This window comes from Notolepis coatsorum, assembly GCF_963971535.1.
Source record: "Notolepis coatsorum genome assembly, chromosome: 6".
Taxonomy (NCBI): Eukaryota; Metazoa; Chordata; class Actinopteri; order Aulopiformes; family Paralepididae; genus Notolepis; species Notolepis coatsorum.
Genome location: NC_140170.1, coordinates 160258555 through 160542491, shown reverse-complemented (window position 1 = coordinate 160542491; position 283937 = coordinate 160258555). Strand labels below are relative to the sequence as shown.

At 44.9% G+C, this 283937-nt stretch overlaps 3 protein-coding genes across 4 annotated transcripts; 1 reads left to right on the top strand and 2 right to left on the bottom strand.

Moving 5' to 3' along the window:
• Nucleotides 1–85934: 85934 nt before the first annotated feature.
• LOC311229712 (potassium channel subfamily K member 15-like) lies at nucleotides 85935–108529 on the bottom strand (the record flags this gene model as incomplete). The annotated part of the gene is made up of 2 exons (XM_084315787.1): nucleotides 85935–86944; nucleotides 108247–108529. 2 exons carry the CDS (start codon nucleotides 108527–108529, stop codon nucleotides 85935–85937), a joined length of 1293 nt encoding a protein of 430 aa, XP_084171913.1.
• Nucleotides 108530–160387: 51858 nt separating this feature from the next.
• Nucleotides 160388–177984, top strand: LOC311231142 (uncharacterized protein). Of its 2 annotated transcripts, none has more exons than XM_084317646.1 (8): nucleotides 160388–161091; nucleotides 161361–161420; nucleotides 162339–162377; nucleotides 162498–162546; nucleotides 163264–163342; nucleotides 163604–163670; nucleotides 164739–164887; nucleotides 174039–177984. In XM_084317646.1, the coding sequence occupies exons 1-8, from the start codon at nucleotides 160450–160452 to the stop codon at nucleotides 175057–175059; spliced, it is 2106 nt and encodes a 701-aa protein (XP_084173772.1). In that variant the 5' UTR covers nucleotides 160388–160449; the 3' UTR covers nucleotides 175060–177984. The 2 variants fall into 2 exon arrangements, with proteins under 2 accessions (XP_084173772.1, XP_084173771.1); XM_084317645.1 differs by having other exon boundaries at nucleotides 162495–162546.
• A 27247-nt stretch (nucleotides 177985–205231) lies between these two features.
• Nucleotides 205232–279238, bottom strand: LOC311230618 (uncharacterized protein). Its single transcript, XM_084316953.1, is given in 18 exon segments — nucleotides 205232–208082; nucleotides 208084–210367; nucleotides 212919–213114; nucleotides 213662–213751; nucleotides 214044–214191; nucleotides 214736–215372; nucleotides 215781–215946; nucleotides 217596–217715; nucleotides 221396–221512; nucleotides 222719–222878; nucleotides 226154–226724; nucleotides 231948–232188; nucleotides 238575–238979; nucleotides 239824–240223; nucleotides 254763–255840; nucleotides 256153–256272; nucleotides 257016–257116; nucleotides 279151–279238. Coding segments are annotated over 16 exon segments (8751 nt in total). The 5' UTR covers nucleotides 256235–256272; nucleotides 257016–257116; nucleotides 279151–279238; the 3' UTR covers nucleotides 205232–206026.
• Between the last annotated feature and the right edge of the window lie 4699 nt (nucleotides 279239–283937).

Sequence of the window (283937 nt, the reverse complement as noted above, 5' to 3'; positions counted from 1 at the left end):
ATTGTGGTCATCTACAAGCAGAAAGGGGACAGAGCAGTCTACGGAAACAGCCGTGGAATCTCTCTCCTCTCCATCGCAGGGAAAATGCTAGCGAAGATCATGCTGAACAGGCTGGTGGAAAACATCTCTGAAGCTGCGCTTCCGGAAACTCAATGTGGCTTTCGGAAGACCAGATCCACCACCGACATGGTCTTTGTCCTGAGGCAACTGCTAGAGAAGAGAGCATCGCAAGGATCTTTACATAGCCTTCATAGACCTAAGCAAAGCCTTCGACACCATCAGCCGTGAGCTGCTCTGGAAACACCTCAACAAACTTGGGGTACCACCCAAGTTTCTCTCCATCCTTCAGCAGCTGCATGACGGGATGCAAGCCAGAGTCCAGACGGGTGAACTCCAGTCAGAATCCTTTAAGGTTAATGTTGGGGTGAAGCAGGGCTGTGTCTTGGCTCCGGTGCTCTTTAATCTCCTCCTCTCTGCCGTCACCTGCCTCTTCCGCCGAGCCCTGGGACATGAAGACGGTGTCCATGTGGAATACCGCCTTGATGGTAGTCTCTTCAACATCCGCTGGCTCCAGGCACACACAAAGACAAAATCCTGCCAAGTATGTGAGCTACAGTACGCTGATGACTGTGCCATCTTAGCTCACAGTCCAGAGTCTATGCAGCATGCTCTTGACACCATATCCAGCCTGTACCAATCCTTCGGTCTCCAGGTCAACAAAAAAAAGTTATGTCCCAACTCACTTCCCGAACCTCTACACCTCCCAGTTTTCACATAAACGGTGTTCCACTCAAAACAGTGGATCATTTCACCTACCTCGGCTCCACTCTGCTGCTCCCTTGATGCGGAGATACACACACGTATCAATAAAGCGGCATCATCCTTTGGACGCCTACGCAGCAGGGTTTTTGAAAACCGAAACCTGAAGATCAGCACCAAGGTTGCCGTTTACAACGCAGTATGTCTCTCCACTCTGCTCTATGGAGCAGAATCCTGCACCCCATACCGCCGGCACATCACCAACCTGGACGCTTTCCACATCCGTTGCCTCCAAAGGATCCTCGGCCTGACCTGGGAAGATCGAGTCCCCCACACAGACATCCTCAACAACACCAACTCAATCTGTATGGCCGCAGCTGTGGCCAAAAAACATCTTCGTTGGATAGGGCACACCATACGTATGCCTGACCACCGCCTGCCCCGCCAAGTCCTCTATGGCCAACTGAGAGGAGCAAAGCGGGCTGCTGGAGGCCAAAAGAGACGCTTTAAGGACTACACCAGGGACCTCCTAAAGTGTGCAAACATCACGCAGCTTGAAACTCTGGCACTCGACAGATCAGCCTGGCAAGTCACTTGTGCCACTACAGTTTCCGAAATACACCAAACGAACCAAGACCGAAGATCTGAGAGGTGCACGCAACGACACCAGCAGGCGGCTGGCATCCCCCAGGTATCTGGCTTCCCTTGCACCATCTATGGACGGGTGTGCGGCTCAAGGATCGGACTCAACGCCCACGAGAAGTGGCACCAGCGGCAGCGTCGCTAACCCCCCCCCCCCCTCACCCCATCCCTGGAGCAAGCGTCATCATCGAACACGATGGACAGCTAAGAGAGAGAGTATGTGTGTGTGTGTGTGTGTGTGTGTGTGTGTGTGTGTGTGTGTGTGTGTGTGTGTGTGTGTGTGTGTGTGTGTGTGTGTGTGTGTGTGTGTGTGTGTGTGAAAGAGGGGGGTGGGGAGGCATCCAGATGTAGAGAGAGCCTCAGCCCCAACAAATCAAAAGGGATGTAGCAAACGGGGGGCGCAGGGGGGGGGCTGTTCATGCACTGGTCATCAGGTCACACAAGAGGCATGGGGGGGGGCTGAGCGAGGGATGAAAGAGAGAGAGATGGACGATAAAACATTCACACCCCGACAAGGGTGGCGTCACTGGACTCTACAGCCTGCACATTCCAGAGTGGGTGAGATAATACCAGAGGAGCTTAGATATAAGATACTAGATATTAATGAAGGATCTACAATCCAGTACTGATGGTCACAAGTGTTACCCCTGCCTTATGTCTGTAGGCTACTAATCACAGGCAGGCTCCATCTTAACAGTCAATTAAATGTTCACATAGCCTACAGTGGCGGCTGGTCCCCCCCCCCCCCCCCCCTGGTGGAAAGAAGAAGAAATAAATGGTTTTGGATTTTTCTATAATAGTCCATTTCGACCGCTAAAAATATAATAATTTTTTTTTAAATAAATAATAATTAGGACTTCCGGTTTAGCACCAGCATGTAACGGTCGCATTGGTTACAGCTCCTCATCCGTTTTTTATTATTTTTGCTTCAAATACCACTTTTTACAACACCAATGTGTTTAAACCTCGACTTATATATAAACTGAGATCTTCAACTAACTATATCGACTGAAAGAATCAAGATGGGACCAAAGAAAGAGATGGGACCAAAGAAGGATACACGCGCAGCAACCAAACTAGCTACAGAGGATCCTCCTGTGGATACGGGCTCCGTTCGGGAATTGGCCGAAGAGATCAAAAGAAAAACAGCTGAAATTGCTACTTCTTCCATCGTCCCCGCCACCTCATCCGATAGAGTTTCTTGTTAAACTAATAAAGATCTTAACCGATAAGGTTGATAAGGCTGATACTAAGGCTGACGCTATCAAAGAATCTATCGAATCCAAAATCGAGGATTTAAAAGCAGCGGCTGCAGTACAAACCGAACGCATTAATGTAGCTGAAGCCACCTTGGTTGAACATACACTGAGATTCATTAGGGGCGAAGGGGCTTTAAATGACGGCATCGTGGAACTAACGGTGAAGATGGATGAGGCCAACGGGAAACTAACGGATACGATAGTTGACAACAACAAGAAGCTAACAGCTAAGATATTCGAAATGGAACGTCATTCCCGTAGATTTAATATCCGTATAGTGGGACTGGATGAATCAGTTGACTGCACAAACGACTCGTTCGCGACAGTGTTAGCTCAAATCCTAGGATCAGATATCCTCTCTACAACACCAATAGTGGATCAGCGCTACAGAATTGGCATCCGAGACGTCAACAACAATAAAGCGCGAGTGATTATTGCTAGTCTACGTCAAACTGGAATAAGAGATACGATTATCCGGGCATCACGAAAGAGGAGGGGAAATCTGCAATACAACGAGAAACCAGTGTATTTCTACAAAGATTTTTGCCGCAAGGTTGTAGCCCTACGAGCCAGTTACAAGTCAGTGATGACTCGTCTTTTTGAGAAGAGGTTCCCACCTACACTACTGTAAGATCAAACTGGCCAGTATCACGTCTTCGTCTGTTTGGCTCTCCATCCAATTCCTCTGCGTTGTGTCATTTTAATGGTCCTGACGTCTCCGATACTGGCAGATAAGATCCTTATCTCCCCCGTTAGTGCAATCCATAAACCATACTAATTCTCCACCTCCGTAAGAATTCGACACTTCGACACCGTGAAATACCTTATGAGGAGAAGCGGTTTTATTGCTATAAACAGAACCTCATAATCAGATGTTATCAGATGTTATCAAATTGTATCGTCCTTGAAGAGTCTATTCTAATGATCTTTCGGTGTGTTCGTCTATCGTCCTTTTGTGATTCAGTCCAATAGTGTTCAGGCCTGTTCGTTAGCCTAACCCTCCTCGCGTTAGCCGAAGCTACTGTAATGATGAGGTGGCATTCTCCCTTCCCCCCCCCCTCCGTGGTGGAGGAGGAAGAGAGTCTCTCCTGGTTTCTTCCCTCTTAGTCTCAGCCAGATTTTTAGTCTGCCCTACCCGGAACCACTGTCAGCTTTATAGGATCTTCGTCATAGAAATGATAGCCCCGCCCCTCTTCCGGTTGTCAGGCGACGCGCTGTCATGACAACCGCGTTTAACCTTTACACACACTTCAAAACGTTTCTCTACTGTGAACCGCTCTCCCTCGCTCTGGGAGACACTCCGTCTTATCTCAGATGTTCTTCCAAGGAATGTCAACAAACACCCTCGCTGGCAGTGTATTCAATCCACTGGTCACCGTTCTGAACCAACCTCTGCTAAGCCAAACACATTTCTGCCCTCTCTGACCTGGCACCGTTAGATGCTACCATCTTTCCCCAATCTATACATCACATACATTGAAAAAGCACCCCAAATCCCTCATTCCCCCCTTTGATTCTTAATCAACCTTCAGAATCATAAATCATTATTTGGGTTTTTTAATTAATTATGCCAAAATAGCCTGTGGTTGAAGCAAACCAACCCCATCTCTCGTGCACAAGAAACGAAGACGGCCCACGGTCAACCCAGTGATCTTGCTGCCTGATGTCTGTTTGCGCCCCCCTTCGTGCACAAAGGGAACCGAAACCGACCACCAAAACCAACAACATCCAACGACTCATCACAATTGGAGCTCCTCTGTCTGCTCCCAATAATTCTATCCTGTTGTTTTACTGTTTTCCCTCTTATCAACCTTCTATATATATATATCCTTCTGTACATATATCTTCTATATGAATCCTCCATTTATATCTCATACTCCTAATCAATGAACACCGGACTTCTCGCTGTTGTCTCGTCTCTCGATCTCCTGATTGACTCTGAAAGGAAGTCCCTGTTTGTCCATGATTCACCGCCCGTGCTCTGTTGTTTCAAAACGCTCTCTAAACAGCATCTCCGCGGGGAAACCCCCTCCGATGTCCGCCTCGTTCTCCCCTGGGCAAACACCGCCTGCGACCGCTGGACTCCGCCTCGTCGGCCGTCTCCGCCCTGTTGGCCGTCTCCGCCCCGTCAGTCATCTCCGCCCTGTCGGTCATCTTGGTTGAGGCTCATCTCCACCGCCGTCGGCCCTCTCCAGACTCTGAAAGCAGAAACACCACGCCGGCAGTTTTTCTGTACACTCGACCCTGTGTTTTCTATTAGTCTACCATGGCTTTGGGCCTGCAGCTCGTGCTCTATATATTTTTTTCCTCTGCAAGCCCCTGCCATGGCCACGCCCTTTCAGACTGTTGGACGGTGTGAGTGTCCTACAGCCCATGGCGCTATTTGTTCTCTATTAGTCCCCCACCTTCTCAACACCCATATCTAATCCTACAGGGCTGTTCCCTGTTTTGTTGTCTTCCGGCGTGACACCAGCAGCTAAACGATACCCACTCGGCGCTCTACGTTTGTCCCACGGGTGACCCCCAGCGCGCGCCAGTTCTTTCTGGTGACGTGTCCCCTCAAGACTCTGCCTATTTATTAGGTGTGAGAAGGCCCCACTGGAGATCGAACCCCCTCTTATTTCATAATTAAACTTATTTAATTAAACCGCATCTCATCTCTCTGTGCAATTCTTATTTAACCCATTCAATAATTAAACTATTTAATTAACCTGTATATCGATCTTATTATTATGATAATAACATACAACCGAGCATCGCTCTAACATACAACAGAGCAGGTTGGTTCCCTGCTCCTAACTCACATACGTACTCGTACTATCATCTAACATACAACAGAGCTGTCCGTCGCTCTATACCCTACGGGGCTGTCTACCGTCGCCCTGGAGCTGTCACGTCGCTCTATACCCTACGGGGCTGTCTACCGTCGCCCTGGAGCTGTCCCGTCGCTCTATACCCTACGGGGCTGTCTACCGTCGCCCTGGAGCTGTCACGTCGCTCTATATACCCTACGGGGCTGTCTACCGTCGCCCTGGAGCTGTCCAGTCGCTCTATACCCTACGGGGCTGTCTACCGTCGCCCTGGAGCTGTCACGTCGCTCTATATACCCTACAGGGCTGTCTACCGTCGCCCTGGAGCTGTCACGTCGCTCTATACCACACTTTGAGTTCCTTTACAAAGTTCTCACATACACCACCGTGTATACACACAAGCAGTTGGTAATCTTGAAAAAATTAAACTCCTTAATTAACTTAAAATCTAAATATTCCCCTATGGGTAATGGAAACTCCCCAGCACTACCCCCCCCCCTCCGCAATTAAACTCCTTAATTGAATTAAACTCTAAATATTCCCCTATGGGTAATGGAAACTCCCCAGCACTACCCCCCCCCCCCTCCGCCACTAGGTGGCGACCTACTCCTCCTCCATTTGCCTGTATTATCCCACTGCCCCCCTAGATGGTGGCCAAAACTCAGTCTAGAGGATTGTAGGTGACGTGTCACTTCCTGATTCTAAACCCCTCGTGGCTGCGGCCATTTTTGTCTGCTCAATTGTTTCTTCTTTTTTTTTTCACCGTTCCTTTAATGTCTCAAACATTCTCTCCCTACCGAGCACACCCGTAACGTTTGTTCACTGCTCCCTTCACGTCACAGTCCCGCTTCCCGCTTTCTGCGTTTTGAACAGTAATCAAACTAAATACGATGTTGCCCCTTTAACTGAATGAACATCTCCCCTTTGCCGCCCTTCCCATCTCCTATACAGTGGCTTCTGTGCTCTGTAGATAAGACTCTCGATTTTCAAAACAAAAACCGGTGCCGCTCTGCTGTTATTCAAACACACTATTACAGCTGGCATTCTCTGTGTCAAACTAATTACGTTTACGGATACACTATTGTTCGTTTTCTTATTGGCTTGTGAAGTTGTTGAGACTCACTTTATCTTTTCACCGTCAGTTGTTCTGGTCCATGGCTGGGTCCATGGCGCTGTTTATCTCTCCGGCCTTGCTCGGCTCGCTCGCTGGGTTGGCTCGCGTCCATGGCTACCCCTTCACGCCTCGGCACTGCACACAGTCTCTTCCTTTCAAGCAACTTCAAAGCAAGCAATAATCCGGGTCCCAACGGCATCAACCTGGCCAGTATCACGTCTTCGTCTGTTTGGCTCTCCATCCAATTCCTCTGCGTTGTGTCATTTTAATGGTCCTGACGTCTCCGATACTGGCAGATAAGATCCTTATCTCCCCCGTTAGTGCAATCCATAAACCATACTAATTCTCCACCTCCGTAAGAATTCGACACTTCGACACCGTGAAATACCTTATGAGGAGAAGCGGTTTTATTGCTATAAACAGAACCTCATAATCAGATGTTATCAGATGTTATCAAATTGTATCGTCCTTGAAGAGTCTATTCTAATGATCTTTCGGTGTGTTCGTCTATCGTCCTTTTGTGATTCAGTCCAATAGTGTTCAGGCCTGTTCGTTAGCCTAACCCTCCTCGCGTTAACCGAAGCTACTGTAATGATGAGGTGGCATTCTCCCTTCCCCCCCCCCTCCGTGGTGGAGGAGGAAGAGAGTCTCTCCTGGTTTCTTCCCTCTTAGTCTCAGCCAGATTTTTAGTCTGCCCTACCCGGAACCACTGTCAGCTTTATAGGATCTTCGTCATAGAAACGATAGCCCCGCCCCTCTTCCGGTTGTCAGGCGACGCGCTGTCATGACAACCGCGTTTAACCTTTACACACACTTCAAAACGTTTCTCTACTGTGAACCGCTCTCCCTCGCTCTGGGAGACACTCCGTCTTATCTCAGATGTTCTTCCAAGGAATGTCAACAAACACCCTCGCTGGCAGTGTATTCAATCCACTGGTCACCGTTCTGAACCAACCTCTGCTAAGCCAAACACATTTCTGCCCTCTCTGACCTGGCACCGTTAGATGCTACCATCTTTCCCCAATCTATACATCACATACATTGAAAAAGCACCCCAAATCCCTCACTACGCTACCCTGCGAATCTTTCCATCATGGATAGAAATGGAATAAGGGTAAAGCTTTCCTCGCCTGAAGAAGCCGAGGATTACATGAGTGACCCACTACTCGGAGGAGGCTAAGTCTTATTCTCTTTTTTATTTTTTTATTACTTCGTTATAACTTGGACACCAAAAGTGGCATCAAACAAGCTTTGATGACATTGATGTAGAGATAGGTTAATATGTGACGCCAGATACTATATTATTGTAAAGGTTCGCTGTTTGGGCCCGCTAGATTAATGGGTTTTATGCAAGTCATGCTATGTAGTTGACATTTTGGAATACTCTGGACTATTTCAACGCTCTGTGTCATATCGGAATATTCTGGAATAATATCACCCTATGGCATGCAGAAAGCCCTGGAACATAAACAACAATTTGTGACTATACACAAGAATCATATTTGGAAGAACAACAACCTTTACAACGGAATACTGCCCACCCCTGTTTGGGGGACAAACTGCATACACGTATTTATAACCTTCCTTTTCATCTAGGTGTTTAAGTTTGGCAAAGTTAGATTAAGATTTAAACAAATGTTCTCTATTTTTTGAGGTGTCTATAATTTGGTTCTATACACCTTTCTTACTCTTCGGTGTGTTTTAACTTATACATGTTAGTATAAGGTTTAAGTGAATATACTATGATATTTGAGGCATATTTTTTATTTTTATTTTATTATTTTAACGAGAGAGTGGCTAAGCCACGGGTGACATTCTATTAAGGTAGAATTAAGAGTTTAAGATCCTATGGCAATTTGCTTAGGAAAGTTAAGGATAAATGGCTCATTCTGGGCTAACTGGTCGTGTAAGGGAGGGAGGGGTGGGGGGATAGGGGATTATATGTATATATTAGAGGTGGGCATAGATTATTTTTTTTAATCTAGATTAATCTATCTGCAATCCTGGATTTAATCTAGATTAATCTAGATTAAAATGACTCAAAAAAAAAAAAAAAAAACCTGCCGAAGGCATTCAAAATATGTGTGTTCTACCCAAATAATGACCAGAAGTAAGTCCTTACTTTTTCTTTCCTCCTTATGTTTCTCAGGCCAGGTGGCCCATTACACCATGAGCCCATCTCCCGTTTCCAAAATGCATTACAGACTGTTTGAAAAAGCTGTTTTGCTATGATAATTGGTAATGAAATATCAAAATAATGTTCAATAAGATGTACTTGTTAAGATAAGTTGTTTTATTCAGAAGTTAACACAAATAAATAATATTACCAGTACAGTACAGTATCTAGCACTCTCAGGAGCAAAACAGAAAGAATCATTTCAAACTTGAACTATGTGACATGGCTTGAATCAACTGCTCCAGTGGAGTTGCTCAGTGGCCAATGGTGTCAACTGTGGTTGTACTGGGCAGCTCCCAGGTGTGAATGGAACTGTGTGAATGTGAAGCAGGGCGTTCCTGAAAAAGAGCATCTGTGCTCAGCGAACCTACCCTGGGTAAATAAAGGTAACATTTTTTTTTTTTTTTTTTTTTTTGATTAATGTGTTAATTATATTATTGCGCGATACTAGTATAGCGTTAACGCAGCACGTTAACGCCGTTAACGGCCCAGCTCTAGTATATATGTATGTTTTTATGCTCAGCTCTCAACAGGACCTCAATAATTGGATATATATCTATTGTGAACTGGTACTCCATACGAATTATACACAAGAATACAACAACATGTTTAGATTATGGCTAGTTTGAATATAATGATTTGGAATACTGGGGGACTAAACAAACAACATAAACGCAAAAGCGTGCTTACACTGATGAAAAACAAACAGGTTGATGTGGCTTTTTTAAGCAAAACGCACTTATTAGTGGAAGACAATGTAATGCTAACGGACAAAATATATCATAACATTAGCTATTCATCTTTTGGAACGAGATCCCGTGGGGTTGCTATAGTCGTGAAACGGAAGTTGAATATTGAATTGCTGGATGTATGGTCTGATGTGGATGGTCGAGTAACCATAGCTAAAATAAAATACAGCAACAGGAAAATCGCGTTGGTAGCGGCATATGCCCCAAATCTTTACGAGACCAACTTTTTTACGCTATACTCACTAGAGCAATGTTGAACCTTCCTGAGTATTCATTTATAATTGGCGCGGATTTTAATGCTATTTGGGATCTCGTGTTGGATAAATCTAGTCCCACCATTTCCAATGATCAGAAACATGCATCTAATGCACTAAAGGATTGGGCCAAGAATACAGGTGTAAATGAGCTATGGCGATTACTCAACTCAACGGCCCGATAGTACTCTTTTTGCTCTGCAAGACACAAGACATTTTCCAGAATAGATTATGTTTTTGCATCCCCAAGACTATTTGATAATTATGACGTGGAAATCAGATCACAGCTACTTACTCCTGAAAGGTTCATTTGGTATACTATCATCCCGAGCCCCAAAATGGCGATTTAACTCGACACTGCTGAAAAACAATGAATACATTATACAATTCAAAGTTGAACTTATTAAATTCCTGCGGAGTAATGCGGATTCGGTACAGGACCCCAGAATATTATGGATATCGGTAAAGAGTTTTATCAAGAATTACACAACAGGCTTTTCCTCCAACCTACGCAAGAATCGTTGTTCAAAATTGGCAGAGCTGGAAACGCTTTACTCGTCGTTATTCTCCTCTTTACAATACAACTACTCGGTTCAATTGGAGACTCAAATTAATGTGTTAAAAAAAGAGATGAACTCCATTTTAAGACAACAATCTGAATTTCAAATACGTAGCACAAGACAACATTATTACTTTCATGGTTCTAAACCAAGTCACCTACTAGCTATGAAGATACGATCCAACGCAAAATTTGCAGATATCCCTACTATTAAGGACCAACAAGGACTTGTTACAGACCCCAAAAAAATTAACGAAACTTTCAAAAAGTTTTACTCCAACTTGTACAAATCAGAAATGGTTTTCGATCAAAATAAACTGGATACATTCCTTAATCAAATTAACCTACCTAAACTCTCAATGGAAGACGCTAAACAGTTAGATACACCTATTACATTAAAGGAACTTAGGGAGGCTATATCTGAAATGCAAATTGGTAAGGCTCCTGGTTGGGATGGTATACCACCAGAACTGTACCTCTCATGTTGGGATGTAATTGGACCCCTATTACTTGATATGATTTTATACTCAATCAAAGAGGGGAACTTCCCCAGGGACGTCAATATGGCACTCATAACTGTCCTCCTTAAAAAGGACAAAGAACCCACCGAATGTGGTAGTTATAGACCCTTAAGTCTCCTCGGAACCGATCTCAAGCTGTATGCTAAGGTACTAGCCATCAGACTTCAAAAGCATATGACATCTTTAGTTCATCCTGATCAGACTGGCTTTATAAAAGGCTGCCTGATCACGGATAATATAAGACGGTTACTGTATTAGACGCCAGTAAGGATGCTGTAGTAAATTCCTACAGAATCCTACAATAATCTAAGGTTATTGTAGTACAGTACAATGAGATTGCTTATCTGGAAGGAGGAGAAAGGGATCATATTGATAGAATTGTTGGTCTCTTCATCTGACTTAAAGCAGATGAAGAATTAAACGTGTAGCCAGACAAACCATGAACTATAGTCCAATTCAACATTTATTTGAGCCAGAGGCCAAGGTGAATAAGACAAAAGATTATCAGAAAACATTAACAGGGCTGTCGTGTACAGAAATCACCATAAGGTTTGCATTCTCAAACCCCAATATGTACAGAAACAGTTACTCGTTAACATAATTTGAACATACATTGACAATACTGTACACATTATACATGAGTAAATCTGGTTTACAGATCCGGGATCTGTACATTACTCTAATCTATAAACAACCATTGGTGTTTCCCATGATTTACTCACGTAAAATGCAATCAGCTCACAGTAGTCTCTGGGTGGGGCGCGGGGAGCACGCAGATCTCGGGTTGGGATCTGGGCTCCAGTCTAACATTTTGTCGCCCCTTATATCTTATAATTTCTAGCCAATAATAGCACATTTTACTAATATGGTCCTCCAATCCGGCTGGTGCTTCTGGAAGGGCGGTCCGCCCTTCCCCCTGGTTTCCTCTGGGGGGGGGGCTGGTTGCCCCCCCCTCCTCGATTCCCTGTGTGGGTCTTGTCCCACGGGTGGGGGCTGGTGTGATGTCATCTGGTGGGGTGGTGTGAATAGCCCCCTCCTTTGGGCCATATTACCATACAGTACTAACCAGAATTCTATAACAAGAGTGTAATCACCCTTCAAACCTTTTACCAACTGTATCTCCAGTATATATGAATTTACCCATTTCTAATATTATGGTTTACTCTTTTGATACTAAACAGTTGATTAATAGATAACTTTGTTTGTGACTTAGTGTCCATGACTAATCATTTCTTCAGCATGTCTAAACTGGCCTGCCCTGTGGGCAGCGCAGCTGTCTTTGATCAGCATTTACATACAGTCAGTTTGAAAAGGTGTAGTGGGGGGTTGAGAATGGCTCTCCACTGGCAGTTGAGCCTGATTTAGCCACTGAGTCTCTCTCTGCTATAGAAAGATACATCTGGCTTTTGATGTGGTCTTCTAATTTATTCACACATATTAATTATGAAATTCAACGTCAATACTACCACATTTCCCCACTTTGACGATTCTTATCGTCACATACGATATATTGACTTGATTTTCTATACATACTAACCATACATTTTAATAATAAAAATCATTTTTTCAAAATTAAAAACCATTTTTTCCAAATTTCTCCATTTTTTCTTTTTCCATTTTTCTTTGGTACATATCATCAATTAGCTTTTGCTCCTCAAGGCTCATAGCCAAAGGCCTACTTTTTAAACAACAACTTTTGGGCTTGTTGAAAACAATAAAACAATTTAATCTAATCATTATACCTTTAAATAAAACACAATTTTTAAAAACCCATTTTTCTTAAGTTACAGCACTTTTGATTCCACATTCTTTCATAAGATCTGGGGAAGACCCAAAAATTAGTATTCATTTTTACATACATTTAGCTTTTTTCGCCTGTTAATTCCTTTTCTAAGACAGCACAATCACATTTGCATAATCCTTCAGTTGGTCTTCTCACCTATCCTCCCCCCTTTATGAACATATCATGGACATAATACCTACCACCTCGTCGCCGCATCAGTCGGGCAGGGAAGGCGGAGCATCACTCAAGGAAAAAGATTTTTCACCACCTCATTTTGGCCATAATCTACGCCTAATATTCTACCTATGTGAATGCGTCTAGTACCCCTGCGTTGTGTCATAACCTATATCAGTTGCTACCGTTCAGTTACCTCCCGTTCAACATACCAATCAAACACCACATTCCACAGAGGCCCTCGCTCAACTTCTTGCACAGTCTCTGACCGTTTTCGCCTCCCCCTTCACCCCGTTTGTAGGCCTGTGATCTCGTCACATTCTGACCCCTGACTGTATGTCCTTGGATCTACAGACGACTCTGCCAGTCTGGCGGTTTTTCCCAAACCTTTGGCCGCTGCTCTCGGGGCTATGTTGAAGGAGGGGCCAGCGTCCACAAGCGACCTCTTTCCACAATCCACCAATCTCCCACAGGAAATGACTGAACGGGTTCACACCATTGTGTCGTAATTTAATGAAATGTATTCCTACACCCCCTCCATGATTCCTCTACCTGTGATGGTCCGTCTTCCCCCCTCCACTGAAATCTGCGAGGGAATACACAAAACAAACTTCTTTTCACATAACATGTCAAATATTTTCAAGAGAAACCAAATGAGTAATCATATGCAAACGCGACGGGGCCACTTAGCTCTTGTCGACACTCTGTTGACGTTTTGACGCCACTTCCTTCAGCCTCCAGCTTTCTCCACTCACCCAGACCATAACAGATGAGAAATAAGAAACAAAAGGCAAATAATAAAAAAAAACATTCCAACAGACCTCACATGTGAAATTAAATTACCATTCATACCCAAAAATAGCAAATCAATGAAATCAACAAGCTCCAAACTTAGACCACCTCAATGGTTATTTAGAAAGAAAAGAAAAGACTCCCAAAAATCTTACATCCAAACCTCATCACACCTGTCACTGTGATTTTGACACCTCTCAAGCCAGCACAGTCACCCCGACAGGTTCCATTCAAACCCCTTCAGGCCACACACTGGTTCCATTCAAACCCCTTCAGGCCACACACTGGTTCCATTCAAACCCCTTCAGGCCACACACTGGTTCCATTCAAACCCCTTCAGGCCACACACTCAAAAATTTTAATAAACACACGTATTGAGTGACTACCCATTCTAAAAGAAACAATACCAAATGAAAGCAATAAAACAAAATAAAATCACTTTAACTCTTAACTCTTATCGCTCTGCAAATGACTATGTGTCTCTAATTCTAACCTGTCTTCCTATGTGTCCCTCGCTCACATCACAGTTTCAATCACCCCCTGAAATTAACACATCCTGACACACACTCACACGCCACTCAATTCATTCACAGTTACACTTATCATTTGAACCTAAACAAATACTTTCAAACTCTCTCTCATACAACTCGTTAATCAACCACAGACCGACAAACAATGTTAGTTTTTCTGCTCTCAACTTTTCTGCTCTCAACTTCAGGCTACTACAGTCTATCCTCACATCTGCTCCTCTTCTCTCACTTCAAAGACGGACTGGAATCCATCTTTAATTCAGACCTATCCATGCCTTCCAGTGCACAGACAGACCCAAATATTCCCTTACCAAAACAGTTAACATTCATAAGTCATAACCCCAAATGAATGCCTACTTTGATTTCCCACACTCACACTCCAACTGTTTCCTGACAAACCTTCCCCTGTCTCATCTTCCTGTCACTTCCTGGCCCCCTGGCCCATTACCACCACTTCCTGTCCTCTGCTCTAAAAATAACTCCATCTGTTATCTCACTTTGACTGTTCTCTCCTATCTCCACCTGTGACCTCTCCCCCGTTGCATCTTGCCTCGTCATCCTGTCATAAAAAAACAAACAGCCATTGTAAACAACAGCTGTCCCCCTTGCCCCCGCCTGGGCATACAACGTTATCACTTCCTACTGTGAAGATATTCTTGGTCTTTCCCGTGAGCGTAACAGTGATCATAAACCACAGGTTTACCATCCCCCCTGGTCTAAAACCTATTCTCCTCTCTGCTTCCCTGCAACGTCATAAACCGCATCTGTTAACCATCCCCCCTTGTGACCTATCATACAGCTTTCAACTGAGGCCTTGTTGGCCCTCGGGCATACAAAACCCCATTATTTCCTGTAATCAACAAAGGGTTCATCATTGCACACAAATCATCTATAAAACACACATTTTATCTCAACTACTGTAAACACAATCATATCATTAAAGAAACTAGTCCCCCGCCACTAAGTTATCCTATTGTGACCCCCGGACTCGCAATAGATCTTAATATAAACATCAGCCTATTTAAATCAATGGCCTCAAAGCTATAACAAGTATCAATATCTGACATTTTAACATCAATGCATTCTATACAAGTATCTTAATTCAAGCTACATAAAACACAACATCATTATTCCAAGCTTACAATTGTACATGTTACACAAATTTTAAAAACTGGAAATCTCCATCAACTCTAATTATTATACATGTAAGCATGTTTCATTTCAACATAACATTATAGTGGTTAGTCCTAAATGTGCACCAAGCCTCAATTGTTGTAAACCGGTTTAGGAATGTTCCTATATACAAACGTGACAAATGATTATTTAGCTGTACTATTTTTAATCAATCAACTACTCCTCCCCCCTTGGATAAAAATATTCCTGTGTCAAACGTGCGTATGTAAACCAACCACTAACAATGTTACATTTCAGAAATCAAACATTATCATTAGTTAAGTTCCATTCATGCCAAGTCTCATAACTGTAAACAGAATATTCTGGGAACGCCTAGCCCTGTATACAGGTGACATGTGAAAGAAATGTAGATGTATTAATCAAAATATGACGCAAGCGATATGCCTTCCCCCTTGGACAAGACTCCCCCTGAGTAACATATTTATTGCCCATTTATTACAAGTACAATGTGTAAGTTAAGGGCATGTATCATAAATCATCTAATCCTACTTTAACCGCCTGTCTCATCACATGCTACCCCTACACAATTTGCAGTAATACCACCAAACCCACTCCCAGAACATCGTCTACAACCCACAGAATGCACAATGCACAATACACAAACACAACCACTTTACAAAATGCAGAATATTCACTAGAATGCACAATATACAAACACAACCATTTTACATAATGCAGAGTATACCCTTACCCGTTATTCCTGTCCCCTGAGCGAATTACCACGAATGCATTAGACCCAATCCACGTTGTACCGCGCATGCGCAGTAGCCAACGGTGCACACCGGACGATGTATTACGGCAAAGCACAATTAATATCATAAACGCCTTGTTCCAACACAACACACTGCCACGACATCCACCGCGTTCTCTAACTCTTCCCAAACATCATTCTCAAAACTCGAAACGTAACATATGCCGCTCGCCAACTCCACAAAACAAACGCACGCAAGCTAACTAGCCTAGCCAGCCCCAGCGCGAGGTTCCATGCGTCCCCGGAAGCCCCAAGTTATGCCACGTCCGAGATCCGTACATTCATATACTCCGCTCAGTACCAATCCAACCATAAACAATTCACACATGCTCAAAATAACAAACTACTTTAAAAGAAAATAATTTTTAAAACATCCACACCTTCCAACACCGCACACACAGTCCAACACGAATCATCTCTCCTACCCTTCTCTCCGCCTGGCTCCGTAGTACCGTGAACGTTACACACTCTCCATTCAACACCATGACGTCATCAAGCAGCGACTTCTTAATATCATACACAATCGTTACCGCATCAATAATAACCCTCAAAACGGCCACAATCTCTCCAACCTACGCCTCGATTCGCTTCCTACCTGCAATCGCCGCCACAGTGTTTAATCAATTCTCTCATAACGCCATCGTAACGTCCCCAGTTTCACCGCGGACTTTTCCACAGAGCTAAGCTAGCTAGCCCCGATCACCAATATGACTCGCCCCAGACCCATGTTCGTTGGTCATTAAAATATCATAACAATACAACAATAAGCTCCTACGTTTCCTCAATCATTCCTAACCATAGCCATAGTACCCACATTCAATCATTACTGAATGTTTAAGCTTACCATAGCTTTGTAATCGAATTCCCACTAAGTACTTTATCAGTCATCTTAACCAAATGTTTTTAAGCACATCGTCCTCCTTGTATCACAGCGCACGCAATTCAATCAACACGCCGGTTTGCTCAAGATTAAAAAGGACCTCCGGGTCTGCTTGATATTATGCCTAAAGACGAACATATATCTTCATTTAATTCGGCCGATAGTTTCCCGCAGACACATGTTCCGACTATCCATGCTCAGTCAGCAAACCATTCTATTGAGCCTCTTGAACACGCCGGCCCCGTATATATCAATTATTACGTGATATTCCTGTAATCGCACAAACCACGTTCCCCGATTACGCAGGTCCTAAATCATCTTATACCAAGCCGATTTACATGTTCTAAATAGCAACAGAGCCCATCTTATACACGGCTCTCTCCCCATTCAGGACAAGCAAATTACCAATTATTACAGCGCCCTCTTCCTGAGAATAATTTTAGGGATCTCATCCACCTACAGCTGTATTATCCTTGGATGCGATGAAAGCTTTTGATAGGTTGGAATGGTCTTATTTATGGGCAGTACTCGGAAAGATGGGGTTAGGAAACGGATTCATTAATATGATAAAAGTATTATACCCATCGGCCATGATTATAACAGGTAAAATCACCTCCTCACTCTTTCCTGTGTCGCGCTCATCCAGACAGGGTTGCCCTCTTAGTCCCGGACTATTTGCTCTATCCTTAAAGCCTTTAGCACAGTATATAAGACAATCCCAATCCATAGAGCCAATCTCAATTAAGGGCACACAGCATCATATTAGTTTATATGCGGACGACGTAATATTGTTCATGGAAAACCCTACCACCTCACTGCCTCATCTTCTCAAGCTGATTGATGATTTTGGCAATATATCGGGATTTAGGATAAACTGGCCAAAATCGGCCTTCCTCCCACTTAATGTCTCTGCGAAGACTACAATCCTTCCAGGAAGTATACCAATGGTAGAACACTTTAGATGTCTTGGAGTTGAAATATTCCCTACTGTTGTGAAGGGCCAGATTAAACTGAATATATATATGTATCGTTTGATATACCTTGTATATTATTTATATATATACACGGAATATCCCTTTACCTGCGTACAGACCAGAGTAATATTCGCTCTCCTATTGGACAGCGGCCCCAGGCGCCAACGACCAAGCCCCCAACGGCAAGTTCAAAGGCAACTCCGGGCATGTCAGAACATGCCCAGAGTCTGCGTAGTAATACGAGACAAGAACTGAGGTTGGGACTAGATATTCACTTAAGTATAAATACGGCGCAGGTGTAAACAGCAGTAGTTCATTCAGTACCTTACCTAAACCTTACTTACCCTTCACCACGAGTCAACGTGCAGTGAAGTGAGCAACCTTGCATCTAAATAGAGCATTGAGAACCGCGTGCGAATAGAATGTTAAAGTGTCAAGAGTTTAATGCAGTAACGTTGAGTTCGACTTAATCTAATGTGAAGTAATAGTCGATAATTTATTGTATATCGTGCGGCCACAGTTCTTCCGTATGTAGCATTACCCATCGGTTCGTCGTGTCTTTAGCTAGTGCACTTATCCAGGCTGTGTGGCCTAAATACGTGCCCACACCCGAGGAGTCCTAGGCGAGAACCATTGGACATGTACACAGGAGAATCGGCACCGGCGATTGCAGAACCATTTCTGGTTGGATTATATTGCTTTGGGACCGTGACCACCGGAGAAGAGCACCGTTGATTTCCACTGTCGTTTGGGATTTAACCTCATGAGGATTACCACTTGGGCCTGCCTCTTGGAAGGGGCTGGCTAGCTGTCGTCAATGCTGTCGAGCATCTTGGATTACAACTATTGCTTTTGTCTGCTGATCAAGGGAGTACAAGCACCGACTCCTGTACCTGGAGCCTCTTTATTCCTTGTTGACCCAGACGGAGTACCCGAACTTTCCTCTACCCATTGTCTCCAGTTGGTACCGGTGTTGCCCTATATAATTGCTACTGTACCACAGGTGGCGTCAGCTTAGACCCATCATAGTATTCCTACTATTCTGACTTATGCTCTTGACTGACTTTACGTATATTCTTCGCCATACAAGCGCGACCCTAATTCTAGTACTAATTCACGACCACACGTACAGGGAGACTCGCCCAGGAGGCCTCTTCCCCTACGCTCACCAATGTGCCAGCCATCCATGGCATCGTACCTTGGCACACGACATTCCCAGACTTTACGCGCGAGGACAGAGCACAGTACACGGAATTACGCATGTGTTTGGAGACTATGATGTCCGACGTCCCCGACGAGTTGTACAAATATGCCATCCTCCTCAAGCATCTCAAGGTGCCCAGAGCGCATAACATAGCGCTGGCATATTCCAACTCAAGCACCCCATACTCCGCGGCTCTAGTGGCCCTCGACCAGCGTTATGGACGCATATGGGATTATGTGATCCAAGAAATACGGGATATCGACCGCCTCCCCCCAGCCAAAGACAATAGAGCACTGGATGACCTCTCTATCAAGGTACAATCCCTCGTGGGGATGCTGGGGTCCCAAAAGGAGAAGGGGAGACATGAACTGTATGCAAATTCTAATGTGGAGCGAATACTGGAGAAGCTCCCTCCAGCCCGCCAAGAGCGTTTTCGGAGGCAGAGAGACCACCGCGACCCCAACGGCCCAGAAGCATCCCTCCTAGACCTAGCTGATTTCCTCGCCAGGGAGGTCAGCAGTCTACGACTGGACACATTTGTGTGGAGTGACTCTAGCCCTAGAGATGGACCGCGGAGGTTCAATGACAACCGCCGGTCCGTGACAGTTATGCACCAAGCCGAGGTTGAGCCACGGCAGACGAGCCACAACACCCACGTCAAGGAGAAGTGGAAGGCTGTCTGTCAGTACTGTGAAAAGGAACATTGGCTGTCTCAATGTGACACTTTCAATGAGCTGACCGCTGACGAGGTGAGTCAGTGGATCAAAGCCAACCGCCGCTGCTTCCGCTGCGCGCGCAGCCATATGGCAGCTGAGTGCCGTTTAAAGAAGAAATACAGCAAGTGCGACGGCGCCCACTTGGAGGTCCTGCACGACAGCAACAAGCGTCCGCCAGGAAACCAAAGTGGGCCCGTCACGGTGATGTATCAGGCCGAGGCGGTGTCACCACTACAGAAGATCCATAGGCCCGCCCCCTGGTGTACTTACTGCCGCAGCGGACACTCCATGTCACGGTGTGAAGCCTACCAGAAACTGACCCCCGCCGAAATGGATCAGTGGAGTAGGACGAACACACAGGACCACGCTCGCAGCAATACACTGCGCGAGGCCCACAAGAAAGGACTAGCCCGACAAGGCAACCCACCAACAGGAGTGCTCCACATAGACCAGCATAGCGGGAGCCCCCGAGTGCTCATCAAAGTGGTCAGAGTGCTCCTGAGTTACGAGGACAAGGTCCTGGACACTTACGCCGTCCTAGACGATGGGTCTGAAAAGACTCTCCTCCTCGCATCCGCCGCACCCCAGTTGGGCCTGCGGGGTGCCAAAGAAACAATGACAATCCGTACCATTAGAAGAGACCGGAAGACCATAAAGGGTGAAAATGTCTCCTTCACGATAGCAGCGGTCGAGCAGCCCGAGAAGCAGTATAGCATCACTACCGCCTTCACCAGCCACGACATAGGCCTGACAAGCTACAACTACCCCATCCCACAGCTGATGGCGAAGTACGTGCACCTACGTCAACTACCTATACCGCTCATCGACGGCGCCACACCGACCCTGCTCATAGGCTCCGACCACGCGGACCTCATTCTCCCAATTGAGGCGGCCCACATCGGACCCAAAGGATGCCCTGTCGCGGTTCAGACCCGACTGGGGTGGACGCTCCAGGGCCCCCTCTACGGACTTGACAGTCAACCCACGTCTACACGCTGCCTGCACACAAAGGTGAGCGACACCGGCCACTCTCTCGTACAGCCCGTTGAGAGGCTATTGACATTAGACGAGAGGCCTGTGAGAGAACCGTGGGCCCAAGAAGAGGGAGTTCCGAACTCCACCCCCCTCAGCTGCGCTCCAAGTGACGTAGCTGACCTCGAACCCAGCACCCCAAGCGACTTCTTGATGGGGCGGCCGGAACCGGCCCCTCCTCAGATGGGGTACAGACCGAACAAGAGGAACAGACGGAGGATGTGGAGACACAGCCAAGCACAGATCAACCAGTCTCAGGCCCGCTTCCTCCTAAGCTCCCTACCATCCCTTCCAGCCCGTCAGAAGCGGGTCAAGGACAGGGACAACTTAAAAGTGGACACAGTCGTTATGATCATAGACCAGTCACTACCCCGAGCTGCGTGGCCGGCCGGCCGCGTAAGCAAAGTGATCACTGGTGCCGACGGAAAGGTCAGAGCGGCAGAAGTTATTGTCCAGGGGCGGACCTACACCCGACCCGTGGCGAGGCTGATAGAGTTGCCGAGGCTCCCTGACTCCCCTGATGACGACCATGACCCACTGACTTTGTAGATTGACCTACTCCTCACAACAGACATTGAGCAGTTGACTAGACTATTAATCTGTCTCCCTTAACTAATTAGGTGCGGACTAATTAGGAGGCGGCTGTTGTGAAGGGCCAGATTAAACTGAATATATATATGTATCGTTTGATATACCTTGTATATTATTTATATATATACACGGAATATCCCTTTACCTGCGTACAGACCAGAGTAATATTCGCTCTCCTATTGGACAGCGGCCCCAGGCGCCAACGACCAAGCCCCCAACGGCAAGTTCAAAGGCAACTCCGGGCATGTCAGAACATGCCCAGAGTCTGCGTAGTAATACGAGACAAGAACTGAGGTTGGGACTAGATATTCACTTAAGTATAAATACGGCGCAGGTGTAAACAGCAGTAGTTCATTCAGTACCTTACCTAAACCTTACTTACCCTTCACCACGAGTCAACGTGCAGTGAAGTGAGCAACCTTGCATCTAAATAGAGCATTGAGAACCGCGTGCGAATAGAATGTTAAAGTGTCAAGAGTTTAATGCAGTAACGTTGAGTTCGACTTAATCTAATGTGAAGTAATAGTCGATAATTTATTGTATATCGTGCGGCCACAGTTCTTCCGTATGTAGCATTACCCATCGGTTCGTCGTGTCTTTAGCTAGTGCACTTATCCAGGCTGTGTGGCCTAAATACGTGCCCACACCCGAGGAGTCCTAGGCGAGAACCGTTGGACATGTACACAGGAGAATCGGCACTGGCGATTGCAGAACCATTTCTGGTTGGATTATATTGCTTTGGGACCGTGACCACCGGAGAAGAGCACCGTTGATTTCCACTGTCGTTTGGGATTTAACCTCGTGAGGATTACCACTTGGGCCTGCCTCTTGGAAGGGGCTGGCTAGCTGTCGTCAATGCTGTCGAGCATCTTGGATTACAACTATTGCTTTTGTCTGCTGATCAAGGGAGTACAAGCACCGACTCCTGTACCTGGAGCCTCTTTATTCCTCGTTGACCCAGACGGAGTACCCGAACTTTCCTCTACCCATTGTCTCCAGTTGGTACCGGTGTTGCCCTATATAATTGCTACTGTACCACAGGTGGCGTCAGCTTAGACCCATCATAGTATTCCTACTATTCTGACTTATGCTCTTGACTGACTTTACGTATATTCTTCGCCATACAAGCGCGACCCTAATTCTCAATCTGTAACCTAACGTTGCCTAATAATAATAAATAACCCTCCAATAGAATTTCTGTGTCAATGCCGTGTTCTTGTGAGTGTTCACCATCAATATTTGATGTACTGTTTGGCCAGTAATTAAAGTACATAACTAGCAGTGGTTTAATATATCACAATCTTTAATACAGTCAGGGTTTTGTAACCCCTCAGTTACACCTACTATAGGCCAAACGGTGAAGTATAATTATACAAGACTCCAAGATAGGATCACAAATGACTTTGACAGATGGTCAAAACTTAAAAACTCAGTACAGGCCCGAGTATCAATAGTTAAGATGGATGTTTGAATCAACTTCTTTAGTTCAATGTTACCGTTACCTCCCCCTGATGGTTACTGGAAAAAATTACACTCCACCACATATACATTTATTTGGAACAACAAACCTCCACGAATAAAAAGATCCACCGCACAGAGAAACAAAGCCGACGGAGGTTTAGCATTTCCAGACTTCTACCACTATTTTAAAGCATTTGATTCTCAAGCATCTGTATCCTGGAGAACATTAGAAGAAAACAGTGGCACCACATAGACTGCAGGATATAGTATACACCAAATTATCAATTAAGCAATGCGACTTGAAATTTGGTCCTCTTATTACACATGTAATTCGGATATGGCGTGACACACAGAAAAAATGCACTAACTCACATAAATGGCATAGCCATACTCCCCTATTCAATAACAATGCACTCCTTATTGCACATCGACCTATCAGATATCCCAAATGGGAAAAGCAAGGCATACATACTGTAGCTGAGGGGTACAATTCCCTGACTGTATTGTTAGATATGATATTTAATACCACTACCTCATGTACTTTAACTTCTGGCCACCCAGTACAAGATATAAGTATGATGAACACTTTCCCACCTGATGAAACGAACCAACACAAATGTACCAAATCGAATATTTAATACAGCAAAAGGTGTATACAACATTCACTTAATTACATTTATGATTTGAAATATTGAATATGCACTTTTATGGCAAATGAGTATTCGTAGGTAAATCAACATTGAATGTCCAATCTCTGGTTGCGCAGGGAGTAAGTATACAACCTGGAATATTTAGGAAACGATAGCGATGGTACTTAAATGATTATAGCTGGATACACTAAGGGGGGGGGGGGTCCCGCTGGTTGTAAGACAGTAGGAGGGGGGGGTTAGAGAAGCCGCTGGCGGTATCCCATCTGGCCGACGGTGTCTTGGGAGAATCCAAAGTCTTGGACACAGTGCCCACAGAACCTCGGGCCGCAGACGAATACAGCTGGACCCTCTGTGGAACGGTATCTGCCGGTCCACAACGGAGAGACGTGGTGCGACCTCACGTGTAGAGCGCCGCCTCACCTGGAGTCCTCTCCGGGGGGTAATTCCAACACTCGACAGTGTTGGCCTTTATCCATGGAATAATCAAAGCACACAAAGCATAATCCAAGAGCCGTGGAAGGCTCGCCGTCGTCGGGTAGAGTAATCCAATATACAGGTCCAGTCGCTCTTGACCCGGAGCTCCTCGGATGCAATCACCACTAGGGGTCTGACCAGCCTGGATAAGCGTCCAGATAACGTCAGGAACGATGGGGGTACTGATAACTGTAGGACTCGAACCGAACGATGCACCATACATAAATAGACTATTATTAGCTTAATAGAATACGTCCAACTCGACGGTATGGTGCCAAACTATGACCATTCAACTATTAATCTACACGATATCTCAATGCCTATTCTGGGCCAAGTAGGCCCTACTACACCGCACGTGCGTCGTGGGGAGGCTTTTGCGTCTGTCACTCTGTTGGAGGGTAAAGAACTGGACTAAAAGAAAGTTCTACTTTACGAGCGCCATATATATATGCGCTATGAACAAATAGTACCATTCGTATTTCGCCCGGCATATTACTGCGCGGAACCGGGGGTTGCCTCGACATGTTAGGCGGCACGATTGAACTTGGACCTAGGGGTATGGCAACCTGGCGCCAGGTTCTCGTCCAATGGTAGAATGAAACTATTATGGGCTGTTTAGTAGAAACGGGGATATTCAATGCATATTGTACAAGGAATATACAGGGGATATCAAACGATATACAAATACAATTAAATATATATATATATATATAAATAAATATACATATTCGGTTTAATCTGATCCTTCACAACACATACATTGGGAGATATCTTCAACGAACAGGGTTTCTGTAGCTATCATGAAATTTATAACAAATTTAACCTCACCAACTCCACTTATTATTTCTATATACAGTTATTAGCAACTTTGAAGGCTCATGGAGTCCGATTAAAGATACCACTTGAGCACCACAGATATCACAAATTCTTCTATGAAAGGGAGACATCGAGAGGCTTCGTATCAGACTTTTATCATCACTTACTTACTTCTTCGTATGGAGTCCTCCCCCTAGACTCAGTCTGGAGGAGGGATATACCAGACTTGGAAGTGGATTTTGATTGGCAAGAAGTCTGGGCAAACGTTCGACTAGCGTCACGCAACCCGGATCATCAACAGATTAATCTTAATTATATTCATAGGACTTACCTGACTCCTATAAGATTGAACCGAATGGGGCTTAAACAAGATTCTCTATGCTCCTTGTGTTCAAGGGGCGATATCGGTACTGTTCTGAAGGGCCAGATTAACACTGAGAATCTACGTTTTATTGTTTTATATAACTTGTATATTATTTATATATATAAGCTATATCCCTTTAAGCCTCCGTTTGAATCATAGCATTATTCGCTTTCATCATTGGATAACGCCCTTGACACTGGCGGCGCCAAGAATCGCGCCCCTCAGACAAGTTCAAAGACGAGTCTGGACAAGTTGAGACATGCCCTTGGCCAGCGCATTGATTCCGGACAAGAGATTCGGTTGCGCCCTAGAAAGCACTCTAAGTATATATTGTGGAAGGCGCAAACAGCAGCAGTTCGACCTAACCTAACGTGAAGTGAAGAGTTCGTCATTTAGTGTGCATCTAACGTTAACGCAGTTCGTTCGGTGTGCAGCAGTAACAAGCAGTTCATTCGTTTAGTAACTAGTGTGAACCTTAGCAAGTGTGTGTGGACTTAACGTAATTAGTATCAGAACACAAGGTGAACCTAGCAGCAGAACTATTGGACATGTGAGCATTGGAACCTACCGCGGCGTATCGTTACGGATAACTAGTAGCTCCTTAGATACTACCTTGATATTGTGGAACCATTGTTGGTGGATTATAGTGACTTGTGGAAACGTAGTACCGTGGAGAAGAGCATCGTTAATACCATTGTCGTTTGGATTTAACTACCCTGAAGATCTGCATCGGGCTAGCTTCGAGGACGAAGCTGGCTGGCTATCATCACTGCCATCGGGCTTTGGATTAAAGCTATTACCCTGCTACCGAGCACTTGGATTACAAGGACCGGATCCGTATGAGACCCCCTTTCTTCAAGTGACCAGCCTGAGTATCCGTCTATTCTTCCATCCTCTGGAGCTTACTACTCTGTGGGAGGAAATCACCAGTCTCCAGCTATACCCTCGTTTGCCCCCCTATATCGCCATCTCACGCCATGCAGCGTCCCGGTCTAGTATCCTTAGCCTAGGAATTATTCATTCCCACTGACTTTGATACTCTGACATTCTAATATCATTCGCCATAAAATAGCGACCAAGTAATTCTCAGTTGTATATCTGCTATTAATAATAAAATACTGTAAACGATATCTCTTTGTCACCGTGCCGTCTATTGAGTGTCTGCCATAATTAACTGTACTGTCTGGCAAGTAATAATAATATGTAGTAGTGGTTTAATCTATCACAATCTTTAATACAGTCAGGGTTTTGTAACCCCTCAGTTACAATTGGTCCTTCGAGCCGGAGGGTATCAGTAATACTAATCATATTAATAGTAATATGGCCAGTGGCGGACACTCTCCAAACGGCTCTCCCAAACTAGAGCGCCCTAGGCGCCAGCGTCAGCCCCCTCTACACTTGGACTACGCTGTAGTTCTACCTCCTAGCTTATCTAAAAAGACGTTAAGCACGGATAAAACTAATAGCTTAAGTATGCCCAACCTTATCGACTTGTCGGCCCCACTAGTAGAGACCCAAGCTGGTTTAAACAAAACTGACTTAGCTCACGGGGGGGGACAAGCGGGACATGACTTGACTATGCCCAACGACCACTGCGCCACCGAGATGGACCTCGGCGCGCACCAAAGAAAAGAGTGCCGCGTCTCCGAGATGGACCTCGGAGTGCGGGAGAAGATAAGAAACAGCGCCCTCGAGATGGACCTCGGAGCGCGTAAAGAGAACAGGTCAACGCCAAGCCCTGTCAACTCCAGATCACCATCATCAGCGTCATCCCCAAGCGAGGCCGACCAGAGGCTAGCGCAAGTATTGATCGCCACGCTGACAGCTTCAACCGAAAGAGACCGCATCCAGGGTGAGCGTGACCGTCTCCAAGCGCAACAACAGAGTGAGCACGAACATTCTGCAACGGAAAGAGAACGTCTCCAAGCACAACGACAGAGTGAGCGCGAACATTCTTCAACGGAAAAATAATGTCTCCAAGCGCAACGAGAGAGCGAGCACGCACAGATCCCACTGGCAGAGAGGCGCCTCCAGGCTGAAGAAACGATGGAGCGAGACCGCGCCAATGCACAGCGCGAGGCGGAACGAGACCGTCTGCAGGCGCAGATGATGGAGCAAGTGCTCCAGAGGGCGACTCCCCACTCCTCCACCCGGAGCTCCCGGAGATCATCACGACAAGGGTCGAGGGCACCTTCCCCTCTCCGACCAATCTATACGGGACCCAGCCAACGGGAAGAACCTGCCTACGTCGCCGAGAAACTAACCAAGCGACTACAAAGCCTAGCGGAGGACGAGGGAGGACATAAAGCCCACACGCACGAACCCATCTCGGACCAGGAGGAACAGTACAGCCCCGACCTCAGCCCCGAGACGCTGCGTTACGAACCCCCAACCCGTCCCAGGGGTGAGTTTAATCAACAGTCAGCACCGAGGAGCAGTACCTGGGGGCCCGGCCTCTGGTTCCCACCCAGCACGAACCCACGACCCCACGTACGGGGAGACTCGCCAAGGAGGCCTCTCCCCCTACGCGCATCAGTGTCACAGCCATCCATGGCATCTTACATTGGGACACCCACATTCCACGTAGACTTTACGCGTGAAGACAGAACGCAGTATACCGAACTGCGCATGTGTTTAGAGACCATTATGTCCGGAGTACAGGACGAGTCCTACAAATATGCCATCCTCCTCAAGCACCTTAAAGTACCCAGAGCGCACAACATAGCGCTGGCATATTCTAACTCAAGGACCCCCTACTCTGATGCCCTGGTGGCACTCGATGCGCGTTATGGACGTACATGGGACTATGTAATTCAAGAGATATGGGAGATTGAACGCCTCACCCCAGCTAAAGACAATAGAGCCCTGGATGACCTATCCATTAAAGTACAATCCCTGGTAGGGATGCTCGGGTCACAAAAGGAGAAGGGGATGTACGAGTTATACGCCAACTCCAACGTGGAGCGGATATTAGAGAAGCTCCCCCCAGCCCGCCAAGAACGTTTTCGGCGGCAAAGAGATCACCGTGACCCCCACGGCCCAGAACAATCCCTCCTAGACCTTGCTGACTTCTTAGCCAGAGAAGTCAGCAGCCTACGAATAGACACCTTCGCGTGGGGTGGCTCTAACACTAAAGATGGACCGAGAAGGTTTAAAGACAACAGCAGGCCCGTCACCGTGATGCACCAGGCCGAGTCGGTGCCGCGACAAAAGAGCCATAACACCCCCCCTGCTAAGGGAAAATGGAAGATCGCATGCCAATCAATGTGACGCATTTAAGAAATTGACCGCCGAAGAAGTGAGTCAGTGGATTAAAGCGAACCGCCGCTGCTTCCGCTGCGCGCGCAGCCACATGGCAGCTGAGTGCCGCCTCAAGAAAAGGTGCGGCAAGTGTGACGGCACCCACCTAGAAGTCCTACACGAGAGCAACAAACGGAGACCCGCCCCACAAAGCAGCTCGAGAGCAGAAGTACTATACATAGACCCTGCGAAGAGCGGGAGCTCCCGAGTGCTCCTCAAGGTGGTCCGAGTGCTCCTGAGCTACGGGGACAAGGTACTCGACACCTACGCCGTCCTCGACGACGGGTCAGAGAAGACTCTCCTCCTCGCTTCCGCCGCGACCCAGTTGGGCCTGCGGGGTCCAGAGGAAACAATGACAATCCGTACTGTAACTGAGGGGTACAATTCCCTGACTGTATTGATAAGTATGGTATCATTAAACCACTACCGCTTTATGTACTTTAATTACTGGCCATACAGTACACGATATATGAATATGATGAACACTTCCCACAATGAAATCGGTTCCAGTCAAAGGTATTAATCAAGTATTTAATGGAGCAAAAGGTACATAGGATACTTTACATTATTCTTTGAATGCACTTGTAAGGCAAAGGAGTATGCGTAGGCAAATCAATAACGAATGTCCATTCTCTGGTTACGCAGGAGGTAATTATACAACCTGAATCTTAGGGAATTATATCTATGGTGCACTAGTGATAGCGGGAGATACTGGAAGGGGTTCCCACTGGTTGTAAGCCAGCAAGGGGGTAGAAGATCTGTCGGTAGTAGGACGTCTGGTCAACGATGACTAGGGAGACTTCAGGTACAGAAGCCGGTGCAGTAGTCTCTTGATCCACAGACGAATACAGCTTGGTTCTCTTGTAGACTGTAGCTCTACAGTGAAGAAAGCTAGGCGGCCTCAGGCTCTCTGAGCGCCGACTCGACTTGACTCCTCTCGGGGTAAATCCAACACATGCAGGCGTCGGCGATTATCCGCTCCATAAATCATAGGACCAAAGCAAATATATTCCAGCCGCAAAGGCTATGTAGTCGTCGGGTAGATTAATCCAGTGTACATGTCCATACGGTTCTCGCCTAGGTCTCCTCGGGTGAAAGAGCCATGCGGTCGGCCCAGCCTGGATAAGAACTCTAGCTAATACGAGAAAGCGTTGGAGATGCTGGTCACTATAGAATTCTAACCGCACGATACACTATACACAAATAGACTATTAAAGACTCAATAGAAATATGTTGCACTCGACGGTATAGCGCCAAACTCTGACAATTCAGTTACTAATTCGCACGCGGTCTCGATGCTCTATTCTGAGGCCAAACAGGCCATACTTCACCGCACGTTGTATCGTGGGTGAGGCTTCAACTTATCGGTAACGTACTAAAAGGACGAAGGGTACAGAGGTAAGGGGCTAAGGGGCTTCTACATTCACCTGCGCCGTATTTATACGCACGGTGCACAAATAGTGCCACTCTCATTTCTGTTGCCGTATCCCTGGGCAGGGCCGGGGCAAGTACAGACATGTCGTGTCGGTGACTTTGAACTTGGCTCCGGGGGCCGGTCCCTGGCGCCGGTGGACCACTGTCCAATAGGAGAATGAAATATTATGGGCTGGACTAAAGGGATATTCCGTGTATATGTACAAGGAATATACAAGGGATATCAAACGATATACAAATACTATGCAATATATATCAATAAATAAATATATATATTCGGTTTAATCTGATCCTTTGTAACAGCCGCCCCCTAATTAGTCCCACCTAATTAGCTAAGCAGAGACAGATTAACCGCACTGTCCACTACTCAATGTCTGCTGTGAGGGTCAGTCAGTTCACAAAGTCATGGGGTCATGGTCGTCATCGATAGTATCGGGGAGCCTTGGCAGTTCTATTAGCCTCGCCACGGGTCGGGTGTAGGTCCGCCCTTGGACGAGCACTTCAGCTGCTCGGACCTTTCCGTCGGCACCGGTGATCACTTTGCTTACGCGGCCAGCCGGCCACATAGCTCGGGGTAGTGACTGGTCGATAATCATGACGACTGTTCCTTCTGTCAAATTGTCTCTCTCTTTCACCCATTTCTGGCGGGTCTGTAGAGACGGTAGGTAGTGGAGTAGGAAGCTGTTCCAAAACTTGTCAGCCAATACTTGACTGTACCTCCACATTCTTCGGCCGTTCGCTTCTTCAGGCCTGTACATTGTCTGGGGTAGCGCGGGGTCCAGCCGCCCCATCAAGAGTGTGTTGGGGGTGACTGGGTCGACATCTGCTACATCACTTGAGACGTAACCGAGGGGCTTTGAGTTCAATACTCCCTCGATCTCCGTGAGGACTGTCATTAGTACTTCTTCCGCCACGGTCTGGGCTCCAAGCACGGCGTACAGGGCTGTCTTTATTGAACGTACTTCTCGTTCCCAAGTTCCACCGAAGTGAGGTGCGTTCGGGGGATTAAACTGGAAGTCAATCTGGGATGGAGCGAGGTGGGTCTTAAGTTCTGGGCCCATAGCTTGGAAGCTCTCTCTCAGCTCTCTTTCTCCGCCTTTGAAGTTTGTCCCGTGATCAGACAACAATATAGACGGTTTGCCTTTCCGCGATGTGAATCTTCGGAAGGCCATAAGGAATGAGTCTGTGCTCATGGTTGGAAGGAGTTCTATATGTATCGCTCGGGTGGTCATGCATTTGAATACAATACCCCACCGCTTCTCGGTTCCTCTTCCTTTCTTTATATACAGCGGGCCGAAACAGTCCATACCGGTGGAGTGAAAAGGCTTGTCGCCGAGTCGGAGGCGACAGGGAGGTAGGTCAGCCATCCGGGGTATACTGGGCTGCGCTCGCCACTTACGACAGTCTAGACAGGTTCGCTGGAAGCGCCGCACTGCTTCTCTCCCTTGCAGTATCCAATAACGACGTCTGATCTCCGCGAAGACTCTCTGCCCCTGCGTGGTGCACATCCTCGTCGTATTTCTTTATGATCAGCTCTGTGACCTTGTGTTGGCTGTTCAAGACTATCGGGTACTTGACGTCATCCGGTAAGTCTGGGGCTCTCCGCAGACGACCACCCACTCTGATGAGGCTATGGGCGTCGCTCTCGGGTGCTAGGTGGAGCAGTCTGCTGTCTGATGGGACGGGCTTTGCTCCCTGTAGACAGTCTAGCTCATCGGGGAACGAGTCTCTCTGGGCTCGTTGTAGTAGAAGAAGTTCTGCTTCTTCGTAGTCAGCTGCTGAAATGTCAGTAGTGGGCTGAACCTCTGGGTGGTGCCACAGAAATGTCTTTAGCTGCGCACTCTCTAGGGTGAGGCAGTCGTCTATGTCGGGGTCTGTGGAGACGAGTGTGTTCAATCCACAGAACACAGATTTCTTGTTTTCGGCCTCCTCTTTACTCGCCTCCCGTGGGGTGGGTGTAGGCCACTCTTCTTCCGGGAGCTTGAGAAACTCTGGTCCGTCACTGTATGGGTTGTGACGGGTGAGGTCATCCAGGGACATTCCCCGGGTGATGACGTCAGCTGGGTTGTGTTTTGTGTCCACATACCTCCAGCTTGCTACTTCTGTTAAATCTTGAATCTCTGTGACTCTGACTCCCACGAAGACCTTGTATCTGCACGAATCAGACCGGATCCATGTGAGTACTGTCGTGGAGTCTGACCACAAGATTGTTCTTTGCACCGGAATGGTGAGTTCACGTTGGATTAACGTGGCGAGTTGCGCTCCTGCTAGGGCTGCGCAGAGCTCTAGACGCAGGATAGATTGTTGCTTTCGTGGGGCTATTCTTGAGCGGGCCAGGATGAAGGCAGTATGTATTTCTCCTCCCTCCTCTTGGGCACGCAAGTAGGCCACCGAACCGTAGGCTACTTCGGAGGCGTCGCTGAAGACGTGCAGGTCCATCTGGCACGTCTCCGGCCTCACTGTGGGTGGGAAGTAGCTGCGGCGTATGTTAACACCTGGGAGTGAGCTGAGTTCCGTCTCCCACTCTCTCCATGTGGATGCAAGGTGTTCGGGTATGGGGTCGTCCCAGCCCTGGTCCTTGTCCCATAACGCTCTTACAATCATCTTTGCCCTGGTGGTGTAAGGTAGAATACATCCCAACGGGTCATATTGTCTGGCGAGTGTTCTGTATACACTCCGTCTGGTGGTCGGTAGTGCAGTCGACCTTCCCTGCTCCTTGGTCAGGGGTGTGTGTTTATAATGGAGCGAGTCTGTTTTGAAGCGCCAGACTAGTCCTAATGTCATTTCTTGGGCTTCTCCTGGGATGGTCGCCATCCAGGTCTCGCTGCTTGCTGCCTTGTCCTCTGGGGAGAGGCTGCGCAATACTTGCGGGTCGCTGCTGGCCCACTGCCTGAGATCAAAGCCGCCTTTGATCAGGGAGGCGCGGAGCTTGAGTAGAAGGGCCTCGGCTTCTTCTGGCGTCGAGACGCTTTGCAGACAGTTGTCCACGTAGAAACTATTTTCTACACTTTTTCGGACCTCTTCATCAGCTGCTGGGTCCTCTGCGACGTGTTTTTGCAGTGCAAACGTAGCACAGCATGGGCTGCATGTGGTTCCGAAAGGGAGGACTTCCCATTGATAGATGGCTGGTTGCTCATCCCCGATCCTCTCTCTCCATAGGAACCGCAGCAGGGGCTTGTCCTCCTCCACTAGTCTCACCTGCAGGAACATCCCTTTGATGTCGCCGCTGATGGCCACCTTGTCCTGGCGGAAACGTAGTAACACGCCTAGTAGGGAGGGGCCGAGTGTTGGGCCGGGCAAGAGCTCTTTATTCAGATTTTGTGATCCGATCTGGTAGCTGCAGTTGAACACAATACGATCCTTGCCGTTGTGGTGGACTTTGTGATGCGGCACGTACCATGATTCGGTCGTCTGATCGGCCTCTTTAATGTCAATTTTCTTTATGTGTCCCGCTGTGATTAGCTTGTTAATCTCAGCGCGGTACACAGTCTCTTGAGCGGGGTCTCTGGCTAGGCGCCGCTCTGTGTTCAATAGATACCGCTCCGTCGCTTCTTTTGGGGCGTGGAAGGTGGGCATACCCTCTCGCCTCAAGAGTGGAGTTGCATATCTCATCACTCCGTTGACTTTGACTCTCTTTGTCCCTTGCTCGAGGAGTGCTATGGCGTAAATGTCTTCCTTGGAACGAATGTCTTTCTTTTCGTTCTTAAAGGGCATTGTCTCTAGTGTCCATAGCCTCTCGACATGCTGTAGGAGGGTGGTGTCTTCTTCTGTCACTCTGGAGTGGAGGCAGCTAGTGGCTGCTGTTCGGTTAAGAGACTTAGCGAGGGGGCCTTGTAATGTCCATCCTAGGCGGGTCTCGACTGCTGCAGGACAGCCTCTGGGCCCTGTGTGGACCCGGTCTATCGGGACTATGAGGTCTGCATGGTCGGAGCCTATCAGCAGGGTCGGGGTGGCACCGTCTATGAGCGGGATAGGTAGTTGACGCAGGTGCACATATTTATCCATCAGCTTGGCGATGGGGTAGGTGTACTGCGACAGGCCTATTTCTTGGCTGGTGAAAGCATTAGTAATCCTATACCGTCTCTCTGGCTGCCCGCTTGCTGCGATAGTGAAGGAGACATTCTCGCCCTTTATCGTCTTTAGATCTCTTCTTTTCGCTCCCCCCGCAGCCCCAGCTGGGCCGCAGCGGATGCGAGGAGAAGGGTCTTCTCTGACCCGTCGTCAAGGACGGCGTAAGTGTCCATGACCTTGTCTTGGTAACTCAGTGTTACGCGGACCACCTTTAAGAGCACTCGGGCGCCCCCGCTGCTGGCGGGGTCAATGTACATAACACTTGCCTTTGTGCTGCTTGAGGGTGCAGGCTTTCTTCTGTTACTGTCGTGTAGGACATCTAGGTGGGCTCCGTCACACCGACTACACCTCTTCTTTAAGCGGCACTCGGCTGCCATGTGACTGCGCGCACATCGGTAACAGCGTCGGTTGGACTTTATCCATTGACCCACTTCGTCGGCGGTCATCTTCTTGAATGTGTCACATTGTGACAACCAGTGTTCTTTCTCGCAGTACGGGCACACCATCTTCCACTTCTCTTTCATCGAGGGGGTACTGTGGTTCTTGCTGCTCGGTACTGGTTCTGATTGGTGCATGACAGTCACCAATCTTCGGCCATCGTTTGCTCTCCTAGGTCCCTCTCTGGAGCTTGGTGTGCTCCGCACGAACGTATCCAATCGCAGGCTGCTGACTTCTCTCGCCAGGAAGTCGGCTAGGTCTAGGAGGGATGGCTCGGGACCGTTAGGATCACGGTGGTCTCTTTGCCGCCTGAAGCGCTCTTGTCGGGCGGGCGGAAGCTTCTCTAAAATCCTCTCGACATTAGAGTTTGCGTATAGTTCGTGCATACCCTTTTCTCGTTGCGCCCCCAGCATCCCTACCAGGGATTGTACCTTGATAGACAGGTCGTCTAGTGAGCGATTGTCTGTTGCTGGGGGTAGGCGGTCAATATGCCTTATCTCTTGTATTACGTAGTCCCATATGCGTCCATATCTTTGGTCGAGTGCTGCTAGAGCCGCTGTGTATGGGGTAGTAGAGGTGGCATAGGCCAGCGCTATATTGTGCGTGCGGGGCACCTTGAGGTGCTTCAATAGGATAGCATACTTGTGGCGTTCATCAGCTACATCAGCCATCATTGTCTCTAAGCACATCCGTAGCTCCGTGTACTGTGCTCTGTTCTCATGGGTGAAGTCTGGAAACGTCGGTGTGCCAATGTATGATGCCGTAGATGGCTGGCACATCGGTGAGCGTTGGAAGAGAGGCCTCCTAGGCGAGTCTCCTCTTACGCCTCTCGGTGGGCTGGTACCGGCAGGGTACCATGGCCCGCGTATCCAGGTGCTATTCCTCGGGACTGGTCGTGCGTCAATCTCACCCGTGAATTGAGTCAGGGGTCTGTAGCGCAGAGCCGCGGGGGTAGAGCCTGGGCTGTACTGGACCTCCTGGTCCTGTGGAGTACTGTGCTGCTGTCGGGCTTGACTCTCCTCCTCTCCCTCTTCTTCTTCCTCTGTCAGGTCCTCTAGATCCTGTAGTCGTCTATTTAGCCTCTCCGCGGTGTATACCGTTCCTTCCTTGTAGCTGGGTCTCACTGGGACCGGTCGGGGAAGGAGTTCGGAGGGGGGTATAGGCTCTCTCTGGTGGTCGGGCTCAGGGTCGCTTGATCGGTTAGGGGAGGGTGCCCTTGACCCGTGTCTTGACGAGGCCCTGGAACCCCGTGCGGAGGGAGGGGGTGTTGCCCTGGCGATCAGCTGCTCCATTAGCTGCGCTTGTAATCGGTCGCGCTCGGCTTCGCGCTTGGTGAGAGCGATGTCGCGCTCTGCTTCTCTTTGGGCACCGGCAGCGGCGCGCTGGGCTTCGGCGGCGGCGCGCTGGGCTTCGGCGTGGTCTCTTACCATATTCTCTTCCGTCTGAAGGCGTCTAATCTCTAGACGTATACGATCTTCGTCGCTCCGTTGCTGCGCTTGGAGGCGTTCTCTTTCCATGGAAGAATGTTCGCGCTCACTAAGCGTCTGTGCTTGGAGTCGATCGCGCTCTGTTGAGGCTGCTAGGCTGGCGAGGAACGCCTGTGCCAGCATCTTGTCCGCCTCGCTGGGGGAAGACGCTGGTTGAGGTGATCCGCTCCTGGCAGTACTCGTTGGAGATGCGTTCTCCTGCGGGGAGTCCTGGAGCTCTATCTCCTGGGCGCTCTCCTCTTCTTGTACCGGGCAGAGTTCCATCTCTGGAGGGTTGTCTTTCTCCTGGAGCTCTCCGGGGACTACTTCTTCGGTCTTGGCGGGGGGTAAAGTCGTGTCAGTTCCCTCCTGGTCCCTACCGTGAGCTTGGTCAGTTACATTAGAACCCACTAGGGCCTCTGTTGGCGGGGTAGCCTGGTTGATAGGGTCGGACATAATTTTACTTTCTACTTTTTCCGCGTTTACCGTCTGTAGAAGGCTAGGTAGTATACTGGCAACGTAATCCTCTAAGTACTGAGGTGTCTGCCGTCTACGCTGCGGGCGATCTACTTTAGGAGGACCGTTTTGTGGAGTGTTCATCATAGGCCATTTCAATATTAATACCACTATATTAATATTACACTAGTTATTCTCCGGCTCGAAGGACCAATTGTAACTGAGGGGTACAATTCCCTGACTGTATTGATAAGTATGGTATCATTAAACCACTACCGCTTTATGTACTTTAATTACTGGCCATACAGTACACGATATATGAATATGATGAACACTTCCCACAATGAAATCGGTTCCAGTCAAAGGTATTAATCAAGTATTTAATGGAGCAAAAGGTACATAGGATACTTTACATTATTCTTTGAATGCACTTGTAAGGCAAAGGAGTATGCGTAGGCAAATCAATAACGAATGTCCATTCTCTGGTTACGCAGGAGGTAATTATACAACCTGAATCTTAGGGAATTATATCTATGGTGCACTAGTGATAGCGGGAGATACTGGAAGGGGTTCCCACTGGTTGTAAGCCAGCAAGGGGGTAGAAGATCTGTCGGTAGTAGGACGTCTGGTCAACGATGACTAGGGAGACTTCAGGTACAGAAGCCGGTGCAGTAGTCTCTTGATCCACAGACGAATACAGCTTGGTTCTCTTGTAGACTGTAGCTCTACAGTGAAGAAAGCTAGGCGGCCTCAGGCTCTCTGAGCGCCGACTCGACTTGACTCCTCTCGGGGTAAATCCAACACGTGCAGGCGTCTGCGATTATCCGCTCCATAAATCATAGGACCAAAGCAAATATATTCCAGCCGCAAAGGCTATGTAGTCGTCGGGTAGATTAATCCAGTGTACATGTCCATACGGTTCTCGCCTAGGTCTCCTCGGGTGAAAGAGCCATGCGGTCGGCCCAGCCTGGATAAGAACTCTAGCTAATACGAGAAAGCGTTGGAGATGCTGGTCACTATAGAATTCTAACCGCACGATACACTATACACAAATAGACTATTAAAGACTCAATAGAAATATGTCGCACTCGACGGTATAGCGCCAAACTCTGACAATTCAGTTACTAATTCGCACGCGGTCTCGATGCTCTATTCTGAGGCCAAACAGGCCATACTTCACCGCACGTTGTATCGTGGGTGAGGCTTCAACTTATCGGTAACGTACTAAAAGGACGAAGGGTACGGAGGTAAGGGGCTAAGGGGCTTCTACATTCACCTGCGCCGTATTTATACGCACGGTGCACAAATAGTGCCACTCTCATTTCTGTCGCCGTATCCCTGGGCAGGGCCGGGGCAAGTACAGACATGTCGTGTCGGTGACTTTGAACTTGGCTCCGGGGGCCGGTCCCTGGCGCCGGTGGACCACTGTCCAATAGGAGAATGAAATATTATGGGCTGGACTAAAGGGATATTCCGTGTATATGTACAAGGAATATACAAGGGATATCAAACGATATACAAATACTATGCAATATATATCAATAAATAAATATATATATTCGGTTTAATCTGATCCTTTGTAACACGTACCATTCGTCGAGACTTAAAGACAATAAAGGGTGAAAACGTCTCGTTCACCATAGCAGCGATCGAGCAGCCCGAGAAGCGGTACAGCATCACCAAGGCGTTCACAAGCCACGACATAGGTCTGTCACGCTATGACTACCCCATCCCACAGCTGATGGAGAAGTACGCGCACCTACGCCGACTGCCCATACCGCTCATCGACGGCGCCACACCAACCCTGCTCATAGGCTCCGACCACGCAGACCTCATCGTCCCAACGGACGCGGTCCACATCGGACCCAGAGGCTGCCCAGCCGCGGTCAAGACCCGACTGGGCTGGACGCTCCAAGGCCCTCTCTCCGGGCCTTCCAACCGACCAACGTCCACACGCTGCCTTTACACGAAGGTGAGCGACCAAGACACTACCCTCTTGCAGCACGTCGAGAGACTATGGACATTAGACTCGCTGCCATTCAAGAACGAACGTAAACTAGTTCGCTCCAAGGAGGACAAGTACGCCATAGATCTTCTCGAGCAGAAGACTAAGAGGGTCGAGGTCGACGGAGTGCTAAGATACGCGACTCCACTCTTGAGGCGGGAGGGGATGCCCACCCTACACGCATCAAAGGAAGTGACACAACGCTATCTACAGAACACCGAGCGGCGTCTCGCCAAAGACCCCCCTCAAGCAACGATATATCGCGCCGAGATCGACAAGCTGATCACGGCTGGCCATATAAAGAAAATCGACGACCACGAGGCAGACCAGACGACTGAGTCCTCGTACGTGCCCCACCACAAGGTCCACCACAACGGCAAGAACCGCATCGTATTTAACTGCAGTTATCAGATTGGACTACAGAACCTGAATAACTTGCTCCTGCCTGGCCCGACACTCGGCCCCTCCCTCCTCGGCGTACTGCTACGTTTCCGCCAGGACAAAGTGGCCATCAGCGGCGACATCAAAGGAATGTTCCTACAAGTGCGACTGATGGAGGAAGACAAGCCCCTGCTGCGGTTCCGGTGGAGAGAGAGGATCGACGATGAACAACCCTCGATCTACCAATGGGAGGTCCTCCCATTCGGCACCACCTGCAGCCCGTGCTGCGCCACGTTCGCGCTACAGAAGCACGTGGCCGAAGACCCCGGAGCCGACGAGGAGGTCAGACACAGCGTGGAAAAGAGTTTCTACGTGGACAACTGCCTACAGAGCATATCTACGCCAGAAGAAGCCGAGAGCATCTTACTGAAGCTACGAGCCTCCCTTGTCAAAGGTGGATTCGACCTCAGGCAATGGGCCAGCAGTGACCCTCAAGTCCTCCGCAGCCTCCCCCCAGAGACAAAGGCAGCAAGCAGCGAGACCTGGATGGCGACCACCCCAGGTGAAGCGCAGGAAATGACATTGGGCCTCGTCTGGCGTTTCAAAACAGACTCGCTCCATTACAAGCACACACCCCTGACCACGGACGTCGGATCAGGGAAGGTCCAAGACCACTCTACCGACCACTCGGCGGAGTGTGTACCGAACACTCGCCAGCCAATATGACCCAATGGGGTGTATCCTACCTGTAAAGTGTCACAGCCAACTAGTGACACTGGTTATTATGACATCCTGTTCTTATATATGATTATGAGGAATGTCTGTAGATTCTTCCTCCCACTTGTGTAAAACTGTGAGAACTATGGACTGTGGACTCTGGAACAGTAACTTGTGTACACTACAATATCTTGCGTGATCCTGGAGAATGGAATCAATGGAATCAATACAATAGGTTTATTGTATATATTTGTTTTAAATCTAGGCATATGTTACTATAGGTGTCTAGATGTGATATGTATTCTGGCTGGTAATGCCCAGTCAGAAAGGAATTGAGAAGAAACATGTTATGTGTAAACACATGTTAAGTGCCACAAGTCAACGAGTGACACTTTGTATAATATTCTTATGTTTATTATATATGATTGGAGCTATGTATATGACCTGTATATTCTTTATACACTTATAAAACTACACTACAGTTAATGGAATATGCAGTCAGACGGCAAACAGAAACCTTTTGATAATGCATGGGGCTGCACAGAGTCCATTTCTCTGTCCATTTCTATTCATGCAGTAAGGAGTTACCCTTAAGAATGCGACCTTGAGAGACAGCTCCTGCCGGCTGCTCTGCACAATGAAAAACAGCAGGTTGGCACATGGATGATCGGACGAGTTACAACCGGAAATGGATCTCTGGTGATCTCCGTGCATCTGGGAAATGCATCCGGCACTCACATATTGTTGCGGGACTCTAGACACACATCCGTGTATATGGATCGCTGCCATAACTCAATAATCGATATGATTTGGGCATTTATTATTATTATACAAACTGGAAATGGATCTAGTAGATCACCGTCAAATAAGTGGGATCTTTTTCCTCCAGTCTCATTGGCGAACGGTAAGAGGACAGTAACGTTTCAGCGGGATTGTTTATTATTATTAATGCAAACTGCTCTGATCAATATATCACCCATACTACATAAAGCATTTACTGACGATCACGGAATTATAAACGACCCCCCCCCCCCCGTTCATCCGCGCATGATGAGTCATAACATTTAGGATCATGTACAGTTGAAATTTTTAATATAGCGTGTATCGGCAACAAACGGCAGTTGATAATCTATATATGCGGTTATGCCTATAACTCACGTTCTAGGAATTACTGCAGAAAACGATAAAAACATATTTATATTCTAGACGGTATTTTCGTATGAATCTATGAATGAAAAAGTATAACGTTCCTACATCCTGAACGATAGATAATCGATGTTGAATGGGCCATAGTAATGTCAATTTAGCAATACAATTTAAAAAGTTATAGCCCTGCAAAGAAGGTGAACATCTCCATAGGCTTAGAGTGGTGGCAGAGAGTGGTATGAGAGGGGCACAATGCCTGGCGGTCAATGTGTTAAGGAGAAGGAGGAAAATAAACAACAAAAACAACCTTTACAGGTGGAAGCCTCAAAGTGAGTATTTAATTAAGAAAATAAGTCAAGTCCAAAAAACAGGACGACACTCAATAAAGAGGTATTGTAGAAAAAGAAATAAGCCACAAAGGCAACTCCTAAAAACAGAGTTTATATTGAAAATATAAAACAATAAACCTCCACCAAGGAAGTGTATGTGCCGTAGTGGGCAAAAGACAGTTCCAAAAGAAACACAAGAAAACTGTCATGAAAATAAACACTACCATAAAAGGCTCAGCCTCTATAAAACAAAGTGGAAAATAAAGCCAGTAGCCCAAAACAAGAATGGCTACAAAGAAAGGCTAAATGCTGAATATGGCAGAGATCAGCACTACACTTCAATATAACAAGCCTGGCCAGAAGAATAGCCAACACAAAGGAAATGAAAAAGCAGCCAACACTGCAAGACTCAAACCTAAATAGACTCAACTTTACCATAGGCACAGCTGCACTGCATCAGGTGCAATCAAGCCCACACACCTGCCAACCCATGAGGCAATTAACCACAGAGGCCAGTGATCGACAGCTATCACTCACAGAAAGGCGAAATAGACAGTTGTCCCTCACAGAAAAAAGGCCAAAACCATGACAGATGCAGCTTAATAATATATTACATCCTCAATTTTATAATCTATATTACTGCACATGGCTACTTTTTCATCAATTAATACAAGCAGTCAGATAAACCAGGTATGGACTTCAGGGTCATGTTGAGGGATCTTCATTTTTTTTTTATACATATTATGAAAGTACAGATTCATACCTTCAAAATAAGCCATCACTTGAACATTTTGGTGGGATACTTTGCAAGCTACTTCCTATGATTCATGGTGATTATCACAAAACGTATTCAGAGATAATAGCCTTCAAGAGACGAGCAGGCTATTCTGTGACAATAGTGAAACAACTACAACACTACCCAGAAGTCATTGTAATCCATGGCCCCCCTCTCTCTAGGGCAATTAACACCTGGCAGCTTTCCAGTCTGAGGCTCTTTGTTATTACAATGAGTCTGGTGACTGGTAGTGGTAGTGAAAGGGACCCTGATAATAAACAAGAGATTAATCAAGTTTCAAGATTTTATTAGCATTTAAAATAACACGAGATAAAAATAGACATGCTAAAGTCAATGTTCAATGTTCTGATGGCCTCTCCAGAAGCATTTAGATGTAAATACATGTAGTGTGGTAGTGAAAGACACAACAACTAGGTTAACCGTCTGTAGTGTGGTAGTGAAAGGGTTAACCTTCTGTAGTGTGGTAGTGAAAGGTTAACCTTCTGTAGTGTGGTAGTGAAAGGTTAACCTTCTGTAGTGTGGTAGTGAAAGGTTAACCTTCTGTAGTGTGGTAGTGAAAGGTTAACCTTCTGTGGTGTTGTAGTGAAAGGTTAACCTTCTGTAGTGTGGTAGTGAAAGGGTTAACCTTCTGTAGTGTGGTAGTGAAAGGTTAACCTAGGTTAACCTTCTGTAGTGTGGTAGTGAAAGGTTAACCTTCTGTAGTGTGGTAGTGAAAGGGTTAACCTTCTGTAGTGTGGTAGTGAAAGGTTAACCTTCTGTAGTGTGGTAGTGAAAGGGTTAACCTTCTGTAGTGTGGTAGTGAAAGGTTAACCTTCTGTAGTGTGGTAGTGAAAGGTTAACCTTATGTGGTGTTGTAGTGAAAGGTTAACCTTCTGTAGTGTGGTAGTGAAAGGTTAACCTTCTGTAGTGTGGTAGTGAAAGGTTAACCTTCTGTGGTGTTGTAGTGAAAGGTTAACCTTCTGTTGTGTGGTAGTGAAAGGGTTAACCTTCTGTAGTGTGGTAGTGAAAGGTTAACCTTCTGTGGTGTTGTAGTGAAAGCTTAACCTTCTGTTGTGTGGTAGTGAAAGGGTTAACCTTCTGTAGTGTGGTAGTGAAAGGTTAACCTTCTGTAGTGTGGTAGTGAAAGGGTTAACCTTCTGTAGTGTGGTAGTGAAAGGTTAACCTTCTGTAGTGTGGTAGTGAAAGGTTAACCTTCTGTGGTGTTGTAGTGAAAGGTTAACCTTCTGTAGTGTGGTAGTGAAAGGTTAACCTTCTGTAGTGTGGTAGTGAAAGGTTAACCTTCTGTGGTGTTGTAGTGAAAGGTTAACCTTCTGTTGTGTGGTAGTGAAAGGGTTAACCTTCTGTAGTGTGGTAGTGAAAGGTTAACCTTCTGTAGTGTGGTAGTGAAAGGGTTAACCTTCTGTAGTGTGGTAGTGAAAGGTTAACCTTCTGTAGTGTGGTAGTGACGGATAAAAAAACTGATAAATAGTTTTTTTTACCATATTTCTACACATTTCGCTGCCACATTACAAATTATGAAATCTCGACGAAATACCTCTGAATAAGAATTAAAAAAAAATTAAAGATTCAATGACTAATTCGGCCAGAAACGGCTTTGAGGCGAAGCGTTACTAAGCGCTTCTGTAGTGTGGCAGTGAAAGGGTTACAACATCTCTCTTGCGCGCTGCAACAGCAGCAGCTCTTCAGCGTTCAGATTTTTATTCTGCACAAAGAAATCCGCGGTACTAAGCGCTTCTGTAGTGTGGCAGTGAAAGGGTTACAACATCTCTCTTGCGCGCTGCAACAGCAGCAGCTCTTCAGCGTTCAGATTTTTATTCTGCACAAAGAAATCCGCGGTACTAAGCGCTTCTGTAGTGTGGCAGTGAAAGGGTTACAACATCTCTCTTGCGCGCTGCAACAGCAGCAGCTCTTCAGCGTTCAGATTTTTATTCTGCACAAAGAAATCCGCGGTACTAAGCGCTTCTGTAGTGTGGCAGTGAAAGGGTTACAACATCTCTCCAGCAGTCCAGCCTCGCGCTGCAGCTGCTGAGCAGTGCACCAAGCCGCGCGATTGTACCATTTGTAACGTCGACACAGCCAAGCTTTCAACAGTGTTATTTAGATGTATTTACCCATTAGGTTGGAAAAAATGCACCCTAACGAAATTCGTTCGCTCATAAAATTCTAACTGTGTTTTAATGGTTTTTAATTAAGTTAAAACATGCGTTTTATAACGGGTCAAGGCCTCTTTTTTTTTTAATCTTTTTTTTAGACACTGCGTTACGTTGCTTATAACTTATAACATTAAGATAGTGTATTAATAGTGTGTTATTCTCTCTCTGAGAAAGGAGAGCTAAATAATGACGTCTGTGTGTTAACACCTATTAAGTACAGTACTTGGCCCCTGTGGACAGGCCCAAGCCCGCTCGTGTAGTTTTTTATCCTCAATTGAAAGAAAATTTGTGGAACTATTATAGCAATAATTACCTCATTTACAAGTTGTATTTAAGTTTGAAACTAAGGGCAAATAATGGAACAGATTAATGACAATTCAAATATGTAAAAGAAATCAAGATTTCGATTTTTGGGATTTTCTGGACAGCAAGACATTAAGTTCATTTCAGAGCACCTCCCCCTTTGCGGATCAAATCGGGTTTGGTCACGGCGAGTCACAAATGTACTTTTATTTAGAAAGTTCTTAAATCAGAATGTCAAAATAAATGTCTTTACTAGTGTTGCATGATACACAGATACTAGAAAGGTATCTGTTGTAATGGGGAGTTTAGGAGAGGTGTAGGATTTAAGCGCAGGACAGTGGAGGGTGAGAGAGACGAGGCACGAGTCGACGTTGCAATTGACAAGTTTTACTGGAGTAGCAGTAAACAAGGAACATTACATGGGGAAACAAAACCGAACTTCAAAACACGGGAAACCAAAACCTCAGCCAAGCTGGAAAACGTGGACTAGAAATACAGGAACGGACTCACGAGGAAATACAGGATAACAAGGCTTTCACAAAGGATGATCAGAGTAGCACGACAGGATAACACAGGGAGCTTCACGGGGGGAACACAAGGTAGGCAGCAAACGGGGTGACACAGAACAGCACGGCAGGATACAGGGGTAGACAGAACAATGGCGCAACACTGTTAGCAGGGGGGCGGCATGTATGTATACAGACACTAATTCTGATGAGAAACAGCTGGGGGTGACAGGCTAGGACACAGGAATATCAATACAACACTGGGAATACAGGACTAGACTGGAACATGTGAAAATGAATACACACAGGGCTAGACTAGGACATATGAACATACTGGGGAGCACACAGGACCGATAACAGATACATAGGGAGTACATTAGAAATTACAGTCAACAGGCTCAACAGAATAGGTAGGCACAGGATGGTCGCTTGTAGCACCGCCGACAGGCCGCCGGAGGGCACCAGAGGATTGTCTATGTTCAGAGAGTTCCTGAGTCCAAAGGGCAGATTGTGACAGTATCTCGATACCCAGCTGTTAAAAACAATCCAATACTTAGTATCAATACTTTTAGAATAGCCTGATGCTGTATTTTCTATGAGTTGAGTGGATGCATGACCGGAGCAGTAGCTTTGTATAGTGGGCGTGTCAACAGTGTCAGCTGAACACAGACCAAGGCATAGGAATATTCACATATATCGCAGAATTTCTTATTTCATAATACAACGTTTCTGAAGGGACGTTTGCATTAAACAAAGTTGTATGCCGTGATGAACAGTCTTTCCCAGCGGAACACAAGTTAATTAATGTTACACAGGTCGCGCTATGCATGCTTAGCTTGCTAACGTTAAGAGAGCAGGAGCTGTCTGCCAACAAAGATGTTGTTTCAACAAATGGATTCACAAAATGGATTAGCATCCAAACGTTATTGAAAACTCCTGTGACCAGTAAGTAGGTACTATTTACGTCTAACTTTTACTAACCATTTTTCACTGCAACAATTTTGCGCAAATTGTTCTACGTTATATGCGTAAATGTGCGCTATGTGCTTAAAGTCACACAGCAACGTTAGTAGGCTATAATAATCGATTATGTTCTGTCACTGCATCGATGCAGAATTGTCCACGTCCATATTGCGATGCATCTTAGAATGGAGAAATGTCCACACCCCTATCAACTACCCGACTGAAATCAATCGTGGTTGTTAGACAATATCCAGCCTGAAACCTTGCTGCTCGGGGTACAACTTGGATTATAGTGTCTCAACGTAAATTTGATCTGATAGATATGATTATTTCATCACGACAACACAAACGAGTTGCAAACAACATCTGGTTTAGCTCACGTGTGCAATTCAAGTAGGCTAAATCAAACGTATAACAGCTGAAACACATTGGAGACGCAATGATGCATCGTTATTGGATGATCTGATTAGAAATTTATGAATTTATGTCGGAGACTAAGGCATTCATCACAGTCCCTCCCGTAGGTAATCCTTGGAGAGGAGACGATGCAGATGGTGGTAGAGTAACACAGGGAGCTAGGTGGTGTAGTGGTTAACACTGTCGCCTCACAGCAAGAAGGTCCTGGGTTCGATTCCCGCTTGGGGACCAATTTGCCAGGTTGCCAGGTACCCAGGTGGGGTATCTCCCGGGCCTTTCTGCTGGAGTTTGCATGTTCTCCCCTCGTGCTCGCAAGGGTTTTCCCCCCAAAAGAGATAAACCCAAAGGAAAAACATGCAGAACAGATCGCTAACACTGTCGCGTCCCTGACAAAGATGGACAGAAGCACTTGGATTGGTCCCTGGGGCGCGGCCCATGTCTGCTCCCGGCTGCCCTTGGGGGGGAAGGACAAGCGCAGAGAGGCATTTCATCGGCGACCCAATGCAATGCATGTGTGTGTGTTCCTGTGTGTCGCACATCTTACATGTGTGTGTTGCTGCATGACAAATAAAGACTTCTTCTTCTAGAGGAATGGCATCAGGAAAAAGTGAATTCCTCCAACGTTGCCAGAGGAACTTCCAGGCTTTTCTGGTCACCTGGAGTGCTATCTGCAGTGTTGTAGTACTTGGGAGCGGTCTTGGTCTTGAGACCACATTTATAATTATAGTTATATAATTATATATTATAGGTCTCTGTGTCATCTAGGAAATTACTGCATTTATACTCTTGTCTTAACTCAGTCTCGGATAAAGAGGACTCGGGATGCCAAGACCGCTCGACTGCAGTGACACATCATTATCTGCCTGCCTGCCTGCCTTGTTTCTTTTTTAGCTGTGATTGAATGTAAAACAAACTAGAATCACACAAGCACACTTATTACACGCACACACTGCTGCTAACATATACCTTATATTGTATAGGTTGTATATACGTTGTGTATTATGTTTAGTTTATAGTTTAGTTTATAGTTTTGGTTTATAGTTTATAGTTTATTTAATAGCTTATTTAGTTTATAGTTATAGTTTACATTTATAGTTTATAGTTATAGTTTGTATAGATAGAATATACGTTGTGTATTGTGTTTACAAAACTAGGTTGAGGAGCCGGGAAAAACAAGCATCTCACGTTTTTCTGAATGTATACTGTATACTGTACATATAGAAAAGCTGTGACAATATCTAAATCTGAATCCCTCCTAGTTTACAGCTTGTTCAAATTGAGTGAGAGAGTACAGTATACACAGAGAGAAAGAGAGAGTGGGACTACATTACCTCCTATTCCAACAGCTTGTTCAAGTCACACTGAAAGACAACCTACATTATAGATTGATAGAGTGAAAGAGAGACATACGTTAACCATTCTGTTTGTGGTGGATTTAAACAGATACTGCAATTATCATCTCTTGCCTAAGCTTATAAACCTTTGGGAGAATGTCCCTATCTTACTGGTTCTTCTCATCCCCTTGTCTATCTCCATTTTCTGTCATAATGCCGTGTTGTGAGTTAAACTGTGCATGGAGAGAGGACCCCCTCTTTCCCTATTTATTGACATAATTACAGCAAACATTCCCCTAGTTTCCTGCTTGTATCCATCCTGCTGAAGTTTTAAGTGCTGCAAGAGTAGAAGAGAAACACATCAAGGACACCGATGAGGGCTGAGTGTCTTCTCTCTTCACCTGGTAGAAACACATCAAGGACACAGATGAGGGCCAAGTGTCCTCTCTCTTCACCTGGTAGAAACACATCAAGGACACAGATGAGGGCCAAGTGTCTCCTCTCTCTTCATCTGGTAGAAACACATCAAGGACACAGATGAGGGCCAAGTGTCCTCTCTCTTCACCTGGTAGAAACACATCAAGGACACAGATGAGGGCCAATTGTCTCCTCTCTCTTCACCTGGTAGAAACACATCAAGGACACAGATGAGGGCTGAGTGTCCTCTCTCTTCACCTGGTTGAAACACATCAAGGACACAGATGAGGGCTGAGTGTCCTCTCTCTTCACCTGGTAGAAACACATCAAGGACACAGATGAGGGCTGATTGTCCTCTCTCTTCACCTGGTAGAAACACATCAAGGACACAGATGAGGGCCAAGTGTCCTCTCTCTTCACCTGGTAGAAACACATCAAGGACACAGATGAGGGCCAAGTGTCCTCTCTCTTCACCTGGTTGAAACACATCAAGGACACAGATGAGAGCATCCTGACTGGTAACATCATCTCCTGGTTTGGGAATATCACTGCACACGACCGCAGCAGGCTGCAGAGAGACAATTGGAGGTGGGCTTCCCACTCTCCAGGACATTTACACCAGGCGTTGCAGGACCATAGCTAAGAGAATAGTCAAAGACTATAGCCACCCAAAACACTGCCTCTTTCCACTGCTGCGGTCAGGAAAGCACTACCGAAGTATCATGGCCAGCACAGAGAGACTCAAAAGGAGCTTCTATCCGCAGGCCATCAGGATGCTCAATGACTGACTCTATGCAACACTAACCAACCCATTCTATATTCATTGCACACACATCCACATGCACACACTCCCTCATTCACTTTTAACATTCACTTTAGACACTTATATCTAAATATTTTAGCACTCATTTTAGCATTTGTTGCATTTTGGACTTTAGTTTTGTATATTGTATATTTTCTTGTATAGTGTTTGGTCTTTATTCTTCTTTTTTTTAAACTTAAATTGTTATTATCATTTACAGACATACAACACTTAGACAATACCTACAATAACATCCATAGCAAAACAATATACAGACATGGGCCCCTTGAATTGCTATAATACGGCTGCTTTCAGCCGCCCAGACCCCCATAAGAGGGACTCCCGCCATCCACCCCTAGAAATAGGGCTCCCCCATGAAGGAAACGGGTGTTTTGGGGTGTTTTTCAATGTATGTGATGTATAGATTGGGGGGAGATGAGAGCATCTAAAGGGTCAGAAATGTGCTTGCCTTAGCAGACGGTGATAGAACGGTGGTTCAGAGCGAGCAGGAGTCACTGAATAGCAGCACACTGAGCAGGGGATGTTGACATTCCAATCTGGAACACAGTGATAACAGCGAGTGTGGACGCAGGCGATGGAGGTTTTGACAGTAATGAAACGTTTTGAAATGTGTGAAAGGTTATTAGCAGTTGTCATGACAGCGCGTCGCATGACAACCAGAAGAGGGGCGGGGCCGTTGTTGCTATGACGAAGATCTATAAATCGAACAGTGGTTCGGGGTAGGGGCAGACTAAAATCTGACTGAGACTAAGAGGGAAGAAACCAGAAGAGACTCTCTCCTCTCATCACGGAGAGGGGGGGGGGGGGAATGACACATCATCATTAGCTTCGGCTAACACGAGGATGGTTCAGGCCTGACCACCATTGGACTGAATAACAGCAGAGACGATAGCAATGAAAATACAATCTGATAACATCTGGGCTGAGGTTCCTGTTTATATAAATAAACAACGCTTCTCCTTGTAAGGTATTACGCTGTGTCAAAGTGTCGAATTCTTACGGAGGTGGAGAATTATTATGGTTTGCGGGTCGCACTAACGGGGAGAGATAAGGATTGTATCAGCCAGTGTATGAGACGTCGGAGAGATAAAACACAACGCAGATGGGGAGATGATTACACAAGCCAAACAGATGAAGACGTGATACTGGCCGATTGATCAGAATCTAACACCCACATCCCAGGTCTGTCCCACGCGGGGCCGAGCAGCACTCAGCGACACAGGTCCCTTGAATTATTTGGGCCAGGCCCAGTAGAGGAGCGAGGGGTGGTACTCCCCCCCACCAAGCTAAGCCCACTACCTCCCATGTCACCAAGCACCCCACCCCACACACAACGACCCCACAACATACCAGAGCATGTGAGCGGAGCGCGAGCGGAGCGAGGAGTGGAGCGGGTGGATTTTGAAGTGAGCGCAGAGTGGGTTTTAAAATGGGTCGAGTGACTTCCGGAGCGAGGGCTGTCCTCCGCTCCAAGCCGTTCAGTGCACACGGCACTGCGCGCAAAATCATAGCATACTCGGTCCCTCCCAGACCAGTAGGCACCGGTCCACAATGCACCTGTAAACAGAATTGTGCTTAAAAGAAATCCCACAACGTGAAAGCATGGCTGCGTTTGCTGAGTATTATAAAAAAGTAACACAGAAAAAGTTCCAATGTATTGTGAAAACAACTAACGATGATGGTGCAGAGACGGAATGTGCAGAGTATGTTACCGTCGGAAAAGATTCTTCTTGGAATCTAAAGAGACACATTGGGAGGAAGCATGACCACATATTTCGCGAACATAATGAGAAGAAATCCAAAGGTTTGTTGTCATTATTAGCCATTTTGAAATTGGTAGCCTAATTACAGCTTAATGACTTGTAGACCTAATATAAAGCATGCATTTATTTGTTTTAGATGCCCAGGCGCAGCAGCAACAAAAAGAGAAACAGAGTGAGCAACTGCACAATTTCCTCACTGCAAAAAAGGGACCAAACGTGACACGTGAAAGAAAAAGGGAGCTGGATGAAGCGTTTTTTTAAATGATATCCATGGACAAACGCCTAAGTAAAGGAGAACGTGAAGGAATGCTACATTTTGCCGGCATGGCCCCACCAGGTTACACCCCGGCCCTGCTACAGTACTGTCCGGGACACACTTATGCCAAATGCCATACAAGAGATGGAAGCCAAACTACGAGATCTCCTGGGAATGGGTGAAGGGTTCATTCTTACATCTGATATTTGGACAACTTTTGAGAAGAAGCGATTGCCTGCCAGGTTCGCCGCAAAGTCCTGGACATGTGGGAGCGGGTAGCGGTCAGGCTTGGACTCATCGTTGAGGCGGCGGTAGTCCCCACATGGGCGCCACCCACCGTCTGACTTAGGGACGATGTGCAGGGGAGACGCCCAGGCTAGCGCCGAACGATGCCCACCTGCTCCATGTGTGCAAACTCCGCCCTGGCGACGGCCAGCTTCTCCGGGTTGAGGCGTCTGGCCCTGGCATAGAGGGGAGGCCCGCTGGTCTCAATGTGGTGCTCCACCCCGTGTTTCACCGTGGGCGCGGAAAAAGTGGGCTTGCCCAGGTCGGGGAACTCAGCGAGCAGCCAAAGGTACTGGTCAGTTTCGGCGAGTGTATTGAACCACCCGCCATAGACGGCCTCCCCCTGCGTACATGCAAAGGAAGCGAAAGTCTGTGAGTTGAAGTCTTGTTCCCCACGTCCACTAGCAGGTTGTGGGCGCACAGAAAATCCGCGCCAAGGAGGGGGAATGTGACAGCCGCAACGACAAAATCCCACGAAAAACATTGTCCTCCAAAGCATACGTCCACCGCCCCCCTTGTGCCGTAAGAGCGGATGGGCGTGCCGTCCACACCCGCCAACTGCGGACCGCGCTCTTCCTTCGCCACATCAGACCTCTCTGCCGGAATGATGCTCCACTGGGCACCCGTGTCGCAAAGGAAACTGCGACCAGAGGCGGTGTCTCGGATGAAGAGCAGCCTGTTGGTTATGCCAGCGCTCAGGGCCACTACTGAGCGCTGGCCCCGCCGTTTCCCGTAGGTCCGAAGGTGCAGGGTGAGCGGCACCGTCTGGCCTTGGCGCCAAACGTGGCATGGAAGAAGCAATGGCCCGCTGCGTTACCGTGTTGGCCAGAAGGCCTGGCGTCATCCCTCGCTCTCCTGCGGCGGTCCGGTGGCGGGGCGGTCGCGGGAGCGAGCAGATCGGTGGACCGCTGAGGCATGGCCAAAACGAAACGGTCGGCCTCCCTGGCCAGGGCGTGGGGGCCCACGATGTCGGTGTTGGCCAGTGCCATCCTCACTTGTGCCGGCAGCGTGCGCATGAACAGCTCCTTAATGAGGATCATGGGGTCTTCGGTCCCCAGCAGATTCAGCATCCTCTCCATGCGCGCAGAAGGTCTCTCGTCTCCCAATTCCGACATAGCCAATAGGTGGCGCACCCTCTCTGCAGCGGACAGTTCAAATGTATCTAGCAGTAGGGTCTACAAAAAACCTACCACTCGAGCTGCGGTGGAGCTGCCCAACACTGCCACCGTGTGGTTGTACCGGTCGTTGTCGTCATCCACGTTGCTCTTGTTGAAGTTCGCCTCCACAATAGCAAACCATGCAGCCGGAGTCGACTCCCAGAACTCAGGTAGCTTGAGCGTGGGCGTGCGTGCACCACGCGCTTCCCTGACGGGGGATGGTGATGGCTGCCGATGGCCAGAACGTCTTCCTCGTCCGGACATTTTGTAAGAATGTTCGTTCGCTGATTATTGTACACAATTCGCCGTAACAAAAATCCACGTCGGGGTCACCAGTGTAGTGCCGGAGGAAAGAGGAATAAACGGAGGTAACGTAATGCTTGTTTAATGTACAAAGCCACGTCAGTCAACACAGAACAACAGCACATGTAATCGCTAGCACAGTAATGAATGACAACAGCGAGTGCCACCGCAATAGATGTCCCCTCTGGCTGCGGTGCCAGATTAGTAGTTCCCTCCCACTACACAATACAGTCAGAGGAGAACACAAACCAATAATGTAGTCACTACAAGGCCACAGTTTCCTTGCTATTGTGGCAAGTTTTATCGACGGGACGTTCAAGGGCCACACGGTTCTGTTAAGCTGTGAGCACATAAGAGGATCTCACACTGCAGATCGCATTTATCAAAAGTACGAAAGTGTGCTGCGTGATTCGTGTGGTGACCGACAGTGCCATCAACATGGTCAAGGCATTTAACATCCTCCCTGACGCTGAAGGAGAAGAGGAGAAAGATGATGATGATGATGATGATGATGAAGTGGTGGTGGAGGAAGGGGAGGAAATTGCGCTCTCGCAAAACCAAGTGGACGTGGTTACTAATAGAGGCTATGGTAAACCAGTGCTTCACCGTATCAAGTTTACACCTGCGATGCCCAATTCATCTGCTTCAGTTAGCTATCAAAGACGCAGTTAACGAGCATGATGATATCAATCGCCTGCTAGTTAAAGTGGGAAAGCTAGTGAAAAGTGTGCGTAAGAGTTGTCTGAACACGGAGGAAACTGACTCTCTGGGTGTACGACCCACCACTGCTTGCCCGACGCGATGGAGCAGCCAGTTGCGCATGGTAGCGTCTGTCCTAAAGTTGTTCAAAAAAGATGCATTGTGGCAGAGCAAACTTAAAACTACTGCAGCAAATCTCACACTAAATGACGTGCGTCGGCTCACTCACCTTGTCAAAGTATTGTCACCGCTGGCTGACCTCACAGACAACATGCAACGGGAGCTTGGGAATTTGGGCATGCTTCTCCCTGCTCCCCACCAGGCGGTCACTAGTGACACCACCCCCCACATCGCCAGCGTATCGGACAGGGCCCATCCAAGAGCAGGACCTTCCCCCCTACAGCACGCCGCCCTGAAGCACTCAAGAGGCTACACCCCCACAGCGGGACCAGGCAGCGCACCGGGAAGACAACCCCCAAAGAGGCTAATCCCTCAATCCAGGCAACAGGTAAAAAGGACTCGACCTGAGCCTGGAGCACTGCGGACTAGACAGGCGCCTAAGGGGTCTGCTGAAAACAGCACCCCGGCGGAAGGGGCGTACGGTATGCTGTGCACCATGTCGCAGCCTCCACAAAAAAAAACGCCCTCTAGAGGGGCCGAGGCAGAGAAGGCTGACACGATCGGCAGACGTCATGAAAGGTGCGGGGGCACACTCGCAGGCAGACGGGGTCAAGCCCGGCCTAACCCGAGAGTCGACTCCGCTACCAACGCACCTGGAAAACAATCACCACCTAACAGGAGGCGGTTGTTCCTATAACCCCCCCAAGAAAAAACTCCAAAACACAACTGCGGGTATACACCGGCTATACAGCAGTACAAGTGTTTCAGTTCTCAAGAAGGGGTTAACCCAGGCCAACAGGTAGACGAGAATGAGTCCGGACCTGGGCCCGGCGGACCGGGACGTACACAGGGATGCAAGAGGGGTATAAGAACCACCTCGACAGCTCCCTCCCAGCCCCGCCAAGCAGGAGAAGAGAGGGGCGAAAAAAGAATGGAGAAGGACCAGGCTCCTTTAGCACAGCGCAAGGTACAACACAATATGGACCAATATGGACCTACCTGTGGAACAAATTACGTGCCGTTGTCAGGGGCGCCTGCTCTGTCGAAGCTTTTAAATCCCTGCTTAAGACCCATCTTTTCTCTCTCTCCTTCAACCTACCCTGATCTCACCTGGTCGGGGACTGACCTTTAGATTAATCTGTCTAGTTTAGTTAGGATGTCTATTTTCCCCCATGTCTGCTTTTCTGCAGCACTACAAACATGGGAACTTCACTACACACATGAGTGCATGCTTACCACTGTCAGTCTGCAACACTATATACTATCACCGACATCTAAGAAGGGAGATCCCCCCTTGAATGGCCCTTCTAAGGTTTATCTCCTCCACACTGCCTGTGGCTTTTTTCCCTATTGTTAGGTTTTAGTGAGTTTTTCCTTACCTTCGCATGGGGTATGTCTGGGAGTGTTTGCATTCATTCATTTATTTGCATTTATCTTAAATTTGTTGGACCTTATGGTGTTCTTGTTTTGTTCTTGACTTATTGTTATGTTTCTTCTTGACTTGTTTAAAGAAGACGTGTCCGGCCCATGGGGACATTAACGTGTGTTGTCGGGCCTTACAAATAAATTTGATTTGATTTGATTTAAGCAATAGTGTAACTGAGGGGTACAATTCCCTGACTGTATTGATAAGTATGGTATCATTAAACCACTACTGTATTATGCACTTTAATTACTGGCCATACAGTACATGATATATATAATGATGAACACTTCCCACAATGAAATCGGTTCCACACAAAGTTGTAATTAAGTATTTATTGCAGCAAAAGGTACATAATATACTTCTCTATTTCACTTTGAATGCGCTTATAAGGCAAAGGAATGTGCGTAGGCAAATCAATAACGAATGTCCATTCTCTGGTTACGCAGGAGGTAATTATACAACCTGAATCTTAGGGAATTATATCTATGGTACACTAGTAATATAGCGGGAGATACTGGAAGGGTCCCCCCGGTTGTAAGCCAGCAAGGGTAGAGGATCTGTCGGTAATAGAGTCTGGGTCAACGATGATAAGGAGACTCCGAGTACGGGAGACGGTGCAATAAGATCTTGATCCACAGACGAATACAGCTGTTCTCCGTAGCCTGTAGCTCCACAGGGAAGAAAGCTAGCCTGCCTCAGGCTTCTGAGGGGCAGACTCGACGTGGCTCCTCACAGGGTAAATCCCACACACGTGTGGGCGTCAGCGATTCTCCGCTCCATTAATCACAGGACCAAAAGCAAATATAATCCAGCCGTAAAGGGCTATGCAGTCGTCGGGTAGATAATCCAGTGTACATGTCCACACGGTCCTCGTCTAGGGCTCCTCGGGTGAAAGCGCCATGAAAGCAGCCCAGCCTGGATAAGCACTCTAGCTGATACGAGGAAAACGTTGGTGATGCTGGTCACTGTAGAACTTTAGCCGCACGATACACTATACACAATTAGACTATTACTGACTTAATAGAATATGTCGCACTCGACGGTATAGCGCCAAACTCTGACACTTCAGTTATTAATTTGCACGCGGTCTCAATGCTCTATTTGGGGCCAAACAGGCCATACTTCACCGCACGTAGTATCGTGGGTGAGGCTTCAACTTATTGGGTAACATACTTCTGTATTCACCTGCGCCGTATTTATACGCTTAGATGAATAAACTAGTACCAGCTTTATTCCTGTCTCATATCCTTGCGCAATACCATTCATGTCCAGGCATGTCCCCGGCGGTGACTTTGAACCTGACTTTGGAGGCATGGCCTTGGCGCCTGTGGACCGCTGTCCAATAGGAGAATGAAATATTATGGTCTGTACTAGGCTAAAGGTATATTCCGTGTATATGTACAAGGAATATACAAGGGATATCAAACGATATACAAATATTATGCAATATATATCAATCAATAAATATATATATTCGGTTTAATCTGATCCTTTGTAACAGCCGCCTCCTAATTAGTCCCACCTAATTAGCTAAGCAGAGACAGATTAACCGCACTGTCCACTACTCAATGTCTGTTGTGAGGGGTAGGGCAGTTCACAAAGTCATGGGGTCATGGTCGTCATCAATAGTCTCGGGAAGCCTTGGCAACTCTATTAGCCTCGCCACGGGTCGGGTGTAGATCCGCCCTTGGACGAGCACTTCGGCTGCTCGGACCTTTCCGTCGGCACCGGTGATCACTTTGCTTACGCGGCCAGCCGGCCACATAGCTCGGGGTAGTGACTGGTCGATAATCATGACGACTGTTCCTTCTGTCAAATTGTCTCTCTCTTTCACCCATTTCTGGCGGGTCTGTAGAGACGGTAGAGAGTGGAGTAGGAAGCTGTTCCAAAACTTGTCAGCCAATACTTGACTGTACCTCCACATTCTTCGGCCGTTCGCTTCTTCAGGCCTGTACATTGTCTGTGGTAGCGCGGGGTCCAGCCGCCCCATCAAGAGTGTGTTGGGGGTGACTGGGTCGACATCTGCTACATCACTTGAGACGTAACCGAGGGGCTTTGAGTTCAATACTCCCTCGATCTCTGTGAGGACTGTCATTAGGACTTCTTCCGCCACGGTCTGGGCCCCAAGCACGGCGTACAGGGCTGTCTTTATTGAACGTACTTCTCGTTCCCAAGTTCCACCGAAGTGAGGTGCATTCGGGGGATTAAACTGGAAGTCAATCTGGTATGGAGCGAGGTGGGTCTTAAGTTCTGGGCCCATAGCTTGGAAGCTCTCTCTCAGCTCTCTTTCTCCGCCTTTGAAGTTTGTCCCGTGATCAGACAATAATATAGACGGTTTGCCTTTCCGCGATGTGAATCTTCGGAAGGCCATAAGGAATGAGTCTGTGCTCATGGTTGGAAGGAGTTCTATATGCATCGCTCGGGTGGTCATGCATTTGAATACAATACCCCACCGCTTCTCGGTTCCTCTTCCTTTCTTTACATACAGCGGGATAGATTGTTGCTTGCGTGGGGCTATTCTTGAGCGAGCCAGGATGAAGGCAGTATGTATTTCTCCTCCCTCCTCTCGGGCACGCAAGTAGGCCACCGAACCGTAGGCTACTTCGGAGGCGTCGCTGAAGACGTGCAGGTCCATCTGGCACGTCTCCGGCCTCACTGTGGGTGGGAAGTAGCTGCGGCGTATGTTGACACCTGGGAGTGAGCTGAGTTCTGTCTCCCACTCTCTCCATGTGGATGCAAGGTGCTCGGGTATGGGGTCGTCCCAGCCCTGGTCCTTGTCCCATAACGCTCTTACAATCATCTTTGCCCTGGTGGTGTAAGGTAGAATACATCCCAACGGGTCATATTGTCTGGCGAGTGTTCTGTATACACTCCGTCTGGTGGTCGGTAGTGCAGTCGACCTTCCCTGCTCCTTGGTCAGGGGTGTGTGTTTATAATGGAGCGAGTCTGTTTTGAAGCGCCAGACTAGTCCTAATGTCATTTCTTGGGCTTCTCCTGGGATGGTCGCCATCCAGGTCTCGCTGCTTGCTGCCTTGTCCTCGGGGGAGAGGCTGCGCAATACTTGCGGGTCGCTGCTGGCCCACTGCCTGAGATCAAAGCCGCCTTTGATCAGGGAGGCGCAGAGCTTGAGTAGAAGGGCCTCGGCTTCTTCTGGCGTCGAGACGCTTTGCAGACAGTTGTCCACGTAGAAACTATTTCCTACACTTTGTCGGACCTCTTCATCGGCTGCTGGGTCCTCTGCGACGTGTTTTTGCAGTGCAAACGTAGCACAGCATGGGCTGCATGTGGTTCCGAAAGGGAGGACTTCCCATTGATAGATGGCTGGTTGCTCGTCCCCGATCCTCTCTCTCCATAGGAACCGCCGCAGGGGCTTGTCCTCCTCCACTAGTCTCACCTGCAGGAACATCCCTTTGATGTTGCCGCTGATGGCCACCTTGTCTTGGCGGAAACGTAGTAACACGCCTAGTAGAGAGGGGCCTAGTGTTGGGCCGGGCAAGAGCTCTTTATTCAGATTTTGTGATCCGATCTGGTAGCTGCAGTTGAACACAATACGATCCTTGCCGTTGTGGTGGACTTTGTGGTGCGGCACGTACCATGATTCGGTCGTCTGATCGGCCTCTTTAATGTCAATTTTCTTTATGTGTCCCGCTGTGATTAGCTTGTTAATCTCAGCGCGGTACACAGTCTCTTGAGCGGGGTCTCTGGCTAGGCGCCGCTCTGTGTTCAATAGATACCGCTCCGTCGCTTCTTTTGGGGCGTGGAAGGTAGGCATACCCTCTCGCCTCAGGAGTGGAGTTGCGTATCTCATCACTCCGTTGACTTTGACTCTCTTTGTCCCCTGCTCGAGGAGGGCTATAGCGTAAATGTCTTCCTTGGAACGAATGTCTTTCTTTTCGTTCTTAAAGGGCATTGTCTCTAGTGTCCATAGCCTCTCGACATGCTGTAGGAGGGTGGTGTCTTCTTCTGTCACTCTGGAGTGGAGGCAGCTAGTGGCTGTTGTTCGGTTAAGGGACCTAGCGAGGGGGCCTTGTAGTGTCCATCCTAGGCGGGTCTCGACTGCTGCAGGACAGCCTCTGGGCCCTGTGTGGACCTGGTCCATCGGGACGATGAGGTCTGCATGGTCGGAGCCTATCAGCAGGGTCGGGGTGGCACCGTCTATGAGCGGTATAGGTAGTTGACGCAGGTGCACATATTTATCCATCAGCTTGGCGATGGGGTAGGTGTACTGCGACAGGCCTATTTCTTGGCTGGTGAAAGCGTTAGTAATCCTATACCGTCTCTCTGGCTGCCCGCTTGCTGCAATAGTGAAGGAGACATTCTCGCCCTTTATCGTCTTTAGATCTCTTCTTATTGTCCGAATCGTCATCTGGTTTTCGCTTCCCCGCAGCCCCAGCTGGGCCGCAGCGGACGCGAGGAGAAGGGTCTTCTCTGACCCGTCGTCAAGGACGGCGTAAGTGTCCATGACCTTGTCTTGGTAACTCAATGTTACGCGGACCACCTTTAAGAGCACCCGGGCGCCCCCGCTGCTGGCGGGGTCAATGTACATAACACTTGCCTTTGTGCTGCTCGAGGGTGCAGGCTTTCTTCTGTTACTGTCGTGTAGGACGTCTAAGTGGGCTCCGTCACACCGACTACACCTCTTCTTTAAGCGGCAATCGGCTGCCATGTGACTGCGCGCACATCGGTAACAGCGTCGGTTGGCCTTTATCCATTGACTCACCTCGTCGGCGGTCATCTTCTTGAACGTGTCACATTGTGACAGCCAGTGTTCATTTTCGCAGTACGGGCACACCATCTTCCACTTCTCTTTCATCGAGGGGGTGCTGTGGTTCTTGCTGCTCGGTACTGATTCTGATTGGTGCATGACGGTCACCAATCTGCGGCCATCGTTTGCTCTCCTAGGTCCCTCTCTGGAGCTTGGTGTGCTCCGCATGAACGTATCCAACCGTAGGCTGTTGACTTCTCTCGCCAGGAAGTCGGCTAGGTCTAGGAGGGACGGCTCGGGACCGTTAGGATCACGGTGGTCTCTTTGCCGCCTGAAGCGCTCTTGTCGGGCGGGCGGAAGCTTCTCTAAAATCCTCTCGACATTATAGTTCGCTTACAGTTCGTGCATACCCTTTTCTCTTTGCGCCCCCAGCATCCCTACCAGGGATTGTACCTTGATAGACAGGTCATCTAGTGAGCGATTGTCTGTGGCTGGGGGTAGGCGGTCAATATGCCTTATCTCTTGTATTACGTAGTCCCATATGCGTCCATATCTTTGGTCGAGTGCTGCTAGAGCCGCGGTGTATGGGGTAGTAGAGGTGGCATAGGCCAGCGCTATATTGTGCGCTCGGGGCACCTTGAGGTGCTTCAGTAGGATAGCATATTTGTACGGTTCATCAGCTACATCGGACATCATTGTCTCTAAGCACATTCGTAGCTCTGTGTACTGTGCTCTGTTCTCGTGTGTGAAGTCCGGGAACGTCGGTGTGCCAATGTATGATGCCATGGATGGCTGGCACATCGGTGAGCGTTGGAAGAGAGGCCTCCTAGGCGAGTCTCCTCTTACGCCTCTTGGTGGGCTGGTACCTGCTGGATACCATGGCCCGCGTATCCAGGTGCTGTTCCTCGGGGCTGGTCGTGCGTCAAGCTCACCCGTGAATTGAGTCGGGGGTCTGTAGCGCAGAGCCGCGGGGGTAAAGCCTGGGCTGTACTGGACCTCCTGGTCCTGTGGAGTACTGTGCTGCTGTTGGGCTTGACTCTCCTCCTCTCCCTCTTCTTCTTCCTCTGGCAGGTCATCTAGATCCTGTAGTCGTCTATTTAGCCTCTCCGCGGTGTAGACCGTTTCTTCCTTGTAGCTGGGTCTCACTTGGACCGGACGGGGAAGGGGTTCGGAGGGGGGTATAGGCTCTCTCTGGTGGTCGGGCTCAGGGTCGCTTGATCGGGTCGGGGAGGGTGCCCTTGACCCTTGTCTTGACGAGGCCCTGGAGCCCCGTGCGGAGGGAGGGGGTGTTGCCCTGGTGATCAGCTGCTCCATTATCTGCGCTTGTAATCGGTTGCGCTCGGCTTCGCGCTTGGTGAGAGCGAGGTCGCGCTCTGCTTCTCTTTGGGCACCGGCAGCGGCGCGCTGGGCTTCGGCGGCGGCGCGCTGGGCTTCGGCCCGGTCCCTTCCCATATTCTCTTCCGTCTGAAGGCGTCTAATCTCTAGACGTATACGATCTTCGTCGCTCCGTTGCTGCGCTTGAAGGCGTTCTCTTTCCATGGAAGAATGTTCGCGCTCACTAAGCGTCTGTGCTTGGAGTCGATCGCGCTCTGTTGAGGCTGCCAGGCTGGCGAGGAAGGCCTGTGCTAGCATCTTGTCCGCCTCGCTGGGGGAAGACGCTGGTTGAGGTGATCCGCTCCTGGTAGTACTCGTTGGAGATCCGTTCTCCTGTGGCGAGTCGAGGAGATCCATCTCCGGGGTGCTCGCCTCTTCTTGTAGTGGGTCGAGTTCCATCCCTGGAGGGCTGTCTTTATCCTGGAGCTCTCCGGGGACTACTTCTTCGGTCTTGGCGGGGGGTAAAGTCATGTCAGGTCCCTCCTGGTCCCCTCCGTGAGCTTGGTCAGTTAGAACCCACTAGGGCCTCTATAGGCGGGGTAGCCTGGTCGATAGGGTCGGACATAATTTTACTATCTACTTTTTCCGCGTTTACCATCTGTAGAAAGCTAGGTAGTATGTTGGCAACGTAATCCTCTAAGTACTGAGGTGTCTGCCGTCTACGCTGCGGGCGATCTATTTTAGGAGAACCGTTTTGTGGAGTGTTCATCATTGGCCATGTCAATATTAATACCACTATATTAATATTACGCTAGTTACCCTCCGGCTCGAAGGACCAATTGTAACTGAGGGGTACAATTCCCTGACTGTATTGATAAGTATGGTATCATTAAACCACTACCGTCTTATGCACTTTAATTACTGGCCATACAGTACATGATATATATAATGATGAACACTTCCCACAATGAAATCGGTTCCACACAAAGTTGTAATTAAGTATTTATTGCAGCAAAAGGTACATAATATACTTCTCTATTTCACTTTGAATGCGCTTATAAGGCAAAGGAATGTGCGTAGGCAAATCAATAACGAATGTCCATTCTCTGGTTACGCAGGAGGTAATTATACAACCTGAATCTTAGGGAATTATATCTATGGTACACTAGTAATATAGCGGGAGATACTGGAAGGGTCCCCCCGGTTGTAAGCCAGCAAGGGTAGAGGATCTGTCAGTAATAGAGTCTGGGTCAACGATGATAAGGAGACTCAGAGTACGGGAGACGGTGCAATAAGATCTTGATCCACAGACGAATACAGCTGTTCTCCGTAGCCTGTAGCTCCACAGGGAAGAAAGCTAGCCTGCCTCAGGCTTCTGAGGGGCAGACTCGACGTGGCTCCTCACAGGGTAAATCCCACACACGTGTGGGCGTCGGCGATTCTCCGCTCCATTAATCACAGGACCAAAAGCAAATATAATCCAGCCGTAAAGGGCTATGCAGTCGTCTGGTAGATAATCCAGTGTACATGTCCACACGGTCCTCGTCTAGGAAACCTCGGGTGAAAGCGCCATGAAAGCAGCCCAGCCTGGATAAGCACTCTAGCTGATACGAGGAAAACGTTGGTGATGCTGGTCACTGTAGAACTTTAGCCGCACGATACACTATACACAATTAGACTATTACTGACTTAATAGAATATGTCGCACTCGACGGTATAGCGCCAAACTCTGACACTTCAGTTATTAATTCGCACGCGGTCTCAATGCTCTATTTGGGGCCAAACAGGCCATACTTCACCGCACGTAGTATCGTGGGTGAGGCTTCAACTTATTGGGTAACATACTTCTGTATTCACCTGTGCCGTATTTATACGCTTAGATGAATAAACTAGTACCAGCTTTATTCCTGTCTCATATCCTTGCGCAATACCATTCATGTCCAGGCATGTCCCCGGCGGTGACTTTGAACCTGACTTTGGAGGCATGGCCTTGGCACCTGTGGACCGCTGTCCAATAGGAGAATGAAATATTATGGTCTGTACTAGGCTAAAGGGATATTTCGTGTATGTGTACAAGGAATATACAAGGGATATCAAACGATATACAAATATTATGCAATATATATCAATCAATAAATATATATATTCGGTTTAATCTGATCCTTTGTAACAAATAGTGAAGGATAATACACAGTGACATAACCACGAACACCTCCATAACATCAACCCCTGCAACGCCCGGGCCAACCCGGCATTTTCCCCCCGAAAAAGCACAAGTCCTTCAGGGTACCAGAACAGCAGATCTGCGCCCCGGCGGACAACGGGTTAACTGACCTGGTCCGGCGTGACCAGAACCAGTCCTGTGTCCTAATCACGCCACCATCCCCAGTTCTAAGAGGGGGGCAGGTACGCGTGCCGATCTAAAACATCACAGAGGGCGCCACCAAGACGGTCAGAACTATAAAAGCACTGCGCCCGGTGGCCCACCCCAAAAGCGTGAGACCCCTCCGCCAATGCTTTGATCTATTCCGTTATCTCCCCCCAGAGATGAACGAGAATTCATCGAGACTAACCTAGTACACTGGCGCTCGGAAGAGACAAACTCCATCCTAGTTGCCCCATAAAAACGCTGTTTCAATGATGAGCAACCAAGGCGCGCAAGCCCATGCGTGGTTCCACACAGAAGCACCCAGGGCCAGCACTATGTACATGTCGAGACCCAAAACATATCAATGGTAATTCTAGCAAGAACCCAGATAACGTTCCCTCAAAGCCGCCTGGGAGAGCGGCAGGAAGCTGGCCAAGACACAGATATGGGTCCCATATGACGCGTCCGAGGGAAAACACCCGTCAACCCCGCCCTGTATAAAAGAGAGGAGACAGGGAACCCCCAGAGAGACTTCCCACGTGAGTAATAATTGAAAAGATATATGTAACATTGAGCTACGTGACCAAGCTCAAGACATATGCAACAGAGCGCAGAGCAGAACTTCTTTTTAAGTTCTCACGCACCACATAACTCATCTTGACAATAAAAGAGGTCCACAACATGAAGCCTGAAAAGAACTCACGGAAGTCTCACAACCAATAGAAACGCGCCCAGTGACGTACTCTATAGTGGGGGGAATTCCGTGACCCACCTGCCCAAATATGGCGTGGGACCAGGGAACTCCCTCTCCACCCCCCCCTCTCCCTACCCTATGACGTGCTGACCCAACAGCGTGACAGGAAACCCGAAGGACAGGAGGTCCAACCCCCTGACCAATCAGAAAAAAGGGGAGGGAGGGTTTATCAGTTCACCCCCCCATGACCCCTCACCCCTGATACGATGCAATGACAAAGCAGAGCCATGACACCAGTCATAGCGTGCTACATGAAGCACATGTATACCTGTTCAAGGTAACAGCTTCACATAGGCTCATGTGCGAACCTGCCACCTGAATTTTTACACCTTTACCCTAAAGGAAGAAAAAACACAGACCAAGAGAGGGGCCAAGGGCCCTGGTACATGTAACTTCTGTAGGCCAACACCTAACCCAGTTGTGGATCTTAAACGTGAAAACGATACACACAATGTGAGGGCTGGCCCAGTACTGCGCGCTTCCAGGTGCCAATTGCCATCACGCACCTGAGAGGAGTTACCAATCAGCTCGACGAGAGCCCTCTTATACACGGTTTGCTGAGCATTCAGTGTCGGGTCGTTTTGATCACCACCAGCTACTGCTTGTACCTCTTGTGTGTTTCTCCAGTACGCCCTTGGAAATTGCTGCTGTTTCCTCTCTCTGCCTCCGTGGACCCATGCCTCGTATTTACACTTTGCCCTTGGTGATTTTTTTTGGATATCTATTTTTGATGAACTAATATCCTCGTTTTATCCTGGACTCAATACCTTCATCTGTTTTTGTGTGTTCCTTAACACTGAAGACAATACCTTCATCTGTTTTTGTGTGTTCCTTAACACTTTAATCGCCATGGGTTAAATTCATAATTTACCATCCCTCGCCAGCTCTATTTGTCTATGGAGAAGTTCCCCTTCTTTGCAGGGCTATAACTTTTTTAATTCTATTGCTAAATTGCCATTATTATGGCCCATTCAATGTCCTATATGTATTGTTCAGGGTGTAGCAACGTTAAACTTTTTCATTCACATATTCTTACTAAAATATGGTCTAAAGTATAAGTATGTTTTTATCGTTTTCTGCAGCTTTCTCTAGAACTTGATTTATAGCTCCAAATGCATTATATTGATGATGAAATACAGTTTGATAGCAATCGGCGCGAGATAAAAAATGTCAACTGGACGTGGTTCTAGAAGTTACTGCGTATCATCTGATGATGACCGGATGGGCGGGGGATCGTTTATAATTCCGTGGGCAGCGTTAGATGATTCATCCAGAGTGGGTCATATGTTCATCATAGCAGTTTATATGGAACACCTTAGAATATAACGCTGAATCTTACCGTGGCTTCCTCGCGCCGCTGGCAGATGAGCGTGGAACAGATTTTTGTCTATTATGGGATGGAGAAATGCCCGATCCATTTCCAGGTTGTATAATAGTATATACGTCCAAATCATGTTGTTTTTTCGAGTTATTTGCACCGATCGATGTTCACTGTATCAAGACGGAGTCTCTCTAACGATAGCGAGTGCCCGGACCACATATGGATGAGCACTTCCGGTTCAAAGGCTCATTTCCGGTTGGCGATCTGCCGATCGGCCACCAGATGGCGCTCTTGAACCGCTAGAGAGTTGAGTGGAGCTTTGCAGTGTGTCTCAGGGCTCCGGAAAGGAAATATGATTTCGATGACAGATTTTTGAAATATTGACATCAAAGACGAGTTACGGCGTCTTCGGCAGAATGAGCATGGCTAGGAATGACGTCTTAACTCGTCCCCGGCGATCATAGTGTTAGCACTGAAGAATTGTCACTTTGTTTTGTTACCAGACTCTGTTTTGTTACTGGACTCTGCCTCATAGTTTTCTACGTTTCTATTACTAACATTCTCCGTTTTCTTTTTCTCCACGAGTGGATTATTATCCAGCTGCAGAGCCGCAGAGCCCTACTCGGCTAAAAGGATTATCAAGCTGCAGAACCGCGGAGCCCTACTTGGCTAAAGGATTCTCCTCGGATGGATTTACTTTATTGTTGCCCATTTCTGTTGTGAAATAAATACGCCCATCGTTTTTGGCTAACTCTGAACTACCTGTCTGTGTCGTGCTGTTGGGGTTGTTTACAAACCATAACACACAACCCTCCATCACAACAAAAAAAGGGCAAAAGTACACTCTCACCACTGTAAGAGGAACGCCGTTTTTCATGACGAGAGAAGACACAAGTCCTTGATTAAGTACTGGTCACAGGCCTTGCTAAGTCCACATGACAGCGACCAAAAAATGTTCAGAAATAAATTGCCTCTCTAAGCAAGAGCACAACCCCAGCAGAAGCTGAGGGATTACACCGTATCCCCAAAAACATAGTGAATCAACACTCATCTTGTAAACAAAATCATGTTTGAGGGGAGGGGGGGGCCCAGGGGAAAACTGGGGAAAACCCACCCCTCACCACCTTACCCCTGATACGACGCCAATGTGTAGAGTAAGCTTTACATCATGCACGCCAGCACAGCCGAAGACCTTGTTTGAACAGGCACAGGCCTGCTTATGTGTGAAAAAAACCTTGCCACTTGTTATTGTCATCATTACCCTCAAGTAAGAATAACAAGCTGAGAGAGGGACTCATCCCTCGATCACATGCCACTATGCACAGTATTGTAGGGTAACCCAGCCAGTTGTGGGCTCAGCCACGTTGTCTAACGTTACATGAACACACACAACTTCTCATCATACAACAAAAACCCAGTTCATTTTTACTCGCGTAAAAAACAACGCTGATTCTAGGTAGAGAGAAAAGCACAAGCTTTGGCCAACGCTACCCAAGCTATACAAGCGACCAAGACAATTCACACACAGCACATGTCGTATCTCCAAATGTAGTGAAGTAACATATGTTTTGCCTGGAAAAAAACATCGTTATTAACAAAACATTCGGGAGGGGAAGTAAGGAAGAGTGGGGTAATGTCCAATGGACATCTTACCTGCACCAAGGAACACAGGGCGAAAGGCCGCAACACAGGTCTCCACGTTGACGAAAGGCCTCTCGCTGGCGGGGCAAAAAGAAACAAAAAGACGCCCCCCTCCTGCAGCCGGTCATGGTGCAGGCCCGACTACATCTTCTGTCAAAGATGATGTCGTAGTCAGAGTGCCAGGGCCTGCCATTATCATGGCTAATGCCAATGGTTGTAGCACAAGCTAACAGCTAACTCTAGGCTAACTGATAGCATCAAGCTAGCGTTCCCAGCCGAGCGAAAACTGGCAGCTAACGTCGTAGCTAAACAGCTAACTGGCTAACAGTTAGCTCAACCCGGCTATATAACCACTAGCTAACGCAGAAGCAAGCTAAGCGGCTACCACTGAAAACTGTACAACGTGAGAAAAGCAATACAGGCCAACACTTCAGACAGCCGCTGTCTTTTCCTCTTCTCATCCGATGAAGAGAAGGGAAAAAGAAGGCAACACACGTCCCTCTTCAGAACAGTGTTTACCAAACACAGCGGTGCCGGCAACAAGTCCCTCGCGGACTATAGCCGACTTGAGCATGGAGATATTCTCATAATGAAACACCAAGCTCACCTCCCTCGCACCGGATGCTTTTAATTTTTTTTAAACGGGGCCAGCACGGCAACAGTGGGTATCCGCTTGTCCAGAGACCCGGGGAATTGAACAGATTCGGAATCACGGTCCCAGGAAAACAAAGCTCTCGATGAGGAGCTCATGTTAACATGGGCATCAAACCAGAACCCCCTCCACGCCGCTAAGTGGCAGCGAAAAAGGATACCAGCCTGGAGCCGGACCTTCGTAAGCTGTGTAGTTGTTCCCCCCACAACCAACACACCTGGCGCCCGCGTTGCAAAAACATCACCCGCCCCAGAGAGGCCGTCAGCCCTCACATGGCAGAGCGCCTCCCAAGCAAAGTGTCCAACTGCAGAGCCGGATGTAATGCCGGCAGGGATTGCTCAGCGACGCGAGCCCCTAATACGAAGCGCCGGTGGAAGTCAGAATGATCATCATCTTCTAGACACTCCGGTGGCGAAGACATTATCGCTGTATTTCCTCGAAAATAGTGAGAGAGAAAACAAAGATATAATGTCAACACAGCTCCTTCTCTTCAACGTAGCTCCTTTCCAACAACTATTTCGGTCACTAAACTCAAGTGGTACAGACACTTACCGGTGGTGAAAATAGGGAAGGAGCTGTTAGTATGGCCACACCCCTGCTTATGTAGAGGAGCGGATGGGGGTGTGGCCAGGCGGATGGGTGTGTACATGTACATGTGGAGAAATGTATTCAGTATTTAGGCTGTTATGGGATATCTTCCACATAGAGCGCAGAGCGTAAGCTATGACGTAATATAACTGCGCTCACAGTATAATCGCAGCATCCGGGGTTCGAAACCGGCCCGAGGACCTATGCTGCATGTCCTCCCCAAATCTTCTCCCAACTTTCCTCTGCCTGTCCTATCCGAAATAAAAAGCTGTAAGAATGCTAAAAACAAATCAAAAAAGAAAGAAAATCCTAATCCTTTCCTTCCCGGTCGTTAGTTCATCAAGTTGATAAATCAGATGTTGCCCCAGTTGATAACAAGTAAAGCTTTGACAGCTGTGCTCTTAAATGTTGCTATGGTTACAGGTCGGGGTTGCGGATGAATTTAGAACGTTGATTAAACTTGAGCCGAACTACATATGCGTTAATAACCTCTTAAGCCCTAGCCATATTTTCAGAAAATTCACCTAAAAGTACATACCCAAGTAAATGGAAGATTGCTCCACTTCTACAAGGTTATTTTGCATGTTCTTGGTATCTAGGGACATCTATGGACCTCAGGGAATTTTTCACGCCTGGTCAATGTTGTTATTCACCGTCAAAGATGAAAACAAAAATAATAATAATAATAATAATAATAATAATAATAATAATAATAATAATAATAATAATAATAATAATAATAATAATAATAATAATAATAATAATAATAATAATAATAATAATAATAATAATAATAATAATAATAATAATAATAATAATAATAATAATAATTGATATTCTCCTTTGGTTCATTGCAATTGACTCAGGCGTAGTAACAGACACAATATTTCTCTAGATACCAAGAAAATGCAAATGGGCTTGTAGAAGTGGAGCAATCTTCCATTTACTTGGGTATGTATTTTTAGGCGAATCTTCTGAAAATATGGCTAGGGCTTAAAAGGGTTAAACAGTTGTCACACACACACACACACCTGTCAGCCAATCAGAAAAGAGTGTTCACCAAGACTGTAGTATAATACTCGATTAAGCTCTGAGATTTATTTTTATTTTTATTAACATTTATAGACAAACAACATTTTTAGACAATACTTACAATGACATCCATAACACAACAATGCACTAACATGGGCCCTTTGAATATGGCTGCGTTCAGCCTCCCAGACCCCCATAAGGGGTACCCCCCCCTCCCGCCATCCACCCCCAGAAATAGGGCTCCCCACATCCCAGGTCTGTCCCACGCGGGGCCGAGCACTCAGCGACACGGGTCCCTTGAATTTAATTGGGCCAGGCTCAGTAGAGAGAGGGAAGGTACTCCCCCCCACCGAGCAGGAGCGCTGGCAGCAGAATTCGAGGAAGAGTAGAATTTTGCAGAACACCGGGACACTGTCCAGAGGGAAGGGGGCAATAGAATCCGGAGGCTAATATCACCAAAACCGGAGGTGAGTTTAATAAGATTAATAACAAAATTAGCTATATATAGCCTACCGTCTGCGTCGAATATGATATATAGGCATTTAAATAATAAATAAATTTATTTAATTTTAATTAGCAATAAAAAAAAATGTTAAATACTTTTTTTTTTTTTTTTTTTTTTTTTTGCCCCTCCGACCCCCCCCCCCCCCCCCCCCCCCCCCGTCCCGCATTGTCCCGCAAAAGCAGTGCTGCTGTCCTGCGACTGAACCATTTTGACCTGGTCACCCTATACCCAACGTGTATTTGCTTGCTCTAACCCGTTTCTCTCCTGTGCCCCAAGGGACCGCCGTCCCCGCCTGGATGTCACCTGTTCCCGAAGAGGAACACTTGTTCTCCCGCTGCAACCCAGCAGCTCCCAAGACAAGCACCAGGACCGCTTGCTCGCTCACTGCCGCCGCGGCAGCCACAATACAGAACATAACCCCGTTCTATTTCCCCCCAATTCCTGTGTTGCTCAATTGACATTAAACACCCTTGAAACCGCTCCTATCTCTTCTCGTGTATTCAGCAATTGGGCTGTGCTCCAGACCCCAGTTCTCACATTTAGTGGAGGACAGCACACTGACATTCAGAGTGTCAATGTAGTTCCAGTCCCTTGGTAGAAGTATGGGTAACACTTTATAATAACACTCAGTTATAAGACCTTTATAAGGTATTTGTAGATAATGAACTGATCATGAACAAACCATTTATATACATTCGTAAATTATTATTAAATCATACACTATATTTGTATAACATTTACAAATTAGTTCTACATTATTTATAACTCATTATCAACATTGTTTGTACTTGATTTGTTCATCATTAAATAATGTTGTTTAATGTGTAGTAACTAGGGGTGTAAAGGTACACGTATCCGTACCAAACCGTTTCAGTGTGTACCGTACCGTATGGCTGTGTAGTGTACCGAACGAATACAACGGTATGTTAACCACTAACGATTTTCACAATCTAATATAATTATTATTATCTTTTTATTTTTTTACAAGTCGATTATTAATTTCAATATAGAATATTCGTTGACAGCCCTACAAGTACAATTAGTTACTGCACACTACATAATATAATAATTTAGTAATAACCCCTGAGTGGAACATGGAAAGCCAAACTTTCCCCCACTGTACCGAAAACCCGTACCGAACCTTGACTTCAAAACCGAGGTACATACCGTACCGTGGTTTTTGTGTACCGTTACACCCCTAGTAGTAACACATTTGTAGATGCTTTGAAAAATGGATACCCTGGCCAGGTATTGACAGAGTATGTAGAGGAAGTATCACGTGAGTGCGACTTGACTTCACATGTGTTGCTGTCTGTTGAATGGAAGCACGATACATTAGCAGAGCCAAGTTATTCGTGCTGCCCCACGCTTTTAAGGTATGAGCAGCCTAAAGTTTGTTGGTAAATCTATTCCATCATTTCCGACCTACAACTCTTATATGTTGTGTAGACGTACTTGATGTGGTGGGCACTAACGTTACATTTGAATTATGCGTTTGTTCTAAATGTGTGCTCATTATATTGCGGTATGTGATGATGACACAAGGGTAATAATTATTTGTATTTTCAGGCTGTAGGCCTATAGGCGCCGATACAGCCTGAAAATACAAATAATTATTACCCTCGGATATGCCCTTTCACCTGTTGTCTATCTCCTGATCTCTCTTTTATCACTTTCTGATGGGTTTTCTATCATTCGTTCTACTTGTTATTCTCGCTTTTGTCACCGTATTATGAAAGTGGGGAACAAATCGTGTCCTGTAATGATTCAATATAGAGCACAACTACATTCCCACCCCACCCCCCACACAAGCACAAACCATTATGGCAACGGTTCTCAAAGTTCTGATGCTGAGGGCCAATTTAGGGACCCAAAATGTTATTGAGGGACGCCTATGACTCACGAGATGCCCAGTTGCCATGCAATCAGTAGCCTAGCAAGCTTTCAACAAACGAATGATAATAAACAATAAACTGATTCCTAGCTTGACTGTTTAGAGGGGGGGGGGCTAAACTGTGTGTTGTCGGTTGGTAAATTGGTTTAAAACTGTATTGGAATTGGACTAAATTTAATTGACACCTTAAAGTTTCTGAGGGCCATTAGCCTGTGGACCGCACTTTGAGAACGCCAGCTCTATGGAACAAACAAGCACAGAGAGGCTACATCTTCCCCCTCCAGGCTCATACATCAGCACTGGTTTACTTGACCCACGTGCACCGTGTGGGAGAATCCTAGCTGCTTGTGCTGAGTGTGATGGGCTTCACTTACCTGACCAACCTGTACAGAGCCTCCGTCCTGAAAACCCTGGGAACATACACAGAATGCTACCACCACCTGCAGAGACACATCCGCAATGACACCTTTAATATGTGCAGACAGACACACACAGACACACAATCCCACTTCTTATTGGTCTCACAGGCAGGAGGAATACAGCATGGTTGAACGCCACGCCTGGGACCAAACAAGGACCGCAGGCTAAAGCTGGAGGATCCGCGAACCATTCATGAGATTAAAACAAATATATAGCACAAAAGAAATCACACCGCAAATGTTTTGTCAGGATGAATGATGTAAAGCTACTCATTCTGCATGGCCGCCTCATTTTATGCCATCATTAGCCTTTCCTAGTGGCATTTGCTCAGCGGTCTGTGCAGATACTCCCCCCCCCCCCGCCCTCTTCACTATCAGGCTGACGCCGTCTGCGCGGTGACAGGCCGTGGACACATGGACGCATCGGATGCAGCAGACGGAATTAAATTAAAGTGGAGATCTACAATATTAATGGAGTGATCATGCAAATGAGATAATAGCTTTCATCATTTACAAGCATTACGCTACTCCTGTTATGCCACACACACACACACACACACACATACAGTACACACACACAGACGCAGTTTTGCCGTTTAGGCCACTCCGTTCTGTTTATGTTTGTTCACAAATATCTCCTTAAATCAGTGGCGAATAAATAATCCGGGCCTACTGGAGGGTAATGCATTCACAGTCATGCTTCTACACTTGAGTGAATAGTAAATCTTTAGCTCTGGGTTCATTTATCAACCCCACTCGGCACTTATTCCCTCAGCAATGAGCAGTGACCTTTTGTTTACATTTTCATACGTCCCACTGTCAGCTGAAAAACAGCTTCATACTGTGATGTTTTTAATAGCTGCACTTTACCAGTATCGCCATGACTTCATACGCAACGGTGACACAGCATGACTGACTGTAAGACTGTGCTCTCTCTCTCTCTCTCTCTCTCTCTCTCTCTCTCTCTCTCTCTCTCTCTCTCTCTCTCTCTCTCTCTCTCTCTCTCTCTCTCTCTCTCTCTCTCTCTCTCTCTCTCTCTCTGTCTCTCTCTCTCTCTCTCTCCTTTTCTCTCTCAGACATGACACACGTACACACACACAAAGCCGCATTTTCATTCCTTGCAGGGACATTCCGCTGACTTCCGTCGACCTGACCCCTGACCCTAACCTTAAAAGTTGTACTATGGAAGAGCGGCACCCTGTAGCCGTGAGAGATACTGCACCTTGTTTAAACATGGCAAATATGAGAAAATGGGAACAAACTAACAAAAACAGATATTTCTTCAAGCAAGGTATAACAAAGCAGGATAGCCGGACCAGCACTCACAGGTTCAATGTTTTTTTAATTGGCAGCCTGAATCAAAGCAGACATGTGGCTAGCCATACCACTGAAGAAGGACATTAGTCCGAAACATGTCTGCTTTGATTCAGGCTGCCAATTAAAAAAACATTGAACCTGTGAGTGCTGGTCCGGCTATCCTGCTTTGTTATACTGAACTTTATGGGATTACAGCACCCAGTGTGAGTACTTGTGAGCGCGGTCTAACTTGACTATATTCAAGCAAGGTATAACTTTGGGCACTGTTTTAGACTGTTTGGCCGGGAGCCCCGGCTCCCTGTGGATTTTTTGCTAGGGGAGGGGCTAGATGAGGCTGAGCAGGGTCTGGAGGACTGGGTAAAGGAGCACCAGGAGTCACTGGAGGGAGCGTATAGCCATGTACGACAGTGGCTGGCTACAAGGAGGGAGTACAGAGATAGGAAACAGGAAGAGCAAGTGAGAGATCCATTCATAGGTGAGGGAGACCTTGTATATGTCCGTAAACCATGGGGTGAAGGGTCGGAACAAGATTCAGGATGTCTGGGAACCGACCCCTTACCGGGTGGTACAGTGCCCCGCAGAACGTGGTGTGGTCTACTCCAGGGGTTCCCAAACTTTTCAGGCCAGGACCCAGAAAATAAGGCGTCAGAGAGCCGCGGCCCAATGCACATCGTCAGGCTTTTTCTTTTCTTTTTTTTTGCCAGGCGACTGATTTTTTAAGCCAAATATCACTTCAATCCTATTAAGTTAGTTCAAGTTAGTTATTAAATATGTGCTATTTATGAGAGGGCTAACTTGTTGCAAAATTATAATGATAATAATAATAGCCTCATTAAAATACTATTGTTGCTTCGGTTGTTTTCAGCGTTTTATGTGCATAATCTGTTATTTAGTTTGAAATGTTCCTTGAAATAAGTAGATTTTTCGTTTTTGGTTTTTTATTAAGTTAATATAAAACCATATAGTCACATTTTAGAATACAATAGATTAGAATTTTTGAATACAACTAGAAACACTGTCCTGGCCTGCTTCTAAATTCAGTGACCTGACAAATTTTTTTTTTAATTTCTTTTTTTTAATCATCTCGCGGCCCACCCGTGGCTGCTCGCGGCCCACCTTTGGATCGCGACCCCGACTTTGGGAACCACTGGTCTACTCCATCACCCCTGCAGTTCAGGATGGTCCGGTGGGGCAAGTCCACCGGACTGAGTTGTGAGGTATGCCCATAGGTGGGTTGAGGCCAGATACAGGCCACAATTTGGGGGAAGAGCAGGAGGAGCAGGGGGATATAGGAGACAATGGGTTGGAGGAAACAGATTTTACACTGACAGAAAGACTGCCGTTAGAGTCGTATAGTGAGGGGTCACTTCAGAATCCGAGCTTTGTCCAGAGGATGATGTGTTGGAAGGAGGGGATGGGGACTTAGAGACAGAGTTCCCAGTGGTGGTGGAGGGCCTCAGGAAGACTAATAGAAGTACTGCAGGCAAACAAAAATCTGTTTCGACTCCCTAAATCTGTATCAGTATAATAACGTACAGGGTTCTCGGGACTGATTTTAAGGTTTTCCCCAAGTGGTAGATTTTATCTGTATATCATCAGGACGCCGATACATTTTGAGGGGGTGTATGTGGCGGGTGGCGTCAATGAGAAAAGAGGAGGGGCCTCAATGAGCGACGTTCCTTGTTATAGGGCTACCGGCGGGAGGAACATGAGGTGAGCTCTTTGTTCCGGCCGGTGCAGTGAGGCAGGTGCACACCTCACTCCAGGCGTCGGTAGAATAGGATCACCAACATACCAGATATTTTAACATGTAATGTTTGTCGAATGGTTATGTGTATTGATTGTTTTAATAATAAAGTGTTTTTAATAGTGGTGTTTTGTTTCCCGGCAGATCATCAGTGGTCCAGCTGCTCTTCCCATGAAACACGTTTTGTTTATTGTTTTTGTAGTTACGTTTATGTCTAGTCCGCCCGGGCTAGTGTGCCAGTAATGGGCAAAACGAATTGGGTTGAATCACTGAGTGTATAGATATCCTTTTCCTCCATTGTGTGAAGTTCTACTTAGATTTCTTGTACAGATAATTATATCACCAGTTTGCCGTGAAATAAACCCTGCCTTGTCAACCCTGACTGGGGTTCATTACATGAGGTCGATGTGGGCCTACATTATCGTTGTCCACCAGTTATATTGAATAAATACTATTGTTAATTTAACCTACAGGGGTCTTTCTTAAGCTAGGAACTTACCGGGTGTAACATAGGCTTTAGAGGGTTCTAAAGCCTGGTTCGCCTGGACATAGTGTTATATTTGAACCCTCTAAAGCCTACATAAAGGGTTGTCTGGACATAGTGTTATATTTGAACCCTCTAAAGGCTACATAAAGGTTTGTCTGGACATAGTGTTATATTTGAACCCTCTAAAGGCTACATAAAGGTTTATCTGGACATAGTGTTATATTTGAACCCTCTAAAGCCTACATAAAGGTTTGTCTGGACATAGAATTATATTTTAACCCTCTAAAGCCTACATAAAGGTTTGTCTGGACATAGTGTTATATTTGAACCCTCTAAAGGCTACATAAAGGTTTATCTGGACATAGTGTTATATTTGAACCCTCTAAAGCCTACATAAAGGTTTGTCTGGACATAGTGTTATATTTGAACCCTCTAAAGGCTACATAAAGGTTTATCTGGACATAGTGTTATATTTGAACCCTCTAAAGCCTACATAAAGGTTTGTCTGGACATAGAATTATATTTTAACCCTCTAAAGCCTACATAAAGGTTTGTCTGGACATAGTGTTATATTTGAACCCTCTAAAGGCTACATAAAGGTTTATCTGGACATAGTGTTATATTTGAACCCTCTAAAGCCTACATAAAGGTTTGTCTGGACATAGTGTTATATTTGAACCCTCTAAAGGCTACATAAAGGTTTGTCTGGACATAGTGTTATATTTGAACCCTCTAAAGCCTACATAAAGGTTTGTCTGGACATAGCATTATATTTTAACCCTCTAAAGCCTACATAAAGGTTTGTCTGGACATAGGATTATATTTTAACCCTCTAAAGCCTATATAAAGGTTTGCCTGGACATAGTGTTATATTTCAGTCAGGAGGGTTTTCTCTCGTTCAGCCCAACTCACTGATTTAATAATAATAATATTACATTCTGTTTAAGAAACACATTTCATTTGCTGGTGATTGGGGTTGCGGGAAGACAATGCCACATTTGCCCAAACATCATCCCAGTCAAACTCGGGGTCCAACTCTTTTGTCTTGTCCTCTTGAGTTTAGCTGGGGATTTTATGGGGGGGCAGCTATTTAACTATTTCTTCACTGTTTGGCCACTTTTACACGGTCTCTGTGAGTTTATGGAACACCTCTACAGGTTTTTGTTTTTTCATGAAGGTTCATTGCTCTGTTTTCGGGTCGTGTTCTCAAAAAATGGTCCTTGTGGTGGATTGGAGATGTACGTTTTATTAATATAGGGTCACACGGCCGGGAATCGGGGCTGAACACTGGGAAAGACCATTTATTGGATAGTACCCCTTGGAATTAAAATTTAGAAGGTTGAACTCTGTTTTCTTTTCTCTTTGTCTGTATAAATTGTTAGTCTGTATTATTATTGTTTTTGTTATTTTCTTGTGAAGTTCTATGTATTGTGATTGTGGTTAATGTGTTGTCTTGTTTCATGTGAATAATAATAAAAAGATTTGATAAAAAAAGAAAAAAAAACACATTTCATGAAACTTAAAGACACTTTCCAAAAAAGATAAAGTAATAAATACAGTACATTCTTTATTGCTTTGTTACGTAGCGCAAGTTCAACCATAACATTTACATTTACATTTTGTCATTTAGCTGAACACTTTTTGAACTTTTTGAGCTGAACGGAAAATTGGGTGGGTTTCGGCTGTGCTGACTGTGGTGGGACTACTACATGTATACTACACATATACTACATAATAACTACTAACCCTTACCTCAGAGATGATTATTATTATTTTTTTAAATACATTGAAAAGAGATACAAAATCATTGGTCCCCACAAGGATAGGAAAACTCTCTTTCTCTCTCACACACACACACACACACACACACACACACACACACACACACACACACACACACACACACACACACACACACACACACACACTGACAGGATTTGATGGAATAATTTGTATTTACATGTGTGTTGACTCACTGTATGATTATAAATCACATGCTTTGCCATGCACAAAGTATCCACAACCACACCCAGTAGCCATTATTGCTAAATACAAGGCACAGTACAGAAAACGTATTTTTAGAGCAATGCTGCCCCCGAGTGTAAGAAAGAAGAACAAGATGCACAAGTTACCATGACCAGTTCTCCCCGTTAGGAGTGAGAGTGGAGTCCGTTTCACAGCCCGGCCCCTATCGACTATGACCTACACATACCATATCACAGTCAGGGGGCGGGGCTTACTTTCAGATTGACATCTTGATGCACGTTTGATACATTGATGATCTCCTAGTTTGATTCAGTGATGTCATAAAGTGGGTATTGAATGGGTTCATTATCCTCCTGGGTCAGAAACAATTCTCACCACATAGATAGTTAGATACCACGTCAACTTCCATGTAAAACAAGAATATGACTCAAATTGGAGTTATGATGTTTACATTCAACAGCGGCAATATAGTTCTCAGGCCGCACGCGCACGTGTGTGCAGTGGCGGACTCAGGCAGTTTGAAAGGCAGGGGCGAAAAGAAAAAAAGGGCACCTACTGCCAGGGACGTGCACAGGACTTTAGAGGGGCAGGTGCTCAAAGGCTGAAAAGGGCACTACACTTGTGTGTATATATTAACCGAGCTCGGATAGCGCGCAAGCACGATTTTTAAGGGCCCTTTTTGAGCAGGGGCCTCCTTTTTATGTTTTTTGGGGGGGTTTGGTGATCAAATATTGAATATTGAACTATAATAATCAGTGCAGGAGCTCACTTATCCTTGAAAGACACTTTTATCACTGACTTAAAAGCAGTGGTGCGTTCCTGAAATCAACTGGGATTGCACTCGCTATTTGCATATCAATAGCGCCGGTCGTCAGGTGTGTTAAATACGACCGGCGCTATTGATATGCAAATAGCGAGTACTTATCTGGGCTTGCACTTAGTGCACCCCCGTCCCATGAAGAACGCATGCCTGCTTAAAAGGCCCATACATCTCCATAAATGTTCAGGGGGGAGGGAATAAGTGCTTACCCTACAGACCCCAAGAAGTGCTGTATATTCTGTATTGTTTAATATAAATGCATTTTTTATTCCAATCCCGATTTGTATTTGAGATTCCCAAATCCCATCGGACTTGACTTCTTCGTGTCCCTCAGTGAGTGTAATACCAGCATTCAACTGTATGCGCCACAGCGGTTTCTATCATCATCATCATCATCATCACCACCCACGCTATGCATAAAATATATAGGTCCGCGGAGAGGCACGCTGAGGAGGCCGTGCAAACTTCAATGGAATATGGGGCATCTCTCTCTCTTTACCTAATATTTTGATTCTATCCTGACATTTTTCAGTTGGAAGGGCAGTCTATATGCGTAACGGTAAAGAAAAAACTTTTTTGATGAGGCTAAAAAAGGCAGGTGCTCAAGCACCCCTTGGCCTCTATGTGTGCACGTGCCTGCCTACTGCACAACATGGGACCCCATCAGTGAGCAAAAAACTATGACGCGTCATGTATAGTGAATTAGTCTTCATCCTTGATTAAGATTAACATTAGAATAACATAGACAATCCAGATTAATAGTATAACCACACCTCTATGATAAAAACACAAAGGGAACAATACACCTTTAAAAATGTATCATGATGTTTGAAAAGTAAATTACCATGGTGTTTGAAAGGTGGATTTATCATGGTGTTTGAAAAGTAAATTATCATGGTGTTTGAAGGCCCAAACCATTGCTGCAGTGGTACATTTCTCAATGCTAAAGATATCAGTGAGGAATATAAATATTTGGGTTTTAATATGGTCTGGGTTGAAAAATAGTGAACCCATTCTTTAAAAGCTATTTATAACATATATTTTAAAGGATATAAAACAGTTTAACAGTTAAAGTTAATTCGAGTGCCGTTGAGCTTCTTCCTTTCTCTCTCCTAACTCTCCTTCTCTCCTCCCCTTCTCTCCTCATGTCCTCTCCTTCTCTCCTCCTGCCCTCTCATTCTGTCCTCCTATGCTCCCCTTCTCTCCTCCTGTACTCCTTCTCTCCTCATGTCCTCTCTTTCTCTCCTCATGTCCTCTCCTCTCCTTCTCTCATCCTGTCCTCTCCTTCTCTCCTCTATCTCTCCCTCTCTTTCCTCCACTTCTTCACCATCTCTCTTCCTGATATCATCATTTCCCTCTTGAATATCTCCATCTTCATTGTCTGTACTGTCTTTATCTAAGGTGGAGCAAATAATATTTGTTTTATAATAGTAATATAATTGTACTGTATATAATATTCGTACTGTAGCCTACAATGTTATAATTGTATTATAAAATAATATGTCATATAGCACTACCACTAGCCCTCTTGCCTTGATTGGAATAAAAAGGGTCTATGGTTGGTCAATTTAAATGTTTTTCTGTCCAAAATAAGCATTATTGGCCATGTTAGCACCAGATTCGCAGTTATAATCCAAACTATGGCTCTGTGAGACAAGCTTGTACACATAGCTAGTAGTGAGGACTTACAAATACATACCTGTATCCTTATCTCCTCCCTTACTATTGTTGCTTTGGACCCAATTTTACATCCAAAATGGATGGAATATTGTAGTGACAGGGCTGCTCAGAGTTGTGCCTCAAGTTCCCAGCATGCTTGGACTTTGTGCCTCAGTTAAACTAACTTACTCTAACCGAACCTAAAGGATACATTGGGGGGGAAATAGGGACAGTGCAGATCGAGAAACATCAAAATGTTAGCTAGATATTAGCCCATCGGTTCCTTGCAAAAACTCAGAAAATATTTGCTAATGGCCATATAATGTGTTTAGAATATTAGCAGGGTTTAACTATAGACTAGACTGTCTTCATCATGGCACCCACTTTGGGAAAGCCTGCCCTAGTAAGCGGCATCACATTTGATCCACTAACAGAGCAGTCATTAAGACACGTTATTTAATTTTCTTGCTATGTTTTCACCACTCAATAGGGAACTTTAGCATGACGTTTTTCAACCGTGGGGGCACATGGTCAAGTTTAGACCATTGGAGGGGCACCAATAGGGCACATGCTCTCATTTTCGTCACTCAAAGGGGCACTTTAGCACAATGTTTTCAACTGTGGGGGCACATGGTCAAGTTTAGACCATTGGAGGGGCACCAATGGGCACGTCCTCTCATTTCCGCCACTCAAAATGGCATTTTAGCGCGATGTTTTCAACTGTGGGGGCACATGGTCAAATTTTGACCATTGGAAGGGCACCAATGGGCACGTCCTCTAGTTTTTTCCACTCAAAAGGGCACTTTAGGTTTAGCACAATGTTTTCAACTGTGGGGGCACATGGTCAAGTTTAACCATTGGAAGGGCACCAATGGGCACGTCCTCTCGTTTCTGCCACTCAAAAGGGCACTTTAGGGGCGCCCAAGTGGTGAACCATGTAACGCGCTGCGTCGCGGCACGGCCGACCCGGGTTCGATTCCCGGACCCGGCGTCATTTGCCGAATGTCTTCCCCCCGCTCTGTCTCCCGGTCTTCCTCTCTCTCTCTCTCTCTACTGGACTGCCCAGTAGTAAAAAGCGATAAACGCAAAAAAATAAATCGTAAAAAAACTGTGGGGGCACATGGTCAAGTTTAACCATTGGAAGGGCACCAATGGGCACATCCTCTAGTTTTTTGCTGCTCAAAAGGGCACTTTAGATTTAGCGTGATGTTTTCAACTGTGGGGGCACATGGTCAAATTTAACCATTAGAGGGGCACCAATGGGCACGTCCTCTAGTTGTTTCACTCAAAAGGGCACTTTTGCGTGATGTTTTTCAACTGCGTGCGTGCGTGCGTGTGTGAGGATCTTTTCTCACCATGTCTTGAAAAGTAACAGCCGGATTGCCATGAAATTTGCTGATGACCACTAGAGGAAGAAACCTATTGATTTTGGTGACCCCATGACCTTTCCTCTAGCGCCACAATCAGACCAAACCGAGAACAATATATCCTGAAAGGTCATGGCATAATTGCCATACAATTTTATGTGCACGTTCATGACCCCAGGAGGAAGAAAGCTATTGATTTTGGTGACCCCATGACCTTTCCTCTAGCGCCACCATCAGGCCAAACTCTAGATTTTTTTAATGAGCCTATCTTATGATCTATTAGTCATACAGTCACAAAACTTACTGTGGATATGCATGACCCCAAGAGGGAGAACCTGTTGATTTTAATGACCCTATGACCTTTCCTCTAGCGCCACCATATGGCAATATCAGCTACTCTTGTTGCCGTCATCTACCCAGTAAAATGTTGCATGTGATGGCAAAGATTGTTAGGCCTTGGTGGAGGTCTGCACTGTACTGAGTGCATTCTTCTAGTTATTTCATTTTTATTCTAGTTTATTTTTTTATATATATATGTATTTTCTTCGCATGAACTCTTTCAGCGGTACGTTATCTCCTAACTCTATAGCCATTGTGACATCATCATTACAATGTTCATGTCTCAAAAATTATAATCTCATATGTAAGAGTGTTCACCAGAAAGGGTCCATTTCTGATAAGATGCAGTGTTTTCATCCGACAGTGATGAACCGGGCAATATCTCATAAATAGACGGATTTATGAGATAAACGCAGGGGTGGAGCTTCCTATAGGCGACATAGGCGGTTACCTAGAGCGCACCCAGAGTTGTTTGCGCCCCGTTCTATATCTGCAACCAATATTTTGACATAACATTTAATAAATATTGAAGTAATAAATAAAGGTGCCGTTTTACTTGGGGGGGGGGGGGGTGCAGGGGTAAAGCCTGCCTAGGGCACCAAATGTGCTATGTCCGGCCCTGCATAAAGGTCCAGTAGTCGCCCTACACAGAAACAAGCATGATGATCACCAGTGATGCCACTAACGTGTTACTAAGTAACGCGTTATTGTAATCTGATTACTTTTCCCCGAAAATAGTAATCTAACGCGTTAATCTTTACAAGCCAGTAATCTGATTGCAGTTACTTGTCCAAGTGGCTGTGCGTTACTATTTCGTTACTATCTCATCATAATGCAGGCGGAATGCAGTATTTTCTTTCGTTTTCGACAGTCAAATATACTTTTGGAGAGCTTTTCCTTGTATTGGGGAGTGACGTCACAGCACGCAACCTCGCGTGTTGAGCCATGCTGGTGGGTGCGGCTGTTATTGTTATTATCAGGCTGACCAAAACATAGCGAGCTAGCAGGGAGACGCTCGCGCTGGTAACGCTTTCTTGCACTGGAAGTTCACTAGTCTACTTAACGTTTGTGTCAGCTAAGCCGGGTGAAAAAAACATTCACTTTGCGGAGGAAACAAAATACTGTCTACCGCATATGGAATATACAGCACAGCACGACCATCGACTTCTACAGGACTCGGAGCTGCACCAGCCAAACAGTATGTTCCACCTTTGAGTTAAACATCTTTTGCATTGCACTATTCATGAACATGGAACACCATACTGCAGTATGTAGGTTGTCAGTAGCAGAAGGAACAGACTTTCTGACAAGAGGTTTGAGAAGATTCTGTTACTGAGATATAATCACTGGTTTACTCACCCCTCTCCCCTGTTTCACTAGGAACATTAGAACCATATCTGAATGGGGCAGGCCTCAAAGGTAGGCTACATATCAGCCTACATGTGGTGTTATTGACCATTTATCTTTTGTGAAATCTATAGATCTATAGGTTTAGGTTAGGTTTAGGTTTACTTTATTTGTTCAAGGGGGACAGTGTACATTAATAAAACATTTTACAAATGTAAATGCACCCAATTTTAGCCAAAAGGCTCATTTCCATTGGTAGTCCCCCTGCCAGAAGGTACAGGCTAAAATCCTGTGTAAAAAAAGGGTTAGCAATAAAAACAGAATAAAATCAAGATAAATACATTAGAATAAAAACACAACAAAAGCACATAGACATAGTAGGGATACAGGTCACAATACAGTCATGGACACAAGGACATATTAAGAGACCCAGACATAGACAGACGCACCATATCCATATCCACACACACATATACGTATACAGACACCTCAGTGTCTAGATATAGATAGGCCTACCTGCCCTATTAGTACATATTACTCAAACTGAGTACATTTTACTAAAAAAAATTTGTCATTCTTATGTTGTGGCAGCAGCAGAGGGGACGACTTCGTAACCTAGTTACTTTCAAAGTAACTAAGTTACTCTGATAATCAAGTAATCAGTAAAGTAACTAAGATTACTTTTTAAAGGAGTAATCAGTAATCAGTAATCAGATTACTTTTACAAGTAATCTGTGGCATCACTGATGATCACAGAATGAGTGTGTTTTTATTTTTATCCAAATAAAGTACCATTTTCCTGCTACAATGTGAACTAGAAGCAAAACTGGGAGTGATGTTGAACCACAACCACAACCCCCCCCCCCACTCACACACACACACGCCCCTCACCACAAATAATACAGAACATTGTGTGAGAAGCACTGCTCCGTGGACAATCTGCAAGAAAAGGGTATATTCTAGAGACGGGACACAAAGTAACCTTTTACCTTTGATTGTCACAACTCCACTTAATAATAGAGACGTCTCACACTCCGCCGACCGCACTTACCTGTAACGTCCCTCATACTGGATTCAGTGGTCTGGAAAGCACCCTTCTGACTGGACGCTACACCATTAAACAGCGCTGTGTGACAGGCTAGTGAACCAATGAACATAGAGAACATACAGTCCCCCCCGTGACAAGTAAATCGTTCCGGTCGCATTCCCACTTAATAATAAAAGGCGTTTGAGCGGATGCCGCCTTTAAAAAACGGTCACGAGTTCTATTCATCACTCTCCCCAGGTCTATTGTATAGTATAGTACAGTACGTGTCCCAGCCCCAGGTTTCCACTGCCCTAATCGTTGGGGATGGAGGTGTTACCTAGGGAACGAGCCAGAGCAGTGGAGTGTACTGTATTTTCCTATTAGGAGGCAAACCCAGAGATGATTACTGACCGGAATGAAGAGGTGCGGGACACAGGTGACATCATAGTGGAATGTTTGAGACCTGAGATATTCACTTATACAGACGCCACAAGGCTCAATGGTTTTCACTGCGTAGTAGCTGAGCAAACGGTTCCTATAGGCCGTTTCAGATGCCGCTATATGAAGAGTTTCATTATAAAGACGCAGCGTTTAATCAACAGGGCACTTCATCTGACAAAGGAACTGAAGGGGAAACTCACTATAGGCTACAGGTTTTGGACCCATGCAATTTAGAGGAAGTAATTATCTATACTTTATTGATGAGGTAACCTCGAAGTAGCATTAACTATGAAAAACATGGCCTTGTGGGGAATGAGCAGATGCTATTTAAAATGTAACTAACTAATAACATTTGTGATTTGTGCAATTACAAAAAAAAGGCTACTCTATTACAGTAACAAGAGTAAATATAATTAGTTACTTTACACCCTTGGTAGGTGGAAACATGGGGGGGGGGTTACATGCAATGCAAGGATGACATGATGGGATGTATAAAGTTACAATTTGGTTAAATACACCTTTACAAAATAAAGTGCAGGGACAAAGTAAAGCAATATTCTACATGACCACATAGGCATTAATGGTAGCTTCTGTGCCGACCATCCCATAAATAATTTGTCTTAATTTGTTCAATTGTGCAGAAAATGTCAACATGTGGATGATTACGATCAGCCCACAGGCCTGTACGATAGTTGGAGATGCAGAGAGAAGCTGACTCCAGAGTGAGCTTAGATTATGCAGCTACTACTGTTAACGACTTAGCTTGAGGCAAAGACCTTTGAGGCACTTGCGACGCACCTATAGCGTTTTGATTGCTGCAGGGAAAGTTTACTCATCGTAATAGCCCGTATAATAAAGCAGATGTAGTCGAGTTAATTGCAAGTGTGTTAGCCTATAGCCCAAGTAGAAATGCTGGCTGAGAATAAACGAGATAGAGTAGAGAGCCCACGTGAAGAGGAGCTACGTAACGGGAGTATGAGCTACGCCATGGAGAGTGGGACACTTGAACCTGCAACTGCGTTATGAACTTCATTCAGTTACATTCCACTATTTGATTTGACTCTGAAATGTTTGTTATTTGATCTGAGGGGTAAAAAAATTTAAAAATTAAAAAGCAAGCAAGCTCATTGTTGTAGCTCAGTGAGCTAGCGAGACAACCTGGCTAACGCAAACCATAGCTTGTACGCTTGAGTGCCTACTTGAAGCTGAAGTGGTCACTTCATGTGGTCAGGGAATCACCTAATTTCTTAGAATCCATTATTCAGCTTCGTGTCAGTTGATGGGAAATCTGTTGGATTTAGCTGATGTGCTTCCTGGCTCGACCATCTCCATCTGTTTACACTGATTTAGCACAAATCTATTGTTCTCCTCCTCGCCGCTAATTGACCGTTGCGGTGTCAGTTCTCAGACAAACACCTTGAAAAAGTACAATTACACAAAAAGGCTACTCTATTACAGTAATAAGAGTAAATGTAATGAGTTACTTTCCACCCTTGGAAAAGTCAGTTGAGCTAGAATGACTTCCTCCGTGTGTGAGGGCTACTCTTGCCCAGGCAGAGAGCAGTGCTGCTGGGCGAAGCCTGGGCTGACGTGCCCATGGAGCTGGAGGACACGTGGTCCACCCTGTATGAGATGGAGTTATAGAAGACCGGGTTGGAGTGACAGCTGGACTGTTCACAGTGGGACAGGGAGGGACGCTCGTAGGCACAAAGGCCACAGCACAGGGAGGAGCACAGGGCGCTGAGCCTGCTGGCCTCTGGGGGCTTCTCTGTCTCTCTAGTCCCCAGTGCCACCGCCCTGCGCTCTTCCACCGGCGAGGGGAGCAGGTTGGTGCGACTGGTGCCCCCCTCCATGGGCAGAGACAGGTTGCACCTGCTGCTGTGGCCGGCTTCGCCCCGCCCGCTCTCCAGACCCGGAGCCTCCATGTCAGCCTCCGATGCCAGACTGTCGTCCCCCCGCCTCTCCTCCTCCTCCTCCCCTTCCCGGCGGTCCGAGAGCTTGGGCCGCACTGCCTGCTCCGCGCCCTCCAAGTTGGGCCCCCGGGCCTCCTCGGCGCTAACGGTGAGGAACCGGAGGACCACCAGGTTGAGGAAGGCCCCGATGACCGTCAGGCCGACCAGGATGTACATGAAGCTGAAGGCCACGTAGGGGGCCCTCCGCTGGAGAGCGTCCTTCTTCTGCAGTGCCACGAAGTCCCCGAAGCCGATGGTGGTGAGCGTGATGAAGCAGTAGTAGTAGGCGTGGAAGAACGTCCAGCCCTCGAAGTGGGTGAAGGCGGCGGCTCCCACGCACAGGGTGCTCACGCAGGACAGGAGGCCCACCAGGACCATGTTCCCCATGGACACGTCCGTCCGCCGCAGGCCCACGCACCGCTTGGCCCCGCACAGGAGGCAGCGGACAAGCGTGTTGATCCTCTCCCCCAGGCTCTGGAACATCACCAGCGTCAGAGGGATGCCCAGGACGGCGTAGAACATGCAGAAGGCCTTCCCAGCGTCCGTGCCCGGAGCGGCGTGGCCGTAACCTAGAAAGTCACACGGGACAGGGTCACATAAACCTGAAAAGTCACATGAGACAAGGTCACATAACCACATAACCTAGAAAGTCACACGGGACGGGGTCACATAAACCTGAAAAGTCACATGAGACAAGGTCACATAACCACATAACCTAGAAAGTCACACGGGACAGGGGCACATAACCTAGAAAGTCACATGAGACAAGGTGGCACAGTGGGCGGCATGGTGGCACAGTGGTTAGCACTGCTGCCTCACAGCAAGAAGGCCCTGGGTTTGAATCCCAGCAGGGGCCCTTTCTGTATGGAGTTTGCATGTTCTCCCAGTGTTTGTGTGGGTTTCCTCCAGGTTCTCTGGTTTCCTCCCACACCATAAAGACATGCATGGTAGGCAGGGACTACAGATGAAAACTAGCTCATTAGCCAATTCTGGCACATTTACATTGATGTGGAAACTGAATATGTTGATTAATGTGCACTGTCCCTGGGTAAAAAATAAATAAATTACTTAACTTAAGGTCGCATAACCTAGAAGGTCAAACAGGACAGGGTAATATAACCTAGAAAGACAATTGAGACAAGGTCACATAACCACATAACCTAGAATGTCACATGGGACATGGGGGTCACCTGGAAAGTCAGTAAACCATGAATATGGTATAACTTTTTCCCCAAATTGGGTTAGACCAAACCCAAAGTGAAAGAGTAATTCAAACTTTTATATAATCAGAATCATATTCCACCACCGCCATTGTAAATTGTGCTCTCTCTACGCAGGCCTATGGCATGCAACAGTTCCAACATGACGTGACATGGTTTGTAGCAGGCAGTGTGAGAACGTCATCCATGTTTCCACACTACTTGAAACATGATAACATTCTGGGACTCTGGAAAGCACATTACTAAATTGGTAGTAGGGTAAGCGTCACCTGCAGTGCTCCAATTTGACAGAGCTAGCATGCACACACACATACATTACACAGACATAAAAACGCAGACACAATCACACATGCAGTGTTGGGGAGTAGTTGACTACATTTAGTAGTTTAAATACATTGTGCAGTAGTTGGGTGGTAGTTTAACTACATTCAAATATCTGTAGCTTCTTCAGTAGTCATGTCGTTTAGATAGTTAATTACAAACTACATACAGTAGTTCCCTATAATTTAGCATTTTCCTAATTCAACCTTTACAAGTGTCCCTGTCCTCTCCTTAAAACACACCCTCAGTCTTACCTGCCCTGGTCGCCTGAATCAAACACACCCTCAGGCTGTGAGGTCTTACCTGCCCTGGTGTTTAAATCAAACACACCCTCAGGCTGTGAGGTCTTACCTGCCCTGGTCTCTAAATCAAACACACCCACACTTTTTCCTCTGTGTCAGTTCAGTTGTTGCTCTGTGTAACTATATGAGATTCCAGACTAGTTTGGATGTAGTTGAACTATTTTCTCAAAGTAGTTTTAGTTTGACAAGATATAGTTTTCTGAGAGTAATTAAGATGCAGTTGAACTTCTCTTCATTGTGAAGTTGCTAGTAGTTTGTTAAACTACAGTTTTAGATTAGTTTGTTAAACTACAGTTTTAGAGTAGTTTGTTAGACTACAGTTTTGGAGTAGTTTGTTAAACTACAGTTTTAGAGTAGTTTGTTAAACTACAGTTTACATTAGTTTGTTAAGCTACAGTTTTAGATTACTTTCACTACTATACTGCACCAATGATGACACTTACAATGAAGTCCATAATGTCCATCGATGACATGTGAGCAGAGAATAGAGAACGGAGCATGGAATGAACGTGCCTGCATGGGCGGCTTGGCACGGATGTACTGGGTGCACGGTCTACAAGTTGGGTCGGGAAGCAGTGATCAGTGAACTGGCAGCAGCCTCTAGTCGGTACCAGAGTGGCCAGCAGATGTGGGGCGGGTGAGAGGTGGTTAAGAGGCAGCCGACATGTAGGGGAGAACGGGGTTGGTTGTCACACGGGTTGGTTGTCACATTCATTATATTTCGCCACCAAAAGGTGCTGTCTTCCACATTTTGGTATAGAAATGTCCAGAATTGGGATCAGAGCTCACCTACATAGTCTTATTTGGAGTATGACAGCTTAACTTGAGGTGAGAAGGTGACCTTTTGTGTTTTTCATGTGAAAATATTCAGTATTTTTCTTCTACGGGTTTATAATTATTACCCTTAAAAAGTGTGAAGGGAAAGCTATAGTTTAGATTGTTGTTGGCTAACTAAATAGTTGTTAGATGGTTGTTAGCCTTGATACTAGCAAGACATTCCAGTTGGGGTTGGTCGTCACATTTTCTTTGGGGTTGGTTGTCACATGTGACAAGCATGTGCCAGTGCTTTTAATGAGCACAACGTGGGCCGTTTCTTCACCAACTTGGAGGAGGTTATGGCTGAGCCAGTGGCGGCCGGTGCATTCTTCTCCATGAGGGGCACTATACCAAACATTTTGCAAATATGTACCACGCATTGGCGAATATTTAGGTACGTCACAGTGACCAATTGCAGCCACTCTTATTGTAACTGAGGGGTACAATTCCCTGACTGTATTAATCAAGTATTGATATCATTAAATCACTACCGTCTTGTACATTACTGGCCAATACCGTACAAAGGTATTTTAGATGACAACACTTCCACAATAACAGGTTTCCACACAAATACTAATTTATAATATTTATTACATCAGAAGATTAGATTACATTACTTTAATTGCGCTTATAAGGCAAAGAATGTGCAGGCAAATCAATATGGAATGTTAGGAATTAGATCTAGGGATATTCTGGGATGGGGTGTACTACCGGTTGTAAGCCAGCAGGGGGGGGGCAAAGCTCTATGCAAGTCAATGGTTCACGGAGCTGTAGCAAGGCACCTGGAGACGGTGTTTTACTCCCTGAGTCAGCGGGGAAAAGCAGCCTGGTCCCAGGATGCGCGCCGTGCAGGTGAAAGCCGTGGGGCCTCTGGTACGACAGAGACTGGCTCGAGTGATGGTCTCACGGGCAGGTGTAGATCCCACCGTAGCAGTGGGGTAGGCGGTTCTCTGTTCCAGCAGCTTGGTGAAGAATGAAGAATAATAATCCTTGCCGGAAAATGGCACTGCTGGCGGGGTGTAAATCCTCCGTGGTGCTGCTGGTCCGGTGTAGGTATCCTCCGGTGCGTGGTATTGCACGGTTGAACTTGACGTTACTATCCTTATTAGCACGCGGTAATAAGTGCTCTATTATAGACACACAATTACTCACTTCACGTGGTCTTTGACTCGTAATGAAGGCTTTACTAATAAATAGAGAACGATACGTTAAACCAACGTACTAGGATAACACGAGGCTCTATCTTGGGGCAATGCGAGCCCTGCTCTGCCCACGTTGCGTAGTGGGTGAGACGTTGCTTGGATAACTGGAACTGAACGAGACTGAACGGGACAAGGGACTAAGAGACTAAGAGAGAGTTCTACTTTACTTGCGCCATATATATATGCGCTGTGAACAAATAGTACCATTCGTATTTCAGTAGCCGTATTCATGGGCAGAAGCTGGGCATGTACAGACATATCTCGTCGGTACCTTTGAAGTCAGCTCTAGGGGGTAAGGCAGTGGCGCCGGGGGATCGCTTCCAATAGGAGAACGAATATTATGGTCTGTCCTGCTACCAGGTAAAGGGATATTCCGTGCATATTGTACAAGGAATATACAGGGGATATCAAACGATATACAAATACTATACATGGGATCTCAGGCAATAAATATATATATTCGGTTTAATCTGACCCTTTGTAACAGCCGCCCCCTAATTAGTCCCACCTAATTAGCTAAGCAGGGACAGATTAACCGCACTGTCCACTACTCAATGTCTGTGAGGGGTCGGGCAGTTCACAAAGTCAGGGGTCATGGTCGTCATTAGGCGAGTCGGGGAGCCTTGGTGATTCTATCAGCCTCGCCACGGGTCGGTTGTAGATCCGCCCTTGGCCGAGCACTTCTGCCACTCTGACCTTTCCGTCGGCACCAGTGGTCACTTTGCTTACGCGGCCGGCCGGCCACGCAGCTCGGGGTGGTGACTGGTCTATGGTCATGACGACTGGACGGGATGGGGCGGCGTGGCTCAGGGGTAGAGCGGGGCGTCCAATGATCAAAGGGTTCGTGGTTCGAATCCCACTCAAGCCCATGTCCATCCCATTGCCGTTGTGTCCTTGGGCAAGACACTTAACCTACTTGCCTCGTATGAATGTGTATGCATGTGAATGAATGTTGGTGGTGGTCGGAGGGGCCGTAGGCGTTGATTATTCGCCACGCTTCCGTGAGTCTGCCTCAGGGCAGCTCTGGCTGCAATTGTAGCTTACCACCACCGGTATGACTGTGTATGAACGAATAATGGACTCTGTGAAGCGCTCTGAGTCAGAGCAACAGTCAGTCAGAGAAGAGCGCTATATAAATCCAATCCATTATTATTATTATGAAGGGGGGCTTAGGAGGGAGCGGGCCTGAGACTGCTTTGATCTGTGCTTGGCTGTGCTTTCTCCTCCTCCGTCTGTTTCTCTTGTTCGCTCTGTACCCTGTGTGAGGAGGGGCCGGTCCCGGCCGCCCCGTCAAGGAGTCGCTTGGGGTGCTGGGTTCGAGGTCAGCTACGTCTGAAGCGCAGCTGAGGGGGGTGGAGTTCCGAACTCCCTCTGGTACCCACGGTTCTCTCACGGGCCTCTCGCTTAATGTCAATAGCCTCTGCTGTACGGGGGAGAGGCCGGTGTCTTCTTCTGTCGCTCTGGAGTGGAGGCAGCTAGTGGCTGCTGTTCGGTTGAGAGATTTAGCGAGGGGGCCTTGTAGTGTCCCCCCTAGGCGGGTCTCGACTGCTGCAGGACAGCCTCGGGTTCCGGTATGGACCCGGTCTATCGGGACGATGAGGTCTGCATGGTCGGAGCCTATCAGCAGGGTCGGGGTGGCGCCGTCTATGAGCGGGATAGGTAGTTGACGCAGGTGCACGTATTTATCCATCAGCTGTGGGATGGGGTAGGTGTACTGTGATAGTCCTATTTCTTGGCTGGTGAAAGCATTTGTAATCCTATACCGTCGCTCTGGCTGCCCGCTTGCTGCGATAGTGAAGGAGACATTCTCGCCCTTTATCGTCTTTAAATCTCTTCTTATTGTCCGAATCGTCATTTGGTTCTCGCTCCCCCGCAGTCCCAGCTGGGCCGCAGCGGACACGAGCAGAAGGGTCTTCTCTGACCCGTCATCAAGGACGGCGTAAGTGTCCATGACTTTGTCCTCGTGGCTCAGGAGCACCCTGACCACTTTGAGGAGCACACGGGGGGTCCCGCTATGCTGGGGGTCTATGTGGAGCACTCCTGTCTCGGGTGGTGACGTAGACTCTATATGGTGCGAGTCGCACCTTGACTCCCAGTGTCTGCCGTAGCAGTCGGGACACCAGGGAGCGGTCTGGTGGAACTTTGGTTCTGGTGCCACCGCCTCGGCATGGTACATCACCGCGACGGGCCCACTCTGTTGTCCTGGGTGATGCTTGTTGATGTCATGCAGGACCTCCAGGTGGGTGCCACCGCACCTGCTGCACTTCTTTTTCAAGCGGCACTCAGCTGCTAGGTGGCTGCGCGCACAGCGGAAGCAGCGGCGGTGGTCCTTGACCCACTGGCTCACATCATCCGTGGTCAGCTTCTTGAAATCTTCGCACTGATAGAGCCGATGTTCTCCCTCACAGTACTGGCACTCAATCTTCCACTGGTCCTCTTTCGTCGAGGGGGTACTGTGGCTCTTACTGCTCGGTACTGACTCTGATTGGTGCATGACAGTCACCGATCTTCTTCCATCATTTATTCTCCTGGGTCCCTCTCTGGAGCTTGGCGTGCTCCGCCCGAACGTATCCAGTCGTAAGCTGCTGACTTCTCTCACCAGGAAGTCGGCTAGATCGAGGAGGGATGGTTCGGGACCGTTAGGATCACGGTGGTCTCTCTGCCGCCTGAAGCGCTCCTGTCTGGCGGGCGGCAGCTTCTCTAAAATCCTCTCGACGTTAGAGTTGGCGTATAGCTCATGCATGCCCTTTTCCCGTTGCGCTCCCAGCATCCCTACCAGGGACTGCACTTTGATTGACAGGTCGTCTAGTGAGCGATTGTCTGTTGCTGGGGGTAAGCGGTCAATATGCCTTATCTCTTCTATTACGTAATCCCATATACGTCCATATCTCTGGTCCAGCGCCGCTAGGGCCGCTGTGTATGGTGTCGAAGAGGTGGCATAGGCCAGCGCTATATTGTGCGCTCGCGGTACTTTCAGGTGCTTCAGTAATATTGCATACTTGTGGCGTTCATCAGCGACATCCACCATCATTGTCTCTAGGCACATCCGGAGCTCCGTGTACTGTGCTCGACTCTCATAGGCGAAGTCGGGAAATGACGGCGTGGCAATGTATGATGTCAGGGATGACTGGCACATCGGTGAGCGTTGGGGGAGAGGCCTCCTAGGCGAGTCTCCTCTTGCGTGTCGTCTTGGGCTGGTACTTGGTGGGTACCGAAGGTCGGGTACCCAGGTGCTGTTCCTCGGGGCTGACGGTGCGTCAAACTCACCCGTGAGTTGAGTCGGGGGTTTGTAACGCAGGGCCTCGGGGCTGACTTCTGGGCTGTACTGGACCTCCTGGTCCTGAGTACGTTGCTGCTGGTCGGGGCTGTACTGGGCCTCCTGGGCCAGAGTACGTTGCTGCTGGTCGGCTTGACACTCCTCCTCCTCCTCCTCCTCTTCCTCTGCTAGGACCTGGAGTCTTTTGTTCAGTCTCTCGGCGTGGTCCGGTTCTTCCCGGTTGCTGGGTCTCGTATGGACCGGCCGGGGAGGGGGTTCAGAGACGTGGACAGGCTCCTCCTGTTGGCGGGGTCCCGGGTCGCTTCGTCGGGTAGGGGAATGTGTCCTGGACCCATGTCTTGACGATCTCTGGGAGCTCCGTGCGGAGTGAGGGGGTGTCGCCATGGCAACCAGTTTGTCCATCAGCTCCGCCTGCAGCCGGTCGCGCTCTGCCTCGCGCCGGGCATGGGCTGCGTCGCGCGCTGCTTCGCGCTGGGCATTGGCGATGTCGCGCTGCGCATTGGCGCTGTCGCGCTGCGCATTGGCGCTGGCATGGGCGGCGTGGAGCTGTGCATTTGCGCGGCTTCTCTCGATGTTCTCTTCTGTCTGGAGGCGTCTGGTCTCCAGCCTTATGCGGTCGTCTTCACTCCTTTGTTGCGCCTGGAAGCGCTCTCGCTCACCTGCGTAATGTTCGCGCTCGCACGTCTGTTGCGCTTGAAGTCGATCGCGTTCGGTGGAGGCTGCCAGGGTGGCGATGAGTGCCTGCGCCAGCATCTTGTCCGCCTCGCTGGGGGAAGACGCCGTTCGGGGCGATCGGCTCCCGGCAGTACTTGTTGGAGATCCGTTCTCCTGTTGCGTACCGAGGAGATCCGTCTCCTGGGTGCGCGTCTCTTTAGGGTTGTCTTCCTCCCGGAGCTGATCGGGGGCTATTTCTTCGGTATTGTCTGGGGGTAAAGTCGTGTCAGTTCCCTCCTGGTCCCCACCGTGAGCTTGGTCAGTTACATTAGCACCCACTAGGGCCTCTGTGGTCGGGGTAACCTGGTTGTTAAGGTCAGACATAATTTTACTTTCTACTTTTTCCGCGTTTAACTTCCCTTTAAAGCTAGGTATTGGACTGACAGAGTATGCCTCTAGATAGGGAGGTGGCTGCCGTCTGCGCTGCGGGCGATCTAGCTTAGGAGAACCGTTTGTGGAGTGTTCGTCATCGGCCATGTCAATATTAATATTATATTAATATTACGCTAATTATTCTCCGGCTATCGAAGGACCAATTTTAACTGAGGGGTACAATTCCCTGACTGTATTAATCAAGTATTGATATCATTAAATCACTACCGTCTTGTACATTACTGGCCAATACCGTACAAAGGTATTTTAGATGACAACACTTCCACAATAACAGGTTTCCACACAAATACTAATTTATAATATTTATTACATCAGAAGATTAGATTACATTACTTTAATTGCGCTTATAAGGCAAAGAATGTGCAGGCAAATCAATATGGAATGTTAGGAATTAGATCTAGGGATATTCTGGGATGGGGTGTACTACCGGTTGTAAGCCAGCAGGGGGGGGGCAAAGCTCTATGCAAGTCAATGGTTCACGGAGCTGTAGCAAGGCACCTGGAGACGGTGTTTTACTCCCTGAGTCAGCGGGGAAAAGCAGCCTGGTCCCAGGATGCGCGCCGTGCAGGTGAAAGCCGTGGGGCCTCTGGTACGACAGAGACTGGCTCGAGTGATGGTCTCACGGGCAGGTGTAGATCCCACCGTAGAAGTGGGGTAGGCGGTTCTCTGTTCCAGCAGCTTGGTGAAGAATGAAGAATAATAATCCTTGCCGGAAAATGGCACTGCTGGCGGGGTGTAAATCCTCCGTGGTGCTGCTGGTCCGGTGTAGGTATCCTCCGGTGCGTGGTATTGCATGGTTGAACTTGACGTTACTATCCTTATTAGCACGCGGTAATAAGTGCTCTATTATAGACACACAATTACTCACTTCACGTGGTCTTTGACTCGTAATGAAGGCTTTACTAATAAATAGAGAACGATACGTTAAACCAACGTACTAGGATAACACGAGGCTCTATCTTGGGGCAATGCGAGCCCTGCTCTGCCCACGTTGCGTAGTGGGTGAGACGTTGCTTGGATAACTGGAACTGAACGAGACTGAACGGGACAAGGGACTAAGAGACTAAGAGAGAGTTCTACTTTACTTGCGCCATATATATATGCGCTGTGAACAAATAGTACCATTCGTATTTCAGTAGCCGTATTCATGGGCAGAAGCTGGGCATGTACAGACATATCTCGTCGGTACCTTTGAAGTCAGCTCTAGGGGGTAAGGCAGTGGCGCCGGGGGATCGCTTCCAATAGGAGAACGAATATTATGGTCTGTCCTGCTACCAGGTAAAGGGATATTCCGTGCATATTGTACAAGGAATATACAGGGGATATCAAACGATATACAAATACTATACATGGGATCTCAGGCAATAAATATATATATTCGGTTTAATCTGACCCTTTGTAACACTTATTGTCTGGGACCAAATACGGCCACGCCCCACTCCCAGCAAAAAGTGGGAATCTCTAGAATGGGTTTGGGGCGGCGCTGTATACGGAAGTAGCTCTCAAGGTGACGATTAGACAACACTTTTTTGTTGTCAGTAGATGGCAGCATTGGTTTAAAATTAAAGGCTGAAAATGTTGAGAACTACAACACTGCATTTCCCAAGAGCGTTAGCACAGGTCGCAGGTCACTGGGATGGGTCTATATTCTCCGACGTGATCTGAACAGCGCTAAACTATTACTGCGACCTCGGTATAGCGACCGAGAATGGCCAACTAATTATCTTAACAAAAGTGCGCTGGTAGCGTTACATATGTTGTCTAAAGGGGGACATATGGTACAATTTAAGATTCTAATGATTAATCGGCATATAAAGGACAAGATAAAGCATCGTTAATTTGTAAGAAACCTCAATGAAAACGGCACAGGGTGCTATTGTTATGAAAATGTGATAGAATCATATAAAAATGTGGACGCATTTGGCCTACGTTCCGTTAGGTACAACTATCACCATTGCCATCAATCAATATACAATATATGATCACAGTCAGTCAAATGCAGCCACGCTTCCAATATGCCCTACACAAACACGCGCACATCTCTCTCTCTCTCTCTCTCTCTCTCTCTCTCTCTCTCTCTCTCTCTCTCTCTCTCTCTCTCTATTCCCTATCCCCCCCCTCTCTCTCTCACTCTCTCTCTGATCCATGCAAAAATAATCACTTATGTATATCTTGTCCTTTTTAACCAAGTTACCATTCATTGTCCGGGTCATTATGCCAACCAACTTTGAAAGAGTGCCTAAGCTTAACCGTCGAAAGAACTTGCCGTCACGCTCTAAGACAAACTCTAACGTTACCTTAACCTACTTCGAACGAAGCGTGGCTAGGCTTTCCCAGTGTAGAAACTGACGTCGGCCAATCAGAGAGCGTCTCCGAGAAATGCGGCTACGGAAATTATTGACGCTGCTTGCTTAGATGATAATAGATCGCTTGGAAACGCGCCCGGTTTCCATCATAATACATCATATTTCAACGCACAGCGAATTACGCACTGATTGGCTTCGCAGCAATGAAACCAGTGAACGCCCACTGTGAGCGCTATGCGTCTAGCCCAGGAGAAATGCGGCTATGGAAAGTATAGAGGCGGTATTATTCTCTAGCAGACAGTCACTTCCTGTTCATGAAAACAATTATTTATATTTGATATATTAACGTTATATTGTGCATTGGAAACACAAACATACTTAAAATGAGTAAATATTATTCATTTTTAACATGTTTATTTGATTTCTAGGGCTCTTAAAAAAAATTACAAAAAAAAATTCTTCTTCTCTCTTTTAACCAGGGAGGGCGGCGCTCTAGTGCCCCCATTGACCAGCCGCCACTGGGCTGAGCTGAGGACAGACCGAGCTGAGCCCAATGCACCGCAGCCAACCTCACCACTCCTCCCCCAGAGCCATCCACTAGATCTGGACAGAGACCACCAGTGACTCCACAAGAGCTGAGGCCTTGTCCAAAGGCTGCAGCCAGGAAATTAGCCCAAAAACAAAAAAGAATGTCAAGCAGTATCCTCACTGACACCCCAGAGAAGGAGAGATTAGAGCAGGGGGTAAAAGGCATCAACATCAAAACGACCCAGTGCACCCCAGCCCAGTCCACCTACCAAGCCTAGTACATCCCAGCCTAGACCACCTACTAAGCCTAGTACATCCCAGCCCAGTCCACCTACCAAGCCTAGTATACGTCCCAGCCTAGTCCACCTACCAAGCCTAGTGCATCCCAGCCCAGTCCACCTACCAAGCCTAGTGCATCCCAGCCCAGTCCACCTACCAAGCCTAGTGCATCCCAGCCCAGTCCACCTACCAAGCCTAGTGCATCCCAGCCCAGTCCACCTACCAAGCCTAGTGCATCCCAGTGCACTCCACCCCAGCTGGAAAAGGCAGCCAGCAAGAAGAAGAAACAGAAAAGAAAGAGACAGGAGGAGTCTTCATCAGATGAAGATGATTGTTCTTGTTTGGTTTGTATGGAAACGTTCTCCCACAGCCGTTCAGGGGAGGTATGGGACAAGTGTTGGATGTGCAACCAGTGGGCACACAAGCTCCTGATGAATTGAAAATGGGGGACCCTGATGTAAACAAGACGAAAGTCTTTCTCTGGTCTGCATCCCCTTAACAATTGTGTGTATTGAGCTGTACTGTATTGTACCCATTCTGCAATCTGTTAATAAAGTTTTCAATCAATCAATCAATCAATCTCTGCTTAGTTGGAGTGCCCAAACCCTACATTTGCCATCACTGTAACTATAGTGAATGAGTGTAGCCTAGTTGTGTAGGCTATTGTTGTTAGGCCTATTTATTTTGTTCTTATTTTGTTATATAGGATGGCCTAAAGATGTGTTTCCTGTTTATGTTCATGTTAAGATGCATTAAGTTGTGTATTTGTCAACTTGTCAATGCAATTCAACTTTCAAAATTAGTTCTGCCTTCTTGATTTCCGTGTGTCTGTAATGAATAGAAATATCGAATAATAGAAATACTGATGAAAACCCGACTATACTCGGGTCTGGCGCTGAACGGTTGGCGAGATAACCTGACTATCCTCGGGTCTGGCGCTGATTGAGTTAAGCTTCAATTTAATGTAGGAATGACTATTGAGTAAAAAGTGTGACAACCAACCCTGTTCTCCCCTGCCGCTAGGCAGCTGGCCTCCAGCCCTTAGAGCAGCCTGCAGACGTGTGGGGATGGAGAGTGATGAGGGAGAACCAGAACCAGAACCACAAGCAGGGAGGCCGAGCCCACGGTCTGTAGGGCACCTCCCAGCAGTGAGTTGGGCAATGTGCAACCCCCCCTCTAACCTGGAGGGCAGGCACGTGCACACATAGAGCCCAAAGGGTGCTCGAGCACCTGCCCTTTTGTGCCTCACAAAAAAGTGCCCTTTTTATGCCAATTTCTTTTTCTTTTTTGCAGATCCACTTTACACCAAAAACTAAATACTGTATATGTACAAATATGTTCGGTTTGTACAATTATGCTAATAACCAATAATAAACAATACAGTCAACTCATGAAGTTAAAACTATTTGAAGCACTGATCATGTTATGGTTTGTAACCGACCCCAATCGCACAACACAAGACAGGTATGGTGGTTTGCCAAGAAACAGATATTTATTGTGAACAGGGAAAAAGGGCACTGTCCCTTTAAGGGAGAAAACACAAACACTGGAATAACACAAGAGGGGAAGGTAAAGTGCCTTTAAGAGGCGGGCAGGAAAAGGGAACACCTTGGGAAAGTAAGGGAACGCCTAAGGGAAGGTTAAGGGAACGCCTTGGGACAGAGGAACTAGAGACTAGGTAAACCAGGGACAAGGAGAACTAGGGAGAGAGGACTAGGAACTAGGAGAGCTAGGGATAGAGGACTAGGGACTAGGAGAACTAGGGATAGAGGACTAGGGACTAGGAGAACTAGGGATAGAGGACTAGGGACTAGGAGAACTAGGGATGGAGGACTAGGGACTAGGAGAACTAGGGACAGAGGACTAGGGACTAGGAGAACTAGGGATAGAGGACTAGGGACTGAGGAGAACTAGGGATAGAGGACTAGGGACTAGGAGAACTAGGGATAGAGGACTAGGGACTAGGAGAACTAGGGATAGAGGACTAGGGACTAGGAGAACTAGGGATAGAGGACTAGGGACTGAGGAGAACTAGGGATAGAGGACTAGGGACTAGGAGAACTAGGGATAGAGGACTAGGGACTGAGGCCCGCGGAGGCGGGCTGGGGTACAGGGAGGAACTGGGGACTGGTGGGAAAACATCTGGGCCGCTCTGCAGGACAGAGGAGAGAGTTAATGCACAAAAGGGAAAAAACAGAGCAGGTGCAGAACAGTCCAAATAACAAAGTGAACAAAGTAATAATATCTTCGTGTGACAAACACACAGGGGGAGATGTAAAGTCCAAAAATACTATTCTAAGTGAGAACCAAAAAACAGAGGCATTACGCTGGGAGATGAAATGTCCAAACTAACTAACAGAGGCAATACGCTGGGAGATGAAATGTCCAAACTAACTAACAGAGGCAATACGCTGGGAGAGTGACATCACAATCAAAACTCACCCAGGCGTATGCGTAAAGGTACAGGAACAGCAACGGGGCGAGGGCAAGGGGCATTACGCTGAGTGAGTGACATCACAATCAAAACTCACCCAGGCGTATGCGTAAAGGTACAGGAACAGCAGCGGCGGGGTGCCGGCTGTCCGAGCCGAGGACAGAGTGGTGCAGGAACAGGCAGCGGGGCGAGAGCGTCGCCACCGGGGCGCCGGCTGTCCGAGCCGAGGACAGAGTGGTGCTGGAACAGGCGGCGGTGGCGAGGGTATCGCCACCGGGGAGCCGGCAGTCCGAGCCGAGGACAGAGTGGTGCTGGAACAGGCGGCGGTGGCGAAGGTGTCGTCACCGGGTAGCCGACTGTCGGAGCCGAGGACAGAGTGGTGCGCCACTGCTTGAGTGCGCACCGGAACCGAGAGACGCGTCGGGGTGCGTCTGCGAGGAGGAGTGTGCCAAGCACGAAGGTCTAGAAGATGCGCGTTGCGCGCTGGTCTGGAGAGCGTGCCAAGCTCGAGGGTTCTTGGAAGATGCGCGTTGCGCGCTGGTCTGGAGAGCGTGCCAAGCTCGAGCGTCCTTGGAAGATGCGCGTTGCGCGCTGGTCTGGAGAGCGTGCCAAGCTCGAGGGTTCTTGGAAGATGCGCGTTGCGCGCTGGTCTGGAGAGCGTGCCAAGCTCGAGCGTCCTTGGAAGATGCGCGTTGCGCGCTGGTCTGGAGAGCGTGCCAAGCTCGAGCGTCCTTGGAAGATGCGCGTTGCGCGCTGAGGACTGGAGAGCGTCTGCGCTGGTCTGGATGTGCGTCAGGACGAACAGCTGCGCGGGGGTCTGCAGTGGAACGCTGGGGTGCCTCCCGTGGAAGTACAGGGAGCGCAGACCAGTCTCCCCCACAGGCAACGGCGACAGCTGGCGAAGGCTGGAGCAAACATCTCGACGCCGGAGAATGGAACAGCATAGGCAGACAGAGGATCTCCCGAAAGAGTCTAGATGTTTAGAGAATAAGACTCGGCAAGTATACAACACGACCCCACGCCAAAACGAGGGGAAGCGCCCTGGTATTTAAAGCCCACAGGGGGACTAATTAGCCTGCCACCACAGGTGCGAGAGATAATAGAATATCAAACAGGTGTGGCCACTAAGGGTAAGGAACGAGAGGGTGGGGGCTAGAGAGAGTGAGTAGGGAATTCCTAACAGTAGGCTTAAAGAAGACAGAGAATAGGGAATTCCTAACAGTAGGCTTAAAGAAGACAGAGAAAAGGTAGTGAGCAGCGGGCAAAACCTCACAGTATCCCCCCCTCCAACGGGAGCCACCCGGCGACCCAAAACAAATACAGACAGAGTGGCAGGGGGCAAAACAAGAGGTACTGGCCAAGCCAGCAGGGGAAGCCACCACAAGAGTGGGGCTAGCAAAAGAAACAGGGTCGCCGAGGGGTAACTAGGGTAGCAGAGGGGCAACTGGGGGAACTGGTCTAGAGAACTGGCCTAGAGAACTGGTCTAGAGAACTGGGCTAGAGAACCGGGCTAGAGAACTGGTCTAGAGAACTGGTCTAGAGGAACTGGGTCTAGAGAACTGAGGGGCAAGCAGGGTAGCAAAGGGGTAACCATGGTAGCACCGGGAAAGGGCTAGCAGAGGGAAGGTTAGCTGCCAGGGCACTGATAGCTACAGGGCCTATGCTAGCTGTACTGCTACATCAACATAGAGGCTGCGCAAGCTGCCGGAGCCAGGCTAGCAGAGGGAAAGGGTAGCTGCCAGGGCACTGATAGCTACAGGGCCTATGCTAGCTGTACTGCTACATCAACATAGAGGCTGCGCTAGCTGCCGGAGCTAGGCTGGCAGACAGGGCTGGACCAGCATGAGAGCACAAGCTAGCTGGAAGGACAGTCCTAGCTGTGTGAGAAAAAACTGACCTTGCTAGCTGAAAGGGCAGTCCTAGCAGTGGGATAAACTACACAAAAAAAGTGGAGGCCAAGCAGAGGGACCGGGTTAGCTGCTTGGGCCTGGCTAGCTACAGGGCCTATGCCAGCTGCAAGGCTGCATTAACATAGAGGCTGTGCTAACAGCCGGGGCCAAGCTAGCAGACCGGGGCCATGCAGAGGGAAACTGGGTTAGCCGCCAGGGCATGGCTAGCTACAGGGCCCATGCCAGCAGCAAGGGCTGCATAAACACAGAGGCTGTGCTAGCAGCCGGGGCTAAGCTAGCAGACAGGGGCTCTGCTGAGGGACTGGGTTAGCTGCCAGGGCATGGCTAGCTACAGGGGGGTCAAACAGGGCAAAACGGGAAGCAAACAGGGGAGCTAACCGGGGAGACTAACAAGCTAAACAGGGGAGTAACAGGCTAACAAGGGAGCTAGAGGGAACAAGAAAAAAAAAAGGCAAACTCAACATACACCGTCTGTGCTGGCTGGGGTCGTCGATTTGGTGGGGTCGTACTGTTATGGTTTGTAACCGACCCCAATCGCACAACACAAGACAGGTATGGTGGTTTGCCAAGAAACAGATATTTATTGTGAACAGGGAAAAAGGGCACTGTCCCTTTAAGGGAGAAAACACAAACACTGGAATAACACAAGAGGGGAAGGTAAAGTGCCTTTAAGAGGCGGGCAGGAAAAGGGAACACCTTGGGAAAGTAAGGGAACGCCTAAGGGAAGGTTAAGGGAACGCCTTGGGACAGAGGAACTAGAGACTAGGTAAACCAGGGACAAGGAGAACTAGGGAGAGAGGACTAGGAACTAGGAGAGCTAGGGATAGAGGACTAGGGACTAGGAGAACTAGGGATAGAGGACTAGGGACTAGGAGAACTAGGGATAGAGGACTAGGGACTAGGAGAACTAGGGATGGAGGACTAGGGACTAGGAGAACTAGGGACAGAGGACTAGGGACTAGGAGAACTAGGGATAGAGGACTAGGGACTGAGGAGAACTAGGGATAGAGGACTAGGGACTAGGAGAACTAGGGATAGAGGACTAGGGACTAGGAGAACTAGGGATAGAGGACTAGGGACTAGGAGAACTAGGGATAGAGGACTAGGGACTGAGGAGAACTAGGGATAGAGGACTAGGGACTAGGAGAACTAGGGATAGAGGACTAGGGACTGAGGCCCGCGGAGGCGGGCTGGGGTACAGGGAGGAACTGGGGACTGGTGGGAAAACATCTGGGCCGCTCTGCAGGACAGAGGAGAGAGTTAATGCACAAAAGGGAAAAAACAGAGCAGGTGCAGAACAGTCCAAATAACAAAGTGAACAAAGTAATAATATCTTCGTGTGACAAACACACAGGGGGAGATGTAAAGTCCAAAAATACTATTCTAAGTGAGAACCAAAAAACAGAGGCATTACGCTGGGAGATGAAATGTCCAAACTAACTAACAGAGGCAATACGCTGGGAGATGAAATGTCCAAACTAACTAACAGAGGCAATACGCTGGGAGAGTGACATCACAATCAAAACTCACCCAGGCGTATGCGTAAAGGTACAGGAACAGCAACGGGGCGAGGGCAAGGGGCATTACGCTGAGTGAGTGACATCACAATCAAAACTCACCCAGGCGTATGCGTAAAGGTACAGGAACAGCAGCGGCGGGGTGCCGGCTGTCCGAGCCGAGGACAGAGTGGTGCAGGAACAGGCAGCGGGGCGAGAGCGTCGCCACCGGGGCGCCGGCTGTCCGAGCCGAGGACAGAGTGGTGCTGGAACAGGCGGCGGTGGCGAGGGTATCGCCACCGGGGAGCCGGCAGTCCGAGCCGAGGACAGAGTGGTGCTGGAACAGGCGGCGGTGGCGAAGGTGTCGTCACCGGGTAGCCGACTGTCGGAGCCGAGGACAGAGTGGTGCGCCACTGCTTGAGTGCGCACCGGAACCGAGAGACGCGTCGGGGTGCGTCTGCGAGGAGGAGTGTGCCAAGCACGAAGGTCTAGAAGATGCGCGTTGCGCGCTGGTCTGGAGAGCGTGCCAAGCTCGAGGGTTCTTGGAAGATGCGCGTTGCGCGCTGGTCTGGAGAGCGTGCCAAGCTCGAGCGTCCTTGGAAGATGCGCGTTGCGCGCTGGTCTGGAGAGCGTGCCAAGCTCGAGGGTTCTTGGAAGATGCGCGTTGCGCGCTGGTCTGGAGAGCGTGCCAAGCTCGAGCGTCCTTGGAAGATGCGCGTTGCGCGCTGGTCTGGAGAGCGTGCCAAGCTCGAGCGTCCTTGGAAGATGCGCGTTGCGCGCTGAGGACTGGAGAGCGTCTGCGCTGGTCTGGATGTGCGTCAGGACGAACAGCTGCGCGGGGGTCTGCAGTGGAACGCTGGGGTGCCTCCCGTGGAAGTACAGGGAGCGCAGACCAGTCTCCCCCACAGGCAACGGCGACAGCTGGCGAAGGCTGGAGCAAACATCTCGACGCCGGAGAATGGAACAGCATAGGCAGACAGAGGATCTCCCGAAAGAGTCTAGATGTTTAGAGAATAAGACTCGGCAAGTATACAACACGACCCCACGCCAAAACGAGGGGAAGCGCCCTGGTATTTAAAGCCCACAGGGGGACTAATTAGCCTGCCACCACAGGTGCGAGAGATAATAGAATATCAAACAGGTGTGGCCACTAAGGGTAAGGAACGAGAGGGTGGGGGCTAGAGAGAGTGAGTAGGGAATTCCTAACAGTAGGCTTAAAGAAGACAGAGAATAGGGAATTCCTAACAGTAGGCTTAAAGAAGACAGAGAAAAGGTAGTGAGCAGCGGGCAAAACCTCACAGATCACTTCCCAGTGCAATACCGGCTTCCAACATCTGTGTGGCGCTGTGGCGCATACAGTTGAATGCTGGTATTACACTCACTAAAGGACACGAAGAAGTCAAGTCTTTGTTGATTTGGGAATCTCAAATACAAATCGGGATTGGAATAAAAAATGCATTTATATTAAACAATACATATACTGTGTCTTTCAATGATATGTTTATTATTGATTATTATAGTTAAATATTCAATATTTGATCACCAAAACCCCCCAAAAAGCATAAAAAGCAAAAAGGGCCCCCAAAAATAGGACTCGCGCTTTTCAGCCTTTGAGCACCTGCCCCTCTAAAGTCCTGTGCACGTCCCTGCTGGAGGGGACGAGGGAAGGGATCCAATGGATACATGCAAAATGGAACGTGGACGACTTCATGAGATAGAAATGGAACATACTTATTTTTGGAAACTGGAGGAAAGACGGATAGGGAGTCCCCGATTGGCCATGGGGGAGGAGGGGAGAAAGGGCTGAGAGGGATCGAACGAGGCGATAGGCTCAGGAACGGTGCACAGTGGGAGGTGTTATTGCATGGGTGTGTAGGCTACCCATGCAGTGAGTGGAGAGACAGGTAGGGGCAGGTAAGCCAGGGGTCTGCATATCATTCCAGTTCCCCAACACTGGGCACATGCACACAGATCCACAGCACACTTATAGAACACACACAGAACACACACAGAACACACACCTATAGAACACACACTGTACACACACTTACTCACATACAACCAGATGTGTTTTCAGATAGCAAAGTAAGAAGAATGTGACATGGTAAAACATAAAAGAACACACATAATCATATTTTCATGCATTGTGAGGACATTCCATATAGAATCACATTAATTTCTTAACCCCTAACCTTAACCTTAACCACAATGACAACATGCCTAGCTCTAACCCATAGGATAATCTTAACCTAACCCTAACCATAGCCAAACCATAACCATAAAATATCTCTTACTGTACCTTGTGGCCAAGGTATTCTAGAAACTACAGTATAGGTTTTTTTCGTACCAAACTACTAGCTACTTACCAATGAAAAGTAGTTAAACTAAATATGAGCTCTAAAATAAAAGATTGTTTTGTCAAACTCACACATAGGCTACTTTAAACAAGCATGTCATTTGTGATACGCTGTGACCATCATCCGTTGTCCCCTTGATGCACTGACAAAACAAACCTTTCAAAGTGTGTAAGTGTTCCGCCATCAGCTCTTACACAAATACAACAGCTATCTATAGGAACGGTGTCTGTGTTGTCCAACAAAAGTAGGCGTGACCGCGGCGATGCCTCGGATGCGACAGTCTGATATACGATGCCTCCTACAAGTTTCTAGGACAAGCAGTTAAAAGCTGTGTGTGTGTGTGTGTGTGTGTGTGTGTGTGTATGTGTGTGTGTGTGTGCGTGTGTGCGTGCGTGCGTGCGTGCGTGCGTGCGTGCGTGCGCACGCAATCATGCATGCATGTATGGATGTGTTGTGTTGTATGTGTGTGGAAGCATTTGTCTGAGTGTCTATAAATCCAATAGAGTATATTATCATTGAATAATTGATGTGTCCCTTTAAAGGGATATTTCACTTTAGTAGAACTAGTCAAGTTTCAGCAGTCTTACCTCTATGTAAGGTCATCTACAAGTAAGCTAGCGACCACCGCTGTCCTTGTCATTCACTGTCAACACCACCATTCCTCCCAGGTGTCAGGCTCCTCATTCACTTCCATTCATTTTGGGGAGCTAGTCTAATTCATACTTAAGTATAAACAAACTATTGCTGTCCAGATTTCAATAAAAACAGATCATTCAGAGTCAAAGGTACATGCTTGTCTTGGCATTTGATGTGTGTTTACAGATGTATTACCTTTGGAAAAATAAAAGCAGATCCGGTCAATTTGTTGCAGGTTTGAGTGTGCTGTGTGTCTTTGCCCTGCAGGCCTGTACGTTAATGCCAAGCAAGCAGTGCAAAAATGCTTCCGCATTCGTCACCGCACGCTAGTGCGGTAAAGCGCCCTTCTTTTCAGACAAATGCTACCGTGCGTGCACCGGCGGCGGCGTGCTCGCTCAGGTGCGTGCGTGCGCCGGCGTGCTCGCGCGAGGTGCCCGCGCATGCGCATGAGATCCCGCCTTGGTTGGAGCTCAATATATATAAGTCACCGCCTCTTATTCACTATCTGGCACTAGCTCAATTGGCAAGGACACATGGCTGTGGATCCTATGGCTTGTTTGCTGGCGAGTTCGAATCCCATCGAAAATATTTTTTAACGTGATTTTTTTTTAACGTGTATTCTTTCGCCGGTTAAGGTTAGGCATTGTTTCGGAGTTGGTTAAGGTTAGAACGGTTAAGTTTAGGCGCTGTTAAGGAGCTGGTTAAGGTTAGAGTTTGTCAAAGAGAATGGCAATATAATTTCTATGGTTAAGGTTAGGCATTGTTTCGGAGTTGGTTAAGGTTAGAACGGTTAAGTTTAGGCGTTGTTAAGGAGCTGGTTAAGGTTAGAGTTTGTCAAAGAGAATGGCAATAGACAGCCTATTTCCGCGCGACCTGGGCGCTGGGCGGCGGAAAATGAAAGGCGCATTACTGCATGCCACTACGGTAAGTTTTTGCACTGCTTACTTGGCATAAAGCTACACGCGCCCTGCAGGATGTTTGGGGAGGGGTTACCGTGGTTACCTGCTGCTGCCTTGTTGAAAGAAGGATTCTAAACATGCTGTTAAAAGTTGACAGTTGGTCAAGTGTCCAGTCTACCTACATGACCCAAAGTAATTAACTATTGAAAACTGAAAATAATATTATAAAGTGGCAAGCCATTTAAAGATCCTCGTTTTTGTATTGGTGATAACTGATAAGTGGTCATTGCTGTTGTGGTTTAGAGCACTGTATTGACTTGCTTTCCACCTTGAAAATGCATGCTAACTACTGAGTTAGTCTTCTATTCATTCCAAACTAACTGATGTTGCTGGCTGCTGGTGAAGTAAACACATCACTTACTGTGATTTTCCCGGGAATGTCCTACCAGACACGTCACCAGCCACGAACAGTAAAACAGTCATCATCAACTAATAATACAGTATATAGAATCTTTATATGAAAACATTTGAGATTATTACTTTAAACTACCTACCACACTCAACTGCAAAATCTAGTTAAACTATGCTAATGAACTATGTTGTGTATGTAGTTATACTCCCCATTACGCGCGCACACACACGCACGCACACACGCACACACACGCACGCGCGCGCACACACACACACACACACACATACGTACACACACACACACACACACACGGCAACTAATGCTTGTACTGTCGTTTTCAAGATGACAAGACAAATTAAAACAACTTGCCAATCGTCGTGATCACGGTGATAGCGAAATAGAAAGATCCCGCGAATTTCCACTGTCTCCCGGCGCGGTGGGGCTCGGATTGGAGGACCACTCTCTCGATCTCCTTGTAGTCGTCCTCGGTGAACCCGTACTTCTTCTTCAGCTCGTTGAGCTTCTGCTCCAGATGCTTCTTCCTCCAGCTCTCACTCTCGGACTCGAGCGCGTCAAAGACCGCGGCTCCGACGAGCAGGTAGGACACCATGCCGAAGATGAGGCAGAGGGTCCGAACGTTCTGCGTCTTCATCCTCTCCACACTCCGAGCGAGCGAAGTGGCGCGGCGGGGGGACGGAGGGAGGGCGCTGCGCCGCGGGGTGGGGACCGTGGGGAAGGTCCGCTTAGAAGCGCAGCTTCAGCGCACAGAACGGCAATCGGTTCCCATTCATCTTTAGTGAGCTTGTGTTATCCCTGACACACAAGACATGTTTAGTCCCCTGCGCCTCCTTAGATTACAGGGATACCCATTTAAATTGTACCCTATACCCGCTGTCCTATTTACCAACAGCTTATGTGATTAACACATCAGTCAAGGTGTGCGTGCATTTTTAAACAAGTTACTTGATCTAACCTGGCGACTCCTGCTCTGTTTTCCACAGGAAACATAAATGATCGAAATAGGCAACTGTGGATTTCACTCACAGATCGAAACCAAAAGGGGGCTAGAATGATGACACAGATGGCGTTATGTCTTCTTGGGTGTCTCATTAGCCTATCTGGAAAGTGTCGCGTGTGAGTGATCGAGGACGGGTGGGTCAAATGACACGGACTAACACCTCCACCCCGCTGTACTAGTTAGCTATAGCCGTTTAAAGGTGGTGATCGGGTTACACACCAGGCGCCGCTGTCCATGGTGCTGAACTCCAGCTACGTGCTGTTCGGGGTGCTGAATTAATTCTAGTGCTATAAGCCAACGGCATTTTTGTAATGTATAGTCAGTGTTGTCGGTCAGTCAGAGATCAGGGAGTTTACTGCAAGTCTCTGAAGAAAAATAATTAGATAGAATTTTCACTCTGATCTTGTCTGGGGTGCCCATATAGGGTCCGACACTGTGTGTGTGTGTGTGTGTGTGTGTGTGTGTGTGTGTGTGTGTGTGTGTGTGTGTGTGTGTGTGTGTGTGTGTGTGTGTGCGTGCGTGCGTGCGTGCGTGCGTGTGTGCGTGTGTGTGTGCGCAGAGTGGAGCGACCAACATAAACAGCTGTCCCTTTCCTACTCTACTCTCTTGATTACTTTGCCCTGTGAAGCGCACATGTGCGAAGTATTCACTATATACGCTTTGGGTAATGTATTACTCTGAGCGATGAAGCATTGGCAGGATTGACCTTTATAAAGCATGCTTAGTCCTTGAGCAATCAACAGAGCCCCCATCATTAACTATGCCACAGAGAGAGAGAGAGAGAGAGAGAGAGAGAGAGAGAGAGAGAGAGAGAGAGAGAGAGAGAGAGAGAGAGAGAGAGAGAGAGAGAGAGAGAGAGAGAGAGAGAGAGAGAGAGAGAGAGAGGACTAGTGGTTTGTGAATTTAATCATTACGATTATCAAGATGGTCATTATTAACTTGTCATTTCATTGTGTAATTATCTTGTAATTAAAGTAAAGTATCTTATAATTACCTACAATCAAAGTATGTATAAGTGTCAATGGATTTATTATCAAAACAGGAGAGAAGGCCAGGGAGACAAAACAATATAGCATTTAGAAGATGCCCTTAACCTTTCGGTTAACCGTCTGTAGTGTGGTAGTGAAAGGTTAAACTTTCGGTAGTGTGGTAGTGAAAGGGTTCAAACATGTGCCACAGTAGCACGAGCACCAACATAGTAAGTAGCCAAAATGAGGAGAGTGCTCTTAGGGCCAATCAGCAGGGCACAGCGACGCTCGTCAAGAGCAGGATCAAATTCAACAAGATGAAGTGCAATTACAGAATGCAGGTAGAGGGAGAGGGAGTGGAGGTTTTCTGTGGAGATGGAGAACAGGGCACTCACAAATAGGAGGATGTGGGGTGTAGGGCTGAACCATGCCCTGGGGGTCTAATATAATAATAATAATAATAATAATAATAATAATAATAATAATAATAATAATAATAATAATAATAATAATAATAATAATAATAATAATAATAATAATAATAATAATAATAATAATAATAATAATAATAATAATAATAATCATCATCTTTATTTGTATAGCACCTTTCATACAAGAATTGCAGCGCAAGGTACTTCACAGCAGTAATAAAGACATAGGCATTCAAATTAGCACAAACATATTTTTTTGGCATACAATAAGCATAAGATGAGCATAAAATAGACAGCACCAAAATAGAAAAAGTCAAGGTAAGGCATAGACATTAAATCACATTATTTTTCATATTAGGATCTAACATCTTAGATCAGGGGGTATAGGGTGGGTGCAGCTCTCATAGCCTTGCAGGCCAAAACCAGGGTTTGGAATCCAATGATAATTCACAGGGAGTCTATAGAGGGAGTCTATAGTGGGAGTCTAGAGGGAGACGGTAGAGGGAGTCGGTAGAGAGAGTCAGTAGATATAGAGTCAATAGAGGGAACATAGGAGTGGAGGGAGTACAGGATTATTAGCCACTTAGATTAAAAGTGAATCCTACCACAGGTTCTTTCATACTAACTGAATGGCAAATGAAAAAGAGAAGCCGTGTTGATCAACTACATCAGGGAGACACACTGTGAAGAAGCCTGCCAGAAATAGAGAGGTGCACTTTCTCAACCAACTTGAATTTCCTCTTCCAAGACGCGCTGTGAGGTATAGGGGGGGGGGGGGGGGGGTGGGAGCTTCAAAACAGGCATGCCCGCCCCACACATACATGCATACATTACAAACGCACACACACACTGTACAATAAAGGGCAGGCGCACAAGCCTGATGCATTCTGGGCACCACCCAGGCAGGAGGCGTCCTGGGGTTAGGTGCTGTGAGGAACTAGCATCCTGAAAGTATGATCAGTCACTTTCATTGATTGAAACCTTTGATGAACTCAGCTTGACGGCAGTCCTGTGGCGCAGATGTTCTCGTGGAACCACGTGGCACCGCTCTCTTCTTGTGAGTTTGCAAGTTTCCATCTGCCTTACTGTTTCCTCTACAAGAAGGAGAGAGAGAGGGAGGGGGGAGAGAGAGAGAGAGAGAGGGGGGAGAGAGAGGGGGGAGAGAAAGAGGGTGAGATAGAGAGGGAGAGGGAGAGAGAGAGGACAGCTATGTATTGCTGTATGAATGCTCACGTGTGTGTGTGTCTGTGTGTGTGCGTGTGTGTGTGTGTGTGTGTGTGTGTGTGTGTGTGCGTGCGTGCGTGTGTGTGTGTGTGTGTGTCCATGTGTGTGTACACATAAGTGTATGCATGCCTGCATGAGTGTGTAAATGCTACGTGTGAGAGTGCTTGGTTGCTATAAACACATCATAAGCACACACAAACACACACACACACACATGGTTGATGACATCATGTGCGTCTAATGTGTTGGCTGTCCAGGGTTCACAGTACAGAAGCAGGTAACAACCTCACTATATATTCACCATCACTATATATTCACCCTCACTATATATTCACCTTCACTATATATTCACCCTCACACAGTATTCATCAATATTTGGATACTTGAAATCTGTCTGAAGTGAATAGTTTGTATCTGGTTAACACTGTTGCCTCGCAGCAAGAAGGTCCTGGGCTCGATTCCCTTTCTGAGTGGAGTTAGCATGTTCTCCCCAGTGCTCGCAAGGGTTTCCCCTCCAGTATAAGAGATAAACCCAATGGAAAAACATGCGGAACAGATCGCTAACAATGTCCCGTCCCTGGCGAAGACGGACAGGAGCACTTGGATTGGTCCCCGGGTCTGCTCCTGGCTGCCCTTGGGGAGGGGAAGGACAACAGGATGGCTCAAGTGCAGAGAGGAAATGTAATCAGCGACCCCAAAAAATGCACATGTGTGTGTCTGTTCCTATGTGTGTCGCCCATCTCGCATGTGTGTGTTCGCTGCATGACTATGTAGCAATGTGTGCTACAAATAAAGACATGAAATGAGATGGAACCGCTTCATGCACTGATTGAATAAATAACTATTACCAGTATGGTATTGTTAGAAGACACAGAAGGCAGCTCTGTGACCTAAACTATTTAATACTTTTAATAAACAACAACAATAATAATAGCCTAATAATAATAATAATATTTTGATTTGATTTTTTATTTGATTGAAGTTTATTTCAAATATGCAACATGAACAAACAAAAAAGTCAAACACATTTTTTTTGGTTGTCATTTACATGAAAAAGAGTGGGAAGTCAAGAGTTTTATTTGTCATGGCATACAAGCATACAGTGAAATGCGGATGGTCATGCCCGCAGCGATTGTGCAATAATACAAGTAATAAAAATAAGAATAAGACATAGAATGAGACATAACAGGTATAATGTACATACAGTAAAGTTTACAAAAAGCATGGTAAAGACATGCTAAGGTCCTGCGATAGTGCAATACAGTGATAGCTACGGATGAGGCACTGGGTCTTATACACTACTATACAATACTATACAATATACAGTTATACTATATATCCTTATGCTATCTTGCTATATCCATCTATTTACAATACAAGAACCACTCCCGTTCTTTTTTATTTTTTTAATGACCTTTTCATTGTGTAAAGTGACAGTTGAGTGTGTGCGTGTGCAGCGTGTGTGTGTTCGTGCTAAAGTGTCTGTTAGTGTGTGAGTGTATACAGTATGTGTGTTGTGTGTGTGCTCATGTGTGCTTGTGTGTGGAGAGTTCAGTGTTCAAGACTCTGATGGCCTGGGGGAAGAAGCTGAGCCGAAGTCTCTCTGTCCTAGTTGCTGGTGTGCGCAGGCGTTTGCCTGACCGCAGCAGCTTGAACAGGCTGTTGTTGGGGTGGTGAGGGTCTTTCATTATTCTGCAGGCTCTGGATTTGCACATCTTGTTATATAAGACCTGCAGGGGTGGTAGTGCAATACCCGTAGTATGCTCAGCTGAGTGCACCACTCTCTGTAGGGCCTTCTTGTCCTGTGCCATGCTGTTTCCATACCAGGCAGTGATGTTTCCAGTCAAGATGCTCTCTACAGCTCCGGAGTAGAAGGACAGGAGTATCTTCCCCGATACTCTGAACTTCCTTAACTGTCTCAGGTGGTAGAGGCGCTGCTTCGCCTTTTTTACGACTGAGTCTATGTGTGTTGTCCATGTCAGGTCCTCTGAGATGTGAACCCCCAGGTACTTAAAGCTGCTCACCCTGTCCACGGTAGCCCTGTTTATCCACAATGGTGTGTGTGTCCTCTGCTGTGTTCTCCTAAAATCCACGATCAGCTCCTTGGTTTTATCAATGTTCAGGAGCAGGCTGTTGTCCTGACACCAGCGTGCCAGTACATCAACCTCCTCCCGGTAGGCCTTCTCGCCGTCAGAGATCAGCCCCACCACCACTGTGTCGTCCGCAAACTTCACTATGGAGTTGGAGCTGAACCTGGCCACACAGTCATGTGTGTAGAGTGAATACAGCAGGGGGCTCAGAACACAGCCCTGGGGGGACCCGATACTCAGGGTGATGGTGCTGGAGGTCTGACCCCCCACCCTGACCGCCTGAGGCCTTTCACTCAGAAAGTCCAGTATCCAGGTGCTCAGAGCGGAGCTCAGACCCAGCTCAATCAGCTTGTCCACCAGTCTGGTGGGGACTATGGTGTTGAACGCTGAGCTAGTCAATGAACAACAGTCTCACATTCTGGCTGTCTAGGTGAGAGAGGGTGTTGTGTAGTACCTGAGAGACCGCATCGTCAGTGGACCTGTTTGACCTGTATGCAAATTGCAAAGGGTCCATATCACTGGGGGGGGGGGGGCACAAATGTAATCTTTAACCAGCCTCTCAAAACATTTCATGACCACAGAGGTGAGTGCCACCGGTCTGTAGTCATTAAGACCTGCTGGGGAGGATTTTTTTGGTACCGGGATTATAGTGGACATCTTGAAGCAGGCAGGGACCACGGACTTAGCCAGGGATAGATTGAATATGGTGGTGAACACTGCAGGGCTAGCTGGTTAGCACAGGACTTAAGTATCCGTCCTGTTATCCCATCTGGGCCACCTGCTTTCCGGGTGTTCACCCGCATAAATGCTCTTCTCACACTGTGTTCCGTCAATGAAGAAGCATACTTATTTAATCCCACCCCTATTTACTCATCAGAACATACTATATTTTATTTACTAAATCATACATTATTAGACTTATATTGAAAAATGAACTTAGTTAACAATTTTTTTTTTTTTTTACTTTCTTTTATTTTGTGTCATAATGAACATCACGTTGCATTGATCATACAGTATATTGATTCACATAGGCAATGACATTTGTTACTCAGGCTCTTCCATCTTATTCAATTCGTTTTCAAAGTATTCAGCATAATCAAAATAAGCAGTATAATCTGAGTACGCCTCATAAACAACCCAGGGGAGGGAAAATTATAAAAAAAAATTAAGGACATACAGTAGGATAAGAAACGAAAAAATAAATAGAAAAATAAATTTAACAAAAAAAAAATGTTTAACAAAAAAAAAGCGGGAGGGAGGAGGGTCAGACTCATGCTAGTCTGTATCCAGGTACAAGGTCAGCGGTGCGTTCCTGATATCAACTCCCCCCCCCCTCCCTCCCCCATCTCTCTGAGTGCCTGTCTCCTAGTGCTGTCTAAGGTGATGGATGCCTCAGGGTCTTGGCCAAGATTGCAGTGACTGCTCTACATGCACCACCGAGGCCATGGATCAGCTACTTACCGTCGTCTGTCCGTGGTCTTGTCAACTGGCCTGTCAACGCGGTTTCATTGCTGGATTAAGTACTTCTATTCTATTCACATAATATGCTTACTTCATATATCTACTCTATTCACATATGCTTACCACTTGTATCTATTGCTATGTCCGCCCACTACAATGACGCGAGCTGTCTAACGCCTGTCCCGTCTCCCTGTGAGTTGCTGTCCTGGAGTGCTGACCGGAGTGTCGGACGTCCCGTGATGAAGGCTGGGAGGATGCGAGACCCTCTCTGCGTGCCCTCCTGTCTCCCTGTCTCCGGCGGCCTCGTAGTGGTGACCGGAGTGCTGGACGTCCCGCGATGATGTCGGGGAGGTTGCGACCCTCTCTGCGCCGCCCCCTATCTCCCTGTCTCCGGCTGTCTCGGAGCAATGACCGGAGTGTTGAATGTCCCGTGATTAAGACGGGGAGGACGCGACCCTCTTTGCGCCACCCCTGTGCCTCAAATAGATTCGCTATCAGCTCTATCTTTAATCTTTCAAAATGTTCAGTTGCTATCAGCTCTATCTTTAATCTTTCAAAATGTTCAGTTGCTATTGCATGCACTCATCTGTGTTTCACTACACACTTGAGTGCATGCTTACCAACTGTTAGTCTGCAACACTACTAGACATCTAAGAAGGGAGATGCCCCCTTGAATGGCCCTTCTAAGGTTTCTCTCCTCCACACTGCCTGTGGAGCATTTCTTTCCCTATTGTTAGGTTTTAGTGAGTTTTTCCTTACCTTCGCGTGGGGTATGTCTGGGAGTGCTTGCATTCTTTCATTTATTTGCATTTATTTTAAATTTGTTGGACCTTATGGTGTTCTTGTTCTGTTCTTGACTTATTGTTATATTTCTTCTTGACTTGTTTAAAGAAGACTTGTACGGCCCATGGGGACATTAACGTGTGTTGTCGGGCCTTACAAATAAATTTGATTTGATTTGATTTAACTGTGATTGCACGCACGCTAATGGCGCCACATGCACGCGCGCTCCCGGCGCGTGCGCGCACTCCCGCGCATGCACATAAATGTCCCCTCGCTTGAGCACAGACTAAAGACAGTGCCTAATTGCCTCTACGAATGGAATGTAACACATATCATTCACAAGTTAGGTGTGAATGTATCTGAGAACGTATTTAACACACCTGACGACCAGCGCTGTTGATATGCAAAGTAGCCCAGGTGGGTGTGCGAGTTGGTGAGTGCAACGCATTCCTGTGTGCACGCGCTTCTCCTCAAATCTTACTCTGCACGGAGTGCAACCCCGTCCCATGACCAACACATGCCTGTACAAGGTTACAACAATACATCTTTTAATAATACCTTATTAATATTTGCCAAACTGTATGGTACCCTGTAAAGTTCCTCTAGCCATTTTTTATACATATATACAACTATATACCTACATATGCACATATATACATTTATATATACATACATACACATACATACTGCCAGTTATCAGACCCCTTCTTCATCTCTGTACTTCTGTAAAACCATTTGACTGTATTTTATATGATATATGATGATGATGATGACAACGATGGTGATGACGAAGAAGAAGAAAGTGATTTTCATAGTTTCTTCTTCTTCATCATAATCATCACCACCATCACCACCACCCACTGGCATCAGCAGCCTCCCTCTGTTTATCCCTGTCTCTGCTAGTGCTGGGTGCTCAGTGTCCACAGCAGAGTTACAAGTGGTGCCGTGACATGTTGTGATCAGTGCTTTCAGCTGCTACGCCCCAAAACTGTGGAACACTCTCCTGCAGGTCATTACGACAGCAGACTCGGTTGGCACTTTTTAAAACCAGGTAAAAACTTACCCTTTTAAACTAGCTTTGAAATGAATTATTATCTTTATTTTATTGTCTTATTTTTCTTTATTTCTATTATTTGTACTTTGTATCATTATTTTATGTAGTTTTTTAAATCATTTTATTTGTTATTTATTAATGTCTTATTTTACTGTTATAAATTTTTTTCTTATTGTTTACTATCTAATTGAGCTATTTTATTATTTTAACTATTTAAGTTTTCGGTCTTTATTATTATTGTATTTGTAATTGTTTTACTGTCTTATGTTATTGTCTTACTGTTTGCCTTATTTAGCTATTTTTACTATATTATCTAGTTGTTTTATTCCCGTTTATATCATTTTAATGTCTTCATTATTTAATTTTTAAAAATCTAAAAAGTTTTATCCTTTTGTTTAGTTTTTTGTGTAAAGCACTTTGAGCTGCAATCTGTATGAATGGTGCTATATAAATAAAGTTAATATTATTTTACATTTATTTTAATTTAAATTAAATGTATTTTATTTTAAGACTTTAAAGAATCTCATAAATCAAATCAAATCAAATTTAGTTGTAAGGCCCGACAACACACGTTTTAATGTCCCCATGGGCCGGACACATCTTCTTTAAACAAGTCAACGAAGAAACATAACAATAAGTCAAGAACAAAATAAGAACACAATAAGGTCCAACGAATTTAAAATAAATGCAAATAAATGAATGCAATGCGAACACTCCCAGGCATACCCCGCCGAAGGTAAGGAAAAACTCATGTTTTTAGACATGTCTATATTATTAAATTGGGAACTAAATATATTATACTTTATTATTATATTACATTACATTATATTATATTATATCATACATATTATTTATATTATTCAAATGGAACTCAAACATGTTCCATTGTGATGTCACAGTATGATGTCACAGTATGATGTTCCATTGTGATGTCACAGTATGATGTCATAATCAAACATTCTAGAACATTTGTGTATCTATTCAACAATTCTCCCAGAAGTTTAATAATAATAATAATAATGGATTGGATTTATATAGCGCTCTTCATGACACCCCAGTGACCCCAGATCGCTTACAGAGTTAAATTAAATAAAAAAATCACCACATGGAAAAGGAAACAAGCACCATGTCCTGTACAATCCTTAATGACCTGCGTCTGGAGGGAAGGTTCTGTGATGTGGTTATTAAAGTCAACAGCACTGACTTTAACGCCCACAAGGTCATCCTGTGTTGCTGCAGCACCTATTTCAGGTAAGTTTATCTTGGTTCATGTTAGTTTGGTTAGTAAAAAGATACTGTACTGTGCATTGCATGTAATTGTTATGCACTGGAATGGTTTTTATTTTTTATTTATTTTTTGCCAATCAAAGTCGCCTATACAAATCCTTTGTTTTTATCCTTTAATAAAAACGTTTTATTATTTTTTTTTTAAATTTATGTCATAACAGATGATGTCATAACAGAATGTCATGATGTCATAACAGAATGTCATGATGTCATAACAGAATGTCATGATGTCACAATAGATTAGACTCTTCAATGAATTAATTTGATTTTAATAATGTACTTTGACTGTGCTAAGAGCCTATAATGTACTTCTCCTGTAGAAAGATACTACACTGTACTTCTATTGTAAACAGATACTATACTGTACTTCTACTGTAAACTGATAATATACTGTACTTCTACTGTAAACAGATACTATACTGTACTTCTACTATGAAAATATACTATACTTCTACTGTGAAAATATATTATACTGTACTTCTACTATGAAAATATACTATACTTCTACAGTGAAAATATATTAGTACACAGGACAGAATGTTGCTTACTGTTTACTCATCAGCTATCTCTATACTCTGCATCCCACAGAAACCTCTTCACTCTAATGGAGTGGAGTGACTCAGAGAACCCAGTCTACAGTATCCCTGGGGTGTCCCCGGGTATGATGCAGCTCATCATAGAGTACGCCTACACACGCTTTGTGCCGGTGACAGCAGAGAACGTGGAAGAGCTTCTGGTGGCTGCAGACCAGCTTCTTGTCACTGGCATAGTAGGAGCGTGCTCTGACTTCCTAGAAGGCCAGCTGTCTCTGGAAAACTGTGTCGGCATCTGGAGGTTTGCGGACATCTACTGCTGCCCTGACCTGAGGCGCAAGGCCTATCTCTTCATCGTGTGCCACTTTGAGGAGATGCTGCACGTCTCAGAGGAGTTTGTGGAGCTGTCCCTGCAGCAACTGGTGGACATCATCGAGAGGGATGATCTGAACGTGAAGAACGAGGAGACGGTGTTCGAGGCCGTCCTCCGTTGGATCGACCACTCCCGTGAGGAGCGTAAAACACACGTCCCTTTGCTGCTGCCCAAGGTAACTAATTGTATTACTGTGCATTATATTAAAACAACACTAGGTTCCCTAGTACAGTGGTTCTCAAACATTTGGGTCCAAACAGTTCCCTAGCAACAGAATTCCAGTGAAACCGTCTACAACCGCTGTCTAAGTTGTACTTGCTTGTCTCTTCCCAGGTTCGCATGGGCTTGATGAGGCCTGACTACTTGCTGAACAACGTCCAGAACAACCCTGTGGTGAGGGACAGCCACGACTGCAGGCCCCTCATCCTCAGCGTCCTGAACCCCCCTGGCTCCGACAGGCTCTCAAACCCCCTGACCCGCCCACGCCTGCCCCAGGAGGTCCTATTGGCCATCGGAGGCTGGAGTGGAAAAAGCACGACCAATGTCATGGAGGCTTACGATATCCGAGCCGGTGGATGGATGGACGTGAGTGTTGAGGCGGAGAGTCCCCGGGTCTACCACGGCACTGCTTATCTCCACGGTCTGGTCTACTGCATCGGCGGCATCAACAGCGAGACCCTAGAGCCTCTCAGCAGTGTGCGCAGGTTCAACCCCGTCACTCGCAGCTGGCTGCAGGCGGCTCCCATGCACTCATGCCGCTGTGACGTTAGCGTGGTCGCGTTGGGCGGCTGTATCTACGCCATGGGAGGGAACGACGGACACGTGCATCTGAACACCGCCGAGCGCTATGAGGCTGAAACCAACCAGTGGACAGTGATCTCACCCATGCTGGAGCACAGGAGCCAAGCAGGGGCAGCAGCCCTCCAGGGCAAGGTGGGTGGAACTGAGGGACACAGGGTGGGTGGAACTGAGGGACACAAGGTGGTAGATGAACACAAGGTGGTAGATGAACACAAGGTGGGTGGAACTGAGGGACACAAGGTGGTAGATGAACATAAGGTGGTAGATGAACCCAAGGTGGGTGGAACTGAGGAACACAAGGTGGTAGATGAACACAAGGAATGTTAGATCAGAAATCATAAATGTCTTTATTGCCAAGTAAGCTTGCACATATAAAAAATGTGTTTGGGTCCTTTGGTGCATCAACATTAACAGACAATTAAAGTAGAATGAAATAAAATGGAATATATAAACTAAATTAGAATATTCTTTCTTATTACAGGTTTACATCTGTGGTGGCGACAACGGGGCGGAGTGTCTGCTCACACCTGAGTGCTACAGCCCAGACACAAACCAGTGGACTCTGATCGCCCCCATGAGCAGCAGGCGTAGAGGAGTGGGAGTGGCTGCGTACGGAGGACAAGTATATGTGGTAGGTGCACACGGAGACAAATGCTTTATACTAGATATTTTTATAGATATGTATCATTTGACTTGCAATGCTGCTGTGATGCCCTCATTTCCCTAAGTGGATTAATACATTGTCTGCCTGCCTTAACCACATACTAAAACATTCCTCTCATGTGTCCTGTCCTCAGGTGGGAGGGTTAGACGGTGAAAACGACCTGCGTAGCGCGGAGGCCTACAGCCCCTTGACTGACTCCTGGCGCGCCCTGCCCGCCATGCTCACCCCCCGCAGCAACTTTGGCATCGCGGTGCTGGACGGCCTGCTCTTCGTGGTCGGAGGCTTCAATGGCTTCACCTCCATCTCCAACGTGGAGCGCTATGACCAGAGCAGCGACAGGTGGACTGTAGCCGAGGACATGGAGATCCAGCGCGGTGCCCTAAGCTGCTGCATAATGCATGGCCTGCCTAACATGAGCCAGTACGCCACTCCCCGTGGCACCCTGCAGTGACCCCTGGAGGAGGAGGAGGAGGAGGAGGAGGCAGCGGGGGGATCCATCTAAGAACCTTAAAGGAAAACTCCCAACATTTTGGGAAATTAGCTTATTTAACATCTTCCCTGGAGTTAGACAAGAAGATAGATACCTTTTTCATCTCTCTGCATGCATTGGGCTTAGGGAACGCCTGGACCGTTAGCCTAGCTTAGCTTCATCACTGGAAGTGGGGCAGACATCTAGCCTAGTTCACTACAGTCAGGAAATATACTCCAAATACAGTCAAAATACAACTCCCAAACGTTCCTGTAAACATGTTGTGACCTGTGTATTTACCACGTCTCCCAGTCACACAAGTCACACAAGTCTCCCAGTCACACAAGTCACACAAGTCTCCCAGTCACACAAGTCACACGAGTCTCCCAGTCACACAAGTCTCCCAGTCACACAAGTCACACGAGTCTCCCAGTCACACAAGTCTCCCAGACACACAAGTCTCCCAGTCACACAAGTCTCCCAGTCATACAAGTCTCCAAGTCACACAAGTCTCCCAGATTATATTATATCATACATATTATTTATATTATTCAAATGGACTCAAATATGTTCCGTTGTGATGTCACAGTATGATGTCACAGTATGATGTCACAGTATGATGTTCCGTTGTGATGTCACAGTATGATGTCATAATCAAACATTCTAGAACATTTGTGTATCTATTCAACAATTCTCCTAGAAGATCTCAGATCTCAGAAGACAAGTGAAGATCTCACTTGTTGTGTCCGGCTACTTATCTGTAAGCTTGAATATATACTGTAGAGATACAATTAAAAAATCACCACATGGAAAAGGAAACAGGCGCCATGTCCTGTACAATCCTTAATGAACTGCATCCGGAGGGAAGGGTCTGTGATATGGTTATTAAAGTCAACAGCACTGAGTTTAACGCCCACAAGGCAATCCTGTGTTGTTGCAGAACCTATTTCAGGTAAGTTTATCTTGGTTCAGGTTACCTTGGTAGGGATGGATGTGTCCGTCATCTAGATGCTTCAATGAATTAATTTGATTTGCATAATGTACTTTGACTGTGCTAAGACCCTATACTGTACTTCTCCTGTAGAAAGATACTACACTGTAATTCTACTGTAAACAGATACTATACTGTACTTCTACTGTAAACAGATACTATACTGTACTTCTATGAAAATATACTATACTTCTACTCTGAAAAGATATTATACTGTACTTCTACTATGAAAATATACTATACTTCTACAGTGAAAATATATTAGTACACAGGACAGAATGTTGCTTACTGTTTACTCATCAGATATCTCTATTCTGCATCCCACAGAAACCTCTTCACTCTAATGGAGTGGAGTGACTCAGAGAACCCAGTCTACAGTATCCCTGGGGTGTCCCCGGGTATGATGCAGCTCATCATAGAGTACGCCTACACACGCTTTGTGCCGGTGACAGCAGAGAACGTGGAAGAGCTTCTGGTGGCTGCAGACCAGCTTCTTGTCACTGGCATAGTAGGAGCGTGCTCTGACTTCCTAGAAGGCCAGCTGTCTCTGGAAAACTGTGTCTGCATCTGGAGGTTTGCGGACATCTACTACTGCCCTGACCTGAGGCGCAAGGCCTACAGTATATCTTCATCGTGTGCCACTTTGAGGAGATGCTGCGCATCTCACAGGAGTTTGTGGAGCTGTCCCTGCAGCAACTGGTGGACATCATCGAGAGGGATGATCTGAACGTGAAGAACGAGGAGACGGTGTTCGAGGCCGTCCTCTGTTGGATCGACCACTCCCCTGAGGAGCGTAAAACACACGTCCCTTTTCTGCTGCCCAAGGTAACTAATTGTATTACTGTGCATTACATTAAAACAACACTAGGTTCCCTACAGTGGTTCTCAAACATTTGGGTCCAAACAGTTCCCTAGCAACAGAATTCCAGTGAAACCGTCTACAACCGCTGTCTAAGTTGTACTTGCTTGTCTCTTCCCAGGTTTGCATGGGCTTGATGAGGCCTGACTACTTCCTGAACAACGTCCAGAACAACCCTGTGGTGAGGGACAGCCACGACTGCAGGCCCCTCATCCACAGCGTCCTGAACCCCCCTGGCTCTGACAGGCTCCCAAACCCCCTGACCCGCCCACGCCTGCCCCAGGAGGTCCTTTGGCCATCGGAGGCTGGAGTGGCAACAGCACGACCGATGGCATGGAGGCTTACGATATCCGAGCCGGTGGATGGATGGACGTGAGCGTTGAGGCGGAGAGTCCCCGGGCCTTCCACGACACAGTTTATCTCCACGGTCTGGTCTACTGCGTCGGCGGCTTCAACGAGGCAGAGCCTCTCAGCAGTGTGAGCAGGTGTGGCATAAACATGGACATGCCTTACATGGGTCTGGAGCGACACAGCAGAGATGGGTTCTTGAATCAGATTCAGATTCAGATAATTTTATTGTCACAGCTTTTTTAAATGTACATACATTCAGAAAAATGTGAGATGCTTGTTTTTCCTGACTCCTCAACAGTAGTAGATTTGTAGTCACAATACACAACGATCTATACAATATAATACATTATATACAATAAAACTATACAATACAAGATATATGATTTTTTTTCTTTTTTACAAAACTGCGGATAAAGTAAAAAAAATGTTCAGTGTAAGTAGCAGCAGTGTGTGCATGTAATAAGTGTGCTTGTGTGATGTGTAAGTCACTTAAGGTGCTTTTGTGTGTAATATGCTTATGTGATCATTCAGAGTCTATCCAGAAGAAGTGTTCAATTGTCGTGCAGATTAACATTCACAGATTAACTATCCGTCAGTAGTCTGTTTGCCCGGTGGAAGTAGCTGTTCAGTGCTCTCTTGGATGTGCACCTGAGACTGCGGTACCGTCTGCCAGACGGCATGAGCTCAAACAGTTTGTGGTTTGGGTGGCTGGCGTCTTTCAGGATCCTGTGTGCCTTGCTGACGCACCGCTCTGTGAATATACTGTTCATCACTGTTACTGAACAGAGATCAAGGTAGTGGGGTATTATGTCAATGTTATTTTGTAGGCAAAGCATTATCGATGAAAGCTACGGACAGGTCATCAGATGCTGCATGGTTTCTGTCCCTAGAGTGTCTCACCAAAAGATGCTTGCGCGGTCTGGTTTCAGATGCAGAATTCTGCCTACAGCTACAGATGTCATTACTGTTTACAACCAGTAAAAGGGTCTATTGACTGTGACTGTTTCAGAGACATCCTCCGGCTCTTTGGTTCAATATTATGCTCATGTTACATTTACAGCAGAGTTGATCCACCAGATGGGCGGATCTGTGGCTCCATGTTCCAACATGAGCGATTCATTCATGAATTCAGTTTCATATTGCATAACGTTTCTCACATCCGAGTGGTGGCAGTTACAATTAGAGTAAATCTACATGAATATTTACAAATACACTGCAATAAATAGATAAACAAACTAAAGAATATACAATGAGATAGAAAACAAAACATATGCAGTGTAGAGAGACAGACTAGCCTACTATTTAGATGTTGAAGGGTCTGAGTCTTTGGTGAGTTAATTTTCTTGCTGTGTTGTAATGTTGTTAAAGCCCAACATAGTGCCTTACTCTACCTCTTATATCTTGCGATTTTCCTTTGCTTCAAAGCGAATTGTTTACTATTGGACAATTGGACCTTGAAAGTACGAGGTTCACATCTATCTCCACAAGACAATCGAGAGTGTGGTCATTAAAATCCACATGTATTGTTCCCTTCCATTTATGGCGAACGGCTATCTAGGGCTTTTTATGATCCATGTCTTGGTGAATACCTATTAGCTTTAATGTGTGTAAACAATATTCTGCTGCCACTCCGATGATAAGAGTGCAGCCTGCTGCTGAGTGTCTCCTCGTCTGACCGAAGGCAGAGAGAAGTGCTCTTTGGAAGTAACACTAATGCTGGTGAGGTGATGTATCAAAGGTGAAAACTTTGCATCTCTTAGTTATGCCTTTATTGTTTTTTCTTTTAATCTTTTTAAGATTTAACATTTACATAGTCCTTTATGGTGCTGAATAATCTTCCCAACCCTAGAGACCGTTCATAACTCGTCCAACTTCCAAAGTATACACTGTTGTCAACAGTGATGAAATGGTCAAATAACAGCATCACCAATGATCACCAATTAAATACTTTTGTTTTTAAAGGTTTTTAGATGTCGTGTCGCCTACTCCATGTGCGCTCTGAAGCACCTTTCTATCAGACTAATTATTCTTCTTTGGTTGCATCGGGAACGGGAGCTCCCACATCACACTCGCTGCTCTCCATTTCAGAAAGCATGCCGTTGAAGGTTACGTTGCACCACCCGTGTGTTTTTCTTTATTAGCCAATAATGGGCCAACTTTCTGACGCGTCTTTTTCCACAATCTGGTTTATTATATTTTAAATGGCAGCGAGTTACATTTGTAAATGTGAAAAAGCCTAAAAGTAGCCTTCTACCAGTACATCCGGTCGAGTAAAATCTCTATCGTGGCCACAGATTTCTCCCGGTGTATACCGGTTTAACCGTTATACCACCCTTTACTCCATCCCTGCCTGTCACTATGTTGTAATTCTTCCTTCATTCTGGAGAAATGGACTTTAGGATATGAGGTTGTTATCCAACATCAGTGATAAGCGAACAGCTGTGCCCTGAGTCCACAGACCACATCATGGTGCCTGTGTACACGATTATCATTCACGGTCACGTCATTATCCTAATTTCACACTTGTGCTTACAGAAAAAGATTACAATGTCACATAAAGTCAATCAAGCAACATGTGTCCTTTGACCTTCTAAAGACTTCTTCTAGGGTGTTGGTTGGCCTGCCGAGTCTGCTTTTCAACAATCATAATGATGTCCGATATTATCGGCCTACCGATATTATCGGCCGATATTGGCATAAAAATGTGATATCGGAAAATATCGGTATCGGTTTTCAAAAAAAATATATATATTTTTTTTACATTTATTTAACCTTTATTTACCCAGGCAAGCAAGTAAGAACAAATTATTATTTTATTTATTGTCAAAGTATGCATAATGTTGTGTTAATTCCACGACAAGAGATATGTAATGTTAATTACCTGAAATTATTCCGTTTTTTGGGGGGGGGGGGGGGGGAACCCTGCATATATCGGTATCGGTTGATATCGGTATCGGAAATTAAGAGTTGGACAATATCGGTATATCGGTATCGGTAAAAAAGCCAATATCGAGCATCCCTATAATAACCATATAGTGGTCATATTATCTGACTTGTAGATCGTTCTCCTCCGTTACAGGGTGGCTCGGCCAAATTCATGCGTCCTCTTATCTCGTCCAGGAAGACATTAAGAACAGGATGTTCATTGACTGAGCGGTCGTCTGCCTGTGTTCCATCCCCACAGAGGATGAGCCGCGGTGGTGATGTACTGGGAACGGAAGCACTGCTGCCTTGCCACCGATAAGGATTGGCTGGAGGACGGGTCTGAGCGTATTACAGCACCTTCAGCATCTGCCACTGGCATCGTTTAAACTTTAAAGGAACACGCCAACATCTTGGGAAATTAGCTTACCATCTTCTCCAGAAGATAGATACCAGTTTCCTCTCCTCTCTCCACAATAGTGCAGTGCAATAAAGTAGTAGAATAGAATAGACATATAAAATCACAGTTTTTTACAGTGCAATAAAAATTTTCTGGATTACTGCCTAATAGTTTAAAATCGTCTTTACCTTCTCTGTTTGGTATCCACAGTTTAAAACCTGACAGTCTTCCCTCCTGTTTGATACCCACTTTGATCCTTCGAACCTCCCTCTCAGGGAAAACCTCCCTCTCAGGGCGCAGTTCTAGGCCTGGGTCCTACGCAGTTTTAAAGCCTGACAGTCTCTTGTTTGATACCCACACAGTTTAATGCCTGACAGTTTAGAACGTGTAATAAAAAGTAATATAGAATGGAGAAAAAAAGAATGAATAGACAGAGTAAAATAGTGCAATAGTGCAGTGCAATAAAATAGCAGAATAGAATAGACAGTAAAATTATGCAACAGTGCAGTGCTACAGACTTCTCCCATGTGACATTGACAAGGACTTTATGCCAGCAAGCCTTTCTATCAATCACTTTGCCTTTGGTTTAACAAACAGAGCATATGATCTGATCTGACCATATGTTTCATAAAAAGGCTGGCTTGCGGCGGCTAAGTGGCGCAGTGGGCAAGGCGCTCGCCACTAATGCAGGAGATGCTGGGTTCAAGCCCAGCTCTCGGCATTGCTACCAGCTTGGCTGGTCGTTCATACTAACGCAATTGGCAGTGTTAGGGGTGGGAAGCTGGTGGGTGGGGATCGGACGTTGTGGACAGCGACTCCTACAGGTCAATTGGTGCGCCTGCGCAGCAGAATCAGGAAGCAGCGGTGGCGGCGTGTCCCTCCCACGCAGACCCTCGCCGCTGAGAGATTGCGCTGTGCAGGTGAAAAGATGCGACGGCTGCCTCCTCGTGTACCGGAGGAGGCAGCATTGGGAGGCATGGCCTAACAGCGTTCGAGACAGGGGAGGGTAGAATTGGACTATACGAAATTGGGATGGGAGAAAAATTGAAAATGGGAGAAAAAGTAGATAAAAAAATGTATAAAAAGGCTGGCTTGCTAGGTAGACGTCTCATTGTCCCTAACCTCGTTCCCAGTTTTATCTCTGTGAGATAAAGCCTGGTAAAGAACTACTGCCAAAAGTGTCTATGGAGTAGAATTTCCGGTGTATGTAGCTACTTCCCCTGAAAGCTTGTTAAAGTTAGAGGTTATATATGATTGCTAGTAACTGTCTAACTATGCATAACTTTCCACTAGAGGTCGCTATAGGCGGAGCCGCTAATGCTACCGCCAGGTAGATGGTATTTAAGGAGATGTCTCCTCCCCCTCTATCTCTTCCCACCTACCTCTCACGGAGAGGAGAACTCATGTGCTGCTGTGTGCCAATGTAAATAATAAACCACGCTGATTAAAGGCTGAAGGGAGAAACCATGTCTCATGAACATATTATTGTCGCCCCATAGCCAGACTCTGTCAACAGGTTATGGGCCCAGATCACGCAGGGGCGAAATAATAAGGGTAGCAAGTTTAGCTGAAGTATAGGCTAGTTTAGCGCCGGGAGCACCGCGTGGCTAAAGGCTATACCAACAGAGCTAAAGCTACGCCTACCATCAAAAAGGAGGATGGCGACCAAGGGAAGGAGCAAATGGCCCTCATTCAATGGAAAGGCAGAGGACTATGAGTTCTGGGAAGAGCGCATGTTATGCTGCATGCACGGTGTGGGACTGAAGACGACGATCTTGACAGCCCCCACGGGAGACCTGACGGCAGAAGCACAAGCCCTGGACGACAAGCATAATGCAGATGCTTGGGGCTGATATTCCGCGACACTAAAGACAAAGGCAGAGAAAGCCTGGAAGTGTTGAGAGAACATTATATCGGGCAAGGAAGACCCCGAGTCGTGTCCCTCTACATAACACTAACAGCACTGAAGAAGGGGCACACCGAGACTGTGACCGAATACGTCATCAGAGCTGAGCAGATCATTAAGGCATTGAAGAGTGCAGGAGAAGCACCAAGCGATGGGCTAATGATGGCGATGGTGATGAGGGGACTACCGGAGCTGTACAAACCGTTCACACTTCTGGTAACACACGGTTCAGCGGACATGACGCTGGGAAAGTTCAAGGCCAAGTTACGAAATTTCGAGGCCTCAGAAGATATCCACCCAGCCGCCGCGGAGGCGGGAGAGAGGGTGCTGAAGGCCTGAGCGACGCCGAGGGAGAAGACCAGGCCCACGACGGAGCTGGCGTGTTGGCGATGCGGAGAAAAAGGCCATCGGAAAGGTAACTGCACAAAGACTGTCTGGTGTAGCTTCTGCAAATCCACAGGGCACACAGACAGAGCGTGCATGAAGAAACGCGACCAGAGCGCGCAGTATGCGTATGGACAAGATGGCGGCAGTGGACAAGATGGCGGCGACGGTGGGCGTGAGACGAATCGAGACGACGCCCGGAGAGTAGCAGGACAAGAAGACTTATTCTTCGGGGTGCAGACAGCGTACGTCACCAGGCCAACGCAGCTGCAGCAGGCCCAAAGGAAGGGACTGATCGTGGACACAGGTGCGTCGTCCCACGTCATCAACGACAGGAGTCTGTTCAAGAACTTTGACAACACTTTCCACCCGGAGAGACACAGCATGGAGCTGGCAGACGAGAAGCGCACCTACGGGTTGGCGCAAGAGAGAGGAGACGCACAGGTATGCCTCATAGACAGTGAGGGGCGCCGGTGTACAGTGACGTTAAAAAACGCTCTCTACGTACCCTCGTTCCCACAAGAACTATTCTCTGTAATAGCTGCTACTGCGAACGGCGCCAAAGTATTCTTCAATGAAGGTAAAAATGTTCTTGTAGAGCCTGACGGTACGCGATTTAACATAAAGGTGTACAAGAGAATGTATTATCTACAAACAGAGTGTAATGACAACGACAAGTGTAATAATAATGATATGTGTAACGTGACTGTCAGTCACGATATTCAGACATGGCATGAGATTATGGGTCATTGTAATTACGAGGATTTACTGAAACTGCAAGCAGTGACAGAAGGCATGCACATTGAAGGTGAAAAGCGTAGACCTGACAGGGAATATGTAGTGTGCATAAAGGGGAAGTTTACTCAATTGAGAAACAGAAATCCCACAGAAAAAGTAAAGGTACCACTTGCGCTAGTTAACACAGATCTAGCCGGTCCAGTAAGCAACGAGTCCATAGGAGGCTTTAGATATGTACAGTATTTTACAGATGTGTGTACAGGGGCAGTGTTTGTTTACTTTCTCAAAGCAAAGAGTGACACACTCCAGGCCACGGAGAAATTCCTTGCAGATGTAGCCCCTTATGGTAACATAAGATGCTTGAGGTCCGACAACGGAACCGAGTTCACAAATAGAGAGTTCCAATCACTGTTGAGAAGGAACAAGATAAGACACGAGACGTCATGTCCATACTCCCCACACCAGAACGGAGTGGCAGAGAGGGAATGGCGCACTCTAATGGCTAGGTGTAAGCTAGTAGACAGCAGGGACGTGCACAGGACTTTAGAGGGGCAGGTGCTCAAAGGCTGAAAAGGGCACTATACCTGCACGTGTTTTAACCGAGCGCGCGTATCCCGCGACCCCGATTTTTAAGGGCCCTTTTCGGGTGGGGGGGCCCCCTTTTTATGCTTTTTGGGGGGTTTTGGTGATCAAATATTGAACTATAATAATCAGTGCAGGAGCTCACTTATCCTTGAAAGACACTTTTATCACTGAGTTAAAAGGCCCATACATCTCCATAAATGTTCAGGGGGGAGGGAATTGTGCTTACCCTACAGACCCCAAGAAGTGCTGTATATTCTGTATTGTTTCATATAAATGCATTTTTTATTCCAATCCCGATTTGTATTTGAGATTCCCAAATCCCATCGGACTTGACTTCTTCGTGTCCCTCAGTGAGTGTAATACCAGCATTCAACTGTATGCGCCACAGCGGTTTCTATCATCATCATCATCACCACCCACGCTATGCATAAAATATATAGGTCCACGGAGAGGCACGCTGAGGAGGCCGTGCAAACTGCAATGGGGCATCTCCCTCTCTTTACCTAATATTTTTATTCTATCCTGACATTTTTCAGTTGGAAGGGCAGTCTATATGTGTAACGACAAAAATAATTTAAATGTCTTCAAAAAGGGCACGTTTTTTATGAGGCTCAAAAAGGCAGGTGCTCAAGCACCCCTTGGGCTCTATGTGTGCACGTGCCTGGTAGACAGTAACTTACCTAAGAGTCTATGGCATTATGCGGTGCAAGAAGCCGCTTACACCAGAAACAGGTGCTTTAATAAGCACACGGGCACCACCCCGTATACAGCACTGACAGAAAAGAAGTGTAATCTAGCTAGGATGCACCAATTTGGATCAGTGTGTTATGCTTACCTGCAGGACAGAGGAAAGCTCGAGTCCAGATGTGAAAAAGGACTCTTTGTAAGGCACGACAAAGGAAGCCCCGCTTTCCTAGTTTATTATCCCGGTAAAGGGAGAGTGCAGAAACACAGGCTAGTCAAATTTGTCACAAAGACAACATGTGAGAACGAGACACAGACAGAGGAGCCAGAGCTGGACTCCAGAGTAAGGTGTGAAGAAACAGAGACACCTCAGCCTAGTGTACTTAGCACGGTCGTGCAGACAGACAGTCAGCAACCCCCAGAGGACGATGACGAGGAGCACCCGAGGGTGATGTCACGTGCCCCAAGCAGTGGGAGGTATCCCTCAAGGGAACACAAACCCCCAAAGTATCTGACAGACTATGCCCGGAGAGAAAGTGACGAGGATGACAGTACACTTACCAGCATTGATTACTGCTACAGAGTAGTCAGTGGGGTACCTCAGACCTTTAAAGAGGCCATAGTGTCCCCTGAATCAAGTAAATGGGAGAGAGCAATGGATGAGGAGATGAGGTCCCTAGAGGACAACCACACCTTTACCACGACAAGTACAAAGCGAGGTTCGTAGCTAAATGTTTAAATACTGAAGGAGGGTACTCCATGTTTAAATATGGAAGGAGGGTGGCTACATGCTTAAATGCAGGAGGAGGATACTCCAGGTTTAAATACAGAAGGAGTAGATTCCAGGTTTAAATACCGGAGTAGATTCCATGTTTAAATACAGAAGTGGATGATTTACCAGATTCAAAATGCTTTAATTGAAACATTTTCTAGGCATGGACTTTGAACAGTCTGCCAATTGTGTAAAAATATCCCAGAAGAGATATGTGGAAAAGATCCTGAAACGTTTTGACATGCAAGAATGTAGATCAAGGGAAACACCATGTGATAAAAAACTAGACTACCAGGAGGATGCTCAGAAACTGACAGATGTAAAAATGTACAGAGAAGCTGTGGGTAGCCTCATTTATTTGACAACATGTACTCGCCCTGACCTATGTTTTGTAGTGAGCAAATTGTCACAGCATTTTGCTGACCCCACAGAGGAGCACTGGATTACAGCAAAACATGTTTTTCGTTATCTCAAAGGTACAGCAGATAAACAGCTGTGTTTCAGAAAGAGCAGCAAGGGCTTAGGGCTTAAAGCCTACAGTGATGCAGACTGGGCAGCTGACACCACAGATAGAAGAAGTACCACAGGATATTGTGTGAGTTTGAACACAAACAGCTCACTGGTTTCATGGAAAACAAAGAAGCAGCCCACAGTGGCACTATCAACTTGTGAAGCCGAATACATGGCTCTAGCTATGACAATACAGGAATGTATTTATCTAGAACAACTGCTCGAAGGAATGGATACCTATGTATATAAGAAGACTGTTGTTTATGAGGACAACCAGGGAACCATTGCGATTGCTAGAAACCCTGTGTGCAGACAGAGATGTAAACATGTCGATATAAAATATCATTTCATCAGATCTGTCATCAGAGAAGAAAGAATGACACTGATTTATTGTCCAACAGACGACATAGTAGCAGACGCTATGACGAAACCTGCTTCCAAACTGAAATTGAAAAGATTTGCAGAAGTCATGTTTGGTGTGTAAATATTGCCTGTTGTGTAGAATTGACTGCCATATTATTTTTGATGCTCTGAACTGTATTATTTTCTTTGTAAATTGTTTTTGGAGAAGTTGTACAGTGTACTAGACAACCCTAAGTGGGAGTGTTAAAGTTAGAGGTTATATATGATTGCTAGTAACTGTCTAACTATGCATAACTGTTTCCACTAGAGGTCGCTATAGGCGGAGCCGCTAATGCTACCGCCAGGTAGAGGGTATTTAAGGAGATGTCTCCTCCCCCTCTATCTCTTCCCACCTACCTCTCACGGAGAGGAGAACTCATGTGCTGCTGTGTGCCAATGTAAATAATAAACCACACCGATTAAAGGCTAAAGGGAGAAACCATGTCTCATGAACATATTATTGTCGCCCCATAGCCAGACTGTCAACAAAGCTGCCTCCGAACGGACCAAACTTTTCCCAAATCCTGTCGGCAAACAAGCTAGAACGTCCCGGTCATGTAGTCAATTCTTCAGGCAAAGCCACTGCAGTGGCTTAAACGAGGAAATATTGTGCACTTCACACGTTTCTATAATTGTTTTGTCTAAACCGGAACGCCTGTAGCCTGTACTTCCTGTACTTCCACTTTAGGAGGCATATCTTGTCCAGCCTACATTGTCCCCAAATCAAGAATTAATTTCATGTCAAATATGTGACTGTCAGTCATAACCTCAAGTACATTCATTGTTGCGAGTTGAATTGCCAAAGACGGGATGTACAGTGTCCTCTGATGACATCACAGGAAGAGATATTTAAACTCTATTCCTCAATAACTGTAATAACTAAATCAATGTGTGTAAAATGGTTTAGAGCCTTGGGATTTGTGTGACGTTGCCTGCGAAATAAATCGGTGTTGTTTTCCGGTGAAGCACACCTTTAAGACGTGTCAAATGTAACTGAACAGCCACCTGTTTTCTATTTTAGGTGTTATATTTCATTGGCTACGCTTTTTTTCTGCGCGTCAACTGAAACTTTTCACATGCACCTTCCATCTGCCCGACCACGTCCACCTCTGGCCAGCTTATAGCCCAGGTGTGGTAATCAACTCCCCCTTCCTCATTGTTTCAATGAAACGTTTGTGCTCACAGGCCTTCGGCAGTTGGAACAGAAGTTAGTTAGTTAGTTAGTTAGTTAGTTAGTTAGTTAGTTAGTTAGTTAGTTAGTTAGTTAGTTAGTTAGTTAGTTAGTTAGTTAGTTAGTTAGTTAGTTAGTTAGTTAGTTAGTTAGTTAGTTAGTTAGGTAAAAGCTGTAAGGATATGCCACCGAAGTCCTTTTTTCAGGACTTCCCCGGCACGTTCGGAAAGGGAAGCGCTTGGGGTGATGCTGCTCGTGCTCGTTATGGAGTTTTTTCTAGCAGACCGGCAATTCCTCTTCGAAGGACTGCCGGTATGCTATAGCGTGGCCGGTGGACAGGCTATCGAGCCAGGGGAAGGACTAGTTTGTCTTCCCTGGCGTGCTCCCCTCCAAAATGCCTTTTTTACTCCTGTGTGGCGTGATAGGGTTAATTGCAGGCTGGACGTGGCAGAGCGCGTCATCAAGAGAGGCGCGTCAGAGGGAATCCCAGGCAGTGGGGTTCCCTGGGCCCCGCCCTCGCCAGGTACAGAGGGAGCCGCGACATGTAGCCAGAAATGGAGGTGTCTGCATATCATGCTTGTTTGTTTATAAAAGTGTAAGACCGCTCTATAGAGCCGGCAGCCCACGTGTCGCGTGCGCTCTGACCGGACATTTCTACGTGTAAACATCGGCGCCGGCAGGACAGGCTGATACCGCCACTGGGCGTGTGTTGCTTGGACGTGCTTTGTGGAGAGCCGTCCAAAAGAGCTTGGCACCTTTCACCCAAGAAAAAGAGGAGCTGACCAGCGGCAGGTACATCAGAAGCCCCAGGTGTGTGCATGCTTGTGTAACCTGAGGTGTCTGTCCCTTCTCTCTCGGGAGAAATGGACCACCCTGTCATTTCTGCTGTGTCTGTTTTTAGCCTCTACCGGCTTAAATGTTCTGTTTTTTCTTGTGACCGCTGACCGCACATTCAAAGGAGTAGTGACGGCCTGGTTTCCCCCTGTGTTATGTCTCATGTCAACGGGGAGTTATATGTTTAGACATATATTTATATGTATATATATATGGTAAAATTGAAGATGGGGTACGCTGGGGTAAATAAGACTGTAGTGTCTTCCCCGGTCTGCATTCCCCTGACAGTTGTGTGTACTAAGGCGTACTGCATTGTACCCATTCTGCAATCTGTTAATACGATTTTCAATCAATATTATATTTCGTGTTCAATCAATATATCATGCTGGCTCGCGCCTTATATCACCTGTTTGAACGAGGTGAGGCGCCGCGGGGCCATGCAGTGTGTCGCACTCCCCACTCGTGTTATGTCACGACGACGGGGAATTAGGGATTTAGACATATATGTATATATATTTATATATGTATATGGTATATCGTAAATGGGGTACTCTGGGGTAAATAAGGTTATGATTAGGGATGCTCGATATTGGCTTTTTTACCGATACCGATATACCGATATTGTCCAACTCTTAATTTCCGATACCGATATCAACCGATATCAACCGATACCGATATATGCAGGGTTTCCCCCCCCCCCCCCAAAATTGAATAATTTCAGGTAATTAACATTACATATCTCTTGTTGTGGAATTAACACAACATTATGCATACTTTTGACAATAAATAAAATCAGAATTTGTTCGTACTTGCTTGCCTGGGTAAATAAAGGTTATAGAAATGTAAAAATTAAATAAATTAAAAAAATAAATTGAAAACCGATACCGATATTTTCCGATATCACATTTTAATGCCGATATCGGCCGATAATATCGGTAGGCCGATAATATCGGACATCCCTAGTTATGATGTATGTCCCTGGTCTGCATCCCCCTAACAATTGTGTGTATTGAGGCGTACTGCATTGCGTACTGCATTGTACCCAATGCTGGTTCGCGCCCTGCATCACCTGTTGAACAAGGTGAGGCGCCGCGGGGCCATGCAGTGTGTTTGACCCCGCTGCCTCCTGGCGTTTGGCCCAGAGAACTGCGAGCGGTGTTTGAAGTTCTATTTTGTCTTTTGAAGACTTGGTACTGGCGTTACACTTGGCGGGGGTCCGTTGAACCTAGTCATGTGTGTTTAGGGTGACCAGGTGTCCCCCTTTTGGTTGTACTGTCCCACCATTTGACCAAATGTCCCGCGTCCCTCATATTGAGAGGATGTCCCTCTTTTCGAAGCCAAAAAAAAACATGCGTCTAAAAGCCCCTCCCTACAGACAGTAAACGTAGCAACCCGCCTCTTGTCCACACACATTGCTCTGATTGGTTATAGTACTTTAGCGCGCTGCTTGCCTGCTTGTGACGTGACTGAGTCGTGACGCTACCTCATATCGCAGATCTGATTGGTTATAGTAATTTAGCGCACTGCTCTGCTCGTGAGAGTTGAACTTGTGACGCTACCTCATATCGCAAATCTGATTGGTCAAAAAAAACACAACAACATTACAAGCGAACTAGTTCAAGATGGAAAGCAGTAAAAAGAAACGGACCTGCAGTTACAACCAAGACTGGCAAACGACACATGACTGGGTGAGGCAGATGGCAGGCAATCCGCAGCAGGCTTTCTGTGTTTTGTGTCATAGTTCGTTTTCAATTGCGCATGGAGGAGAATACGACTTGAAGCGCCACAGTGGACGTGAGTCTCACTTGAAAGTGGTTCACCAAAAAGAAACATCCAGATCTATGGATACGTTTCTTTTTAAACCAAACAATGATAGCCAGACGGACAAGGTCACTGCAGCTGAGATAACAAGTGTCTATCACACAGTACAACACTCCCATTCATACAGGTCAGCCGACTGTGGTATGAAACTAGCTCCTGTCATTTTGCCAGACTCAGTTATTCTAATAAAAACATTTACATTATCTATCTGTCCCACTTTGTCCCACTTTGTCCCACCAAAATCTTACTGTTGTCCCACTTTGTCCCACCAAAATCTTACTGTTGTCCCACTTTTGGACTTTTTGCATCTGGTCACCCTATGTGTGTTGTGGTATGACGTTTTAGTCATATCCCCCATGGGAATATGCCTGACATGTCTCGTGTTTTTTCCATCAGCGGGTCCTTTTTCAGTAAAGAAATCTGATGTGCCCCCTGGCGTTTAGCCCGGAGGACTGCGAGCGGTGCTTGAGGTTCCGTCTTTTCTATTGAAAGCTTGGAACTGGCATTACATTTGGCGGGGGTCTGTGAACCTAATCATGTGTGTGTGATATGATGTTTTAGTCATATCCCCCATGGGAATATGCCTGATATGATTATCGACGGCTTAACGCCATGTTACCTCTCCTCGGGGAGGTAAAATGGTGGCATGTCTCGTGCCTTTTCCGTCAGCTGGTCCTTTTTCGGAAAAGAAAAATGTCTGTCTGATGTGCTGGATTTGGTCAGTATTATTCCTATTATTGTTGTAATATGATTTGATCCCGCTGCCTCCTGGCGTTTGGCCCGGGAAACTGCGAGCGGTGCTTGGAGTTCCATTTCTTTCTATTTGAAGACTTGGAACTGGCGTTACACTTGGCTGGGGCCTTGAACTTAATCGTGTGTGTTGGATATGACGTTTTAGTCATATCCCCCATGAGAATATACCTGGTATGATTCCCGACAGCTTAACACCATTTTACCTCCCCTGGGAGAAGGTAGGTGGTGACGTATTGTATGTCTCTCGACTCAGCAGGGTTTTTAACCGCCTGAGTCTGTTCGTACATATTGTGATATGTTGTCTGGAAAGAGAAAGCTCTCTAAGGGGGTGTTTCTCTTTCGGCGTGGCAGAGCCTGGCGTTTTTTTAAACATCGTGGCAAGTGTAACTCAGGTGTCACTTGTATGTTAAGCTGGGGAGGGACGTCGCTACGTTCCTCACGTAGTGACGTGTACGTGGAAGTCCCACCCAGGCAGGATGGCCTGGGCTGTATTTACATATCTGTATTTACATATCTGTTTTTTGCATAAAGGGGGTTCCCCGCTATCCGTCTGCAGATATATGGGGACCCTCGCTGGCTCTGGCGTTAGCAACCAGGGGAGTTGCGTGCGCACTTCCTCGGTTCAAGTTTTTTTTCTTCATCTTGCGCTGTTTCTGGCTCTGCTATGATGAAGCAGGTGCCGCAGCTGCGACGGCCAGGCAAAATCGGTTTCATTCTGAATTCTGTTGGCAAAATAGGTTGATTTTCCGGTCCCAGTAATGGGAACTAGTTAGAGGGTCTGCCCCCGTTTTCTGTGAAAGCGGGGGGGTGGAAGTTCAGACCCATCCCACACGTGTCTCCCGATTGGTAGATTTTAAGAGGAGACATGGTCAAGGTTTCCATCCTCGGTGTGGGCTGCTGGACAGCCCCCCCCTCCTGCTGAAAAGGGGGATGACGTCTGCTCGCACTGGGCTATGTCACATCTCACGTGGCGGACTTCACCGACTTCCCCTAACGTGGGGTGCCGGCCCAATACAGTGGGGAGGCAGTGGGCCTATTCTGCCTCCCTACGGCCTAACGTATTGGTAGTTAGAGGTCAGTGCTTCCGGGTTCCGGGTGTTTTTGCAACATTGCCGCTAGGAACCGGGGACACCCCCGGATCTGTTAGAACGGCATAGAAACGATTTTCTATGTGTACAGATGGGAAGGAGGGTTTTTTATGTAGGTTTCTCTCATCCAGGCTGACAGTCGAGTTCTGCTCTTACTAAGGTGTTGGTCAGCCTGTAGGTCCCTGTAACCCCTGGGTGGCTCGGTGAGAGGGCTCGTCTGGTTAGATGCAGCCAGAGACCCCCAAGAGAGGGTGACGGGGCAGGCCTGTGGTCACAGGGGGGGGTCCTTCACTCGGTGAGTGGGCCAGTGGAGTGCTGCCTTCGGGCAGTCAGTCCCTCTAGCGCCTCTGTGACTTACGGCAAAACGTACGCCCCCTGTCTGGTTTTACGGAGGGGCAGCTACGTTGGGGGATGCAGGGTTAATCCTGGCTGCCGGGCGGCTGGCGGGGTGCATGGTAAGGTAGACAGTTTTTCGCATGATCTACTCACCTTGTGCGTTTTGGGGTAACTGCGCCCCACTGCGCGTGATTGGAGTCCTACCCCCAGCTCCTCGTTAGGAGGGGCGAGGGGGCCGGACCCCACCCCATGTTTTTCTGATGGTTGTGAAGAGGACCTCAGGGGGTGCATTTGTCGGGGCTACGCGCCCTGCTTCGCCAGTTGTCCCATAGGCGAAGCAGAAAAGCGTAGCCAATGAAATATAACGAAGGTTATTCGATAACCCTAGTTATATGATTGCCGTAGCTTTTCTGCTTTACACGCAGCCCTGAGGACCATTGGCTGTGTTTCGTTGAAATTCAGACTTGGAAGGGGGAGTTGATTACCACACCTGGGCTATAAGATGGCCAGAGGTGGGCGTGGTCGGGCAGATGGAAGGTGCATGTGAAAAGCTTCATTCTGGCTGGGTGGTGCCGGCTCTGACTCAGTTCCTCTAGTAGAGGAAGTGGGTATATATACTGTATATCCATATTTGTCTGAATATGCCTGCATATACTGTAACCCCTCGATATACTTACTTGTACACCTGCATATAACCCATAGCTCTGTATGATAGCATGTACAATAATGCTGTACTGTATATACACCATACATACATATATATATTTATTCTCACTGGATATGTATCTATCCACAGCTGTCTGTACCAGTGTTGTAGTACTCAAGTCTGATTTTCAGGACTCATGACTCGACTTGGACTTGAGCACTGATGACTCGGACTTGGACTTGGGCTCGAGCATTGACTGCATTCGGACTCGGAAGGTGCAGACTCTGACTCAGGGCTGTACGCTAAGCTTTTTCACTAGGGGCACACTTGCCCCTAAATGAGAAATTTAGGGGCACAGAATATTTTTTAGGGGCACATTTTTAAATAACAATTTTACCATTATAGTGCAAAAAAATATGTTCCTCCTGCCTCATTACTGTGGTCCTTTTATTTAACATTTAAGTGCGTTTGTTTTCAGGTTTGTATCTTTTATAATGAACCAACTGAGAAAGTGTGTAAATCACTAATAGAACAAAAACAACAAACTGTGTGTGTGTGTGTGCGCGCGCGCACTTGTAGTGCTCCTTGAATGAATGAATGAAAACTTTATTTAACAGATTGCAGAATGGGTACAATACAGTACGGCTCAATACATACAATTGTTAAGGGGATGCAGACCTGAGAAAGACGTTTGTCTTGTTTCCATCAGGGTCCCCCATTTTCAATTCATATAGACATATATGACATACATGACATACAGATAGTCAGTACTGCTACATCTATACATTTATGACATACCAGATTTGCAAATACAGTACTGTTTGTGATACAGAAGGAGTCAAGAAAAGGGAGTATATACATTTGACGTAGAAAACTGTACATTGGAGGAGGTTGGGTGGGGGGGGTTGGGTACATTGGGATATTGACAACCATACTGGGTAATTTACATTGGAGGTGGTTGGGGGGGGGGGGGGGGCCGGGGGGCACACTGTATAAACAAGTAACACTGTACATTGAGGGGGGGGGGGGGGTTGGGTTAGGATATTTACAGGGGCCAGTGTTGAATTGCAGTCTCCCGTAGGTGTCTCTTGAGAGAGGTTTTGAAAGTGGGTAGTGATCCACATTCCTTTACAGCTTTGGGTAGGGCGTTCCACATTGATGTGGCATAATTGCGAAACGTGTTTAGTCCCTTATTTGAGCCGAATCTGGGTTTAACATGATTTGTGGAGCTCCCTCTGGTGTTGTGATCGTGGTATTCACTGACCTTTGGGAAGTATTTTGCCATGTACATGGGTACCTTGGTCGTGTAGTGTATCTTGTAGACCAGGCCCATTGCAAGTTGCTGTACTCTGTCATCTACTCTAAGCCATCCTAGGTTGTCAAAGTGGGCAGGGGTGAGGTGGGTTCTAGGAGTAAGGTCAAGCAGTAGTCTGACCAGTTTGTTTTGAGATGTTTGTAATTTTGTTTTTAGCGCCTTTGAGGTGCTTTGGTACCATGAGGTGCAAGCATAGTCGTAGTACCCCTGAATGAGTGCTCCTGCCAGAGTCTTCAGGGTATTCTTGTTTACCAGAGAGGAGATCCGGTACAAGAATCGAGTTCGTTGGTTGACTTTTTTTATTACATTGGATGCCATTTTGTCACAGGAGAGATTAGCCTCTAGGATGGAACCCAGGTAGGTAATTTCATCTTTCCTTGTGACAATATTGTCACCCACTGTAACTGAGAAGCCGTCGGTCTTGCTGAGTTTGTTATTTGAACCGAAGAGAATGGACTCTGTTTTGCCCATGTGTAATGATAGTTTGTTATCAGCGAGCCATATGCAGATTCTGCCTAGTTCCGAGCTGAGGGTTTTTTCAACCTGTAACTTGTTCTTGTCAGAGACCAGCAGGGCTGAGTCGTCCGCAAACAGGAACAAGTTGCAGTCACAAGCTGACGACATGTCATTTGCATAAATTAGGAACAGTAGCGGTCCTAGTATGCTTCCTTGTGGAACACCACAGCTCACTGTGAGAGGGGGGGATAGGGTACCGTTTACCTCCACCATCTGTTCCCTCCCCTCAAGGTAGGATTGCATCCAGCTCACTGATAGACTATCAAAACCAATTGCTTTTAGCTTGTCAATCAGAATGGAGTGATTGACCGTGTCAAAGGCCTTTTGTAGGTCCAGCATGACCATGCCGCAGTATTTGCCTGCGTCCACCTCTTGTTTGATGTGGTCATTCAAATAGAGAAGGCATGTGTCAGTGGAGTGGGATGTTCTGAAGCCAGATTGGAATTCGTAGATTAGATTTTTTTCCGCTAGGTACTTTTCGACCTGTTCGTAGACTATTTTTTCCATGACTTTCGAGATGGAGGTGAGAATAGAAACAGGGCGGTAGTTGCCTGGGTCTAATTTGCTGCCCTTTTTGTGCAGAGGGGTCACCCTCGCAATTTTGAAGTCCTTGGGGACGTGTCCCTGTTTTATGGAGAGGTTTATTATGTGTGTGATGATTGGGGTGATGGCGGCTGCTGAGTCTCTGAGGAATTTGGAGGGGATGTTGTCATGGCCAGTGGCCTTGTTAGGTTGGAGGGCGCTCAGTTTATTGAGTACCTCATCTGTTGTTACCATTTCCAGCTTGAAGTCGTCCTTGCGGACCCCTAGGTTTTTGTAGTAAGCTACTATGTGTTCTACCCCATAAAGCCCTGAGTGGGAGGGTAGTTTGTTTACCAGTGTTGTGGCTATGTTTGTGAAGAAAATGTTTTGGCTACATGAGATAATCACAACACACACACCATTGCATTAATCAGGAGGACAAGAAACTCTGCATACCTTTGTTTCACAATGAAAAGTGCTTTATAAATAAAATGAATTATTATTATTGTAAATAACCCCATGAAAGGTTTATTATTTTTATGGGTAATTACCCGCTTCATATTTGTGATGTTACTGGTTTCAGGGTGTGCCTAAAGTGATCAATGTGTTGGGCCGTTTATAGAGATCTATGCCAATTAATGTTTATATATATCCGGGACTTTTTTTTATAAGAATTGAGAGGTCTACTACGGTATGTGTATATGTGACCTTTATTTTGAAAACCGTGCGCGACGCAACCTTGTTTAAGTTTGCGCTTTTGACAGTGAAATGTTCAGTTCAACTTAGCTCGAAGGAAAGACTCTAATCAAAAAGGTTTAATGGACCTGTATGAGGCCATAGCTCTTACGGTGGGACTTTATAGAAGAGGAATGTAATACTATGCAAAACGAGAAATAAACAGTGATTTTACCAGCAGTAAGTTGCAAGCCACTTTCATATACGGGGAACCGTGACAATTATTAGTATTATCTTATTTGCATATTGTCTCATTATTAGATAGATAGGTTGATACTTTATTGATCCCCGGAGGGAAATTTAAGTAGACAGTATTTAAGTATTGAAAAACGTCCTAATAATAGTGGGCTACTCACCTAATGCATGGCTGAACGTTAGAACTGTCCATGTCCCCGTCAATCATCACTGCCAGATCCGACTTCATTTAATCGTCTATGGTCTCTTATCATCTCTCCACATCGGACATGGTTGTCATAAGATGGACTGATATCCGCTGCGTTGCAGAGCAAAATTAGCGGCTTAAACTTATTGAAAGGAAGTTCTTCTTTGGCGATGCAATAGGCAACATTCAGTTTCGATTCGATTGTTCGCTAGGAATTATGGGATTTGGTGTTGGATGTATGGACTCTACGCAGACGGGGACATGGTATTTAATCGCACGATAGACTACAACTACCAAGTAGAATAGCGTGGCCCAGATTCACTTCACACGCAAATATTTTTTTCACACAGGCTATCGCAGTAAGTTCATTCATTGCCGACAGATTTTTTCATAGCACCGCGACATTATGTCGCACTGTACAGCCCTGGTTGTAGGCTAATGTTTTACTATTTTTTTTATCCAATTTGTATGGATTAATTTAGGAGTGAAACGCGAATGAAGGGTTGAAATCACTACTCACAAGGTTGCCCCCAAATATTATTTTCCACTCGCACGGGCCAAATTAAGGGGAAATTTGCGATAACCTCGTCGCAGTGTACAGCCCTGTGACTTGTTAATTGATAAATACAGTTATTTCTATATATATTTTTTTTGTAATAGGCCCTAATCATTTGGCACAAGATATTGATGGCTAGTGCATTTGTTTGGCTATTGTGTCACACAGTAAATAAACTCCCTTTGAAATGGTGACCACTGTGTCATTTATGTTTTTCTTTATTTTTTATTATTTTATTTTCATTTTCAACCAACATGGATACAGGATATGGTCAGTATAAAACACGAAAACATGTATAATCCACTTTGGTTCTTTTTTCCAACCCAAATCCCTCCCACCAGCCGGTTCAACTCAGACAAACATTACAAACTTAACACCATTTGACAAACACTAGTTCAAGTTCAAGTTTCTTTATTAGTTGTCATACAGAAATACAGAATACTTTGTATGAAATGCTTCTTTCTGTTTTGCTCCTGAGAGTGTGCTAGATCAAATAAAAAAGATAGTCTTGTATAAAATAGAGTCAAGTACGTAAACAAGTGTGAACAAAACAAAATTGTTCAATTTATATATACAGTATATACAATGCAGAGTAGAGAAGGTACCTGAGTTACAACAATATACAATAGCTTAGCTTGTGGTGCCACCTTGTGGTGGTGAGGTGAAATGAGGTGCAATGAGGTATGAGATGATGTTCAAATCTCTTACCAATAATATAAAGTGTTAAGTGTCTAAAGTAAGTAAAGTGGGTGCTGATTGATTGATTGATTGAAAAGTTTATTAACAGATTGCAGAATGGGTACAGTACAGTACAGCTCAATACATACAATTGTTAAGGGGATGCAGACCAGAGAAAGACTTTCGTCTTGTTTACATCAGGGTCCCCCATTTTCAATTCATCATAACATATATGACATACATGACATACAGATAGACAGTACTGCTACATCTATACATTTATGACATATCAGATTTGCAAATACAGTACTGTTTGTGATACAAAAGTGTCCAGAAAAGGAGTGTATATACATTTGGCGTAGAAACTGTACATTGGAGGAGGTTGGATGGGTGGGGTGGGGTTGGGTGGGTTGGGTGAGGGCTGTACATTGGAGGTGGGGGGGGGGGGGGGGGTTGGGTAGGGGACACACACACATTTTACACTGTACATTGGAATACTGACAAAGCCTTACTTGGTCATTTACTGTACAACTAGGTTAGGACATTTGTAGGGGCCAGTTTCGAATTGCTGTCTCACGTAGGTCTTTTTGAAAGTGGGTAGTGATTCACATTCCTTTACAGCTTTAGGTAGGGAGTTCCACATTGATGTGGCATAATTGCGAAACGTGTTTAGTCCCTTGTTTGAGCCGAATCTGGGTTTTACATGATTTGTGGAGCTCCCTCTGGTGTTGTGATCGTGGTATTCACTGACCTTTGGGAAGTATTTTGACATGTACATGGGTACCTTGGTCGCGTAGTGTATCTTGTAGACCAGGCCAGTGCCAGTGCTACAGTGAGTTGTTTATTTAAAGTGAGTGTGTACATGTGGATGTGTGTGCTGCTGTGAGTGTATTTGATGGTTTGTTACATAGTGTTATTGTTCATTGAGCATCCTGATGGCCTGGGCCCAGGAGTTCAAAACTTTGAATCCCTATCTGATCCGATCAGATTTTAAAATCCCATTTTTTGCGATCCAGGATCAGACAACTCTGCCAAATTTTGTCCTGGTATTTCAAAGCAATCCAGGATAGGATCACCCTGATCCAGATTCAGACTTTTCAAGATTACTAGATCTTGAATATCAGTGCTTTAATCCTACCGATCTCCATCTAGTGGATATGAAAAAAAGGATGACAAGGACAACATTGCAGAGACATCTATAATGTCAAATTATATTGTTAAATACATAAAGGACATAAAATCACAATGGAATGGGGAGCTCCAGTAGCTCACCACGTACCGCGAGTGCTATTTCAGCGCCGTGGACAACCGTGCTCGTCGCGGATCTGGGGCTGAGCGAGTTCGAATCCCAGACTGCAGCCGTGCCTTTCCCAGAGTGTCTTCCCCCCCATCTGAACCCTTTCAGCCTGCTTCTGTCGGTCGAACTTGACCAAGTATAAATGCGATAAACGTATAAAAGAGCCAGGGAAATGGCCAAAGTAAAAAAATAAATAAAAAAATCACAATGGAATTGTAATAAAAAAATACTCGGGTAACAAAAAAAAACATTAATTCAAAGGTGTGCTTTGGGCTGAATTCTTTTTTTTATCTCTCTTTCTCCGATTTTTCTGTTTTCTCCCCGTCCCAATTTAGTCGTTGTGCCAATTCCCCCCTCCCCTACCTGGTTGTTGTGCACATGTTCTCCTACTGGTCGGTACAAGGGAACCCTGAAGTATCCACACGCTTCCTCCGACAAGTGCGGCGACAGCCAGTGGCTCTCTTCTCACCTGGCAGCGAGGGCTCTCATTGGTGAAGTGTGTCACGACGGGGTTAGGTTGAATGCAATAATACAGAAAGGGAAGGAATGGAGGAGGCAGAGGCGAGGAGTGAAGCTTGGAGAAGGGTGTTTACTGTAGAATCCAGTGCAATACAAGGAGAATACAGAAACTAAATAACAAACTTCACAATACAAAAACAACAAACACTAAGACTTACTAGAGGGAGAACGGTGCGACACGACGTGGAGGAACAGGGGGTAACTGGAGGAATGTCGCCACAACGAAGGGGAGACAGACAGACACCTAAATACCCCGACTAATTAACAATTAAGAACACCTGGCCAACACAGAATCACAACAACACCTAGACAATAAGCAAAGAACAACTAAACACAACTAAACACAAAAGCAACTCCTAACAACCCAAAACAGTGCATGACATCACACCAGGGAAGGGAAAGACAATGACAGTACACACCATGACACCACATTAATCAAACTATTAATTATAGTTAACACAGTAGTCAGGATGTCCAGTGTACTGGAGCGCACCGATTGTTTGTCACCACTAGAGGGTGGTAGGGCGCCAATGTCAGGCCGAGGGCCAATGTCAGATAGAGGGCATTGCCCAAAGTTAGGTGGAGGATACTGCCCAGTGTTACCATCCTGCCCAGTCCAGCCAGGACCGGGCCTAGGATCCTGACAGTACCCCCCCTCAACGGGTGGCTTCCAGACACCCGAAAACAACGTCCATAAGCAGGTGAGGGAGGAAGCCGGAACCCCGGAGAGGACCCAGGGAGAGGACCCGAAGACGAGGGACCAGGATGCTGAACAAAAAACCCAGGAGGGGCATAGCAGCCAGGGGGGTAGAAAACGGGCGCAGATGCCCGGAGAGGGGGGGTGGGGATGGGAACAGAGGCCCGGGGAGGAGGACTGGACCTGGAAACAGAGGTCCGACGAGGGGGGGTGGGGATGGGCACCGAGACCCGGGGAGGGGGGCAGAACCTGAGAACCGAGGCCCGACGAGGAGGGCTGGACCTGGGAAGCGAGGCCCGACGAGGGGGGGTGAGTACAGGTGTAGAAGCCCGGGAAGGGGAGCTGGACCCTGGAGCCGGATCCCGGACGAGAGGCCCTCCAGCCGCCGGACTAGGGACCGGTTCCGGAGAGCCGGAATGGAGGTGCGGCGGCGACGACCCCCGGAGCAGGATCCCACGCAGGCCCCGGCGAAGACCACGGCGAAGACCCCGGCGGAGACCACGGCGAGGACCAGGACGCCGATCACGGCGCAGAGCTGGACCAGACGGGGAGCCAGGATCCGTCGAAGAGCCGGGAGCCGGCACGGCAGCTGGACCAGGTGGAGAGGCCGGGCAGGGCGTGGAGACCGGATCGGTCCCGGCGGCGAGGCGTGGTGTAGGATCCGGGGATGAGGAGCCAGGACCCAGAGCTGAGGCTGGACTGGGCGTGGAAGCTGGACCAGCTGTGGAGGCCTTACTAGCCATTCTAGCCTCGGGGGCTAGGCTAACTGTGGGCCCTGGACTCACTGTGGGAACTGTGCTAGCTGAAAATGCCTGGCTAGCTTGGGACATCTGGTCCGTCTCAGGTACTAGGCTCACCCTGAACCTGGAGCCTAGTCTGGCAGTGGAGACTGTGCTAGCTGGAGACATCTGGTCTGTCTCCGCTACCAGGCTCACCCTGAACCTGGAGCCTAGGTTGGCAGTGGGCGTCTGGTTAGCTACTGTAGCGGGGCTAACAGGCGGGGCTGTGCTAACTGGGGACGGCCGGTTAGCTATTGGGAGGGGGCTAACGGGCGGAGCTATGTTAGCTGGGGATGCCTGGCTAGCTTGGGACATCTGGTCCGTCTCCGGTACTAGGCTCACCCTGAACCTGGAGCCTAGTCTGGCAGTGGAGACTGTGCTAGCTGGAGACATCTGGTCTCTCTCAGATACTAGGCTCACCCTGAACCTGGAGCCTAGTCTGGCAGTGGAGACTGTGCTAGCTTGCAACGGCCGGTTAGCTATTGAAACGGAGCTAACGGGCGGAGCTAGGTTAGCTGGGAGTGGCTGGTTAGCTCTTGACACTAAGCTAACCGGCGGAGCTATGTTAGCTGTGGACGTCTGGTTAGCTGTATGAGCGGAGCTAACGGGTAGAGCTGTACCAACTGGGGACGTCTGGCCATCTATAGTGGCGGAGCTAACAGGAGGAGCTGTGCTAACGGGGAACAGCCGGTCAGCAATTGGCACGAAGCTAACGGGCGGAGCTAGGTTAGCTGGGAGTGGCTGGTTAGCTAATGGCATGAAGCTAACGGGCGGAGCTAGGTTAGCTGGGAGTGGCTGGTTAGCTCTTGACACTAAGCTAACCGGCGGAGCTATGTTAGCTGTGGACGTCTGGTTAGCTGTATGAGCGGAGCTAACGGGTAGAGCTGTACCAACTGGGGACGTCTGGCCATCTATAGTGGCGGAGCTAACAGGAGGAGCTGTGCTAACGGGGAACAGCCGGTCAGCAATTGGCACGAAGCTAACGGGCGGAGCTAGGTTAGCTGAGAGTGGCTGGTTAGCTATTGGCATGAAGCTAACGGGCGGAGCTAGGTTAGCTGGGAGAGGCTGGTTAGCTCTTGACACTAAGCTAACCGGCGGAGCTAGGTTAGCTGTGGACGTCCGACCGGCGATGGACATCCGAGCAACCTCAGCGGCTGTGGGAGGATCTAGGCTGACCGTAAGCCTGAGAACAGTCGGCAGGCTAGCTACACTAGCCTTCGGCTTATGCTTCTCCATGAGGACCGCAATATGTTCAGCCATCTCCCACATCGCCGTCTGCAGTGTCGGGTTCTCAGTGGCGACCTGGTCGATCTTCCGGAGTAGGAACCCCCATTTGGCCAGTGAGTAACTCTTCATGTCACCGGCCATCAGGGCCAGGACAACGGTGATGGTATCGCTTGCCTTTCCTGCTGCATTCGTTAATGTTGGTGGCGACATTCTGTCACGACGGGGTTAGGTTGAATGCAATAATACAGAAAGGGAAGGAATGGAGGAGGCAGAGGCGAGGAGTGAAGCTTGGAGAAGGGTGTTTACTGTAGAATCCAGTGCAATACAAGGAGAATACAGAAACTAAATAACAAACTTCACAATACAAAAACAACAAACACTAAGACTTACTAGAGGGAGAACGGTGCGACACGACGTGGAGGAACAGGGGGTAACTGGAGGAATGTCGCCACAACGAAGGGGAGACAGACAGACACCTAAATACCCCGACTAATTAACAATTAAGAACACCTGGCCAACACAGAATCACAACAACACCTAGACAATAAGCAAAGAACAACTAAACACAACTAAACACAAAAGCAACTCCTAACAACCCAAAACAGTGCATGACATCACACCAGGGAAGGGAAAGACAATGACAGTACACACCATGACACCACATTAATCAAACTATTAATTATAGTTAACACAGTAGTCAGGATGTCCAGTGTACTGGAGCGCACCGATTGTTTGTCACCACTAGAGGGTGGTAGGGCGCCAATGTCAGGCCGAGGGCCAATGTCAGATAGAGGGCATTGCCCAAAGTTAGGTGGAGGATACTGCCCAGTGTTACCATCCTGCCCAGTCCAGCCAGGACCGGGCCTAGGATCCTGACAGAAGTGAAGTCCTGCCTCCGCTGAGCAAGCGCCCAGACCTGACCTGTAGGCGTCGCTGTCCACAACACCAGTTTCCCACCCACGGCTTCCCTCCCCCTAACCCAGCCAAACGAGTTAGTATAGCGATCAGCCCAAGCCAAGGCAATGCTGACTCAGGGAGTCGAGACCGCAGCCTCTTGCATTGGTGACGAGCGCAATCTCCGCTACGCCACCTGACCGCCTATGGGGGCTGAATTCTAAGTGAGGTTTCAGTTTGCTGAAGGTGATGAGTGATGACAGATGATGGACTTTTTTTTGTTGGAGATATTTGTTCTTTAATCTAAATTACATTTGTGATTGACAATCTTTGTTCTGATACTTTTATGAGCATAAACATTTATATCATCAGCATTTGGTTGAAAACAAAATAGGCCACCACAAATGTGACCAAAAGATAAAACATTTAATTGATTTGCCATGAAGGCTAAAGTTTTGTATTATTTCAGTTAACAAACTTTGCCATCTTATTTATATTTAAACATATTTTTAAATAAATTGTATAGTACATTTTGCTCTTGTAATCCACTGGAAATCCACCCCTCTGGTGGGATCAAGAAAATCAATTTTTTTGGGGATCAAACTGATCCCAATCCTGTGTTGTTGGTTTGAACTACCTGTTTTGAAGATTTGATCCAGATTAAAGCTTGGATTTGATTTCCTGATCTGATCGGATATCAAAGTGATCCTAATCCTGTTTTTTGGTTTTGAACTACCCAAAATCCAAATATGATCCAATCAGATAGGGATTAAAATTTTTGAACTCCTGGGCCCTGGGGATAGAAGCTCCTTCTGAGTCTATCTGTGCTTGCCATTAAACTAACAGAGACATACACATCAGATAAGTAAATAAGTAAAATACAAACCCAACAAAACAAAAACACATTCACATCTTTGATATCTCTTACACGTCAGTCACAACTTGCCATGAAGTCTCAGCACAGTCCTACAGAGTAAACTATGGAAGTGTACACATCTTTACATTTTCCATATAAGTCAAAAAAGGTTGCCATGTCTTATAGAATATCCGTAGAGCCTCCTAAGGTGCATCTCATCTTTTCCAAGTGTAGGAAAACCATCACATCTCTGGTCCATTGGGCATGTGTGGGAGAGGCCTCCTGCTTCCACATCATAAGCATTAGACGCCTAGCAATTAGGGTAGTAAAAGCAATGTCTTTCGAGTATTTTATTGGAATAGGCATATCCTCTGGTGCAACTCCAAAGATTGCGATTGTGGGGGAAGGTTCAATTTTGATTCGAAATATTACAGACAAAGTATCAAATATAGATGTCCAATAGTTATATAGATTTGGACAAGTCCAAAATGTATGAACGAGAGAACCCGTCATCGTCTTGCACCTATTGCAGTGTAATTTATGTTTAATGTAGAATTATAATTTTATTTGTATGTCAGCTCTTTGACTACCAGAGTGGAGTGGACTCAACCTTGATGACTTGGACTCAGACTAGGGTAATGGGGACTCGACTCAGACTTGACTCTTCTTTGGTGACTCAGACTTGGACTCAGACTCGAACACTGGGGACTCGAGACTCGACTCGGACTGGAGATTTAGACTACAACACTGGTCTGTACTATAGTCCTTTTACATATCTGTAGATACTATATCTATATCTGTACATATCCGATTTGCACCATGGGCAACATTTGTCCATTTTTCCTCATAGGACTGTTGCCTTGCACTCTTCCCTCCACAGATTTTCAATGGGATTTAAGTCAGAACTCTAACTAGGCCAGCTTTTTAGCTACTCCACGGTTGCTTATAGATGTCTGCTTTTGGGTCGCTGTCATGCTGAGAGGTAAGCCTCCCTTCCAATTTCAACTCTCTCGCAGAAGACAGCAGCCTCAAGATTGTTTCTGTATTTGATCTCAATCCATTTCCCCTCTCTATCTTGACGTGCCCTGGTCCCTGCTGATGGAAAACACCCCATAACATGATGCTATGCCACAATGTTTTACAGTAGGGATGGTGTTTTTTGTGTTATGTGCTGTATAGATGGGTTTCTTGTTTATAAACATACCGTGTTCGAGCCAATCGGCAATACCAACTGAGTCATGTGACTGAGTTGCCCCCTACCTGCGCGAGCTGCTACGCAAAAAAAACAAGTACAATGGGGCTCTATGTAGAATCCATGGCACTCCCCTGACTAAAAGCTGTTTCCAAAGCTAGATGTCATTTAGCCAAATCAGCATGGCTGTGAGTGTGAGTCTTTCACCTTTTACATATTATCGATAGGTTATGAATATAACCGTAGTTCTATGAATACTAGTGACGCTCAGCGTCATCTGCAAACATTTCACTCCAGTGACGTGCACTGAATAAAAACCTCACAATGTACCTTTACATACCAACTGACCACACCCCCATCCGCTACCTACATAAGCAGGGGTGGGGCCACACACTCATCTCCTTCCCAAACATTTCACCACAAGGAAAGATCAAGGGCCGCAGTGGCGTCTAGACGCTGAGCGTCACTAGTATTCATAGAACTACGGTTATATTCATAACCTATCGTTCTATATCATACTAGCTTCCGCTCAGCGTCATCTGCACAACGGGAGCTGAGCGGGAGCTTGAAGCTCGACAAATGTACCCCGCTGAGGCCCCCCACAACCATCAGACCGGGGAGGACCGAGCCCCCCGACCCTCCCTAATGGAGGATACGACCGTGCGAAGAGGAACTCGAGCAACTCAACGCACAGGGTGAGCAGACCGTGGCTTGACCCCACGACTACGCACGCGCACAACCCGCATGCCACCAGGGAACGAACGGAAGGAACAAACCTTGTTACCGCCCCCAAAATCACGGGGTCAAGAGCAAACTCAACCCTGTGGCAAGGCCGTAGCAGCGGAGCACGAAGGAAGACCCAGACCCACTGAAGGGACTGGATCCCCCGGAAAAAGGGGGCCCGGGGAGGTCAACGACGCCACAGCATCAAGACCTCACCAGGCGGTCACTAGTGACACCGCCCCCCACATCGCCAGCGTATTCGGACAGGGCCCATCCAAGAGCGGGACCTTCCCCCCACTAGCACGCCGCCTGGCACACTGACCCTGGCATACTCAGGCAGTCAGCATGGCTGTAACTCGAAGCACTCAAGAGGCTACACTACAGCGGGAGCAGGCAGCACACCGGGGAGACGACCTCCAGAAGAGGTCGATCCCTCAAACCAGGCAGCAGGCATTTGACCCGAGCCTGGAGCACTGCGGACGACACAGGCGCCAAAGGGGTCAACTGAAAACAGCACCCCGGCGGAAGGGGCGTATGCTGGCATTGTTGCGCACCATGACAAAGCCTCCACCAAAAAAACCCGACCCAGAGGGCCGAGGCAGACACGATTGGCAGACGTCATGAACGTGCAGGGGCACACTCAACCGGGTAACCCGGGAGTTGACTCCGCTCCAACACACCAGGGAATCAACCACCCTCTTGGTACCACATGCAGTGGTTGTTCCTATAACCCCTCAAGAAAAAACTCCAAAACACACCTGCGGGTATACACTGGCTATACCGCAGTACAAGTGTTTCAGTTTTCAAAAAGGGTTATCCCAGGCCTACGGGTCGACGAAAAGGACTTCGGACCGGGCCCGGCAGACCGGGACGTACACAGGGATGCCAGAGGAGTACTATAAAAACCACCTCAACAGCCCCCTCTCAGCCATGCGTAAGCGGGAGAAGAGAGGGGCAAAGAGAATGGAGACCCAAGCCCCTTTATGACAGCTGTCTCCATAACGCCCAACCCTGTGACACCCGGGCCGACCCGGCATTTTTCCCCCTGAAAAAAGCACAAGTCCCTCAGGGTACCAGAACAGCAGATCTGCGTCCCCGGCGGACAACGGGTTAACTGACCTGGACCAGCGTGACCAGAACCAGTCCCGTGCCCTAATCACGCCGACATCCCCACTCCAGGAGAGGGGGTAGGTACGCGTGTCGATCTAAACATTATAGAGGGCGCCACCCAGACGGTCCCATTCGTACCGCGCTCAGTGGCCCACCCCAAGGGCATGAGACCCCTCTACCTATGTTTTGATCTATTCCGTTAACATCCCCCAGATATGAACGAGAATTCGTCGAGACAAACCTAGTAAACTGGCACTCGGAAGAGACAAACTCCATCCCAGTTGCCCTATAAAAACGCCGTTTTAATAACGAGCAACCAAGGCGCACCAGCCTCATGCGTGATTCCTATCAGAAACACCCAGAGCCAGCACTATGTACACGTCGAGACCCAAAACACATCAATGGATAGTCTAACAAGACACCAGATACCGTTCCTCCAAGCCGCCTGGGGAACGACAAGAAGCCGCTTTTTAATTTGACCTTTTCAGAAAAAGAAAAAATAATACGGACATGGGTCCCATGCGACGAGGCTGAGGGAAACACCACCCCGTCAACCATACTTCATAAGAGGGGACGGTGAGTGACGTACCCCTATGACGGGGGGAAACCCATGACTCAACAGACCTATAAAGCGAGGAGTCAGGGAAACCCTAAACAATACCCCGTCCACCTACTCCAAAAAGGAGAGGACGGGGAACCCCCAGAGAGACTTCCCACGTGAGCTGTATAGATTGAAAAGAAATATTGCAACATTGAGCTATGTAACACTTGGGTTAGGGCTCTCCGAGGAGGAGGCACTGAACCAATAAACACTCAATAATCGAATTGAATCGAATACACATACAATAGAGCAGAACTCCTTTTTGAAGTTCTACTCACCTTGACAATCTGAGGAGGAGGCTCTGAAACTCTGAGGAGGCTCCCTCACTGGGAAGGAGGGTCCGAACTCACAGAAGGCACTTCTCCTTGAGGAGAAGCTTCGTGAGGAGGAGCTCTGACAACTCCCTGAAACAGATCCATAACATGGAACCTGAACAACTCACGGAAGTCTTACCAATAGAAACGCGCTCAGTGACGTACTCTATGGTGGGGGAATAGGGCGTGGGACCAGGAAACTCCCTCCCCCCCCTACCCTGTAACGGGCCGAACAGCAACGTGACAGGAACCCTGAAGGACAGGGGGTTTTAACCCCTGACCAATCAGAAAAGGGGAGGAAAGGTTTACCAGTTCACCCCTTTACGACCCCTCACCCCTGATACGATGTAATGACAAAGTAAAGTCATAGTCATAGCATGCTACATGAAGCATCTAACAGCTTCACATAGCTCATGTGCTAACCTGCTATCTGATTTTTACTAAGGAAAAAACACAGAACAGAGAGGGCCCCTTTAAGAGCCCCGGTACCAGACTTACACATGTGCTTCTGTGGGCCAAAACCTAACCCAGTTGTAGATCTCAACGACACACACAACCCTTCATCACAACAAAAAATGGCAAAAGTACACTCTTACTACAGAGGAACGCCGTTTTTCATAACGAGAGAGACATAAGTCCTTGATTACGTATTGGCCACAGGCCTTGCTAAGCACACATGATAGTGACCAAACAACCTTTTCCCTAGGAAAATAATCGTTTCTCAAGCGGAAGCACAACCCCAGCAACTTAAGCTGAGGGTTACATCGTATCCCCACAAACACAGTGACACAATATATTGTAAACAAACATGTCTGAGAGGAGGGGGGGAAGCCCCAGGGAAACCGGGGGGGGGTCACCCCTCCTACCTTACCCTTGATACGACCAGGTTGAACAGGTACCCCTGTTAATATGTGAACATGCTGTTCATTGTCATCACAGGCTGAGAAAAGGATTCATTCCTCAATCACATGTCACTAAGCATAGCTTCACAGGTTAATTAACCCTTAGTTGTGAGTTCACCCACGTTACATGAACACACATGTTCTCATCACAACTAACCAGTTAATTTTTACACATGTAAAAAACAACGCCGATTTTCTATGGCGAGAGAAGCTATACCAGTGACAAGACAATTCACACACAACACGCGTCGTATCCTCAATGTATTGCAGCAACACACGTTTTGGAAACATCGTTATTACAAAACATTTAGAAGGGAAGGAAAGAAGAAGTGTTTAAAGTCCGGTCAGGACTCCTACCTCCACCCTGAGCGCAGGCCGAGAGGACTGCAACACTGGTTAACGGGACACCGAGTCGAACCCGGCATCTCCTGCGTTGGTGACGAGGGTAATGTCCGCTACGCCACCCACCCAGCCGCCGTTCTCCATGTTGACGAAGTCCTCGCTGGCATGGCACCTGGGTGTAGGGTCGACTAACATCCTCTGTCAAAGATGACGTCGTAGTCAGAGTGTTTAAGGCATGTTATAGTCACAGTAACGTTCAACAGTGTAGCATTAAGCTAACAGCCGCCCGACTGATAGCAACAAGCTAACGTTTCCTAGCCTAGTGAACACAACGAGCTAGCGCCGCAGCTAACAGCTGACTGGATAACAACAGTAGGCCACAAACTAGCACGCCAGCTAAGCAGCTATCACCTGAACTGTACACAACGACATAACAAGCCACACTTCAGACAGGCCGCCGCCTGAGTCCCTCCTCATCCTAAGAGAGAAGAGACAAATAAATGTCAACACAGTTTTCAACTGTGATTTACCAGACATGCAGCGGAGTCGGCTCAATTCCCATACGGGCTACAGCCGACTTGAGCATGGAACTACCGATAAAGAAGATCCATGCCCACTTTTCCTCGTGCTTTAGGGTGTACTTCCACATTCATGTGAAAGATGGGGCCTGCACGGGACAGAGAAGCATCCGCTTGTCCAGAGAATCCCGGGTTCAACCAGGTCTCGGTCGCGGCCCACTAGTTTGACCATCATGGGCGTCAGACCAAGATCCTCCGTCCGCCGCCTAGAAGCCGAGCAGAGGACCCCAATCTGGGGCCGGCCTTCGTAAAATTGTCAGCTAGCCCCCATAGCACTAGCAGACAACTAGTGCTTGCAAGCAAAACATTACTCACCCAGCTCGGAAGCAACCAGTTTCTCACAACAGCCGGTGCCTCCCACAGTCCAGCTGTATGACCGGAGGTTCAATACCTATCCAGCCGCAGCAAGGAGGACTGCAGGTGGGGAGTATATCAGCGACGCGAGCCCCTAATACGAAAAAGCCGGTGGAGGTCAGAATGATCATCATCTTCCAGACACTCCAGTGACGAAGACATTATCGCCGTATTTTCTCGAAATAGTGAGAGAGAAAATAAAGATATAACGTCAACGTATCTCCTTGTTCTTCCTTTCTTCAGATAAATACTTTCTTTCCCATTTCAAGTGATTGGTATACAGGCACTCGCTTGGGGTGAAATTTGAGAAGGAGATGAGTGTGTGGCCCCACCCCTGCTTATGTAGGTAGCGGATGGGGGTGTGGTCAGACGGATGTTGGTATGTAAAGGTACATTGTGAGGTTTTTATTCAGTGCACGTCACTGGAGTGAGATGTGTGCAGATGACGCTGAGCGGAAGCTAGTATGATATAGAACTAGCTTTGGCATGGATTGATTGTTTAGATCGCTAGCATGCTAGCAAATGCAAATATATTGTTGCTTTTGTTGATTGTTTCATTTTGAAAACTTTAACTTTTTTGCAGACTTGGCCTTTGTTTTTGAATTAGGGGTAGGTTGTTCTATACGCCATTTGGCTTCAAACCTATCCTTTTCGCTTGTTTATTTGTAAACATTCAAAATAAAGAATTCATTCATTCATTCATTGTAGTCTGCCCCGTTGTTTTGCCACATGGCTTTAAGTTCTTAATTATTATATTGTTTACACTGCTTATTTTATCTTTACAATAATTGTATTGCCTATATTTATGTCTTCTACTATTACCAGTGGCGACTGGTCATTAGGGGCAGAGCCCCACCTAGTGTCACCAAAAAGAACTGCAGACAAATGTTATTCATTTATTTTTTTTTTATCCACTTTTTCTCCCATTTTTCTATATTTTTCTCCCATCCCAATTTCATATCATCCAATTCAACCCTCCCCTGTCACGAACGCTGTTTCTTGCCTCCCACAAGCCGGCTGCAATGTGGACTAAGTCATACATAGCACAAGTCCCCTCCGGTACTTGAGGTAACAGCAGTCGCATCTTTTCACCTGCGCAGCTCGATCTCTCAGTGGCGAGGAGTAACGCGTGGGAGGCTCACGCTGCCCCCGACACTTCCTGATTCTACTGCGCAGGCGCACCAACTGACCTGTAGGAGTCGCTGTCCACAACGCCCGATCCCCACCCATCAGTTTCCCACCCCCTAATACGGCCAATGTGTATTAGTATGAACGACCAGCTAAACTGAAAGCAATGTGGAGCGCTGGGCTCGAACAGGCGAGCCCAGCGTCTCTGCATTCGTGGCGAGTGCCTTGCCCACTACGCCACGTAGCCGCCATAAATGTTATTCATTCTTAAAGATTTGCATATTATTTGCTCAAATGTATTATGTATGGATATAGCATCTTACTAAATTGCATATACATTTTATTAGTATTTTAGTTCATGTCATCTCTGCCTTGCTGTTTCAGATTGCGTCATTCTTCGGATCATTAGGTCTCAAATAGCATGAATGGGGCTAGCCCCTCTCTATCAATGCAGTGTGTACGGTACGTGGGGAAATCCAAGTGCACATGCTCAGGGTGTTTTATCATTCACATCAATTTGATGGCAAGTGGGGCTCGGAGCTCCTAGCCCCACGTGAAACGTAATTTCGTATTTCAAAGTTGATTGGCTGGTGGTTCAGCTTTTCATTGCTAACGGCAGCTACTGTGTGAACTAACGTTACCTAGCTAGTGACGTTACGTGAAAATGAACAAGGTGGATTATTTACTCAAGCATAGGTTTGAAACCCTGAATTTGGAGGAGAGGACCTTTTCCACCGAGGATAAAGCTGTGTTGGATGGAGAATAGTCGTAGATGGCCTATGCTCCATTGGGAGTGATGGGCCTAAGTAAGTAAAGTAAGTTAAGAGGATAAAAACGTTTACACGCAATACCATGGGAGTCGGGACAGCCGTGACTTAACGCATTGGCCAGCATCGAAAGCCAGTGCTGCCTTTCTCTTCAAGTGAGCCCACAGGCCACAGCTTTGGTGAGTGATAATGATGTTATGGTTCTGGTCCGTACTTTGGCAATGCTGTTGTGTTGAATCGCTTGATGATAAGGTTGTTGTCATAATGTGGTTGAATCCCTAAAAAGTGTGCTTTGGTGTGGCCTTCAGTGGCGTTGAGAATGAGCTCTATAATAGCAGTTAATTGAATTCATCACAAAGTGCAAAACAAATCACCAGAATACAATAAATAAGGTATTTTTGTATTTTAGTTTTCTTTTGCATACCTCAAATTCATTTTCGCAGCGGAACGCGCTCTTCCTGTATAATTATGACCCTCTCATTTGCAATAGCATTAATCTGCAGACGTCTGGGCGGGGCTTCGGGGCTTGTACTCTGTGTGAGGCGGGACTTTGGGGCTTGTACTCTGTGTGACTGTGCATGGGCGCGTAATTTTTTTTCCTAGCCGCATTTCTCGGAGACGCTCTCTGATTGGCCACTGACTGACGCTCTCTGATAGGCCACTGACATGCTTGCCCAATCGCGTGACGAGCTGTGTCTTTGCCCATTTCCGCGTCGAACAGCCTGCAAACTACCTGGCGTTCTATCGCCATGCTCTAAGACAAACTCTAACCTTAACCAACTTCGAAAGAGTGCCTAAGCTTAACCGTCGAAAGAACTTGCCGTCACGCTCTAAGACAAACTCTAACCTTAACCAACTTCGAAAAAGTGCCTAAGCTTAACCAGTGTAGAAACAGGCGTCGGCCAATCAGAGAGCGTCTCCGAGAAATGCGGCTAGGAAAAAAAATAACCCTGCATGGGCGGGGCGTATGGGCTTGTACTCTGTGTTGTTTCATGTAAAACCCGGAAGTAGTCAGTTTGTGCTGTTTATTTTTACAAGCAGTGAGGACTCGACAGCATTTCTGTGTTCCATGTTCCGTGTTGTGGGTTAGGGTTAAGGTTATGGTTATGGTTAGGGTTAAAAATAAACAGCACAAACTGACTACTTCCGGGTTTTACAGGAAACAACACAGAGTACAAGCCCCGACTCCCCGCCCACGCAGTCACACAGAGTACAAGCCCCGAAGCCCCGCCTCACACAGAGTACAAGCCCCGAAGTCCCGCCTCACACAGAGTACAAGCCCCGAAGCCCCGCCCAGATGTTGGGCTTGCGGCTCTGCAGATATACCCTACTTGTAGAGGAGCCAAAGCTATATATTTAGGTGGTTATTGTATTATATGAATGTTTATATGTTTATTTTTATAACCTTACATTGAAACGGCATTAGGAATATTGATTGGATTTAGATAAAGTCATTGAACCGTCTTATTTGTCATAATAGACCATTCATAGACCAGCTTTCACACCACACACAAGTGTAAGGTATCAAAACGACCGGCTTGCTCCAACTCGAGTTGCTATTACTTTTTGGAAAGTTTCACCGCACCGCTACAAATCGACTTTAACCGGGACATTTTGGTCCGTAAGGAATGAATGGCAAAACATTCTAGAACATTTGTGATGTCACAGTATGAAGTCATAATAGAACATTCTAGAACATTTGTGATGTCACAGTATGAAGTCATAATAGTACATTCTAGAACATTTGTGATGTCACAGTATGATGTCATCATAATAGAACATTCTAGAACATTTGTGATGTCACAGTATGGTGTCATAATCAAACATTCTAGAACATTTGTGATGTCACAGTATGTCATAACCAAACATTCTAGAACATTTGTGTATCTATATATATTCAACAATTCTCTCATAAGAGCTCAGTGCTGAGCAGTACTGAACAGATAGACTAAACAACATAGATTGAAGCCTCCATTTCTAGACCCGGTGCCTTGCCTACCGTTTTGCTGTGGAAAAGCTATTTGTCGGGGTGTGACGTAAAGAAGAAGAGAGACAGACCCCGCGTGGGAGAAAACACGAGAAAACGAAAGTGAAACGGCAGCTACGCAGCCAGGACGCTCACAACAGTTGCAGCGGAAGCTTTTCTTGGCTCATCGGTTTTCACTATTTTATACCTGAATAAAATCACCCTCAATATGAGCCCACTGCGACAACTTTTTCGTCGCTTATCCCCCGTTTTGTCGACAATTGGCTTTCTTCTGACATTTCTCTGGCGTAGAATGCGAGAGAAAGACATAGAAGATTCGGAATTGATCGGCGGCGTTAGCGATGATGACCAATGTAATGCCACCACCACCACCACTCACCATGTGGACAAGGAGTCTATGGACACCGCGGAAGTGTCTTCGGTAGCTGAAGTCCCTGTGCGTGCTGGTCAATCAGCCCCGAAGAGAGTGGCAAATACCGACGAAGACGTCGAAGAAACCATCAACAAGCGGCTAAAAACTGAAGAAAATGATCTGACTGGAGAAAACGATCTGACTGAAGACGAAGAAACCATCAACAAGCTGCTAAAAACGGAAGAAAATGACCTGACTGAAGACGAAGAAACCATCAACAAGCTGCTAAAAACGGAAGAAAATGATCTGACTAGAGAAAACGATCTGACTGAAGGCGAAGAAACCACCAACAATCTGCTAAAAACTGAAGAAAATGGTCTGACTGGAGAAAACGATCTGACTGAAGGCGAAGAAACCACCAACAATCTGCTAAAAACTGAAGAAAATGGTCTGACTGGAGAAAACGATCTGACTGAAGACGAGCTGTACTGCGAGTATGATTCAACTTGGGAGGAGACCTCGGCATCGAGCGAATTGAAATCGTCAAATAAGCGGTTTGGGCATCAAAGACGAACAAGTAATGTGAGTGTCATACAGAATAACATAGGCGTCCTGCCTGTGCTGTGTTCAAGCTTAGTCTGCTAGCTTTTGGTTTGGATATTTGGTCAGGGACTGACAGGGAGACATGTCTAAGTAAATGCACTATGCAGCTACAGGAAGCTGTGCAAAGGCTTTTCTTGACAACTGAAAAGTAGCTCAAGTCATAATAATGAGCGACACCAAACTGTTGTCATTGTAGGCCACATGGGCCACGTGTGTTGTATTAATACATGTGTATTTATCATCAACAGAAGTTTGACAGATTCAAAAATGCATCAAGGGACATGTGGAACTACAGACACGACTACCCTGTAAGTTACACACAGCACACAAACACACACAAACACAAGGATTTAGTTAGTCTCTTATCCCTTACGAAAAAGTATCATGGTATATCGTTTTTTATCACTGAATATATGGTATGTTTTCGATTGGATTATACCATATTTAAGTGCAGGAGTTGTACCATGCTGAATGAATGAGAACTTTATTTAACAGCTTGCAGAATGGGTACAATAGAGTACGGCTCAATACACGGGATGCAGACCAGAGAAAGACGTTTGTCTTGTTTACATCAGGGTCCCCCATTTTCAATTCATAGTGATATTGAAACATGACTTGTTACATGTCGGTGACATGGTAAATCAATCATACAATGTTTGAAATCATGGTGAAGCTGAAATTGCCATCAAATGACCAAGATATGTTTTTGTAAGCGATGTATATGCCTAGCCTGAAGGAGAAAGGAAACTGAAAATCCAAAATCGCTGCCCATTCATTTCACTGCAACTTGCTCACCCAGCAGTGAAACTTCATGCTCCGTTTTTGTGGCAAGTGCATATTATTATTATTATTATTATTAGTGTTTCCATCATGTGTTTCCAGCTGCAGCATTGCATATTATGTACAAAGAGCCATTTATCCAGGAAATAAATACATAATTAATATTCAAAGTCATAATAAATAATTAAATGTTAATCAAAGAGTATTTTGTGGATCTACGTGGCGTTTGTGGGCTAGTGTTATTGTGCCCCGTGGGAGAAGCCACAGATCAGCTGAATGGACCTATCTCAATACTCCTGGAGTATCCAAAAAAAATATATATATAGTTTAAGATAGGTCAATTACATCAGACTGTCTCCCATCGAATGCCTCTGGGTTTCCAAAGCCCTGGATGGTTTCAGTTGTGTTTCCTTTGTAGTCAAACATGTCCTCTATGTCCTCTACAGGGCAAGACTCGCAGCCACCGAAGCTGGCACCAAGAACCTGTAAGTACCACTACCTTCTAAACCGGCTGAGAAGGTTAGATGGCTGCTTTGTTTAATTAAAGATGCAGTATGTATGTGAGTGTCCATACCAACATATTATCCATTTCTTTCCAACAGCAGATGCCTAATTTGGAGTTCTACATTGGAAACATTCGCTCTGCTCCTGATGGTACAGTAGGCCTCCAGCAGCTTGCAGTGTCAACTTTATGGGACATTTTTAGAGGGATATCTCAGTTCTATGATGTATTCTTTAATATAAATCTCCCCTTGGGAAAAGGCTTTTGGAATAGGATTTAGATTAGGATTGATCCGTATCCATGCATCTGGGTGTTTAGAACATAATATATATGTTTCTTTTTTTTATAGATATTTTTATTGGTATTCTCCCTTTTTACACAAATGTCAAACGACAAAAGACATTGAAATTAAAAGATTGACATTGAAATACGAATACAAAGATGTAAAGCAACACAAACGGGCACGAAGTGTTCTGTGTAGCGGCCCAAGGCTTACATCTCTGACGGATTACAAAAAATAAATAAACATACATGACTTTAAACAAATGTACTGGTAACTCACTTCTTGGGTACGTAATACAGATACAGTAATAAAATAAATGATGAATGAAAATACAATAAACAAACAGAGCCCTCCCAGTAACCCCCTCCCCCACACACATTATGTATACGTTTCTAATGTTCTCATAACAATAAGTACAATTGATTGGAGATAATGTACTAGCCACCATCCACCTGGTTTTTGTTCCAGATACACTTCAGAGAGTTCATTGCATTATTCCACCCCTAAATTTGGATTGTGTGTGTATGCATGCATGCGTTTGGGTGTGTTCCGAGTAATAGCTTCTGTATTTCTTTTTTTCCACAAGGCATCTACATTGAAGAATTTCACAGTGATTGGTTTGAGGACTATTACCAACTGGAGTATACACACACATTCATTCAGTGGTAAGTTATTTTGTGATTAAAAGAGCATTCTAAGTGCTCTTACTCAAGTAGCCAATGCTAAATGGTGCTTTTATCCAAATCGATTTACAGGAGCAATTAGGGGTTAAGTGTCTTGCTCAAGGACACTTCACCACGGGAGGAGCAGGAATCGAACCGGGAACCTCCGGATTACCAGACGACTGCTCTACCTCCCGAGCCACTGTCGCCCCAAGTACAAATGTAGTTGTATATTAATCTCAATTAAATGTTATTGTCTGGCAGGTTGTTCCCACTCCAAGAGCCAGGACTAAACAACCAAGCCAAGGAACTTACAAAAGAGGAAATTCAGGTGACCTGCCATGATTACCAACAGATGTGCAGCATTGTAATGTCATTACGAAAGAAGAGCAAATAATGTATTTCCCAAACTGTTTTGACTAGGGCTGCACGATAATTATCGGGCCGATATCAGCAATTATAACGTCATCCCGATAAACTCGATAACGTTATTGATAGCTCCGATAACATATAATACATTTTTTGGTTAAAAGAAATCCGGTGTGGGTGGATTTGGATGAAGGGCGCTTGTTTTTATTATAGCCTCCTCCCGTTTTGCCAGTACTGTGGTAAAACTGATAGCGTGTGGTTTAGGAACAGGGAGTTTTTCACAAATCCAGCGCTCCCTTTCTTGGCTGTGACGTAGTCACGTTACATTCGGAGACAGACAGTCGATCTGCCAATTACGTCCCACGGCTTGCACCCACCTCTTCTTCTTACCACCAATCAGAAGCTCTCGTTCGTTTATTTACCTCCGGATTGTCAGCCATTACTCTACTCGGAGCTAACGTTATCTCCCCGCCAGCCACATTGACAGCGCTTATACATTACTGGCAAATGTCTTGTTGCACTTGTGGCAACGAGCGTTGTCAGCATCGACTTTAGTAAAATAGACCCAGACTTTTGAACATTTCGTTCTGTCCGCCATTATGAGAGCAGAGCTGTCTGTACTCGGTGTGTGTGTGTGTGTGTGAGTGAGTGTGTGTGTGTGTGGGAGAGAAGAGAGGAGAGAGCAGGCAGCCCGCTCCCCGCGCAGGCAGACACACAGAGGCAGGAGAGATATATTATAGACAACGGCCAACAAGATTAGTTTGCGACGTTTAAATTCCTCAAAAAAAAACTCCATAATTTCTCGAGTACCGATAGCAGTACTGATGACGTCGGAGCTTATAAATACTAAAAAAAAAAAAAAATTGATAAAAAATATATATATATATATATATATATATATATATATATATATACAGTTAAAAAAAATATTATAATACAATAGGTATCGGCTTGAGGAGCATAAAGTTATCGGTGTCAAAAAATCAATATCGTGCATCCCTAGTTTTGACTGACAGTCTACTCCCCTCAGGCTTTCTGTAAAAATACCGTCGCAAAGCAGAATCTGCTGGAGTCCTACAAGCTCATGCTGGACTTCTATGGTATCTACCTTTCCAACGAGGAAACGGGAGAAGTCGTGAGAGCATCAAACTGGGAGGAGAGATCTGACCACTTGAACAGGTGAGGTTTCATTTTTTTCTTCTATTTTTTTTTAATTTAAAATAAGAGTAGAGTTGGCCTATATTACATCTTTTATATAATACTATTATTAGCTATTATAACTATTAGTGATGCACCGATGTGAAAATTGTGACCGATAACCGATATTAATATTGCTGTTCTGGCCGATACCGATATTTACCGATGTCGATATCTCTGTATAGAAAACTTTTTTATGATAATCAAATAAAGAGCTATTTTCCAAAACGCATTTTTTATTTATTTTTTACTTTTGTAACTTATTTTCAGAAATTACTGATATTTTTAAACAATTTAAGGCCAAAACATGTATAAAAAAAGAAATAATAATAATAATAATTTTTTTAAAGATTAAAAAAAAAAAATTATAATAATATAAAAAATTTAAATATCGGCCCTATCTTGATATCGGACCAATACTGATGCGTACAAAAACGGCCATATCGGCCGCTATTATATCGGCAGCCAATATATTGTGCATCACTAATAACTATATAACTTTCTGGGACATTTCCAGAAACCACAACATGCAGGTAAAAGGGTTTTCCATTTCCACCACATAGATGGATGCTGCTATCACTTGGCTCTATTTAGTTTATTGAAAAAGCCAGTGTACAAGCCAGGGAGTATTAGGTTAAATAAACAACATTAAACATTGTATGTTAAATAAATAAATGCAGAGCTGGGAGAGGGGGGTAATATTCGGAGAAAATACATTTCTGAGATTAAAGTCGTAAATGTACAGGGAAAATGTGCTTGGCTTCCATGGGTCTGACGTGTCGGGCCAGGGCAATGGAAAAGCAAGTGGAGAGTGTTTTCTCACTGGACAACCATGTGCGGCCCGGCAGTTAGTTAAGGTATATAAGGACAGTCTGCATGTGGCTGTAGACTCTTTATCTGTACATCAGAAAATGGCACAGCCGCCCTCCAGAATTTAATTTAAAGGCGCAGGATGAGAGGGAGATGATGCACATCAGACATGAGCTTAACACAATGATATTACTCTTATAATCTTCCAGTAATGGATAATGTATTGGGTACAATTGATGTTAGTTAGGTCGGCAGCCGTAGCAGGTGCATGGTGCACAGACACGTGTGAGCTTAATAATAAAATAATAATAATTCATTACATATATATATTGCTTTTCTAGACACTCAAAGTGCTCCCCACAATGTAGGGTGGAAATTGCCTCCTTCACCACCACTGGTAGCACCCAACCTTGGGCTATGCAGGCTCAATGGCTGCCATACACTGGCACCAGGCACACATCACACTACACAATGGCTGAACTTTGGTTCTGGAGTGGAATGTGAGTCCCAGTGCGCCTGGAACTACCCTGGGTAAAAAAGAGACACTGACTAAAGTGAACCAGTAGTATCGAAAAGGTCATCTATCCAGTGTAATTATTTACAGAAACTAAATAATTACACTGGATAAGTTTCAAGTTTCTTTAATAGATGACCTTTTCGATACTACTGGTTCACTTTAGTCAGTGTCTCAGCCCAAAGCTGTGGGCTGTTCCAGCAACGCCCTGACAGTCATTCAGACAGAGATGAGGGAAGTCATTCTACGCACAGCTTGGCAAATTTTTTACCCAGGGTAGTTCCAGGCGCACTGGGACTCACATTCCACTCCAGAACCAAAGTGATGGCCAGCTATAAATCAAATGTCCAAATATGATTTAACAAGAGGAATAAGTTGCTGTGAGTTGTCCAAATAGGATTTAACAAGAGGAATAAGTTGCTGTGAGTTGTCCAAATATGACAAAAATAACAACGATGCAATCTTTATCACTAGTGGAACAGTCGGGACGGATAGTATGCAGCGACACGTGACAGTTGTACATCCAATGTGGTATTAATTAGTTGTATCATTAGTTGGTAAATTTTGCAGGCACCTAAATCCTTTATCGTTGTTAAGTGAGGAAAAACGCACTCTCCAGCACCAGCTCGCTAAGCAACCTAATTTACATGTTTCTTTTGTTAATGTGTGAGTTAAATTTGTGATATTCTTTTCCTCATAATGTACAAGTTTAAACAAGTTTTTTTTCTTGAAAATGTTTTGATGTTTTTAAGATAAATTGACTAGTTTCATCTCAGAATATGAATATCCCCTCTCCCAGCTCCATGCATCTTTTCTTTTTTTTTAACCTACAACAATACACTGTTGTAGTATTACTATGTGCTGGAGCCAGTTCACAAGTAACGTGGCCTATCAGCTGTTTCAAAATGCTGGATGACTGTGTGTTGGAAATGGGTAACTATTTGCCTGCATGTTGTGGTGTGGATTAAACACTTTTGGGTTACGTGACCTGACCCCATTTGCTGTCTGTCTAAATCTTCCCGGTTCGCTCTGAACTGGGCCAGAACTCCAACCACGGGACTCTGTAACATAATAGCTTTGTATCGACTACACAACTGGCAAGTATTTCATACAACTTAATGTCCAAAGATCCAAAAAACGATCGTTCTGAAATATTGGCCAATTTCAATAAAAGATTTTAGCTTATTGTTAACTTGTTTGGGGGGGGGGGGGTGCACATAATAAGGTAATACTAGTGTATTGTGACATGTTCTGGTACAAATATCCCTATTTAATCGGAATTCAGTTAAATTGCATCCAGTGTTGGGCAAGTTACTTTTAAAAAGTAACTAGTTACCGTTACTAGTTACTTCTTCCAAAAAGTAACTAAATTACTTACTCAGTTACAAATTATAAAAGTAACTAGTTACTTCAGGAAGTAACTATTGCGTTACTTTCAAGTAATTTCTTTACATAAACAACATACACAAACCTAAACTATTTTAATGTTGCTGTGGGACAAAGTGAGACTAGCCTCCAATCAAATGCCATGTATGTAGATATTATAATTACTATATTTATATGGTGGATCATACAAATACAAACACAATAGATGTTTTGGAACTTTTGATATGTATTGCCCCTCAACAGGCCACAACTGGGCAACATTAAATTATGCTTGTTAAGCACTATACCAAGAATAAATAACAAATATATACTGATTGATTGAACATTTTAATGAACAGATTGCAGAATGGGTACAGTACAGCTCAATACACACAATTGTTAAGGGGATGCAGATCAGAGAAAGACTCTCGTCTTGTTTACATCAGGGTCCCCCATTTTCAATTCATGACATTTATGACATACACAACATACAGATATAATAATCTAAACAAATCTAATCATGACATTTAAGACATGCATGACATACAGATATATATATCTCTGACTCTGAGCACCTGAAGACTGTGCTATTAAACCAGGAAGTGCAACACGATGTCAGCAGAGTAGAGCCTCCACTACTGCAGTGCCCTGCGCTGCAACACAACTAACACAAGAGTGAACAAAAAACTCATGGACTCAGTCAAAAACGCTCAGTCTGTCATTGACTGCTCGCTTGTGTTGTTTGTTGGATTCGTTTTGGATTATTTGTGTACGTCAAATCGTACACGGACCCACGGTCTCACGTTGACTGAACTCTCTTGTGTTGTCGCTGTGTCAGACTCTGGAGGCACCCGCCCACCTCTACCTCTGATTGGCTTACCATGACATTTTACTCAACCTCAGCCAATCGCGCTGAGGTTGGCTGAGAAGAACAGTATGCCTCTCTGCGGAGAGATCTGTCTGATGAAAAAAAAACAGCTTCAATCATAGACAGTAACGCGCCGCATTTTTTGGCAGTAACGGTAACGGCGTTAAGATTGGAAGAGTAATACTGAAAAAACTAACGCCGTTATTTATAACGCCGTTATTTATAAAGCCCTTATTCCCATCACTGATTGCAACCCTGTACTGTACATTAGTATGAAGTGCACTTTTTTTTATTAATTAATTTTATTATTATAGATTTTACGGGGGGCGGCATTGCATAGTCTATCGGTGAAAAAAAAAATGTTTACAGTGGTGGCTGTTCATGTAAACAATGTAAACAAAGCACTCAGAAGAAAATAAAGGGAAAAGACAGCAGTCAAACATAATATCATATATAACGCACTCACTTTTTGTTGGGTATGCCATACGATACGCGCCAGCCACTTCACCCAGGCGTTGCGCGATGTTTACTCCAGAATGTTTTATCTCCAGTTCTTTTGTTTCCAAGACATATCCCAGGAGTTCCCACTCGTTGGAAATAAAATGACAGGTGACTGCCATGTACGCCTCCATCGCCACCGACGTGACGTCCAAGCGTCTGTTGTGAATGCCACAGCGGCATGGTCAATGTAAAAGGAGACTTTCTCCTGCACGGCCCTGTACTTGTTGTTGGAAACAGTGGATCTTTTGGGCATGGTGTAACCTGGCGCCATCATTTTTAAATGAGCAGCCAGGTTGGATGTGCCACCGTGGAATACCAAGTGCTTGTCGCACATTTGACACACAGCCTTTGCCTCATCCTCCGTTAATTTAAAGTGTTTCCACACAGGTGACGTCTTCCCACTTCTTGCAGCTGCCATGATTGAATAATTGAGCGAGCGCCGCAGGGACGCGCCTCCTCACCTCGACTCAACCCTGCGCGCCTCTTTTTTTTTCTTTTTCTTTTTTCGAACGTTCGAACCCATTCATTAAAATCCGAATGCCAGCGTAACGAACGAACGTTGGGGCTCAGCCTTAATCTGGTATAATATGATTTGTAGATGCATACAGATTGAAACAAAATTGAGCCAATCAGAGTCGTTGAATATCATGAAAAAGGGAATTTTCTATCACGGCGTGGCCGCGCCAAGCAGTCATTGGCGAGCTGCGGAGCAACAATGGCAGGACTCAGCGACTCGAGAAACAGGATTCCGCTGCTCGCTCCGCGGTTGTAGCTGGAGGCTATTGGGCGAGTGACATTTGCGAGGTCTGAGAGGTCTGTCCACCACATGGCAGGGTAACAAAATAGTAATGTAAAATAATTTAAACTGCGGTGTGTTTTGGTTTTACGACAGTCGCCTTTTTTGCAGCCTCGCGCGTCAACTCTCCTTGTTTACCGACGTCACATCCACCTGCTTGCACTGTAACGCTGCTATACCGATTAGCTAACGTTAGCTTAATAGCGTCGGTTAAATGGAAGGAGTAAGCCGGCCACTAAAAAGAAAAACCACCGCGGTTTTCTCAGACGAAAAGGATGAGCGGCACCACCCAACAAAAGAAATTTTCGAGAGGAATGGAAGTTTGAAGATAGCGGTGTTACTTCACAGTACAAATACTGTTGTGGTTGTGACGAGTATCCTTTATTAGCTTAACTCCGTAGCAACATCACACAGGTGTATCTGTAGACAGTCTCCTTCCCACCATATATTCTCTCCCCACCGTATGTATCTTTTTTTCTCCCAGCCACCCCACCCCCTCTTAACCCATTTAGACCTAAACACGCCTATTAAAACCTATGCAATTATTCTACACAATCTCTTAAAACCTGAGGGTTTTTTGGAAAGATTTTCAGAATTGTCAATCTTCACTAAAACCTTTTATATATCAGCCTCTGGAGCAGGTAGAAACATGAAATGAAAACCATTTGATAGATTACAACTTGGGCTTTTATTTGAACATCATTAATTTACTATAATGTGCATTGACATTTATAAAAAAAAATCTATAAACAACAAATATAAAATACTAAATATAAGATACTGCCACCTAGCATGATTCGGCCGACATTGCAATCTTGATGTCTCAGAATGAGTCCCAATGATACACTGAGGTCTGTGAGACTGTATAGAATATTAAAATCAAATAAAAGAAAAAATTATGAAAATGATCGAAAACCCGAGATTTCTCGGGTTCTGGCGCTCAAACGATGGCGAGATAACCCGAGAAATGTCGGGTCTGGCGCTGAAAGTGTTAATAAAAAAATTATAATTAAAATCCCAAAGCATTCCCCCACATGTATTTCAGCGAATCACAGCGCTTTTCATTACTCGCATACCTTGAAAATGGCGACACTGTCTGAAATGACCTAAACGTTGCATCAGGTCTTAAAGCTAACTACACGCACATGTAGCATCCAGCCTTAAAGGTATAAACACACACACGCAGCATCAGGTCTAAATGGGTTCATGTACAGTCTCCTCCCCATCATATGTATATACTCTGTCAGGATCTATGGGTAACATTACTGTATATTTGCATATCGGATATATGTCACAAATGTAACATTACTATATACCTGTAGTATGTCACATATGTCCCTATGCCATAAATGTCATGATGTCGTGTATGTCATAAATGTCACTATGAATTGAAAATGGGGGACCCTGATGTAAACAAGACCAACGTCTTTCTCTGGTCTGCATCCCCTTAACACTTTCAGAGCCACCAGGGGGTGTTGTACTTACCTGGCTGAATGCCAGCACCCACTTCAATGATATCGTTGTGAACGCATAATCTCTGTTAAATTATGGCTATGTGTCTAATCTGCCCATCGCTTATCAATGACTTGTTTGCAGTCAACATTGTCGAAACGGATTGTTTTTTAATCGCTTCATTTCCGTTTTATAGCATTTTGAAAAGCCCTAGTTTTTCAGGAAAATATTAAGATTCCGTGATAAACTGCATTTACTGGAATATTCTGGCATACACAAACGGTCATTTTTCGGCCTATTTATGAATCGTTTTCAAATAAACGCTAGATTATCGCTAGTATATGTGTACTTATGCACGCTATAGAAGCGGGCTGAAATATCGATTCTCTCATTTCCTTATCAGCGGCACACACACACACATATGGGACACGTTGATATATCTGTAAAAAAGCTCTGATTATCCCAAGACTGGTAAAATAGATTCCTTACCTCAGATCAGATGTTATCTAAAAAGATTATTCCAATTCCTGATCGCCATTCCAAATATCGATCGCGTTTATTGATTCAGCGTTGGGTGCTGGAAATACATAATCCACGCTGTTCTGGGGTCGGCGATCAACTTGGGTCTCTTCAGTTGGCTTGACGGAAAAGTAAAATGAGGAAACTGGCCCGCCCCACCCCCATCAGTCTAAACTAATGGGGTGCAGTTACACAGGGAGAGACGATAGGGGGCGGTATCTTCCCAATTGAGCTCAGAGAGACTCTGCAGCACTAACCTGAGGCTCGATTGATGAAATATGAATTCAAATCGCCAATAAATTAAAAAAACGACAAACAAACGCTATATAGCGTTGGTGGCATTCATAGGTCTGCATGAACTAACGACAAAACATGTCGCTGGCATCCAAAGTGTTAACAATTGTGTGTATTGAGCCGTACTGTATTGTACCCATTCTGCAATCTGTTAAATACTGATTGATTGATTGAACATTTTATTAACAGATTGCAGAATGGGTACAATACAGTACAGCTCAATACACACAATTGTTAAGGGGATGCAGACCAGAGAAAGACTTTCGTCTTGTTTACATCAGGGTCCCCCATTTTCAATTCATCATAACATATATGACACACATGACATACAGATAGACAATACTGCTACATCTATACATTTATGACATACCAGATTTACAAATACAGTATTGTTTGTGATACAAAAAGTCTAATAAAAGAGTATATACATTTGACGAAGAAACTGTACATTGGAGGAGGTTGGGTAGGTGGGGTGGGGGGACTGTACATTGGAGGTGGTTGGGTAGGCGGGGGGGGGGGGTAACTGTACATTGGATTATCGACGAAACCTTACTTGGTCCCAAGAAGAGGGTCTCGTGTATTAAATAAAGTCTTCATTCATTCATTCACTCTGGATCTGGTAAATCCAGTAGCAATACACACAATTGTTAAGGGGATGCAGACCAGAGAAAGACGTTTGTCTTGTTTACATCATCAGGGTCCCCCATTTTCAATTCATAGTGACATTTATGACATACACAACATACATGACATCATGACATTTATGACATAGGGACATACATGACTTACAGGTATATACTGTTACATTTGTCACATATACGATATGCAAATATACAGTACTGTTACCCAGAGATCCTAACAGTAAATATATACAAAGGAGGAGACTGTCTATTGTTTTTGTGGCATAATTGCGAAACGTGTTTAGTCCCTTGTTTGTATGATAACAAGCCGTTTAGTTCATGGTTTAAAGTAATGGGAAAATGGTGCTAGCTCGCCATCAATCAGAAGCTAGCCACAAGACTTGCATTCACGCTCTCCAGCACACAGCCTCCCTGCCTGGCACAACAACCACAACAGTAGGGTCTATAGTCACAGTCAGGACAGTAGGCTCTACAAGTAGGCTCCCTTAGAACGCGAACGCTATTAAAAAAAAATACAGTGGAGGTTAAAATAAGAATATGACTTGGCCTGAAAAAAACTTCAGTCAGGAGAATTTTTTTTGCTTTAATCCCTGCAAACTAAACATATTCCAAGAAAATAATTAAATGTGATTTCATGTTCGGCAAAATCATAATTCACTGCATCTTGAGGTGAAATAGGAGTTTTAAATATGTTTCAATGTAATAACGTTTGTTTAATAAATGGTAAAATATATATATTTCATCCGAAGCGCTTTACAATTTTGTTCCTCACATTCACCCATTCACTCACACATTCATACCGGCAGCCGTTAGGGCGGAGTTAAGTGTCTTGCTCAAGGACATTTCAACACACTGCCCGGGAGGAGCAGGTATCGAACAGGGAACCTTCCGATTACCAGACGACCGCTCTACCTCACTGTCGCCCCTAATAGATAGAGATAGATACTTTATTAAATCCCCTTGGGGAAATTCAGTGACATACACATACAGATCATAGTCTCATTAAACAATAATTTCACAATCATTAAATTTTTACAGTAATAATGGTACAACATAAATTCAAACAGGCATGTACATTTGTTGACTCATGTCGACTACAGTATGTCTGAGACAGCCTATGTGTAGTCTGCTGCAGCCAGCACCGGCTGTGCCTCGACGGGAGGGAGGGAGGGAGGGAGGAAAGAGTTGTAAGGGGCGGGGCAGGCTCTGACTACAATGCTGTCAGCTGGGGGGTGGGACTTGGTGAGGAGGCAGTCTTCTTGGCTAATAATGGCTTACCCATGGAAAGTTTCCTTGAATGTTCCAGAAATGTTTAACCCTAATTGGTAACACGTTGTGATATCTATATTTTTTCTGTTATTTGTCCATGACAGCCACTCCCACAATTTCCTTCGCATCAGCCGCATCCTGAAGTGCCTGGGAACTCTGGGGTACAGTCGCTACCAAGCTCCCCTGGTCCACTTCTTCCTGCAGGAGACTCTGGTCCACGGAAACCTTCCAAACATGAAAGAGAGCCTACTCAACTACTACATGTTTGCGGTGCTTGATAAGACTGAACGCAAGGGACTGGTCAGGTTTGCCTATCTGAACCGCAACCGTCAAGAAGAGTTCGTTTGGTGCCCAAAGACGATACAGATGAGATGGCTGAAGCAGGTGACTCTTCCATATGTAAATCCACCAAATGTGGTGATGAACCAGGATGACGAAGCAAACGGTACTACCGACAATGCCCAAAACGTCTGGTCATCTACAAGCAAGCCATCTGCTGATGCCAGTCCATCGATGAAAGAAGATCCTAAAAGCCTGATTAATTCTGACACCAGTCCTGGGACCACAAGGAAGCCTGGTTCTGAATTTGAGATCCAGGGTGACAAAGCAGACGCTAATGAGGAAACGGATGGAACCGTTTCCAAATCCGATCACGGGAGCACAACCAAGCAAACCATGGAGGGGGGCCATTGGGTTCCTCTCAAAAAGATGCATTCATCCAGTACAGTCTCTGATTCAAATGAGCAAAACTCTCCTGCTCATTCTCCTAGTGTGGAAGCAGTATTTGGGCAGGAGCGTTCTCTACCCAGAGAAGACTTTCAAGGAAACTCGGAGAGAAATGAGAAAGCAACAGACGTGTCAGCCACTCAGAGCGATCTGCTGATCCACGGAGAGGAACGAGGACACATTGAGGACGTGGCTGCAGATGAAGCGGCGAGAGGTTCAGAGTCCAGGCTTCCCGATGCCGGACCACCGGGTCCTGAGCACCATATGAACAAGAACACAAGCCTTCGTGTCCAGAAGGACCTGGATTCGGTTTCACCCTTGCCGGTCGGAGGGGAGGATGGGACAGCAGAGAAAGGGCCTGACGGAGATCACGAGCGTGTGGAAGTCCCCCGGAACTAGATGAACCCCAATGAAGAATCTGGCTCTAGAAGGAATACTGAAGAGGGTTAGAGGAATGAAGAGGATGACGGTGAGAGTGATGAAGGTGACGATGACTTATAACCCGACAAGGGTTGAGACCTGAACAGAGCTTTGCGTTAGTTCAGGCAGGACCTCTCGTCATGTGTGTCTGCTGATCCAAGACCAGTCACACTTGACGACAAGGCGGTGCCGCTCCTCCTTCATTCTTGCCCGTAGACTCACGCTACTGCTTGGTGCCGCTGGACACTTTCCTGCACCACCTGAACCGCCACCTGCATTGATCCTGTGCATCATCTAGACATGCTATCTACTGTATGTTGTATTGGCTTTATTGTGTCAAGTTGAGGAAACGATGTCCATCCCATATTGTCGGGAGGATCTCTGCTTTGATTCTGTTTGACTATTAATCGGCTATCAATCCCCGTCTCTTTCAGCCATTGTGTAGTGTGATCTGTGCCTGGTGCCAGTATATGGCAGCCATTGAGCCTGCGTAGCCCAAGGGTGCGTGCTACACAGTGGTGGTGAAGGAGACCATTTCCACCCTACACTGTAAAAAGCACTTTGAATGTCTAGAAAAGCGCTATATACATGCAATGATCATTCACTATTACAATAACAGTGCCGGCCTTGTTTACCTTTTTACCCCCTTGAATGCCATCATCCACTTCAATGTTAGCGTTAAAAACGCATAATCTATGTTTTAAATTATGGCTATGTGTCTAATCTGCCCGTCGCTTATCAATGACTTGTTTTCAGTTAACATTGTCGAAACGGATTGTTTTTTAATCGGTTCATATCCTTTTTATAGCATTTCGAAAAGCTATCGTTCTCTCAATCTTCCGGGAAAATAGAAAGATTCCCCCATAAACGGCATTTATTGGAATATTCTCGAATACACTAGTCACATTGTCATTTGTCGGCCTATTTATGAATCGTTTTCAAATAAACGCAAATATCGATCGCGTTTATTGATTGATTATTGGCTGCTGTAAATATATATTCCACGCTGCATTCCAACTCGCGATCACTTCCATGTTCATCAGACGGCTTGCCAGCACAGTGGAGCCAGTTGGCTCCACCTCCACAGATCCAGCAGTATAATCGAATGACCTGCAGTTACACGGGGATAGACGATAGGGGGCGGTATTTTCCCATCTGAGCTCCTAGAGGGTCTGCTGTACCAACGGGAGACTCGGTTGATGAAATATGAATTCAGATCGCTAATAAAAAAATCAAACGACCATACACGTCGTCGGCACTCAACGGGGGGTCTGATAAGACGACAATACACGTCGTCGGCATTCAAAGTGTTAATTCATGGTACCACCATTCACTAATGCCCCTTTTTACATTGAGCACCCCTCTCACCACGTACCATGTTCCTGCCATCACTAATGCCCTTTTTTACATTGAGCACCCCTCTCACCACGTACCATGTTCCTGCCATCACTAATGCCCTTTTTTACATTGAGCACCCCTCTCACCACTTACCATGTTCCTGCCATCACTAATGCCCCTTTTCACTTTGAGAACCCCTCACCATGTTCCCATCATCACCAATGCCCATTGTTTACCTTGAGAACCCCTCTCACCATGGCTAGGGCTGCACAATTAATCTATTTTAAATCGAAATCGCGATTTGGAATGATGCAATTATCAAATCGTTTTTTTTTTTTTTTTTGTTTAACCAGGAAGTCCCATTGAGATACAAGATCGGTTTGGGAGAGGGAGGTAAGGGGTTTTAGATTGTGTGTTGTGAAGTTTAGACTTCAGAGAAGGAGAGTAAAGTACAGAAAAAAAGGTAACGTTGGGTACCGGTATCGATTCCCAGGTAAATAGAAAAATTGTCAGGCTCTGTGTCCTGAAAAGACCCACCGCGTAGGCCAGCTGCAAGCCGCATTTTACAATAAACCTCTGTTTGGCTGCTTACATTTTTTTTTTATTATAATCGCAAATTTTATCGCAATCGCAATATCTGTCAGAAAAATCGCAATTAGATTATCTCCCAAAATCTGCAGCCCTAACCACGGCCCCTTTTTACCCTGAACACCCCTCGCTCTCACCATGTACCATGTGCCCACCATCACCAATGCCCCTTTTTACCTTGAACACCCCTCTCACCTTGTACCATGTTCCTGCCATCACTAATGCCCCTTTTCACTTTGAGAACCCCTCACCATGTTGCCACCATCACCAATGCCCCTTTTTACCCTGAACACCCCTCTCACCATGTCCCCACTATCACCAATGCCAATTTTTACCTTTTAGCACCCCTCTCCATGTACCATGTCCCCACTATCACCAATGCCAATGTTTACCTTGAGCACCCATCTCTCTCCATGTACCATGTACCATGTCCCCACTATCACCAATGCCAATTTTTACCTTGAGCACCCCTCTCTCCATGTACCATGTTCCTGTGAAACACTCTGTGCCTGATAGCATTTCACCATAGGGTTTGCAGCCCTTTAGACCGTCTAGAGACACTTCACCGGGGATGGGCTCACTAGCCGTCGGCATGAGACCTTCACAGGACGACCTCCCGTAATCTGCTGGCCTCCCTGCCACCAATGGATATCGGCCTTTTATCCCAAATATAACCGCACAGCCTTTTGTGCAATCAGTGGTTTGTTGAAGTGTTATTGTTGGTGTTTGTTACTGAATCGGAGAAGGTTCCCCACATGATGATGGTGGTGTTAAATGAAGGGCAGCTTTCACACTGCTTATCTGTGCCTTGCACAACTGATTGAGTTGTCCAGATCTGCTCATTACCTGCCTTGTATAATTATTTTTACAGTAATTATTTTTCTTTTGAGAATAGTTTTATTTTTGTGTCATTAGGCTGGAACTTTGATATATGTTTAAATGTCATAATGATTCATCTAAATGTTTGGTATTATTTTAACCCAATAAAAAATATATTTAAATTAAAAAAGGTTTTTCCTTTTGAGGATTTGCGTCACATATTGATAAAGACTTTCCAATACAGTCGATGTGGGAGTATTTCCTGGTGGTGTTGATCACCATAATCTCGTAAGAGGAGGCTACTTAATGGTAACCTCCATGGGATGCAATCATCCAATTTGCATAGAAAAACGTTGGTCATTGCTATTAAAATATTTTATTTGTCTTTTTTTTTTTTTTTAAGAAAAATATGCTGGTAGACCCTTTCTCTATCCACACGGTGGCCATTTTGCCCATCCTGTTCACCTTATATGGTCAGTTGGGCAACAGACGAAGACTCACACATTTTTTTTCACAAAATATGTAATTTATAGTTAAGATGTATTTGGCTACTTTTGAGACAATTCTTTAATGTTGCACAAAAGCTACATCTTGGATTTAAAACCTCTACCTCCATCTACAAGTCGAATCAAGATCTACATGTTGGTATTGATTGTAGGCCTAGTTAACCTGATATATTGTTTGAGTCTAGGTTTTAAAGGGAACTTAATAATAAATAATAATTGCTTGAATTTATATAGCGCCTTTCACATACCCATCACAGTGCTTTACAATAAAAAGGGGGAGGGGAGAAGATAACGGTGACCTAAACTAAGAAACCAAATACAAAAACAACAGAGCAAACCGAACAAAACAAAATAGAATGAATAGGATGCTCAGGAGCATCGGATACCACAGGCCTGGGTGAAGAAATAGGTATTCAGCAGGTTTTTAAAGTGGACACGATAATTAGCATTTCGGAATTTAAGATAAGCTATTTGTTTATTGAAATCCGGGCATCATAGCAGCATGGGGAGGTACAGGTATGGGGTTATAGTAGAAAGACATAAATATAGGCAATTATAGTAAAGAAAAATAAGCAGTGTATACAATACAATTAACTCTTGGCGGGTTAGATCTTTATTAATGCACCCCCCCCCCTGTAATTTCTGCCTCTATTCTATAGTTTTCTAGCCATTAACAATGCTAAACTGTTTTGCCTCCAATACACCAACAACTAAAATGCTGTCCAGATGGACTGAGGGACTGTGAGAAATCAGATAGCCTTGCTGGACCAAATTATCATAAGTTTTTATCTCATGAAGCCATAAGGCTTATTGTGGGCAGCCTAAGGACACAGCTACTATACTGGTTGATAGTAGCCTGTTAGTGGCACGGGTAGCCTATTAATAGAAGGTTTATAGGCCAGGTGTAATCAAATGGAAACCTGTTTGCACACCGACTGTTGCCTATACTCAATTTATACCTACTGCTTTCAATGATGGCATGTGCTGTATATACCGCATATTTACATTTATATATTTTATATCTACCCATATTTGTCTGAATATACCTGTATATAATAACCCCTCTATATAATTGCTTGTACGCCTGCACATAACCCATAGTTCTGTATGATGGCATGTACAATAATGCTGTATATACCATATATATATATTTATTCTCACTGCGTCTATCCTCACATGTCTGTACTTACCTGCACATATATATATATTTTTTATATATATTTTTTTTTAATTATTTTTTAAACAACATCAAATCAAACACACAAGCATTAACAGTAAACATCCAATGAAATCACCATTTGAATCATTATAAATGTAGTTTACGAGATATATACCTAATACTTGCTATCTAATACCATACATACATATGCTCCTGCTCGCTCACCCCCCCCCCCCCCGGACCCCCACTTGGATCATTCAACAGCAATACAGAGGGATGTACAGGTATGTTCAGAAATAAGAATACTGATAATTGCTGGGACACTTCTTTCCAGAATATCTTAACCGGTGGGCAATCCCAATACATGTGCATAAATGTACCCTCATCCCCATTTGTACATAAGGAACATAGGGAGTCTTATTTAAGTCCCATTCTGTTCAATCTTATAGGAGTCAGGTATGTCCTATGAATATAATTAAGATTAATTTGTTGATGGTCCGGGTTACGTGACGCAATTCGAACGTTTGCCCAGACTTCTTGCCAATCAAAATCTATTTCCAAGTCTGGTATATCCCTCCTCCAGACTGAGTAGGGGGAGGATTCCATACGAAGACGTTAGTAAGTGATGATAAAAATCAGATACGAAGCCTCTCGATGACTTTCTTTCATAGAAGAATTTGTGATATCTGTGGTGCTCAATTGGTATCCTTAATGGGACTCCATGAGGCTTCAAACAATCCAATAACTGTGCGTAAAAATAATATGTGGAACTGGTGAGGTTACATTTTTTATGTATATCTTGATAGCTACAAAAACCCCGTTTGTTGAAAACATCTCCCAATGTGTGTATGCCCTGCTTTTCCCACTTGGGGTATCTTATAGGTCGTTTTCCAATAAGGAGTGCATTGTTATTGAATAGGGGAGTATGGCTATGCCATTTATGTTGGTTCGAATTTTTTTTGTGTGTTTCACGCCATATCCGGATCACGTGTAAATAAGGGGGCCAAATTTCAATTCGCATTGCTTAATTGATAATATGGTGTATACTATGTCCTGCAGTCTATGTGGTGCTACTATATTTTCTTCTAAGTTTATCCAGGATACAGATGCTTGGGAGTCAAACCAGGTTGTCAGTGGTCTTAAAGAGTACGCTTTAAAATAGTGGTAAAAGTCTGGAAATGCCAAACCTCCGGCGGCTTTGTTTCTCTGTGCGGTGGATCTTTTTATTCATGGAGGTTTGTTATTCCAAATAAATTTATATGCGGTGGAGTGTAATTTTTCCCAGTAACCATCAGGAGGGGGTAACGGTAACATTGAGCTAATGAAGTTGATTCTAGGTAAAACATCCATCTTAACTATTGATACTCGTGCCTGTACTGAGTTTTTAAGTTTGGACCACCTGTCAAAGTCATATTTGATCTTATCTTGGAATTTTGTGTAATTGTACTTCACCGTTTGGCTTATAGTAGGGAATACCTCAACTCCTAAACATCTGAAGTGTTTAACCATTGGTATTTTTTCTGGAAGGAGTATATTCTTTGCAGGGGCAGGGGTAAAAGAGTATATAAATAATACCATAATCCAAAACGAACTAACTAAACTAAACTAAAGATGTTCAACGGTTCAACAATCCTCTCTGCAAATCATAGGAAAGCTTGATTTGTCAATCTCATGATCAAATCAGATGGCCTTCTTGTACCAAAGTTATCAAATGCCTAAAGTTGGGCAACCTAAGGACACACCTACTGTGATGGTGGACAAAGTGCATGTTAGGGTAGGCTAGAAGGTTTATAGGTCAGGCGTAGTCAAATGGAAACCTATTTGCACACTGACAGAGAGCAATGATAGGACGTGTTCAAAGTGAAAGTGACACAGCACACTAGTAGCAGGCCTATGACACGATTGGGTAGAATGAGTGTGCACTAAGGCTGCATTCGATTATAACTTGCCGCATGGAAATTCTGACTTCCTACTAGGAAAAATCAGGAATATACTAAATAACCTAAGATAAATAGTACAATCCTGCTTTGAAAATGTCATCAGAAGACAAATCCGGCAAGGGGCCAGAAAACACCAGAGAGACGTCAACTGGGAAGAAGTGTCTTTGGCCTGTGGTCGCTGGTAAATTCCAGGGCAATTCCAGACGGGTGAGTAGGCTAGAAATCTGGCCATATAGGCCCACTTCATTGATTCATGTCATTGATTGTGTTCACTTCTTGATTTTTATGAACTTTAAAGGGGACATATTAAGGAGTGTGTTTAGACTTTTAACCAGGGTTGGAGATTTCAGATGAACACGCTAAGCAAGCTGTTCATAATGATTGCCACAGGGACACACACACAAACAAGGAATTGGCTTAATCCACACTCCACATATCTCTGCATCTCAAACATCTCTGCCTCTGATCAGATAAATGGCCGGCTGGACCTTGTTTTCCGGTGTTCCTCGCACTCCCATTTTATTTGTGGCGTTGCGCACATTGGGTGGTTTTGCTCTGTAAAGTATCTGATTTTATATTCCCTCTGCAGGACAAGTCCCGCTCAAAGGTCAAAGCCAAGTAAGTACAACAGAGATGTTTTCAAAGGGAGAGTTGTTCTCACTTCCTGTTAATGTGTCACATGACCTACACAAGGCTTGGCATTGGTGGGTTTACAACTAGAAGCACAATCGGATAATAGTTATTCTAGGTTTACTGCCCCCCCCCCCCCCCCCCACACACACACACACCTTCTTAGAGAGATATAGAGGTTTTGTCCAAGTGTGGCTATTATCTGTATATCACATTGTAATCCATTCTGAAAAATAAATGATAAATGATATGAAATAAATTGAGTAGCTGAGGCCATACTGTCAAGTCAAGAGTTTTATTTGTCACGGCATACAAGTATACAGTGAAATGCGGGGGGTCTTGCCCGCAACAATTGTGCATAATACAATAATAATAATATAATAAGAATCCAATAGAACGACATTGTGCATGAATGAATGACTTTATTTGACAATATAAAAATAAACATGTGACAGAAGAGCACAGTCAGGATATACTGCCAAGGATGAAACACAAAAAAGCTCAGAGCTTATTTCCATTGTGGTCCTTGTAGGGGGGTGGGGGAGTGTGATGCTTAATACATGCATCATACAAAACGTGACATCACAACACATCACATATGTGTCACCTCACAGCGCTTTGTGCCAGATCTCTACATTTCAATTTTTCAGATTATTCCAGATTGCTAAAGTACAGAATCTAAGCTTTCAAATGATGTGTCATATGTTGAAATCTGAGAATGTTTTGAACACGATGTGCTCAATTATAACTTCTAAAACTGGCTGTGTTCTAGAATACTTAAGAGGTGAAAAGGCTTCTCAAAGGAAGGCCACTTTTCACACTTCAGACAGTTTCAACTGGGCGTCAACAAAACCCCCTCCAGCAACGCCCCTCACCTGAATAACATTAACATAATTAAGTGCTGCCATCAGAGTTCTCTCTCCTCAGGACCCCTGTCTCTCCAGGACCCCCTATCTGGACTGTATAGGACTGTAAATCTATGTCACAACGAGAAAAAGCAACAAAGTCCTCACTCAGTGGCATGGGCCATTCTCTGATGCATAAATAATAAAATAATGTATGATTGAAGTGATGGATGTCAGTGTCACAGTTACACATACACACAGTCCTCATATCCCTTCTAGTTACACATACACACGGTCCTCATGTCCCTCCTAGTTACACATGCGCGCAGTCCTCATGTCCCTCCTAGTTGCACATACACAACACACATCTTGGACTAGCTGGACTCAGTGTCTAAGAGAGGTGATGAGCATCTTGGGCTAGCTGGACTCGGTGGCTGGGAGGTGATGAGCATCTTGAACTAGCTGGACTCAGTGTCTAAGAGAGGTGATGAGCATCTTAAACTATCTGGACTCAGTGGTTAAGAGGTGATGCAGCATCTTAAACTAGCTGGACTCAGTGGCTAAGCGGTGATGCAGCATCTTAAACCACACACACACACACACACCATTTAACATTTATGTATGTAGACTCATACAACATGCAAGGGTGCCTTAAGCTAAGTGTCTAGTCAAGTATAGTCCCCTTTGAGCCATGTCTTCAGGCTGGACTTGTCTTGAAGTTGAATCTAACGGCATTGTCTATGATTTTCAGTTCACTGGGCAGACTATTCCAATAGACAGCTGCTGAATACAGAAGTAATAATACAATAATAAGTAATAATACTAGCAATAATACAAGTAATCAAAGTAGGGCATATCGGTTTATGTACATGAGTTTTTACAGAGCATGGTTTGTCCATGTCAGATCCTCTGAGATGTGGACCCCCAGGTACTTGAAGCTGCTCACCCTGTCCACGGTAGCCCCGTTTATCCTCAGTGGTGTGTGTGTCCCCTGCTGTCTTCTCCTAAAATCCACGATCAGCTCCTTGGTTTTACCAATGTTCAGGAGCAGGCTGTTGTCCTGGCACCAGCGTTCCAGTACCTCAACCTCCTCCCGGTAGGCCTTCTCGTCGTTGTCCGAGATCAGCCCCACCACCACTGTGTCGTCCGCAAACTTCACTATGGAGTTGGAGCTGAACTTGGCCACACAGTCATGTGTGTATAGTGAGTACAGCAGGGGGGGGGGGGGGGGGGGGGCGCCTCGCAGGGCGGAGTCGGACAGTCGGATACTGTGATCGCAGACGTTACTGTAGCCTGTAGTAGGTAGGCCTTGTGTATGTATGTATGTGACAAATAAACCTCTTGAATCCTGTCATATATTCAATCAGTTTCAGTAACTACAGAACACATGATAATAGACAACTCACTTGTTGATGTTTGGACGGTCTGGGCTTCCACAGCACATTTCATGATAAAAAAAAGTATCCATTTAGTTAGATAGATGATAGATCATCATCCAACACTGTCTACAGTATCTCGTGATTATCTCTCAGACTCCTGACTTACTAACTCCACCGGGCGTTGTTGTCAGAGATATAATAGTCCCCGCCACCGGAGCAGCACCAGCAGCAGGTGTAACCGACAACGGCTTTGATTTGTGCCGTGCGTGCAGGCTGCAGCGCCGCCGCGCTCCGAATGGTAATTGCAAGAATAGCATGCATGTTGCCATATTACGTGTGTGAATTAGTGCGCAAATCATTAATCATACATCCAAAATAGCATAAGTTTATTATTATACACGATGATGATACAGAAAATTACAGAAAAATGAGAAATGCATGGCAAAAGTAGCATTTATTTTCAGTCATTTAGAGACCCCCCAAAGATTCACAAATCATGTTTTCAGGGGAGCTGATGTCTGATCTAAGGGAGCCATGGCTGCCCCAGCTCCCCCGTGGATCGCACCCTGCCTGGGGGGACCCGATGCTCAGGGTGATGGTGTTGGAGGTCTGACCCCCCACCCTGACCGCCTGGGGCCTTTCACTCAGAAAGTCCAGTATCCAGGTATTCAGAGCGGAGCTCAGACCCAGCTCGATCAGCTTGTCCACCAGTCTGGTGGGGACTATGGTGTTGAACGCTGAGCTGTAGTCAATGAACAACAGTCTCACATAGCCCCCCTTCTGACGGTCAAGGTGAGAGAGGGTGCTGTGCAGTACTTGGGAGACCACATCGTCAGTGGACCTGTTTGGCCTGTATGCAAATTGCATAGGGTCCATATCACTGGGGAGGGAGGCACAAATGTGATCCTTAACCAGCCTCTCAAAACATTTCATGGCCACAGAGGTGAGTGCCACCGGTCTGTAGTCATTAAGACCTGTTGGGGAGGATTTCTTTGGTACCGGGATAATAGTAGACACCTTGAAGCAGGTGGGTACCACGGATTCCACCAGGGATAGATTAAATATGGTGGTGAACACAGGGGCTAGCTGGTTAGCACAGGACTTAGTATGCGTCCTGTTATTCCATCTGGGCCAGCAGCCTTCCTGGTGTTCACCTGCATAAATGCTCTTCTCACACTGTGTTCCGTCAATGAGAGAGCGTCCCCCCCCCCCCGCGGATGCCCCCCTTCCACGACAGCCGGCGCGTCGGTGACGTCACTAGCCGGTGAGCTAGCGTCGCCACTGTTTGCACCAAACCGAGCGTAGAAGGAGTTGAGTTTGTCCGCGAGAGAGGCGTCGTCGCTCCCCATTGAGGGGGCGCTGAGGGGTCAGTTATCGTCCGCAGTCCCCGCCATAAGCCTCTTGTGTCATTCTGTGCCATTTGTGCCTCCATCTTGTCAGCATTATGTCCTCTTAGCAAGTTTAACAGCCTTGCGCAGAGTATAGACTGTTGCCTTGTACTCCTCCATATTTCCTGTCTCTCTGCCCAGGTTGTAAGCAGTGGTGCGAGTTTTCAGAGCTGCTCTGATAGTACTGTCAACCCACGGTTTCTGGTTCGGGAACACCCTCGCCTTTTTTGTGGGGACGATACTATCAGCTACGGTTGCTATGAAGCTAACAACAGTGTCTGCGAACTCGCTGACGTCACTGGCGCTTCCCTGGAACATTCCCCAGTCTACGTCCTCTAGTCTAGAGCGTCCTGAAGCGTGGCCTCTGATTGGTCGGACCATCTCTTTACCTCACGTGACACGACGGCGTCACGTGATCTCTGCCTGTAAGCCGGAAGTAGGAAAATGGAGTCATGATCGGACGTGCTTGTAGCCCCCGCTAATGGCGGAGCCGGTACCGCTTTATAGCCGGCTCTGAACGGGGTGTAGCAATGATCCAGCATGTTTCCTCCCCTGGTGGAGCAGGCGATGTGCTGAAAAAAGGATGGCATCACTTTCTTCAGATTCACCTGGTTGAAATCGCCGGCTACGATCATGGCTGCGTCCAGGTGCTTGATCTGGTGGATGTTGAGCTGCCCCTGTAGCTCCGCCAGGGCCCTGACGGTGTTTGCTTGGGGAGGGATGTACACCGCCGTCATGATAATGGCGGTGAATTCTCGGGGGAGATGAAACAGGCGACATTGAATGGCCAGATGTTCGAGATCCGGGGAGCATGAACTGGAGAGTATCTTAATCTCCTTTGGGCTTACCCAGCCATTGTTCGTAAGGAGACAGACACCCCCGCCAACGCTCTTCCCGGAGGCTTCTGTGCGGTCCGCTCGGAAGACAGTGAAGGAGTCCGAAGGAGAGACGCTGTGATCCGGAGTCGCTGGTTTCAGCCATGTCTCCGTGAAGCACATGATGTTACAGTCTTTCACTTCTCGCTGGAATCGAACCCTCGCCCGTAAATCATCCATCTTGTTCTCCAGCGAACGTGCATTTGCCAGAAAAATGGATGGGATCGCCGGATGGTAAGCAGATATTTTCAGCCTTATTCTGATTCCGCTTCTCCTACCCCTGTGTTTCTTCCTTGTCCTGCCGCGCCGCCTTTGTCCCCTTTGTCTTTGTCCCGCCTGATCTCCGATGGCCAATCTTGGCATAAAGTGTCGCTAAACTCCTCTTTCAGTCCGGACTGGCCGTATGACGTCCCCGCCAGTGTAGTTTCCATAAAAAAAGTAGTAAAAATAAACATAATAGCTAAAAGTATGCACAATCTTTGCGGAGCAAAACCGACGGCGACTGACCTGGGTTGCGCCATAGTCATACAGGTCCAGTGTTGCAGTGCTGGTATAACTCGGTATAACGGCGTTATACCTCGCTCACTGAGGCTGAAGTACGCGCAATCGCGCACGGAAATGTTCCCGCGTGTACGCGCAGTCACGCACACAAAAATCCACTGTTCCCATTCGTTGTAACTAAGTACCGGCTCGGCCCGGGCCGCGGCCACCGTTTTTACATAACAAAAGCACAGGTAGAGTAGGCTGACCAAACGTCCTCTTTTGCCCGGACATGTCCTCTTTTCACGCCCTGTCCGGGGCGTCCGGGGGGGGTTTATTAATTCATCGAAATGTCCGGGGTTTCACTGTTTTTCAGTTTCAGTTTCAGTTTCACGGCCCTTTGCGAGCATCTGAAGGCTCGGGCTGCATTTTTCGCCGAACATATAAATTACCGAATAAAGCGCTATTCGTTGCCGTTCGAATGCCATCTGGATCGCCAAAATCCGTGCCTCGGTTCTCGAGTTACATGCCGATATGTCAGGCATGCGACTTTTTACATGGCATTATCCAACCGGACTCCCGGAGAAGCATGCAGCTGCAGAGCCGCAGAGCCAGCGGCGCTCTCTGGGCCGCGCGCTGACGGCCGCGCTGTGAGGCAATAGTATCCAGCTGCAGGACGAGAGCACCAACACTCTAGGACCCTCGCTTCCATTGGCTGATTTGGGTCACATGACCGTCCCACCCAATGGCTGAATTGGAGTATTGCACTGCGGGATTGATTGATTGATTGATTGATTGATTGATTGATTGATTGATTGATTGATTGATTGAAAACTTTATTAACAGATTGCAGAATGGGTACAGTACAGCTAAATACATACAATTGTTAAGGGGATGCAGACCAGAGAAAGACTTTCATCTTGTTTACATCAGGGTCCCCCATTTTCAATTCATCATAACATATATGACATACACGACATACAGATAGACAGTACTGCTACATCTATACATTTATGACATATACCAGATTTGCAAATACAGTACTGTTTGTGATACAAAAGTTTCATACGCTGCTACCTTTTTCAGCTTCTATATTTCAAGGCAAAAAAAAAAATAAAAATCTGTGCCAAAAAAAACTGTGCATGCGCGCGCACGCGCGTGGAGCGTTTGACCTACTGTCAATTTGCCACTGCAACACTGTACAGGTCTACAGTACTTTATTATATTGTTATACCTGCATTTAGCTGCAGTAGGCAACTTCTGAGAATGCAGAAATAGAGCTTTTCACTTTTCAAGCCCATGCACGTGCAACAGAGGTTTTCCAATAACAAGGGCCTAAACACGTTTCGCAACTATGCAACAACAATGTGGAACGCCCTACCCACTGCTGTAAAATAATGTGATTCACTACCCACCTTCAAAACCTCTCTAAAAGAGCACCTAAGGGAGACTGCAATCCGAAACTGACCCCTGTAAATGTCCAAACCCAACCCCCTCCAATGTACAGTTCCCCCACCCAACATGTTGCTGTTTTCCCAACAGAAGAGTTTGAGTCTCTGCTTGGTTTCTCGTTGGTTACGCAAATATAGACCGTGGTGCCAGAAAGAAGAAGAATACGACTCCACATGGGAGGACGAGGACGATTCCAGTGACCCCCAAGTAGGCCATTTACTGTCTTCTACTATCCTGCACTCTTCCTAATATACTAACATGTCTCAGGGTGGCTACGTGGCGTAGTGGGCAAGGCGCTTGCCACGAATGCGGAGACGCTGGGCTCGCCTGTTCGAGCCCAGCGCTCCACATTGCTTTCAGTTTAGCTGGTCGTTCATACTAATACACATTGGCCGTATTAGGGGGTGGGAAACTGATGGGTGGGGATCGGGCGTTGTGGACAGCGACTCCTACAGGTTGGTTGGTGCGCCTGCGCAGTAGAATCAGGAAGTGTCGGGGGCAGCGTGAGCCTCCCACGCGTTACTCCTCGCCACTGAGAGATTGAGCTGCGCAGGTGAAAAGATGCGACTGCTGTTACCTCAAGTACCGGAGGGGACTTGTGCTATGTATGACTTAGTCCACATTGCAGCCGGCTTGTGGGAGGCAAGAAACAGCGTTCGTGACAGGGGAGGGTTGAATTGGATGATACGAAATTGGGATGGGAGAAAAAATATAGAAAATGGGAGAAAAAGTGGATCAAAAAAATATATACTAACATGTCTCCACTACTATGCAGTCAACACTGCAAAGTTTCCACACTTTGATGAACATTGTTACTCAGCTGAAAGAGTTGTACCCTTGCAAGTCGCTTTGGATAAAAGCATCAGCTAAATGACCAAATGTAATGTACCCTCCCTGCTGACTTGGATAAAAGGGTCAGCTACATGACTAAATGTAAATGTAAATGTAAAACCCTAATTACATTTGGTATCATTCACATGACTAGCTGCTAGACGGCTATCTAGAAAAGAAAACTATACCTATATTTCCCTAATGTAGTGTAATCGATCTATAATATTATATAATTATTTTTGTATTATGTCTTACACTGTGTTGGGGAAGCTACTCAGAGAGCATCGTTTTGGAAGCCATACCAATTACTGTCTTAAAGGAACACGCAAACATTTGGGGAAATTAGCTTACAGTCTTCTCCAGAGAGAGACAATAAGATAGATACAAGTTTCCTCTCTGTGCGTTCAGTAGAAAGCTATCTGGCTGCATGTTAGCCTAGCTTAGCACAATGAATGGAAGCGGACATGGCCGGTTAGCCTTCGGGATAGATAGTTAGTTGGACAATGCCCTGGCTAACCGGCCATGTCCGCTTCCATTCATTGTGCTAAGCTAGGCTAACGTGCAGCCAGATAGCTTTCTACTGAACGCACAAGTCCATTGGTGAATGAGACCCATTGTTATTTCAGTTTGAAATGCATTTTCTGAGCCTTTTATACAAGGATTGGCAACATTTTACAACAAGTTTTACACTTTTTGAGGTTAAAAGGTTTGTTTATTTTTTTTTCATTTTGAAACATTGGAATCCAAATCCTGTTTGTTTTGTTATGGTGGGTTATATAAGTAAGTACATTTTTCATTGATGTTCTACTCACATAGTTCTATCTACACAAACGAATTATATTATATTATATTTAAATGTAGAGATACCCTCTGCTCCCGACGGTATGGAATCATGTTTTGATTGGTGATATATGAAAAGTTACTGCAACAAAATTAACATCTATGTGGTTTTCATGTTAAAGGAACACGCGCTACCCCCACCGCAGAGACTCTGGGATCGAATCCAGCTGTCAGCAGTACCTCCGGCTTGGTCAGGCGTCCCTACTAACACTAATAGTCCACAAGCTGATCTCTCTCACATGTTTTGGTCTTGCCCAGGGCTTAGACCAGTGGTCACCAACCTTTTTAAGCCCAAGATCACTTTTTTTTTTTTTTTGTGAAGGCAAGATCTACCTATTGAAGCGTTGAGAGAAAAAGACAGCCAAGATTGTACTTTAAACTAAATGACTTTTATTTGCCTGTATTCTAATTACATGCAATGCTTTGGTCCAACATTAAAACGTCAAAGTAGAACTGTAATGTGGACTTTCTCAGTCAGTGCTAAGTGCAGTCAGTGCTAAGTGCAGCATCACTTTTCACATCAAAACAAAAGTAGAACTGTAATGTGGACTTTCTCAGTCAGTGCTAAGTGCAGTCAGTGCTAAGTGCAGCATCACTTTTCACATCAAAACAAAAGTAGAACTGTAATGTGGACTTTCTCATTTTATTAACATTGACAAACATATTTACAATTAGCATTTTATAAAGTAGAACTGTAATGTGTACCTTCTCAGTCAGTGCTAAGTGCAGTCAGTGCTAAGTGCAGCATCACTTTTCACATCAAAACAAAAGTAGAACTGTAATGTGGACTCTCGGGGAAAGATCTAAAAAAAAAAAAAAAAAAAAATCCCCTTTTTTGTTTTTCATGGAAAGATCTACAGGGGAAAGTCTCAAAGATCGACCAGTCGATCGCGATCGACGGGTTGGTGACCACTGGCTTAGACCATTATGGTCCTCAATATTTACTGTGCTCTCGATAGTACTAGATACTACAATACAACCCTGTCCACTGTTAGCCATTTTCGGTGTACCGGCTGAGCCTCCCTATTAAGCCAAACAAGACTGACATGTTGGCTTTTGCCACGCTCTTGGCCAGACGGAGAATACTCCTAGCCTGGAAATTGTCTACACCCCCCATCTTCTCTGCCTGGCTAAAAGATATGGTCTCGTTTCTAAAACTAGAGAAGATTAAGTATGCACTTAGAGGAGTTAACGAAAGATTCTTAAAAAAGTGGCAGCCGTTCATTTCTTACTTTAACAGCCTACCTGTTCTCCCTTCCTTCTTTGAGTGACCCTCCCATCTAACCAGGCCCAACAGTGCTATACCACCAGTTAACTATGTATACTCCATAACTGATTAATGTACCATATCTGACTCAGACTATTTTTCTTTTATTTATTATTAAAATGTTCTTTGTTATATTTGTATTTTATATTATTTAATTTAATTGTATTATTGTCAGTAGCAATTATTATTACTGTCTGTATTTTAACCTTTTCTCTTGTTGCATGTTATGTATATAGTCCTACCTGTTGATCCGTGGGGTGGGTGGGTTTGGGGGTGGGATGGGTGGGGTAGATTATACAAAAGAAATGGGGAAAAGGGTGAATGAATAATTCTGACTTTGTAATTGTACAAACTTGCTTCACCAATAAAAACGTTTGTTGAAAAAAAAATGAATTTGGACACGACGCTTTGTGATTTGTGGGAGATGTATGAGATTATAGTGTGAGATCATGATTTTATATGTCTATCTTATGTGTATCAGTGACAATCAAACTTTAGGCCTATTAAGATGTTAGATCCTAATATGAAAGACTATTTCTATGCATTGCTTGGTGTCAGACTTTGGTGTCAGTTTTATTGAAGCCTGTATTAAAAGAAAAAATATACCAGCTATCTGAGGAAATATACATCAACCAATATGTCAAACATTAGCTGGTTAACAAAGCAACAAATTGCAGATGATTCTGACATCCAAGGTAATAACCTGTTTAAATGGCAGGTCATAAATGAGGAGACAGCTGATCCCATTCAACTCAATGTTGACAGAACTGAACGTTTCCACACTTGGCATGTGCATTCACAAACTACACAGTGACGTGATGACCCTTATAGTTTCCTTGGTTTCTTGTAAACTCTCCAGTTGCTAGGCAACCTTTAAACATTCCCACCACCAACCACACAAGCTAAACTATGATGATTACAACAGTTCCAGCCATCAGGTTCTAAAGACAATGGAGGCGCTCACTGTGGCGGCAGACCACAGCACAGCTAAACCCAGACAAGGCATTATTCTTTAGTTTAGGACAGTTTGAAAATATATTATTGTATGCTCTCTGCACCCCTGTCTGGCTTCACATTCAAGGTCAGTACCCATCTATGTCTACATTTGAACCACCTACCTCGGAAGAAATGCAAAATATTATTTTAAATTTAAAAAACTCAGCAGCAGGTTATGATAATATTAAAAGTAGTCTGCTTAAAGAGGTATTACCTTCAATAATTGAGCCATTGAACCACGTTTTTTCACTCTCCCTGGAAACAGGTGTTGTTCCAGGAGACTTGAAAGTGGAAAAAGTTATACCTCTGTTTAAATCTGGTGACTCATCCTTATTTTCCAATCACCGTCCGATTTCGTTATTACCGTCCATATCTAAAATATTGGAGAAGCTGGTTTATACCAGAATTTTGAAACATCTTAATGACAATAATATATTATATGAACATCAATACAGTTTCAGACAAAAACACTCTACGTACATGGCTCTCTTACAGTTTATAGATAGAATCACAGATGCACTAGACAATAAGCAATTTTCAATTGGTATATTTCTGGATCTATCCAAAGCATTTGATGTGGACCATAAAATACTTATATCAAAGCTTCAGAGGTATGGTTTGGCTGGCGACGTGATTAAATGGCTCAGTGACTATCTTTATAATAGGGAACAGTTTGTTTCCATAAATGGCGATGACTCTGACAGGGCAAAGCTAGACTGTGGGGTTCCTCAGGGCTCTATACTTGGCCCCCTTTTATTTTTGATTTATATAAATGATTTTGCTTGGGTATCTCCTAGAGTATTCTCGATCTTGTTTGCTGATGACACCAACATTATAATGTCACATGAGAATTTTGCAGTATTAATTAGGGAAGCAAATGATGGTTTATCTTGTGTCTCAGATTGGTTCCAGACTAATAAGCTATCGTTAAATGTAGAAAAATCTAATTTAATTGTATTTTGTAATAAAGGTAAAAGTTATTTGAAAAAGGAGGCAAAGCTATTAATCAGTAACACCGAAACAAAACAAGTAACTTCAACAAAGTTTTTAGGGATCCTAGTTGATGATAAACTCAATTGGAAAAAACACATTGATCATGTTTGTAAAAAAGCAATGAAGTCAGTAGGTATAATTAGGAAGGTGTGTTCATTGATAAATAGAAGTTGTTTTTTAATCCTGTATTATAGTCTTTCCTTACATATCTTATTGTAACATAATATGGGCTAGCACTCATTCATCTCATCTTCAAAAAATTATTTTACTTCAAAAAAGATTTGTTAGACTGGCAACCCTCTCAGATCGATTTGAACCATCTGCTCCTCTTTTCAAGAAACTAAACATTCTGACTGTGTCTGAGGTTAATTCTTTACAGATATGTGTGTGTACAAATGCATTCATGATCATAATCTACCAAATAGTTTTAATATTTTTTTTCTTTTAATTCAGATGTTCATTCATATGCTACACGTCAGTCCAGGGACCTGCATATACCTTATTGTGGTACTTCACTTAGGCAGTTCTCAGTGAGGTATAGAGGGTCCAATCTTTGGAATGCAGCTGATCCTATGCTGAGGAAATCTCCATCTCTGCTTATTTTTAAAGCAAACTACAAAATAATTATCATCCAAAAGTAGTAGATAGATAATAGGTCATACATGTAGGTATGCATTTGGTTATGTGGGTGGGTAGGTTTGTAGGCAGGTGGGTGGGTTTTTATATATTATTATGTACACAGTATATGCAGTTATGTACTGTGTGTATGTATGTTTGTATTAACACAAACCTTTTTAATGTATTCTGGTATTTTATAATATGCATATTTTTGTATTTTTGTATGTTTGATTTTATAAAACAGGGGAAGTTCTTGATAAGCCTCTAGGCTTCTAACTTCTCCTTCACAATCGTTATAACTTATTATGTATTGTTTTTACTTCTGTTTAACTGTGTTAATAAACAAACAAACAAACAAATGGAGGCGCTCACTGTGGCGGCAGACCACAACACAGCTAAACCCAGACAAGGCATTATTCTTTAGTTTAGGACAGTTTGGAAATATATTATTGTATGCTCTCTGCACCCCTGTCTGGCTTCACATTTGCAAGCAATCAAATGGAATAATTTTTTTTTAATTGTAGTAATAATGAATGGACTTTCTGTTTATCTGACCCACAATCTATCCTCCTTTCAGCAATTCCTCAAAAGTGTTGTTGCAAAACGCAATCTGCTGGAGTCCTACAAGCTGATGCTGGACTTCTATGGTATCAGCTTGTCCAATGAGGAAACGGGAGAAGTGGAGCGGGCAGCGAATTGGAGAGAGAGATTCAACAACCTTGACAGGTGAACCAACCTCCCATGTTTTGAACGTCACAGACTCCAGGAGTGAGGATATTCCAGTGCAGCTAACAGTTCCGTCTCTGTGTTTATCCGTAAACAGAAACACCCACAATAACCTGCGTATCACCCGCATCCTAAAGTGCCTGGGAACTCTGGGGTACAGTCGCTACCAAACTCCCCTGGTCCACTTCTTCCTGCAGGAGACTCTTGTCCACGGAAACCTTCCAAACGTCAAAGAGAGCGTTCTCCACTTCTTCATGTTTGCGGTGCTCGACAAGACTGAACGCCAGGCACTGGTCAGGTTTGCCAATCTGAACCACGACGCCAAGAGTTCGTCTGGTGCCCAAAGACGATACAGATGAGATGGCTGAATCAGGTGACTCTTCCATTATGCAAATCCACCAAATGTGGTGGTGAGCCAGGATGACAAGGCAAACGGTACTACAGCCCAAGACTTCTGGTCATCTACAAGCAAGCCATCTGCTGATGCCAGTCCATCGATGAAAGAAGATCCTAAAAGCCTGGCGAATTCTGACACCAGCCCTGGGATCACAGGGAAGTCTGATTCTGAATTTGAGAGATGGTAGTCGTCTGCTGAGATCCAGGCCGTCACCACGAGAACACAGAAGGCAAAGAGCAAGTGACGTTGACATCAAAGTTGGCTAGTGTGAAAGGAAGTGATATGTGATCTCTGTGACCTCAAACACTCTAGCTTCCAGTCTCTACAATACAAGCACAAAAGTATGACTGTTGCCTTGCTTAACCTGTTCCACCCGTGGAATATTTTCGCCTAAAATATATACCTAGGTAAATGGAATATTGCTCCACTTCTACAAGGTCCATTTGCATATTCTTGGTATCTAGGTACATCTATGGACCTCAGGGTATGTATTCACAGTGTCAGAAATATTGTGTCTATTACTAGGCTTGCTTAAATTGTGATGAAACAAAGGAGAATATGAATTATGATTTTTCTTTTAATCTTTGACAGTGAATAACACCATGATAATAATGACCAAACTTAAAATATTGCCACTGATCTTGTTCAGTACCTTCTTGAGATCATGTGTACAAAAAAATCTAGGGAAATTAATAAAGGGAAGATGATTAAACAGAAGGTTCTGTAGATACAGTACTGAATTCTCCCATCCGGACCAATGCCATTTGAAATATTATTATAGAATATGATGCTTATAAATTACCTTAGCCAATTCGCACATTTATATATATATACATATATTATCTTTCAAAGCCCAAGTTCAATTTGGATTTAGTATCACCAGGCGTGCATAAGAACAGATAATGATATCTACTGTAATTTACTGTACCTTTTTATTTTCACCACAGTGCAACCATTTTGAAACTAATTTCAGATCTAATTGTTGCTACATGCTAACAATAGGGAGGAGAAACTAACTGCGTTTCAATATTTGTCAAAAACGTTACCTTTTGTGGCTTATTATCCCGAATAATAACAGTTATTGAAATAATTCATTCAGAACGCTGAACTTTGAACCCCCACAGTATCTGCCAGGAAGTGTAGTTCGGAATAATTCCAACACTGATTCACAGCTATGCATCCCCTTGATAAAACTACAATTCCCATGATTAAAATTTTCCAAAATGGTCGCCGTCTTGGAATAGACTTCAGCAAATCGAGAAGTTAAAACTATAATGGCACTTTTAACCTATTGCTAAACTAACATATTGATGATAATATACATTCTACATGCTTTTGTGACATGTTAGTGATGTTAATACTTGAAAACGTTTGATTAAAAAATCGCCAAAAATATGCAACACTCTGGAAAATATTGATTTATGACCATATGCCATTTTGGGGTTGGTACCGACCCCGTCGTGTGGAACAGGCCTTAACCAATGAAAATTAACAGTCTCTCTCAAGAATAAATATAGTTTTAAAACCATGTGATTGTACGGAAGCCGAGAACGGCCACGTCTTTATTCATTATTGACTTAAATTGTTTTCTTTTTATCAATGGAGTTAATGCTACCCTTTCAGATAGTTTTCCTCTGGGTTCTCATGGCGCTCATTGGCCAGTGGCTGTTGTGTCTGTTGCCTGAGGTTCTGATAATACCGGTGTGGTCGTAAATCTGAAAGGGTTAACTGGATATTTAATGAATTCTTCAATGTTGAGTACAGCTTTATGATTTCCTTAACTCATTCTGCGCCAATCACGTAATATTACGTGTTTCCTCGCCAACCGCTGAGCGCCAAACACGTAATATTACATTTTTAGATAGTTTTTCCTTTTTTTCCGATTTTAATATCCTATACACTCTCATGGACCTCGGTGTTACCATTGGAACTCATTCTGAGACCTCGAGAGTGCAATGCCGACCGAATCCTGCTAGGTGGCAGTATCACCTACCATTTGAAACCTTATTTCACACTGTGTGTTACATTTGATATGATCTGGGCGGAGAATTTGGAATTGTGCAAGTGAAACGGTTAATCCGAGCACCTTGGAACGCGTTCAGCACACTTGAGGCATATCTTGTGCCATTTCATGTCAGGGACCCGATGGACATCAATACTGGAAATCGCGATCAGACAATTGGAATATTCATTTTGGGATACCTCCTAGTGAAGGTAAGTACTATATGATATCAATCCTACTTTGATCCAACAATGATTTCACATCGATCACAACGATCAACTTATGTAGTATTCAAAACGTATGCCGTTGCTGATGATCAGAGCATCAAAAAACGCTGAAACAGTGAAAATGCCTATCTTTTAGCGTGGCCTACACGCTACAGGATGAACATAATAGCTGGCGCTCAAAGTGTTAATGCTTTAAAAATGTTTAAGTATTTTTAATTTTACTACAAATTACATTCCTTGTGAGAACCCAGGAAGACTAGCATTCATTAAATTGGCAGCTTCAATCAATATCTAAAAAAATAAATAAAAATTCTTACTGTTTTGATTGAAAATGTATTAACTATTTGCCCGCCAAACCCGAGAAAAGTCGGGTTTCATCGCCAAATGTTGAGCGCCAAACCCGACTTTTCTCGGGTTTTGATCATTTGATCTTTTTCCTTTGATCCCCGTTCTAAACACTCGGCCGGAGCTCCCTGAGTCTCCCTGGCACAGCTAACTAAGTTGGAATTGCAATGACGATCGAATCTCGCCAGGTGGCAGTATCGCCTACCTTTTGAACTGGGATAGTTTAGTGTGGGGCCACTTTAGCACACACACACTGCAAGAACTCCTCCCCCTCAGAGGGAATCAGGACAGAGCGATCGCCTGGAGATTTTCTCGCCTCAAACCTATTGTTTCCCATATACACGAGTATACACATATACACGAGTAATCGCCATGGGATCACTGGGATTATTCTTTTTGGAGTACCTTCTGGCTAAGGTAAGGTCTATTCTATGTATGGAACAAAGGTACCACGAGTATATCCACAGTCACGATGGACTTCATGTGTTGTGAAGTGACTGTGGCACGTAGCGGTACTGCAAGTAAACTCACTCCCCTTAAAAGGCATCCAGACACATTACCAAGAAGTGAATTCACCTCTTGGTATAGTAGTCTGCGATGTCGCCCGCGGCGTGGGAGACCGGGGTTTGACTCCCACCCAGGGCATGTCAAATAAGACCGGTTTCATCTATTTTACCGGACCTAAAACATGCTTTTGGTAACGTTCGCAGTTTCGAGTTGATGATTTTGTGAAGACACATAATGTATATACCTTTGATTTTGAAGTGTTTGGGGTTTCAGGCGAGCAACCCGAACGATTTGGGCATAATGCATATAACGCTATTCTCGCTATTTATGAAAAAATACTGGATTAATTTGGAAAGTGGCGATGTTTAGCGTGGAATAGCGCACAAACTACTATGTAGAAATGAACTGGTTAGTCAGTCTTGGACAAGAAACAATGCCTGTCAAATGAGCCATACTATTGTCTCTATAGCTATAATACAGAACACACGATGGGTCCGCAAATATCGCTAAAATGGTCAATAACGCTGGCGCCATTGAGTAAAGGGGAAAAGAGCAGATTGCAGAATGGGTACAATACAGTACGGCTCAATACACACAATTGTTAAGGGGATGCAGACCAGAGAAAGACTTTCGTCTTGTTTACATCATGGTCCCCCATTTTCAATTAATCGTGTTGCACTCGTCCTAATATACTAACCTACACTGTAGCACTCAACACTTTGATGAACATTGTTACTCAGCTGATAAAGTTGTACCCTTCCTGCTGACTTGTCGTACAAAACTTGTAAGTCGCTTTAGATAAAAGCGTCAGCTAAATGACAATGTAAATGTGATTGTAATGGGGATCCTAATAAAACAAACAATGAAAGCTGGATTGCAGGATGTCAGAGGAATACTGTAGCTAACCAGCAAATACGTCTGTAAATCTGTTTAGACGTTTTTCATCATGGGATTTATTGTTTATGAAAATGTTGCACAATGTGGTAGTGTCATTTTAGTGTGAAGAGGACACTCTTTCCTGCCATGCCCTAAAGAACATTGTTAATAAAGGCTTTTGAATAGACTTCCCTGCTCTGTGTCATCAGCACTGCTGGTCTCTGACAGGGACAAGTTGCAGGTTGAAAAAACCCTCAGCTCTGAACTCGGCAGAATCTGCACCTGGCTTGCTGATAACAAACTATCATTACACCTGGGCAAAACAGAGTCCATTCTCTTCAGATCAAATAACAAACTCAGCAAGACCAACGGCTTCTCTGTTACAGTGGGTGTTACGAAGGATCAGATTAAACCGAATATATATATTTACTACTTGATATATATTGCATAATATTTGTATATCGTCTGATATCCCTTGTGTATTCTTTGTACATATACACGGAATATCCCTTTTACCTAGTACAGACCATAATATTTCGTTCTCCTATTGGAAGCGATCCACTAGGCGCCACAGCCATACCCCCAATGTCTAGTTCAAAGTCACCGCCAAGGCTTGCCTGGACATGCCCGGTTCTGCGCAAGAATACGAGACAGGAATAAGGCTGGTACTAGATTATTCACCGTACGTATAAATACGTCGCAGGTGGATACAGCAGCACTTAGCCTAAAGGACTTAGCCTAAAGTCAAGTTAACCTAGAAACGCGTTACCCTCAAAAACGTAAAGCCTTCATCACGAGTCAACGACCAAGTGAAGTGAGCAACCTTGCATCTAAATAGAGCACTTATAACCGCGTGCGAATAGGACAGTAAAAGTGTCAGAGCTTAGTGGAATAACGTCAAGTTCGACCTAGTTAATGTGAAGTACCGCGCACCGGAGAATCTACACCGGTGAATGCAGAGCCCTTTTCCGGCTGGATTATTATTATTATATTGCTTTGGTCCTGTGGCTGTTGGAGCGGAGGAGAATCGTCTACACCCCACTACTGTGTGGGATTTACCCGTGAGGAACATCACTCGAGCCCGTCTCTCGGAGAGGCTGGCCGGCTTTCACCTATGCTGCACGCATACTTGGATTACAGCTGCTGCTTTCGTCTGCCGATCAAGGGAGTAATGTACCGACTCCCGTAGCTGGAGCTTATTGATTCCCCGTTGATCCAGAGTCTGCATTCGAACATTTCCTCCCCCTGCTGGCCTACAACCGGAGGGACCCTACTAGTATCTCCCGCTGCCCTACTAGTGTACCATAGATATAATTCCTATTGATACAGGTGGTATTTATTATCTCCTGCGTACTATTCTAATGGACTTACGCTCTTGACTTACTCACGCACATTCTTCGCCTTACAAGCGCAATTCATAGTTATCATTCTGTAACCTACCGTTGCTATAATAATAAATATTATTCTAACCAATATTTGTGTGGAACCGTGTCATTGTGGAGGTGTTCATATCATATACCTGTGTACTGTATGGCCAGTAGTAATGTACATAAGACAGTAGTGGTTTAATGATACCATACTTATTAATACAGTCAGGGAATTGAACCCCTCAGTTACAGTGGGTGACAATATTGTCACAAGGAAAGATGAAATTACATACCTGGGTTCCATCCTAGAGGCAAATCTTTCCTGTGACAAAATGGCAACCAATGTAATAAAAAAAAGTCAACCAACGAACAAGATTCTTGTACCGGATCTCCTCTCTGGTAAACAAGAATACCCTGAAGACTAACAGGAGCACTCATTCAAGGGTACTACGACTATGCCTGCACCTCATGGTACCAAAGGCACTAAAAACAAGATTACAAACATCACAAAACAAACTAGTCAGACTACTGCTTGACCTGACTCCTAGAACCCACCTCACCCCTGCCCACTTTGCCAACCTAGGATGGCTTAGAGTAGACGACAGAGTACAGCAACTTGCAATGGGCCTGGTCTACAAGATACACTACACGACCAAGGTACCCATGTACATGTACAGCAGTACTGTCTATCTGTATGTCATGTATGTCATATATGTTACGATGAATTGAAAATGGGGGACCCTGATGTAAACAAGACGAAAGTCTTTCTCTGGTCTGCATCCCCTTAACAATTGTATGTATTGGGGCGGCTAGGTGGTGTAGTGGGCAAGGCACTCGCCACCAGTGTGGAGACGCTAGGATTCGCGTGTTCGAATCCAGCTCTCCACATTGTTTTTCAGTTTGGCTGGTCGTCCGCAGTAATACACATTGGCCGTATTACGGGGAGGGAAAACTGAAGGGTGGGGATCGAACGTTGTGAACAAGCGACTCCTACAAGTCGGTTGGTGCGCCTGCGCAGTAGAATCAGGAAGTGTCGGGGGCAGCGTGAGCCTCCCACGCGTTACTCCTCGACACTGAGAGATCGAGCTGCGCAGGTGAAAAGATGCGACTGCTGTTACCTCAAGTACCGGAGGGGACTTGTGCTATGTATGACTTAGTCCACATTGCAGCCGGCTTGTGGGAGGCAAGAAACAGCGTTCGTGACAGGGGAGGGTTGAATTGGATGATACGAAATTGGGATGGGAGAAAATATGGAAAAAATGGGAGAAAAAGTGGATCAAAAAAAAAACAATTGTATGTATTGAGCTGTACTGTACTGTACCCATTCTGCAATCTGTTAATAAAGTTTTCAATCAATCAATCAATCAAACATGTCAAAATACTTCCCAAAGGTCAGTGAATACCACAACCACAACACCAGAGGGAGCTCCACAAATCATGTTAAACCCAGATTTGGCTCAAACAAGGGACTAAACACGTTTCGCAGTTATGCCACATCAATGTGGAACGCCCTACCCACAGCTGTAAAGCAGCACCTACGGGAGGCTGCAATTTGAAACCCAACCCCCTCCAATGTACAGCCCCCCCCCCCCCCCCCCCCTCTACAAGATACACTACACCACTAAGGTACCCATATACATGTCAAAATACTTCCCAAAGGTCAGTGAATACCACAACCACAACACCAGAGGGAGCTCAACAAATCATGTTAAACCCAGATTTGGCTCAAACAAGGGACTAAACACGTTTCGCAGTTATGCCACATTAATGTGGAACGCCCTACCCACAGCTGTAAAGCAGCACCTACGGGAGGCTGCAATTTGAAACCCAACCCCCTCCAATGTACAGTCCCCCCCCCCCCCCCCCAATGTACAGTCCCCCCCCCGTCCCCCCCCCGCTTCCAATGTACAGTTTCTTCCCCCTCAAATGTATATACTCTCTTCTTAGAAACTCTGTCTATTAATCAGTTTCCAACGCCAGGGTCTATAAACAGTACTGTATATTTTTAGATCTGGTATGTCATAAATATCTGGATGTAACAGTATCTTTATGTCATGTATGTAATATGATGAATTGAAAATGGGGGACCCTGATGTAAACAAGACGAAAGTCTTTCTCTGGTCTGCATCCCCTTAACAATTGTATGTATTGAGCTGTACTGTACTGTACCCATTCTGCAATCTGTTAATAAAGTTTTCAATCAATCAATCAATCAAACATGTCAAAATACTTCCCAAAGGTCAGTGAATACCACAACCACAACACCAGAGGGAGCTCCACAAATCATGTTAAACCCAGATTTGGCTCAAACAAGGGACTAAACACGTTTCGCAGTTATGCCACATCAATGTGGAACGCCCTACCCACAGCTGTAAAGCAGCACCTACGGGAGGCTGCAATTTGAAACCCAACCCCCTCCAATGTACAGCCCCCCCCCGCCCCCCCCCCCCCCGCTTCCAATGTACAGTTTCTTCCCCCTCAAATGTATATACTCTCTTCTTAGAAACTCTGTCTATTAATCAGTTTCCAACGCCAGGGTCTATAAACAGTACTGTATATTTTTAGATCTGGTATGTCTCTGGATGTAACAGTATCTTTATGTCATGTATGTAATATGATGAATTGAAAATGGGGGACCCTGATGTAAACAAGACAAAAGTATTTCTCTGGTCTGCATCCCCTTAACAATTGTATGTATTGAGCTGTACTGTACTGTACCCATTCTGCAGTCTGTTAATAAACTTTTCAATCAATCAATCAATGAAAAGTTGATTGAGTGGTAATATTTTTTTTTTTACAATAAAATTTCATAAAAATCTTAGTCAAACCTTTAGTATTATGGATATTAAACATGCTGGCAGAGTACATGCATCCATGTTGTCGTGAACATTTTAATAAAATAAAGAAATTCCCTATCCATAGTCGCCGTGGGAAGAGATAAAATAAAAAATAGAATCTGTGCACGGAGACCAGGAACAATTTTTTCTAACAGAAACCCATTGGGGGGTGCGTCAGCTAGGTCGGGAGGTGAAAGGGGGTGCGATGCCAAAAAAGTTTGGGAACCGCTGGCTTAGAGAGTAGAAGACAGCAACTTGCAATGGGCCTGGTCTACAAGATACACTACACCACTAAGGTACCCATATACATGTCAAAATACTTCCCAAAGGTCAGTGAATACCACAACCACAACACCAGAGGGAGCTCAACAAATCATGTTAAACCCAGATTTGGCTCAAACAAGGGACTAAACACGTTTCGCAGTTATGCCACATCAATGTGGAACGCCCTACCCACAGCTGTAAAGCAGCACCTACGGGAGGCTGCAATTTGAAACCCAACCCCCTCCAATGTACAGTCCCCCCCCCCCCCCCCCCCAATGTACAGTTCCCCCCCCCCCCCCCCCCCCCCGCTTCCAATGTACAGTTTCTTCCCCCTCAAATGTATATACTCTCTTCTTAGAAACTCTGTCTATTAATCAGTTTCCAACGCCAGGGTCTATAAACAGTACTGTATATTTTTAGATCTGGTATGTCATAAATATCTGGATGTAACAGTATCTTTATGTCATGTATGTAATATGATGAATTGAAAATGGGGGACCCTGATGTAAACAAGACAAAAGTATTTCTCTGGTCTGCATCCCCTTAACAATTGTATGTATTGAGCTGTACTGTACTGTACCCATTCTGCAATCTGTTAATAAAGTTTTCAATCAATCAATGGTCTGCATCCCCTTAACAATTGTGTATTGAGCACTAGGCTGTTTTTAGCAATTGCTCTGCTTCACACTCAGTTACACACTTTCACACCTTAGAGCTTCCCAGCACAACCACAATTGTCTACCTCCACTGGTGTTTGGTGCACTTGGACAGTAGGTGTTGAGGGAGGGAGAGCATCATTCATTCACTTCAAAGATCAGACCCGGCAACCCAAGCCCTCTTCCCTAACCTTTAGGCCACTGCTCACCAAAGGCTTTGTCATTACAAGGAGAGTCTCAGACAGGCTATAGATAGACAGTAATAATGCATTGATGCAAGACCTTATATTTAGAATGACCTTTCAGTCAATGATCCTTGTACAATGTCTTCTGAAGGGCACATTTTGGATTAGAGCTCAGGAAAAATGGACGCCATGGCTTATAATAACTAATTTGGTGGCCTGGTGGTTAAGACTACTTCAACCAGAAGGTCAAAGATTCAATCCCACAGAAGCCAACGTGTCCCTGAGCAAGGCACTTAAACCCTACCTAATCTGGGAGAATTCTGTGAATGGCTGAAGTGTATGAGTCTCTTGGGAGGGATATGCAAAGATATATTTCCCAATGACCTGTGTGTGAGTGCAAAAATACAACTCCTAAATTGCTGTTTTAAGTGTCTGGGTTTGTTGGTTAACGGTGAATGGCAAATTGTGACTAATGTAACTTCTGCTATACGACAAATTCCTCTGCGACATTAACATAAATGTCTGTAGGCTGAGAAACGTCTAAACAACTAACTAGGAGTAAGTAATAACCTTTTTCCTTGTGGCTTTAAGAGCATTAATGGGGTAATTTTATAGAAAATCTGTGTTGACACGTTTCCACCTGAAATCCCCATTCCAGGGGGAAATCCGTCTCCAGGCCCTGTTAACCGTCTGTAGTGTGGTAGTGAAAGGGTTAACCTGTATTGTCACAGTGAAAGGGTTAACCCTTTGGTAGTAAAAGGGTTAATGCCCTGCTCTGATAATGACCATTCAACGCAATAACACACGCCATGAAGACATGTTGTCAAAAAGATTTAATCGGTCGACTTTGAAGATGAAACAAAATCAGGACATGTTTTTTCAAAAACAAGCATCAATGATCTATATTGAAGACAGTCGTTCAGTTTGAAAACAGCTGAACACACGCATTACCAGGGCTGGGGTCTGTTCACATTCAATTCAAACTAGGATCTGCCTAACAAAGGTACATGTCATTAACAGGTTTGGACCTTTTTTTCTAATTAAGAATTTCCAATTTCAATTTTATTTTTAAATTATTATTATTATTATTATTATTCTTGAATGGATTGAATTGAAGGTGAACGTTGGCCCCAACACACGCTGTACTGTGCGATTCTCACATTATCCATTCCAGATATATGGCTTATATTTTCTCTACTTAGAAAAGTCTGATTTACATCAGTATATACACAAATACATTCATATTTACATAACACGGATGATGAGTTGTTAATCTGTTACTTTTCATGTGGTTCTTTAAAAGAAAAAAAAATAAGGAAAATATTTGGACGAAAGGGACGTACGTGGACTTGGTGTCACGTCTTGCAGACATTCAAATGAAATAACTTTTTTAGCCGGGTCTTTCAAACGGGATACATTTGTAAAAAAAAAAATATAAAAAAAATAATTGTAAGTGGCAAACAGGAATACAAACACTAGTCTGACAGATCAGCTAATAGGAACACACAAACATTGTATAGTAACATTACAAAATATTGTCCATTTACAGTTATGATTCAGACCACTGGAGGTCCAGTCCCATCGTCAATGTAGTGTCCGATAAAACAAAAGGCTCAGGGGATTTTATCACTGTCCGTCTCGGCAGATTTCTCGCTCTCCTTGGCTGCGTTATGTTTACGCTCCTTCTTGTCCTCTCTCTTTTCCCGGCTCCTGCTCCTTTCCCGACGATCCCGCTCCTTTTCCTTGTCTCTGTCTCTGTCCTTGGCTCTGTCTTTCCCGCGGTCTCGGTCTCTACTCCGGGACCTGTCGCGTCTCCTGTCTCGCTCCCTGTCTCTGTCGCGCTCCCGCTCTCTGTCTCGGTCACGGAGCCTCGGCCGGTCCCGTTCGTGGTCTCTCCTGTCTGACTCTCTCCTGTCCGGCTCTCTCCTGTCCGGCTCTCTCCTGTCTGACTCTCTCCTGTCCGGCTCTCTCCTGTCTGACTCTCTCCTGTCGGGGTCTCTCCTGTCTGACTCTCTCCTGTCGGGGTCTCTCCTGTCTGACTCTCTCCTGTCCGGCTCTCTCCTGTCGGGGTCTCTCCTGTCGGGCTCTCTCTTTTCAGGCTCTCTCCTCTCCGGCTCCCTCCTGTCCGGTTCTCTCTTTTCGGGATCTGTCCTGTCCGGCTCTCTCTTTTCGGGATCTGTCCTGTCCGGCTCTCTCTTTTCGGGATCTCTCCTGTCCGGCTCTCTCTTTTCGGGATCTCTCCTGTCCGGCTCTCTCTTTTCGGGATCTCTCCTCTCCGGCTCTCTCTTTTCAGGATCTCTCCTGTCCGGCTCTCTCTTTTCAGGATCTCTCCTGTCCGGCTCTCTCTTTTCAGGATCTCTCCTGTCCGGCTCTCTCTTTTCAGGATCTCTCCTGTCCGGCTCTCTCTTTTCGGGATCTCTCCTGTCGGGCTCTCTCCTGTCCGGCTCTCTCTTTTCGGGATCTCTCCTGTCGGGCTCTCTCTTTTCGGGATCTCTCCTGTCGGGCTCTCTCTTTTCGGGATCTCTCCTGTCGGGCTCTCTCCTGTCGGGCTCTCTCCTGTCGGGCTCTCTCTTGTCTGGCTCTCTCTTTTCGGGATCTCTCCTGTCGGGATCTCTCTCCCGACCTCGTTCCCTATCCCTGTCTCTATCCCTCTCCCTCCTCTTGTCTGCCTCTGGATCCCTGTGGCGCTCCGACTCTGCCTCTCTGTGCCTCTCCCCGTCTCTGCCTCTGCTGCGCTCCCTCTCTCTGCTGCGTTCCCCCTCCCTCTCTCGGCCCCTGTCCCATTCTTGCTCTCGGCTCCAGCGTTTGCCCTGGGTCCTGTCCCATGGTGGTCGGTCGGCGTGGGGGCCTTCCCGCTCCTTGTCCCTCCGGCGGTCTTCGGACAGCTCCCTCTGCCTCTCCTCGGGGGGGTAGGAAGAGCCGGGGGCAGGCTCTCGATGCCCTCCCTCGAAGCGGCCAGGTCGGTCTCCACCGTGAGGCTCGGAGCCCTCTCTGGTGGAGCTGCTCCTTCTCTTTTGGTCAGGCGAGTGGCGGCGCCAGTGGTCCTCCATGTGCCCATCAGGACTGTAGCCTCCTCCCATGCGACTCAGTGGAGGTATGGGGCCCTCCGGAGGAGTCGGGAGCAGTGGCTTGCTGTAACGAACGGGTCTCATGTCTTCGGAGCGCCGGTCGAGGCGGTAGCGGTCTGACTCTCCGAAAAGCTGTGGCAGGGGTCCCTTGTTGTCCTGAGGAGGAGGAGGAGGAGGAGGAGGAGGAGGCGGCGGCGGACCCCCCCTGTGGTCATCGAAAGATCCCCGGTGTGGCGGCGAAGCGTGTGGTCTGGAGGCCCCGTACTGATTACGAGGATGAAAGTGTGGTCCGCCCATCTCCCCGCTGGCGGGCGGGCCCCTTCTTTCCTCATACTGGTTGGGTGGAGCCCCCCTGTAAGAGGGACCTGGAGGATGAGGCTGCTTGTCTTTGTATATGTGGGCAGGATTTGGGGTCTGGTGTTGGTCCATGCCCCGTTTGTATGAGCCACTTCCATCTTTGTTGTACTGATCTACGGGACCTCGAGCCGGGTCTATCATGGGGGCTTGGGATCCGCGGTCCCCATATTGAGAAGGCGGCGGACCCCTTGGCCCAGGGAAGTGGGGTGGGGGAGGAGGCACCCTGGTGTCAAAGTGACTGGGGGGGGGGGGGCCCGGTGAAGGCTGGAGGTGGAGGAGGGCCTCTGGATCCAGAGAAATTGAATGGCGGTGGAGGACCGCTGAATCTGGGTGGGGCCAAGCTGTTCTGTCCATCGAAAGTATGCGGGGGGAGGCCCAGTGGGGGGCCTTGCTGTCCCATGTGCTGAGGGGGCACATGGGACAGCATCTGAGGAGGGGGGGCTCTCTGACCCATTTGGGGGAATGGAGGTGGGGGTCCTCTGGGCGGTATCATATTCTGGGGAGGGACAGGAAGCGGCTGCTGCTGCTGCTGCTGCTGCTGCTGCTGCTGCTGCTGCTGCTGCTGGGAGCCTCCCCACTGGGCCTGATAGGGAGGGTAGGCGCCTGGAGGAGGGCCATACTGCTGACTGCCGTCGCCTTGCATAGGGGGAGGTCCACGCAGAGGAGGATGAACGTGCATGGGTGGGGGATGTCCCTGCATAGGCAGCGGGCCCAACATTGAAGGGATACTTTGAATGGGTGGATGCACAGACATGTGAGGCGGCCTATGCACCGGCAGCGGTCCCTGCATCAGAGGGGGGCCCAGCTGGGGTGGGTGGAAGTTGGTTGGTGGCAGAATGTCGGCTGGTGGTCTATACTCCTTCTGGAAGCCTGGTGTTGACATGTGTAGCATGTGGGACGGATGACTGTCTCCCATGGGCGTGCTCAGAGTGAGAACCGGAATTGCAGAGGTCACCGTCGAAGTGTTCGTAGGGGCATTAAAATAGTCCGAGGAGGTAGAATCCTGACTGTCGTGCTCATACATCACGTCCTCGCCACCTTTTAGGATGCTGGCGGCGTTCGGCCAAATGCTGTACTTGTCCTTCCGGGATTCGGCTTCGATCGGCTTGGCTTCCTCGGCTTTCCCTCGTTTCTTCTCCATGTAGCTGACCTCCATATCGTGTTCCATCTCCTCTCCCAACAGGGGAATCGACACCTCCGCTTTGTCCGATTCCAAGAAAGGGAGCGTCTCGCTTTCCTCTTCCTCGTCTTCAGGCGTCTCGTCTTCAGGCGTCTCGGATTCCTGCGAGGAGTCCGTGTGTTCCTCCGGTTCAGCCTCGGGCATCTCCACTTCTTCAACAGCAGCCTCGGGCATCTCCACTTCTTCAACAGCAGCCTCGGGCATCTCCACTTCTTCAACAGCAGGCGGTGAAGGGAGAGTGGTTTCCGTGACCTGCACGAGGGTCTCCTCTTTCTCCTCAGCTTTGTCAGCTGCCTGATTTCTGGTGCCTGCGGCCTGACGAGGGTCCCTGCTCTGTCGCGGGTCCCTCCGCTGGTTGATCAGAGGAGCAACCGACGAGGACTTCACCAGCTCCTCGACCTGTTTGCCCAGCTGCAGTAGCTGACTGTTGGCCAGAAGGGAACTGATGGGCTGCGTTAACAGTGCGTGAGTGACGGAGCATGAGGCGGTGGATGATGCTCCCGTGGATGAGACCTGCGGTTGAGTGGGCTCCTCATGCTCCTTGTTCCGTTTGCTGAGGTTCTCCGGTATTTTCGGTGGTTCGATCAATTCGGATGAAGCCTTGACTTGACCAGATGCCGTGGTTTTGGCCTCCTCAAAGATGGTGTCATCCTCCGGATCGTACGCCACGTCGTCCACCTCAGCGGCAGTACTGTCGGGCTGCTTGCTGACCTCGGGCTCTTTGGCCACCTCGGTGGGTTTCTTAGGTGCACCGTAGCAAATGCTGGGATCATACTCTTCCTCCGGGTCGTAAGGCCGGTCGTCCTCGTCCTCTTCCTCTTCCACCGGTTTCTCCTTCCAAATCTGTCCAAACTGCTGGACTATGGGGTCGAGTATGGTCGTAGGCGGGGCCGAGCCTTCTCCACCCTGGTCCGAGGGAGAGTTGGAGGCCTCGGAGTCGTGCTTCTTCTTCCCAAACAGAGTGTTGAGGATGGTCTGAAGAGCGACAGAGCTGGTCGAGGAAGGGGAGTCTTTGCCCGTGGAGGTGGCCGTGGCAGACGCTTTGACAGAAGACAAGAAGGAGAGGACCGAAGACGCGGTCGCAGTGCTGCTAGAGGGGGTCTCGGAGGAGCCGAGGGCTGGAGGGGAGCCTGGAGGCGTCGTGCTGAAGGGAATCTCCTTTCGTCCACCTTTCTCCACCTTGACGGGGGCGGGCGGCGGCTTCGGAATAGGAAGGCTGATTTCATCCACATCTTTGATTTGGATTTTGGGTCGTTTTTCCTCTGCTTCCAGTGAGGTTCCGGCGCGCTTTTTGTCCTTCTGGCAGATCAGTAGTCCCAGGAGGAGGTTAGGGCGTGCTGGCTCAAGGCCTAGAAGACAAGACAGGAAGGAGATCATCTTAGTGACAACTCAAAGCGTGCCAATAGGGTGGGTAGGACATTTGTCCATCAGTGTTACATCATGTACAATTCAAGTTATGGGCCCATCACACATTTGATTAAAACTCTTTATGAGCATAACCAGCACTTGAAGGAACCAGGTGAAATGAGCTAATTTTGAACATCCTATGCTACAAGACAGATGCAGTTTCATCGCATTCAGCAAGTGATCACAATAATAATTAACATAATTACCACAATTAATGATCACAATAATAAACATAATTATCTAAATAATAATAAACAATGATCACAATAATGAGTATAATTATCACAATTAACGTAATCATCACAATAATGAACATAATGCATGCACATGCACATTTTCCAAGTCTGCCTTTTAGCAATACAATAGTATTAATGAACATATTGCTTATATTTTTCACAAATCAATCCTAAAACATAAAGAATGAAAACACGAAGAACACAGAAAGGTAATCATGTTACTTGGTCCATGGAGGAACTACACCTGTGTATTTCATCTCATTCTACTAATCACTATAATCCCCCAAATGACAACATTAATGTAATATCTCTCCTTAAATGGCATAATTTCATTCTGCCTGTGATGTAGAGAACAGCCTCAATAGTAAATACATATATTTAGATAAAGCTCTAATCAAACTCTTACACGTCTATTAGTATTGGGGTCTTGGGACATCGGTTTGTGTAAAGTACGCTTTTTCACACGTTATGTACTTGAATCATAGAACACGTGTTCCATTGTACTATCATCATTTGATAAATGTCATTCGTATAATTTCCTTGCTACCAATATTTTCAAGTTATAAACATATTTCGGTGTCCCAATAATGCTCTTCTTTCTGGGTCAATCTTGATTGAAGACTCTCCAAGGCCGGCTCCTACAACTTACCATTCCTCTGGCATAGATGGTAATAGCTGTGGTGTTGGATGGATTACATCAGTAGTTCTCAAACCTTTCCAACAAACAGCTGCCTTTCCCCAGAGGACTGGTAAAACAATGATATTCCCAAGTTCAGGGAATACATTTAAACTAACACCAGTTTAGATTGAACCTTATCGTAGGGGAAAAGGGAATTCCCATAGCAGACAGCCAGCAGAGGAAGACCGCTCAGCAGCAGCCCCGTGACTTGTGCATGTCTTCAGACTTGACTTTGGGAAGCACTGGTCCAGATGGTCGAGGTCAGGGGTGCCTTCTTCAATAACCCTTTCAAGTGTATGTTTTTTTTTTTCAAATGTAGTTTTATTTTTCAAATGTTCTCTCTGAATTCTATCTGGGAACTCTAGGACTCTGCGGTTCTCATTGCCCAGAAGCCGTCATTATGTCACTCATGGAATGTTCAAGTCCGAAACAATTTGATCGTAAAGCTTTAAGGACATCAAATGAGATGCAGTTTTAATAAGGTGCATCATAAAAACATTCAGTGTTGACATACATTGTTACATTGTTGCCCAGTAAGGCAGAAAAGTCAAACCTAAAGAAACAAAAGGCTGAGACTGGACTCTAAAACAGCATCAACCGGAGATGCAACAACATCCTTTATTAGAAAGAAATGATTCATGTTGTGATACAAAGTCATATAACAGAGGGAATACACAGCTGGCATTACATAATACAGAGTGTGTTCAAAATCAACACCAGAAACACCAGAATCATTAGTGCCCCCTACAGTACAAACCATGAATAACAAGCTCTGTGCTTCCTCAAACAACCCTAGATACTCACCATTTTAACATTTAACAGAGACTTGACAATAAGTTGAAACCAATGCAGATTGCTTAAAGTGATTCATTGGCATTTTTTATTTTAGACAATCTTTTTCTAACCCTATTTCCTACTAGTTCCTGTCTGTACAAGCTAACAGAAGCTAATTGAAATTTACTCCACAGTGCACACAAAGTAGATTTCAGTTAGCAACGGTTAGCTTGTACAGACCAGGAGCTCGACTTCATTGAATTTGCATTAGTTAGTTTGAACTAGCCGGAGCTAGCATGAGGAACACCATGGACTCTACCGAGCGATCAGCATCATGATTAGCAAGCAGTAAATTGGGCTCCAAAATATTCAAACTATCCCTTTAATTCTCTTCACCAGGCACATGTCATAATGTGGGGAGAAAGGTTCTACATTTCTAATTCAGCTTCCTTACAAATGACATGTTAGCACTTGTAGCATTGCTCAATGAATTAATTCAAACTAACAAGCTAGCTTGGGGCTAGGACTCGGAGACACCCAATGGGTTGAAATTAGTCATTCAAGATTGCTATGTATACTGATGCTGTAAACGAAAAAAAGAAAAATACCAATCAACATAATTATTGTTTAAAAAAAGAAATTAGTAATTCAACGCTAATGAGGAAGTCTTTCCAGTTAAAGAAATTGATTAATCTTTTCCCCTCAATGTGACAAGTTCCCAGTGAAGTAAAATAACAAAATACACTTCCAAATGTCAAGATATCACTCAGAGAGTCGCACTTTCCCGGCCGCGTGGATGCTTACCTGGCCCGTCAAAGGGTAAAAGCAAGGAGGGCAAGGGGTCCTTGGCGCTCAGCGGGATGAGATAGAGGTCTTTGATGCGCCGGTTGTTGTTTGCCACCACGCCGAAGCGCTTCTTGCTGCTGAAATAAGAAAAGAGAGACGTGTAGGCGACCTCCTCTTCCTCGGTGGCCGGGTGGAACCGGATCAGACACAGCTCCTGTGGAACGCACACATCGGGGAGAGAGTGTGATTCAGAGATTCTCAATATGATGGTACGTCATATAACCCACAAGATTAGATAAAAAAATATGGTTTTCCACAAGATTAGATTCAAATGTATTGTCATCATACAGCACAAGTACAGTAGAACGAAAAGACGTTTGGCATCCAACCAGAGTGCAAATGTAACAGTAAAGTGCAATAGCAATATACAGGTGTTTAAACTGAAGTATATATAAATGAGTACTACTATAATGCTAACCATATGCATGTACAGTGTTATAGTATTATTATGTACAGTGATACAGGTATAAAGACCCTATGGTGGTAAGTCGTACTGGCCAGCGGTATAACTAGTACGAGTAGGTAAGGAATATGTACAGGTATAGAGATATAGTATCTACAGGTATGTAAAAATGATCGATTTGCTCAACATGAATAACCCACACGTTGGTAGATCTTTTGATGTGAAACACCAACTTTTAGGGGGGTGGGATGAAATACCTGTCCACAAGTATCATCAAACTTCTCTTTATCGTACAAACCTTGGATAGAGAGGTCTTCAGCTTCCCTACATAGTCCCACATGGTGCTCGGGGAAATCCGTCCTCCCACGTGGATCGTGTCCGGCAAATCCTGTAGTAAACGACATTAACTCAGTTGAGGTTTAGCGTGAATGTGAACTTCCCCCCAAAAACGCCTACAAGCTCGACTACAGTAAAAGTTAACGACAAGTTTCATTCATTCTCTCTGCTAAGCCAATCACTTTCACTATGACTGACCCTGATCACTTTTACCAGTCAAATAGCTTACTTTGCATGATTCTACCTCATCTATCAAGCATACAGGCTCATAGATGCATCATGTGCAGGCTCATAGGTCACTCCTGGATAACAGCATCATAAATGTAAATTAAAGATGCACCGACCTCTTTCAGGTACTCGAACGACCCGGAGACGAGGTACGCCTTGGTGACAAACTTGGCCACAGACTGCATGTTTATGAATCCCTTCCAGATCTTCTCCTGGGTGTGGAGGAAGAGGGCCGTCTCACCCTCGGGAGGAGGCTCTGTGGAGCTGGAAAATATAAAAAAATATGCCATCAGAAACACATTTCTAGAACTAGTCTGGCCATAGCTGATCACAAAATTATTCGTTTGCTTGGGCTCAATGATTGGGCTTTCGCAAATTCTTTTTTATCATGTTCATAATCAGTTGATTCATTGTAAATTATGGGCACTTGGCGTCACAATTTTTACAAATACACATTGTCTTTTGATGAACACTTTGATGTCACTTACAGGAACATAGAAAAAAAAAAAAAAAAAAAAAAGGGAATATCAATATTCCCAAACATTTTATATTTAATATAAAAAAAGGAATATTCAATATTCCCAAACTTTTTATATTCAATATAAAAAAAGGAATATTCAATATTTAAATTTTTTTTATATTCAAATGGTTGATAAAAACCTATGATTATAATTCTATAAAAAACATCTTTAGTCAGAGAAGAGACACTTAAAGCAAGTAGTTGTTTTTGGCCAGAGGCAAGTCTCATACCATACACAATGTGTTCAATCATAATCATAATAACGATGAAGAGGTGTAGATAGAGCACCTGTTCTTTGCTGATTTAGACACGGTCGTGACAGGCGGAGGGGCCGGCGGCATGGGAAGAGGCATGGGCAGCAGAAGAGACATGGGCAGGGGAAGAGACATGGGCAGGGGAAGAGACATGGGCAGGGGAAGAGACATGGGCAGGGGAAGAGACATGGGCAGGGGAAGAGGCATGGGCAAGGGCAGGGGCCACTTAAGTGCCACCTCCACAGGAGCAGCCACCGGTGGCAGCAACTCTGGTGCAGCGGGCATCACCGCGGGCACTTCAGGGACGGCGTGGGTGACGGTCACACCGGAGCCGAGCCTGGCCATGCGAGGGTCTCTGCGGGTGTTGGTGACGGAGGACACGGTGGGGATGGTGACCGGCGCGGGGGCCTGAAGTGAAGGGACAGTGGTCTTAAGGTCCTCCAGGTAAAGCTGAGGCTCGGAGCCCGGAGCCTCCATGCCGGACTGATAGGCAGGAGTCTGGTGTTCGTATGGGGGGTCTTGGGGCTGATAGGCCTGGTGCTGGTGGCTCGTGGGGACCTGTGTCTGGTAGGCCGGGGGGACGTCTGTGGAAGAGGACCTGGGCAGCTTCCCCTCCGGCTTCTTGATCAGCTTGGCTTTCTTGGCCGCAGGCTCATCCTCCAACTTCTGACCTGCGCAGAGAGAGACATTGACATGGTCACCTGCCGTATAGACCACTGCGTTACATGGAGCTCATGGGAGAGCACAGGGGGATAAAAGTGCTTGTAGCTACGGCTGTGGGGGTGCTGGACATGATCAAATATACTTTTTTATAAGCCCGAGTCTCCTGAACACGGAGAGACCAATCCCAAGTCGAACGGCACTTTCTCAACCGAGCTATAGTGGCTTCTCCGCACCTACTCCCCAAACTCTGCATGTGCAGATTGCTCTAATCAATATTCATTCATTTTATCCACCCCACACTCTCCCATGAGCTGAAAATACAGGAAGTGTTGCGGTGGTCTATAATAACGAATCACATTTTCCCTTTCGAATGATACCACATCACTCTCACACGTCCGTGCCGGCCTCTCGTTTACCTGTGCAGATCTTGCAATTGAGGTCAAAGAGGTGGGTCCTGTGCTCGGCCGTCGTGTCATGAAGCATGAAGCCGAAAATGTCTGGAACGCTGCCGGCGCTGCTCCCCTCGACGGCAGAGGCCTGCTGCACCGAGACAGACGGAGTGAAGCTAGACTCCTCTTGGTCCTGCGGGGGTTGAGAAAGTAGAGCCCTGCCATCAGCCAGATGACTCAATCAACCAGTTAAGAGGAACATGCCAACTTTTTGGGAAATTAGCTTATTTGCCATCTACCCTGGAGTTAGACAAGCAGAAACATATCCTTTGCTTCTCTGTGCATGCATTAGGCTTAGGGAACAGCCGCACCGTTAGCCTAGCTTAGTGTCATTCACTGGAAGTAGGTGTGCCAGTGTAGCCTAGTTCCCAACAGTCACGAAATACACTCAAACTTTCCTGTAAACATGTTGTGACCTGTGTATTTACCACGTGGAGAAATAATAAAAAAAAAATTATTAGACATTTTCATTTTCCAAGCAGATATATACTCGGAAATCTTTTTGCCAAACCACTGCTGCCTGGATGCAATGATTTCTTCACCTCAAACGCCCCGTTTTTCAAAAAGCAATAGGGCTTTTGAGGTGATGAAATCACTGCGCCCAGGCAGCAGTGGTTCAGAAAAAGATTGTTCAGAGTATATATCTGCTTAGAAAACTAAAATTTCGAATTATTATTTTTTATTTCTCCATGTGGTAAATACACAGGTCACAACATGTTTACATGAAAGTTTTGTAGTAGTATTTGGAGTGTATTTCATGACTGTTGGGAACTAGGCTACACTGGCACACCTACTTCCGGTGAATGACACTAAGCTAGGCTCACAGGCTGTTCCCTAAGCCTAATGCATGCACAGAGAAGAAAAGGCTATGTATCTGCTTGTCTAACTACAGGGTAGATGGCAAATAAGCAAATTTCCCCAAAAGTTGGCGTGTTCCTTTAACAGACAATAACAACTCGTGCCAAGATTGAAATTCCAGTAGCGATGCTATCAAGATTAGTGGTCATTATGAACAGGGGTGGCTGTGAGCTTGAAAAAGGAGGAAATTGCGTTGAAGAACGGGGCAGTTTGGCAAGTTAAGTTCATCTCTACTGTGAGACTCAAGACCAAGAACCATATAACTTCATTTGAGGTTTTCAGAAAAACAAGTGTTTTCAAACTTTATTAACTAAAGACGGTAAGTTTGAGTGTTGTGTCCGTTCATAATTAAAAAGACAGTATAGTACTTCGTTATATATCACATTCGGGGCGACAGTGGCTCAGGAGGTAGAGCGGTCTGCTAATCGGAAGGTTCCCGGTTTGATTCCCGCTCCTCTCAGGCAGCATGTCGAAGTGTCCTTGAGCAAGACACTTAACCCCTAATTGCTCCTGATGAGCAGGTTGGCACCGTGCATGGTTGCCTCCGCCATCAGTGTCTGAGTGAATGTGAGGCATAAAGTGTAAAGTGCTTTGGATAAAAGCTCTATATAAATGCAGTCCATTTACCATATACATTCATACTCAGTGATACGGATTGACTTTACGACGGCAAATACATGGGATGTCCAAAAGGTTTTCCCCCCAAAATAGACTTGTATGGTTCTTGAGTGCAAAAGTTCAGTGTTAGCAAGTGCATACTTTTAGTCTTCAGTCTGAGCTGCCAACGACTGCAGACTTGGCAGAGGAGAGAAAGTCATGCGGGAGTGAAATGAGAAAACACCAGGGTACAAGAAAGAGAGAGAAGCCACCACCACTTACTGCAGAGGACATGCGAGGAGATGGAGGGGTGCCAGAGATACATACGTCTCCGTCGGAGGTGGGAGGAGGAGCGTCCTCCATGTCCACGTCACGGGAGCCCGACTCACGCCTGCTGCGGCCCGATCTGGACGACCCTGAGTGGCCTCTAGAGCCGGGTGTCTGGGCCTAGAGGGAGACGACGACCACCACATTGAGTGTCTATAGCAAACCTGTGTGTATTCTATGGAACACAGTTGTCAAACCCTGCCCCTCTTTTCTTGATCCTCCAATCACAACGGTTTCCTCTGACAAAGTTCCAACTACGTGGGGAGAAATTACCCATTTTAAAATGTTTAGTTTTTAATTAGATTTTTTCCCCAGGGTTAAGGGTCAATTTACTTTCAAGTATGATAAAGAAGTTGCCGTTTATTTAACCGTTTACTGATAATTCAGTCATTTGTTAAACGCACAATACGTGATTTCTTTGACCATCTAAACTTTGGGTACATATTCATATAATTATGTTCTCAAAAAGACAATATGCTTCTCAGAACTTGCCATCGTGACTCTAAATGCAGGTTTGTTTTACTCTATTAAACAAATGATTTACAGCTTCATACGGCACAACATGGACCCAGAAAGAATTGTTGTCACCCAGGTGGGTAAATAAACAAACAAACTCAGTTTAGTGGTCTAACCTTTGACCGTATGAGGTAGGGGTGTAACAGTACCCAAAAACCACGGTACGGTACGTACCTCGGTTTTGAAGTCAAGGTTCGGTATGGTTTTCGGTACGGTGGGGGAAAGTTTGGCTTTCCATGTTCCACTCAGGGGTGATGTAGTGTGCAGTAACTAATTGTACTTGTAGGGCTGTCAACGAATATTCTATATTGAAATTAATAGACTTGTAATTTTTTTTTTAAATAATAATAATTATATTATATTGTGAAAAAAAACAGCCCCCGGTGGGCGGTCGTTAGTGGTTAACATACCGTTGTATTCGTTCGGTACACTACACAGCCGTTCGGTACGGTACACACTGAAACGGTTCGGTTCGGTACGGATACGTGTACCTTTACACCCATACTATGAGGCCATAAGATGTCTGTGTGAGCTCTGACACCCAAATTATGTTTTTAATTCTGGTTCAGACCTTCTTGCAACGCTAGAATAGAAACCTCATTTGGGTGTAAGAGCTACACAAACAATGTATGGTCTCATAAAGTCAGAGCTCCACTCATTGTCTATGGAGCAGCCCCAGATTTGACATCCCAGTGACATCACTGATCGGAGGGTTCTCTCTCTGATTTCTAACTTCAGGAGAGAGTGGTGCGTGTTCACAAATACTGACTGAACTGTCCTGGGGCACAGGAACAACATACTGACTGAACTGTCCTGAGACACAGGAACAACATACTGACTGAACTGTCCTGGGGCACAGGAAGAAAATACTGACTGAACTGTCCTGGGGCACAGGAACAACATACTGACTGAACTGTCCTGGGGCACAGGAACAACATACTGACTGAACTGTCCTGGGGCACAGGAACAACATACTGACTGAACTGTCCTGGGGCACAGGAAGAACATACTGACTGAACTGTCCTGGGGCACAGGAAGAACATACTGACTGAACTGTCCTGGGGCACAGGAACAACATACTGACTGAACTGTCCTGGGGCACAGGAACAACATACTGACTGAACTGTCCTGGGGCACAGGTAGAACATATGTAATTTACTTAAAATGGGTGGTTTCCCCTTTTATATGAAAGACTATCACTATGGAAATAAAGCCAGTAGTAAAAATACAATGTTTGAAGAGAAAGCGTCAGACTGTATTCACTGACTGCCTTGAACAGGTTATATATAGCATTGGTTCTCAGTTTTTTTTTGGGCGCCCAAATTGACACATAGTAGGTCAGAGACCCCCATTTGATTTGTCCGAGGGATCTGAGCAGAATGATCTGAAAAGATCATTGTTTTTAGATGTGATTTAGTCCATAATTCTATGTAGTGTATGTAGGTGATGAGATGGAAGAGGAGAGAGTGAGACCTAGGATCAGAACAATAGTCATTCCTGTATATTATCTCATTGGGCTAAACTTCTAGTTAATACAGTATTAGTGAAATTAAACTAGTGTTGTCACGATACTGGAATTTCGAACTTCGATACGATACCTTGAAAAGTATCGATATTCGATACCATTTTCGATACCACAGGGAAAAAGGTTCAATCTTAAAATGTAAAAAAAAAAAGAAGAAAAAGATAAATATATATATTTTTTTATAAATTTTGCTTTTGTTGCTGGTTGATTCTCCTCAGCTTCTCTCTGGTACTATAAGAGACGATAAATATAACACTTTTAAAACGCTTTGTTTATCTTTAGATCACACATTTAAAAATAACTAAATGATATAATCTTAGAAATTAAGTAAACACTGTAATCTGTGTTGCATGTACCTGACAAACTGAACTGTTTGTATTAGAGTCATATTCCAACTTAACTGAATGCACATGTGTGTGTGTGGACTACTGTACTATTACAGGTATTGAAATAAACAATACAACGTCCTTAACCGTTTCGGGGCCAACCACGGATAAATCCGTGTTTAGAATCCAACGGTTGAGGACCAACCACGGACATGTCCGTGGTAAGGTTGTTTTGGCTTTTATTCCATTGTAATAACCTACTCGATGTCACCGAGCTGCACTGCAGATCTACCCTCCTCTTCGAATTCTGAAAAGTGCATTACCGGCCAGATCCTCTTAGGGGCGCTGTCTCGATAATGCAGTGTGCCCTGTGGCAGAACGGTGCACTATTTTTTTGACTTTCAATGGAGTTTCCAGTTAGCTGGATTCTCTATGTGCAGCCTAGTAGCTTGGAATACCTTTTGCGACGCCGAATTCACTATGCAGTAAAGGAATATATCATCAACCAATGGACATATGGATCTACCAGATGGCGATCGATAACTGGGAAATGCTTTGGGGGATCCAACCGGCCCACGGTAAGATCTTTTTCACGTAAATTACATGCTGATCAGGGCTTGTTATGATAGCCATCCACCCGATCAGCGAATGAGGCTAATGAGGCTAACGCGGTTATTGGTAATCAATAATCAGAAACGACGTCCCCCGCCCCCCCCCTTTCATGCATTCATGGTGGACCATCATACCGATCATATGCAGTTTGAGTTTTAACTGTAGCTTCTGTATATCCGAAATGCCATTGGATTTAACGTTAGTAGCTATTAGCCCGTTCCAGGAAATATCCCAGCCGAAATCCCTTATAGCGCTTATATTCAAGACGCTATAAAATGAGAACGTATTGATGAAAAAACTATTTCTTTAAGCCATTTTGAAGCGACGGTTTATGGTCTCAATTGACAATGAGAATGGACAGATAGCAATACTATAAAGTATAGATTTAGCTCTACAAACAGCCCCACGGATTATGCAAGTCTGTTTAGAAATGCTGGCCGTCTACAGTGATTTTAGACGGATCCAAATGGCCATGAATGTATTAAACAATTTCTTTTTATGAATAATTAAATATCGATATTGCAGGACATGAGTATTGAAACGGTTTTAAATATTCAGAATCGATATGTATAGAAAAATTGATATTTTTGACAACACTAAATTAAACTATTACTCATTGTGTGGGAACCACTGAAGGACCCCACTCTGAGAACCACAGATATATAAGCAAAACCTTCTCAAAGAACACATTTCAGATCAATTATTTGTTCAGTTATTTGGTTAGATAGGACAACCTTTTCCAAATTTCTGTATTTACATTTACATTTGCCCTTCCCAGCCATGGCTTCATACTGGAGTTCAACACAGGTGACATCAGTTACCTCTTGAGGGTCCGACTTCCTCCACTCAGAGATCTCTTTGGACAGAAGTTCCTCTGCGCTGAGTCTCACCAGCCGGAAGGGACTGACCTCCCCCCACACCACCCTGTAGAACAAGCCCTGGTAGAAACACACACACACATGGTCATGACACGAGGCAAACCAAGGTCAGAGACATCCAATAATCAACCCGCCAATGGTTGTTGACAAAAAAACAAAGCCATGATCAACATTTACTCTGCCAGTCCGGTACACAGTGTAACGGAATAAACACAAAAGGTTTGTATCAGATTGAAATGTCATGATTAGCATATTCATTGTATTCCATGTGTGACATTAACACACCCTTCCTGGACTATTATATTTGCACATATTAGGGCTGACCCCTATTAGTCGATTAGTCGACTAATCGGTCGAAAGGAGCCGTAGTCGACTGCCAACCTCTTAGTCGAAAAAAAAGAAAAAAAAAGTATAATTTTTTTATCATTCTTTCCAAAAGAAAGAGGCCTAGAAGCGTGGCTAACGCTAATGGCACGCATACCAGAGGGTAACTGCCTACGAAAACAGGCACAGAGGCACTGAAAGAGGATTTCACCCATCTAATGAACACACTAGACTAGACGAATATCAAGATGTATCCATCAGTGGACCAAATGCATGCTTTTGCAGAGGACAAGAAGCCTTCAGTCGACTCCTTCAGACATTAAGCACCCCCCACAGCCCAAATGGAATGATTAAAAAATATATATATATATATTATTATTATTTTTAATTATTTTTATTTTTTTTGTCGACTAATAGTCGACTAACAGCAAATTTTGGCCAATCATAGTCGACTATCCAAATGCTTATTCGGGGACAGCCCTAGCACATATACTCAAAACTGTGAGCATCTGAACATGACACTGTTCATATCTTTTGCACAATTGCACAGCTCTGTTATATATTCTATTCCACTGTATCTCTATTCTAATTTAGTGTATACATTCTACAACAATCCTGCACAATTGTACAGCCCTGTCCTATATTCTAATTTAATTTATATATTCCATTTTACTGTACTTAATTGTCTGTTAATGTTGATGCACCAAATGACCAAGACAAATTCCTTGTATGTGCAAAGCTTACTTGGCAATAAAGACTTTTCAGATTCTGAGATATCATAGTGGGGTGATTGTAATCAACTAGCAGGTATTCATTAAAAGATAACCACGGCCGATGAGCCGCGGTGTTGCTACGAGACGTGTCACGAGGGAACACTGTGAAAGACCGCAGGCGGAACCAAACCAGAGCTTGCGACTCGCTTCCTGCATCCCGTCCACTCACCTTGTTCTTGGGATCCTTCAGGCTGAACATGAGGGACCGGTACTTGTTCTTGTATTTGCTGTCGGTGTTGTGGCACAGGTTGAACATCTCCTTCTCGATTCCCACCGCCAGCCTCGCCACCTCGCTCTCAGTCATGCTCAGGTCGTCGCTGTCGCTCACCCTGGTGGGACGACATCAACCACATTGTGAAGCCTCGGTATTATTGACCGTATTCACACGGCGACCGCTTTGCTCTCATGTCGCGCTCGGGTTGGGATTCCTTTCCGCCCTAATGTAAAAGCAAGCTAACCGGGCTACAGATGCTTCCAGAGAGACGATTGACTGTATTCACACGGCGGCGCATTTTTCTCTCGTGCCGTGCTCAGGTTGCGATTCCTTTCCATGTGAATATGGTCAATACTCACCTCTATTCGGTACAATCTAGCACACTATAAAACTTGGGGACAACAGCACTACTGGACAGTCTGAATTGTTATTTGGGCACTGGTGAAAATAATACATACATTATAACATCCTTGCTATTTGGCCAGGGTTGTTACCAGACACAAGTCTCCAGGTAAAACCAGGGTGAAGTTAAAGCTAAGACTTAATAGGTCCTTATGGCAAAGTAGTTGAGCATGAGTAGACATATGTCTGGACACCAGCCGTTAGTCATCCATGACTGTGTGGTGACCAACGGATCAGGAGATAAACTCATTTAAAAATGGAATGTTCTGCCTGATGGTGGCGCTAGAGGTAAAGGTCATGGGGTCGCAAAAATCAATAGGCTTCTTCCTCTAGGGGTCGCCTATTGCTTATTAACAGCGGAGGAGTGCACCGAATGCTTCCGCGTTTTCCCTGATTGGCTGCTACACGCCCCGCGGCAGGCGCGGCAACCGCAGAGCGGAGCGACAGAGCTTGCGGCATTATATAGCCGCAAACCGCCATGATTCTCATTCGGAGCTTAGCTCACCTGGCAGCGCGGCGGTCCTGCGGTCCGTTGGTTTCTAGTTCGAATCCCATAAATTTTTTTTTATTTATTTTTTTTTTAACGTGTATTCTTTCGCCGGTTAAGGTTAGGCATGGTTAAGGTTAAGGTTAGGCATTGTTTCGGAGTTGGTTAAGGTTAGAAAGGTTAAGTTTAGGCGCTGTTAAGGAGCTGGTTAAGGTTAGAGTTTGTCTTAGAGAATGGCAATATTCTTTCTATGGTTAAGGTTAAGGTTAGGCATGGTTAAGGTTAAGGTTAGGCATTGTTTCGGAGTTGGTTAAGGTTAGAAAGGTTAAGTTTAGGCGCTGTTAAGGAGCTGGTTAAGGTTAGCGTTTGTCTTAGAGAATGGCAATAGACAGCCTATTTCCGCACTGCCGCTCTCTCGCGCTGCCGCGGTCACATGGTCACATTGTCACATTCTTGCACTCCTCCGCTGTTAAAAAGCAACACGCCTAGGGGTCATGAATGTGCCCCACAAACCTGAAAGGATTTGAATGAAATCTATTAAGAGTTATTGCATTCATACATAGACATAATATTACATAAGCCAATGAGGAGTTATTCATGTTTTTAGATTTGTGAGAAGAGCACAACCATGAGGCCATATTACTCAAAAGTCCACAGGTCTCCTTAGGACAACCATATTTGTCAGGTTTGGTGCAAATCAGACAAAGTGTTCACCAGAAACGCATCACTTCATATGGTCATATGGTTTGACCTCAACTATGTAAAGCTGGGATATAAAGATTTTGGCCCCTAGATTCCTTCAAAGATTTAAAATGGTGGAAAATCCAATACTGTAGACCTAATATGTCCTCGTGGCAAATGTGTTGTTCAGGATGAGCTGCATCTCTGTGTATCATGATGACTGTACGGCTAACGGTTCAGAGGTTTGGTCTGACTAGGGTCACCAAAGTAAATTCTCCTAGTAGGGAACATGAATGTTCCCAGCAAAGATTGACATAAAAACCATTGTAGATTCCACAGATTCAAGGAAATCGTATAAAATTGTTGAAAAGATTAAGAAATATGGGAACTTCATGTCCTGTACTAACAGCACTTCATGGTGAAGTTCTGTATGTCCTTGTTCCACGTATCAGTCTGTGATTATAACAACCACCACGACCAGGGCGGCTGGGTGGCGCAGCGGACATTGCGCTTGTCACCAACGCAAGAGACACCGGGTTCGACTCCGGCTGTCGGCGTTGCCTCCGGCTTGGGCCAGCCGTCATACTAACTCAATTGGCAGAGTTAGCGGGTGGAAGTCGATGGGTGGTAATTAGGGATGCTCGATATTGGCTTTTTTACCGATACCGATATACCGATATTGTCCAACTCTTAATTTCCGATACCGATATCAACCGATACCGATATATGCAGGGTTTCCCCCCCCAAAAAATGTAATAATTTCAGGTAATTAACATTATGCATACTTTTGACAATAAATAAAATCAGAAGTTGTTCTTACTTGCTTGCCTGGGTAAATAAAAGTTATAGAAATGTAAAAAAAAAAAAAAAAAAAAAAAAACTATACCGATACCGATATTTTCCGATATCACATTTTAATGCCGATATTGGCCGATAATATCGGTAGGCCGATAATATCGGACATCCCTAGTGGTAATCTGGACGTTGTGGACAGCGACTCCTACAGGTCCGGTTGGGGGACGCCTGCACAGCAGAGACAGGAAAATAGCGGGGGTAGTGTGAGCCTCCCACACGTTACACCTCGCCAAATGAGAGTCCACGCTGGCAGGTGAAAAGATGAGACAGGCTGCCTCCACATGTATCGGAGGGGACATGTGATGCAAGGCTTCTATCCTCCCTACAACCGACCAGTGGGGGGCATATGCGAGCAACGTTCAAGACAGGGGAGGGGAGGATTGGCACGGCTAAATTGGGATAGGAGAAAAATAGAAAAAGGAGAAAAAGTGGATCAAAGAAAAAACAACCACCACGACCAAGTCAAACTTTGACTTACACTGTACTTTGCAATTAAGGTGATTCCGATTCTCAAAAAGTGTCAACATGAGCTTGATTGCTGGTCTTTCTCTTGGAGACAACAGGGCGCCGTATCTTGCTCGTGCTCAGGACAAGATTACCTTGACCCAGGACCCGGACAACTGATCTGGTGTTTCCCCCGTCCTCCCCTTGTCTGCCCTGGGCTGGAATATCCCAAACTTATGATACAATGTAAAGAAGACTACCATTCAATTCAAGGTTTCTTACGTCACCCCTACAGTCTGGGACAGATTCCCCCAAACCGAGAAAATCAGAGAACTACAATCTTGAATATTTGTGATGTCATCAACATGCAAGAACTCAAACTCCTAAAGTACACACACACAATGAAGTGGGAGACTGTTTTAGAGTATTAACATTCCATTTAAACCATTTAAAAAAGGTATTCCACGTTCAGTATGATCCACTTAAAAGGCAAATCAGCTCAGTCTGCACGGGACACTCACCTCTTGTAGAGGATGTCGGTGAGCGAACGGCGAATATTCTGTCTCATCTGGTTGTTGGGCGGCGGCAGAGCGTGACCCGGGTGACCCGAGGGGGCCTGCGGGGGGGGCCTGGAGGAGGAGGAGGACTGGGAGTGATTGGGCGTGGCCGAGGACACCGGAGAAGACGGGACTCTAGGCGATGAGGACGACGACGACTGGCTGTGGGAGGAAGAGTCTCGTTGCTGGGGCTGCTTCTTGGGAATGGTGAAGTTGGACTTGGTGACTCGCAGCGCCCCGGTGATGTGGATGGGACCGCGGTAGGGGGAGGGGGAGAGGGAGGGAGGCGGCGGAGGCGGCCTCTTTGACTTTGCCGGCGTTTTACCGGGCGGAGTCGTCTGCTTCTTGGAGGACTTGGAGCTGCGGGTTTGAGGCGAAGTCTTCTTGCCCTTCGGGGTCTTCTTGGCTTTGGGACCGGGAGACTTCTTCTTGGTCCTCTTGACCGGCGTCCTGGCGGGGGGGGTCGTCTTCTCCACTGGGGACACCTCCCTCTCTGTCTGCTCCGTTACAGCCTCCTGCTCCTCTTCGGGAGGGGCTGGAAATAGAAGACAATGCAAAATAAATCATCAATAAAAACCCCTTCCTACATTCATTAACAGAGAACACTGCATCACAAAATGTCACAGTAGAGATTTCTATACATATGGGACTCAAGACTTCCATGACAGACATATTCAATGTGACTTATTGGGATGAGACAACATCCACATCCAGATGCATGGCAGACAAGGCAGCGCCTGGTCATGGTCTACAGAAGATTACAGAAACCACCATCTCCTTCAAGAAATGTAGGATTCAAGGTCATATTAGTAGACAATGTGAACAAGGGCATTCAAATAATTGTTTTTGCATGCACACACAAACACACGCATATTTTGGAGCAACACATACATAACATTTTAGATGAAAAGAAATACAAAGAAACTGACTGGTTTGAAGCGTAGTCCTTTATTTGTTGCGGATGATGGCGATACATTGTTTTGCGTAAAATCTATTTAAACTTTTCACATCCAAAACAAACTAGAATGGTGCGCTCAGTAGAGTGCAAATCTCCACCAGGTGGCAATCACACATTTATTTTCCAATAGCTTAGACATTAGGCGGGGCTTAAGTGTAGGGGGTGGGGCAAACATAGACCAATGAAACTAGATCTACCCTCATTATTCCTATTACATGCTCATATTAGTACACCATTGGGTGGAATAAATCTTTAATTATTTTGGTGTAATAAACCTTACAAATTACTTGGGTGGCTTAAAGGGGTGGATCTGAACGATTGTGGGGCTTATTTCAATAATTTAAATTAAAAACCAGGTAAAGCAAATTCAGAGATTTGTTTCTAAATACATTATACATGTTAGAAAATAGATGCTGAAAACTTGTGAAAAAACTGAACTATGTAGTACTGAATTGTGGAGTTTTAGACAGTTACCGTTTTTCACCATTTTAGTTTTATTTGGGGCATCTGAAATCACGGCTTGATGACACACTGGATCCTTAGCATAACCCCTCCCCTATCATTATATAAAAACTAAAGCACATTAGCATGGTTCTCCCAGAGTTGATAGTAGCTCAAATGTGCAGCAAAGCTAATGCTAACCATTTAATGTATGTAACAATTAGTGATGCGCGATAGGAAAACATTTAAGCTAATGCTAACCGTATGTGAATGGAAAATGCTAACAAGATTAGCGGCACACTCCGGGAGGTAAGAAAAATGCTACAATTAGCGCCATACTCCGGGAGGTGTAAATAAAAACAGATTGGGGTGATCTAAGCTAGTTTGCTAAGTAGTCAAGCTTTCTAACCAAGTAGTTTATATTTGATAGTTGCTAGCAAAATATTAAGCTAATGGTAACCGTTTGATGATGGAAAATGCTAACAAGATTAGAGTCATACTACAGGAGGTAGTCAGATTAAAAACACATATTTGGGCGGTCGAACCTACTTTGCTAGTTCTTCAATAGACACTTAAAATGGGACTTGAGCTGAATGAAAGATGTCAATCATACGTAATCGGACTGCGCTCAAACAATCCTGAGAAATGGTCCGAGCAGCCATTTGAGCTGGGTTTTACAATAGTTAACATCTTCAAATTATTCAAATTTGGCTGGGTGGTTAACAAGTGTTTAAACACATTTAATTTCTCTTTAATAAATGTTTTTAATTAATATCAATAGGTTCACTATGGCATGTTGTAAACCGGTGCCAGAGTGGATAACCAGAAAACCTGTGTAGTATCGCCCTCGTGTGTTCAAAAGGTGTATCTTTATCCTGAATATGTGTTTCAATGGACAATGATGAAAATTAATTAAAATAAAGTACTAGTCATTGACCGATTTGAAAAATATTCCAAAATTCACATTCCTGACATGCCGTCAGCCTATGTGCCGCATTTCATCCGCCGCAGCCTTGTAGGCTGCAAGATTTGCTCTGGATAGACATACCAAGTGTTTTCCACCTGGTGGTGGAGATCATTTACACAATCCTCCCCCCAGGCGTTCCACCAGGTGGAGATAATTAAAAACCGTGCCGATCCTCTCATTGAAGAGGTGTCCACAGATGAGGAACTTCTCATGTGACCTCTCAAAGCCCACAGGTCTCACTGTGACAGCAGGGGAAAAGGAGATGTATCACTAATGCCACTTCCACAATCAATATTGCATCAGTTATTTTCTAGAACCTACTGGGGGATGTCAGGGAAACATTACATGGTGGATAGAATGGAAGGAAACCTGTGATCTTGACTAGAAATGAATTAAAACGGCACCAAAAGCTTTAAATCCATATAAAACTTGAAATATTAGATCAATGTATACTGGACCACAATTCCTTCCTAGTCTACTACTACAAAACATCTGTGGAGTGCTGTTCTTACTACACAACCAGTATATTTTAGTGCCTAGGGGCCAACTTTCCAACCCTCGTCTACTCTAAATATGCAAAACCGCGGTAAAACATATATATTTTTTTAGATTTAACAAGGTATATTGGTGTTCTTCATCTATACCAAAACAAGTTACCATGTCCAATATAAAAATGCATGTAGCTCAACATCAACAGTTCATCTCATGAAGGATTTGTGAGTCCACCTGACTTCAAACGCCAATTAAAAATATCGAAAGATTATGTTGCGTGTACATAATCATTTACGATGCCATGTGTGCCGTACCTACCCAGTGTGCTACTACCACACCTGTGGGAAACTTTTTAACCGAGCGCTTGTCCTTCTCCACTAGCAATTGGAGCACTTCAATTAGAAACAGCTCTGACCACAACTGGGATTAGGTTAATTTTAAAGCCATCATTTACATACATTTAAAGCAATGATGCAGTACACTTCTGACTTGAGACTGAAAAGGACTCGTCTATTACTCAATGAAAGTGACTTGATGAAAACAATGGAATCCACTTTCAAAATTATGATTACAAAACACATTTTTAATAACATTCCCTACTGTGATTTTTTGTATCCATATATTTGTTTTGCACATCACTTGGAATAGATGTCAATGCTACCTCTGCAGGTTAGGAAGTGTGGAGAATTGTTGGCCTCGGCTCAACCTGCATGTCAACAGCTGAACTAAACTGCTCCCAAAGTGAATAGAAATCACAGGTGTTCATTATTAAACCGCTCCCAAAGTGAATAAAATAATCACAGGTGTTCATTATTAAACCGCTCCCAAAGTGAATAAAACCATAAGTGTTCATAATCAGCAGAGCAACATTGTGTAGAGTCCCGCAAAAAAGCCAGTCATGCATGTTTTCAGAAGTGCAGCAGTCTACCTCACCATTCTAAATGTCAATCACAACCTATGCTGTAAGCAAAATAACATGGGAGCCATGTATTAAGAGTATTTTCCCTCGACACAGCGAAAGATACACACACACAACTGCTATCATGAACAGACTGATCTGAGCTGAATGCATTTTTCTAAGCTATCCATTGTTTCAATGTCTCAGCACTGCCTACAATGGGCCTCATAGAAAAGAGAAGGCAAATGGGAACTGAAGAACTCCTCATTTCATAGCAGTAGCACGTAATTTGCCCTCAGCATATGTCAAGCAAATTTTGTCAAGTGTGACATATGTGCGTGCGTGTGTGGCAGCTCTTCTCTCTGTGTAAGATTTGTCTTCATCTCTTGTTATCCTGTCTTCAGCTGTGGGCATCTCCAGCTTCTGGGGGGGGGGGGGGGGGGGTCTTCTAGCTGGTCTTGGGTCTGTGTGGCAGCGCAGACTCACTTCCCATTCCAGTGGTTCACCGTCCAAAGGGGAGTTTCAGATTTTCCACATCCCCTCGGTGGGTGCGTGCGTGTGCGTGCGCACGTGTGCGAAACAGTGGGCGTGTGCAGAGCCGAGCTGATCTGAACTGAGCGGGACCATCCCTACAACCAATCCAACACCGCTTCACAGAATCAATCAAGGCAGGCATCCAAAAAAATCTGTCATAATCACCTTTTTATTTTTAAGCCCAGGATGTTGTGATACATGACAAATCAGGAAGAAAAAGTGATATCAAAATGTCCATGTTATCCACAAAATTAAGGAATTAAGACAATAAGTGGGGTAACTTATGCCAAACACAGATTTATGCCAGGTGTCCTCCGAGTACGACTAGTAATGGCTTTATAGGAGCGTGTCGAGCCGGGGTGCAAGAAATAAAGTCGTCACTGACACCTACCTGCTGCAGACAGAGGGAGGGAGGCACGGTGTTCACACCGACAGCACGCTTGTAGAAATCGGGAGGTGGAGACTCTCACAGGCAAATAAGACAGGTCATATGACACAAGACACGCCCCACACACACAAACACATAGACAGAAACACTTCCATTCCATACATTGCATACAGCGTTGCCCCTCTATTCGTTGGGTAGTAGTGGCACCACGGTAGAGGTAACCTCTCCACCGCTACTGAAATGGAATCAAGCGGCCATTATTGCCCCGTCCTTCATGGAGGCAAATGCAGTGGAATTTCTATCCAAGTATCAGTATCCAAATTTCATTTCTGAAAACAACAGTTACTGGAATTCATACTGTGAGTACGACGACCAGGGAGCCAATACTCAACACAGCCTCTCAAAAAGTGGGAATACTGATCTTAGAGCCAGCTCCGGTCTTGCACGATGTCATTAAGACTTCATGTACTGGGCCACTGGCCCCCAGATGAGCACTCCTACTCTGGGAGGCTTGGCGAGCATCGGGGGGGAAACCCAGAGGGAACCCGGGTCGCCGGTCCCCACACTGCATTCCACTGACGCCACACATTTGAAAGGGGGAACCACTGGTGAGGCTAGGAGTCGCCCGACATTAGTTTGCGAGTGCCATGAGATGGCTTCACCGGTTTTCCTCTGCAGCCCTACGGTGAAACACGTTATTATTAAATACTTACCACGTTCGTTACCGCGTTTAATACTTACCCGGGTTCTGCAACTGTGCAAAATTTCATAGAGCGACAACTTTTGTACCAATCAAATTAAAAAACCACATTTCAAAAAGAAATGGCATAGGTACATGTTCCTCCATAAAGTTCTCATCATTACCACACATGTATGGATCATTCATCTCTTAACGGTTAGTATGAAGACAAGAACCACATTTATAAGAACTTGGTGAATAAAGGACAATGTGGTTTCTCAAAAAACAAACCCCAACGCATACAACAGACTGGCCTTACTTTGCTCGACAACCACCGCCTAGTGTAAAGAGGTAAGTGCTGGTTAGGAATGATTCGTTGAAACCTTCAGAGAGATACATACACGTTTTGTTTAACACTGTTGGTGATATGGGTGCAGTCTTTTCTGGCGTTACTGCATTGTAATTATGGTCGCTGGACCAGGAGGTGGAGGCCGGCGTGGGCGAGTCTTCCACGGTGTGTTTGTCTGCATCGACGACGTCACCCGATTCGCCCTCGTGGTCTTCCTCACTGTTGTCCTCGATTATGTCCTCCTCCTCCTCCTCCGCTTTCCTGCGCGTCTTCTTTACGCCGGCGGCACTTCTCTGGAGGGACGAGACAGACGGAGACACAAGCAGTCAGATCAAAGCGGTAGCTGCTTTCCATTGGCTAATGTCCCACCAGTCTCAACACGGATACACATCCCACCGCAACTACATTCCCATCATTGCACACACTCACTTTAAACATTCACCATAAACATTCATTCACTTTAGACACTTTAACACTGCACCATATTCTATCTATTTAGTTTAGTTTTAGTTTATTTATTTATTACCCAGGAACACTGTGCATCAATCAACTATCTAGTTTTCATCCGTAGTCCATGCATGTCTTTTTGGTGTGGGAGGAAACCGGAGTGCCTGGAGCAAACCCGGGGAGATTTGCACTACATCTCTACCTAATTTTTTGCATTTTGTACTTTAGTTGCATAGTTTTGCATATTGTGTAGGGTTTAGTCTTTATTCTTTAACTTTTTTTAACTGTATGAAGCACAATCTCAGGAGGCTCATACAGAACCAAGCATTCGACTGTAATGTACCTTATATGTGACAAAGAAAACAAAGCGTGAAAACTTGACGTAGTGTGTTGTACAAGAGCTCATTGTGTTGCACATGCGTGCTCCTTCCCACCACTCCACCAGGTGCCTTGCAAGTGACCTAGTCCTAAGCCATCTAGACGTTGGCTTCACATCGCCTACTAACGCTGGACCAGGCTGTATAATTTGAACGGTTAGCTTTATGCATCACATGACCTATGAACCCGTGGGAGGGGCTTAAACTGTAGCCCACGCGGAGGCCTCCAGAGAGCGTATGATTGTGTTGTTCAGTTCTACTATGCAAGAGCTTTAACCCTTTCACTACAGAAGGTTAACCTTTCACTACCACACTACAGAAGGTTAACCTTTCACTACCACACTACAGAAGGTTAACCTTTCACTATCACACTACAGGTTAACCTTTCACTACCCCACTACAGATGGTTAACCGTCTGTAATGTGGTAGTGAAAGGGTTAACCGTCTGTAGTGTGGTTGTGAAAGGGTTAACACTTTGTTGTGTGGCAGTGAAAGGGTTAAGTCAGTAAGAAAGACATTTAATTGAACACGGCTGCTTTCAGGTCATTCAAAAAGGCGTTTCTTAAACCTTAAAAAAGGTAATCCGTGTTATTATCTGTTTCAATAGTTGCCAGGCTACTTTCCATCATATTTCATCTCCCTGCTGCTTCTCGATGTGTATCTACCGTCTCACAAAGGGGATTGTTCTTTTCTCTCTGGGAAACTGAGCCCAAGATTAAGGCTACGTTTAGATGGAGAGAGTCTGAACAGAAACCGCAAAAGTCGTCTTACGGTTTCACTTTTAATTTTGCGTTTAGACTATCGTTTTGGGATGGAATTCTGCGCGCAGACGAGGCTGTAACGACTCCAGACGACTGAGCCCCGCTGTCACACGATTGGCGCATATGTCACATGACGTGCTGTGAAGACCCGCCCTACTCTGCCTCTGATTCGCAGACTGTGGGTGGGGAATGTGATTGGACCAAAGCAGTCACTCACAGACAGTGGGTCCAGTCACGCCGCGGGACAGATTCTTGTGTATTTAAAAGTACTGCCAATGTAGCCTTCAGGTGATCGCCATGGATAGAATCAGACATGCTTTGTTTACGCTTCTAGGCTACTGACGCATGCCTGTGATGTAAGCAGTACACGCGACGAGAGCCTTGACAACCCTTTCGTCATCGTTTTATGCGGTTTGACAGTTTAGATGAGCGCGAAGGTTTATCGTTTCTAGGAATTCCACCCTGGAAGGCAGTCTCACTTTTTTGCGGTTTCACCCCGTAAAAACGCTGTTTCCGTATAAACGAAAGGCACATCCGAAAAAATATTTTTGCGGATTCACCTGCTAGCGTTTCCGTCTAAACGGGGCCTAAAAGCACACAGCAGGCTTCTACTTTTTTGCTCATATTAGAATGAGCCGTCAAAACAATTAGATTTCACAGAGCAATACTAATGAAAAACTCCTACAGCAATAATGACTAGCGCCAATGGCATTAGTTAAATTAGTCATTCTAATTTATACTACAAATGTAGAATGTTTCATAATTTCTCAACAAAAAAAAAGATTCTATGAAAACTTTCAGAATGATCTGCTCTGAAAGGAGTTTCAGAAAATGATCTCTGGCTTCACATGGCCTACTATGACCGGACCTTCAACCAGGCGGTTTCATTTGAATGGTTGGTCTATGATTCATAGCATGATATTCATCTTTATATTGCCATTATACAATGTTAGAAAAGCTAATGAAATACTGTATCCACCATAATGCCAGCAGACTTTATATCAAGGGACAACCAGACATCAAACAGAAGCTACCTCAATAGAACAGGGAAATCTATGACAGTTATGTCATTACGTTTGTTCAATGAGGATAGGAACTGTTCTTCCAGAGACCCTCCAGGCCAAGGACTTCACATGGCTGCTGTTAATCCATACCAGCAACGGGCAAGAATCCAGCAGGTGCAGAATTTCATGAGCAGAATTTCATGCACACAAATAAAAATTTAATTCTCATGGTATCTGCACAATTCTCAACTTCAAATTAATATACTTTTAAGACCTTTTTATACCTATACAGGGGGTGAATAATACCATTTCCAATGCAAATATGAAAAGTTATCAAATGTTTTCTAAGTTAATAAGAGATGCACTGCCGTTGATATAAAAATTCTTGGGCCAAAATAGGCCTTTGTGCCAAAACCAATAGTTCGCTGTTTATGCGCGTTTGTCAATCTTTCTCTCATCTGCCTAAACATGTCAAGGAACACAATTTAAAAGGAGGCTACACAACCTTCAAGTGATGTAGCGACTGTACCACTAGTGCTGCAACTAGTGCTGCATTTAGTCTTTATTGTTTAAAACACCACAATCAAAGGTTTTGACTTTGAAATTATTTCCAAAAGATGTTCAGCTAATTTGAAACTATGCAAGCCTGACCATAGCCTTAAGGTAATACCACTGTCACTACAGGTCTGACGTTACATTAAATGGTATGATGAATACAACATAAGAGATCAGGCTACTGCTGAATGAGAACATATCTGCAAAAAAAAAGAAACAGTGGAAGCCAACAGTCACATCCCTCTGTACATACTGTAGGCCTACATGGTTGGCAATATAGTGGCACTACAGGTCTGACATTAATAGTGTGATGATCAGGCAGATGTGGCTGAATATGAACTTGTTACACAGGCCTAATTGTGCTTTTCCCCCATTGTAATCTGCATAGAGTAAGTTATAAACTACACAGTCCAAGGATAAGTCCCAGATTTCGAAATAGTTTGATGTGATTTCTGTCCCGCATGCAGCAGGATCACAATCATTTATGGTCAATCACATTTCTATCAAACAATGGAGTGCTAAACCCTGTTTGGCTCAGAAGAATGAGTCATTTCCAGTCAAATTAATATTACAAGTAAGCAGAAATATCTGAAGAAAACCTGGGCTTTGCTAAATTTGGAGTTTTCCTGGGTAAACAAACTTCACATCGGCATTGAACTTGCATTCATGGTTATTTTTACAAGTCCAGACATGCTTGCCTTGCCCACAGGAATAATGAATATATATATATCCGGTGTATAGGTGCAGGTCGATATGTAAGCTCTGCCAGAGGGCTAGACTTTTTGCAGTGCACTGCTGTTTGATCTCACTTGCTCTAGCTGTTGGATAACTGACAACACGTTTGCAGGTCTTTTGTCACATAGAATGATATACGGTAGGTATATCTCCGGTCGGGTCCATTATTGGAAACGTTACAATATCTCTCCATATTCATTTTAATAGATGAAAATTGAATGACTCCCCTCCTACAAATTAAGACATTTTAGACCTTGAATTACCAAACAATATCTTAAGATGTTTTAAGACTTTTGAAGGATCAACAGGGACCCTGTGTATAATTCTTTCGCGATGTGGCAGAGAAATATTACTGGTATTATGCAAGAATGTTGTTATGGCAACACAAAGCCTGAAACAATGAGATAAACATTGCAAACAGGAAATCTTCCAACAGATATGAATAGTAGTCATGTGTTCATCCAAAAGAAAAAACTGAACATTGCATCTCCGATTATAGGGATGTTTCTTAATCTCACACACAAAATATATAGCATGCATCTACTATACTATATATAGTATGTGCAACTCTGTACATACATCGTATTAGCACTACTCAGTAGTACTAATTTGTATATTTAGTACCCAGTTTAATCACCTGTACATTACTATTGCATTTTACTGCTACATTTGCACTCTGGTTGGCTGGCAAACTTCTTTACGTTGTACTGTACTTGTGCTGTATGATGACAATACATTTTAATCTAATCTAGAAAACAAAACGATCTTTCAGCGAGGCAACAAGTATAACGTACACAGGACGAGCTACACTATGCTTTATGAAGTACACAGGACGAGCTACACTATGCTTTATGAAGTACACAGGACGAGCTACACTATGCTTTATGAAGTACACAGGACGAGCTACACTATTGCTTGCTAATTATGTTAATGTTAGGTAATGTAACGTGAAATTGTCCGAAGGAGTCATCACAAAAACATATCGTTACATCAGACAATACTGTATAATGATGACAATACATTTTTATCTAATATAGGATTTCACCATCACAATGAATTATCATCTCTTATCACAACCTTGCAAAAAGGACAGGTAAAAGGCACTGTTGATAGTAAAAGGCACTGTTGATAGCACTGTTGATAGAATTGACCAATGAACCCATGTCACCCGCTGTCTTTTACTTCAATTTTCTTTTTTATTATTATAATTTTTTCTTTATAGTTTCTGTCTGTTTAACACTTTGACTGCCGGAAAACGCTTTAGAGCGTCATTCCCGGCCATGCTCAAGTTGCCGGAGGACGCTGTACAGCGTCCTTATATCAATATTTCAAAAATCTGCGATCGGATTCATATTTCCCCTCCGCTGGCCTGAGATCCACCAGGAGGACCCACTGAGCTCTCTGGCGGTTCAGGAGCGCCATCTGGTGGCCGATCGGCGCAATCGCCAAACAGGAAGTGCTATGGAGGTTGTGCTGGTCGACCATATTACTTCCGGGCACTCTGTTTGGCTCACGGGACTCGATCTAGACACAATACATAGCGATCGATTGCCAATAACTCGATAAACAACATGATTTGGACATATATACTATTATACAAGCTGGAAATGGACCCGATATTTCTACATACCATAATAGGTAAATGACTGTTCCACGCTCATCGCCCAACGGCGCGAGGAGGATACGGTAAGATTCAGCGTTATTTTTGATCGTATTCCATATAAACTGTTATGATGAACATATCACCCACACTAGATGGATATAACGCTGCCCACGGAATTATAAACGATCCCCCGCCCATCCGGTCATCATCAGATCATACGTAGATCATTCTAGAAGTACGTCCAATTTAAATTTTTTATATCGCCCCGATTGCCATCAAACTGTATTTCATCATCAATATAATGCATTTGGGGCTATAAATCACGTTCTGGAGAAAGCTGCAGAAAGAGATGAAAACATACTTATACATTAGACCATACTTTACTATGAATATGTGAATGAAAAAGTTTAACGTTGCTACACAATGAACAATACATATAGGACTTTGAATGGGCCCTAATAATGGCAATGTAGCAATAGAATTTAAAAAGTTATAGCCATGCAAAGAAGGGGTACTTCTCCATAGACAAATAGAGCCGGGAACCTATGGTATATAATGAATTTAACCCATGGCACCCAAAGTGTTAATTGTATTGTATGTTTGTAAATCAAAAATGAAAATAATCTCATTGGATGTGCCCTGACAATTAATGCTTGTATATCTTATCGTGTGTTGTCATGTTTGTTTATATGTTTGTTTAAAAAATAATAATAAAAAAAAAAAAAAAAAAAAAATGAAAAAAAAAATGTAAAAAAAAAGGCGGTCTCGACTCCCGGAGAGTCAGCATTGCCTTGGCTTGGGCTGATCGCTATACTAACTCGTTTGGCTGAGTTAGGGGGAGGGAAGCCGTGGGTGGGTCCTGGGCGTTGTGGACAGCGACCCCTACAGTTCAGTCGGGGCGCATGCACAGCGAGGGTAGGATCTGGAGAAAGGTAGTGTGACCTTCCACACGTTACACTCTCCCGGTGAGAATCTGCGCGGCCAGGCTGGCTGCCGGCTGGCTGCACATGTGACAGTCTCCGGCCTCCCGGACCAACAGTAGGGGGGGGGGGGGGGGGGGGTGTGTGCAACAACCAGGAAGGGGGTTGGGAATTGGCATAACGACTAACAGTGGGATGGGAGAAAAATCGGAAAAAGGAGGGGGAAAAAGATAATAAAAAAAAAAAGGCACTGTTGCTAGTGTCTGCCCTGGGTTACCTTGGGTGTAGACCTGCTGCCAGCCTTCTTCTTCTGCTTGGAGTCCTTGACGTCAGTGATGGACCTCATGGCGGCAGCGGCGTGCCTCAGGATACAGTCATTGCCACAGTAGACAGAGTCTGGCTGGGCGTTGTTCACACAACCGGGCCCCATGCACTTAGGAAGGGACGCCGCCGGCACCGCCTCCTCTTCCTCCGCCTCCTCCTCCTCCTCAGCCTTCAGCGCCACCTTCTCCTCCTCGGGAGCCACTGTCTGCTCCGCTTGCTCCTGCTCCTGCTCCTCCTCCGCCTCCGCCTTGTGCTCTACGTCTGACGTGGCTTTCTGCTCCGCGATCGGTGCCGCTTTCTGCTCCGCTTTGGGCGTGGCCTTCTGCTCCGCTCTCTGCTCGGCAGTCTGCAGTATGGCCTGTTCCGAGAGGTGCACGGGTCAGTACAACACAACACGAGAGGTCACAACACGGCCTTCAAGTGTAGTGTAATGTAGCTATTGTACGACTCAAACAACAAATTGGGAAGATAGTGAATTTGAAATTATTTCCAAAAGATGTTCAACTCATTTGAAAAGATGACAATGTAGGCCTTGCCCTTGAAACTATGCAAGCCTGACCATAGCCTGAGGTCGTACCACTGTTGTTGGCACTACAGGTCTGACGTTACATTAAATGGTACGATGAATACGACACAAGAGATCAGGCTACCGCTGAATGTGAACACAATACATCTGCTAAAAAACTGTGGAAGCCAACAGTCACATCACTCTGTACATACTGTAGGCCTACATGGTTGGCATTGCAATATTGGCACTACAGGTCTGACTGTACAGTAATCACAACACAGGGGGAAAGTGAACAAGACCCTCATCTGCACCTTGATTACACTGCCTACTTGCTCATACGTGTACATTCAGTCAATTATATTGTTTACACTGCCTATTTTGACTTTTCTACTGTACTATAATTGTATCGCCTGTATTATATCTTCTACCATTACCCTGCCCATACCTGTACCTCCCCTCCCCCATGCTGCCTGAATTTCCCCAAAGGGATCAATAAAGGAATATATTATCTCGTCTTAACAATCGTGAGTAAAGACTGCTAATGTTAGAAAGGCTTGGTCCCAGGGGAATAAACAGAGTGCATCAACACACACTCTTCAGTATTCCATAAAGACAGCAGTATGCGGGGGAAACGGCTCATCAGATGACTGTTTTATGAAGGTTTTCTAGCACAACGAAGCGTGTGAATACGTACCGGCTGGAAGATCTTAATCTTCTTCTTCCCCGTGGGGTTGATGGCCTTCTCTATCCTGCCTTTGATACCCGGGTCGTCTCCCACCTTCTCCTCCGTCCCGGCGGAGAACGACGGGAGGCCCGTCGCCGAGAGGCTGGCCAAGGGGCCGGAGTCTGACCTTATGGCCTCTGCGAGGGCGGAGACGAGTGCAGTAGGAAGAGATAGAGCGTCGGCTCGGAGCCTGTTCTCCGTATCCAGGGATGCGGTCGTGGCAGGTTTGACCAGCTGGTTCTTCTTGGCGGTGCAGTTGGGGCAGATGTAGTCCTCGCCGTTCCTCTCCATGAGGCGGCCGCGGGCCTCCGTGATGCCCACGCAGTCCCCGTGGAACCACTCCTCGCAGCGGTCGCAGCAGATCATGAACCTGGACAGAGACATACAGAGTTGAGTCCCAGTTCACCGTGAATCGGGTAGATTCCTGAAAAAAGCTGCACCGATCCGTTTAACGTGGCGACAGAGGTTTTCAGTTGCCACATAATTTCAGACTTTGCAAAGTGGAATCCAACAATCGTGGAGGTGTAATCAAGGAAGCCAACGTGAGAATAGTAAAGGTTCAGTGTCCAACTGCCCAACAGGTAACCATTTAATTACCCACTGTACATATTATACTACAACTCTGTAAATACGATTAGCACTACACTCAGTTATACTCATTTGTATATTTTGTACCCAGTTTAATCACCTGTACATTGTATATTGCCGTTGCACTTCACTGCTACATTTGCACTGGATGCCAAACCTCTTTTTGTTGTACTGTATCTGTGCTGTATGATGACAATACATTTTAATCTAATCTAAGGCCTAACAAAATTAATTGTTTGGTTTCCGTTTAAGTTAAGTTAAGCCGGCCATGGGTAGGTAGGGAATTTATTTTATAAAAAAAAATCCCACAGCGACTATGGATAGGGAATTTCTTTTTTTAATTAAAATGTTCACGACAACATGGATGCATGTACTCTGCCAGCATGTTTAATATCCATAATAGTAAAGGTTTGACTAAGATTTTTCTGAAACTTTATTGTAAAATTATTATTTCTTTTTTTTCTCATAAAATAAATTGGGTCGCACCTAAATCGGCAGGGTCGGTCAGCAACCGGAACCAAGCCATTTATTTTGATAAGCCTAATTCACAACAAGAGTCATTTTGATTTATTTACTTAAGCTGCAATGTGTAGTTTAGGGGGGAAATGTTTACCCCTGAAACCAATCATAAAAATCATTTCTTTAGCAGTAGCCTAAATAAAGTGTCCCACAATGAAAGCAGAATCCCAGGAACAGTATTTGAGGACAGTTGGTTGTAGTGGTCCTAGCACTATGGCTGTCTTAAATACTTCGAAGCTTCATTCGATGGGCATGGGATTCGAATATGAAAATAAAATGAGATTATAAAAAAGAATTGGGTGCAAAATCAACTCTGCCTCTCTTTGTTAACTACAACAAGCAATGCTGTTTTGTTATTTAAGATTAGGGCTGCACGATTTTGGGAAATAATCTAATTGCGATTTTTCTGACAGATATTGCGATTGCGATTACATTTGCGATTATAATTTTTTTTAAGCAGCCCCACAGAGGTTTATTGTAAAATGCGGCTTGCATCTGGCCTACACGGTGGGTCTGTTCAGGACACAGTCTGACATTTTTTCTTTTTACCTGGGAATCGATACCGGTACGGTACCCAACGGTACCTTTTTTTCTGTACTTTACTCTCCCTCTCTGAAGTAAACTTCACAACACACAATCTAAATAGCCCTTACCTCCCTCTCCCAAACTGTTCCTACAACAATTTTTTTATGTTGCATGATCATGTATATTTATTTTGTATTATAATTTTTTTGTTTGTTTAAATAACATTATCTGGCAATCCTCAGTAAATACTATCAAACTCCTCTGATGTCAGATCAGATGAGACGCGTGCACACACACACACACAAAAGGAGAATGGCTTAAATGATTTTAGAATACTTCAGCTAATGAAGTTAAATGTTTATTATCATCAACTATCCAGTTCATTTTTATAGTGCAACGTTTTTCTACTTTTCTACATTAATTGAACCAGTAGTGAGAGACTCTGTTATAATTAAAATCACTCCATAAAAATGGAAATTATAAGACATTAAAATGATAAAACGGTAATAAGACAACTAGATAAAATAGCTAAATAAGACAATTAGTAAGACAATAACATAAGACAATAAAATAATTACAAATAAAATAATAAATAGTTAAAATAGCAAAATTAGATAGTAAACAATAAGAAAAAACTATACCATTCCGTGCGGAAAGTGTGGGTGATGCCTGTGCACCGGCCAACGGGAGAGGGTCTATGAATTGTTGAATAGATACACAAATGTTCTAGAATGTTCTATTATGACGCATCACAAATGTTCTAGAATGTTCTATTATGACATCATACTGTGACAGCACAAATGGTCTAGAATGTTCTATTATGACATCATACGGTGACATCACAAATGGTCTAGAATGTTCTATTATGACATCATACGGTGACATCACAAATGGTCTACAATTGTCTATTATGACATCATACTGTGCCATCACAAATGTTCTAGAATGTCCTATTATGACACATACAAATGTTCTAGAATGTTCTATTATGACATCATACTGTGACATCACAAATGGTCTAGAATGTTCTATTATGACATCATACGGTGACATCACAAATGTTCTAGAATGTTCTATTATGACATCATACTGCGACATCACAAATGTTCTAGAATGTTCCATTATGAAATTTCCCGTTTAAAGTCAATTTGTAGTCAAACCGTGCGGTGAAACTTGACAAAAAGTACTAGCAACTCAAGTTGGAGCAAGACGGTCGTTTTGATACCCTACACGTGTATGTGGTGCGAAAGTTCTGAGAGGAGTTAGCGGGCAAAAATCGGCGGAATAATAAATAAAAAGTAAAATTTATAGAAAGCGATATCTGATCAGTAAGTATCCTTCTATCATGTGTACTAATATATATTCACTGTAGAATTATAGGGTCTTAGCACATTAGAAGTATAGTATCTTTTTATAGTAGAAGTACAGTATAGTATCTGTTTACAGTAAAAGTACAGTATATTATCTTTTTACTAACCAAGCTAACCTGAACGTGTCTATACTTCCCACAAGCAAGTTGTTCTTCCGAGTTCCCATTTTGCGCTCTGATTGGCCATGCACGTTTCTGGTCATGTGACATGTGCGCCCAATCGCATGACGAGCAGTGTCTTAGCCCATTTCCGCATCGAACAGCCTGCAAACGACCTAACGCCTAGTTTATCACTGGTTAAGCTAAGGCAACTCTTTCACAGTTGGTTAAGGTTAGAGTTTGGAATCAGGGCTGGCGTTCTATCGCCATGCTCTAAGACAAACTCTAACCTTAACCAACTTCGAAAGAGCGCCTAAGCTTAACCGTCCAAAGAACTTGCCATCACACGATTGGGCGCACATGTCACATGACCAGAAACGTCAGTGGCCAATCAGATCGCGCAAAAGGACAACTTGCTTGTGGGAAGTATAGACGCAACCTGAACCAAGCTAAACGTACCTGAAATAGGTGCTGCAGCCACACAGTATGACCTTGTGGGCGTTAAACTCAGTGCTGTTGACTTTAATAACCACATCACAGAAGCTTCCCTCCAGACGCAGGTCATTAAGGATTGTACAGGACATGGTGCTCGTTTCCTTTTCCATGGTGATTTTTTTATTGTATCTACAGTAAATATTCAAGCTTACAGACGTGTAGCCGGACACAACAAGTGAGATCTTCACTGGTCTTCTGAGGCCCCGTCCACACGAGCGCTGGATTTAATGTAACCATGATTGTATGTGCGCAGTTGCACTGTTCGGGCACACACAACCGGGGTTTTGCTACACTGCAACCGCGGTCTTTGAAAACCGGAGTCCAGGGTGAAGTTTTGCGCACATCCCGGTTGCAGTGGGTGCGTGTGGGCATAGCAACCGAGGTTATTCCCAGTGTTTACAGCAGAGCTGTCGCAATTATTTCCCATGTTCACGGCAGACTGTCGCAAACAATAGCAAGTTATTGTTATAAGGAACCCAGTCCAGACTGCATCCCCTTAACAATTGTTTGTATTGAGCCGTATTGTATTGTACCCATTCTGCAATGTGTTAAATAACGTTTGCATCCATTCATTATACTAGCGTTAACCACATTATTACGTTAGCATGTAAGCTATATACTATACATAGAGAATGCCATTCACATTAGCATGTAGCTAACAACACCAGAGATCATTTTGTGAGACTAAACTATCCGCTCTTGGTGGTAAATTGTGTTGCTGTTGGTTGTTTCATCAACAAATGAGAGGCAGAACACACAGTGAATGTATCCGTTTGTTTATTGCACTTTCTTTGCTGAAAAATATATGCTCCGTTGGCTAAATGGCTAACGCAAGGTATTTAAAGATGGCGGCTTTGTTTTGTTTTTAAGCAGGAAGTGTAGTGAGCGTTCAACCTTTTCTGATTGGTTGAAATGGCCTTCATGTCTGAACAACATCGCCACCTACTGCTTTGGCATTGTACTACATGTATCGGTTGCTGATTTTCCAGCCGCCGCGAGTACACGGTTATACGCGGTTATTCACCTGTGTGGACCGAGGTTTATTTTTTTTCAAACCTTTGGTGTCATTAATACCAGTGATCGTGTGGACAGGGCCTGAGATCTGAGATCTTCTGAGAGAATTGTTGAATATACACAAATGTTCTAGAATATTCTATTATGACATCATACTGTGACATCACAAATGTTCTATTATGACATCCTACTGTCACATCACAAATGTTCTAGAATGTTCTATTATGAAATGTCCCGTTTAAAGTCGATTTGTAGTCAAACGGTGTGGTGAAACTTGCCAAAAAGTAATAGCAACTCAAGTTGGAGCAAGCCGGTCGTTTTGATACCTTACACGTATGTGGTGCGAAAAGCTCTGGGAGGAGTTAGCGGGCAAAAATCGGCGGAATAATAAATAAAATAGATTACAATAGTGTGGGAGAACCCACACTAATTAAATAACAGTAAAAGACATTAAAAAAGAACAAATAAAATGAAAAAAACTACATAAAACCGATACAAATTATAATAAAATTAATAGAAATAGAGATATCTGATCAGTAAGCATCATTCTATCCTGTGTACTAATATATATTCACAGTATAAGTATAGTATCTTTTTACAGTAGAAGTACAGTATAGTATTTGTTTACAGTAAAAGTACAGTATATTATCTTTTTACTAACCAAGCTAACCTGAACCAAGCTAAACGTACCTGAAAAAGGTGCTGCAGCCACACAGGATGACCTTGTGGGCGTTAAACTCAGTGCTGTTGACTTTAATAACCACATCACAGAACCTTCCCTCCAGACACAGGTCATTAAGGATTGTACAGGACATGGCTTGTTTCCTTTTCCATGTGGTGATTTTTCAATTGTATCTACAGTATATATTCAAGCTTACAGACGTGTAGTCGGACATAAGTGAGATCTTCACTGGTCTTCTGAGATCTGAGCTCTTCTGAAAGAATTGTTGAATAGATACACAAATGTTCTAGAATGTTCTATTATGACATCATAATGTGACATCACAAATGTTCTATTATGACATCATACTGTGACATCACAAATGGTCTAGAATGTCCTATTATGCCATCATACTGTGACCACAAATGTTCTAGAATGTTCCATTATGAAATTTCCCGTTTAAAGTCGATTTGTAGTCAAACGGTGTGGTGAAACTTGCCAAAAATTGGTGGTATAATAAATAAATAGTATAGATTACAATAGTGTGGGAGAACCCACACTAATTAAATAACAGTAAAATAAGACATTAAAAAAGAACGAATACAATTAAAAAAAACTACATAAAATGATACAAAGTATAATAAAATATTTAAGTAAAATTAATAGAAATAGAGATATCTGATCAGTAAGCATCATTCTATCCTGTGTACTAATATATATTCACTGTAGAAGTATAGGGTCTTAGCACAGTAGAAGTATAGTATCTTTTTACAGTAGAAGTACAGTATAGTATCTGTTTACAGTAAAAGTACAGTATATTATCTTTTTACTAACCAAGCTACCGTAACCTGAACCAAGCTAAACGTACCTGAAATAGGTGCTGCAGCCACACAGGATGACCTTGTGGGCGTTAAACTCAGTGCTGTTGACTTTAATAACCACATCACAGAACCACATCACAGGTCATTAAGGATTGTACAGGACATGGCACTTGTTTCCTTTTCCATGTGGTGATTTTTAAATTGTATCTACAGTATATATTCAAGCTTACAGACGTGTAGCCGGACACAACAAGTGAGATCTTCACTGGTCTTCTGCGATCTGAGCCCTTCTGAGAGAATTGTTGAATAGATACACAAATGTTCTAGAATGTTCTATTATGACATCATACTGTGACATCACGAATGTTCCATTATGACATCATACTGTGACATGACAAATGTTCTCGAATGTTCTATTATGACATCATACTGTGACATCACAAATGTTCTCAAATGTTCTATTATGACCATACTGTGCCATCACAAATGTTCTAGAATGTTCTATTATGAAATTTCCCGTTTAAAGTCGATTTGTAGTCAAACGGTGCGGTGACTTGCCAAAAAGTAATAGCAACTCAAGTTGGAGCAAGCCGGTCGTTTTGATACCTTACACATGTATGTGGTGCGAAAAGCTCTGGGAGGAGTTAGCGGGCAAAAATCGGCGGAATAATAAATAAATAGTATAGATTACAATAGTGTGGGAGAACCCACACTAATTAAATAACAGTAAAATAAGACATTAACCCATTTCCCGCCAATCACGTGTTAAGGCGGGGTTCTCCGCCATGCGTTGTCTGCCAATAACTCCGTAAGGCGTTTTTGAGATCAATATTTCATATTTTCGTCATGGTATTCATATTTCACCCACAGAGTCTTGGGTGATGCTGTCTGAGCCATCACAACTCCGCAACGCTTCAATACCGCCACGGGGTGGCCGATCGGCGAGTTGCCAAACCGGAAGTGCCCATTGTAGATCGGTCCGTCCCCTATTTTCGTCCGGCCGCTCGCTTATTGTCCCGGGGCTCAATACAGACACCGTCAATATGGATCTTTGCCATAACTCAATAATCAACATGATTTGGACGTGTATTAGTAATATACAAACCGGAAATGGATCGCATCGATCAACATCCCATAATTGGGATCGGTTTGCTCCACTCTCATCGCCGGTGAGTTTCAGCGTTTTTCTTTACCATTTTCTATACAAACTGCTCTGATCAATATATCACCCATACTACATGAATCATTTAATGTCGGTCATTGAATTATAAACGACCCCCCCCCCCCTCCGTTCACCCGCAGATGACCAGTCATGTATCAAACTGCATTTGATCATTAATATATGCATTTATGCCTATATCGCACGTTCTATGAAATACTGCAGAAAACGATAAAAACATATTTATACTCTAGACGGTATTTTAGTATGAATGTGTGAATGAAAAAGTAAAACGTTCCTACATCCTGAACGATAGATAATTGATGTTGAATGGGCCATAGTAATGTCAATTTAGCAATACAATTTAAAAGGTTATAGCCCTGCAACGAAGGTGAACATCTCCATAGACTTATAGCGCTGGCAGAGAGGGTACAATGATGGGTACAATGCCCGGCAGAGAATGGGTTAAAAAAGAACAAATACAATTTAAAAAACTACATAAAACAATGATACAAATTATAATAAAATATTTAAGTAAAATTAATAGAAATAGATATCTGATCAGTAAGCATCATTCTATCCTGTGTACTAATATATATTCACTGTAGCAGTATAGGGTCTTAGCACAGTAGAAGTATAGTATCTTTTTACAGTAGAAGTACAGTATAGTATCTGTTTACAGTAAAAGTACAGTATATTATCTTTTTACTAACCAAGCTACCGTAACCTGAACAAAGCTAAACGTACCTGAAATAGGTGCTGCAGCCACACAGGATGACCTTGTGGTCGTTAAACTCAGTGCTGTTGACTTTAATAACCACATCACAGAACCTTCCCTCCAGACGCAGGTCATTAAGGATTGTACAGGACATGGTGCTCGTTTCCTTTTCCATGTGGTGATTTTTAAATTGTATCTACAGTATATATTCAAGCTTACAGACGTGTAGCCGGACACAAGTGAGATCTTCACTGGTCTTCTGCGATCTGAGCTCTTCCGAGAGAATTGTTGAATAGATACACAAATGTTCTAGAATGTTCTATTATGACATCATACTGTGACATCACAAATGTTCTAGAATGTTCCATTATGACATCATACTGTGACATGACAAATGTTCTAGAATGTTCTATTATGACATACTGTGTCCGTCCCCTATTTTCGTCCGGCCACTCGCTTATCGTCCCGGGGCTCAATACAGACAGTCAATATGGATCTTTGCCATAACTCAATAATCAACATGATTTGGACGTGTATTAGTAATATACAAACCGGAAATGGATTGCATCGATCAACATCCCATAATTGGGATCGGTTTGCTCCACTCTCATCGCCCAATGCTACGAGGAGACTGGGGTGAGTTTCAGCGTTTTTCTTTACCATTTTCGATACAAACTGCTCTGATCAATATATCACCCATACTACATAAATCATTTAATGTCGGTCATTGAATTATAAACGACCCCCCCCCCCCCCCCTCCGTTCACCCACAGATGACCAGTCATGATGTTTAGGACCATGTACAGTTGACATTTTTAATATAACGTTGATCGGTATCAAACTGCATTTGATCATTAATATAAGCATTTATGCCTATATCTCACGTTCTATGAAATACTGCAGAAAACGATAAAAACATATTTATACTCTACAGTATTTTAGTATGAATGAAAAAGTAAATCGTTCCTACATCCTGAACGATAGATAATTGATGTTGAATGGGCCATAGTAATGTCAATTTAGCAATACAATTTAAAAAGTTATAGCCCTACAACGAAGGTGAACATCTCCATAGACTTATAGCGCTGGCAGAGAGGGTACAATGATGGGTACAATGCCAGGCAGAGAATGGGTTAAAAAAGAACAAATAAAATTTAAAAAACTACATAAAACAATGATACAAATTATAATAAAATATTTAAGTAAAATGTATAGAAATAGAGATATCTGATCAGTAAGCATCATTCTATCCTGTGTACTAATATATATTCACTGTAGAAGTATAGGGTCTTAGCACAGTAGAAGTATAGTATCTTTTTACAGTAGAAGTACAGTATAGTATCTGTTTACAGTAAAAGTACAGTATATTATCTTTTTACTAACCAAGCTACCATAACCTGAACCAAGCTAAACGTACCTGAAATAGGTGCTGCAGCCACACAGGATGACCTTGTGGGCGTTAAACTCAGTGCTGTTGACTTTAATAACCACATCACAGAACCTTCCCTCCAGACGCAGGTCATTAAGATTGTACAGGACATGGTGCTCTTTCCTTTTCCATGTGGTGCTTTTTAAATTTTATCTACAGTATATATTCAAGCTTACAGACGTATAGCCGGACACAACAAGTGAGCTCTTCCCTGGTCTTCTGAGATCTGAGATCTTCTGAGAGAATTGTTGAATAGATGCACAAATGTTCTAGAATGTTCTATTATGACATCATACTGTGACATCACAAATGTTCTAGAATGTTTGATTATGACATCACAACGGAACATGTTTGAGCTCGATTTGAATAATTTAAATATTATATAAATATAAAAATGTGTAGAGCTGCCTTGGATCTCAACCTCTTTAATTTAAATAATATGTTGATATAATATAATGTAATGTAATATGTAGGGCTGTCTTAAATACTTCGAAGCTTTGTTCGATGGGCATGGGATTCGAATATGAAAATAAAATTTTATTATAACTATATATAATTATAGCAATGCTGTTTGTTATGTAAGATGAGGTCGGACTCGGCACTGACAGATTTGTGTTCATTGTGCTGCTTTTATAAAGCCTCAAATGACGGCTTACAATATTTCATGAAAGCAAAGTGTTTCGTTTGTCTAAGATTTAAAAAGGTTTAAACTTCACAGCACTGACACACTGACAAAGTTGAACAAAGTGCTGTACAAGTCGCACAACATAAAAAAAAAAAAAAAAAAAAGTATCTCGAAGCTTCGAATTAAAATCGAATCTCGGCCCCGAAGCTTCGAATTAAAACAAAAAAAATCGAAGGTCAGCCCTACCTAGCACACACATTTAATGCCAGTTAGGGTACCTTATGTATACTGCACCTGCACTTTACTTACAATTAGAGATGTTCAGATACCATTTTTTCCTTCCCGATCCGATTCCGATACCTAAGCTTTGGGTATCGGCCGATACCGATACTGATCCGATACCAGTGCATACACAAAAAAAAAATATATATATAAAAATTTTACTTTTTCTTTTTTACAGATACTGTTTTATATATAAATTTTTTTTGTAATAACTAGAAAGTAATGGTATTTATTCAACAACAGGTGATTGTATAGATTAGTATTAGTATCATTAATCAATGAGTATGGGGCTGCGGCACTGCAGATTAGGGATGGGTATCGTTAGGATTTCATCGATACTACTACTCTTATCGATACTGCTTAACGGTTCTGTACTTTATCGCTACTCTTATCGGTTCTTTTCGGTTATTTTTTGCAAGAAAAAAAGACAATTAATTAAGAACAGAATCAACATTGCTTTATTATTTATACAACTTTATAAATAAGTATTATAAATAAATATAATTTCTTCAGCAACAGCAGCAACAATGTTTTAAAATGTGTCCGACTCTGAATTACTTTTTATAATAAACAACAAATGCAAAAGGCTAACAGAACTGTGACACTAGTTCACCCTATCCTCTGTCATCCTTCCTCTAGCTGCTAGGGAGAAAGGACTTTGGGTGGTGGAGGGAGGTAGAGGGAGGATGTGTGGTGGCCGGGCTCACTGGGCTGGGACATGGTGGCTGACGTTTCCGTTGTCCGGTAATTACCGGTTTTTGACCGGGGAAATCTGTTGAAGTCCGACATATTTAAATATCTCCGGTCATAATGTCCTGTAGCGGGAGCTAGATGCTGGATTTGCGAGAAGCATGCAACTGCAGAGCCGCAGAGCTGACAGTTGTGCCCGCACAGTGCAATACTCCAATTCAGCCATTGGCAATTCAGCTGTTGGGTGGGTGGCGCTGCTGAGCGGTCCTGTGACCGGACCTGAGAGCGCCGCTGGCTCTGCGGCTCTGCAGTTGCATACTATTGGGATGTTCTTCGTTGGGAGCAGAGCTGCAGTGGACGTGGATGCAGATGGAACACTGCGCGCAAAGCAGTCAAATACGTGCATTTCTGCACACTAATATGTTTTGCCAACAGATGTTTTGATAAATTGCTCGTATTGCCACCCTTACTGGCAAATGTTTTGTTGCACTTGTGGCAACGTGCATTGTCGGCATCGACTCTTGTAAATTATATCCATACTTTCGAGCGCTTCGCTCTATCCGCCATCACGACTCGAGTGCATGCAGAGGCAGAGCTGTCTGTGTCGCACTAAGGAGTACCCGTATGTGTATGACTATCGCGACTCGCGAGGAGTGTGTAATAATAAATGGCTCGCTGCGGCTCGATTCTCGTGCAGAGAGATCGTTCGCAACTTTTAAATAATAATAATAATATCTCTAGAGTATCGATAGCCGTACCGATGACGTCGGAGCTTATAAATACTCCGGTCTTTTCTAATATAGTACCGGTTCCCGTTTAGAACCGGGGTCCGGGGGTCATCCCTACTGCAGATATACCCTACTCCAATGATCCGCACGGACGTTAGACGTTGTTGCACTCGCTACCCAGTCTGTAAACTACTAGGAGATGCTCTGGCTAGTTCATGTTGTGATTTTCGATGCAAAATAAATATTCAACATTCTCTTCTGCGACTCCGCCTCAGACTCTTATCCTTTGGCACTTGGAACTTTCTGTACTTTGCTTGCAGGTCTGCAGCCATTATTGCTGGATTATGAATAGCACCAACTTTAGCCACGGTATCGTTATCAAGCTAAGCTAGCTGACCTAGCTCGTCTTCCCCGCATTGACATTTGATAACGTTAGTCAGCTAACGCTAGTCAGTAGCTACTTGACTTACCGGTAAATACGATTCACCGTGGGTGCATTATTGTTGATAGACGGCCAGTGTCAGGTCCTGGAGAAAGGACAGGCGATCATCTGATTTGATGTAACGTTAAAGCGGATGTTGTTCCAACTAGCTAGCTTTTCAGCTAATGCTATCATAACACCAGCAAGCAAAACACATCCCGTCCGAGCTCCCCGTCACACGCTCTGTCGGGGACAATGGAATTTAAGAAAGTGTATCTGCTGTTAAAATGACAAACGGCATCACACTTTAAAACACGTTCATTTTATAATCCTCACTCTCCGCAGGAGATAAATGACGTCATGGGATCGGAGGCTAGAATTTACGTGTACTCGCCGATACCAGCATTTTAGGCAGTATCGGTGGCATTTCCGATACTGGTATCGGAACAACTCTACTTACAATTAGTATATATTCAGATTCTAAGTGTTATTGTAACTTATAATATAACTGATGGGGCATACAGACCCTGATCTGCACCTTTGATTACACGGTCTACTTTCTAATATTCTTATATTAATTATATTGTTTACACTGCTTATTTTTATCTTTACTATATTTTTTAGGGATGCACCGAATGGGAAATTCTTGGCCGAAACCGATACCGAAAATAGAAAACAGTTGGCCGAAAACCGAAAGCCGAAAATGATTCATAGAATAGTTTTTTTTTACCAATGTTGTGGAACATTATGATTATGGAAAAATATATGATTATGGCCAAACTTAACTTAAATAATAAATAATCACTATTATGGGTCCATAAAACATTTATTCAGCACTTCTGAATGCATACAGTACATTAATTCCATCTTTTCTCTGGCTGCCGCAGCGGACATCTGTGCTCTACTGAGCGCACCTTTCTAGTCCCCAGCTGAATGTGCTCGCTTGACTCGGCACAGTAGACGCGTGACAGACAGACAGCGTCAAAGTGAGAAACACAATCCCCCCCCCCCTCTCGCTCTGAATAATATGCATATTAGATCACTCAGTGATTAACCGCAACGGGCATATAGTAAATAAGGATATAAAAGCATGTTAAAGACGCATTTATTGGACACGTTGCGCGCAGAGTTTACATAGAAACAGCGCGACTAGGGGAGCTCCAGTAGCTCACCGCGTACCTCGAACGCTATTTCGGCGTCGGGGACAACCGTGCGCGTCATGGATCTGGGGTAGCGAGTTCGACTCCCGGACTAGCCGTATTTTCTCAGAGTGTCTTTCCCCCGATCTATACCCCCATTCAACCTGTTTCTGTCGGTCATGCTTGACCAGAAAAAAAGCGATAAACGCTAAAAGAACCAGCTGACTGGTCAAAGTTTTAAAAAAAAAGAAACAGTGCGACTCCCGACAGCGCGACATCATCACAACAACACGCGAATAATATGCATATTAGATCACTCCTACCGCGACCGGCATATAGTAAATAAGGATATAAAAGCATGTTAAAGACGCATTTATTGGACGCGTTGCGCGCAGAGTTTACATAGAAACAGCGCGACTCCCGACAGCGCGACATCATCACAACAACACGCGAGGTTGTTAGGTTGTTTCTGTTTCGGTGATATATTTTCGGTGAAAAAACTCTTTCGGCCGAAAGCCGAAAGGCCATTTTTTGCCATTTTCGGCCGAAAACTTTCGGTGCCGAAATTTCGGTGCATCCCTAATATTTTTGTTACCTATATTTATGTGTCTTCTACTATTACCATGCCCATACCTGTACATACCCCCCCATGCTGCTATGCCGCCTCAGTGTTTCCCCTATATGCATTCAGCAGCGCCGCTGCTATGAACTAGACCAGTGGTTCTCAACTGGTCTAGCCTCGGGACCCAACATTTTCCTTAGTCATTAAGTCGCGACCCACATTTTTTAACCACTATGATTTATTAAAAAAAAATAAAAAATTGCAGTAATACACAATCTTTCATGCACTGTTAAAAACATGAAATAAAGACAAAAAAGTGCAACAAAAGTGCAACTAGGTCTAAAAACCCAATGAAATAAAATAATAATAAATAATATATGCTTCTTAGCAGATTTCTTAGCTTAACATAACAGACCTAAGTTTTGGGGAACTGATGGGATAACTGGGGTTGCAACAAAAGTGCAACTAGGGCTAAAAAACCAATGAAATAAAATAATAATAATATGCTTCTTAGCGGATTTCTTAGCTTAACATAACATACCTAAGTTTGGGGGAACTAATGGGATAACTGTGGTTGCAACAAAAGTGCAACTAGGGCTAAAAACTCAATGAAATAAAATTAAGAAATTACACACATCCGCGACCCACTCAAAACGGCCCCGCGACCCACTTTTGGGTCGCAACCCACCAGTTGAGAAACACTGAACTCGACTATAAAAATTATTAAAAAAAATAAAAATAATAATTATAAAAATACATTTATCATTTCATTTGGGCCGAACCCCCCTAGAGGCACAGCACCGCTGCTGAATTTTTTTTCAGGGTTAACACTGTGCCTGAATTTCCCCAAGGGGATCAATAAAGGAATAGCTTATCTAATCTTCATGTAAAATAGAAAATAATCATTTAGGCTCACCGTTTGTTTAGTTAATTCTTGTATTTCTAGATAAATCAAATGTTTAAGAATTTGAAAATGATGTGTAGGTCACTTCTTCCCAAAAACTACAGAGCTATAAAAAATGTAAATGTGGAACACACAAACAGGGAAAGATGAAAGATGTTTACCGTTTGTTATGTTTCTGGCGACAGATGCAGTACAGTGCGTTGGGGTCGTATCCCGCGTCGTCAGACTCCAGGGACGATGACGAGGAGGACGAGGTGGTGGTCATGGAGTCTTCTTCGTCGTCTTCGTTCTCCTGCAGCATGCGGGGCTTTGTCACTGCGTGGAAAGGCTTGGGCTTCATGTCCCTCTTGACGGGCGCGGCGCTCTTACCGACCAGGGTGGGCGTGGCGTTGACAGGGGCAGAGTTCTTATTGGCCGCCACCCTCTTCTTATTAGTGTAAGTTCTGATGGGCGTGCGCTTGGCGAAGCTCGAGGGAGGTTTCTCATCGCCCTCCTCCTCGTCTTCGCTCTCCTGTTGCTCGTCCTGCTCGTCCTGATCATCCTCTTTCTCCGTCTTCTCCTCCACCACTTCCATCTTCGGCGACTCCTGCTCCGGCTGAGGAGGCGGTGCCGAGTCCATGGCCTCTAACTCTTCGGGACCGGCTTCCGTCTGTTCTTCGGCGGTCGTCTCCTCGTCTTGATCCTGGGACGTCTTGGGCACGTCTCTGCCGCAGTCGTCCTCGTTCTCCGAGCTTCCTTCATCTTTGACTGCCCCCCCGCCCCTGGTCCGTATCCCGCCTCCGGCCTTCGCCGGGGTCCTCTTCCTGGCTGCACCCCTGGTCTTCCTCTCCGGCGACTCGGCCTGGTCGTCCGGGGCCTTGGCCTCTGCGTTGCCGTCGAAGCTGGCCTCCGAGGCGGTCTCGGGATCCGTCGGGGGTTGAGACGGAGGGTCCCCGCTCTCGATGCTAGCCGGGGCGCTCTTCCTCCCCGCCCTCTTGGTGTTGGAGAGGAATTCCTCCAGCTTGTCGGTACGCTTGGGCTGCCGGCCGCTGCGGCGTACGGGACAGCGGCTGTCGGGGGGCGTCTCGGTGGCCGCTTCCCCCGGCATCTCTCGCTTGGCGATGGTGGTCCGGCGGAATCCCCAGGTCTTTCTCACTCCGCTGGTGGCCTTGCAAGACTTCTCCGGCTCCTCTAGCTTCTCCTTGCAGTCATTCTCATCTTGCTCTGCGACGATATCTTCGCTCTTCTCTTCCGCTGTAGCTGTTGAGAGAATCGACATGTGGTTATACGCGACCGGGCAGCCGTGCAATCGGTAACGCTCACGAAAAGAGCTAAGACACTGTATCACCTTTTAAGAAACCCAATGACTGCCTCCTGATCATGCACCCGTGGTGGAAGAGAGGCAGAATGGGGAATGCAAGAATGGTGCGACGCCGATTATGGCTCCTAACTTAACTGGACCACCGATCAAATGCGTGGCACTGGCAACTAACGGTACAGTTGTGTCCGGTGTCATTAGGAGTTCCCCACCCGCCCCTCAGTGATTAGGCAACAGAGGCTGGACCGAGATACCTTGAGAGCAGCTATCCAGAGGATCCTGGCTCTGCTCTGGCTCGGGAGCTAGAGAGAGCGCAGGGCTCACGTGCTCCTCCATTAGATGATAGAGGCACTCATTACTTTCAAACTCAATGTCTACAGTCAAGAGAAGAGCACAAGAGACCGGCTGTGAGTCACTCTACTCCTATCATAGGATGACCAGGGCCCGACCGATACAGGACTGATATCAATCGTGTTAACTGGGGAGAACAATGAACAATCTCTCCCCGGCGATTCCCTGAAATATAATCATCTTGGAAAACATATCTCAGAGTTGTCTTTCAGAATAACCAAGACGGACAAAGCTAACAAACAATATTATTTAACCATGAATACATATAATAACCCCCCCCCAAAAAGGTCCAGTATATGATGTGAAACTAATCCAAAGCCATTATCACTATGTGTGGTCAATTTCTCCATCTAATATCAACAGACTGTAAGCCGATACTGAAATGTGTGACAGGCTAGCATCAATGAAATATCAGTCGGGCCCTAATGATTACAGCTGTAAGGAGTTCCCAGGTCATCTCAGTGCTGGGAGAGCATTGGTGGACGTCCTCGGGTTCCAAATAGCATGCTCATTTATCTTCGAGGCGTCCCGCCCGCCAAAGACAGTTACCCGTTGCCTGTGGAAACGATCCTGAAGCAAGGCTTAGCATCAAACTTCCGCGACTAAGGGTTAAGAATTTTTTAATGTCACCTGTCAAACAGACAATATATATACATTTTATTTGCAGCTTAAAAAGACAAACTAGAGCTTAAACTAGAGATTTTCTAGGGCTAAAATGCACTGCTCTTCCACATCAAACAATAAGGAAACTGCCCTGTGTTCCTACCTGCAGCTCAATAGTGGTATGTAGGTAGGTAGCCAGTGCTCCTTCACATGAGAAAATGCATCTAGACCGTCATCATCCAAGGCTTGGTACAGTTCCTGGATCTGTTGAGAAGGAAACACCCCGTTAGGACTGAAGCCTTGCGCCCACTACGGACGACAGCTCACAGTGTGGCGGACATACGAAGACAATAACACTTAACACACTAGGACAAGCAGGCCTGGCGCATTTCTGTGGAACGCAGGCAGGCGCCGCCGCAGAATGATGCCTCCCCCACACACTAACCAATGCGCCCTGGCTTCGTGTTTTATTCAAGTAGCCAATGTAATCTAATCTATGTAGGCTGTGTTAGGGTTTGTGTTTCAAAAGACACAGCACTTTATTTACATTGTATTTTGAGATTAATTGTGTGTAATTATTTACATTGTAATTTGAGATAAATTGTGTGTCATTTAGTTGATTGTGTGTAATTATTTACATAGTATTTTGAGATTGTGTCATTTACATCGTATTTTGAGATTAATTATGTCATTACTTACATTGTATTTTGAGATTAATTGTGTGTAATTATTTACATAGTATTTTGAGATGAATTGTGTGTAATTATTTACATAGTATTTTGAGATTAATTGTGTTGTCTAGAATTAATGTAGAGAGTGAAAATTCAACACAACTTGGTTCTCAGTAACCGGGCCGGTCGCCCTTACATTTTGCTGCAGGGAAAACCAAGCCGGAATGAGAAGCAGTTACTGCCCGGTTCATCTGGTTGAGCAGTTTCCCCGTGTCTGAACGTAAAACTGGCGCTGCACCATCAAAAGATACCTATAGCCATTAATTTATTTTCTTGATGTTGAGGAGTGGAAAGATGTTTAACACATTGGGCGCCAGGGGTTGTTAGGGATGGGAATCGGTTAGGAACCGGTTCCCAATGGGAACCGGTTCCTAATTGGCCGATGCCTGGAACCGTGTGGCTCCTGTGACTTTCGATTCCCTTATCGCTGCCTACAGTTGCGCAATAACGTTACGTTAGCATGTAGCCATGGCAGACTCTATTTGATTCCTTAAGGGCTCGAAATTGCCTGGGTTTTGGTAATATGCTCCCGAAATGCTCCCGCTGTTTGGCTACTTCTATGTGCAGTGAAAACTACTTGAATGCTTTAGAACCTAGTCATTGATTTAGATCAGGGCAGGGTTTCCGTTAGAAAAAATTGTTGCCGGTCTCCGTGACCTGCAAGATTTCAATCTACCGGACAAATGAGATTAATTCCGGTCATAGTTTATTGAGCTTTAAAACAATTGATAGGCAGGCTATATAAAGAATGTCATCCTCAAGGCATGTAGATTTATAATATTATTACTTAAAACTAGGCTACTTTTGCGTATACAGTCATTAATATATTCCAAATAAAATAAGTCCCTCGATACTCCGTGCTGCTGCTGACTTGAAATAAAATAGACCGCGTATGTGGGCAGTCGGTCCGACACTAAACAGCAGTCTGTTATAATCACATTTTTATGAGCTAACGAATTCCGTTATATTGGACATTTGTATTAATTATATCAAGCGAAGAACTGAGAAAGCAGAGAGACGGCAACATTATCGTGGTTTGCGTGACGACTCTCTCCACCTCGCAACGACTTATTTGCAAAGAGTATGGCGCTGCAGAGCAGCTGATTCAGTGTTATTGGCTCTTTTCTGGGAACCGCACAGCAGCGCCCCCCACCCAACATTGGCTGAAAATGGCTGAATTGGAGTACTGCTGGAATACTGCATTGTGCTGATAGTGCTCTGGCTCTGCAGCTTCACAAAAGTTCGCACACCCAGCACTAAGCTCTCGCTGACAAGGTCGTTGTCATTATTAGAAGCAACGAGGAAACAAATGTAATGATCGTTTCGTTCATCGCATAGGCTATTTAATTTTAGCCTATTTTAATACAATTCAAATAATCAAATTGTGCTTAGACTCAGGGAATTATTTTCACCGGACATTAAGACCGGAGAGAGTAAATATGTCGGACTTCAACAGATTTTGCCGGTCAAATACCGGTAATTACCGGCTAACGGAAACGCTGGATCAGGGTGAGCTAAAATTAGCCGCGGAGCTAACGTGAGCTAACGTGAGCTAACGCTATTTGATCAAGCTCACAAAGAGAGATAAACAGCTGACAGCGGATAGTACAGGTACAAATACAATAAAACAGCAGGTGGGGGCTGTTGTAGGTGGGGGCTGTTGTGTAAACCTTGTACTCTTTAGTTCACATATAATGAGAGACGTGAGTGCTTGTTTACAAGTCTGTAAACCAGGAAGTACAGTGGTGCAACATACAAATGTGTCCGTGTAGCAACACAAGCCAATACATAAAGGACAGGGGCCCGGGGAGGGAGCTCTCTCTGTGTGTGTGTGTGTGTGTGTGTGTGTGTGTGTGTGTGTGTGTGTGTGTGAGAGAGAGAGTGTGAGTGAGAGACAGAAGTCAGAGGAATAACAACCTGTTATTCAATAGATTAAATTAGTTTAAGAATAAAAAAATAAATACATTTTAAGAGAATCTCAAATACATTATTTTATTTAAGTGTAGGCTATAGTTAATGTTTTATTTTTTACAGTTTTTGTATTTTTCTGACATGGGGGCTCAACAATAAATGACAATCAGAAATGTCAAGTTGCATGTTGTTATTCTAACCAGCTTAGACCCCGACGCTCTGCATCTTCTGGCCGCCTCAGACCTACTCCTATCCGAGCTCCGGGAGGGTCATCAAAGAGAAGTCGCCTATTCTCAGTCCTTGCCCCACAATGGTGGAATGAACTACCCACCCCAGTTAGGACAGCCGAATCACGTCCAATCTTTCGCCGTCGACTAAAGACGCACTTCTTCAACCATTATCTGAATAAAAAAAAATATATCTAACCCTAACTAACCGTACTGTCATGCACTTGTCCTAATAAACTAACCTACACTGTAGCACTCAACACTTTGATGAACATTGTTGCTCAGCTGAGAGTTGTGCCCTTCCTGATGGCTTGTCGTACAGAACTTGTAAGTCGCTTTGGATAAAAGCGTCAGCTAAATGACTAAATGTAGTTCTGTTGCATTTCCAATTTATTTATTTAAATTATAAATCGATAAGGGAATCGATAAGGGAATCGATAAAGAATCGAATCGATAAGCAGAATCGATAATGGAATCGTATCGATAAAATCCTATCAATTCCCATCCCTAGGGGTTGTGCCAATCATTGTACCCAGTCTGCCACCGTTGAAAGCCTATGGAGATGTTCACCTTCTTTGCAGGGCTATAACTTTTTTTAATTGTATTGCTATATTGACATTACTATTAGGGATGCACGATATTGATTTTTTGACACCGATAACTTTATGCTCCTCAAGCCGATATTTATTGTATTATAATATTTTTTTTAACTGTATATATATATATATATATATATATTTTATCAAAAAGATTTTTTTTTTTTTTAGTATTTATAAGCTCCGACGTCATCGGTACTGCTATCGGCACTCGAGAAATTATGGAGTTTTTTTTTGAGGAATTTAAACGTCGCAAACTAATCTTGTTGGCCGTTGTCTATATCTCTCCTGCCTCTGTGTGTCTGCCTGCGCGGGGAGCGGGCTGCCTGCTCTCTCCTCTCTTCCCCTCCCACACACACACACACACACACACACACACTCACACACACACACACACACCGAGTACAGACAGCTCTGCTCTCATAATGGCGGACAGAACGAAATGTTCAAAAGTCTGGGTCTATTTTACTAAAGTCGATGCTGACAACGCTCGTTGCCACAAGTGCAACAAGACATTTGCCAGTAATGTATAAGCGCTGGTACTTGTCAATGTGGCTGGCGGGGAGATAACGTTAGCTCCGAGTAGAGTAATGGCTGACAATCCGGAGGTAAATAAACGAACGAGAGCTTCTAATTGGTGGTAAGAAGAAGAGGTGGGTGCAAGCCGTGGGACGTAATTGGCAGATCGACTGTCTGTCTCCGAATGTAACGTGACTACGTCACAGCCAAGAAAGGGAGCGCTGGATTTGTGAAAAACTCCAAAAACAGTAGTTATAGGCCCTGAAGCATATAGATTATCGATTGGCGTTTCTTTCCCATACACGCTATATGAAAAAATTCAAATGTATATGATCGGTATACGTTATGCTTCATCATGCGTGGAGGAAAGGGGGGGGGGGGGGGGGGTCGTTTATAATTCCTTGATAGTCAGTAACGGCTTTATTTACTATGGGTTGATATATTGATCAGACTAAACAATCGGGTTGAAAATAACGTTACTGGGGCGGCTAGGTGGTGTAGTGGGCAAGGCGCTCGCCACCAATGAAGGAAACGCTGGGTTCGAGCCCAGCTCTCTCCGCATTGCTATCAGCTTGGCTGGTCGTTCATACTAACACAATTGGCAGTGTTAGGGGCGGGAAAGCTGATGGGTGGGGATCTGACGTTGTGGACAGCGACTCCTACAGGTCGGTTGGTGCGCCTGCGCAGCAGAACCAGGAAGCGACGGGGACGGCGTGTCCCTCCCACGCAGACCCCCGCCGCTGAGAGATCGCGCTGTGCAGGTGAAAAGATGCGACGGCTGCTTCCTCGAGTACCGGAGGGGACACGTGATGTAAGGCTTCGTCCACATTGCAGCCGGCTTGTGGGAGGCATGGCCTAACAGCGTTCGAGACAGGGGAGGGTAGAATTGGACGATACGAAATTGGGATGGGAGAAAAAAGTAATAATAAAAAAAAAAAAAAAAAAAATTACTGCCCTCTTACCGTGCGCCGATGGGACTGGAGGAGAAAGATCCCAAGGCATAATAAAAAATATTGTTGGTTTCCTGTTGGTTGTCAGTTTGGCCATGGGTAGGTAGGGAATTTCTTTTATTATTATTATTATTTTATTCTTTCCGAAGGATTTTTTTTTTTTTTTTTTTTTTTTTTAACACCACATGTGTACTCTGCCAGGATGTTTAATATCGATATATTGTTGCTTTTATAGTATTGAAGACATGGACAACTCCTTTTAAAACAGAACATTTAGTCTTTAATATTAAACAGTGCCAGGCATGAAAGACCAAATGCAGTCATTGAAACTGCTCAGTTTTGCTTCCCAGGTCTGGCCACAACGTGCTTCTTCTGCCAGCTCCAATACAAACTTGGCAGCAGGGTTAACATTTATTTAAAGTGAATTATTCAATGTTAAACAGTGCCAGGCATGAAAGCCCAAATGCAGACATTGAAAATGCTCAGTTTTGCTTCCCATATGGTCTGGCCACAACGTGCTTCTTGCCAGCTCCAATACAAACTTGGCAGCAGGGTTAAAACAGAACATTTATTTAAAGTAAAGTCTTCAATGTTAAACAGTGCCAGGCATGAAAGCCCAAATGCAGTCATTGAAACTGCTCAGTTTTGCTTCCCATATGGTCTGGCCACAACGTGCTTCTTGCCAGCTCCAATACAAACTTAAAAAATATTATCTCAAATTCATACTATTACAGAAACAGTGCTTGCATGAAAATGAAACGTACTGTAATAATGTTCTTCCGTTGTGTGTGTCACTGTTAGCTGGGGGTGTGTTTCCGCCCGGGAGAGATAGGGGGTGGCACCGGAAGTTAGTTTGTTGTCGTGGAATACACGTGTAAGCATGCATAGATATATATAGAACACTAGATAGCTTAAGGCGGCGTCACCAGCGTCGCTGAACCGCCGCCATCTTGCTCCAGTCAGCCTTGAGTGAGGGTTATCAGTAGCTGAGCTGCCTGGAGCAAGATGGCCGCCCTACGACGACGTCGCTCTCCATTGGCCGGCAGCGCGGGCTATCTAGTGTTCTATATCTATTTTGTTCAGTTCTCAGCGGAGGCAAATGTATACGTTGCTGTGCACGAAACAGCAAGTTGAAGGCAGACTGGCTTGTGGAGGGTACAGGTTCTGGCGCTGGAGCCTTGCACTTCAGTGCTAAGTACTTGAATTTAAATAAGCTTAAAGGGGAACTCCAACATTTTGGGAAATTAGCTTATTTAACATCTTCCCTGGAGTTAGACAAGAAGATACATACCTTTTTTGTCTCTGTGCGTGCATTTTAGCTTTGGGAATAGACGCTCCGTTAGCATAGCTTAGCTTCATCACTGGAAGTGAGGCAGGACAGTAGCCTTACAGTGCCTTACAGTGTATTGCAAGGTCTGACATTGACCAAATTTGATATGCATGACCTTGGTGGGCTCTAGGTCAACTCCTGAAAAGGGGGTCAATGTCAGACCTTGCAATCAAAAGTTAGGGGGCGCACTGAAATTATGGCAAGGGTTATTAGCCCCCTAACTTTTGATTGCAAAGTCTGACATTGACCCCCTTTTCAGGAGTTGACCTAGAGCCCACCAAGGTCATGCATATCAAGTTTGGTCAATGTCAGACCATGCAATACACTGTAAGGCACTGTAAGGCTACTGTCCTGCCTCACTTCCAGTGATGAAGCTAAGCTATGCTAACGGAGCGTCTATTCCCAAAGCTAAAATGCACGCACAGAGACAAAAAAGGTATGTATCTTCTTGTCTAACTCCAGGGAAGATGTTAAATAAGCTAATTTCCCAAAATGTTGGAGTTCCCCTTTAACACGGCGCCGGTGTTCTGCGAAATTCTACTACTCTGGGCATGGGACCCAAGCTGGGTGGTGGTTGACAATACATCGTTGGCAATGTCTGTCCATTTGTCCGCTCTATCCACTTTGCCAGCTGCTGATATAAAGCAACAAGTGCACTGTTTTACCTCTAGGAGCACGTCTTCAAATGTTTTTGCACCCAGTCTGACTATTTTAGGAGGCACACCGCACAAACAAACAATGGTTACGGTGCACACATCCATGTTGGCAGCTTGCGGCCATTTGCTGGAGTCTGGCGCTCTCTACTGGAACAAAGGGCGCTCTACAAAATGCGTATTTTTTTCCGCCAATAGAAACTCTCATAAAATAAATTGAGTCACACATAAATCTGCAGGGTCGGTCGGCAACCGGAAACCAACCATTATTTTTGTTAGGCCCAATTATTCGACGCCGATCACCTAGATCCATTTGTTTGTATGGCGCAATAAACGCCGAAATCATATCGATTATTGTGTTTGGCTGCAATCCATATGCACACCAGTGTTTGTCTGTAGTCCCGTAGCGAGATGTGACTGGTGGAGGAATTTCCTCGACGCACCGATGACACTATCCGGTTTTTGAGTGTGTAACTCGCCCGACCATCCACCAGGCGGCGGTATTGAGGCGTTGCAGTCCCATTTAGGGTCCCGCTGCAGCACCGGGGGTTGGGTGGATGAATTATGAATGCCATGGCGGAAAAATTGAATATCGATCTAAAAAAAAACGCTGTACAGCGATGTTGGCGGTCAACGCATGGCGGGCAATAACGCTGTACAGCGTTTTTGGCGCTGGATGTGTTAATCATGACACCCTCCAATCCCGACCTGAGCCAAGCCTACCCTCTCCTTCCCCTAACTCACCCCCCATCCAATCCAATTGTCCCCCTCACCTGGACACACCCATCTCTATGACATAATTTCCCCTGTCTCGAGGAGCCTGTTTAGGGACCCCCCGGCCAGGAGTTTCCCCGGGTCTCTCCACGCCAATTCTCCTTGGTTCTATGTAAGCTAATAAACCTTATCAACTGAGTTCACCGTTGTCTCAACACTCATTGATCAGGGTTAAATTTCCCTCACAATACCATGAAAACATTTGAACAGATAAATGATGTCTATAAATCATATTCCTGGCACGCCAACGAAGGCATCCTCTCAGTGGAGGAACGGAAGGAGGATGGGGGATGTACAGAGTAGGGATGCTCGATATTGGCTTTTTTACCGATATCGATATTCCGATATTGTCAAACTCTTAATTTCCGATACCGATATCAACCGATACCGATATATGCAGGGTTTCCCACCGCAAAAAACGGAATAATTTCAGGTAACTAATCATTTCACTGGATATATATAACAAATATTGTTATTGTTTTTTTCTTTTTTTAAACCGATACCGATATTTTACGATATCACATTTTACTGCCGATATCGGCCGATAATATCGGTCGGCCGATAATATTGGACATCCCTAGTACAGAGCAAAAGGCCATTTACCAATAGCTACATTTACACATTCCTGCATCACAGTACGTTACTTAAGTATTGTTTTATGCAAAAAAAAATTGCAAACCTTTAGTTCCAAGAACAAAAGCCACGGAGTGGGCAATCGAGAGGCACTAGCCCCTTTTAAAACAGAGATCCAACTAAATACTGCCGGAACAAAGACCCATTATTTTTACACTGAATCAAACAAAGCCGGCGAGAACCTCGCACAGTCTGTTTGATTTTAGATAGCGTGCCAGTTACATCTGCATTCTGGCATCAGAGGCATGACATGCAAAAAGGTCAGTTCAGATCAAGCTTTGCAACGACTGAATGAAACTTGCAAAATAATTCCTAGACGTCCAATTCTAGACATTCAAAATAACGTTCTTCTCTCCCCAATTTGTTTGGTAATACTGCTTCTATCTTAACTCATTCAAGTCTTATATGGCGATCCGCGTCTCAAACACGACACACGCCTATTGCCATCATGAATTTATAAGCCACCATTTGAATGACGGGAGGGAAACGCTCACATGAAGATAGCAAACAACTATCCACCTTTAGTTTGGCTGACTGTGCAGGCGGGTTACTGGGGCAAGAGTCTCAATAGCTGAGGGAAATATAGTCAATTTGACATGAACAACTCATGATGATGAGTTTCGCTAAAGGCTTTTGAAACGTGTTAACTTTTAACTTCCTGGTTTAGGAAAACACAAGCTGAGAGTCAAATGAAAAGGTAGAACATCTCCAAAGATCTACCGTCCAGTTATGATGTCCACAAGTGTTGGCCCTGCACTTGATATGTCTACAGGCTACTCATCAAAGGTAGGCTCCATCTTAACTCATTCCCCACCAACGATGAGTATACTCGTTATTGGCCGCCAATCGTTGGACACCAGCGAGTATACTCATTATTTGATCGTTATTTCTTTTATTCGCTATTTCCATTCAGGCATAAAAGAAAATATTGTTTGGTTCCTGTTGGTTGTCAGTTAAGGCCATGGGTAGGTAGGGAATTTATTTTATTAAATTTTTTCCCACGGCGACTATGGATAGGGAATTTCTTTATTTAATAAAAATGTTCACAACAACATGGATGCATGTACTCTGCCAGCATGTTTAATATCCATAATACCAAAGGTTTGACTAAGATTTTTAAGATTTTTTTTTTTAACCTTGTTTTTTTTTAAGGCGAGACACTGCAGGTGAAGTCAAATATACTTTGTTGATTTTGAGATTGTTATATTTTGCTTCCTAAACATGTCTTCTATGAAACTAGTGACAATAAAATGTCAATAACACACATTTAGTTGTTTATTTTACTTCATTTTGCCTTATTGCATCCATAAATGTGCACATATTAAATGGGGAAGTGCCTCATTTGCATATATAAACATACATTTCAGAAAACTTGCAATATATTTTTTCTTAGTTTATATGTACATAACAAACTGGGAAAGTTTCATAGTGATATCTATTCAAATATTTTGTGCCTATTAGGGGGTACTACACTGTACTACACTGTTTGTAGCCTGTGTGTAGTTCTGTTCAGTTCAATAACACAAGTATTATTATTATTCAGTTATCAGGCATGTGTTTAGGTTGTCTATTACTAATGGTTTGATTAGGTATTGTGTTTGTAAATATCTGTAAAAAAGTATGGCATTTTACAATACCGAACTTTGAAGGCGTTTTCCCAAAAATGAGTTTTAAGAGTTTTTCCTCATACTCTGAGCCAGAAATCTCCACTTCAGTAGCACTCACATACACCAAACCTTCCAGTTCTATTTATATCTATGTTCTGAAGGTATTTACAGAAGGGTTTGTTGATATCGCATTCATACCCTGATTTATATCACATTTTATTCCTAAAAACATGGCGAAATATGGAATGTTACCATAAAAATGGACTGTGGAGTATTTTCTGATTTATGGAGTGATAAAAAGATATCCAAAATCCCCTCCGTAATAACCTTTGGCTCTAATATGTCAACAAAATGAAACTATAATTTTGAAAATGGCTTTATCCAATGTTCAGATTTCTGTCCTGGAATTATATGCAAATTAGTGCATATTTGTTTGTTTGTTTGTGTTTGTTTGTTTATTTACACATATAAAAACAGTTACATATATAATACAATATAGTCCACAAGGGATGTGTAGGAGAATTGCCTAAAAACCCTCAAGGGGCTTGCATGTGGCATTCACCAGGAAGCAAAATTACATTATATCAAGATAAATATAAAATATAAAATAAAATCCCCCCCCCCCCCGAACAAACAAACACACACAAGCAGGCCTACATAGACACCGAAGTAGGCACCCCATGCCATACGATTTCTAAAAAGAGATATCCAAAATCCCCTCCGTAATAACCTTTGGCTCTAATATGTCAACAAAATGAAACTATAATTTTGAAAATGGCTTTATCCAATGTTCAGATTTCTGTCCTGGAATTATATGCAAATTAGTGCATATTTAAGTAGATCATGCCTCATTTGCATATTTAAACATACAATTTCAGAAAACTTGTAATACAAAAGTCTTGTCTTAATATAAGTAATCAACTGGGGAAGTTTCATTGTGATATCTATTAGTTAATTTTTTTACCCTATTCACCTGTAGTGTCTCCCCTTAAAATAAATTGGGTCGCACCTAAATCGGCAGGGTCGGTCGGCAACCGGAACCAAACCATTATTCTTTTTAGGCCTCATAATCCATCCAGGAAGGCTGTGTAACCATAGGGAATGAGTCTGATATCGCAAAAGTCCAATACCGCCACCTGGTGGTATGCGGCCGGTGTTGCACTCCCTTTGAGACTGTTTATCTCTCCGTGTCGATGAAATTCCTCCGGGCGGACATTTCTAGTAACCTGAAAGAGCTTCACCCGATCGCATTGAATAGTTTTCGGGACCCCCGATTCATTATGCTGTGGTGGGTTATGTCGTGGCCCAAATGGACATACGATCTACCAGATGGCAATCAAATAATTTGAATTATTTTTGGAATCTCACCGGCCACAGGTAATGGCAATTTCAGCTTGATTGTGCGTAGTTCTCATAGCCATCGCCATCGAACTTTGCTCGCATATGCCCCCCACTGGACAGTTGTAGGGAGGATAGAAGCCTTGCATCACGTGTCCCCCCCGATACACGAGGAGGCAGCCTGTCACATCTTTTCACCTGCCAGCACGGACTCTCATTGGCGAGGTGTAACGTGTGGGAGGGGACGATCAAATATGTATTTGGGACGAACACAAATCCTCCCGGGACGCAGTGGGGAAGAAGAGGATTTATTTGGAAAATGTCAACTGCGCCGACTGTCAGTGAGCATATCACTGGTGCGCATCTTCTGAGTGCTCGCTTTAGTTGACAGTGCCACGAGACCACTGTACAAGACCCGCAATCAAACATATAGAATGCTTAATCGTAACCTTTATTTACCCAGGGTAGGTTCGCTGAGCACAGATGCTCTTTTTCAGCTACGCCCTGCTTAAGCACGTGGAGCAGAGGCTTTGCATAGTGGGTGTGTCAACATAGAGCCATATGAAATCCGCGTTCACGGAATCGCGGACGGAATCGCGGAATTAACCAATAAAAATGGAATCAACTGCAAAACGTGGAATATTGCAGAATTTGGCCTAATCTGGACTGAAATTCCGTTTTTGGGTGGAACGCTTGGTGCACACGCGACCGGGGAGGCGGACGCTAGAGCGGGTTACACACAACACAGCAGTCTCCAAGCGTCTCGCTGCTTCGGTGTTAACATCGTCAAGAAGCTAAGAAATTCCCCAATAAGCCCTAAATTCAGAGCAGTATCCTAATGACTTTTATGCCTCCGGCGATAAGGTGTTTTGCTAATTCTGTCAACGTTCCGTGGACTGGAGCCACAAAAACACTTGCGACACTATTGTGATTAAATAGCTATAACGTTAGGACATGATAGCTTCTTGCTAAATCTAGTGCACCCATCCATTTGTTTAATGCAAACGATTGTCATTATACACTGCCCTTTATAATCTAAAAAAACTTAAATAGCTATGAAACGTTACAGTACATAGGACTATAGATGGAAATGATAGCTTCTTGCTAAATCTGGTGCACTCATCCATTTGTTTAACGCAAACGATTGTCATTATACTAGGGCTGACCTTCGAAGCTTTTTTGGCAATCGAAGCTTCGGGGCCGAGCTTCGGTTTTAATTCGAAGCTTCGAGAGAGAGAAAAAAAAATTATCTTATGTTGTGGGACTTGTACAGCACTTTCGTAAACGTTGTTGTTTTTAAATGTGCTCTATAAATAAAGTGGGTTGGATTAATTAATTAAGTAGCCCCTTTCGTGACTGACGCATCCAACAAGGTTTCACTCGGCTGTGTGATTTAATTCAAGGTGGATCGCTGTTGTCATTTGAACAACTTCAGATTTCATGGGAACTACCAATCCCCCAAATCAAGAGTGTTTAAGATGAATGAAGTAAGATTTTGATTATTTGAAATATGGCCTGTGTAGACTAAACTATGCACAGAATTATGTCAGTCTACAAGGTCCGGATTCTACATGGTCCGGCAATGTAGACCTTGTAGACTCCACTACAGACCAATTATCAGTGAATGTTCATGCATTTTTAAGAAGGGCTACTTCCACAAAAAAACAAAGAACTCACCAAAACATCTCAGTAGCACCTTATCTAAATGTTATATTTCATATATGGAGATTCATATTTATTTATGTATTGCATGCATTTCTACATTTTATTTCCTATTTTGTTTATTCATCCCAGTATCTTTCTTTCTTATGTGTGGAATTCTACAAGGTGCGCGCACACACGCACACACACACACACACCTACACACTTACATTTAGTCATTTAGCTGACGCTTTTATCCAAAGCGACTTACAAGTTCTGTACGACAAGACAGCAAGAAGGGTACAACTCTATCAGCTGAGTAACAATGTTCATCAAAGTGTTGCGTGTTACAGTGTAGGTTAGTTTATTAGGACAAGTGCATGACAGTAAGGTTAGTCACGGTTAGATTTTTTTTTTTTTTTTTTTTTATCATTTCAGATAATGGTTGAAGAAGTGAGTCTTTAGTCGACGGCGAAAGATTGGACGGGATTCGGCTGTCCTAACTGGGATGGGTAGTTCACACACACACACACATCGAAGTAAAAAAAAAAATTATTATTATTATTTTTTTTTAAACTTCGATTTTTTTTTTTTATGTTCGAAGCTTGTGCCATCGAATCGAACGTTCGAAGCTTCGAAGCATTTAAGACAGCCCTACATTATACACTGTCCTTTATAAACGAAATAAACTAAACTAAAGGTGCCTAAATTATGCATTACTATATTTCATCACAATAAAATAGATATAGCTAGTAGCTAGCTGTATCTATTGTTTACACTTGAAATGTGTATTTTTATTTTGTCACAATATTATTTGAAAAGTATTGTGTAAAATGTAACTGTATTTCTGAGTTGCAGCACTTAAAAACATTAAATGGACTGTTGTAGACATTTATTCATTCCCACTTATTAGACACTATTTCTGATGGTAAAATGAGCATAAAAAGCAAAATACAGAATTCTGAAATATTAAAACGGAAAAAACAGAATTTGGGAAAAAATAAAACGGATTTCATATGGCTCTATCACGCAATTGTCATTTCATAATAGACACGGAACAGAGCGGACCTTCAATTCTAAAAACAAACAAGCTCTTCAGCCCTGCGTTGCACACAGCTGTGTGACTGTCTTCTCTCGCCAGTCGCGCAGTTTCTATGTGTAATGTAAACTCTGCGACGGATCCAATGGTCTAACATGCTTTGCATCCTCGCCATTCTGGAATGCCCACATCGTGCTAAAATCTTAAGTAATGTTAACTGTTGATGTAGCCTCAGAAAGCTAACGTTAGATCCACTCCTAGCAGCCTGTTGATGTAGCCTCAGCAAGCTGACGTTGACTACTCCTAGCAGCTCTCTCTCTCTCCCCCATCCCGCTCTCTCTGCTAACAATCCTGATTCGATTCTTGAACCTATTTCATTCCAAAGGAATATATTGATGGACATTAGCTATAGTATAGGTCAGCAGCTGTAACAGAATATTTTTAAATGTCTTATTATGTTTCAACAATGACAAAAAAAAACAGTGGTGGACCGACATAACAAACGCTGTCACTGTTTACTTGTGTAAGGACATGGTTCCTTTTCAAACTGTCGATAGAAAGGGATTTAAAGACACGATCCAAGATATGCATTATCTGCCAGCAGACACTTGAGAAAAGGTTTTGCATTTTCTATTGCAGTTTTGCACAATAAATGTTCTTAAAATACCTCTGTACTATGTGAAATATGTCCTAGTAATACAAGAGTACAGTAATAGCTGCCATACCAGTGTTTTACCCCTTCAGAAGCATTTATATAGACATTGAGATAAATGAATATACCGTGATATATACTGTTACCGTCTATACTTCAAATTATACCGTGATATACATTTTAGACCATACCGTCCAGCCGTACATTCACTTTGGGATGGTTACAATTGTATTTCTGGACGGTGGTGAAAAAAGTTAGTCTGGAGCCCTGCTGTGCAGGTGTCCCCAACCGACCTGTAGGAGTCGCTGTCCACAACGTCCATATTACCACCCATCGACTTCCACCCGCTAACTGCCAATTGAGTTAGTATGACGGCTGGCCCAAGCCGGAGGCAACGCACAGCTGGAGTTGAACCCGGTGTCTCGTGTTGGTGACGAGCGCAATGTCTGCTGCGCCACCCAGCCCCCCCCCCCCTTCATGCATTCATGATGGAACATAATATACCAATCATATGCATTTGAATTTTTTAATTGTAGCGTGTATAGGGACGAAATGCCAATTGATTAAGTATAATATGAGTCGCGGCCTATTGCTAGCCTCCGAGGAATTACCCTAAACCGCTCTAAAACCAATTATATTCACCACGGTAGGGCTGGGCGATATGGCCTCTAAATGATATCGCAATATTTTTTGGCCATATCACGATATATATCGCGATATTTTGACATTTCCTCTAAAGCACTTAAAAATGCTTGATTTAACCCTTTGATGCACAGTCACGCCAATATGATGATTATAATAAGTCCCTGCAACACATGTTTGCATTATTAAACCATGAAGATGGTTTAAAAAATTATTAAATGAAAATGTACTAATTATTAAATGAAAATGTACTAAGGCCTAACAAAAATAATGGTTGGTTTCAGGTTGCCGACCGACCCTGCCGATTTAGGTGCGACCCAATATATTTTATGAGTTTTAAAAAAAAATTATATATTAAAAAAAAAAAAAAAAATCCGATTTTTTTTTTTTTTTTAAGAATAAAGTTTCATAGAAATCTTAGTCAAACATTTAGTATTATGGATATTAAACATGCTGGCAGAGTACATGCATCCATGTTGTTGTGAACATTTTAATTAAATAAAGAAATTCCCTATCCATAGTCGCCGTGGGAAAGAATAAAATAAAAAAATAAAATAAAATAAATTCCCTACCTACCCATGGCCAAACTGACAACCAACCTGAAACCAACTATTATTTTTGTTAGGCCTAAGAGTTACTGACACTAATACAAAATTATATATATATCTAAGACAATTTATATAAAAACTATTGGGTGCCTAAGACTTTTGCACAGTACTGTTTTCTATCCACTTTAGCCAAACACACACATATACACACTACTGTGAGAAAATAATAATCACACACAAAGGGGATAATGGCTTATAGCAGACTTAATGTTAGAATATTTCAGATAATGAAATTAAATGTTTATATCATCAACTATCCAGTTAGTATTTATACTGTAACGTTTGGCTACTTTAAATCATTGAATGTAGAGAGAGAGCGAGAGAGCCAGCCCCCGCCCCTCGGGTTTTGTTTTAGGTTCGCGTTTTGAGCGTCTAAGCTGCCGTAGGCGATGACGTCATACTCGAATGTAAACAGGAAGAGTTTAAGACACAGAGATGGAAACTGGATGCTGATATACATAGAAACGAATAACCAATAAATATGAAGTTATGTTTAAACCTCTGTTGTCAAGCGTTGTCAATATAACCCACCCCCTTTCCTCACGAATGGAACTAGTGTTGTGGAGTCCGCTTTAGTTAGCTTAGCCTAGTCATGGGATAACTTGGTTAGCAGCTAACGTTAGCGGCTTAGCCCAATGCTTGCGTCAATTAAATTGCATGTTATTAAAGGTCCGCGCTGGTCTGTCTAATGAAATTACAATTGCATGTCATTAAAGGTCCGCGCTGGTCATGTGTCTATAATGAAATTAGAGGACAGCTCTGCGCTAAAGCTAAAGTCTGATCTCAGCCACGACGTGACAACATATACTCGATGTTCACGATATAGTCATTTAATACATCTCATGTAGAACAAGCCGCGATACATCGAGTATACTCGATATATCGCCCAGCCCTACACCACGGTATGAAAGGGTAATGTATGGATGGAAAAAATATTCCTTTTTCACATCTTGAAATATAGATACTCGATGTCAAATGGGCCATAGTATTGCATCCATAGCTATAATATATAGTTATAGCCCTGCAAACAAGGTGAGCGACATTTACCCCATCGTTTACAGTGGTGGCAGTAGCTACTACAGGATAAGGATAATAGCTGGCCGTCAATGAGTTGTCATTAAATGTCATGTCACGTAGCCTACGTTTGCACGACCCAATGACATTATCCCAAAGTCGACGATGCAGTGATGCCGTTTTGTCTCAAGGCTGGTGTCAGAGTTACCATCGGTTACTTCTCCGCACGCCGCTTATGAAAATAGTTGTGATATTACTTACAAGTTACATTAACTGCCACGGAGTTTGCCCGTCTCATACCACTCTCTGCCACCACTCTAAGCCTATGGAGATGTTCGCCTTCTTTGCAGGGCTATAACTTTTTTAATTGTATTGCTAAATTGACATTACTATGGCCCATTCAACATCGATTATCCATCGTTCAGGATGTAGGAACGTTATACTTTTTCATTCATAGATTCATATGAAAATACCGTCTAGAATATAAATATGTTTTTATCGTTTTATGCAGTAATTCCTACAACGCGAGTTATAGGCATAAGCGCATATATAGATCATCAACTGCAGTTTATTGCCGATACACGCTATATTAAAAATGTCAACTGTACATGATCCTAAACATTATGACTCATCATGCGCGGATGAACGGGGGGGGGGGGGGTCGTTTATAATTCCGTGATCGTCAGTAAATGCTTTATGTAGTATGGGTGATATATTGATCAGAGCAGTTTGCATTAATAATAATAAACATTCACGCTGTAAATAACGTTACTGTCCTCTTACCGTTCGCCGATGAGACTGGAGGAAAAAGATCCCACTTATTTGACGACGATCTACTAGATCCATTTCCGGTTTGTATAATGATAATAAATGCCCAAATCATATTGATTATTGAGTTATGGCAGCGATCCATATACAAGGATGTGTGTCTAGAGTCCCACAACAATATGCGAGTGCCGGATGCATTTCCAAGATGCACAGAGATCACCAGAGATCCATTTCCAGTTGTAACTCGCCCGATCATCCACCAGGCGGCAGTATTGAAGCGTTGCAGAGTTGTGCAGGCTCCCACTGTATCAGCCGAGGTTGGGTGAGGGAATTATGAATACCATGGCGAAAAAATGAAATATGATATCAATAACGTCGTACACCGTGGTTTGGCAGAATTAGCATGACCTTGAAACACGTTGTACGACGTTATTGGCGCCCAATGTGTTAAGGCCTATGACCCCTTGTCCTGACATGCTGGCAGTCCTGTTTACACAGACGTTGGGGGTATCAATCTGCACATCAACAGGAACAACAGTTATTAGAATACTAAAATCTAGGGCTGTCTTAAATACTTCGAAGCTTCGTTCGATGGGCATGGGATTCGAAATTAAATTAGATTAAAAAAAATTTAAAAAATTAAAAATATGTGTGCAAAATCAACTCTGCCTCTTTGTTAACTACAACGAGCAATGCCGTTTGTTATTTAAGATGAGGTCAGACTCTGCGCTGACAGATGTGTTAATTGTGCTGCTTTTATAAAGCCTCAAACGACGGCTTACAATATTTCATGAAAGCAAAGTGTTTTGTTTGTCTAAGATTTAAACTTTACAGCACTGACAAAGTTGACAAAGTTTAAATTTCGAAGCTTCGAATTAAAATCGAATCTCGGCCCCGAAGCTTCGAATTCCAAAAAAATAAATCGAATGTCAGCCCTACTAAAATCATAATTATTAAATTCAAAAAGTCACATGATGACTGGCCCAGTTGTTCTAGTGTTAAGCTACACTCTCATAGCGAATCACAACATGGACAACAGTCAGCATGAAAATCAACAAAAGATTGATTCAAATCTTTCCCATTTTCCACTGGCTCTATTGACCGTGGGCACGCAAATAAACATTGAAGATTTAGAGTCCGACTCAAATACAAGTCAACTTCCATCACAAGAAATTAGTGTTTTTCATACTGTCATGTTGAAGGCACCAGTAGAGTCCCCTGGGTGGTTCAAACAAGAGATAGCATCCAGTGAGCCTATGAATGTATCATGGCATGGGGACTCATAAATGTTAAAACATTTGTGTCACAACACAATCGCTAACAGTAACAATCCTCTGTGTGAAAGTCACTTGTCAAGACGAGCAACATCACACTGAACCATTTTACAGTGTGACTACCGACAACTGCACTGCAACTCTTTACTTACTTTTGCAATTCGTATGGCCTACACGGGCTTAGTGCCTTGTTGTAAACAAAGTCCTGCAGTCTAACGTGCAATGATATTTATTTTGAGATGTTTTGGTGCTAGACCTTAACACTTTGAGTGCCACAGACGCGTTGTATTAGCAATTTGAATTCATATTTCATCAATCGAGCCTCACGCTAGTGTTGCAGACTCTCTGAGCTCAATTGGGAAAATACCACCCTGATCGTTTCTCCCTGTGTAACTGCACCCCATTGGTTTAGACTGATGGGGTGGGGGGGGGCCCTCCTCAAGTTACTTACGAGGCATCTGAAGAGACCCAAGTTGATCGCAGAGCCGGAAAACGTGTGGAATACATATTTACAGTAACCAACGCTGAATCAATAAACGCGATCGATATTTGGAATGGCGATCAGGAATTGGAATAATCTTTTTGGATAACATCTGATCTGAGGTAACTGGTAAGCAATTTATTTGACCAGTCTTGGGGTAATCGGATCTGTTTTGACCTATATATAAGCGTGTGCCCCATGTGTGTGTGTGCGCGCGCTGATCAGGAAATGAGAATATATTTTTCAGATTGCTTCTATATCGTGCATAAGTGCACATATACTATTGATAATCTAGCGATTATTTGAAAACTATTCATAAATAAAAACGTTTTTTGTGTATGCAAGAATATTCCAGTAAAGGGCGTTTATCACGGAATCTATACATTTTCCTGAAAAATGAGGGCTTTTCAAAATGCTATAAAACGGAAATGGTAAAAAAACAATACATCTCGACAATGTTGACTGCAAACAAGTCATTGATAAACGACGGGCAGAGAGATTAGACACAGCCATAATTCAAGACAGAGATTATGCGTTTAGAGCGCCATCATTGAAGTGGGTGGTGGCATTCAATGATAAATAGTGCACGCCACGCTGGCAATCAAAGTGTTAATTAAGCAAATCTCGCAAAAAAGCTCAAGATTTTAGCTACACAATCTGACACGCGATTGCATTTTCAGATAACTTTCCTTTCCAAAAAAAAACAAGCATTTCCCTAATTGAAGTTAACTGCTAAGTCACTTATTTTGGCATGCCAGGTCACGTGCAAATGCAGTCACGTGTCAGATTTCATAGCTCCATTTGAGGAAAATTAGCCAAATTGATAATCGCTAAATGACCGGATGTTGCAGATCGGATGAATGCACTGCTGGTGACCCTTTTTGCAATGCTTGTTTTGGCCAGCGGTTTTAACTGGCCACCTAGAAATTCAAAATCCCCTGCCTTATCGGAGAGATAATGTGTATTAGAATGCCTTGTTTAGTGGATCCACAGGTGCATGAAGCTAGGAGTGATCTATTAATATCCATGATGAATAGTCATTAATTGTCCCATAACGTTAGCTGCAGGAGATGTGTAGACACAGGAGCAACCGGAAACACGGCAGCAGTCTATTGTATAGATTGGGTCCAACCAGCTGCATTCACGTGTCAGATTTCATAGCTCCATTTGAGGAAAATTAGCCAAATTGATAATCGCTAAATGACCGGATGTTGCAGATCGGATGAATGCACTGCTGGTGACCCTTTTTGCAATGCTTGTTTTGGCCAACGGTTTTAACTGGCCACCTAGAAATTCAAAATCCCCTGCCTTATCGGAGAGATAATGTGTATTAGAATGCCTTGTTTAGTGGATCCACAGGTGCATGAAGCTAGGAGTGATCTATTAATATCCATGATGAATAGTCATTAATTGTCCCATAACGTTAGCTGCAGGAGATGTGTAGACACAGGAGCAACCGGAAACACGGCAGCGGTCTATTGTATAGATTGGGTCCAACCAGCTGCATGGACCCATGTGGCACGTCCGCGGAGAAGTGCCAAAACATCTACACACAAATACCATACAATACACGTCAACAATTCAACAGACATCAGTCTTATTGCGCTGCAGCTTCGATTATATGCAACCCAACCGCAGCGGGAACAAACGTTTTCTCCAACAATGGCATGTCTGTGGTGTGGTCACGACACCCTGCCACGTGAAAGCGAGGGACACTGTAGCCAACGAAGTGTGGGAGGGGCCCGCTGCATTCAATAGAATGATGACCGAAGGAATGGTCGGCAGACTTCTCGATCCAATATCAATTCATACCTCAACGTTGCCAGCATAGATATGTTTGAAGCCGCGCCACATTTGGATCGCTGTGATAAAAAAAAAAAAAAAAACGCGTGGTGACCGTCGACACGTCTTGCGGGTGATCACCGCTCAGCCTCGCAGGCAGCAGGCCTGGCTTCCTCCACAGCACCAGCCCTCGGTTCAACATCCCTCCTCGCATGACGATATATAGCAGAGCAACGGCAGCGAGGAAAGACGGAACCAAAATCAGATTGATCGACTGTGTCCGGTGACACGGTGGTCGTAGTGTGGTGACTACAGTAGTAGTGAGCAGTCTTCTTCACAGAGCGGTTATTACTTATTGTGTTCAGCGTGGCGCTAGTGTTGAAGCTAATGCACACAACCCGTCTGCCACCCTGGTGCTGCTGCACACAGCAACAGTGCATAGTGTTGCCCAGCGTTAGATGTGAAATAATCAAAATGCTATAATCTGAACCACTGAAGAGAATCATAACCGTATCCTTTCTTTGACCAACTTTATTGTTACAGATATGTATGAACCATAATTCATGACGTGAATCGGGGCCTTAGCTACTAACGTGCAAAGCGAATACTGACATAACGCTACACTATAACGTTAGTGTTTTGAGTCGACCACAAGAATGTCAATCAACGTACCGTCAGCTTAACGTTAATAATGCACGGATTAGTCTAACGCACACGGCGAGATGTTCGCCTTTTACATCCCAGCATAACGTATCCAACAGAACAATAACGTTGCGTTACAGACACTGGAAACAGAGCAAAAAATAAATAAAAAATCTCGTTTTGTAAACGCTACACCTAAAGCTATTGAAGCTGAAATATACTTTGATATATCAAATACTTTCAAAGAAGTGTTAGCAGACTGTCGCTGGGCAGCTAGCTAACGTTACTGCAGCCGAGGTAGGTAGGTAACCTCGGTAAACAAGGTTACGCTAGCTAGCCGTTAGCTCAGCTAACGTTCACTGTTCCACCTCGCCTCGGACATAGCGTTGGCTGCGATTTGCGCTGAACAAACAGAAACAACAGACATACGAGTACAACGTACACAAATTCAACCTTTTAACTGTTCGATTATTACATTTCACCCACCTACAAACTAGAACTACCGATGATATTATGTTGTGTTCTCGCACATTCTTCGGTCAATCCTCCATTTTCCATTCCCGCTAGTTGCTGCTGCGCTTGTTGAACTGCAGCAGATGGCCGCCAGTGCCTGCTGAGTGCTGACTGACTGATAGCCCTGCCTCCGTGGGCTACAGCGCTCATACTGGCCAGGCGTAGAATAGCATCCTTCTATCTATCATACCCGCGACTATAATGCAAATAATAGAGTTTCTCTAGCAGATTTTAACCCTCCCATGTTGAAATTAACTAACATATTTAAAAAATATATATATATATTTTAAAGTAGCCTGACCAGTTTGTTTTGTGATGTTTGTAGTCTTGTTTTTAGGACAGGTACCCATGTACATGTCAAAATACTTCCCAACGGTCAGTGAATACCACGATCACAACACCAGAGGGAGCTCCACAAATCATGTAAAACCCAGATTCGGCTCAAACAAGGGAATAAACACGTTTCGCAATTATGCCACAACAAATACAACAATGTGGAACGCCCTACCCAAAGCTGTAAAGGAATGTGAATCACTACCCACCTTCAAAAACACTCTCAAAGAACACCTACGGGAGACTGCAATTCAAAACTGGCCCCTACAAATGTCCTAACCCAGTTGTACAATAAAGACCAAGCATGGCTTTGTCAGTATTCCAATGTACAGCCCCACCCAACCCCACCCCACCTACCCAACCTCCTCCAATGTACAGTTTCTATGTCAAATGTATGTCAGTATTCCAATGTACAGTGTCCCCCCCCCCTACCCAACCCCCCCCCCCCCCCACCTTCAAAAACACTCTCAAAGAACACCTACGGGAGACTGCAATTCAAAACTGGCCCCTACAAATGTCCTAACCCAGTTGTACAATAAAGACCAAGCATGGCTTTGTCAGTATTCCAATGTACAGCCCCACCCAACCCCACCCCACCTACCCAACCTCCTCCAATGTACAGTTTCTATGTCAAATGTATGTCAGTATTCCAATGTACAGTGTGTCCCCCCCCTACCCACCCCCCCCCTCCAATGTACAGCCCCACCACACCTACCCAACCTCCCCCAATGCACAGTTTATATGTCAAATGTATATACACTCTTTTTCTGGATTTTTTTAGTATCACAAACAGTACTGTATTTGAAAATCTGGTATGTCATAAATGTATAGATGTAGCAGTACTGTCTATCTGTATGTCGTGTGTGTCATATGATGAATTGAAAATGGGGGACCCTGATGGAAACAAGACGAAAGTCTTTCTCAGGTCTGCATCCTCTTAACAATTGTATGTATTGAGCTGTACTGTACTGTACCCATTCTGCAATCTGTTAATAAACTTTTCAATCAATCAATCAATCAAGGACCTTTGAGGTGCTTTGGTACCATGAGGTGCAAGCATAGTCGTAGTACCCTTGAATGTCCTAACCCAATAATACACAAGACCCTCTTCTTGGGACCAAGTAAGGTTTCGTCGATATTCCAATGTAGTTTCCCCCACCACGCCTACCCCCCCCCCCTACCCCCACCCACCCAACCACCTCCAATGTAGTTTCCCCCACCACGCCTACCCGCCTACCCCCACCCACCCAACCACCTCCAATGTACAGTTTCCCCACCTCCACCCCACCTACCCAACCTCCTCCAATGTACAGTTTCTATGTCAAATGTATACTCTCTTTTTAGACGCTTTTTGTATCACAAACAGTACTGTACTTGTAAATCTGGTATGTCATAAATGTATAGATGTGGCGTCTATCTGTATGTCATGTATCTGTCATGTTATGATGAATTGAAAATGGGGGACCCTGGTGTAAACAAGACGAAAGTCTTTCTCTGGTCTGCATCCCCTTAACAATTGTGTGTATTGAGCTGTACTGTATTGTACCCATTCTGCAATCTGTTAATAAAATGTTCAATCAATCAATACAGTGATTTGGTGAGGGTGGATTTGGAGCCGATGAGCAGGGCCTCAGTTTTGTTGCCATTTAATTTCAGGAAGTTTCTGCTCATCCAGCTCCTAATGTCCTCAAGGCAGGTGGTGAGGGAGGTGGGGGGAAGGGCAGTGGTGGGTGTGGAGGAGATGTAGACCTGTGTGTCGTCTGCATAGCAGTGGAAGTGGACCCCATGGTGACGGAGGATTGTGCCCAGGGGAAGGAGATAGATGGTGAATAGGAGGGGACCCAATACTGACCCCTGGGGGACACCCAGTGAAACAGTTGAACACCCTGACTTGTGGGTCTTGAGTTGAACAAACTGTTGTCTGTCAGTGAGGTATGATGTAAACCAGGAGAGTGCGACACCAGTGATCCCAATGCCAGCCAGGCGGTCCAGAAGTATTGGATGGGAGATGGTGTCGAATGCCGCACTGAGGTCGAGGAGGATGAGGATGGTGAGAAGTCCAGAGTCAGCTGCACAGAGGAGGTTGTTGGTGATTTTGACAAGGGCTGTTTCGGTACTGTGTTGTGGGCGGAAACCGGATTGAAAGGGTTCGTGGAGATTGTGTCGAGGTGGGATTGCAGCTGTGCAGCAACCACCCTCTCAAGGGATGATGGGATGGATCAAGCACAGAGAAGAGATTTCATCGGCGACCCCAGAATAATGCATGTGTTGCCCATTGCATGTGTGTGTTCACTGCATGACTACGTTGCAATGTGTGCAATGAATAAAGACTTCTTCAAGTCCAGTTTAATAATGAGGGTGGGTTCCCAGGTCGTTGTATGCTGTAGCATCTCTCTCTGAGCACCATTGTGGTTAGTTCAATTACAACATTGTGTAGGAGTGGTATAAAATGTAATATTTGAAAATGTAATATTGAACAGCCAACCTAGAGCTTTCTAGTAAACTCAAAGTAGGAAAATAAGTCTTATTGCCTGAAATACAATTAAAAAAAGTATTTGAGTAAAAAATACTGCACACCCAAACTACAGCAGCCTTTCATCATTGACTTGCACACTTCAGAGGTTTAAGTTTAAGTTGTATATATTAATTTGGATATATACATGATTAATCGATCAGTGTTCATCAAGCAATGTCTAGCCACGATTGTATTATAAGTGAATAGTCAGAATTCTGCCGGTGTGCACTGTCTGTTTCCTGATGTAATCGCAGGCTCACTTCACAGCTAGTGGTCGCTGAAATATCAGCACGTTCATTTAACAAACCAGTAACTCATTATGAATGGAGTCTTTCATTTATATAAGATGCATTTCATTGGATAAGTGATTTACTGGAATTTACAGAAAGTCCCATAAAACTGTCAAAGCAAGAGTTGATAGCAAAGTCTATTTTGTGAGGAAGAGGGCAAATACAGTGCTTGCATCACTCATATCATTCATTTAGTTGAGACAGTGCACAGTAAAAGAGTTGCTGATATTGCCAGTCTCAACAGATCCAGGCAATAAATCCTAAATGTGGCACTTTAGTCTAAAGGAAAGGTTATAGGGTCACCAAAATCAACAGCTTTCTCCCTCTATGGGTCATGAATGTTTACAGCAAATTTTGTGACTGTACAACGGGTCAGCAGATAATAATTATGCTCATTTGAAAGTGGAAGGTTTGGCCTGATGGGACATCCACCCATTTTATGGCAATCTGGCCATTACTTTTCAAGATATTTTGTTCTCAGTTTGGCCTGATGGTGGCGCTAGAGGAAAATGAATAGATGTCCTTGTCTTTGGGTCATGAATGTTCACAGCTAAATTGATGACACAAAACAAACAGGTCACAAGATATGCATTAATTTGAAAAAAATTCCCAATGGTGGCACTAGAGCAGGGATTCTCAAACTTTTTTATACCACAACCCCATTTTATCTAGGATTTTCTTTGGCAACCCCACACTTAATGTATCGTGGAATTTCAACGTGGAATTAAGGAATATAAAAATAAAAGCACACGTTGTTGAACTTGATCATGCATATTTATTAGACAATTTAATTACAGCACTATGTTATCAATACACATTTATAAAACATGGCATATTTAGCCAAAATAAAATATGTTGCAAAAGTTTTTTATTTTGCTTCTTTTTTTTACTTGCCAATGCGCAACCCCACTGTCACCTACCCACGACCCCACTTTGGGTCGCAACCCGTAGTTTGAGAACCACTGCACTAGAGGAAAGGTCATGGGGTCACCAAAATAAAATTCCTCTAGTGATCATTAATAAAAGCTTCTTTCTCGTGGGATCATGAATGTGCTCACCAGATTGCATGACAATCCAGCCATTACTTGTTGCAGACTTTAAACTCATGGCCTGATGGTGGTGCTAGAGAAAAGGTTATGGGGTAAGTGAGGGTCCCTGTTACAAAGGGTCAGATTAAACCGAATATATATATTTATTGCCTGAGATCCCATGTATAATATCTGCATATCGTTTGATATCCCCTGTATATTCCTTGTACAATATGCACTGAATATCCCTTTAGTCTACAGGACAGACCATAATATTCGTTCCCTTATTGGAAGCGATCCCCTGGCGCCAGGTACCGAGTAAAGCCTTACCCCCTCGAGCTGACTTGAAAGTTACCGCCAGGACTTGCCCAAACATGCCCGCTTTCGCCCACGGCTACGAGACCGAGAGGCGACAGAAATGAGATAGGTACTATTTGTTCACGGTACATATATATATGGCGCAAGAAATGTAGAACCCCCCTTGCAGTTCCCTTTCAGTTCGCCTTCAGTTCAGTCTGGTGCAGTTACCAAGTAAAGCCTTACCCACTACGCAACGTGCGGTACAGCAGGGCTCGTATCGCCCCAATATAGTCT

What these genes read in the sequence shown, in the direction of transcription:
- LOC311231142 (XM_084317645.1), top strand. Translation starts at nt 160,450, where the DNA reads ATGCGAGAGAAAGACATAGAAGATTCGGAATTGATCGGCGGCGTTAGC. An exon ending in TTACAAAAGAGGAAATTCAG is followed by an intron (nt 163,671 to 164,738) that starts GTGACCTGCCAT and finishes TACTCCCCTCAG; the next exon opens with GCTTTCTGTAAAAATACCGT. An exon ending in AGATCTGACCACTTGAACAG is followed by an intron (nt 164,888 to 174,038) that starts GTGAGGTTTCAT and finishes TGTCCATGACAG; the next exon opens with CCACTCCCACAATTTCCTTC.